The sequence below is a fragment of the Armigeres subalbatus genome, chromosome 1, assembly GCF_024139115.2.
Source record: "Armigeres subalbatus isolate Guangzhou_Male chromosome 1, GZ_Asu_2, whole genome shotgun sequence".
NCBI classification, from domain to species: Eukaryota; Metazoa; Arthropoda; class Insecta; order Diptera; family Culicidae; genus Armigeres; species Armigeres subalbatus.
This window is the reverse complement of record NC_085139.1, coordinates 194,789,663-195,017,581: the sequence shown is the minus strand read 5'-3', so window position 1 is coordinate 195,017,581 and position 227,919 is coordinate 194,789,663. Positions and strand designations below refer to the sequence as shown.

Here is a 227,919-nt window from a genome sequence, read left to right as displayed (position 1 = left end):
TATGACACAAGTATCAAAACGGCCAGGCCCACCGTGCAGGCTTGAATTTGGGAGAAAATTCAGAACTCCCCGGCAATCAGATTATTTAGTAATAAATAACATGATCAACGAAGAGTTTTGAATCTACGAAAGGAAGAAACGGGGACAGCCGTACCAACCGTTTCACATTCAGGGGGAAAGATGATTGACGAATCGTTGGGAGTGACTTTGCTAAGAAGATTAATGTACACTCCATGGGTCCTTGACGTCTTGGGATGGGGCACAGTTTTTAGTCTAATGCCCTGGCTTATACACTGATGAGCAAAAGTATTCGCATAAATTCAGATAGATTACTATGAAAACATGACGAATACTTATGTACATCAGTGTACACATAGGCCTAGGCTTAAGCGCCATTACTCGCTCTCTGGAACGAGACAAAGAAAAAGAAACAAAAGCGATGAAAAACAAGCAAAAACTCAAGACGATAAAATTATACCATATTTTTACTTACAACACATCCATATTTTCCGTGCTTGGTAGCGTTTTTTTATTTTTCCCGTCAAAACACAATTTATTGAAATTGTTCACCACAAATTTTCGCGAAAAGAGAATGAGGAGAAATCCGATTTTCGTTTGCCTCTCAGGTTCATTCAAGAGAAAAGAGGAATGATTCAAAGATGTTTTTTACCACAAACTACGAATCATTCTCCATCGACCTGAAAATTGCATGATTTCGTTTCATCAAACGAAAAGTACGAACACTGCAAGGAAATATACTTTTTGGGGTATTTCATTGTACTTAAGACAATTTTACCATCTGAAGTAACATCTTAACCATATGTATATAAAAGAAATTTGGTATCCTAATCTAATCTAATCTCATACATGCGTAGCCAATACTTGAAAGCATCCTGGAAAATGACGGTTTCTGAATTCCGTCATTTTTCTTTTCATATGGCCAGGCCAACTACGCAGTATGTACCGCAGAGATGACTCCTAGATATTGAGCGACTTCAGGAATACCTAAAGTCACTCAATAGCTTGGAATCGAGGGGAAAGGAAGAAAGCGTGGACCTCCCGTACCAAACGCTTCCAATAATATAGATACCTAATATATGATAAAAATCTTATACGTGTTTTTGTATGATGTATATGAGCGTGTATGTGTGTATATGAGTGTGTATGTGTGTTTATATGTCTACACAGATAGACAAAAGTATTCGTCATGTTTTAATAGAACTACTATGAAAACATGACGAACACTCATGTCCACCAGTATATGTATGTATTTGTGTATATGTTGATACTATTTATCTTAATAACTTTTGATTAAGTGCTTCGTTGCACGAAGTGTGGTGGAAACCCCTGTCATGGGAGCCCCATAAGGCCAGGGGTTTGCAACACACCTTTTCAGGGTCGTTTTAACAATGGTTCTCCCGGATAATCTTACCTGTGCTGGCTCTATAATTGGTGACAAGGCGGACTATTTACAACAAAATGGCGGAAACAAGATTTACAAAACGAGGACAGTCAGGGCTTAGCGGCCATACAGAATAAAAAATTAACTATTTTAGTTTTAAATTAAGGATCCGTTTTAATTTTCTTTTACTTTTCTTTTTGTTTTTTTTTTTTTTGAGCTCACCGTTGCGGCCGTTCGTTGAGGTGGTCGACTTGCAGCAACTCCATCGTCGTAGTAGCGTCCTTCTCTTTCACTTGGGCTTCCTTCTTCTTCCTCCTCTTCTCCTTTCTTCACCTTCTTCTTCTTCTTCCTCTTGTTCTTCTTTCTTTCTTTATTAGTTCTTCACTATTCCCACACTTAACAAGGGAAATGTTCGTAATGTTCGTGTGTCACTATGGCCTTTTGTAGCGTAGGCCAGTGTTCCTTGCCCGGGGAGTGGTACTGAAACGCGCATGCACAATATCCACCAGGATCGGACGAGTGGGCTTACCCCGGAAAATGTCTTCCACTTCAGATAGTTTCTCCTACTTTGGTTAGTGCAAAGTGGACTTCACGAGAGACAAACTTTGAGTACACTATTGTCTCTGAATTATTTGTGGTGGATGTTTTTAACCATGACCGTAGTCTTGATTTTTATTTGATTTATAATTTTAGTTTTGGTTTTAATCACACTGTTTAATGTCCTTGTAGTATTTAAGTTTTAAACAGTTTTTTTAGTTAGGTGATCTTTTACGTTTTAAGCACCACTAACTTTCACGGAACTAGGCGATTAGGTTTTATAACGTCCCAACCGCGGACACACTACCGTCACTCCTCCGGGCGAATAATAATACAAGAGGGCTTTCTTAGTCAGTTGAGCCTTTTTATATCCTTCTCCTCATGACTTTGCATATTTTCTTAAGATGGTGGATGACGAGGACGACGATGATGTGACGGCACGATGATCGACGAACGATGACAGGTGACATACGAAGACTTAATAATATGGTTGATGCCCTATTCTACTCTAGTCGTTTACTCCGACAAAACTGGCTGCATGCTTAGCCTTACAAATGAAAAGTCCCTAACACTTGTTTCCGAGTAAATTGAAAAATAAATAAATAAACTATGAAATAAATATGGAATGTAAATAAAAAATCTAGACAAATAATTAAATAAATAAATAAATAGATAAATAAATAAATAAATAAATAAATAAATAAATAAATAAATAAATAAATAAATAAATAAATAAATGGAAAAATAAATTAATAAATCTAGTAAACTACGGTCGGAGTAAACACAAATGAAAACAAAATATTTATAAACAATAAAGACATCAACCAGAAGACTACTAAACGCAAAATAAACATCACTCAAACACTACGGAAGTGGAGACAGACATTTATTTCACATTTAGACATTTAATTTTTCAAGACGGCACAAAACATAAATAACAATTTAACAGGGCTAAACCACTAACTGGCCTTGCCACCAAATATATAATTGTGACCCAAAAGTGGTTGGTCACAATCTTCCCGGAATCGGGGTAAAAAAAACAAAGTGTTTTTTTTCATCCTGAACTGCCTCCACGAGATGCGACTACTGCTCTACCAGAACCAGTTACAGTTCATCGAATGATTTTTCGTGGGGACCAGAGGAGCTCTTTTCGATGAATTGTTTGGTTCTAGTACAGTGAGCCTGTCCATCAGATGCGACTACTGCTCTACCAGATTCAGTTCCAATTTCTTCAATGATTTGTCGTGGAATCCAGAGGAACTCTTTTCAACAAAATTGTATGAATCTGGTAGAGTGAGTCTGTCCACCGTTTTCGCGGGCAGCACCAGGGAACCGTCAAAATCAGAGGAATAGTGGATTTGCAGATAGTTCGTTGCTCAGATTGGGAAGAATGTCTATTTTGAGTGTGGTTTTTGGTGCGTCAGAATAAATACGTTCATTGGCTACAGTCTCCGTTGTTGAGTTTAATCACAGATCAGATTTTTATTTATATATTTAATTTTACTATCTCAGAGACTAAACTTTATGCAACGTCTCTTTCAACAATCACCGTCACAAGATTGATCTTGGACACAAAACACTTATTATACTAACTCTGTCAATCAATTTCATTCAAAACAAATCATTCATAAACCCCAAACTCAATCACACAACCAATCACGCTCTCAATTATTCACAATATTACGACTACTGCCTTATCAATGCTAGGTTTTCGAGCTCTTTTAAAATTATGGTAGGGTACCCTATAACTAATATGTCATATCCCCACTCTTTTAAGAAAGAGTGAGTATGACTTAGCTATTTAATAATGAATATCGGTAACTCATTTCAATATTTCTTTAAACTCGCTTGTTTTCACAAGAGAAAAAAGGCTGAAATAATGATGAATACCGATATTCTTTTTTCCGTGTGCCCATTCGGATGTCGGACACGGACGGGGCTGCGTGCATACTTTGCACACCCCTGCATTTTGTTTTTAATCTGTCAATCTGCTGTCAATAAACTCAACGACGTCGATGACAACACAACAAAGAAAACTGAAGGCAAAACAATCTGAAGAATGTTGAAATTTTGGCTGATGGTAGGTATTTATATACATTTATTTTGTGTTTCTTTTTGCTTTTTTTTAGGAAAACTTGCGTGGGAGGCATATGAAAACAAAACAAACAATGAGGATACACATTGCTGCTAATGAAAGTGTAAATAAACATTGATGATACGGTGATGTTGTGGGGAACGAAGATTGGAACTTATTGAGTATGCTATTGTGTTTTTAACTATTTTATGCTGGTTTTAGGTGCACGGCCGGCCAAACTCCGATGTTTTTACCGCTCATGTCCTCTAGTTCATATGATGACGAACCTAGCTTCTTCTTCACACGACAGGGAAGGAATTGGGGGCCGTATTTCGCATTATATTTTTCTGCGGCATTCGACAACTTCATGTTTTTACGGTAAACAAGTTGACCTTCAACGAACGACTTTGAAAAGTGTCTGTGGCGAAGATTATAGTGCCGAAGAGAGATTTGATGAGCTTTTTCAAGGTTCTTGGCAACTATGTCGTACGTTCGAGTGAACATTTCTTTTCTACGCTCATTCTGTTCCTCTGGAGAAAGCTTATCGTCGTGCCTGGCAAGTTTGTGATCAGACCCTACTTCTGAAAGTTCGTGGCCATGTGTGATGAAGTAAGGCGTGAAACCGGTAGAACCATGAATACTGGTGTTTAGTAACATTTCAATTTCCGCGGTGCGTGTGTCCCAGAGTTGTTGATCGTCTTTTACATAAGTGCGAATCGCAGCATTGATCGTTCGATTGACTCTCTCCACGGGATTCGCCTGCGAATGGTACCGTGAATTGAGCCAATGATTGATCCCAAACTTCTTCAACAACTCTTTAAACTCTCGGGATACAAAGCAGCTCCCATTGTCGGTAATTATTACCTCAGGAGCAGAGTTTCGCAGAAACCATTGATCCCTTAAAATGGAACAAAGACTTGAGCTACTGATGTTTCTCACCGGCTGTATCAGTGTCCACTTGGAGAAGTAGTCGTTTATCACGAGGATATGCTGATTACCCCGACGGCTACGAGGAAGCGGTCCGATGTAGTCAGCGGAAATTATTTGCCAAGGACGAGTCGCAATCCTCATGCTTCCCATTTCCGGGGCTACCGGTCTCGAGGCAGGTTTCATCTCTTTACAGGTGCTACATTGTTGTACGTACGATCGTATTCCTGTCGCCATCTTTGGCCAATAATACCGCTGGCGGATTCGTGCCAGGGTCTTTTTCGTAGCCCGGATGAAGACAAGAATCATGGGAGGCTTTTAAAATTCCGGGGATCTCTGTTGTTTGTGGAATGATTTTCCACTCAAAGCGGGAATCGTATGGGTGATCTTGAGCGGAGACAAATTTGAAGAGGAGACCGTTTTCCACCTTGAAGTCCACGTAATCATCTGGCTGACTTATCACCTTGTCCATCATAGACGAATACCAAGAGGAATCGGTTGAATCCAGCGTGGCAACTAGGCTTCTCGACAGAGCATCAGCGACAACGTTTTCTCTGCCTTTTCGATGAATCACGGTCATGTCGAACTGTTGCAGGTCTAGTGACCATCTGCTACATCTGGATCCAACCTTCCACTTGGTTTTTAAGATGTGAGTCAGCGCAGATGAATCCGTGATCAACGTAAAATGGTAGCCTTCAATATAGCCTCGGAAGGCGTCGATGGCTAGAATTGCTGCCAACGCTTCCTTTTCGGCAGCGTGGTAGTTTTTCTGTGGAGTGGTAAGTTTGTGCGAATAATATGCAATGACTATTTCGCCTCCTTTCTGCTCCTGCGTCAAGACTCCAGCCACTGCGACGTCACTAGCGTCGGTCTGGATTACAAATTCCTTTGTGAAATCCGGGCTGCCAAGAATAGGAGAGGAAATCAGAAGCTCTTTTATTTTGCAGAAAGCTTCTTCGCAAGAGTCGTTCCAGCGAATCACCTTAGATTTTGTTTTAAGGAGGTCACTCAATGGTGCAGTCACTCCACTGAAGTCCGCTATGAATCTCCGGTAATAGTTCACCATTCCTAGGAACCGTCGGAGCTTCGTAATGGTTGTTGGTCGTTCGTACTCAACTATTGGACGTAGTTTGTCTGGGTTTGTCCGCAGACCATTTGTGCTCAACAGGTATCCTAGGAATGGGACCTCAGAGACTACAAAGCGGGACTTCTCCAGATTTATGCTAAGGTTTGCTTGGCTTAGACGACGCGCAATTTCAGTGAGGAGCTGAACGTGATGCTCGAACGTTTCTGTGACCACGACGATGTCGTCGAGGTACACAAAAACGTACGGTTCCAGTACACCATGGCCAAGAACGGTGTCCATCAGTCTAGCCAGTGTGGCCGGACTGTTGATGAGACCGAATGGCATTCTGGTGTACTGGAACAACCCTTTGCCCTGCACACTGAACGCGGTATATTTCCTGGATTCTAGGTCAAGGGGGACCTGAAGAAAAGCCTCGGAAAGATCAATGGTTGAAAGGAATTTGGCTTTAGGAAGTTGGCCCAAAATGCGTCCAGGGTGGGGCAAAGGGTATGCATCACGCACAGTTCGCTCATTGATTTTGCGCGCATCTAAGCACAGCCTTACTTTGCCGGGTTTAATCACTGGAACACAGTTGAGAGACCAATCCGATTGGCTCCTTTCGATGATTCCGATGTCCAATAGTCTTTTTAGTTCAACGGCTACCAACTCTTGCGTTTTTGGGGACATACAATAGGGGAATTGTCGGACAGGCGGATGTTTTCTCCATTCTTCCTTTAGGACAATTCGATGTTGGGCGAGAGGAGTTAAGGTGAGACTACCTCCCTAGCCGGAAGAAACTCTTTCTTCACTTGCTCGATTACCCTAGTTTGATCGTCTGATAGAACGGACTCACATAAAGATTCCTCCACGGTGGAGATAGTTGCATTTGCCACATTAGAGAGCATTTTGGGCTGGACGTTGAACTTTCTCCAGAAGTCCATACCACAAATACAGTGAACGGAGAGATTAGCGACTACTAACGTAGGAACAATCCTTATTTTGCCGTCTACAGAAAACGGAAGCTGAGCTTGACCAATAACTTGTAATGGATCTCCACTAGCAGATCTGAGAGAAATGTTACCCGGTGTTTTATGTAACCGTTTAGAGTTCAATTTGGAGAAGATCGCCTCGCTAATAATAGTGTAATTGCTTCCACTATCTAGCAATGCACGTATAGGAAAGCCGTAGATTCGAACTGCCATATAAGGACGATTATCGTTTTCAAAAGGGTAGGTAATTTGACAAACATCGGCATCATTGACATAAAGATTGCTTGGAGCAGACTCCCAAAAGGGTGGAGGAGTTTGATTGCTGACGACTCTGGATGATTTTACGCCTAATTGTTTTGCGGACGGCGATTTTTGTTCGCAGACAACCCGTTTTTTATACAATAAGGACAAAAGTCCGTTGGAAACCCATGAAGGCCACACGTGCTACAGAAAACACCACGTGGTTGCCTACACATAACTGTATGGTGACCAAATCTACCGCAGTTGTAGCAGGTATTATTCGGAGGCGGCGCATGGTTGCTCACCACTTCCTCTAGTGTAAGTGTTGGACGCGATTGAGTACCTGATGGTCCTGCACGAGGACTTGGCGAGGAATCCTTAGAAGGGCTCCGAATCGGAGTATTTACACGCTGAGTTGACTGATTATTTGCAGTGTTGGGTTTCGTAACGGAATTTTGAGAGGGATTTGATGGTCGGTTGTTCCTATTGGGGTTGTATTGCGTAGATGAACTTACACTCGCTATCTGATCTGATCCATACGAAGCGGACAAGCTCAAAAGACCCTTTTGCTTATTTTTACCGCTAGCTTCTTTGTGGTTAACCGCTTGAACGGTTCGATCCACACCGAAAACCTTGTTGTAGGCGGAGAAATTCAAAGCATCGAGCTTTTGCCCTGCTGCTACTAGGGTTTCCAGATCAGCGATAGGAAGAAAAGTCATCTGCCGCTTATAATCAATCCGCATGTTCTGTTGAATGATTTGCATTTTCTCAACATTTGGAATCTGGCAACTCATCGTTCGAAACAGCTTCTCCATTTCGAAGTAGAACTCGTGGAATGACTCATGCTTCTGTTGGCGTCTCTGATAGATTTTCATCTTTATCAATGCGTCCAAATCAGGGTGCATGTATGTTCTACGCAGTTCAAAAACGAGATGCTGCCAGTTCATGAGCCTCCCAGTGGAACGTTGAGACATGTACCACTTCAACGCCGATCCAGCGAACAAGTGCACCGCAGACTCAAACAACTCTCTATCTGACACTCGCTCGGCTTGGGATAATGCTTGCACATGCTCCAGGAACTCATTCAGTTTCAAGCCCTGGTCATCTCCGCTGTACTTAGCAATATTCCATTTCGAAACAGGCAAAGTGTGACGAGTCTGATAGGGTAGTGAATACTGATTTGGCGGATTCGGATTTGGAAACGATGGGTATTGCGAGAATTGCGGTTGATTGGGAATGGATTGGAAAGAAGGATTTTGTTGAACAGGATCTATTGTGGGTAAGTTGGGGTTAGGATTTTGATTGAAAATTGGAAAAGTAGTGTTTGCAGGGGGATTACTGTGAGCGTTACTGAATCGATTTTCGAGTGATCCTGTTCTCTGAGAACGATTGAAATCCTCAACCGACAGAACATGACTTTGGGGATTGGAAAGGGACCAAGGAAAAGAAGGATAATTGTGAGTTGCTGGTTCCTGAAGCGGAGCATTATCAAAAGTTGTTTGAGTTCCAATTTCTTTTCCTTTCCTGCGTTGAAGCTCGAATTCCAAGTCAACTATTCTTGCTTGAAGGGAATGAATCCAGTCAAGGTCTTCTTGGCTTAGAACAGTCAGTCCACCAGTTGTATTGTTTCTTTCATTCTGGACGGTTTGAACACTTCTTGCATTACCATTCTCCTCCTCATTCACCTCTTGGTTTGCAGTTACTCTCGACGGCTCGTACTGGTGTGAATTTTCAAACACAGGTGCTAAAATCCCTACCAAATCTACCAACACTGTTTGCAGGTTGCTGTGCAGATTTGGTGAGTCTTTTGCTGAGCTTAGAATTACCACAATACGAGCTCCGAGGTGCAGAAGACGAGCAGTATAGATATTCTTATCTTCTTCGCTGTTTATTGTTTCCCAATGCTCTTTGAAAACGGCAAATTTTTGTATGCATGCCCTAATTTCACTATTAACGTCACCTTTCAGTTTGCCTATCAAACCCGTTGAGTTTCCTTTTTCTGCTTTCAAACTATCCCGTAGCCATTTTCGTTTTTGAGACAAGCTGATATTATCATCTATCACAATCGATCGAGATTCTAGCTCCCAATCGAGTTCATCGGCTTCGAGAAAATCTACTCTCATGCCAAAATACCACCCAATAAGAAGCTCACTAGCTTGATCAAATGTAAGGCGAGCAGAGGCCATTTTGGATGATCTTGTTTTACTAAATCGAAAATAAATAAATATTTCAATAAATAAATAAATAAAAAAAATTAATTTTGAATAAATAGAGAACTCTGCAATAAATAAATATATGAATAAATAAATGTATGTTGTAAATAAATTCCTCTGCTAAATAAATAATTGTTTTAGCAATGAATAAATGGATTCTCCAACACAAAATGAATAAATAGCTATAATATGAATAAATTAAATAAATTAATAAATAAATAGCTATAATATGAATAAGTTAAATAAATAAATAAATAAATAGCTATAATATGAATAAATTAAATAAATAAATAAATAAATAGCTATAATATGAATAAATTAAATAAATAAATAAATATATCACAGGAAACACGTAACAATCTATGAACTTGCTACTTCAGAAATATAATATTTTCCAACACTGTTTCTATTTGAAAATAAGAAAAAAATAAGTGTTTATTTGTCATTCAAAACAAGTAACATTGAGTAAATGAAATCAACGAAGTTCCAGTTCAGGCTCCAAGATAATGAAATTGTTTGATATGTGAACTAAAACCAAGTTAGATAACGAACACTGATAGCATTTACGTACTTAATTATCATCACTCGCAACAATCCGCAATAAGTTTCATCCGCTATCTTCACGCAAAACCACTGTGTATCCACTAATTCCATCTGACGACCACATGAATATTGAAAATAATTAATTTATTGAAATCCTCCGGGAGACCGATTGAAAAAGGGTTTTACTTCAGGCCATGAAGCAAAACACTTTTTCTTTTAATTTTTCGTTGAGCGCCAATTGATACTATTTATCTTAATAACTTTTGATTAAGTGCTTCGTTGCACGAAGTGTGGTGGAAACCCCTGTCATGGGAGCCCCATAAGGCCAGGGGTTTGCAACACACCTTTTCAGGGTCGTTTTAACAATGGTTCTCCCGGATAATCTTACCTGTGCTGGCTCTATAATTGGTGACAAGGCGGACTATTTACAACAAAATGGCGGAAACAAGATTTACAAAACGAGGACAGTCAGGGCTTAGCGGCCATACAGAATAAAAAATTAACTATTTTAGTTTTAAATTAAGGATCCGTTTTAATTTTCTTTTACTTTTCTTTTTGTTTTTTTTTTTTTTGAGCTCACCGTTGCGGCCGTTCGTTGAGGTGGTCGACTTGCAGCAACTCCATCGTCGTAGTAGCGTCCTTCTCTTTCACTTGGGCTTCCTTCTTCTTCCTCCTCTTCTCCTTTCTTCACCTTCTTCTTCTTCTTCCTCTTGTTCTTCTTTCTTTCTTTATTAGTTCTTCACTATTCCCACACTTAACAAGGGAAATGTTCGTAATGTTCGTGTGTCACTATGGCCTTTTGTAGCGTAGGCCAGTGTTCCTTGCCCGGGGAGTGGTACCGAAACGCGCATGCACAATATCCACCAGGATCGGACGAGTGGGCTTACCCCGGAAAATGTCTTCCACTTCAGATAGTTTCTCCTACTTTGGTTAGTGCAAAGTGGACTTCACGAGAGACAAACTTTGAGTACACTATTGTCTCTGAATTATTTGTGGTGGATGTTTTTAACCATGACCGTAGTCTTGATTTTTATTTGATTTATAATTTTAGTTTTGGTTTTAATCACACTGTTTAATGTCCTTGTAGTATTTAAGTTTTAAACAGTTTTTTTAGTTAGGTGATCTTTTACGTTTTTAGCACCACTAACTTTCACGGAACTAGGCGATTAGGTTTTATAACGTCCCAACCGCGGACACACTACCGTCACTCCTCCGGGCGAATAATAATACAAGAGGGCTTTCTTAGTCAGTTGAGCCTTTTTATATCCTTCTCCTCATGACTTTGCATATTTTCTTAAGATGGTGGATGACGAGGACGACGATGATGTGACGGCACGATGATCGACGAACGATGACAGGTGACATACGAAGACTTAATAATATGGTTGATGCCCTATTCTACTCTAGTCGTTTACTCCGACAAAACTGGCTGCATGCTTAGCCTTACAAATGAAAAGTCCCTAACACTTGTTTCCGAGTAAATTGAAAAATAAATAAATAAACTATGAAATAAATATGGAATGTAAATAAAAAATCTAGACAAATAATTAAATAAATAAATAAATAGATAAATAAATAAATAAATAAATAAATAAATAAATAAATAAATAAATAAATAAATAAATAAATAAATAAATGGAAAAATAAATTAATAAATCTAGTAAACTACGGTCGGAGTAAACACAAATGAAAACAAAATATTTATAAACAATAAAGACATCAACCAGAAGACTACTAAACGCAAAATAAACATCACTCAAACACTACGGAAGTGGAGACAGACATTTATTTCACATTTAGACATTTAATTTTTCAAGACGGCACAAAACATAAATAACAATTTAACAGGGCTAAACCACTAACTGGCCTTGCCACCAAATATATAATTGTGACCCAAAAGTGGTTGGTCACAATGTATGTGTGTATAATGTGAATGTGTGTGTGCGTTTGAGTGAGTGCGTGCGTGTTAAATTTACGGATCATCAAAACCTTACCTCTCATCAATAAATCTGACGCTGAACATGTTTGAGCATTTACATAGCCTTGATCGCAATATTAGCAAGGGCATTGCCCTTGATAACAATCGATCAGCCCTTGCAAGCACAAACATGCGCACGTCTTCCGGATCTGCAGCACTTTTTTATATACTACACATTTGTTTCGACCGCGGTCACTGCACTGGTTCTATTGTTCTACTTTTAGGCGAATCACCGCACAAAAGTAGAGCGCAAAAACCAACCGCACTGGAAGACGGTCGAAACGAGACTCCTAAAAGAAATTTGGTATCCGTTCTAAAACTGCGTTTAAAAAAAAATTAAGAAGAGATTTTAATAAGCCACAAAACCTAATTACAAATAGGTTTCAAACATCTTCCAGGGCAAACGTTTTCAATTGCGATTATACGTGGCGATGTTCCAGGTATATTCTGACAAATAATAAACAGTTGTGAAGTCAAGACGCAGACTGTATGTGAATGGGTAACCGATTCACTGCCTATGATCGCATATTTGTAACATTTGCATTTTTTGCGATTTTGAGTTGAGTTTATGATTCGTCTCCAAATTGTTGGTTCTTTCAATTGGCCAGATGAAATCAGAAGGTTTGTTCTGAAAATCTTGAAAAAACTACCAAGTTGTTTTGTAACATTTGGCAAAGTGACCGCATAACAGTAACACCGGAGAATGTTGTTGGCTGTATGCCTTGTGTATCGAGCAAAAATTTACGCTACTAATTTCTACTCAAATACCAAGTAATGTTAATGTTGTTACCGAAGAAATTAACTGGAAAAGGTTTTTATGTAATTTTTAACAATTTTTAGAAAATTGTTTAGATTTCCATACTCATGAGTATCTCAAACATTATCCTTCCATTTCGCCCATGCCTACTTTTGTCGATTGTTACAAATATGCGATCATGGGCAGTTCAGTTTAAGTCAGTTTTAAGGCAACAGCAATATGGACATCGAATCAGGTCGAATCTATTATTTACACACTGCCACATACATGAACCTCCAGTTACCAGGGCTTATACACATAAAGATCAAGAAACTGAAGAATAATAATAGATAAGCAATTATTATCTCCGATTAGCGGAAGTTGAATTCTAGAGAATAAATTGGATGGATCTTACTCGAATAGATGAATTGTTTCCGAATATGCCCTGGACTACATCTGATATTGAAGCAGTGCGGTAATGGGGAACATCGGGTCGTCTAGTTTGAGATGGTTGCGATAAGAGGGCTGTTTATTTCTCGCTTAACTTTTCAAAAGGACCTAAGTAACATTTTTTTCATGAATTAATTTGAATAGCGCAATCAACAGAAAAACATGAAAGCTTTCGATTGCAGTACTCAAATTAATTCATGAAAAAAATGTTACTTAGGTCCTTTTGAAAAGTTAAGCGAGATTTCATCAGATGTTCATTCGCATTTCAAACGCAGAAATCCGCCGCATGACTGTTCGTCTCTTCATTTTCTGTAGGAATCGTTGGCAGTATCCTCCAATTTCCCGAAATCTGGTTTGCCCAAAGATTCGCGGAATGGGAAGCTTCTGAGCCAAAGATCTCTTCCTTCATACGGCGGCGTACTCCTATGTTTATCGTTGGTCTTGGATCTCCGGGTTTTCGAATACTTTTTTAACTTTTTGCCCTTTTTTTATTTTCGATGAAAGGAGATAGTTTTGTTCCTGTATTTTACCATGGCTTGCTATATATCTTCTCTAATTATATCCGCCAAAATCGTTCTGACAAAAAAATATCGGGTCGAGTCGAGTACGAGACACTGAAGACGGGCTTCCTGTTGAGGTCGAAATACGTATCTGTCAAAGGTACAAGTGGCCGAAGTGGCCTGTGCGGTATATAAGAGTTTTCTCCATTCGGCTCGGTGCATGGCTGCATGTCGCCAACCACGCAGTCTACGGAGGGTCCGCAAGTCATCTTCCACCTGATCGATCCACGTTGTCTGCTGCGCACCTTGCCTTCTTGTGACCGTTGGATCGTTCCATTTTCACCGGATTACTGTCCGACTTTCTGGCTACGTGCCCGGCCCACCACAGTCGTTCGATTTTCGCGGTGTGAACGATGGATGGTTCTCCCAACAGCTGATGCAACTCGTGGTTCAATCGCCTTAAAAAATGGAAGGAGTTCCTAATTCAATTTGTTCAGGAATTCCTAAGGCAATTTAACAAGGAATTCATAAAATGAATTCTCCTTAAAGAACTTCGGAAGGTTTTCCTGAAACAATTTCCGTAGAAATTAAAAAAAAATCTAATGGATCTCATAAAAGAATTCCTAATTTCTAAATTCCTAAGAATTTCTTCAAAACTTCATCCAGGAATTCTCTCGATATTTTTTGGAATTCCTTCGGGCATTCCTACGTAAATTTAATTAGATATTCCTTGAGAACTTCGAATATTCCTTTAAGAAAACAATCCAATCCGAGAGAATGGAATGGAGAAGAGAATTGAGTCACACTTGGCTCAACCTTCAGTAATTTAATTTGTTGCCGGATGTTATCCAGTGACTTTGAAGTGTTTGTCGGAGTCAACGTACCATCAAACATACTTGTTAAGAAATAGTCCATGTCGTCGGTAGCTGATTCTGAGGATTTGTTAATGGATATATTCGGTGTAGTTACTTGCATCCTGGACGATTGTAACGAACTCAATCTTTCCCATAAGCAAATCAAGTTTTCCAAAAAATGAATGAGTAATATAAATATGATATTCATCCTTATTTTTGTTTACGTACGAACGCTTTCGAACGAAAGCTGATGTGCATTCTCGTTTACGCCAACAAAATCAAATGGGCAAACGATTCGAACGAACTTCATTCGTTCGAAAGTTTCGTTTGTCCGTACACAAGAATATTGGTGATTACATCTTTACTTGTAGTTATATAATATATTATTATATTATCAGAATTCGAAAATTATTATCCCAGAAAAAAAGACAATAAAATGACGTAAAATCCTTTGGATCCTACGAATTGTATTCGTGGTTACCTGTATTTGTTCTTTTTCTACAGTATTGAACACCTGCGAGTTCAAATAATTGAACCTAGGGTCCAGATATAAAGCAGCTTGGAACACATTGTTTTCTTTTAGTTTATTTAACCTTTACATTAAACCATTCGTTAGTGAAGTGATGAACCGATTGGATTTGACTTTCTGTAGCTCCCGGACTGCATCAGAATCTATGACAAAAGGTCGAAAAGACAAAAGGTCGAAAAGACAAAAGGTCGAAAAGACAAAAGGTCGAAAGGGACAGAAGGTCGAAAGGACAAAAGGTCGAAAGGTACAAAAGGTCGAAAAGGACAAAAGGTCGAAAAAGACAAAAGGTCGAAACGGACAAAACCTAGAAAGGGGCAAAATTTCAAAAAAGAACAAGTTGATAACAAGTTGGGTGTTTGTGCTATGCATTTAACTTCAAGCAGAAATAATAACACACTCATCTCATTAACCAAAGTTGAAGAATGAGCCATTTTCAAAGAAGGAGAAATTACTATCAAACAATATTATGATTGTCTAGATAGTTTTGTTAGAGATAAAGCAGATTGTTAATTTTGGAAATGAATAAAACTTGTATTGCGCGAGACAAAGTTGTCCTATACAGTTGGCAAAAAATAGTCCTTTTATTTTTCACTATTTTTAACAATTAAATAAAGTGCATTCACTGAGTGCAAATAATAGATGAATATCAAGGTTTTCTAAATGTCACTTCGATCTGTTAAAATAGGGCTTTTTTATTTTTCACTATTTTTAACAATTGAATAAAAATCCTTGAATGAGTGCAAATAATAGATGGAGATCTAGATTTTCTAAATGTCACTTCAATCTGTCTAAATAGTGCACGCCGCAGCCACGCAAGTGCGCGCATTAAAAATAACCGGTGTGTAAAGGCTCCCCAAGGCCTAAGCGATTTCATCGCCGCAACGGCGACAGCTTGTCGCCGCGATTATATTGTTGGATGGATGCTGGCAATGCTCCATTTACGCATCCATAGCAACATAATCGCAGTCTCCAGGCAATAGAATCGCGTCGCGATTGTCTCGTCGCGTGTGTTTGGGGGAACCTTATTACACGCCGATGTATTTGATGTGCGGCGTGCGCCATTTTGAGAGAATGAAGTGCCATTTAGAAAACTCAAACATCCATCTGTACATATTGAATGATTTTCATGTAATTGTTAAAAATTGTAAAAAATAAAAAAGGAGAGTTTGCCAATTGTGTAAGGCAACTCTGGTGCGGGATCGATTCTCTTCGTTTCAGTTTCTTGTCTATTTCAACCTTTTGTGACTTTTGACCTTTTGATCTTATTGATCTTTTATTTTTTCGGCCTTTTGTCCCATTCGACGTTTTGTCCCTTTCGACCTTTTGTCCCATTCGACGTTTTGTCCTTTCGACCTTTTGTCCCATTCGACGTTTTGTCCTTTCGACCTTTTGTCCCTTTCGGCCTTTCGTCCTTTTCGACCATTTGTCCCTTCGACCTTTTGTCTTTCGACGTTTTGTCTTTCGACCTTTTGTCCTTTCGACCTTTTGTCTTTCGACCTTTTGTCCCTAACCCCTGCATCAAGCCACTGCATGTAAAACTCAGAAAGCGGTTTATGTTGAGTTTGCATTAACTTGGTTGCATTGTAAAACGGTCTGAAGGCTGCTTCATAGTCCTTGACAAAGCCCCAGGTTTCGTGTTCAATAGCTAAAAATTACGTCATGTTTTAAAATACTGTATTCCATGTTACCTAATTCAGGATATTGTTCAACGAGCGATATAAAGAACGGTTCCTGCTCAACGATGGATTTCACCATTTTATGTTTACCACCCCAGAGCGAAAGAGACCACAAGGGAGGGTACTTGGCCTTACTATATTCGAAGAAGTGATTGTACTTGACTTTTTTCAACTTTTTCATCACTTCGACCTTTATTGCTCGGATTGTAGCATATGCAATGCATATTCTTGTTATAGCTTCTTTGCTGCAGCCAACATGTTTGCGCCATACGCCCGTACGGAAAGCCAAAATTGAGTAAGTAGGGTCGAAGTAGTTTGCCTTTACTCCCATGTTAAAAAAGTACCCAACAGAAAATTTATTCACCCAAATTTAAGTTTAATTCACTCAACTTCGACCTCAGGTAATAAAACTCAAAATTGGCTTCCCGTATTTAACTGGCGTCGTTGGATTGTTTGGCTCTTTTGGTTTTGACAACAAAAGAAAGAGTGGATAAAAGAGAAGAGAAAAAATAACTCAAAAGTAAGTTTAAAAATACTCAATTTTGGGTACTTTTATTCTTCCGTGTTGGGTAGAGAGTCCGTGGATCCGAGCCAATTCAGGATGGACCGAACGAAAATGACGCACGAAGTTACCTGCTTCGTAACGCATTTGCTCATAGCGACAGCCATGTTTTTCAACAATGTTACATATAAATTTGTCGTCTGTTTTCAGGACTAACTCCCATGCTGTTGAACTGAAAGTACGTTTAGTAACCTTCGCTCCATTTGGTCCAGGACTGGCATCGCAGGCCATATGTCCACCTGTTTCTATTTCATACTCCTGCGGAGTATGCTCTTTTGTTTTTTTATGTCAGGAGACTTATAATTGTTACTTGTTCATATTAATGTCCTAAGACTTTCGTACTCGTTTATAGTCTTAGAGACTTTGTCTCTTTTTATAACTAAAGGGTGTGGTGGGGGTGGGGATCGAACACATGATTTAGAGTCAGAGGTGTAGACAACTGCTCTACGGACCACCCCCCCCCCATTACTGGGGTTAGGTCAATCGCTTTTTCGCCCTTTCGGCCATATAGCTGACAGCTTGAAATTTGACGTGTGGGACACTTTTCAGATGTAAGAGCGAAGAATATCGCCCCTAGGAGGCAATCATGAACAAGATCTTAGTTTCTTAGTAGAGCGGGAGTTAAACTCAGCTATCTCGCTGCAAAACCATTTAGGGGAACGGTTCGGCAATTCATCTCATAGCTCCTATTTCCGTCCCATCATAAACAAAGCAATGGAAAATAATTTGGTTTGTTTATTATTTTTGTGATTTGTTTCAGCAGTGAGGGGCAGCAGGGACTATGTCCAAGGGCTTGACGATCCCTCCCCAGGCCATCTGCGAGTTGTGGGGCTTGCCTAGGATGTGGTGGGGTTTGACAGTGGGCCCTGTTAAACCTCTATAAAAAGCTGCATGTATCCGCAAGTAGGCCCCACCAAATCGACCGTGTGCCGCTCAAAGCGCACAAGCCCAAGTCCTGGTGTTAGGTGGGACGCTAAACAGCCCTGACACGACGGCCCTCCGACGAGACAGGAGGTTTGCGCAGGCCCAATAAGCCGCCTAGAAAACCAATCATTACGAACAATATAAGAGATAATGCGACTCGATATAATCGGCAAAGACCTAGGCGACAGGATCACGATTGGAAGCTTGGAACATGGAATTGCAAGTCGCTAGGTTTCGCAGGTTGCGACAGGATGATCTACGATGAATTACATCCCCGCAACTTCGACGTCGTGGCGCTGCAGGAGATTTGCTGGACAGGACAGAAAGTGTGGAAAAGCGGGCATCGAGCGGCTACCTTCTACCAAAGCTGTGGCACCACCAATGAGCTGGGAACCGGCTTCATAGTGCTGGGTAAGATGCGCCAACGCGTGATTGGGTGGCAGCCAATCAACGCAAGGATGTGCAAGCTGAGGATTAAAGGCCGTTTCTTCAACTATAGCATCATCAACGTGCACTGCCCACACGAAGGGAGACCCGACGACGAGAAAGAAGCGTTCTACGCACAGCTGGAGCAGACATACGATGGTGACATGAACGCACAGGTAGGAAGGGAGGAAATGTATAGACCGGTCATCGGACCGGATAGTCTGCACACCGTATCGAATGACAACGGCCAACGATGCATAAACTTCGCAGCCTCCCACGGAATGGTAGTCCGAAGCACCTTCTTTCCCCGCAAAAATATCCACAAGGCCACATGGAGATCACCTAACCAAGAAACGGAAAACCAAATCGACCACGTTCTAATCGACGGTAAATTCTTCTCCGACATCACGAACGTCCGCACTTACCGCAGTGCGAATATTGAATCCGACCACTACCTCGTTGCAGTATGCCTGCGCTCAAAACTCTCGACGGTGTACAACACGCGTCGAAGTCGGACGCCGCGGCTTAACATTGGACGACTACAAGACGGTAGACTAGCCCAAGAATACGCTCAGCAGCTGGAAGTGGCACTTCCAATGGAAGAGCAGCTAGGCGCAGCATCTCTTGAAGATGGCTGGAGAGATATTCGATCCGCCATTGGAAGCACCGCAACCGCTGCACTTGACACGGTGCCCCCGGATCAGAGAAACGACTGGTATGACGGCGAATGTGAGCAGTTAGTGGAAGAGAAGAATGCAGCATGGGCGAGATTGCTGCAACACCGCACGAGGGCGAACGAGGCACGATATAAACAGGCGCGGAACAGACAAAACTCGATTTTCCGGAGGAAAAAGCGCCAGCAGGAAGATCGAGACCGTGAAGAAACGGAGCAACTGTACCGCGCTAATAACACACGAAAGTTCTATGAGAAGTTAAACCGTTCACGTAAGGGCCACGTGCCACAGCCTGATATGTGTAAGGACATAAACGGGAACCTTCTTACGAACGAGCGTGAGGTGATCCAAAGGTGGCGGCAGCACTACGAAGAACAGCTGAATGGCGATGTGGCAGACGAAGATGGCGGTATGGTGATGGACCTGGGAGAACGCGCGCAGGACATAATTCTACCGGCTCCGGATCTCCAGGAAATCCAGGAGGAGATTGGCCGGCTGAAGAACAACAAAGCCCCTGGGGTTGACCAACTACCAGGAGAGCTATTTAAACACGGTGGTGAGGCACTGGCTAGAGCGCTGCACTGGGTCATTACCAAGATTTGGGAGGAGGAAGTTTTGCCGCAGGAGTGGATGGAAGGTGTCGTGTGTCCCATCTACAAAAAGGGCGATAAGCTGGATTGTAGCAACTACCGCGCAATCACATTGCTGAACGCCGCCTACAAGGTACTCTCCCAAATTTTATGCCGTCGACTAGCACCTACTGCAAGGGAGTTCGTGGGGCAGTACCAGGCGGGTTTTATGGGCGAACGCTCCACCACGGACCAGGTGTTCGCCATTCGCCAAGTACTGCAGAAATGCCGCGAATACAACGTGCCCACACATCATCTATTCATCGACTTCAAAGCCGCATATGATACAATCGATCGGGACCAGCTATGGCAGCTTATGCACGAACACGGTTTTCCGGATAAACTGACACGGTTGATCAAAGCGACGATGGATCGGGTGATGTGCGTAGTTCGAGTTTCATGGCATTCTCGAGTCCCTTCGAAACCCACAGAGGGTTACGGCAAGGTGATGGTCTTTCGTGTCTGCTATTCAACATCGCTTTGGAAGGGGTAATACGAAGAGCAGGGATTAACACGAGTGGTACAATTTTCAATAAGTCCGTCCAGCTATTTGGTTTCGCTGACGACATAGATATTATGGCACGTAACTTTGAGAAGATGGAGGAAGCCTACATCATACTGAAGAGGGAAGCTAAGCGGATCGGACTAGTCATCAACACGTCGAAGACGAAGTACATGATAGGAAGAGGTTCAAGAGAAGACAATGTGAGCCACCCACCGCGAGTTTGCATCGGTGGTGACGAAATCGAGGTGGTAGAAGAATTTGTGTACTTGGGCTCACTGGTGACTGCCGAAAATGACACCAGCAGAGAAATTCGGAGACGCATAGTGGCTGGAAATCGTACGTACTTTGGAGTCCGCAAGACGCTCCGATCGAATAGAGTTCGCCGCCGTACCAAACTGACAATCTACAAAACGCTAATTAGACCGGTAGTCCTCTACGGACACGAGACCTGGACGATGCTCGTGGAGGACCAACGCGCACTGGGAGTTTTCGAAAGGAAAGTGCTGCGTACCATCTATGGTGGGGTGCAGATGGCGGACGGTACGTGGAGGAGGCGAATGAACCACGAATTGCATCAGCTGTTGGGAGAACCATCCATCGTTCACACCGCGAAAATCGGACGACTGCGATGGGCCGGGCACGTAGCCAGAATGTCGGACAGTAACCCGGTGAAAATGGTTCTCGACAACGATCCGACGGGCACAAGAAGGCGAGGTGCGCAGCGGGCAAGGTGGATCGATCAGGTGGAAGATGACTTGCGGACCCTCCGTAGACTGCGTGGTTGGCGACGTGTAGCCATGGACCGAGCCGAATGGAGAAGACTCTTATATACCGCACAGACCACTTCGGCCTTAGTCTGAATAAATAATAATAATTCAGCAGTGAGCACGCATGTTGACAAAAAGAAGCGACGAATTTGGTGCCGTATTTCTTTGTTTAGCGATGAGATGGATATATGTACAGTAAGATGGAGATCGGAACAGTTCCCCTATTTTAATTTGAAACTGTAAAAATATAGAGTGACCCCTAGAAACGAAAAGTTTACGTGGGATATCGCGTTATCAGTGAAGATTGATAAGAGATTTATTTTCACATTGTCCAAAGGAAAACCGGTTTGCTTAATTTATTCAGAAAGTGTTGTGTTGAATAAATATGATTCGAAACGGTATTACGTTATTCATCCTGAACACCTCCGGTGGTACAAAGGGCCGAATTGAAAGATTTCCATCCTGAGCGTTGTCCGGCTATCGCTTTAACCTGTTGCCAGGTTAAATTTCGGTCGACTTCTTTTATTTCTTTATTGAGGCTTCGCCGCCATGAGCTAATGCTTGTTTATAGATTTCGTTTCCGCCCCTAGGTAGAGTGTGGCCGACCCATCCCCACTTCCGATCCCGATTTTCTGTTGCTATCGGCCTCTGGTGACAACGACGATGGAGCTCGTTGTTTGAGATCCAGTTGTGAGGCCACCAGGCCCGAAATATATACCGCAGTCATCTGTTAATGAACAACTGCAGTCGTTGAGTGTTCTCCACTGATACACATCATGTTTCGCTAGCGTATAACAGCACAGATTTCACGTTAGAGTTGAAAACTCGTATATTGGTGCGTTCTCTTATCTGCCTGTTTTTTCAGATATTTCTTAAACTCGCAAAGGCAGCCATTTCTTTCTGGGTCCGTGCACCTATGTCGATCTTGGTACCGCCGTCTGACGCCATTTGGCTACCAAGATATTGGAAGCTTTCAACATTCTCCACTGGTTGCCCGGCTACTGTGGAACTGGAAGGAGTCACCGTGTTTACATTCAACGATATTACGAGTTACACTGAATTAGGAAGAGAACAACAGTTGAAAGAGCTTCAAAAGTAATGCGCTCATTTAATTTAAATTTTTATTATTGTTTCAAATTATTTATGGGACAGTCTGCATATTTACCCGATTTAAAAGTGTTTGTTGCTCCGATAACCCACGGAGCAACAAACACTTTTCAATCGGGTAAATATGCAGACTGGCCAGTTTGCTGTGTGAGATTTTGGAACACGAATGAAACCTTTCCAGGGTGAATCGCGTTGGAATCCAATTCAAAAACTACATAGCGCTTTCATGGGGAACATAGCTCCAAAAGCATACGACAGGTAACAACGAAAAGCTGGTTTACTATTGCTCACTTGCAGCATACACGAAAAATGGTTTTCAGGTGTGCTAATCGCCTATAACTCAACATTTATGCGAAGAAAAACGTGAAGTGTGGCAGCCCTTTGTGAACACTGCCGTGATTACATATAGACTGTTGCTGACATAGAGTGCCTTAAGGAAAAATCTTTTTTCACTAGAATTAGTTAGACGTAAAACACGGTGAAGAGAAAAAGTTTTCACGGCAGATTTGAGAACTACGTTACGACGTGAAAAGGCCACCTGCTTCAAATTCTATTCGCTCGCAATCGATGAAAATACTGATGTGAATACAAGGCATAAGTAGCTATTTTTATAGAAGAAATTGAAAAAGAATTGCAGTTTTGAACCCAATTTTTAGAAGATAAAGCAAAACCAATGCCGGAGCTGAATGATCCTGAATGGGTAACTGATGTGAATAATGCAACTGAAATGTTTCTAATGAAGATTATTGACCTCCAATGCAACAACGATCTCGAATCTATATTTCAGAAAGAAATATCGCCCATAAGATATTTACTCTTTTCAAAAGCAATATGTGCTTTGTGAACAACTCTTTTCGAAAAGGAAAGCAGTAAAAAGTAATATCATTTTCGATCTCTATTATCTGATGAAAACTGTGAATGTTATTTGCGAAAGTCGGTCATCGATTGCAAAATCGAACGCGTCGGGTATTGGAAAATAACCAACAAATCCAGGTTTTTCATTAAATTTTCAATCAAAAGACATGTTCCGTAGAAAAAAAAAGAAGAAAATAAACAAAGAAATTGAATAACCGCAAACATGTTTTTTTTTCTCTATAGTATTTTTAGACAATCAAGCATTTATTATTTCGAAAATATATTAAAAATATGTACCAAATATTTTCTGACCCGTCAGCAGGTTGAGAAAATTATTTTGAGCTTTTTAGTGGAATGTCTTCACTTGTCATAAGACGAGTTTGTACAATCCCCTTGAATTCCACCACTTAATTGTATCTTGACAGATACGTATTTCGACCTCAACAGTAAGGCCGTCTTCAGTGTCTCATACTTGACTCGACTTGTTGAGGTCGAAATACGTATCTGTCAAGATACAATTAAGTGGTGGAATTCAAGGGGATTGTACAAACTCGTCTTATGACAAGCGTCAGCAGGTGTTAATTCTGAAAATTGACCCGTGGCTTGAAAAGGTTGGGCAGGCCTGTTTTATGGCCAATCCCATAAGAAAACAAATAAATTTGTCATATAGGAATCAAATTTAAGAAGAGTGCCACAACTGGTACATGCGTTCCTGTTATAAATTAACCAATTTTGGACACTATCACTTAACTATGGCGACGATTGGATCACCTACCCTATTTAACACAAATCTTGAATTCAAACGGATATTGCAATATTTACCATCTAAAAATAATTCTGCACTGTAACTGTACTTCAGTAATACTAGCATTAGTTTTGGACATCCGCAAACCATTGTGAGACACTATCACGGCAAGTAAATTATTCAAACTAATTATGGCTCCTTTCTTGTACGTATCTATTGACTGTGCTGCAATCATGTCGCGTCGACATGGGTTGGTAGTATTAAGTAAGTTAATGAATACTAAAACTCGTTTCTTGATTAGAAGTTTTGACAAAATGAAATTACAATTGATTTGTTTATATGCTTACACATTCTCAGACGATATTTATTTCTAGTATTGGAACTACTCTTTATTAAATTTAATATGACAATAAATATTATTTGAGGCAATATTATATTTTACGAGTTGGCCAGCACATTACAATCGAAACAGTTATGGGAGATTCAAATATGACGTTCGTTAATTTTTGGTCATTGCAACCTTTTTGCTCATTTCCACACGCCTTCTGTACATAGCAAATGTGCGATCGGTCATGAAACCTTGGATAACCTTCCCTCTCAGTAAACTTTGGTCGTCGTTGTTGAATGACCCTTAAACGAAAATAAAATCTGACCTTGTGGCCCTCCCCAAAATAGGAATGATATTATGCATTTGTATAATAAGGCTGCTACATGATGTCACGTACATTTTTCAACGAGCACGTTGTTATGGGCGTTGGGAGAGTTGTAGCTGCGGCCGTTATGGGTACTTCAATTGATTTAGATTTGATTCGTATAACTATTTCGTACTTAGTGGTACCATCAGGAAGCAGTTATTTTTGTAAAATATCGACGGAATGGGATGCGCATGTTGGGTGATTAAATTTTCACAATAGTGAAGATGAAGGAGTATCATCATGTCTATAATCGGATTCATTTTTGTAAGTAATCTGTCTTATTAATGTACAGTGTACACATCGTAGAACTGGAGGGATTGGTATGAATAGATTGAAATGATTGAAAATTATTGTTGATAAATCGTTCATTTGTTATAATGTTGTATGGAAAGATGATCGAACACTCGATAAAACGAAGTAACTAATCGATTAACTAACGTGAGCAATGACCATGGACAGTATTACCGTAAAATTCGTAGTAACTACTCCGTGATTGACAAAAGCATGCAAAATTGTACAGAGAATCAAATGAATGTACACGTTTTGGAAGCTCATATATTTTTAGTCAATAACGGCGTCAACCACGTCCTAATGGTCATATAGTAGGGAAATATTATTAATCCGAATCTCTTTGCTACTAAAAACTCCTTTGCATCTCCACAATTGTCTTGGAATCGGATATTGTGTTAGCTACTGGGGCTAGCGACACGATCTATGGGGTGGGATATATTGATAAGCATTGAGTAGGCTGACCATACGTCCCGTATTTAACGGGACAGTCCCGTTTTTTAGACCTTTTTGTGCCGTCCCGTCGTAATCTAGAAAAACCTCAATTTGTCCCGTTTTTTCATTGATTCTTCCAAAAAGCTCCAAATTTTTTTCAAACAAGTTCAATATTTTGGGCAGGAAACTAAAACCAAATACAAAGAAAGTGGACCCATCAAAAAGGGTGAGATGTTATGTTATTAGTGTTGCTATTAAAAGAATGCTATCTATGCCGTTATGTATGTTACATGGATCGACTTTTCTTATGGCTATTAACAGTTAATGACAACAGGTGACAACAGTAGATTATTTTCATACAGTTTCATTTCAATGACTTTTTTTGCTAATTCCGAAGGCTATAAAATTTAGCAAATTTCATCAGTGGAACCGGTAACTTAATTGGCAAGTGTATCCTGAAAAGCAGGTCACGCATCAACGTCAATAAAATGAAGCTTAGGGACAGGCATGCTAATTTCCAAATTAAGTTCATTTTCAATTTTTACCTTTCTAGTACAACAAAGTTGTACCCAAAGAATATTTAAAGCTCTTTTTAGTGAAATGTATTCAACCGTCTAAGACGAATTAAGTAACTCCATTTAATTCCACCAATTATTTGGATATCTTTGCAGATACGTATTTCGACCACAACTGTGTGGTCGTCTTCAGTGTCTCGTACTTGACTCGACTTTTGCAAAGATATCGACATAATTGGTGGAATTAAATGGATCACGGTGTGCCTGTGACCATTATTAACGAAAAAAAATGTCCATCCATTCTGAACTCGCCTTTCGAAAGATATAATATCCAGACGTCTGCTATGAAAATTTCGAAATCTTTCATCTAGGGAATCGAAAGTTATAGCAGTTACAAATTTAATGATTTTTGCGTTCGATATTTCACTAATATGCAACCATATATACCGTGAATTGCCTCCTGATTACATAAAAATAAATTATCATCAAATATGCAGACTGGAACCCAGCGGGACATCGCAGCAGAGGCAGACCCAGAGGCTCATGGCGGCGAAGCCTCAATAAAGAAATAAAAGAAGTCGACCGAAATCTAACCTGGCAACAGGTTAAAGCGATAGCCGGGCATCGCTCAGGATGGAGATCTTTCAAGTCGGCCCTTTGCACCACCGGAGGTGTACAGGATCCATAAGTAAGTAAGTAAATATGCAATTTGCAACCTCAATCAACTATAACCTAAAACCTATTCTTTGAATAATAGAAAAAAAATAGCAAAGGATGTGAGAGATAACTTTACACTAATATCAATGACAAAATAGACAATACAACCACAATACAGTATTCAAATTACAGAATTATTGCACTTCAATCTCCTAATCATACCAAAGTGTGAATATTGTCTATGACAGACAAGTAACTACACTCTGTATGATGATTCTGCTTTTATTAAGTATGATAATAGTTGGTAACATAGAATACCGCGCTGAAACAATGTTGTCTTTCTTGGGTACTGGGTAGTTAGTAAGACTAGTAACCAACATTTAAACAACAATGTGCATCATTTGTTGTCAGTTATACAACCATCATCCAATTCGATTCAAGCAGTTGTACGAAAACGAGTCCCATTTGGAAAAAAATGGGATAGGCTAGATCACACGAGGAAAACCGCCTTTTCCGAGAACGGTAAACGGAAAAAGCATATATGCACCACTTTGGATCGTCTCAACAATTTAACTGATTTGCTGAAAAACGATGCATTTACTTCATAAATTAATGCATTTACTACATAAATTAATTTACAATGTTATGAAAACTTATATGTGAATATGTACATTATGTGGAAGATAATGATTTGAAAATGTATTGGAGGTAACCACTTTCTTTTCGGTAGGACTCGAACCCACGACCCTACAGTACGCCAGACTAGTGCTTTAACCAACTAAGCTACGAAGGACCTTCGCAACCTATATGCTACTATAGTCAAATCACGTCCACATTAGAAGAGCGTGAGTATTTAGTCTGTTGACTTGTAAGGTCGTCTTCAGTGTCTCGACTTGAGTCGAGTCAAGTACGAGACACTGAAGACGACCATACAGTTGAGGTCGAAATACGATATGTAATATGATTTGGTGGAATTAAATGGAATTGTACTAAAATCGTCTCATGACAGTGAAATATTTCTTAAATAGTTTCAGTCTTTTAAAATCTCTCATTTTCTTACCTGGCTTTATGGAAATGCGATGGTTTCCATCTTCTAGTCGGATACTAGAATTCCCTGTGTCAATTAATTTATGTAGTAAATGCATTAATTTATGAAGTAAATGTATCGTTTTTCAGCAAATCAGTTAAATTGTTGAGAAGATCCAAAGTGGTGCATATATGCTTTTTCCGTCTACCGTTCTCGGAAAAGGCGGTTTTCCTCGTGTGATCTAGTCTTTCCCATTTTTTTTCCAAATGGAACTCGTTTTCGTACAACTGCTAGAATCGAATTGGATGATGGTTGTATAACTGACAACAAATGATGCACATTGTTGTTTAAATGTTGGTTACTAGTCTTACTAACTACCCAGTACCCAAGAAAGACAACATTGTTTCAGCGCGGTATTCTATGTTACCAACTATTATCATACTTAATAAAAGCAGAATCATCATACAGAGTGTAGTTACTTGTCTGTCATAGACAATATTCACACTTTGGTATGATTAGGAGATTGAAGTGCAATAATTCTGTAATTTGAATACTGTATTGTGGTTGTATTGTCTATTTTGTCATTGATATTAGTGTAAAGTTATCTCTCACATCCTTTGCTATTTTTTTTTATTATTCAAAGAATAGGTTTTAGGTTATAGTTGATTGAGGTTGCAAGTTGCATATTTGATGATAATTTATTTTTATGTAATCAGGAGGAAATTCACGGTATATATGGTTGCATATTAGCGAAATATCGAACGCAAAAATCATTAAATTTGTAACTGCTATAACTTTCGATTCCATAGATGAAAGATTTTGAAATTTTCATAGCAGACGCCTGGATATTATATCTTTCGAAAGGCGAGTTCAGAATGGATGGACATTTTTTTCGTTAATAATGGTCGCAGACACACCGTGTGGAGTTACTTAATTCGTCTTAGACAGTTGTACCGAAAGGCTATATGATTGCTCCAAAAAAAACTTTTGATAGAAGGCACGGAGACCCATAGTGTTATATACCGATCGACTCAGTTCGACGAACTGAGGTGATGTCTGTATGTGTGTATGTATCAATGCTAAAACATGCAAAATGATCGAAAAAATGTGATCTATTCCCCTAAAGAAATTTTTTGACCTTTCTAATGTGATTTTTTCAATATATTTTATAATGCATCATCACTGCTAGCTGGATTAATCTGTTTTTTTTTTCTAGCGAAAAAGCTAAATCTATTTGTTTCAAATCGGCTTTTCCACATATTTTTAAATCGTTTGATTCTTTTCGAAATATAATCATTCGAAGTCTTTCTGAATAATTCTTAATAATTTAAAAATCATCCACTGTAAAAAACGAAGACAATAAAAAATAATTTAAAAATCAGCTGATCAAAATCGAGTTTAATGCAGTTTCAAAACGAGGAAAAATTTCGCTTCCATATGTGTGGGCGAGATTTTTGGGATTCCGTTGTAAAAAATTGGAATTTCGATCCGATTTGAAATACGATACGGTGGAAAGTCCGAGAGTCGAGAGTCCGTGCCATAAATCAGCCGAAAAATTAGCCAGGATTTGTTTAACTTTTCGCGACGAAATTGTATGAGTGCCGCCTTTTCGGAAGCACATATGGGGACACAATCAATGGACAGATGAGGCTACTTTAAGCGTTATAAATATCAATTTCGATCAAAAAGGACTGTTAATTGATTAGATTTGACATTTTTATTCACATGCGTCAACCATATTCATGGAAATAATTAAAATTATATTTTTTTTTCTATTTAACATTATTTTTTCTTATCTCTTCAGCCGAGACCGGCTTTAGGCAGCGTACTTTGACCATTTTTTGTTATTTTCAATGGTTCAGAATTAGAAAAGTTTTTAAATATTGTCCAGTAATAATATCCTTAATGCATGTTTAAAAGTACATATATAAAAATAAAATTTCAGAATTCCATATTTTTTAAATATTGAAAAATGTGTAATTTTTTGTTCCTTTGTGTTTTTGTCCGCACCCTTTTTCAGAGTGAAATACATTTAGTATAGTATTTTTCCTCAACTACTTAATACAACAGAACGTTATGGTGGTGAATGATGCACTCTAAAAATTAACTTTTAGAAATTTAATTATAAAATAAAGCCCAAAAATTTTGAAATTTCTACAGCTTTTGAATTTTGTCAAAAGATTTTTTGACGTGTCCCGTTTTCAAGTGCGTTTGTCCCGTTTTTTCACCGAAATAATCTGGTCAGCCTAGCATTGAGAATTTTCTACTTAATTTACTTCCCGAACGCGCAACACAGAACAAAACATTTCACGGTTGCATGATTTTTGCGTACTAATCAAAAACATGATCATACGCACACTCCGGATTTTGCTAACTATCTATTAGCTGCATAAAATTCGACCAAACAAGCCATAATTTACTTTTACTTTGATCGCTCAAAATAGAAATAAAATCCGACCGGATCGCCCGAACTATATGCGATCAAACGCTCACTCAGTCAGGTGGAATCGATTAAGGTACACCGGGGCAAGTTGAAATGGGTTTTCCAAAGTTAAACTTTGAAGAACCTACTGTAAAAAAAAACACCCTTTGAAAAAAAATAAATCCGTTTGCGGTGTATGCTAGTTCAGGACAAAGATACAAAACAAAGCAACCTTACCAAACTTTTTAATAAATATTTTGTATAATGAAATTATTTTCTTATATGCATCGTTCAACTTGCCCCGCATATCGGGGCAAGCTGAAACACTGCGCTATATTTAGACCTAACTGCCGTATAAAAAAACACAATATATGAGCTAACGACACAACTACGCGGACTTCACCACCATTCATCGGATGCTGACATTTAAAGTACCATTCCCTCCCTCTTTTAGAAGCGGGAGTTTTGAAGTTTGGCATAAGTAATTTTTTTAGCAAATGTTCAGTATTTTGACCATAACAGGTGTTTTAGTATAAGTAATTATTGGTCAATGTGAGTGGTTGACAAAAATAGTCAAATAGACATAAATTGACCTCCGGATGACCTCCAAACAGGTTCCAGAAATCTGTTTCACTTACGCAAGAATAGCGTCAAGTCAATCCATTGGACCAAATACCCTCTGTAAGGAAGACGAACTATAGCTATTTGTATTTGGGTAGCTATTTGCTTTGTATCGAGCCCAGTTGTCTTGGTAGACCAATTGGTGAACTCCAGAATGATTTGGATAAATTAGATCATCCGGTTTGGATACATCTAAATCGTATCCACAGTACGGATCGAGAATTATTCTAGATTCCGTTGGAGTCAGTTGTCCCCGGAATATGTGGCCATTAACAAATTTAAATCAAACCAGGTCGTGTGACACCTCAAACTTCATGATTGAACAAAGCAACTATGGGAATGATATTTTTAGAGTTCCTGGCCTCTCTCGGATTCAATCTGGCCACATCGGTCACAATCCGGGGACCTACGATATGGCCATTTCCTAAATTGATTCAAAATACTGCCGCTAACCGCAACTCGAGCACATCTGTATATAGAGCTCCATATACAGATGTGCTCGACTTGCGGTTAGCGGCAGAATAGGTCGTGCGACACTTCAAATTTCATGATTTTACAAAGCAATTATAGGAATGATATTTTCAGGGTTCCTGGCCCACTCGGATTCAATCCAGCCTCATCGGTCACAATCCGAGGACCAACGGAATGGCCATTTTCTAACTTGAGTCAAAATAGGTCGTGCGACACCTGAAACTTCATGATTTGACAAAGCAATTATGGAAATGATATTTTTAGGGTCCCCCTTTAGGTTCAATCCGGCCACCTTCCGGGGACCTACGGAATGGCCATTATCTAAATTGACTCAAAATAGGTCGTGTGACGCCCCAAACCTCACAATTTCTCAAAGCAATAATGGAAAGACAATGTTTAGAGTTCTTTGACCACTTGGGTTTAATCCGGCCACATCGGTCACATTCTGGATGACCTACGGAATGTACATTTCCTAAATTGATTCAAAATATGTCGTAACGGAGTTATAGCTATAGTTTCAGTAACTTAGACTAAATGATAACAAAATTCCAATCATTTAGTTAAAGTTACTACAACTAGTGCTATAACTCCGCTATTAGTTGAGTTCTAACAACGAACCATTCGGCAGAGTTGTAGAAAATCCTTCGCACTAGAAGTCCACCATACAACACATTTTGAAATTCAGCTTCTGGAATAATTTATTGACAAACTACTAAATGATCGAACGCAAATTACTAAATGATCGATAACATCCTTGCGTGTGTCGTCTCAATTTTTATGATAAAGCTATGTCCATTTAGAATCCGGAATCATTTATTGTATTGCAGGGGCGCGGAAAGTGACCGCTGCAAGAATTATTTTACAGCGGTTTATCTACCTAGGCGCCCACTTGCTGTGGTATAAATTTCACGATGTTTCGTGCAGCGAGTGATGCAAGCCGTAAGGAGAGAAAAAAGTCTGCACACCCACGTTGATAATCCTGTCATCGACGATGGAACCTACGTCAAAATGGTTTTCGTACAGCTTCCTAGCTAAAAATTCTACATGGTGACGGCACGAGGAGTAGTTCCTGCGAAGTTTAAGTTCGCTTTTTGGACAAACTTGCAAAAAAACGGATGATTTTGGCAAGGGATATGCAACTGTGAGGCTAAGACCTAAGTATTTGTGACGAATAAGACGATGGACTCGAAGCTGTACAAGGAGGAATGTCGACCTTCAATAAAGCCGCGATCGACCTTCCATAAAGCCCATAAAGGTCCCGTGAAGTTTTGGCCAGATTTGGCGAGTTGCCACTACAGCCGGGAAGTCATCCAATGGTACCGCGAAAAATAACGAAGATTTCATCGATAAAAACATAAATAAACGCAACTGCTCACAGCTCCAGCCCATCGAGACATTTTGGGCAGTAATGAAGCGGGAGCTTAAGAAAAGTGGAAAAAGTGGAAAAACAGCTCGGGACGCAACTCAGATGACCAAAATGTGGAACAAATGTGCCAAGGAAGTTGACTCCGGAGGTGTGCAACTTTTGATGAGAGGAATAAAGAAGAAGGTTCGAATTTTCACTAGAAACAAGAGGAAATTAGTTGTATCAATATTTTTTCCTTAAAGTACAATGAATTACCCTTGTTTTGATGTATTGACCTTATTTGTACGTCAATCCGTTACCGAGATACAGATGATTTTATTATTCCGGATTCTAAATTGACATAGATTTATCACAAAGCAATGATGAAAGTGATGCTTTTGTAGTTCCTAGGCCACTTCGGTTCAATCTAGTCAACTCGGCCACAATCCGGACGACCTATGTAATAATTATTTTAATTATTCAAACTAAGGCCGAAGTGGTCTGTGCGGTATATAAGAGTCTTCTTCATTCGGTTCGGTCCATGGCTACACGTCGCCAACCACGCAGTCTACGGAGGGTCCGCAAGTCATCTTCCACCTGATCGATCCACCTGGCCCGCTGCGCACCTCGCCTTCTTGTGCCCGTCGGATCGTTGTCGAGAACCATTTTCACCGGATTACTGTCCGATATTCTGGCTTCATGCCCGGCCCACCGCAGTCGTACGATTTTCACGGTGTGAACGATGGATGGTTCTCCCAGCAGCTCATGCAACTCGTGGTTAATTCGCTTCCTCCACGTACCGTCCGCCATCTGCACCCCACCATAGATGGTGTTACCATTCGGATGGTTTACCCTATGTCACCATCACTGAGCGAAGAGTAGAAACAAGAGAAGGAGTCATACTGCTGTTCGGTATGAGCGGCACGAGTTCTCTCCTACATTACTGTTATAAAATTTAATAGTTGTTCGTGTTATCAATTTCCAATTAGAATGTTGATTTGCTTATGTAAAAGGATTAATTAGAGTAATTATGCTACATATATATGGTACACTTATAAAAATATATATGAACAAAACAGAAATATTATCTAGGCATGCATAAAATGTTCCGAAGAAACGGTCAACTTAAATATTATAGAACACAGTTTGTAAACACTAGGTACACTTAACATACACAAAATACCAACTAGATCGAATAAAATGGGAAAACTGGATTAAGGGAGCAAAGGCCATGGAACAAGAGGGTACCTATTGGGTCAGAGCTAGAATAGAAACTCTTTTGCATACGCATTGTGAGCCTGATTGGTCGTTTTGTTAAGATAAAGTTTCAATCAAACTAAAGTGAAAGTATACAGTCTAAGTCGAAGTGAATAGCTGACAGTTTTGCTAAAGAATCAGGACCCATTAAGTCTAAGACTCCGCCATTGAGCGTTGAGCACCTGGTGCTTCCCAGCTTCTGTGACGAGTGTTTAGCCACACATACAAGCTGATCCCAGCTTTATCCTCAGGACCAACACGCTGAGTGTTGCACTGCTTCTTGAATACGAGGCTCCCGTGTTTAGTGACCCTATAAAGTTCATCAAGCACGCGCCGTTGAGCTACAGTTACCGCCTCAGCGACAACGCTGAAACCGAAGCCATACGGTAATCGCATCCCAACGTGCATCAAACTCCCGATCATGTAGCTACAAGCCGGCCGGCCAACATAACTACACTACACATACTTAAATTATCCGTGAGTAAAATAATAAAAGGTGATAAACGAAGACCAATAGTGTTGTTTCGCATTTTGATCAGCCACAGTCTCCCTTGTCTAAGCCGACCCTGAGAAAAGAGGCTACACCCACCCCAGACGACTTGACCAGAAGTCAGGGTTTTAGACAAAGCCCCTCTGGCTGCGTCAAAGATCAGGAATTGTTACTCCCCAGCTAACAATGGTACGCAGTACTTTCCTTTCGAAAACACCAAGTGCGCGTTGGTTCTCCACGAGCATCGTCCAGGTCTCGTGTCCGTAGAGGACTACCGGTCTAATGAGCGTTTTGTAGATTGTCAGTTCGGTACGGCGGCGAACTCTATTCTATCGGAGCATCTTGCAGAGTCCAAATTACGTACTATCTCCAGCCACTATGCGTCTCCGAATTTCTCTGCTGGTATCGTTTTCGGCAGTCACCAGTGAGCATAAGTACACAAATTCTTCTACCACCTCGATTTCGTCACTACCGATGCAAACTCGCGGTGGGTGGCTCACATTGTCTTCTCTTGAACCTCTTCCTTCCTTCCTTCGTCTTCGACGTGTTGATGACTAGTCCGTTGCGCTTGGCTTCCCTCTTCAGTCTGATGTAGGCTTCCTCCATCTTCTCAAAGTTGCGTGCCATAATAACTATGTCGTCGGCGAAGCCAAATAGCTGGACGTACTTATTGAAAATATTACCACTCGTGTTAATCCCTGCTCTTCGTATTACCCCTTCCAAAGCGATGTTGAATTCCCGACACGAAAGGCCATCACCTTGCCGTAACACTCCGCGCGTTTCGAAGGGACTCGAGAATGACCCTGAAACTCGAACTACGCACATCACCCGATCCATCGTCGCTTTTATCAACCGTGTCAGTTTATCTGGAAATCCGTTTTCGTGCATTACCTGCTATAACTGGTCCCGATCGATTGTATCATAAACGGCTTTGAAGTCGATGAATAGATGATGTGTGGGCACGTTGTATTCGCGGCATTTCTGCAGTACTTGGCGAATGGCGAACACCTAGTCCGTGGTGGAGCGTTCGTCCATAAAACCCGCCTGGTACTGCCCCACGAAATCTCTTGCAATTGGTGCTAGTCGACGGCATAAAATTTGGGAGAGTACCTTGTAGGCGGCGTTCAGCAATGTGATTGCGCGGTAGTTCCTACAATCCAGCTTATCGCCCTTTTTGTAGATGGGACACACGTTACCTTCCATCCACTCCTGCGGCAAAACTTCCTCCTCCCAAATCTTGGTAATGACCCAGTACAGCGATATAGCCAGTGCCTCACCACCGTATTTAACCTTCTTCGGATATTAGAAAAAACTTACGAATAAGATGTTAGGGTCATATTGACCCAGAAATGTAAATGCTTATAAAACAGTCAAATTATAACCGAATTACAAAGTTTATATACCGTTCGAAAGATAAACTCATCAATTTTGTGGCTGTGAGGTGATATGCTGGTTCTGGAGACAATGGCCACCGGGAAACGACTTCCACGGGGACCTTGTCGCTCATATAAGGGGAGCATAGAAATCGCTCCATATATGCCTTTCGATCGTTAATTCTTCATAAATTTTCTTGAAACGGTAATGTATGGTCCATGAGAGGGCTTCCGACGAAAGAGGCCACTCCTGGTACATGCAAGGTGCCCCCGGGGAACCCGCAGGAGGGGACATTTCCGTTTTAGCATCAAAATATGCCGTGCGGCGGCTCTTTCGTCATGATTTTCCACCAAACAGATAGTTATGCGCTTGAAATCGATAAGTGACCACATTGGCCACTCCTGGTGCATGCAAGGTGCCCCGGGAACCCGCAGGAGGGGACATTTCCGTTTTATCATCAAAATATACCGTGCGGCGGCTCTGTCGTCATGATTTTCCATAAAATAGATGATAATGCGCTCGAAATCGCTAAGTGACCACATTGGCCACTCTTGGAGTCTGTGAGGTGCCCCCGGGGAACCCGTAAAAGGGGACATTTCCGATTTAACAACAAAATATGTCGTGCGGCAGCTCTTTCGTCATGATTTGCCACAAAATAGATGATTATCCGCTTGAAATCGATAATTGACCACATTGGCCGCTCTTGGAGTCTACCAGGGGCCCCCAGGGAACCCGTAGAATGGGATATTTCCGTTTTAACACCAAAATATGCCGAGCGGCGACTCTTTCGGTGTGTTTTCCCACCAAAGAGATGGTTATTCGCTCGAAATCAATAAGTGACCACATTGGCCACTCTTGGAATCTATGAGGTGCCCTAGGGGAACCCGTAGAAAGGGACATTTCCGTTTAACACCTAAATATGTCGTGCGGCGGCTCTTTCGTCATGATTTTCCACAAAATAGATGATTATGCCAGTGAAATCTATAAGTGACCACATTGACAACGCCTGGAACCTATGAGGGGCCCCCAGGAAACCCGTAGAATGGGACATTTCCGTTTTAACACCGAAATATGCCGTGCGGCGACTCTTTCGGTGTGTTTTCTCATCAAAGAGATGGTTATTCAGCTCGAAATCGATAACTACTCTTGGAGCCTATGAGGTGCCCTCGGGGAATCCGTGAAAGGGGACATTTCCGTTTTAACACCAACATATGTTGTGCGGCAGCTCTTTCGTCATGATTTGCAACAAAATAGTTGATTATGCCAGTGAAATCGATAAGTGACCACATTGGCCACTCTTGAAACCTATCAGGGGCCCCCAGGGAACCCGCAGGAGGGGACATTTCCGGTTTAGCACCAAAATATGCCGTGCGGCGACTCTTTCGGTGTGTTTTCTACCAAAGAGATGGTTATTCGCTCGAAATCGATAAGTGACCACATTGGCCACTCTTGGAGGCTATGAGGTGCCCCGGGGAACCCGTAGAATGGAACATTTCCATTTTAGCACCAAAATATGCCATGCGGCGGCTCTTTCGTCATGATTTTCCACAAAACAGATAATTATGCCAGTGAAATCGATAAGTGACCACATTGGCAACCCTGGAACCTATGAGGGGCCCCCAGGGAACCCGTATAGAAAGGAACATTTCCGTTTTAACACCGAAATATGCCGTGCGGCGACTCCTTTGGTGTGTTGTCTCATCAAAGAGATGGTTATTCAGATCGAAAACGCTAAGTGACCACATTGGCCACTCTTGGAGCCTATGAGGTGCCCTCGGGGAATCCGTAAAAGGGGACATTTCCGTTTTAACATCAACATATGTCGTGCGGCAGCTTTTTCGTCGTGATTTTCCACAAAATAGATGATTATGCGCTTGAAATAGATAAGTGATCACATTGGCAACCCTGGAACCTATGAGGGGCCCCCAGGGAACCCGTAGAAAGGAACATTTCCATTTTTACACCGAAATATGCCATGCGGCGACTCCTTCTGTGTGTTTTCTCATCAAAGAGATGGTTATTCAGCTCGAAATTGATAATTGACCACATTGGCCACTCTTGGAACCTATGAGGTGCCCCCGGGGAGCCCGTAGAAAGGGACATTTCCGTATTAGCAACAAATTATGCCGTGCGGTGGCTCTTTCGTCATGATTTTCCACAGAATAGATGATTATGCGCTTGAAATCGATAAGTGACCACATTGGCTACTCTTGGAGCCAATGAGATGCCCACGGGGAACCCGTAGATGGTGACATTTCCGTTTTCATACCGAAATGAATAAGTGACCACATTTTTCCACATTTCCGCGAAGAATCCATTGAAAGCGTCTGTGCAAACAAAATCTCACTCACTTTTCAGCAACTTTTCCTCAACCGATGTGCTCGCTTTAAATTAGCATTCTCCCCAAAATCCTGCCCTATTGTTTCCTATTGAAAATTGGCCAGATCAGACTATGGGCTCCAAAATTATGGCCAAAATACTAATTTCAGCACCTGCATGGGAAAATCACTTTTATGGCACTTATGCTCATCCGATTGGCTTGCAATAAGTTCACGGTGTCTCTATTAGGAGATATTATTTTCCAAAAATCAGTATCTCTGAAACACCCACAACGCGAAAGTATATGCTCTCCTCTTCCATATTGTGGGTAAACTAAAATGTTCTATTGGGGGATCTAGAACAATTTTTATTTTTTTCACTATTCTTGGTGCGAACTCCATAGAAATCTCGAATGATAGCCGATTTAACTCCCCTAAAAATGTATGGAAAAATTACCCCCGATAGAACATTTTAAAAATGCACCTACGTGAAAGAGGAAAACCTCTACTTTCGTGTAGTGGGTGTTTTAGAGATACTGATTTTTTGAAAATAAGCCTCTTCGGACAAAGACACCGTGAGTTGCGTTCAACAGGAAATTTTAGAATGCAAATATACAAATATGAAAAGTAAGATCTATCTACCTATTCGTTTTATATTAGACTTTTCTAATATACTTTTGAACAAACGATAAAGGCACCATCACCACTAGGGAGTGAGTGCTAGTAATGGATCCCGTGCGTATAATGGACCCCCTGAACAAAAACCAAAAGTTAACGCTGGAATCAACGATTTCATGCAAATTTTCATTGGATAAAGTTGCTTCACATATTAGGGTAGTTGTTCCATGCAATTGTCTTGGCTTGGGATACTAAAATTATGTAATATTAACTAATTTGTAAAAGTAAATACGTTAGAGGGTCCATTACTAGCACACAAGGGGGGTTCATAATGGGCAACAGGAACATGTGGAATTGGAACATGTAAATCAAATGGAGAGGACCATAATACGTATGTAAACAAACTCTATGTTGCGTATTATGGTCCCGGGGGTGGCCATAATAGGCAATCTGGCTACATTATTTTAAAATAGCTATTTTAGTGGTAAAAATTAATGTGTCCGCATGTTTTATGTACGAAACGCATTGCTGATAACTGTTACTTGTCATCTGGTCCTACAGAATGGCAATATATCATGAGCCTGACTCTAGCGAAGCAATTGAAGTAAATTTCCGCCCTTAAGGGGTCCATTACTAGCACTCACTCTAGATTAATCTTGTTTTTTTTTATCAAATAGGTCATTCATTATAAACTTAATATCTACAACCTACAAGGTAATCGCAGGAGTCTCACAGAAGGAGAGTTTTTCTTTTTTATATCAAAATGTTGCGTTTTCATATCATTGTCCACGGCGATCGGTGAAAACCTCAAACTTCTATGAGTCAATGTTTAGGAAATGCTAATATCATCTTCCAAATTTAGACGTACATGTTCATGATGAGACGCAATGAGAAAACAGAACTGTGCAATAAAAATCCTATTCGACTAGATGCTGATGTCTTATTAGAAATTTGGAGACAGTACTCGTCGATAGAAAATCCTTTCATACGCGATGGCATATGAGCAAGTCAAACCACCTTCCTTTTGCCAGTGGAGATATATTAGCTTGCACACTGATATTCTTCCCTCCCCCTTCTACGGGAGCTTGGCAGAAGGAAGGTCGTGCGATATGTGCCATCACAAATATTGCCCTCCGCTCGCTTTCAAATCGTCCTCTATAAAAACATTCTTCATGCCTGCCGTATTCTAACGGAACTATCAATTCTATACTTTTGCCTCTAATTCTATCATGAACATGTACGTCTAATAAGAAAATTATGTTGAGCTTTTTAGTGGAATGTTTTCACCTGTCATAAGACGAGTTTAAACAATCCCATTGAATTCCACCACTTAATTGTATCTTGACATCTTGACCTTGACCTCTCATGGACCATACATTACCGTTTTAAGAGAATCTATGAAGAATTAGCGATCGAAAGGCATATATGGAGCGATTTTTATGCTTCCTTTATATGACCAACAAGGTCCCCGTGGAAGTCGTTTCCCGGTGGCCATTGTCTCCAGAACCAGCATATTACCACATAACCACAAAATTGATGAGTTTATCTTTCGAACGGTATATAAACTTTGTAATTCGGTTATAATTTGACTGTTTTATAAGCATTTACATTTCTGGGTCAATATGACCCTAACATCTTATTCGTAACTTTTTTTGTGGGGTCGTTCCTGTTGCACCTTAAAATACTTTTTTCATGTCAGATGCTTCATTTCCACAAAATATTAAAAGTCAAGAAATTTCAGAACGATTGGATTATCAGGTAAAAAGTTATTCTACTTTGAAGTTTCGTTTTGGGTCATATTGACCCCAACATCTTACTAAGGTTAAAAAGCTGTCTTGGTAGTTGGTCAACCCCAGGGGCTTTGTTGTTCTTCAGCTGGCCAGTCTCCTCCTGGATTTCCTGGAGATCCGGAGCCGGTAAAATTATGTCCTGCGCGCGTTATCCCAGGTCCATCACCATACCGCCATCTTCGTCTGCCACATCGCCATTCAGGTGTTCTTCGTAGTGCTGCCGCCACCTTTGGATCACCTCACGCTCGTTCGCAAGAAGGTTCCCGTTTATGTCCTTATACATATCAGGCTGTGGCACGTGGCCCTTACGTGAACAGTTCAACTTCTCATAGAAATTTCGTGTGTTATTAGCGCGGTACAGTTGCTCCGTCTCTTCACAGTCTCGATCTTCCTGCTGGCGCTTTTTCCTCCGGAAAATCGAGTTTTGTCTGTTCTGCGCCCCTTTTATATCGTGCCTCGTCCGCCCTCGTGCGGTGTTGCAGCAATCTCGCCCATGCTGTATTCTTCTCCTCAACTAACGGCTCACATTCGCCGTCATTATCTTCAAGAGACGCTGCGCCTAGCTGTTCTTCCGTTGGGAGTGCCACTTACAGCTGCTGCACGTATTCATGGGCTAGTCTACCGTCTTGTAGCCGCGGCGTCCAACTTCGACGCGTGTTGTACACCGTCGAGAGTTTTGAGCGCAGGCATACTGCAACGAGGTAGTGGTCGGATTCAATATTCGCAATGCGGTAAGTGCGGACGTTTTTACTAAGTGGAAAAGCCATTTTTTTGGTTTTGGGGCTAAACATTATTCAAATTTGGTAGAAAGTTTTATTATGTGTAACAGAAATCATCACCGCTTCTAATCATGCAAAGCTGTTTTCGTCGGCTTTTTTCGGTGAACATTATAAAAAACTAATCAATTACCGAACGTTTGGACATACTAACCAGTTCGGTCATCATCAGCGAATCATGCTATACAGAAAATCTACTGCCAAACAAAAGCGGAGAAGTGATGGGAGTAGATTTTCTGTCCGGATAAACTTGACAAGTATTTGTCAATATAACAAACAGTGGACAGCGGGCTTAAGTAAAATTGCATCCAACCGAACAGCAACCCATCTTTATATTTGTTGTGTTCGAAATTAACAGCCGCTTATCCCAATTGGGATGAAAACAGCATCCACCTATAGAGCTCATATTGGGAAAATTAGCCATAATTTTATCTATTTCATTCGACACATTTGGTGGCTTAAATAAGAAATTCTAGGAAATTATCGCTGTTTTTAACTACTTGGTGCAATAACCATAAGTAGGCAAGTCGCCTGATTGCATAATATTGGTTAGAGCTCCAATATATGCTGAATGCTAATGCACAACAATAAATATGTTCAACCGCAGCATAATATGCGATCCAATATCATTGTAATCCATATCATTGTAATAATATGAAAGATTAACAATTATAAATTTCACATATTTAGATTAAGTTGCTTGTGGTCAATTCTATTTGCTCGCCATACATATATTACATCAACGGTAATTGCTTTTTTTCTCGAGTCAGAGGCTTATGTGGCTAGAGAGCGACTTACATACAATTATCGGGTTTTCCCTCTGATCACGAACGGACGCTGATGACCGCACAAGATCAATGTTGAGGTGAATGCTGCACAGCACAAGGGTTGTTTGAAATAAGAGAGGCTTATCGTTCATGCTACTAATGTTGTTCTACTTGGCCCTCATTCGGTTTTAATGTCTTTTGAATATTTTCAATGAAGCTTAAACAACTCAACTGTGTCACCTAGAAACTTTGTTACGCCCATAACATGTAAATTGTGGTGAGCGGTTATTAGTGACCACCATAAAGTGCGTAATTATACATGGGAGAGAAGTTATATTCGAACTAACACAATGAACCTGCTATGGCAAGGGTGCGCTGTCGATCAAACTCGATATTTCCGGATTTTCTACGATTACTTCCTAAAAAATAAGCATCATTACAATATAGTGAAAGTTTTCTATATTCAATGTTCTTCAGTCAATCTGTCAAAACAACCTTGAGTGGACCAAGTATCGAACTCGCCATCTTCGGATTGGCAATCTTATCCTTTGCTCGCAAGGCTAACTTGTGACACCTGAAATGGCATTTAGAAAATTCAAAAAGAGAGAACAGAAGTACTATTCAGGAAGCACCCCTCGATCCCGGCCACAACTTCTTTAACTCGTCCGCATTCCAATGATATGGCATGATTTTTTTACATCACTAAATACAAATCTACAGATGCTAAATATGTACTGAAAATCAAATAATTCGGTTGTAATGCGCCCGAAATTCTAATACACTCGAAGTCACTACATGAATTTGATCTCAATCGATCATTAGGCTTGAAAGTTATGAAGAAATATCGCACCCGGAATGGCAGCATCACTACCAGGTACCTTATTTAGGGTATTACGAAAATATTTCACCTGTTCACATACGCAGAGTGACAAACAAACCACAATGATTTCCAGTGCAAGTATATTCGCTACGCATCATTGTCACCAAAACTAAGCCCCGCGGCTGGCTCAAAAGGCGGATCTCGCAATCCAAAGTAAATTCCATCCTTGGAGAACGGTATGACGTCGTTGATCCATCAGCACCTTATGTTAATTGATTAGTATTCTATTCGAGGATTCCCCGGCCGACAGGCATCGAATAGTTGACCGGGTGGATGGCGCGCATCGGATTGGGAGACGACATTCCAATTTAGTGTTACGGCTACCGATTCCATTCAAAGTAATTTGCCTCAACCGGAATACTAAATTTACCGGAGATTGCTGGTGAAACTCATCAAGAAAGGGGATAGATGAATTGATATGAGATGTGCGGTAGGAATTTGCTGAATAAATTCTAAACGTTATAGGGAGGGGTGAGGTTGCAATTTCCCGTAATAGACAAGTACAAAGCAATTATTATTCTTTAAAATTTATTTCAAACTTGGCAACGTGCACATAGTAGAAACTGGTCTCTAAACAATAACCATAGGTCATGCGAATGGGATATCATTTATTTATTGGTTTGTTTTTGTATCCGCAGAAAGCATTTTCTTTGTTTCTTCAGAATTTTTCAATGATCTGAAAAAGGTATACGAATTATTTTCTCATACGAAAATCACGAGTGAAATTGTGAAAATGAGCATGAGTATGAGCAGGATGACTATACAATTTGGAGTTGCTACTTCGGATTTTGCAATTGACCAGAACGATCAAAATTGCACAAAGAACCAAAAAATGAAGCCTGGGATTCACTTTTCATCATCAATGCTAAAGATTTATATTTTTCAAAGTATAAACAACAGCAATATGGTTAAAGAGGGCGAAAAAAACGTTAATGAATAGGTTGTCGCAGAAGTTGAATTTCGTTAGGGAGGATGGGTAAGTCCAAAGCGACATGCATCTTAGTTAAATTTGGTAAGCAGGGTTCGTCCTTATCGTTTTTATGAGACGAAATCACGCGATTGCTCCGGAAAAACATTAAAACACCAGAGCTTCCGTTATCAAAGAACTTTCCGTTGGAGTAAGATGGATTCGCCGTAGGAGACGATACAGCCGTAACCTGGAAAAGTGACGTATGTGCCAAATTACAACAATTACATGTTATTAATATTTCTGTCGAGGAGATCGTGACCCGTTAAAGTACTGATGTTGGGTTGACGGAGTGCCATTGAGCCGGACGCTATGATCCACCTGAAATCTTAGGCCCCACTTCAGCACACGACCGGATAACCGATAAAGAGAGAAAGTGCATTTGACTTGATCTGTGAAAATGCTAGACCAGCGGTTCTCAACCTGGGGTACATGTACCCCTGGGGGTACCTTCGCTGGTCCTAGGGGGTACCTCGGACAAAAATGCGTAATGGCGGACATATTACTCAATCAAAATTCATTTATAAAGTTCTGATTTTTGTGTATTTTCTATTTCAAAAATTTATATTGTACATAATATGTAATGCGACCAATAAATCACAATTGATACAACCAGCACAATGTATGAAGGGCTGCGGAACAAAAGATCCAACGAACAAAACGTTGAATGAACAAAATGATTTTTTTTTTTTCACCAGAACTCGATTGCTTCGTTGCAAGAAAATTAGAAGCATCCTTTTACGCCTCTCGGAATATTAATTTAATATTAAGCAGCTCGAAGGCTTCCTTTCAAGAGGCTCGGAAGCCTCCTTTCAAGTGGTTAGGCTGCATTCTTTCAAGAGGTTCGGAAGCCTCCTTTCAAGAGGTTCGGAAGCCTCCTTTCAAGAGGCTCGGAAGCCTCCTTTCAAGAGGCTCCTTTCAAGAGGCTCGGAAGCGTCCTTTCAAGAGGCTCGGAAGCCTCCTTTCAAGAGGCTCGGAAGCCTCCTTTCAAGTGGTTAGGCTGCACTCTTTCAAGAGGCTCGGAAGCCTCCTTTCAAGAGGCTCGGAAGCCTCCTTTCAAGAGGCTCGGAAGCCTCCTTTCAAGAGGCTCGGAAGCCTCCGTTCAAGAGGCTCGGAAGCCTCCTTTCAAGAGGCTCAGGAAGCCTCCTTTCAAGAGGCTCAGAAGCCTCCTTTCAAGAGGCTCAAGCCTCCTTTCCAAGAGGCTCAGGCCTCCCTTTCAAGAGGCTCAAGCCTCCTTTCAAGAGGCTCGGAAGCCTCCTTTCAAGAGGCTCGGAAGCCTCCTTTCAAGAGGCTCGGAAGCCTCCTTTCAAGAGGCTCGGAAGCCTCCTTTCAAGAGGCTTGGAAGCCTCCTCTCAAGAGGCTCGGAAGCCTCTTAAGAGGCTCAAAAGCTTCCTATCAAGAGGCTCCGAAGCCTCTTTCCAAGAGGCTTGGAAGGATCCTTTCAAGAGGCTCGGAAGCATCCTTTCAAGAAGCTCAAAAGCCTTCTTTTCTAGAGGCTCAAAAGCCTCCTTTTCTAGAGACTCAAAAACCTTCTTTTCTAGAGACTCAAAAACCTCCTTTCAAGATGCTCGGAAGCCATCTTTCAAGAGGCTCAAAGCCTCCTTTCAAGAGGCTCTGAAGCCTTTTTCCAAGAGGATCGGAAGGCTCCTTTCAATAGGCTCGGAAGCCCTTTTCAAGAGGCTCGGAAGTCTACTTTCAAGTGGTTCGGAAGCCTTCTTTCAAGAGGCTCGGCAGCCTCCTTTCAAGAGGCTCGGAAGCCTCGCTTCAAGAAGCTCGGAATTCTTTTTTCAATAGGCTTGGAGGCATACTATCAATAGGCTCAGAAGCGTTCTTTCAAGATGCAACGGAAGCTTCCTTTCAAGTGGCTCGAAAACCGCCTTCAAGAGGCTCGGAAGCCTCTCTACAAGAGGCTCAGAAGCCTCTAATAAAAAGGCGCGGAAGCCTACTCTAAAGGGACTCAAAAGCATAAATGGCCTTCAAAAGGGCTCGGAATTATGTGTTCAAGAGGATTGGAAGCCTGCTTTCGAGAGGGGGTACCTCAAATTATGCAAAACTTCGAAGGGGTACCTCTCAAGAAAAAGGTTGAGAACCGCTGTGCTAGACAGATGAAAGAATAGTGCTGGTATTTTACGGACAGGGATCGTCAGTTTAGCCGCCGGGGAACTCTCCATCGGAGTTAGATAGATCCGCTGCCGTGAGTAAGTAACGACCATATCATGAGACCGTAGAGCTCAAGCGTGCACAAATAAGGGACCTTAAGGTCTCAAAAAATTGATTTCACCTAACTTTAGAAGGTTTGAATCAACAATATTAAAATCAATCGTAGGCATTCTGATTATGTGGATATGGTCAATACAATAGTCATATTTCAAATAATGATTATGATTTGTACGATATATTGTGCAACTGTGATGCTAAACCATATCCGGTATCCGTCCGGACAGTAAGATTTTTTATATGACCAAATAGCCTTTCTTTACACGTGTTTTATTAACTTCAATTCAATTGCTTCTTCATTCAGCGGTATCAGGAAGTCGAAGAAATAAGCAGAAACAAAATTGAATGTAAGAATGTAACAAATTTTGCTGAAGAGTCTTATAAGCTCTACTAACATATTTAAATATCTACAACATCTAGCAAGTGAAAAATATTATTCCTCTAAATAATGTCTTTACCTATGTACCAGGTAAAGTATTTATCTGGATTCACTTTGGTAAGGGATGCGATCTATGGGATGGAATATAATAAAGGGCATTTAAAATACTCCATTTCCTGTATATCGAACCGGCGTGCTAACCTCACATACGACAAAATGCACCCAACTTAATTTATTTACCGGCCGCACAAAGCAGAACAAAATATTTCGAATGATGGCAAATGATCGATATGCGCACTTCTAGAAAACACGCATAAACAAGCCTGTACTTAATGACCACACAAAGTAGCAGCTTAAACTCGGATTTTGTAAATGTCCTGCATTTTACCTGAAACACGTCCGATCGCGCAGAAATTAATTTACTTACTCTGTAAAGAAGAAAATAAAAAGTGAAAAATGAAAAGAGAACTGTGAACTGAGATCTACAAACTGAAAACTGAGAACTGAGAAACAAGAAGTGAAAAACAATAATTAAGGACTGAGAAGTGAGACGTGAAATAAGGGAAGAAAGAAATTTAAAAATGAGTAACGAAAAGTGCGAAAATAATCCTTATTAATTCTATCTTTATTTTAGGTCTACTCTATTTATTTGTTTTACCTTCTGGTTTCTTCTATCTTGTTTCATGACACTTCTACTTTATTCCTCCGTTCCTCTTCATTATTCCTTCTTTTTCCATGTTGCCTCTTCTTGATGCCTCCGTTCCTCTTCATTCTTCCTTCTTCCTTTTCCTTATCTCTTCTTCCTTCTTCTTTCTTCTTTCTTCCTGCTTCCTTCTGTTATCTTCTTTCCTCCGTTTTCCTTCTCTTTTCTTCCTTCTTCATGATGTCTTCTTCTTTCTTCATTCTACCGTCTTCTTTCTTACTATTTTCTTCTTCTTTGCTATTTCCTTCTGTGTTATGCTTTCTTCTTCTTTCTTCCTTCTTCCTCTTTACTTCTCCCTTATTTTTTTCTGACTTATTCCTTCCCTCTTCTTTCTTCTTCCTTCTTCCTTCTCATATCTTCCTCCAACCTTCTTTCCTTTTCCTCTTCCTTCTTACTTCTTCTATGTTTATTCTTCATTATATTCTCCAGCTTCGTATGTTTTACTTCTCGCAATTTCCCTAATCACTTTTTACTTGTCAAATCTCACTCTAGACTGGCCCAGCTTAGTATGGGGAGAAAAAAATGTTGTCGAATTCAACGGGGCACCCCAGGATTGTATCTTTTGATGAGAAAATCAATCTCTCAAAATTTCAGCTCACTCGCTTGCTGCATAAGCTGGCGCATATGATTTGAAGATTCAGCCAAAATATATAGGAAAACACACCTCCGTCACTCATTTGATCTGGAAATTGGTTCTGATTGCTCGATTGAGATTAGAATTGCAAAACAAGGAAGAAAAAGGTGAAAGGAGGAAAAATTGGAAGAATGTAGTAGGAAGAGGAAAGAAAGAAGAAGAAATAAGATGAAGGGTTAAAAAGTAATATCTGTTTGGGCGACTTCAATGCAAAGATCGGATCCGACAACTCGAACCATGAGCGCATTATGGGACGCCATGGTCTCGGAGAAATGAGCGAACACGGAGAGCTGTTCGCAGTATTTTGTGGTCGACATGGTGATCGGGGGATCGCTCTTCCCTCATCGACCGGTTCACAAGGTCACCTGGGTCTCTCGTGAAGGCTTTACAGAAAATCAAATCGACCACATCTGCATCAGCCGAAAATGGAAACGAAGCCTTCTTGATGTACGAAATAAACGTAGTGCCGATATCGCGTCTGATCATCACCTCCTCATCGGCGAAATACGCCTGCGCATTGCGCGGATTCGTCAACTGGAAGAGAGAGTTACATGACGGTTCAACATACGCCGACTGGAAGATGCCACGGTGAAACGGTCCTTCGTTGAAGAACTGGAGACGCGTGCTGCAGATATTCCGGAAGGTGGCAGCGTGGAAGACCAATGGACCGCCATCAAGAATGCCTTCATTGCCACCAGCGAGAACAATCTGGGCGAACTTCGCACCCAGAGAAAACAATGGATCGCCGATGAGACCTGGAGGAAGATAGAGGAGCAAAGATAAGCCAAAGCCGCGATAGAGCGAACAAAAACCAGAGGATCCAAAGTCTTAGCCCGTCAACGATACTCGGCTCATGAAAAACGCTCAAGTAAAACGCTCATGTCGAGGGGACAAGCGAGAGTGGGCAGACTCTCTGGCCGACGAAGGAGAGAGAGCCGCAGCAACCGGGGACATTTGCCTCCTCTACGATATCTCACGACGCTCTCTCAAAGTTCTAAGTATGCAAAGTTATCCTAGCCCGGATCCAGGAGAAGATCCGTACCGGAAGATCCTGTGTGGACCATATTGTCACGTTCCGTATCATTCTGGAGCAGGTCAACGAATTCCAAGAGTCCCTTTACTTGGTATTCATTGACTACGAAAATGCTTTTGACCATCTCAATCACGAGAATATGTGGGGCGCCCTGAGACGCAAGGGGGTTCCTGAGAAAATAATCGGCCTCATCAAAGCACAGTACGAGGCCTTTTCGTGTAGAGTGCTGCACAATGGGGTCTTGGTCAATCCGGTCCGGGTCGTAGCTGATGTGAGGCAAGGATGTATTCTATCACCGTTACTGTTCCTCATCGTAATCGACGAGTTTCTGGTAGGTGCGATTGATCGTGAACCAAACCGTGAGCTGTTATGGCAGCCTATAACCATGGAGCACCTAAACGACTTCGAATTGGCTGATGACGTTGCACTCCTCGCGCAACGGCGCTCTGATATGCACAGTAAGCTCAACGACCTTGCCGAGCGCTCCTCTTCGGCAAGCTTAGTCATCAACGTCAACAAAACCAAATCGTTGGATGTAAACACAGTGATCCCTTCCAGTTTAACAGTAGCCGGGAATCCAGTGCAGAATGCGGAAAACTTCCAATATCTTGGTAGCAAAATGGCGTCAGACGGTGGTACCAAGATCGACATAGGCGCACGGATCAAGAAAGCAAGGGCTGCCTTTGCGAGTTTAAGAAATATCTTTAAAAACAGGCAGATAAGTGATCGCACCAGAATACGAATTTGCAACTCTATCGTGAAATCTGTGCTGTTATACGCTAGCAAAACATGGTGTGTATCAGTGGAGAACACTCAACGGCTGCAGGTGTTCATCAACAGATGCTTGCGGTATATAATTCGGGCCTGGTGGCCTTACAACTGGATCTAAAAACGAGCTCGTAGTTGTCACCAGAGGCCGATAGCAACAGAAATGCAGGATCGGAAGTGGGGCTGGGTCAGCCACAGTAATTATAACTTTTTACCGAATTCATTGAAATATTTTAAGAATGTAGGGCTTCAAGTCTTTTAAATAAAGACAATAACTTTTATTTTTCCGACATGTTAATTAACAATTAAGTTAAGTGAGAAGCGAGATGTTCGAAATAAGTACAGAGTAGTGATAAGTGAACACTGAGAAATGGAAACTTCTCGCTTCTCACTTCTCTCTTCTCTCTTCAAATTTCTCACTTCGAATTTCTCAATTATCACTTCTCACTTCATTTCTCACTTTGTACTTCTCACTTCTCAATTCTAAATTCTCATTTTTTACTTTTCACTTCTCATTTCTCACTTTTTACTTCTTACTTCTCACTTCTCACATTCCTCTTTTCAGTTTTCACTTCGAATTCCTCACTTTTCACTTTTCACTTTACACCAGACACCTTATATTCACACATTCGCATATTTGTACCATATTAATATGAAATTGGGAATGATGTACGATCGCGCATGTGAACTGTTTCTGACAACATCGGGGTGAAAATGCATTGGAAAATTACTTCGACTTAGAGAATATCGAGTAAGGGAGGTATCGACTTACGGAGGGAGTACAGTATGCTAGATTTAAAGGACTTTGAATGTCGTCATGGAGGGAAAATATCGAATTACAGAACATTGAGTTATATAGAGTCCACTGTAATAGTTCAATGGAAATTTGTACGCACTAATATTCAGGGTCTGCTATGGAACACTTATGAGTGACAGTTAATGCTTCTGGGTATTGACTGGTGACATGAAGATTCAATATATCAGCCAATTGATGAAACAGGAATCCTAGTAGTAACAGATCCGATTGTAAATGTGCAACAATCCTTCAGTAGAGATCAAATTCTCCTATTACACAACATCTGAATGCAGCGCAATACCTGCATTTTTGCACTGAATCTATCGCTGCTGCGATCGTGGAACGCGTATATTTTTAATTATTCAATCCTCGTCGTGCGTGAGACCCAAATTGGTCAATCCAAGACGGACAGAAGATAGTATGTGCTTTGCCTGGGCAACTGACGGAGGACGACCACGGCTGTACCGATACATGTATATGCACGCTAACTGGTTGGAGGTCTTCTCCACCCACCTACACTTGTGTCCAATTTGATAATGGTTGGTCGATAAGGCGTACGCAATGCCTCATGGCATGCACAGAAACAACCGATGGTGTTTGATCGATTGAACTGCGGCAGGCATGTGTCCGGGCTCAGTTGAGACGAATTTTATGATTTCAATGTCATCAATACGACGCGTATCTACTAAATTTGTTTTGCTGAGTGTCAGTGATATTGTGTATACTATTTTTATTAGGTGGATATTTTTTAACCAAATAAATGCATTGTACCATTAAAAATTCACTCTTACTTGCTTACGTTCTTACTTTATACCCTTTTGTTTTATAAAGATACATAATACAGCTTATTTGAATGCAATACATAATGCCAATTTATGATATTTTTTTTTTATTTTGAGAAAAAAAAAGTATTTATTTCTAAAGAAAGACGATCACCAACAATATGAAAACGACACCGGGATCCTACATGTAAAACAAATCTGTATGGCTCACGGCATAATGACAAAATGTTCAACAAAACCGAATTGTCAGCCTAATTATATGAACCAAACGGAAACTGTCGTTTAAAATTATCGAAGTACCTAATACATTATTACATTATTCATCATATCATCCTGCCAATTTGAAATAATATCAAACTCAACATCAATGGCTTATATTCCTTCAGCGGACACGGGAAGATGCGATGCAAAAAAAAAGATTCGCGAGAGAAACCTAAATGGTGCTTCACACAATGACGTGAGTCCACTGTGAATATAGACTGATGACTACGTGCCTCATGCTAAATAATACATGCGGCTTTGACAATGCTCATTGCGGCATCCGCTATTCTTGTGCATGCCGTACGTCATCATGCGTCAATGAACGGTTGATACTACTAGGTATATTATTTAGTGTGGGTAGGTATAAGCAAAAAGAAAATGCTGATGATTTCAATCGGACTATTTTGGAAAGAAGATTTCAACAGACAAGCGACGAACCGTAGCATTTTGCTTCATGCACCTGCGTTGAACGTGACAAACGATTGCTGTTTGTGCAGTTGTTATACTGCCCATGATCGCATAATTGTAATACTTGCAATTTTTATACACCCAAATTGCACTGCATTAATTTGCACTCAAATGTTAAGTAATGTTCCACTTTTTTGTACATAATGGGCTACAGTTCCTCCTCGATGAGTTTCGTCGAATGGAATAACCTTCGCCAATGGACTCGATCCTGGTCCAATCGTTTCCAATCACCATGAACGTGGTCCTCTTCAACTTAAAAAAGTCATAGTGCACGTGGCCTACTACGAAGCCATACCGTAGGATTCTGGAGTATTATCATCGCATCAAGCTTTTCCTGAATGCCAACAACGTAACCAGCCCATCATAGTCATATTTGTTGTATGAGGTGAGCGTAAAAATATCCACCCTTTTATATGCCTGGGGCTGTCTCTCTACCACGTGAACAGTTTAGGGGGGAGGAAGTGTATGGCAAATGTTCATGGTTCATACAATTTTTTTTGGAAAATTTGTATGGGCAGATGTCCACGCGGGGCTTATTATGTTATGACCTATTATTAGGGTGGTTCAAAAAATCGATTTTGCTCCACAGTGCTCATCTGATTCTTTACCATGTTCTGAGTGTCCTCTGAAAATTTGAGCTCATTTCAAGACAAAATTTTCAAAACGACTTATCTGCTTTTGTAAACAAAGATTCAAACGACGATTTGACGAATCCCACGCAAACCAACACCATCAACAGGTAGCGGAATCCTTCACCTACCTATTGATGGTGTTGGTTTGCGTGAAAGAGCTATCAGATTCGTCAAATCGTCGTTTGAATCTTTGTCTACAAAAGCAGATAAGCCGTTTTGAAAATTTCGTCTTGATTTGGATTAAAACTGATTTAGCACAAGCCGTTTCAAGTTTGCATGCAAATTAGTATGGGAAAATTTATTTTTTCATTGTACTGGTAATGACGCTTCCCCATTATGCGCAGGTTAAAAGAAAACCTACATAGCTAAAAGGAATACTCAACAGCTTTCACCCAACGAAAACCGCATGTTGATTAACCGCCCCAATAATTAGTAATCGATTTTAAGACAGGTTGCGAATCTTTAGTCATGATCGTTAAACTTCTTTGAGGGCATCACTGAAATGTGCAGTGCAACACTGCCCATGATTTCATAGTTGACGTATCAATCATTCAAAATTTCAGCGAATTCAATTTATTACACGTTTACTAAAGTAGTTCGACCGTTACAACATCGATACGTTGCTTGTTTCAAACCTCATTTTATTATTTATTATTTTATTATTTATATTTTATAATTTATACCACAGCAAGTGGGCGCCTAGGTAGATAAACCGCTGTAAAAGAATTCTTGCAGCGGTCACTTTCCGCGCCGCTGCAATACAATAAATGATTCCGGATTCTAAATGGACATAGCTTTAAGTGCTTACGGGTTGAAATGTTTCAAATGTGCGATGTTTGTCCCTAAAATATTCGAAATACGTGCGAAAGTGCAATGGTTGTTACGTCAACTATGAGATCATGTGCAGAACATAGTAGCCTGAATTTGTGAGTGCTATCTTTCGCGCCTTTCGGTGCAAATCTTATTGAGCGTCTGTTCTCCATGTCAGGATCGGCTCACAACAGCATCTGTTCTCCATGTTAGGGGCGACTGATCATCGTCCGAGTGCCAGCGAGGGACTCTAAGTGAAACTGTGCACCATGGTCCACCGGAGATAAGGAGGAATGGTCCTCCGGAAATTTAGGGGTTTGGTGTCAGGCCCTGCAAGCCAGCCTTTAAAAATCATAAGCAACGAACAATCAACAAGAGAGTACGGACCGGAACCATCGGCGAAGACCACTGCGACGAAAAGGGACTAGCGATTGGAAACTCGGTTCGTGGAACTGCAAAATCTCTCAACTTCATCGGGAGCACACGCATACTCGCCGATGTGCTCAAGGACCGTGGATTCGGCATCGTAACGCTGCAGGAGGTTTGTTGAAAGGGATCAATGGTGCGAACGTTTAGAGTAACCATACCATCTACCAGAGCTGCGGCAACACACACGAGCTGGGAACAGCTTTCCTAGTGATGGGCGAAATGCAAAGACGCGTAATCGAGTGGTGGCCGATCAATGAGATCAATGAGAATGTGCAGGTTGAGGATCAAAGGCCGGTTTTTCGACTTTAGCATAATCCACGTCCCCCTCCGGGAGCACTGATGATGATAAAGACGCATTCTAAGTGCAGGTGGAACGTGAGTACGGCAGCTGCCCAAGCCACGACGTCAAAATCATCATAGGAGATTTGAACGCTCAGGTTGGCCAAGAGGAGGAGTTTAGACCGACTATTGGAAAGTTCAGCGCTCACCGGCTGACGAACGAAAACGGCCTACGACTAATTGATTTCGCCGCCTTCAAGAATATGGCCATTCGCAGCACCTACTTCCAACACAGCCTCCCGTATCGGTACACCTGGAGATCACCACTGCAGACTGAATCACAAATCGACCACGTTCTGATTGATGGACGGCACTTCTCCGACATTATCGACGTCAAGACATATCGTGGCGCTAACATCGACTCTGACCACTACCTGGTGATGGTTAAACTGCGCCCAAAACTATCCGTCATCAACAATGTTCGGAACCGACGACCGCCGCGGTACGACCTAGAGCGACTGAAGCAACCTGATGTCGCCACTGCATACGCGCAGCATCTCGAGGCAGCGTTGCCGGACGAGGGTGAGCTCGATGGGGCACCTCTTGAGGACTGCTGGAATACAGTCAAAGCAGCCATTAACGACGCAGCGGAGAACAACGTCGGGTATATGGGTCGAAGTCGCCGGAACGATTGGTTCGACGAAGAGTGCAGACAGATTTTGGAGGAGAAGGACGCAGCGCGGGCGGTCGCGCTGCAGCAAGGTACCCGGCAGAACGTGGAACGTTATAGACGGAAGCGGAGACAGCAGACCCGCCTTTTTCAGGAGAAGAAACGCCGCCTGGAAGAAGCGGAGTGCGAGGAGATGGAACAGCTGTGCCGTTCTCAAGATGCACGCAAGTTCTATCAGAAGCTCAACGCATCCCGCAAAGGCTTCGTGCCGTTCACCATCCTTAATGCCGCCTACAAAGTGATATCCCAGATCATCTTCCGTCGTCTGTCACCATTAGTGAACGAGTTAGTGGGAAGTTATCAAGCCGGCTTCGTTGACGGCCGCTCGACAACGGACCAGATCTTTACTGTACAGAAAATCCTTCAAAAATGCCGTGAATACCAGGACCCAACGCACCATCTGTTCGTTGATTTCAAGGCGGCATACGACAGTATAGACCGCGTAGAGCTATGGAAAATTATGGACGAGAACAGCTTCCCTGGGAAGCTTACCAGACTGATCAAAGCAACGGTGGATGGTGTGCAAAACTGTGTGAAGATTTCGGGCAAACACTCCAGTTCGTTCGAATCGCGCCGGGGACTAAGACAAGGTGATGGACTTTCGTGCCTGTTGTTCAACATTGCGCTAGAAGGTGTTATGCGGAGAGCCGGGTGTAACAGCCGATTTTCAACAGATCCAGTCAATTTATTTGCTTTGCGGATGACATGGACATTGTTGGCCGAACATTTGCAAAGGTGGCAGAACTGTACACCCGCCTGAAACGTGAAGCAACAAAAGTTGGACTGGTGGTGAATGCCTCAAAGACAAAGTACATGCTTGTGGGTGGAACAGAGCGCGACAGGGCCCGCCTGGGAAGCAGTGTTACGATAGACGGGGATACTTTCTAGGTGGTCGAGGAATTCGTCTACCTCGGATCCTTGCTAACGGCTGACAACAACGTTAGTCGTGAAATACGAAGGCGCATCATCTGTGGAAGTCGGGCCTACTACGGGCTCCAGAAGAAACTGCGGTCGAAAAAGATTCGCCACCGCACCAAATGTGTCATGTACAAGACGCTTATAAGACCGGTTGTCCTCTACGGACATGAAACATGGACAATGCTCGAGGAGGACTTGCAAGCACTCGGAGTATTCGAGAGACGGGTGCTTAGGACCATCTTTGGCGGTGTGCAAGAAGACGGTGTGTGGCGGCGAAGAATGAACCATGAGCTCGCCCAACTCTACGGCGAACCCAGTATCAAGAAGATAGCTAAAGCCGGAAGGGTACGATGAGCAGGACATGTTGCAAGAATGCCGGACAGCAACCCTGCAAAGATGGTGTTCGCTTCCGATCCGGCAGGTACGAGACGGCGTGGAGCGCAGCGAGCGAGATGGGCAGACCAGGTGCAAAACGACTTGGCGAGCGTGGGGCGTATCCGAGGATGGAGAGATGCGGCCTCGAACCGTGCATTGTGGCGTCAAATTGTTGATTCAGTGTTATCTGTTTAGATGTTAACTAAATTAATGAAATGAAAATGAATTTTTCGCGCCACGAGCAGCAATGTTACCTGTTGATGAGTTATGCAATTAGCTCCAGAAAACCACGGAATAGATTAAATTCGATTACTAATTATTGGAACGATTAATTGAGATGCGGTTTTCACTGAGTGAAAGCTGTTGAGTATTCCTTTTAGCTGTATAAGTTTTCTTTTAACCTGCGCTTGATGGGGAAGCGTCATTAACAGTATAATAAATTTCTTCATACTAATTTGCATGCAAACTTCAAACGGCTTGTGCTAAATCAGTTTTAACCCAAATGAGCTCAAACTTTCAGACGACACTCAAAACATGGTAAAGAATCAGATGAGAGCTGTGGAGCTAAATCAATTTTTTGAACCACCCTACCTATTATATTTCATATTTGTGTACTTTCATATTTATATAATTTCATGTCATTGCACATTGATATTATAATATTTTAATATTATCATGTTTATCATATAAGAATATGTATATTTTCCCCATATTTATATTTTTATTAGACCTGTCCGCCGATTGAAAATTTACCAGCGGCGGCGTGATAGATCATTTTCAGCCAGCGGCGGTGGCGTGACGGCGTCACTCCGTTGATGATTGGCGGCGGCGAGGGTCGGCGTGGACTAATTTCAAGCGTCAAAAACTCTCCGGCATTTTTTCAGAAGTTCCCCAACGGTATTTTTTTTCCTCGAGTTCGATGGAAAGTTCATCAGGAAATTCCTTTTAGACACTTGTCCAGATATTTCTTCGGACATTCTCTAGGAATTCTTCCACAAGTTCCTCCAAGATTTCGTTCTGCAGTTCCTACAGGATTTAGTCTGAAAGTTCCTTCAGGATTTCGTTCAGAAGGTCCTTCAGGATTTCTTTCGAAAGTTTCTCTAAGATTTCGTCCGGAAGTTTCTCCAGGATTTTGTTTGGAAGTTCGTTCAGGATTTTGTCCGGAAGTTCGTCCAGGATTTCGTCCGAAAGTTTTTCCAAGATTTCGTCCGGAAGTTTCTCCAGAATTTTGTTTGGAAGTTCAATCAGGATTTCGTCCGGAAGTTCCTTCAGGATTTCTTTCGGAAGGTTCTTCAGGATTTTGTCGGGAAGTTTCTTCAAGATTTCGGTCGGAAGTTTCTCCAGGATTTCGTCCGGAAGTTCCTCCAGGATTTTGTCCGAAAGTTTATCCAAGATTTCGTCCGGAAGTTTCTCCAGGATTTCATCCGGAAGTTCCTTCAGGATTTCGTTCGAAAGGTCCTTCAGGATTTCGTCCGGAAGTTTCTCCAAGATTTCGTCCGGAAATTTCTCCAGGATTTTGTTTGGAAGTTCGTTCAGGATTTCGTCCGGAAGTTCCTTCAGGATTTCTTTCGGAAGCACCTTTAGGATTTCGTCGGAAAGTTTCTTCAAGATTTCGTTCGGAAGTTTCACCAGGATTTCGTCCGGAAGTTCCTCCAGGATTTCGTCTGGAAAGTCCTTCAGGATTTCGTCTGAAACCTTCTCCAAGATTTCGCCCGGAAGTTTATCAAGGATTTCGTCCGGAAGTTCCTTCAGGATTTCGTTCGGAAGGTCCTTCAGGATTTTGTTCGGAAAGTCCTTCAGGATTTCATCCCAAAGTTTCTCAAAGATTCCATCCGAAAGTTTCTCCAGGATTTCGTCCAGAAGTTTCTCCAGGATTTTGTCCGAAAGTTTCTCCAGGATTTCGTCCGGAAGTTTCTCCAGGATTTCGTCCGGAAGTTTCTTCAAGATTTGGTCCGGAAGTTTCTCCAGGATTTCGTCCAAAAATTTCTCCAGGATTTCGTCCGGAAGTTTCTCCAGAATTTCGTCCGGAATTTCCTTCAGGATTTCGTCCGAATGTTTCTTCAAGATTTCGTCCGGAAGTTTCTCCAGGATTTTGTCTTCAGGATTTCGTTCAGAATGTCCTTCAGGATTTCGTCCGAAAGTTTCTCCAGGATTTCGTCCGGAATTTCCTTCAGGATTTCGTCCGAAAGTTTCTCCAAGATTTCGTCCGGAAGTTTCTCCAGGACTTCGTCTGGAAGTTCCTTCCAGATTTCGTCCAGAAGTTCCTCCAAAATTTCGTCCAGAAGTTCCTTCAGGATTTCGGAAGTTTCTCCAAGATGTTACCGACGTAATCGGCAACAACCTATGGCTATTTTAGATAAAACAAAAACAGTTGTTCTTTGTTAGGTTAATAAAATTGTTTATATTGTATTTATTGTATTGTAATTCATTTAAATATAAAATTGTTAATTCAATTCGAAATTAGTTTGAGAACCCATGCTTAATATTATATAAAATTCGAACTTTAAAATTCACCCATGGAGACTTTGTTAGACCCCTCGCAAAAAGGGAGCAAACTGGGGATGCTGCAACACCAGATCCGGGAGAATAGTGGAACGAAGGACTCAGGGAGAGGGGGAGCATGGTGGAGAATGGGAGAAGAAAAGTTTTTTGGAATGGATGGGATGAGTAGCTCTACCTGCTCTACCTGTTCTGAGGAAGAGGATCAGTATTGTTCGGGATAAGGAAGCAACATAACGTAATTTAAAAAAAAAGTTCCTCGTAGTTGGTCGAAGTGATATTCGGTTTTCGCCAGGTGGCATTTCGAAGAAAAAAGTTGAGCGCGTACTTTTTCGGAGGGAATTCCTCAAAAAAGTGCCGAGTGAACCTTTTAGTGCTCGATGTACGAGGTCCGGTCTGCCACACGTCAAAATAGTGCAGAACCGCGGTTTCTACGTGTAAGCTCAACGGGACGCTCCGGTACACGCCACGTCGCTTCCTAGCGTGCCCCCGGTTTTTTCTAACATCCCGACAAAACCGATTCCGTAGTCTACCGCAAACGGCTACTGGGATTCCGCTCTCGACCAAATTGCACAAGGTGCATACACCTCTCGCGGCGGTACACATCTCTTCAGTGGAGACATACCCAAGAACGGTGACAATTCCCGCCCGTAGCCAGCCGCCCGGCGGCGAGATTCCAAATTTGAGGGGAAGTCATCTGAGCAACGTCGCCGCAGCACCGTCAGCAACGAGCATCGGGCGGCGTCGGTTCCCGAGTGACGCGACGCTCATACCATCTCAACGCTCTAACACGTGCTCCAAGTATGCAAGGTATGCAATAACCCTCCCCTTCCCTCCAACATCTGACGCAACAGAACGGGCCCCAACGATAATCAACACCAAGTAGTAATCTCCCTAGTCTCAGTAGAAATTAATAAATTTAAAATCCAAAAACGAACCCCTTTTGTTCTTAGCTTGGTTATAAAACGAATGCAACCCTCATCTAGGTAGAGGCCTATCCATTGTTCGCTCGATCGGTTGGCAGGTGAGTATAGGGTTGTCCAGTTTTCCGTGGTCTAAAGCCGACCCTGAGATAACACCAGAGTGAGCTGGCCCAGGCGTGTGGACGCCAACACCCCCAGAACGGGTGGACGTTCACGGTGATTTCAAAGATTCCGCCCAGAAATTTCTCTAGGATTTCATCCGGAAGTTCCTTGAAGATTTTGTCCGGAATTTCTTCCAGGATTTCGTTCGGAAGTTTCTTCAGGATTTCGTCCCGAAGTACCTTCTGGATTCCGTCCGGAAGTTCCTCCAGGAATTTCTCCGCATGATCCTCCAGAATATTTCGTCCGGAAATTCCTCCAGGATTACGTCCAAAAGTTTCTCCGGAAATTCCTTCGGAAGTTATTCGAGGAATTCTTTCAGGAGTTTCTCTAGGAATTCCTTCACAAGTTCCTCCACCCGAATGGTGAAACTTGCAACCAAATAGACCATGTTCTGGTGGATGGGCGCCATTTCTCGGATGTTATCGATGCACGGACATTCATAGGTCCGAACAATGACTCTGATCACTACCTCGTTGTCAGTAAAATTCAACAGAATCGAAAGAAAAATTAAAGCGAATGATGCGTTACAATATCCAGCGATTGTCGGCGGAAGGAGCATTGGCTGAGTACCGCCAGAAGCTCGACGAACGGATAAGTGCAATCAACGTTAGCGACAGAATCAACGATCTATCCAGGATGGGTTGGTTCGATGTGGAGTGTCAGAGAGTGACAGACGAGAAGAACGTTGCCAGATGCCGGATATTGGTGTCGGGTACCCGGTCGAATAGAGATCGGTACAAGGAAGCAAGAGCAGGCGAAAAACGAACCCACCGCAGGAAGAAGAAAGAACATGAAGAACAAATGAAGCAAGAAGAAAAAAGGTAGAAGGAAAAAGGAAGAAGGTAGATGGAAGAAAAAAGAAGGAAGAAGGAAGACGGAAGAAGAAAGAAGTAATGAGGAAGAAGGAAGAATGAAGAAGAAAGATGGAAGAAGGAAGAAGAAAAAGGGAAAAAGGAAAAATAAAAAATAAAGATGACAGAAGTAAAAAGGATGAGGGAAGGAAAAAGAAGGAAGAAGGAAGAAGTAAGAAGTAGGAAGGATGAGGGAAGGAAAAATAAGAGGGAAAACAGAAGAAAGAAGGAAGAAAAAAGAAAGAAGAAGGAAGAAGGAAGACTGAAGAAGTAAGAAGGATGAGGGAAGGAAAAATAAGAAGAAGTTAGAAGGAAGAGGGAAGAAAGAAGAAGGAAGAAGGAGTAAGGAATAGGGAAGAAGGAATAAGGAAGAAGGAGTAAGGAAGAAGGAAGAAGGAAGAAGGATGAATGAAGAAGGAAGAAGAAAAAGGGAGAATAAAGAAGGAAGAATGAAGAATGAAGAAGGAAGAAGTAAGAAGGAAGAGAGAAGGAAAAAAGGAAGAAGGAAGAAAGAATAAAGAAGAAGGAAGAAGCAAGAAGGAAGAAGGGAGAAGAACGAAGGAAGAAGGAAAAAGGAAGAAGGAAGAGGAAATAATGAAGATGGAAAAAGGAAAAAGGAATAAATAAGAAGGAAGAAGAAAGAAGGAAGAAGGAAGATGGAAAAAGGTACATGGAATGAATAAGAAGGAAGAAGAAGGAAGAAAGAGAAAGAATGAAGGAAAAAGAAAAAAGGAAGAAGGAAGAAGATGGAAGGAAGAAGGCTGAGGGAAGGAGCAAGAAAGAAGAAAGAAGAAGGAAGGCGGAGGAAGGAATAAAGAATAAGGAAGAAAGAAGAAGGAAGAAGGAAGAAGAAAAAAGGAAGCAGGGAAAAGGAAGAAGGATGCAGGAAGGAAAAGAAGGAAGAAGGAAGAAGGAAGAAAAAAGAAAGAAGAAGAAAGATGGAAGACGGAAGAAAGAAGAAAGAAGAAAGAAGAAAGAAGAAGAAAGAAGGAAGAAGGAAGAATGGAGAAGGAAGAAGGAAGAAGGAAGAAGAAAGAAGGAAGAAAGAAGAAGTAAAAAGGAGGAGTGAAAAAGAAAAAAAAAGGAAGAAGAAAGAACAAGAAGGCAGATAGAAAAAGGAAGATGCAAGAAGGGAGAAGGAAGAAAGTGTAAAGTGAAGGAAGAAGTTCTCATTTTTCACTTTTTTTCTCATTCGACCTAATGGGCATTCGGCATAATGACCATTAAGCCTAATGACCTTCGGCCAAATGGCCTTCGGCCTAATGGCCCGACACCTTATGAGACTGTCAATGACGTGCGGAGAAAGACAGCGCCATCTCCCGTCATGTGTAAAAACTCATCCGTCATGTGCAAAGGGAATTTCCCGTCAAGTGCAAAAGGAATTTGCTGACAGATATAACCGAAGTGGTTGCCAGGTGGAAGCAACACTTCGAGACTTTGTTGAATAGTGGAAGTGACGGTACATCGGTGAATAGAATAAATATTAGCGACGATGGACAAGTTGTGGAATTGCCTACACTAGATGAGGTTAAAAAAAGCTGTTAAAGAGCTGAAAACAATAAGGCTGCGGGGAAGGACCAGCTCCTGGCTGAACTTATCAAACATGGCAGTGAGCAGATTTATGAAGTTCTGCACCATATTATGTCGAAATTATGGGAAGACGAGAAAATGCCTGCTAGCTGGTTTGACGGCCTCATTTGCCCTCTCTTTAAGAATGGGCACAGACTGGAGTGCGCCAATTACCGAGGAATAACTCTCCTTGATTCGGCGTACAAAATTATGTCCCTTTGTTCTGTTCAACAGATTGAGAACGCTTGAAGAGTCCTTCGTCGGCGAATACCAGGCAGGTTTTCGTGAGGGTGCATCAACGACGGATCAAATATTTACCCTGAGACAAATTCTTGATAACTAGAACAACTTGCAGACACATCATCTGTTTATTGATTTCAAGGCGGCGTACGATTCAGTTAAACGGAATGAATTGTGGCAAATTATGCTAGAACATGGTTTTCCGGCGTAACTGATACGACTGATCCGTGTAACGTTGGACGAATCGAAATCAAGTGTAAGGGTTGCGGATGAAACATCGACATCTTTTGTTACCTTAGATGGATTGAAGCAGGGTGATGCACTCTCGAATCTACTGTTCAATATAGCGCTCGAGGGAGCAATTAGGAGAGCTGGCGTGCAAAGAAACGATACCATTATTACACCTGGGCTTTGCGGACGATATCGATATTATCGGGATTGATCACCGTGCCGTGGAAGAGGCTTTTGTGCCTTTTAAGAGGACATGGTCGCTGGCAATCAACGTGGGTTCATTAGGGGTGGTGGTAGTGAAATGATGCTGAATTGTGAAAAATTTGAAGTGGTTGAAGAATTTGTGTATCTTGGAACATTAATGACGCGCGATAATGATGTTACCCGCGAGGTGAAAAGGCGTATTGCAGCTGCAAATAGGGCTTATTACGGACATCGTAACCAGCTTTAGTCCCGTAGTCTGCAAACGAAGACAAAATTCGCGCTGTATACTACTCTGATTCTTTCGGTGGCTTTATACGGCCATGAAACATGGACGTTAAAGGAGGCTGATCGGAGAGCTTTCGGAGTGTTCGAGCGTAAGATGCTGCGGACAATACTCGGCGCTAACCAGGAGAACGGTATCTGGCGACGTCGCATGAATCACGAGTTTTACCAGGTGTATAAAGGGCTGGATATTATTAAGCTTATTCAACCCGGCAGACTACGGTGGGCTGGTCACGTTGTTCGTATGCCGGAAGAACGTCAAGCAAAGATAATATTTAGTAGAGAACCCAGAAGAAACAAGAGAACGGTATCTGGCGGCGTCGTATGAATCACGAGTTGTACCAGGTGTATAAAGGGGTGGATATTGTTAAGCTTATACAACACCGCAGACTACGGAAGATGCAGCAGGCTTCGTTGAAGGCCGCGTACACGAAGGCTGTTTGCAGTTGAAGAGGACCTGAGAGCGCTCAATGTTAGGGCGACTGGAAGCGATTGGCCCAGGATCGAGTCCAGTGGAGAAGGATACTCCATTCGGCGTAGGTTCATCGAAGAGCTGATGGGCTGCAACTATCAAGAAAGTAACTCATCAATATTTCAAAAAATCAGGAATGCAACTGATTTAAATTTTGAGTTCTTTGCAGCTGCGTGCGGTTTCCAAAACTCCCGAGCTACTAATTTTGGTTACATTCAAACACGAGTACGAACAACTCAAAGAAAACTAGCTACAATGAAGCTTTTTTATAATTTTCCTTGCGGCTACATATCAAAGGTGTAATAATTCAAGTTGAATAAAATATTTCAATTTTATCATCTTATCGTTGCCACACAGGTATACAAAATAGTCGCAATTATAAACTTAGAAAATTCAATTTTCTTTGGTGACAATGCAACAATCAGAGCCATGTGGCTACTCAGAACGCAAATAACGACCACACTTCTAAGAGTGCAACCTCAACCTACAGGCTTGCTAAACGCATTGGAATATGTACTTCATCTGAGCTCTCCCCCGAGGGTGGGTCGATATGTAGAAATCATTCTTTCCACTCTATCAGCAATCAGTAGCGACCAGGCGACATTGAAATACGGTTTTTCGCGCAATTTGAGCCGAGAAAAATAAACGCAAAACACTGATTGCCACTTGCTTTGTATAGAAGGTATATCCCAATATGTTGATACTTTATAGCGTGCAATAGGCCGCGTGGTAGATAGCACTCAGAGTGTGCAGTGAATATCAACTAGATCCGATCCGATTTGATGCTAGGCTACTGCTTGCTGCGGCTAGAGGCGTTCGATTCTTCCACAGGTGCAAAGATATGTAGTCATTTGTACGATATCATGGTCCCGTCAGTCTTCATCGAACTTCGGAACGAATACGTTCCGACTCTTGGGAACCTGGATCATTATAATTGCAAACAAAGGTTTCCTAAGTAATTGACAGTAAATATTATCAAGTGTTTAGCAGAAGGACTTACATCATGGTCATATAGAAACAGTGCCTGATTGTCGACGGAAAAGTGTTCTAAATAGATTTGAGCAAATTTTAGTAGTAAATAACGAGATCGGTGAAGCAAGAAAATGCGAAAACTACGACTTCTGTGATAATTAATAGGGCAACTAGAAGCGCCCTTCTAAGAATATTGCCGATCAAAAAGTGAGCTAAGTGAAAAGTTAACTCCTTGAAATAATGATGTACGTCAATATAGTTATTAGCTTATTGGGGCTGATAGCGGTAGCCCCATTGGTAATAGCCAACGATAAGCAACAGTGCAAAAAACTGGTGGACAAAAGTACCTCAGAACATGTCAGATTGAAAAGCAAACAGCCACCAAGTAATAGTGATTCAAGCATCAATGTAACCAATGAAGCCAAATGGAATTCAGTGATAGTGGGCAACAAATCTCCACCCGGTGGAAATTTAAGTGATACTGACGAGTTTTTGTTGCATGGGATGCACAGTAAATTTCCCAAACGGACTCCCGAGATAGTGTTCATGGAAAACGAAGATAGAATAAAAATTGATATCGAGGAAGCAGGTACGTAATATCACCCTGGACTGTTTCGCAATTAAATTCCCTAAACTATGGCTTAGAAAAACATTGATACAAATGTAAAATTTACAAGACAGAATCACCGTCTTGGACCACAGGTCGTTCAGACTGAACACTTTACACCTAGCATAAGACAACAAACATCATACAACACCCAATGGACCAGTGAAGAATTTCTCGTATCACCGGGTGGGAATCGAACCTACACTCCACAGCACAAACGTCTACACGATTGACGTCGCAAACCGCAAGGGCCACGAAGCCCACAAAAAATTAATACAAAATTCTATGAATAAAAATTGGCTACGGGGTTTGCAGAATCCGCTTTTTTCAGACTAATTATATTAAATATATTATGTGTTGTTATATATAAGGTGTTTCGTGTTTGATCAACACTATCATCCTTAGTTGCTATGATAGCTAATCGTTACAATAGAAGATTGCTGGTTCTCAGTTTCTCACAAGTTTGAATAAATCATTTCATATAATCTCGTTATATTTTGAAGTATGGAAGATTTTTTACAGATTTTATGCAATAAAATGCATATTGAATTATTTATTTGAGAAGCTGTAGTTGCCCATTTTGAGTCTTCCAAGAAATTAGGGAAAATTGTTTCCAAACAAAATGTCATCAATTAAATTAGTATCATCGATACAACCCAACACTTTGCCAAAATCATTTGAAACATAAAAATAAAGGCAAAATCAAATAAATCGTATAGTGATTTTTGACCGTTTTCGAGTTATACAGATTCGAACACTTACCAACTCATTAGTAGTGGAAGAGGTTCGATTGTGGGCACACTTTTGTCTTAGGTCTGTATCTTTCGCCCTAGTTGATCTTATGACGACGGTTGTATACGAATGCAAAGCTAGACGAGTAACCCTACTACTAGCAAAGAATCCATATTGATTTAGTCGGATTTGGAAATATTATTGACAACATCGCAAATTTGGTATTTTTGGACATTTCAATTTTGTGGTTCGGTTGTGGGCACTTTTGAAAACTCGGCTAAAAATACAGACGATAGAATAAAAATCACACAAATTTTAAGAAAAGGAGAAATTTATTTATTCTAACAGCCAGGAGGCACTAAAAACCTCAGATCAATCCAAATCCAGCCAGCAGTGATGATGCATTTATATGCATCACAGTCAAAGAAAAAGCTGATTAATCAGTCTTGCAATGAATGTTTCGAACGCATATTAATACCATTAACGCCCGGAGCTTAGGCAACGAAAATTAATACATGTTTAGTTCTCAAAACAATCAAAAGAATTTCACCTGTGATTAGTGCTTAGGATTGTGTACGTATATTGGTCCTAAGTTTGAGGGTTTGATTAGCTTTCCGGCATATGTTTATTTTGTCCTGTTCTTCAAACGGACAAAAAATGGCTTGGCATGGAGACTATTATTTTCAGTTTCATTTTTTCATCAGAAATCAATGATTTCTAATTAGAACATTTTTAGATATCGTATGGATGCTTACTGACACACTTATATGAAAAAAAAATCAAAATCTTTTTTTCGAGACATATACCCTCTGAAAATAAAGTTTTTTGCTCCCAGGAGATACTGTGAAAATTTCAGCCAGGTCCGTCCAGTCTAACTGGATGCTCAACGAGCCTGAAGTTTGTATGGACTAAATGTATGACTAATTGTATGAGAAAATGATCCCCTTTCACTGTTTTACCTCTAGGTGACGCTGTAATCATTCAATGGCACTCATTAGTAACATGTACAATCTTTACCATTACGAAGAGGCTCCCGAAAACCGCGAGTGATTTAGTCACAAAACAAAAAAGTTATATCATTTTCTCATACATTTAGTCGATTTTTCCGATTTTTTATAAAAAAAACTATTTGTTTCACCTAGGTGGCTGCTGAGCTGCGACCAGCTGAGTCGATCGGTATATAACACTTTGGACACATATCTGTGCTATGGGCAGGGACAGAAAAAGTCGTTTCAACTACACTCAAACAGCTGACATCCAACACACAATCAAGTTGCTAGTCCTTCCCGAATTTGAATGTGCGAATGAAAAGGACGACATGTGCACGAACAGCAGCAAGCGATGACTCTCGGTATCAGTGTTGTTTTGTGCGGTGTCAAAATGAATCTTCAGCTTGGCACATTGATATTCAATTTGAAATCTCAAAATATGAATATCATTTCATACTGCGGTGCATGGATTCAACATTTTAAAGTCAGATTCCTAAAATATATGCATCTTTTTAGTATATAAAGTAAAATAATCACCATTTATCGGTGCAAATCAACCGCAATTCAAAATATTCATTTCAGCCCCGGCAGATATTCATTTTTTACGCTCGATTATCAATCGGCTATTGAGGATCGGGCGGTAAATTTGGTATGGAAGTTTGACAGCATGCTGCGAGATGTTCGTGCCTGCATTGCCGAGCGTCTGATCAAAACAAACACGAATCAATGACGAAGCTACCTACTGAGCATCGATGCAACTGATAGTAGAACGAAGATTTCCGTCCTTGGCTATGGGTCATATAGCCTTTCGGTACAACTTTGTTGTACGAGAAAGGCAAAAAGATTTAGATCACATGTTTTGAAGCGCCATTAGCAATCTAATACTTATGGATCTACTCCTGGGTTGGCTGTTCGGCCACATTGAGAGTTGACGTAAAGTCAATGTCAACTTCTCTCCAGGAGCAGCCTAGATAGCCGTGTGGTGTCGACAGCTGGTTATCTGGCTAAGAATAACATTGCGGACTGCCTGTTCCAGTGGTAAAAGTCCACCATACAGGTGACCCCTAATTCTCGGTGTCAAGCGGCTTTATGCTTACCGTGCCTACGAATAAATGGTTAGGGGGGTCTAATAAGAACCTTACCAAACCAAAATTGTCACCTATATGGATTCACATTATGCATTTCTTTTACAATGTACTCTGTGTTTGTCACCTATATGGATTCATATTATGCGTTTTTCACAGTGTACTCTGTGTTTCGTCTTTGGCTTCTCTTGTTCAACTTTTGGGGTAATAAGGATGGGGTTATAAATATGTTTTTACTTAGTTTTTCAACAAATTGTCACCTGTATGGATTCGCATGATGCGTTATGCGTCCTCAGTGTTTTTGTAACACCTCTCTTTAGTCCCTAGTTTAATGAGTGTGAGCCTACATACTTGGCTTTCCTATAAATGGTATATCATATGCATTCGCATTGTGTGACTTATCCAGTATATTTTATGCTTGCGTTTTACAAAATGCATCGTATGTATGTATTATTGAATTTATCCTTCTTACCTAATGGTTAACTAATGGTGACAGACAACGGAAGATGATCTGGGATATCACTTTTTAGGGGGCATTAAGGATGGTCCAGCTTGTCGCCTTTCTTGTTCCCTTTCCTTTCTCTCCTCCGGTAGCTATTCAGTTTCCCAGATTCTGACTATCAGTTTATACAGGCAAGTGGCTAGCTTTTCCGGGCCCATCTTGATGAGCTCAGCTTCGATACCATCCTTACCAGCTGCTTTATTGGTCTTTTGCTGTTGGATGGCATCCTTAACTTCCCTCAAGGTGGGGGCTGGTTGGCTTCCATCGTCCGCTGAACTGACGTAGTCATCTCCTCCGCTGCCTTGACTTTCACTGCCTGTACTCTCAGCGCCATTCAAATGTTCCTCGTATTGCTGCTTCCACCTTTCGATCACCACACGTTCGTCCGTCAAGATGTTCCCATCCTTATCCCGGCACATTTCGGCTCGCGGCAACTTGCGTGTTTCTTGAGAACGGCACAGCTGTTCCATCTCCTCGCACTCCGCTTCTTCCAGGCGGCGTTTCTTCTCCTGAAAAAGGCGGGTCTGATGTCTCCGCTTCCGTCTATAACATTCCACGTTTGCCGGGTACCTTGCTGCAGCACGACCGCCCGCGCTGCGTCCTTCTCCTGAATCTGTTTGCACTCTTCGTCAAACCAATCGTTCCATCGACTTCGTCCCATATACCCGACGATGTTCTCCGCTGCGTCGTTAATGACTGCTTTGACTGTATCCAGCAGTCCTCAAGAGGGGCCCCATTGAGCTCACCCTCTTCCGGCAACGCTGCCTCGAGATACTGCGCGTATGCAATGGCGACATCAGGTTGCTTCAGTCGTTCTAGGTCGTACCGCGGCGGTCGTCGGTACCGAACATTGTTGATGACGGATAGTTTTGGGCGCAGTTTAACCATGTACGATATGTCCTGACGTCGATAATCTCGGAGAAGTGCCGTCCATCAATCAGAACGTGGTCGATTTGTGACAGTCCTTTATTGTTGTTATTGATACACAATCAACTTTTTGGAGAGCTGTCAAAAATCGACTTTTAAAATATTCGGGAGAGATTGATCCCTCTCCAAGAACTTGCTTTGATAAAAGTAGAAAGGTGCCCTCAGATTTTTTAAATATTTTTCCTACAAAATTAGAGGAATTTTCGAATTGCTGTGAGTATACATGGACGATTTTTGTTATTGAATTCGACAGCATATGCAATTTTAAAATTTGGGGAGACTTAATCCCCATTATACGATATCTACGCAATAATTAATTTTCCTGCCAACCCTTCATCAAATCTGTCAAATCTACAAAAAATAAGAAGCCTGAGAACAGATATATATTTTTTTGAATTTTTTCGTCAAATTTTTGTATGGGGGATCAAGTGTCCCCATATTGAGACAATAACTTCAAATCCAAATATCCTAAAACTTTGATGGAATGTTGACATTTTCATCAGTACAGATCATAAGGCATATTTATGGCTTTGTGCAGTGAAAAAACGAAAGCATTTGGTCATTGTTATGAAAAGTTGTTCAAATTTTGCGTGGCCAATAAAAAATGTTTTGGAAGGTCAAAACATACAAACCGCCCTGCAGAATAAATAAGGTTACCAATCCAAAAAATTACTCACCACATAAAGGTCATTTGTCTAGACGATATATACTAAAAAATACGCTAGAACAAAACTACTTTAGTTCTCGATAAGGGTGATCAAGTCTCCCCACCTTCCCCTACAATGCGGTCTGGCGAATTCAATATCGTTGTTTGCGTATTGTTCTTATCTGCATTAGATCTGCATGACAGATCTTTTCAAGCCTGAAGGTACTTGAAAAAGTCACTCCGTTTCTAAAAACTCTTACTTTGAATACTGATCAAATGTGGAACTAGTAGCATACTTGTCTTAGAAAACTTCGATAACATGCTCGATCTGGTTCGCCAATCTCAACTACATATCGTCACATCTTTTTCTTCCATGATATAATCCCCCTCGAATTAACTTCATCAACGACAGTTTCGAAATTGAATACGATATGTCCATGAAACATGCAATTCAAGGAATACCAGATCATCTTCAAAATCTTTCCATTCCTCGTATTTTTGCAGAAGAATATCATCACGTGGATTGCAGCAACCGATATTTCACAGATGGCTTTCACATCAACGGATCCACTGGCTTCCGCAAACTACAAGAACCGTGTTCGTCCGTCAGAGTATATTACTCAGCTGGTAAATGAATCGATCACATTTGGACGGTGGCTATTTTCCATAGTTCGTAAAGTTTCTGTGCGAGCGTGGTTCAGACGTGAGAACCTTCTCGACTAGCACACTTGTTACACATAGATTACAGTAACTTATATATGGCCAAATTCAGTTACAATTGTTGAATTGCTTCGATATTTTCGCACTTGCATCCTTCTGCTGGCGTTTTGGCCCACGCTCCCCTCACCATAGATTCATTAAGTGAAAACAATAGAAAACCGTAAATGTATTCAGTTTATATCCAATCGTCTTCCAATAAACAGCGGTTTTATTGACGGGAAATAGGGGAAACCGCCAAATGTTGAACGGCTAATTTTGTTGCCTATTGTTAAACTCCCATAAGAAATGCACGTGCGTTCAACAATAGGCGAAGAAATTAGCCGTTCAACATTTGGCAAATTACCCGATTCTTTCTGCAACTTTGTTTCGGTTTCCCCGGTCTCGTTGGACATTCCACTGTGCCTGTTCCGTCGTATTTATATCGGCAAGATTCCAACAACAATTAAGTTGCTGCAACCAGATTAGCTTGATGTCAAGAATTACCCAAGTAACCGTAAGCATTAGTTTAAAGCCTTAAAACAGCATTAAAGAGGCTTCAAAGTTTTATAATAACACCGCAAATGCTTTTAAACTTTTATTCAGCCTTATATTTGCATCGTTAATGCTGCATGGTCAAGTGTCTAAAAACATTTGAATAGCATTACATTAGCATTATATGCGCAATAATAGCAATATTTAATGCTGTCATCTATTTTGACAACTCAAACATGAGGTTTATTTTTCTATGTAGTGGTGAGAAAATATCCTGGTTAAATTATTCACAACCACTAATGAAACTTTCATCAAATATAGAGCCCATTATTTAAATATGCCTTTCGGCAGCAAAACGTCACACATCATCCGTGGTCGAGAGAGCAGAGGAGGACAACTTTGGGATTTATATATCATGCTTCTAGGTTCGAGACCCATATGAGGACATACTTAGCAAGCAACGGAAGCAATTAACAAAAAAAATGTATACATAACAAGATAACTTCTCTTGATAATACAGGCAATTGAATCATTCACAAAAAATGAGGGTGGATTCATTTTTTATTTTATCTGGGTTTGTCTGGTTTATCTACATTGTTGTAGCATTCGTCTTTGTTCATTATCGGCAGCTGATCAGCTGCCCAAAAAAGCTCTGTGAAAGTGTGCGAAAAGTTCGCCCGAAATAACAAGCGAATTTCTGACGTTCCTCCCTGAGCCCCATATTGGCATCACTAATGCAATTACTGAGCCTTCATCTCTGCATAATAATAGCATGATAATTCGCCTTTTCCGGCAATATATTAGCGTTATATTTGCACTGAAAGTTGATACGCATTAAATGGGTAGCATTACGTGCAGTTATAACGCTGAATTAAAGCAACGTTTTAAGGCTTACACACTTAACTCATTTTACAGTAGTCGGCAAATTTTACCGAAATCTCAACAGCAGATCTGTTCGGTAATTATTTTACAAATTTTATGTAATTTTTTCCATTGTTCAACTGTCAAAATCACCGAAATTAATAAAATGATTTACCGCACAGTTCTGCTGACGTTGAGATTTCGGTAAAATTTTACCGAATTCGGCGATTTATTCTAAGTCACGGTGTGCCTGTGACGGTTATTAACGAAAAAAAATGTCCAACCATTCTGAACTCGCCTTTCGAAAGATATATTATCCAGGCGTCTGCTATGAAAATTTTAAAATATTTCATCTAGGGAATCAAAAGTTATAGCAATTACAAATTGAATGATTTTTGCGTTCGATATTTCACTAATATGCAACCATATATACCGTGAATTTCCTCCTGATTACATCCAAATAAATTATCATCAAATATGCAATTTGCAACCTCAACCAACTATAACCTAAAACCTTGTCTTTGAATAATAGAAAAAAATAACAAAGGATGTTAGAGATAATATTGTTCTAATGTCAATGACAAAATATCACCACAATGACCAAAATACAGTATTCAAATTACATAATTATTGCACTTCAATCTCCTAATCATACCAAAGTGTAAATATTGTCTAAGACAGACAATTAACTACACTCTGTATGATGATTCTGCTTTTATTAAATATGATAATAGTTGGTAACATAGAATACCGCGCTGAAACAATTTTGTCTTTCATGGGTATTGGGTAGTTAGTAAGACTAGTAACCAACATTTAAACAACAATGTGCATCATTTGTTGTCTGTTATACAACCATCGATTCAAGCAGTGGTACAAAGTTCCATTTGGAAAAAAATGTGAAAGGCTAAATCACACGAGGAAAACCGTCTTTTCCGAGAACGGTAGAAGAAAAAGCATATATGCCCCACTTCGAAACGTCTCAACAATTTAACTGACTTGTTGAGCTACGATGCATTTACTTCATAAATTAATGCATTTACTACATAAATTGACTGACACAGGGAATACTAGTATCCGACTTAGAACTAGAAGAGGGAAACCATCGCATTTCTATAAAGCCAGGTAATAAAATGAGAGATTTTAAAAGACTGAAACTATTTAAGAAATATTTCACTGTCATGAGACGAAATTAGTACAATCCATTCAATTCCACCAAATCGTATTACTTTTACATATACGTATTTCGACCTTAACTGTACACACTTAGTTTTTATTTCTGCAGCTTGGCAAAAATCTGCACAGCCGTACGCCATCAAAATAAAAAGCTGATATTCCGGCAAAAATGATGTTTGTTAGCTGATTTTTGGCAAATCATTTGCTGATTTTCAGCACTTTTGACAGAAATCTCGGCAAAAAACATGTTTGCTGGGGCACAGCTGTGCGAATCTTGGTAAAAGTTGACCATTTTGCTGAGATCCCGGTTAAAAAAATTAAGTGTGTAACTTGACGTACTTGACTCGACTCACGTCGAGACACTGAAGACGACCTTACAAGTCAACAAACTTGAGTCGAGCCAAGTACGAGACACTGAAGACGACTTTACAGTTGAGGTCGAAAAACGTATATGTAAAAACATTCAGAAGTAAAATGGTTTTTCTTCTAGTGTTTCAGTAACTAGTTCAACAAGTCAGTTAGAAATTTTCATTTTGGAATCATGGTTGTTCATGACCGTGGCAAAGTTATCAGATTGAATTGTTTCAGATAAAATCATGCAATTCTGATTACTTGGGTATGTTTAATCACTTATCATTGAACGTACATCTCTACAAAATGAACCTGGTCGATAGCAATCTATTAGATGCTCTTGCGGCCCGAGGTAAACAACCCCTCAGGGCAGTAAAAGGTGTATTGCGGGACCACGATGCGGTTTATATGTAGGCCTTTCTTTGCTCGTCTTGTGATTAACAAATTTTTGTTCAAGACGGTGCTTTATGTGTCAGACTTCCATGTTATTCATCACAGTTCTACGTATGCTTGTACCAAATACAAAAAAAACGACAAATGAGAAAATGGCATTTGAAATGGAACCCTAGTTTTCTTTGCTGTCGTACAATGAAATATAAGATTATTACATCACAGGAGTTCCAGAAGACTTAATTTAGTGATGAACCTAATAATATAATTTAAAAATCACTCTAATAAAGACATAAAAAAGAAGACTCAATCTTATTGAAATCATTCCAATCAGCGACCATGATCATGAAATAATTTAGCCGAAAAATATAGCATTAATCAAAGTTTCCTTGAAAATTGTGGTTTTTATTCTCTATACCTCGTAATGTTTAGAAAATGAACTTCAAGAAATATATTTTTTTTGATAATTTATGCAAGCTGTATTAGGAACAAAAAAAATGCCCAAAACATTAAAATGAAGATTTTTTTTTTACGCGGCATATTTTGTTTTGAAGAGTCAAAGATGGCCCTTAAAGGGTTAAAAAAGAGTTCTTGAATATTTCTTCACATAATATACTCAATTAAGTTGAAAACAGGAATAGGGGACTAGCGAAGTTGGATTTTTCTCGCAATCCGTACGTTAAACCTAACTTTGCTAGTGGCGCGCTAGTCTAATTAGGGCCTAATTAGACTAGCGAAGTTAGGTTTAACGTACGGATTGCGAGAAAAATCCAAGTTCAATAGTCCCCCATTTCGGTTTTCAACTTGACTAGCGATATATGTTGCATAGAAACAGTTTTCATTAAAGATGATAATTCCCCATAGTGCGCTGGTCTATCTATCACCAGAGTGTATGTAATTAAGAGTGGCGACACTGTCAGAATTGGAACAAAATTCATCTGTCATTCCCATATAAAATCGTGTTCCAAACGAGCAGTAGACCTTTCAAATTCGGCACATGTCGCCACTCTTAATTACATACACTCTGTCTATCACTAAGACTAGTTTTTGGCCAGGACAGTAGTCGGACTAAACGCGTCGAGCTGTTAAAGCCGAAAGGAAAGTCCACCGAGCGCTCAGGAGGCTTTCCCTGTACACCCGAGAAAGGAGAGTACATTGAAAAACTTGAAAAAAACACTATGAGTGCCGAACGGCCATTCAAGACGCTAAAAAGAAACAGTGGGAAGACTTCCTTGACACAATCAATTCGGCCCAATCCATCGTCGAATTATGGGGAAAAGTCAATGCGCTAAGGGGTTGTCCATAAACCACGTAGACTCTTGAGGGGGAGGGAGGGGTTTCGAAAAAGTCTACGTTAGTCTACGAAGGGGGACGGGGGGTATACCAAAAGTCTACGTAGACTTTTTTATTATTTTTTTTGGAAAACAACTTATACAGAAGCTATGTGCAAAGTTCACTTGTTCGATTTTTTTAGGATTTTCCCAAAAAAATTTGCGAGACTTTATCGAAATAATATAATGAATTTCACTGAAGTAATAGTCTGAAATACGGCTTAAAACTGTATGGATATTCCAAGGAAATTCTTCTGTGCTGAGCAGGAAAATTCTACGGAGTATTATATAAAAACTTTCGAGAAAGTTTTAAAATTTCCATTTGGATTTTATTGCTATTTTTTTTAGTTTTCGTCGTGATTCTTTGTAATTTTCGAAATTTCCGCGAGTAACCCTTCACTGGAGATTTTCTGGGAGATCCCCGGGATTTTTTTCTTAATTTCGGAAATTCTTCGGAATTTTCGCGAGAAATTCTTCAGATATATAAGCGAAATTCTTCGAAATTTCCATGGGAAATTCTTCGTATATTTTAGGGCAATTTCTTCGGGAGTACTAATGCGAATTCTTTGGAATGATCGATGGAAAATCTTAGGAATTTCCACAGAAACTGTTGGAAAATTTCACAAGAAATTATTTGAATATCCCACGAAAAACTCTTTGAGTTTCCGTAAAAAAATGTTTGCCATTTTTGTAAGAAAGCTTTTGCAATTTTCATGAAAAATTATTCGAAATTCACCAAAATTTCAACTGAAAATTCTCTATAATTTCCACCGCAAAAGTCTTTGGAATGTCCATAGGATTTAAAAAAAAAATCCTCAGGAAATTGCTCCATATTTGCAAGCAAGAACGTAGGAAACCATTCCAGAATTCCACGGGAAATATTTCCATTTAAACTTAAAATTACCACGGAAATTCTGAAAATTCTTCGGTTTTATACAAATTTGAACCGGCGTGAAGAATTGTAGGTCAGATGTGTGACAGATTTTAAGCAGTAGCGTGCCGATGCAAAAGTGTTGGCAACGGTGGTGCACACCTCTAGGAGGAATCGAATTCAACAGAAATTGAATTAATTGACTTGGAGGTTTGGTTTCAGGAGCAGTGGACAGAGGATTAAATTTGATTTCGATTTTGATTGTCCAATCCAGTACTGTAATATCTCATTTTCAATGAGAGATGTCACGCGATATTTACATATTTGCCCCTTTCAATATTTATAGAAACGCGAAGGATGAACGGCATGCTACACAAAATCTCAAAAAATAATTGTTCCGTGACAGAACATGAAAGTGTGCAATATCTGCTTTATTTTTGCGTTTATTACCACCTTCAACTCGGTGTATAAAAGGAGTATGATTAATTTATCGACTAGTAACTATTCTTCGCATATATCTATTGAAATAACATAGATATTTTAATTTTCAAATAAAGCACAACATCCTTTCATGCGACATTGATCAAAGATTGATTGGTTATAACTGGTCGATTTCGGATAGTTATCGAGCGCAATTGACTTGGTAGACCAATTGATCCAAACTCCAGTACAATTTGGAGAACCGAGAACATCTGTTTTAGGCAATACCAGGTGAAATATCGTACATATGGCCTCTACGAACTGGCATGGACATGACGGGTTTCCATTGGCACGAGTTTTCGTAGTTTTCTTCGGCAAAATTTGCATATTATCTTTCATCTGTTATAGAGGTCATTTTGGAGTCGCTAGGGATGTCCAGAAGAAACGTATTGTTCACACATAGTATAGCCAATGCTAGATTAGTGTTATAAAACATTTTTGGAACCTTTAAGTGTTGTTCACACTGAAATATGTCATGTAAAGTAAATTTTACTAAAATTTAGAAAAACCATCCTTACTCACGCCCCTCTAGGAAAAAAATGAGCATCCCTAGAAACATAACTTACTAGTATGGTTAAACTAGATAAGATGGGTAAGACATCCGTAAAAGAATTGTGAAAATCGGTCAAAAGACGGCTGAGAACCAGCTGTTTGAAAATTTAGTTCCCATGATTTTCTGATCACGGTATTCGGCATGGTAAAACAGTATCTCCTCCCGCGACGCCGCTTATTACCGGACTATCTCGCTAAATTCCTGTGTATAAAAGGTCGTCGAGAGGCTAGTTAATCGTAGGCTGCATGAAAAGCTTGAGTCTGACGGACGACTTGATTTTCGCCAGCACGCCTTTCACCCGGGGTTGGTGCATGTTCGTACTTTGCCGGATTAGGAAACGTACTCAAAAGCACCGTTGACCAAGGGGAACACGTAGATCTAGTTTCCCTGGATATTTTGAAGGCGTTTAACCGGACTTTGACCCCACTGATGCTCAAGCAGCTGGTGGACTGGGGTTTCACTGGGAACATCCTAGCTTTTGTGCACAACTTCCTCACCAGCCGCATCCTTCGAGTCTTTATTGACAATTCCGCCTTCAGAACCTTCCCAAAGGAGACTGGGGTCTTCAATACGCGAACGCGTATCCGAACCCAAGCAGTGGTTAGTGCAGTTCATCGGTGGGCCTCGTCAGTGGGCTTCAGTCGGCAGGAAAAAGCGTCCGCCGGCATGTGTGCAATGGACGGCATCGTCTCTCCGGTCCTAATCTCAAGGTTAATAGGCAGCCGATCCCAAACCAGAAAATCGTCAAGGTCCTCGGAGTCTCCGAGTGACGAGTGAAGAACTGAAGTAATTTCAAAATTCTCAAAAATATGTGGATTAAGAAAATTATTTTGAGCTTTTTAGTGGAATGTCTTCACTTGCCATAAGACGAGTTTGTACACTACAAAAATTCCACACATTTTTATTGGCAAAAATCCATCAATTTAATTCATGATTCTAATTAGTGCACACATAACCACTCTCCACGCGAAGTACAAATATAATCTATAATCAAATAAAATGTATTTGTGGTCTCTAATATGCAGTTATTGAATTTATGTGTGGTTACAAATTGCATATATTTGGGTTGCCAAATTGCAAAAATGTATGTGTGCGACAAATATATTCAATATAAAGAATTTTTTCGGTGTACAATCCCACGGGGAGTGGGGGAATTAAATGGGATTGTACAAACTCGTCTTATGACAAGTGAGTAATGTGGAGGTAGATGACACAGTTTCCGACGAAGCACTTTGAAACTCATTCAGATACTTGCAGAATTAAATGCATAATGTAATGCTAAAACCGCGAGGCGTTTAGAGCTTATCAGGAAAAGTTATTAGCATTTTACTCAAGTGTTGTATTGGTAAATTTATTACTTTTCTAGTGTAGAAGAAACGAAATTTACACAAACTACACTTCAGGGAAATGCTAATATCTTCGCCGGGTAAACTCCAATCTAACCGTTTTAAACATAACGTAGTATATTAAATTCTGCAAGAACTGAATGAGTATCATAGTACTTCATCGTAAATTGTGTCATCTAGCTCCAAATGACTGTTTTTTTATTTTTTCCCATACATTTTCCATATAAATTTCCAATGAGTTTAGCACCACCCAAACATTGACCGATTTGGCTGAAATCTTGTCCAGAGCCCAGATATCAAATCGAACGGAATAAGCAGGTGGCCCATAAAAAAATGGAATAAGTTTTTTCCATACTAATTTGAGCCACCCTACTGCACATAGATTGTAAATATCATAAAGAGTATCGGCTCCGTTGAGTGTTATACACGCTTGAGCCTGTCAAATGAAGGCAATAGATAAAAAAATGCGTTTTCGTTTATGCATTTGATCAACCTCTGGTGAGAAAAATCCAAAGAAAGTCCCACAGGGAGCATTCTACGGGCGTTTTAAAACCACCGGATTATACTTTGTCATAAACGATTTTGTTGTTTCTCACCATCGCATGACTTTTCCTTTGCCTCTTCTTTTTGCCTCTCGAATTCTTCAGTTGACTGTCTTCACGTACTGTCCTAGGAAACTTTTGGGCTGCATGGGATTTTTTTTAAATGTAGCCTACTGAAGCCACTCAATTTGCAGTACGGGGTCTTCCTTAGTCTAGCGGTAAGAAGCGCGGCAACAAAGCAAGACCGTGTTGATGGTGGCTAGATTCGATTATCGGTACGCTCATCGGAATTGCCTCATGATAAACAAATGCACAGAAGGTAACTTGGCTTCGAAATCTCGTAGTGCACTGCCGTAGCAGTACCCAATGAACACTGAGCTCGAAGAAAGCAATGTCCGGATAAGGAGATGTAATGCCATCAAAGAAGAAGATAAAAGTTTACCCGCTCAGACCAGGGAAGCGACATTATTGGATCGCAGAAAAAAATGCGGTGCCTGCTTAACAAGATCATGGGATTTCTCAGAATTGTTTAATAAAAATCAACTTTTTGATGGCTTTAAGATAAATAAGTATCCATGTGAGAAATGGATGAGGCCAACAAGCATTTACGTCATCAATTATGGGGAAATTGAAGAATATTATTATGCATCACATTAACTCAATCAATCATACGCCGGACTCTGAAACTTCGGTTGCTATATTTATATGCCATCCTCATCAGTCTGTTTTCTACGCACGTTTAACAGTCTGATTGTGAAGCACGATTACTGGTTTAGTTTAAATTCATGTAACGTTTCAACTGTGCCCATCACTTCAACGTTTCAACAATCGACGGTCTTTAGAATAAACCATTGTTTCATATCAAACCCAGTCGCGATGTTTCGTAGTGTTGCAAATTTCGGTTTAACGTCTGTCGTACTAGGTCGATGACCTTGACCCACTTAAATGTAGTGCACCGTCAACCCACATACTAAATGTTAACAATGTATACACAATCATTACTTTGAAGTAACCTTCGCGCCTTCTTCTCCTTCCAGACTTCGTTGCCACGCTTGGAAAAAAGCTTTTCTCCATTCATGCGCCATTCAATCCAGCCTACAGCCAAAAGGTGTCACCGGAATGCAAACGAGCCACGAAGCGATACCTCTCTTCGCTTCGAGCGATGGAAATGTGGGCTTTGCGGAGTAAGTTCTAATTAATTTTAATGCGTTCAATAAGCACTTGCTAGTCGAACAATCACAGACAAACAAAAGTAACACTACTCATTGAAACATCATTCGTGGTTTTGAAGGCCGAGGCGTCAGAGAATAATAAGTTACTTGCTGTAGGCATAGTAAACTTTTTTGAAATAAATATGGTGAATAACATTAGAATGGCATTTCAAAATGCCTTTAATCGCTATTTCTGTTTTTTTTTAAATAGGAAGAGCCTTGTTTATAAAAGGAAGATCATGCATCTTTATACGCAGTACAAGGCATATACTATTACAATCTACTAAACATATTGTCTTTTCACAGTGCACGACTCCAGCGCAAAGCTGCACTCCGGCATTCTGAATGGAAACATCAACCAGTTCGGCGATTTCGATCAGTGCCTAAACGTTCAGGGCGGCGAGAAAAACAACGCCGCTGATCAGCAGCATCTACAGGGACGGTATTGTCTCGCCGGCATTCAACCGAGTGTCGTCTCCAACACCGTTTTCTTGCAGCACGTGCTCAGCCTGGTTCAATCGCGTGGAATTCTCACCAGTCAGCTCGACGATGTAAGTACCTATGCGGTTAGTTCATTGATAATCCGATTAGTATTGCTTTATTTTGGCGCCTCCGGTGAGGCCTCTAACCGCAAATTACACCCTGATAATGAGTCCGTTCGAAACCTGTTGCACAGTGAACGTGAACACTCTAGCTTCAATGCAACGCCAACCCGCCTAGAGCAAACCTTGCACACCGGCGAAGGTTGCACGTTTTCTCATTCCTAACTATTCGCCATTTGTTCTCGCTATATATGAATCTGTGATTATCGAGTGAATTATGGCGATAGGAGGCTCGTCTGTTGGGTCCGGTAAGGGAGCTATGGAACAACTTTTCTCCGTGGCGTCATTGCAATGGTATTCAACAAAAACTGTGAGATCATGATTTACTGACACATAATCGTGAATGATCGTCAAGGAGATCAGGTTTATCAGTTTAGAATGTTGGATTCAACGGTATAAATGCATTGCGATTATTATGTAGTAGACATCTACGGACATCAATAAGGTTTTCAATCTGTAATTTCCTTTTTGCCCGGTTCTCCCGGGTTAACTTTGGAAATTTACCCTACCGTGTGTCGTCGTATTTTGAAAGAAATTTATTTATTTGAAAAATTCGTCAATTGTGATTGTTGTGGAACCCGGGCGGTTCACTCGGCTGAGTTGAAGATAGTTACCGGGTGAATAAGCAGTGATAGGTTGAGCACAGAATTGAGGCACGAGATGTACTACATCTTGGTCCCTGGGACGGGACTTGCAAAGAGGAAAAAATGTAACTTCACCTGCAACCAGCAAGCGCTGTCATGAATTGTCAGATGCAACCAGCACCTTTTTGTGTAAAAGTATTGGTATCCCTCAAAAAGTATTCCGAATGATTTTATTTTACGAGTACTTTTTCACTTTGAAAAGTATTCTAGAATAGCCGGACAGTTTAATATTGAACAGTTATGAATACCTGTTTCAATCCCGATAGGAAAATCTTTATAAAAATAAGTTTACAAATCCGTAAATCACAAACACTTTTATTGTGCTCAGAAGATTCTACCCGGGATTTAGGTGAAACACTCAAGGAAACAGTTGAGAATCGATGATCAACTGTGATGAAAAGAAGAACAAGTGTCAAAACAAGGAAAAAGATGCCGTCTTTGCAGGTCTCGTCTCAGCTTGGTCCCATTCTGAGACGAGACCTGCAAAGACGGCTTCTTTTTCCTTGTTTTGACACTTGTTCTTCTTTTCATCTATTTATTTATTGTCGTCAATCATAATTGTAGACCTATTTACATTTGTATTCTTAACTATTCTAAATAACATTAAATAATGTTGATACTGTTTAAACTTATTGTAAAGTGTCATTAGCTTATAATACGAGAGAAGATCTGTTTCAGCTGTGTTTTGGACATCGATAAGTCAATAGTGTCACAATGTTTATTATAAGTGATCATCATTTGATTCATTGGGCCATTTTTTGCATAGTTTGTTCGATGATAATTTACGAAGAATATTTGACGATGTCGTAAAGATCGTAATGGAACATAAAAATTAAGTTTTGATAATAGCTCCGTTGAGTCAATTCTGTTTGAAACAATATTGTTTATAAAAGTTACCATTGCTAAATCTCGACGCACTTTCAGTGAATGAATATTGATGAGCTTACAACGAGCTACATATGGTGGCAATGGAAATTCGGTCCACCCTAACTTTCGTAGTGCATATAATAAAAATTGTTTTTGAACTGACTCAATTCTGTTGGCATGAATAGCTGAAAATGGGGACCAAACTATGCTGCAATATTCTAAGATTGGCCTTACATAAGCTGTATATAGTGTTTTTATTGTGTATGGATCCTGGAAATTGTAACAGAATCGTTTTATAAAACCTAACATGTTGTTGGATTTGCTTACAATTAAGTTATAATGATCGATGAAAGTTAGTTTTGAATCCAATATTACTCCCAAATCTCTTACTCTATTGCTTCTTACTACGTTCTGATCATCAAAACTAATATTTGCGCTGAGTATGTTTCGTTTTCTGCTGAAGGTTATTGAGTTGCATTTTTTATATTCAACTGTAGAAGACTTTTTTTACACCATGTATGGAATACCAATATTTCATCTTTGAATGTATCGATATCCTCGACAGTTTTGATTTTTAGGAAAAGTTTCATGTCATCTGCATAAATTAAGACATTCAATTTATGAAGCACAAGAGGATGGTCATTTACAAATAAAATAAAAAGTAACGGACCTAAATGAGATCCTTGAGGAACTCCAGAAGAGGCTTGTATTGGGGTTGATAATTTTCCTTTGAATCTTACAATTTGAACCCGACTTGTTAGATACGATTCAAGCCAATGAAGAAGTTTTGGTTGAATTCCCATCTTCTGCAGTTTGAACAAAAGCATGGGTAAATCAACGCGATCAAAAGCTTTGCTAAAATCTGTGTACAAAGGCTTCTACATGGTGACCACTATCCATTGCATCCAAAGAATAATTAACGAATTCTGTTAGATTTGTGACTGTCGAACGACCTTTAAAGAAACCGTGTTGCTTAGATGTGATTCGATTTTTAATTTGAACAAATATTTTTCATTAACAATTGCTTCGAACAATTTCGGTATGCAAGATATAAGAGCAATACCACGATAGTTACGAACATTGGATTTTATACCAGATTCAAAATTGGAACTAAAAATGATTTTTTCCATATTAACGGAAAACATCCTGATTCCAGTGACATGTTGAAAATCCAGAATAATGGAGCAGTAAGTTCAATTGCTAGAGTCTTAATAAACACTGGAGGTATTCCATCGGGTCCGGAGCTCTTAGACCCATCTAGATGTTTCAGGGCATCACAAATTTCGTGTACATTCAGATGGTTGACGCAAACGTCATTTGAAAACTCAGGATAAAAATCGAAAAAGTCGCGATCTCGATCATCTTCTGAGTGGGTAGTGTATACTTCTTTAAAGAAATCGGCAAACAAATTACATATTTCCTCTGGACCATTACCTGTTCTACCATCTAAATAAAGTTTCGATGGAAAATTGGCTGATTTTAATTTAGTGTTCACATAGCTGAAAAATGTTTTGGACTTGTCTTGATTTCGTTCAGTTTTAAATTATATTCATTGTATGCGATATTTATAGCACAGTTCAGTTGATCACAAATATTAAGATACTCCTCTAAATAATGTTGAAGATTATGCTTCTTGTAGTTTTTATGTGCTTTCTGCTTGCGATTTTTAAGATTTCTAATATCTCTTGTAAACCAAATTGGATTTTTCGATACAGCATGACTTCTCCGTCTTTTAACCGGCACTTCTTCCATTATTATATTGTGCAATGTGTTATAAAACTTTTCTGTCGCTTTATCAACATTTTGTTCGTTCCTTATAGCAGTTTGCCAATCTATATTCTTCAGTTTATGCTTTATATTTCCGTAGTTGGCTGATTGATAATCGAAGATTTCTTCAAACTCACATTCGATTGGTATATCATTAACGTGTACAAACAAAGAGAATTCAATTGCTGTGTGGAATACTTCATTTCGCCAAAGAGGAGCTAGTGATTCATTTACACAAAAATCTTCATAACAGTTAGTCAGCAGTAGATCTAGATAACACTTTTGGATATTCTTCACATGATTGATTTGATTTAATCCTAAGTTAGCAATTTTATCGAATACAAAATGCAATAGGTCATTTTCCCCTATAACTGGAAGTAAAATGCTCTCATTGTCACAGTCCGGTATGAAATCTACATTTCTTTGGTTAAAATCACCATATATATGCACTTTTACTTCAGGAGGCAAGCCAGATAAAACATTCTCGGCGATACCAAAAAATTTATCATAAATATCTCTGCGAGCATTATTTGGAGGAATATAAACTGAAGCAAAAACATGAGTTTCACCTGAAATTTGTACCTTGGCCCACACTTGTTCAAAATCATTGAATTTATCCGTTTTAATTATTTCTGAATTGAAAATAGTGGATACTGCAACCAAAACACCTCCTCCTGATTTTTTTCCAGACCGTTCGTAGTCTCGGTCATCTCTGTAAACGTTGTAACTATTACCAAAAACTTCTTCATTTTTAACACTATCATCCCAACTTGTTTCAGTCGCTAAAATCACTTTGAAAGATGTACTTAAAACATTATTTTGGATTTCAGTCATTTTAGCAGCGCTTCTCATCCTATTGAAATTTTGACAATATACCGATATCTCCTGAATATTGCTATTTGTAGCACTGTTTTCATTTATTACATTATTAGTGTGATTTTCGCCATCGTCATTAATAATAATACAATCACATATAAAATTAGTCCTATTTGCTTCCTCTATGGAGTGCGTCAGTTCCGGCAAAATCACTGGCAGGATCGGCGTCTTTCAGTTGCGCTTGTTCGGTTTAAATATGTTGGCCGTTCATCAGTAGGGTAGGGGTTCAATACTTCACCTCTCTGAAAATTAATGTATGGCCCATGAGGTCCACTTCTTCTGATCCATTCGTTGATAGCGGTGGTCCCGAAAATTGAAGTTTGGCTGCAGCTAATAACTCTCTGTCCAAAGGGAGGCTCGCTGTGTGATTCCTCTTGTCATAAATATCTCCCTGGTTAATGAACACATTGCGCTCCGTCGAATTTCTCGGGATCGGATAGATGTTGTTGTTGGATTTCACTTCATGGCATTTTTCGACTCGTCGGTTATTTTGAATGTTGTATCTGTTGCGCTGTTTTTTCAGTTGCTTTTTCCGCTTAATAGCTTTGTCTCTCGCTTTTATTTGCTGAGTGCGGCGATATTCGCGTAGATCGTACTCCGTCCAATCTGCTCGCCAAACTTTTTTTGATCCTAACATACGGCAGGTTAAGGTTGAGTTATGGTTCACAGTTGATCATCGATTCTCAACTGTTTCCTTGAGTGTTTCACCTAAATCCCGGGTAGAATCTTCTGAGCACAATAAAAGTGTTTTTGATTTACGGATTTGTAAACTTATTTTTATAAAGATTTTCCTATCGGAAATAAAACACGTATTCATAACATATTAAGCTGTCCGGCTTTTCTAGAATACTTTTCAAAGTGAAAAAGTACTCGTAAAACAAAATCATTCGGAATACTTTTTGAGGGATACCAATACTTTTACACAAAAAGGTGCTGGTTGCATCTGACAATTCATGACAGCGCTTGCTGGTTGCAGGTGAAGTTACATTTTTTCCTCTTTGCAAGTCCCGTCCCAGGTCCCATCTCTTCTAATTTCTGGACATTATAAAATGTTGTGTCTAGGGTGTGTTTAATTTTTCGCATGCGCGCATGCGGCCCTAGAAAAATGTTTCTGCGGCCCGCGAAGGATAGAATAACAATGCTGTCCATACAATTTAGAATTTGGCCAAGTTCAACTGAAAAGATTGATTTTTAACTCTGGAAAATAAACTGCCTTCACTACACCAACGGTTATGGAACGCTCAACGACTTTCTTAGTATTCAATTACTTCTAACACGCTTCAATTCTTCTAAAACAATCGACCAATTATAGATATTAATACATAAACACCATTGTTAGGATCTAAGCTTTCGGTCCGCTATGTGATATCCTATCTAAAATAGGTTTGATTACAACAAAATTACTCAACTTTTGGGGGCAGCAGGGAATATGTCCAAGGTCTTGACGATCCCTCCCCAGGGCATACGCCAGTTGTGATTCGCCAACTAATAATATTAGTATTATTATAGTATTGTAGTATTGTATTATTAGTAAGGTTGAAATGACAAGTCTGCCAGGTTCATTTACCTGTCAAAATTCATCCGAGAGTTCACGGCGATAAATGATTTGTTTATGTTTTTTCTGCAAGTTTGTGGATAGAATAAATAGAGGTATTAGGGTCTCGCCGACATTTCTCACCAACACGAACGCAGGTTCGTGGTTGCAAACAATCCCATTTGATTTTGCCGTGACAGCTGCTCGTGGTTGCAAACAAACCGAGTAAAAGTGTGAGTGAAACGTGCGTGTACGTACACGATCGCTGAAAGCCTAATTAAACTATAGAGGAAGATTGTCGCTGTCGTCACTGGCGAAACATCCTTTGCTGGCGAGGATAGGGCACTAATTGTCAACAAAGGAAAAATCAGTACGTTTTGACAGATAGGTACCCAACATGTTTGGGGACGATAACAAAGGGAACCGCAGCGACAATCGTCCTTTATAGATTATTACCTCTATTATAGAATACTACGATAGCTATATATACACGGAACACGAATTTATTATCTTCTTTAATTTGTAGATTCAATATTCTTCTCTCTTTAATTTATTGATTCCGCGGATCAATCCGGTTTCGTGGTATTGGCATTTTTTACAAAGAAAAAGTAATTCACGTTGGAGTGATTTTTTACGTGGTTTGTAAAGGCGAATTTTAGGATTGATGTGGGTTTTAATTTGGGCGATTTGTACTTAACTCAACGTATCTTCCATGAAACATCTAATTTCGCTAGACTCGTGTTACGCTTGCTCTTGAAGCGGGTTTCAATTTACGTGTTTTGCGGGACTTATGCGGGTTTGGATTTTGTTTTTAGTCCAATAATTGAAATTGTTGAAATTATTATGAAATTTAGGCGATTTCTTGAAAGATAAATCATTTCAAAATTTAAGTTCAAAATACTTACTGATGATAATATCGCATCAAATTTTATTAAAAATTTAAGTAGTTTTTCCTTTTTTTTCTATGATTGGCAATATGCATGGCCCCACCCGAAATTGTTCAGTACAAAAACTCACATTTGAGCTGAATAAAGTCAACTTTAAGTAAACTAAAGTTACTAAACTTTGCTTTGGGTTATATGGTAATATGTTTTACGTGGAATAAGGTAAACTACATAGTGTTAGAAGAGCTATTTTACACAAAATTGGGTTATTGAGCCAAAGTACGGTTTTAAGCGAAAACAACCCACTTTTGAGTAGTTAGCGCCCCACCATTCGAATATTTGATGTCAGCACCAGTGGCGTAGCCAGGGGGGTGGTTTTGGGCATAAAACCCCCCCCAGAGACAAAATTTTTAGAAGAAATCTTTTTTTTCGAAAAGAAAAATGTTCGGAAAACCCCCCCCCAGACCAATTTTCTGGCTACGCCACTGGTCAGCACAAGTATTCCTGTTTTCTCCAGAGTTATTTGAAAAATTTCATAATTCTCAGTTTTGTATTGGAACGAGAAATTTATTTTTAGTACATAGTATTTCACTGTCTGGTAATTTAAAGCATTTTGAATACTAGTTTATTTCTTTGTTAAGTCTTTAAAAACAATAAAACGATGTATAATTACTTTGCACAGCTGAAATAATAAAATAAAAGCTACTTGTAAATTAAATTACAGCACCATTCATACTTGTATAAGAAACTACAAGCCAACGCTAATAATTTGTACTCGTATTTTCTTTATGCAACAGTTACTTGTAAATTCTGCTAATATTATTAGTGCGGTTCACTTGTAATATTCAGGGAATCATTTTTTTTTTGGAATGCGCCTGCGAAACAAGCGACAAAAGAGAACCAACGACAAAGCTTTGTTTTTGTCGGAGATAATAATGACAAAGATCAAAAAAAAAATTGTCTGCAACAAAAAAGAAGACAATTTTGTTGCTAACTTTTCATCCCGTTATTTTGCATTATTTCTAGGGCAAATTTCGGTTTTATGCTATCATAGTTTCTGCTGTTATGGAAATATTCGAGTATTGAACAATGATTACAAAATTAGCATCGTATTCTCGGAAATATCAGATCATGCAAGTCAAATGATTCTTGTCATGTTGTGTTCGGGTTCTGATAAAGGTTTGTCGCTAGGTGCGTTTGTCAGTAACAAACTCTGTTGATGACAAAGAGTATATTGTTAGGCGTTGCTCGAATATTGATTCCCTGAATTCCCTGAAAATGGTTAGCTGCAACATTCAAAGATAAAGTAAACAAAAGACCGTCTAGACGCATGTGCTATGGAATGTGGGTTCGATTCCCACCCCGGTAAGGAGAAAACTTTTCGTAAAACGAAACCTGTCCGTTGTCTCAGGCTAGATGTTAAGTGTTCAGTCTGTGCGACCTCTGGTCGAAGACGATGACCCTGTATTTATCTTTTTCTATTGAAAAAGACCTCTTCTCTCATCGCACACGCAACTCGCAGTGTCAGACCATTCAGTTCACTCGATGGTGCGTGAAAGTGACGGCCCTATGTAAATGAATGGGTGAATACTATCACTTAATAAAAGACAGGAAATTTGTGCCGAATTATCATCAGCTTCAGCCCGCTGGCAAACCGAGTTGGCTATCCTTTTTATGCTTTGTCTTTCTGACTGAAAGGCATTATCATAGGCAGGGAGAAGCAGAGAAAAATACAAAACAAAAGAATCGCACTCAGCAGGCATTGTTGATAAATTGCACCTCCGCCTACGCGACGAATAAAGGATCACGATTGGAAGCTTGGAACATGGAACTGCAAGTCACTAGGTTTTGCAGGTTGCGACAGGATGATCTACGATGAATTACATCCCCGCGACTTCGACGTCGTGGCGCTGCAGGAGATTTGCTGGACTATAGCAACTATAGCATCATAAACGTGAACTGCCCACACGAAGGGAGACCCAACGACGAAAAAGAAGCGTTCTACGCACAGCTGGAGTAGACATACGATGGATGTCCACTGCGGGACGTCAAAATCGTCATCGGCAACATGAACGCACAGGTAGGAAGGGAGGAAATGTATAGAACGGTCATCGGATAGTCTGCACACCGTATCGAATGACAACGGCCAACGATACATAAACTTCGCAGCCTCCCGCGGAATGGTAGTCCGAAGCACCTTATTTCCCCGCAAAAATATCCACAAGGCCACATGGAAATCACCTAACCAAGAAACTGAAAACCAAATCGACCACGTTCTAATCGACGGTAAATTCTTCTCCGACATCACGAACGTTCGCACTTACCGCAGTGCGAATATGAAATCCGACCACTACCTCGTTGCAGTATGCCTGCGCCAAAACTCTGACGGTGTACAACACGCGTCGAAGTCGGACGCCGCGGCTTAACATTGTGCGGCTTCAAGACGGTAGACTAACCCAAGGATACGTGCAGCAGCTGAAAGTGGCACTCCCAACGGAAGAGCAGCTAGGCGCAGCGTCTCTTGAAGATGGCTGGATAGATATTCGATCCGCCATTATTGGTAGCACCACAACCGCTGCACTTGGCACGGTGCCCCGGGACCAGAGAAACGACTGGTATGATGGCGAATGTGAGCAGTTAGTGGAAGAGAAGAATGCAGCATGGGCGAGATTGCTGCAACACTTCACGAGGGCGAACGAGGCACGATATAAACGGGGGCGGAACAGACAAAACTCGATTTTCCAGAGAAAAAAGTGCCAGCAGGTGTGGTGATAGACCTGGGAGAACGCGCGCAAGACACAATTTTACCGGGTCCGGATCTACAGGAAATCCAAGAGGAAATTGGCCGGCTGAAGAACAACAAAGCCCCTGGGGTTGATCAACTACCAGGAGAGCTATTTAAACACGGTGGTGAGGCACTAGCTAGAGCGTTGCACTGTGCTATTACCAAGATTTGGGAGGAGGAAGTTTTGCCACAGGAGTGGATGGAAGGTGTCGTGTGTCCCATCTACAAAAAGGGCGATAAGCTGTGTGGTGATTTATAAAAACGTATGTTAGCAAGCCATGAGTTCAGAGGGCTCATCTGAGTTAGTGAGGAATCACCTTTCAATAAGTGTGGTCGAGTTTACAATGAAATAAAACTTCTACAATACGATTGTGTTAATCTTAGAGAAAAGCATCACATATTGGCTACGAGAACCTACGCAGGGTGGCCAGTGAATTTTCAATTTCAAATTCCCGGTTATTTCCCGGTTTTCTCCCGGTATTATGGAAAATTTCTCGGTATTAAAAAAAAAAAGGTATTAGAAAAAAATTCAAAAACACACAAATTCATAAATATTTAAAATAGAAAAGAATTTTTTCTATAAACAATTATACTGCAACTACAAAATTAAATGTAAAAGAGTGATTTTTGCTGGCTAAGTAATACTATTGTTTCACTTAATTAGTTTGTTTTTTTTATTCTAGTAAGTATGAACTCATGACAAATTATTTAGACATTGCGATTCTGCAGAAAAATATAGAAAAATATAAAAAAATAAAATGTTTAAACATCTTCTCTGTATCGCAATCATTCAAACCATTCCACAATTTGATAATAAACCTTATTTTCTAAGAACATGTTCTATTAATCGAAAGTCCATATTCTTGTTAACGTTTGAAAGTATAGTTCGTCCGTAAACAAGAATACCGAACCTAAACCTCATATGATGTCACGAACTAATATAATGTGTAACTGTGAATCAAATTTCCATCGTCAAAACTCTTTGATGCATCATGAGGATCGTGAAAGACAAATTTGATTTTTTGTTTGTTGAATACAAGATTTATTGTTGAAAAAGAAGGTGTTTTTTAGCTTTTTTGAATGGTTTTGGAAATGTTTCAATATTTGAAATAAAAGAGGAGGAATACCAAATATATTTATTTGGACAAATTGGAGAACCTAAAAGGAATAGATTGAGATAATTAAAAATGAGGGAGAGCTCAAATCAGATTTAATACAAAAAAAATCGGTGCAATCACAGTTGATTGCTCATGTTTCGGGTATAAAAGTAACCCGGAGTTGTAATTAATTACTATGTCTAAAAATCAACTTTGGTCAACTTGATTGAATGGGGTATCTAGAGTCTTCATAAATACGTGAGCTACTTTAGAAATTTGTAAACTCTGAAATAGAATGGAATGAACGAATGAGTCTACCAATTCTCTCATGATGTTTGACACTACTGCACTATTTTTTTTACAGAGAGACAAATGCAGATTAGAAAATTTTCCCGGTGGTTATTAAATTTCCCGCATATTTCCCGACATTTTCCCGGTGATTTTGAATTCTCGGTTTTTTCCCGGTTCTCTCGGTTTTCCCGGTTCGCTGGTCACCATGCTACGGTACAATTTTGTGAAACTTCGAGGTATGTACTAATTATGGACGCAATAAAATTTGGAAGATTGTGAGTATGGAGGAAAACGAAATATCTCGTCTCGAAAGAGAGAGAGATGCCTTACCGGTGGAAAATCCGACCGAAGAAGGCAATGTGATCTCGTAGCAACCATCGTATGTTGCCATGTGCCAACGGTTCTTGCACACCAAACAATCTTCCAATTAAAATATAGAAAAACGTAATAAAATAACAAATGTAATTGTTTCGTATAGAAATGGAATTCCACCGTTTGAATGTGAAAACGTGCCACTGTCGGAACTCCGCTTAAAATGGTTCAACTACAAGAAACAGTTTGAATACGTTGCCGTTGCTTTAAGCAAAAAGAAGAAGAAAAAATTGAAAAACATCTTCCTGGTAGTGGGAGGCCGCCAGCTTCAACGAGTATATGAAAGCTTACCAGTCAACGATGCCAACGCTCCTGATAATGAAGAAGACGAATTTAGTGCAGTGATTCGCTTATTGGATGAGTATTTCGCACCAAAACGACACGACACGTTCGAACGATACTCGTTCTGGATTCTTAAACCTTCTCCGAGAGAGACACTGGACAAGTTTCTACTAAGGGCCAAGACAATGGCCAACAAATGTCAATTTGGCACCATCGAAAACGAAAGCAGAAATGCCGGTGATCGATAATGTCGTCATGCAGGCCCCACCTGAGCTACGGCGGAAGATCTCAGAAAAATCTAACATATATTTGAATGAACTCACCAAGCTGGTCATACTCCCATCTCTCGATTCAACAACAAGTCCGTGAATTGAATCAACACTCTCATGCTTCAGGTAACGTGCTTGAGGTCCATAGGGAAAGTGCATTTGTGAACAGCATTCAAGGCAAAATATCAAGTGGCGTATCTACTTACTGGAAACAGAGTCGGCCCTTGAACGTTGACTCGAAGCCGATTGCCGATTGTGGAAAATGTGGAAATAAGCCACACAGATCAGATGATATGTGCCCGGCTAAAAACGAGCAATGTCGAATCTGTAACTATTATGGCCACTTTGCCAAGAAGTGCAAAACAGACCCAAAGAAAGGGAAGCCATCATCAACTATTTCGAGAAAACGTAAACAAGAGAACTACCTGGATCGCCATATCCACCGAAAATGGCAAGGATTAGCGCTGTCAAAGAGGAGGACAAACAAAACGAGATGGATTCTTTCATCTACGCCATTATTGATAACCACGATGAAATGGTATGGTGTAAAGTGGGACAAGTACTGGTTGAAATGATGATCGACTCGGGGTCAAAATTTAACATTATCGACGAGTCTACATGGGAGTATTTGAACAAGAGAAAAACTGCGATCAAAAATATAAAATCATCTAACATGCCTTTGTCGGCGTATGCTCAGCAGGGTGCACTAGAAGTTCTATGCAGCTTTGAAGCCGAAATTCGTGTAGTTAACGGAATGAATGAAAAATACGATGCTACATACTACGTCGTGAAAGGAGGGCAACAAAATCTACTAGGGCGAGACACCGCAAAACAGCTAGGGGTCCTCTTGGTAGGACTACCAAGCGTTAAGGATGAGGGCAGAATGGTTCAACACGTTTCCGACAACACCATCGAGAAGTTCCCTATAATCAAATGTACAAATTAGAATAATATCAGACAAATAAAGAATAAACATCGAATTACACTAATTCAAGGCGTGAAATTGCGTATCGATATTGACGAAATTGTTACACCAGTTGTACAACATGTCCGTCGCGTCCCGATTGCTCTGCGTAAAAAAGTCGAAGCTCAGATAAGTCGATTATTAAAAACAGGTATTATTGAAAAAGTCGAGAAACCAAGTCCATGTGTATCCCGTATGGTAGTAGTTATAAAAGATGATGGTAGCGTACGCTTATGCATCGATATGCGGCGTGCTAACAAAGCAGTCAAAAGACAGTATCACGTCATACCAACTTTAGACGACCTTCTCACGAGGTAAAATAATATAAATAACATTATAAGAAACATCTCATTAATGAATTTCAAAATATTCAGATTAAACGGGTCACAATGGTTTACTCGACTGGATATCAAAGACGCCTATCATCAGATTGAGCTGCATGAATCAAGTCGGTATATCACAACATTTATAACCCATTTGGGGATGTTCCGATATACTCGTCTCATGTTCGGCATATCCAGCGCTTCCGAATACTTCCAGAGAAACCTTGAACAAATTCTATGCAATTGTCCAAACACGTTTAATTTCCAAGATGACATATTCATCTACGGGAAGACGGAAGAAGAACACGATGAAGCTCTATCACGCACGCTCGACACCTTGGAAGCCCATAATGTGGTCCTGAACACAAAGAAGTCAAAGTTCAAAGTCCATGAAACAGAATTCCTTGGCCATCATATCTCTCGTAACGGACTCAAGCCAACTGATGATAAAATAGTAGCAATTCTTAGTTTCCGATCTCCAAGGACCTCAGAAGAGGTTCGAAGTTATCTGGGCCTGGTGGGTTATGTTGGCCGATTTATACCCGACCTAGCAACCAAAACATTCGATCTACGGCAACTTATCACCGGGGGTCACACGTTCGAATGGGAATCCCGACATGAAATAGCTTTCAACGCACTCAAAGAGGCCATTTGCACCGCTCCAATATTAGGGTATTTCAACAATGAGCGCCGACCGAGAGTCATTGCGGACGCTTCTCCCGTGGGATTGGGAGCTGTTTTAGTGCAGTTCGAGGATGAGAACGACGACAAACCGACCTTAATATCGTACGCCAGCAAAAGTTTATCCGCAACGGAGAGGCGCTACTGTCAAACTGAAAAGGAAGCCTTAGCGATCATTTGAAGCGTTGAAAAATTTCAGTTTTACCTTATCGGAAGAGAGTTTGAGCTGGAGACGGATCATCGACCACTTACGGCAATTTTTAAATCTACTTCCCAACCACCGGGTCGGATCGAAAGACGGTTGCTTAGGCTTCAACCATTCAAATTTCGCATAATTTACAAACCTGGGAAGGACAATGTTGCTGATTCTCACGCCTCTCAAATTCAAATAACAATTATGACGTGGATAACTCTGACGATCATTTATATATTGCGGCGATCACGGAAACGGTTGCCATTGACGTACTGAAATAAAGAACGAGTTAGACAAGGATTCGGAACTAATTCTCGTTAAAGATGCCATATTAACAGCAGATTGGAATAATGAATCGATTAGAACAGGTGCGAAGATGTATGTTCCATTGCAAAAGGATCTCAGTTTATTGAAATGTGTCCTCCGCGGATGTCACTTGGTAATACCAAAACAGTTACGCGCAAGAATGTTGGAATGGAACTCGCCCACGAAGGTCACCTAGGCGAGACACTGATGATTACCCGATTGCGCGACAAAGTTTGGTGGCCGGGCATGGATGCCGATGCGAAGAAAGTAGTGAAAGAATATGAGGGGTGTCGTTTAGTAAGCAAACCCTTTGCCCCCGAGCCTATGCAACGCAGAACAATGCCAGTAGAACCGTGGGTAGATGTAGCGATGGATTTCTTGGGCCCACTCCCATCCGGCGATTATTTACTAGTGGTCGTAGACTACTATAGTCGCAACAAAGAAATCTGCATTAGAGTTTCCATTTCCCGGCCATTTTCGTTGTCCCGGGATTCGGGATGAATTTGTTCGTATATCCCGGGAAATCCCGGGATCCCGGGATTTTTAGATGTTTCCTTAGAAAACTTATTTTTTTATTTAAAAAACGATTTTATTCAATGTTCTGGGGTAAAGTTTATATTTTAGAAAGCCCAGATAATACAGATTTCATATTGGAACTCAATTGAATTCTAATATGAATCGATTCTTTTGAAAAAAACGACTTCAAGAATCAAATAATATTCACGTTTTTCTTGGAAGGTAGAGTACCCTTTTGGAATATATGATCGCCGAGTCCAAGAAGAAGGGTTCGCTGGCGGTTGAAGTCGGCTTGACTCTTTGCATTGTTTTGAATATGAATTGGGTTTAGACAGTTGCTGGGATTGCATTCAATACCCTAGTGACTTCCTAATCTTGAACAGATCGCTTCCTAATCTTGATGTTTATCGTTAATTCATCGTTATTGCCGATAAAGTTAATTGTGTTCAACATAATCGCTTGCTGCGAAAAGATGAATCAACTCAATCAAAAATCGGAGTTCGATAATTTAACGTAAGTTGAACCGATAATTTAACGATAATAACGATAGATTACGCGATTAAAGTTGTTATACAATTTCGGCAGAAGCCGAGAATTGGAAAACGATTGAATGCAGCCTGTTGAACAGAGTTGATTTTGGAAAAAAAAAAATAGGCAGAGCATCGGGGTCGGACCACTTGTACTTGCGCATGTGCCGGAAAGTTTGTAGTACGAACGTCGATTGGAAGGACATGAATTGGATCAAGAATTGTTTTGGAGGCAAGAAGCTCAGGAAGACTGACTCAATGTTGGGCGGCGCGAGGAGATTAGCAACGCGAATATCAGCTAGTGTACACAACCTCGCTGTAGACGGGAGATGGGTAGGAAGCAGGCGCCAAATAGATGTAGCTGATCTTTTACTGTAGATACTTGTCGTTTAATTAATAGAGAGCTGTAGCTGCTGGTAAAAGCATCAGTCAGTAGTATAGTGGTATAGGGGAATCTATTATTTTTTGTGAAGGTGTTCTATTAACTATCTCCGATATTTTCATGTCTGTTCCTTTCTTACTAATTTAATAATAAGATGATATATATTGTGCATCACAAGGAATCTTGGCTCCGTATACATGACTGAGCCTACCAAATACACGAACGTGGAAAAAAATCATGTGTGATGGGAGGTATAAAAATATGATATGATACTTAATTTAGGTTTCGCGTTCAAAACAAATAACTTTTGTAAGAAGAAAAATTACACTGTTTGCGAACCGGAAATGAAACAGAACTTTTTGACCCGGGTATCCCGGGATTTTCGGGATTTCAAAAATAATATCCCGGGAATCGGGAAATCCCGAATTTTCCTAAATCCCGGGATTTTTTGTCCCGGGATGGAGACTCTAATCTGCATAATGAAAAAGATTACATCAGAAGAAACCATAAAACGACTGGAGCCAATTTTCGTACGACAAGGATATCCTAGGACCATAACGCTAGATAATGGACGACAATTTATAAGTAAGGACTTCGAGGATTACTGTTTTACAAGAAATATACATCTCAATCATACAGCTCCTTACTGGCATCAAGCTAACGGGGAGGTAGAACGCCAAAACAGTTCACTACTTAAGTGTCTTAAGATCAGTCACTCACTCAATGGTGATTGGAAATCAGATCTGTTGCAGTACTTGTTGATGTACAACACTACTCCACATTCCGTAACAGGCAAGCCTCCAACTATGCTCCTCCACAACAGAGTCATCCGATCAAAAATTCCATGCGTCAGTGACCTTGAGAGGATGCCACCAGCAAACTCAATCGCACATGACAGAGACATTATTTTAAAGCATAAAGGAAAAGAAAGCGAAGATCTAAGGCGTCATGCCAAACCTACAGACATTCAAATCGGTGATAAAGTTTTGTTGCAGAATCTTATTTCACTAGGAAAACTAACCCCAACATTCGATAAAACGGTTTACGAAGTAGTAGAACGGATTGGAAATCGACTAAAAATCAGTGATCAAATTTCAGGAAGAATCGTCGAAAGAAATGTAGCCCACGTGAAGAAAATTACAGTTCCCGATGTAGTTACCCCACCAACAGAAGAACATCATGCAGACGACGAATCATTAAATAATCAACTTCACGTTCCAGAATCATCAATTGATACTCGTCCTCGTCGTTACGTTCGTCAACCTTCTTGGCAACAGGACTACATAATTCATTCTATAGATGAATTACGAACCAACATTCTGCTGGAAAAGGGGAGATGTGGTGATTTATAAAAAACGTATGTTAGGAAGCCAGAGGGCTCATCTGAGTTAGTGAGGAATTACATTTCAATAAGTGTGGTCGAGTTTACAATAAAATAAAACTTTTACAATACGATTGTGTTAATCTTAGAGGAAAGCATCACAAGCCGACTAACACCAATTGCAAGAGACTTCGTGGGGCAGTACCAGGCGGGATTTATGGGTGAACACTCTACCACAGACCAGGTGTTCGCCATTTGCCAAGTACTGCAGAAATGCCGCGAATACAACGTGCCCACATATCATCTATTCATCGACTTCAAAGCCGCATATGATACAATCGATCGAGACCAGCTATAGCAGCTAATGCACTAAAACGGATTTCCGGATAAACTGATACGGTTGATCAAGGCGACGATGGATCGGGTGATGTGCGTAGTTCGAGTTTCAGGGGCATTCTCGAGTCCCTTCGAAACGCGTAGAGGGTTACGGCAAGGTGATAATCTTTCGTGTCTGCTTTTCAACATCGCTTTGGAGGGAGTAATACGAAGGGCAGGGATTGACACGAGTGGTACGATTTTCACGAAGTCCGTCCAGTTATTTGGTTTCGCCGACGACATAGATATTATGGCACATAACTTTGAGAAGATGGAGGAAGCCTACATCAGACTGAAAAGCGAAGCTAAACGGATTGGACTAGTCATCAACACATCGAAGACGAAGTACATGATAAGTAGAGGCTCAAGAGAGGTCAATGTAAGCCACCCACCACGAGTTTCTATCGGTGGTGACGAAATTGAGGTGGTTGAAGAGTTCGTGTACTTGGGCTCACTGGTGACCGCCGATAACGATACCAGGAGAGAAATTCGGAGGAGCATAGTGGCTGGAAATCGTACGTACTTTGGACTCCGCAAGACGCTCCGATCCAATAGAGTTCGCCGCAGTACCAAACTGACTATCTACAAAACGCTTATAAGACCGGTAGTTCTCTACGGACACGAGACCTGGACGATGCTCGTGGAGGACCAAAGCGCAATGGGAGTTTTGAAAGGAAAGTGTTGCGTACCTTCTGTAATGGTGGGGTGCAAATGGCGGACGGTACGTATAGGAGGCGAATGAACCACGAGTTGCATCCGCTGTTGGAAGAACCATCCATCGTTCACACCTCGAAAATCGGAAGACTGCGATGGGCCAGGCACGTAGCCAGAATGTCGGACAGTAATCCGGTGAAAATGGTTCTCGACAATGATCCGACAGGAACAAGAAGGCGAGGTGCACAGCGGGCAAGGCGGATCGATCAGCTGGAGCACGATTTGCGGACCCTCCGCAGACTGCGTGGTTGGCAAAGTGCAGCCATGGACCGAGCTGAATGAAGAAGTCTTTTTGTGCAGCACAGGCCACTCCGGCCTTAGTCTAAATAATAATAAATAAATAAAAGATAATCAAAAGTCTAACCCGTTGCTTCAAATTATTTTCAAATACATATCATTTGGAAATTTTTTAAATTATTCACAGAATTGCATCCCATATCTCGCTGTGGAAATTTTTCCGTGATTCTACTTTTTCTTTTTTGACATATTATATCAATAATAAAAATAATTGATATAATATATATTATATATATATAATATACCATAATGATCATCACCACATTTGTCTCCTGGAGAATTTAAATCCATAGCCCAGGGGGTACCGGAAACTTTTGCATCATATTCAAATATGACCAAGTTCCTGCTACATAAGAAAAGACATCATTTGGAATAGTAATGTTTTTTATGTAATTTATGTAGTACATATTATAATGTGCTAGTAGTAAGGATGTTATCGATCATTTAGTAATCTACGTTCGATCACTTAGTTGTTAGTCAAATAACTCATTCCACATATTTCATAGTCCTGAGTACCTAAATCCTCGTCCAATAATACGTATTACGACAAAAAAAATGTCCTTTAATGTATGAATAAATTGTTTTCGTTTGTTTGAGAAACTACATATGTGCACGCATTTTGAAGAGTAATTATGGAGTACTGCTTGCAGTTTCGGCACTGGAAGTACCCCAGGGTGTTGAGTTGTGCTAAAAACTATTGATCTGTATCGAGGAAATCGAAAGATTTGGTGCCAATTTATTCAAATAAAGTTGTTTGACGTTTTCTCGAAATTGTTTTTCTCGAAAAATATTGTATGAGATCTCACAATTTTGCAAGCTTTTCTTACAATATTTGTTTGTGAGCTTATTACATTTTTTATATAAGAATCTACCAACTTCGCATATGCCCAGTTTTTGTACAGGCTTTGATAGGTTCTTAAACAGGATTGTTAGAGAATCTAACAGTCGCTGGTTGGGTGCTGGAACTCAAGTGACCAATATATAAATTCTATACATTAACACAGATACCCACAGGTTTGCATAAATTTCATCATATCAGCGAAAATTATCCCGCTCAGTTGGTGTTAAGCAAAAACAAAGTGTCTTTTAGATTCATTAGTTCCCTTTGTCTACAATTTACAACAAATCTATGAAATTGCTCACGACCATTTTTTTCCTCCTTCAGCCAGGACACCGAGTGCCACGATTCTCCACCGTCAACTGGGCTCTTTGCATTCCATCAGCATGTTCATTCGACGATGTTCGTAAATCATTGGACGAATTCCTGCAAGATCAAACCCAAGGCACAGGGCTCAAAATGACAGTAAAGGTAGACAGAGAATCATGCCAACTGAAAAATACCGTTTGGGATCGCTACTATACGGATACAACCGCGAAAGTTTGGTTTGGATTTCTCCTTTACTTCGGTGTAGTGCTGCTCTCGACATTGTATGAATACAAATCAGAGAACAAAAGTAGGTATTATTGGCAAAATAGAAAATTTGATATATATTATTTTCAATTTCAATCCCGCAGATGAATGGCTTACGTCGTTTTCTCTGATTCGTAATACGAGGACGATTTTCTGTGTCAAGGAGGACCCCAATGATGTGGCATGTGTCCATGGAATACGCTTTTTGAATGCAATACTCCTCGTCATAGCGCACAAATCGATGGCCCTGTTCTTCAATCCGTATGCGAACCGAACAAACATGAGTGAGGTGAGACCGTTCGTTTGAGGCAATTTACCAAAATGGGGGTTTTAAGTCTATTAACTGTCTGCGTTAGACGCAGTTGGGTATATATGGCAGATAATAATTTTCACAGGCCCTAGGTCAACCATGGACTGTCATCGGACGAGCTGCGTCACTATTCACCGATCCATTCATCATGTTCAGCGGTTTTCTGACGACATACTCAATAGTCGGAAGGATGATGCGTGGCCAACCCGTGAAACTCTACCAAGACTACATCGGCCGAATTCTCCGGATAGCTCCACCTTTGGCTGCGCTGATTCTGATTTGTACCTTTGTACTACCGTTTCTCAGCAGTGGCCCACAGTGGAATCTAGTGGTCACCAATCACGGGGATTTGTGCAAAAAGTATTGGTGGCGTAATTTACTGTTCATTCACAATTATTTTGGGTTCAAAAATATGTGCTTAACGCACACGCACCACGTTGGAATCGACACGGAGCTGTTTGTAGCGTCGCCGTTGTTCATTTGGTTGATTTGGAAGTGGCCCAAGAAAGGTACGATCACACTGGTCATCATTGCATTAGTAACGACAATACACCGATTCTACATTACCTATAAGCTGCGATTAGCAAACTACGTGCATTTTGGCACATCGTAAGTAAACTACTAATGTCGTTGTTCGCTATGAATGAAATCTAAAGCTCTGTTTTATGTCCTATGCCAGCGTTAAACAGCTATTCGACACTGCCGACAACATGTACATTCTGCCATATTACCGACTCACCGTGTATCTGATGGGTGTGATACTTGGCTATTCATGTCGAGCATTCAAAAACCGCCGACTGACGCCGGTAAGTAAAACACGATTAGCTGTTGATCAATGCATATGAAATCATTAAATTACCATTCTTGAGGACTAGTCTATAATGTATATTGTATGTAAATAGCAGACAGTATATATTTTAGTCAGTCAGTTGGACATTATTGAATTGATTTATTTAGATTGATGTACGCAATCAACAGGTGGTGATACAGACCAGACATAAAAAGATTGTTAACCTTATAAGTCGTATTTTCTCTATGCGCTTTCTTTTTGTTCTAGAATCAACTTCGACTTGGATGGTACATCAGCAGTTTTCTCCTGGCGTTGGCGTTTTTCGGTCCCGCACCGATGGGATCGATAAACTATGAGTACAATCCGTTCCATGCAGCGAATTATGCCGCTTTCTCGCCGATTGCCTGGTGTATATTCTTCGGATGGGCGGTTTTCACTTCCCATTTGGGATACAGAAGTAATTGAAGTAGCTGCTCATTTTCAGAACATATTTAATTATAAATTGTCTTCTATTATTTTAGATAAACTGGTCGACCTACTGTCTTGGAGGGGGTTTCGCGTGACAACGAAAATCTCCTATGCCATCTATCTGTCGCAGTTTCCTATCTTCTTTTTCCAAGTAGGAAGAGTACGAAGCTCGCTGTACTACAACTTCTACTCCACGGTTCTGGTAATTATTTGTTGTGCATGTATTTTTAATTGTAGCGCTAGCGATAAGATTTTCAGAAGGTCTGACTTTTCTATAACATGTTGTCACAGTGGAAATGAACGAACCGATAATGGATCTTATTTAGATGCCTATTTTAAAGATCATAAAAGACTTATTCTCATGTAAAAAAAGGGAATCGATTGATGATATATTGCCATTATATAGGTACGCATAATTGTTACATGCGGGCATTAGGCCGAACGGTCATTGAATGGTCATTAGACTGAATGAAAAGTGAGAAGTGAAAAGTGAGGAATCCGAAATGGGAATTTAGAAGTTTTTTACTTCTGATGATGATAATGCTGATGGCCCCGCCACATACCCCTACAAAGTTTTGAGCTAGACGATTTATCTTTAAGATAATTAATTAAAGAACCGTGAAGTACCCTAATTTCGCGCACTTAAGATCTGACAAAGTTCAAACGTTCATGGAAAACATGTAGTGCTCATTTGGGAACATTTGCTACTGCATCACGTAGTAGAACGATTCTGGGTTCTCAAAAAATGATACTTTAAAATTTTGCTGCTATATTAAAAAATGCGGTATGAATCTGAGACCATTGTATGTAGACTGTAGAGGTGTGCGCCGCGTCCGCACAGAAGGACCAGTCTTCAAACGGTCAAAAACCATTTTTTTCAAAATGATCCAATTTGATAACTTGCGTCATGTGTTGTTAGTAGAATACTTGACGATGATGTAAACATAGTTTTGAGTTATTTTATTCGGGTGGATCTTACCTTTACAGTCAATACAAGTTGAGCATGTTGTCGATTTTTGCTGTGCCGTTCTCAAGAAACACGCAAGTTCTACCAGAAGCTCAACGCATCCCGCAAAGGCTTCGTGCCGCGAGCCGAAATGTGCCGGGATAAGGATGGGAGCATCTTGACGGATGAACGTGTGGTGATCGAAAGGTGGAAGCAGCACTACGAGGAACATTTGAATGGCGCTGAGAGTACAGGCAGTGAAAGTCAAGGCAGCGGAGGAGATGACTACGTCAGTTCAGCGGACGATGGAAGCCAACCAGCCCCACCTTGAGGGAAGTTAAGGATGCCATCCAACAGCTAAAGACCAATAAATCAGCTGGTAAAGATGGTATCGGAGCTGAGCTCATCAAGATGGGCCCGGAAAAGCTAGCCACTTGCCTGCACAAATTGATAGTCAGAATCTGGGAAACTGAACAGCTACCGGAGGAGTGGAAGGAAGGGGTTATATGCCCCATCTACAAGAAAGGCGGCTGGAGTGTGAGAACTTTCGAGCGATCACCATCCTTAATGCCGCCTACAAAGTGATATCCCAGATCATCTTCCGTCGTCTGTCACCATTAGTGAATGAGTTCGTGGGAAGTTATCAAGCCGGCTTCGTTGACGGTAACTCGACAACGGACCAGATCTTTACTGTACGGCAAACCCTTCAAAAATGCCGTGAATACCAGGTCCCAACGCACCATCTGTTCGTTGATTTCAAGGCGGCATACGACAGTATAGACCGCGTAGAGCTATGGAAAATTATGGACGAGAACAGCTTCCCTGGGAAGCTTACCAGACTGATCAAAGCAACGGTGGATGGTGTGCAAAACTGTGTGAAGATTTCGGGCGAACACTCCAGTTCGTTCGAATCGCGCCGGGGACTAAGACAAGGTGATGGACTTTCGTGCCTGTTGTTCAACATTGCGCTCGAAGGTGTCATGCGGAGAGCCGGGTGTAACAGCCGGGGTACGATTTTCAACAGATCCAGTCAATTCATTTGTTTCGCGGATGACATGGACATTGTCGGCCGAACATTTGCAAAGGTGGCAGAACTGTACACCCGCCTGAAACGTGAAGCAGCAAAAGTTGGACTGGTGGTGAATGCGTCAAAGACAAAGTACATGCTTGTGGGCGGAACCGAGCGCGACAGAGCCCGCCTGGGAAGCAGTGTTACGATAGACGGGGATACCTTCGAGGTGGTCGAGGAATTCGTCTACCTCGAATCCTTGCTAACGGCGCTAATACGAAGGCGCATCATCTGTGGAAGTCGGGCCTACTACGGGCTCCAGAAGAAACTGCGGTCAAAAAAGATTCGCCACCGCACCAAATGTGTCATGTACAAGACGTTAATAAGACCGGTAGTCCTCTACGGACATGAAACATGGACAATGCTCGAGGAGGACTTGCAAGCACTCGGAGTATTCGAGAGACGGGTGTTTAGGACCATCTTTGGCGGTGTGCAAGAAGACGGTGTGTGGCGGCGAAGAATGAACCATGAGCTCGCCCAACTCTACGGCGAACCCAGTATCCAGAAGGTAGCTAAAGCCGGAAGGGTACGATGGGTAGGGCATGTTGCAAGAATGCCGGACAGCAACCCTGCAAAGATGGTGTTCGCTTCCGATCCGGCAGGGACGAGAAGACGTGGAGCGCAGCGAGCGAGATGGGCAGACCAGGTGCAGAACGACTTGGCGAGCGTGGGGCGTATTCGAGGATGAAGAGATGCGACCACCTGTTATTTGCGCCACCTTCTGTGTAGCTCCGAGATGATTCCAGCCAACTTCATCTTTACACATCCTCCAAACTAGGTTGTCCGGGGTAGTGTCCAGACCACATGTGGCAAGCATGTGGTCACGCATTGCGTGAAAACGTGGGCACACGAGCAACACGTGTTCCGCCGTTTCTTCTAAACCTGCGCACACCGAACACTCGGGTGAGGCCGAGCAAGCCAGCTGCGTTACCTGCACTGTGATTTTGCAGCACGCTTAAACGCCGGGCACTTTGAACCCCCTCATGGGGTGCTTGCTGTTCATAGCTTTGCTGGAACAAATCAAACAATTGGAAGGGTTCATGCAGCATTGTGCCTTATGTCCCTCCAATCTGCAGCGTCGGCAGTTTGCTTCTGTCAGGGCCTTTGCAGTCCCATTGCTTGTGCCCCGGTTTCAGGCACTTAGAGCAAACTTCGGGTTGCTCGTATATGCCCACAGGGCATACCAACCATCCCACCTTGACGCTCCCTAACTTGACTACCTTGGAGGCATCCGTTGCAGAAAGCCGAACCAATGCTACCTGCGTCCCTGCGTCCTTTCCGTAGCCGAAAGGCTGCGGTGGGCGTCTCCACTTCACACTGTCGCCGCAGTGCTGTGACGAGCTCTTCGACTTCGGTGACGTCGTCCAGGTCTTTAACCCTTAGATTCACCTCCGTTGTGAGTGCCCTCACCTTGACCGTCTCGCCTAGGACTTCCTCCACCAACTTCTTGTAGGCGGCGCCCTTTTGCGAGACGCCCCGCTTCAGCTCGAGGATCATCTCGCCCATCCGGGTACGTCTTATTCGACGTACGTCGGCGCCGAATTCACCGAGCTTGACGTCACTCCTCATCGCCTTCAAGACGTCCGAGTACTTAGCCTCGTCCGCCGTGATGATTAGGGCATCGCCCCTGGAGCGGTTGGCGCCTACCCTAGACTTCTTGCTACCCTCATTCGACGTCTTGGGTTTTCTCTTGTTCTTGACCAGGGTCCAGGGGGCGTCATCCCCCTCAATTTCCCTGGTCTGGGGCGGCTGCCGTCTTTTCTGGGTGGACAGGTCCTTCCTCCCCCGGTTTTGGAGGTACCTGGCCGGGGTTCAGCATCACAGCCCCACTACCATTGTTCGGGGTAGTAACCCTCCGCGTTTTGGAGCGGCCCCCAGGGAGCTCATCCCCTGGAGACTGTCTCCCCCGTTTTTGTGTCTGCTCAGTTGGTGCTCAGTCACCTCCGACGTGCCCGCGAATACTTGAGCCTCAGCCTGTGTAGACTTTGGCACCACCGTCTTCGCTGGCACGCCCTCGGTCGATTCGACTTGCCCGAGTCCGCGAATCCTTGGGCCTCAGTCTGGGTAGACCTTGACTCAACGGATTTCACGGGTTTAGACTTGGCCGTCCCGACCGCCCTCTCCAGCTAGGCGTCCAACATCGACTTTCGAAGTTTCAGCAAGCTCCTCTTGAGGTCCTTACTGATATTATGCTTCAATGACGCAAAGTCGATGATGGCGTCCAGCTGTTCCGTCGCCACCTCGAAAGCCGAAAGCCCATCGCGTTTGCGGTTCATCGCCTCCACAAGCCATGGGCCGTTAATAACCTCTACCGGCGTTTTTTTAGCCGAGAGGAAGGTTAAGTGACCCACGATGGCTCTGCGTACTGAGCTGCCGACTATTGCCTCTGGCCTCTTAGGCGGAGACCTGAACAACCCACCTCTTGCGAAGGGGTTGTCGCCTACACTACTACCACTAATTGAAGAATTGACTTGGTTTTCCATTTTGGTCCCACAAGTTGCTCGGGAAAACAGGTCCACCACGCCAGAGCCCAGCATGACGCGGTAAGGGACAATTACTGTGGAGGGTGCCCAGGTACCCCGCATGCTCCGTTAGAGGCCTAGCTCATTATTTCACCCCCTGGCCATGCATCCCCTCGGCACGGGTCGCTTAACGCCTTGGGATTAGGGGTTAGGGACGATGGTCCCTTTGGTCGCACCCCCTCACTCTAGCTGATGTCAGAAGGACAAAAGTGCCCAGGCTGCACTACCAGCTAAGTACAAAACCTTTAGCTGGCGGTTGACTGTTATCGGAAGACCCGTGAAAGCGTGAGATTGGAACTTGAGAGGACCAGAGCTGTGTAGGTCGCTCCTACCCAGATGTCAACTCACCATTTCGCAGGCCTGTGTGTGTGTGTGTGCAAATTTTGTAGACACACTTTTTGGAACTTAGCATTACCCGATTTACTTGCAACAAGTTGCATTCGTCGGGGAATGCGGTCCCATTGTTTGCTATTGAAAATTGTACCGATCGGACATTGGATTTCGGAATTATTAAAAAATCATTGTTTTTTCCCAAGGGTCCCCCCTTGGAGAAAAATTCAAAATCGATTTTTTTTTCAAGAATGGTGGCAATTCATAGTAATTAATGCAAAAACGTGCAAAATGATAGAAAATATGCGATCCATTCCCCTAAAGTGCTTTTTTTACCTTTCTTATGTGATTTTTTCAGCACATTTTACGATGCACTAGAAAGGCATCATCGCCGCTAGGTGGATTAATCTGGGTTTTTTTAGTATTTTTTGCTCGAGAAAGGTACCAACAACGCTAGGTGGATTAATCAGGGTTTTTCTTTTTTTTCTTCTTTAATTCTTTCTTTCATCTTTTTTTTCCTTCTTTGTTCTTCCTTCTTCCCTTATTCATCTTTCTTTTTCTTTCTTCCTCCTTTTTTTCTTTGTTTCCCTTCCTTCTTTCTTTCTTCTTCTTCCTTTTTTCCTCATCCTTCGGGCTTCTTCTTTCTTCTATCTACTTCCTTTTCTCTTCTCTCTTCTTTCTTTGTCATGCTTCCTTTCCCTTTTCTTCTCTATTCTTGACGGAGGGGAAGGGGAGTCTAAGTCTTAAAACGTTATCAATAAAAAAAATCTCAAACTCTAGTCAATTACTTTTTCACTGTACTTAGAGGTCCTGTGCTTTAACCTGTTGCCAGATTAAATTTTTGTAGCGTAGTTTTCTTTTATTTTTTTTTCGTGAAGGATACGCAGCCTTGAGCTTTTTGGTGTGCCTCTGCTGTGATCTTCTATTCCAACCAAACGTTTGTTTGCAAATTAGGTTTCAACCCCTACGTAACGCATCCTCAATTTCGTTCATGAATTTCAATTGCTATCAACCTCTAATAACACAGATGATAGAGATCTATTTCAGGGACTCCAAAACTTCAAGAATATGCGATGTGCTATCGTTTTTAATAAAGCACTAATTACTAATCACCAATCTGCCAGTTTAACAAAGCCCTGAACGATGTAGCCTTGCATCAATAAGTCAGACGAATCTAAACAATAAATTAATAAAAACAACAATAGGACACAATGTTGACATGGTATTAAACTCAAATGAATGTTTGTTATACATTAAACAGTTCAGAAACATTGAAGAATTGGTGGCAATATAATTGCCACTGCCCGGCAAGCGGGACAACATTGGTGACAAATATAGTTACAGCTGCCTTGCAAGCGGGAAAACAGGCGACAACATTAATAAATAAAAGATTTTTAAAAATTAGGTTTTCCGTAAAACCAGTCGAATCAAGGAACGTTACATTTTTTAGTGAAGAGTCCTAGTCGGAAAACTCATTACAAGTGAAATTTTTTTTGCGCTTTTGTTCCCAAGGGAAAACACTATTTCGTCAAAAATCTAAAAACCAGATATACGCCATAATCTAAAACAGGAGATTCAAAATAATTAATACCAACGTGAAAAAATAAATCTTTGTCGTTTTTTAACGAATTATAACTGAAAATCCTTCTTCCACTCGAAACTTACGATCTGTTCGTAAAAAAAACTGTTCTCAAATTGACATTTCAATTTTTTATGGCTCAAACTCATCTGGGGTGTTACTAGGTAGCAAATATAGCCACTACATGGGGAATAATAAGTAGAGCTCTTGGTAATAAACAGAAAAAACATATAATTTGTTGCCACTGCCTTATAAAGGGTTAACATCTCAGCAGATCCATCATCGGTCCTAATTGGGCTGATAGAATTTTACTCATTACCAGAGCCGTAGCGTGGATACCCAGCGCCCTTGGCGAAATATTTTTAGGGCGCCCCTCTCTTACTAAGGAAAAAAATGCAATATTCTACATTCAATCAACATTTTGAATCTAATCGAAAAGAAAGATTAAAATTTTTGGTGAATTTAAGATGCTTCCGATAGCAAGCAGTTCTCGGTTGTATGTCTTAAACAAGTTTTGAAGTTTTGTGTCATTGTTTTAGTATTTGCAAAACATGTAAGTATGGAATCTTAAAAATGTCCAGAACGGACTGGAAGATCATTTAAATTGCTGAAAGTTTTTTGTCTACGATTCCTTTCAGCTCATACTGCCCACAACGACTATTTCTTGTATTCAATTGACCTTTCCCGTCAAAAATTGTATCACGCAGAAAAAACTACGTTAAAAAACAAACATATTCTAGGTAAATCCAAACATAAATTCAGTTTGTCCTGGCATCAAAAATAAATCTGTTTGGAACAAACATATTGTTGCATTTGAAGCGAACAAAAACTTTTTATTGAATCAAATGTGCGTTTCGAGTTGTTTTCCAGAGCCTAAAATATTCATCTTCATGAAGCAACTTCAGTCCGAATTTTGACAAACATCGCATGAATATTCAAAACATAGAATGACATAGTCCGACGACTACTCCACCAATTCATTCATTCGACTGTCACTGAGTGTGCTTGCTATATGTAGAAAAAAACATAATTAGCATTGTTTATATTAATGTCCGTTGAAAGAGCCTCGCGGATGAACATCAGATTCAGTTCCATGTGACAAATTACTTTACTCATTTGAAACGTGTTTAGATTTCAGATAATTTATCGATTTGTGAAATGTGCATAAATATTCAATGACTAATATTCAACTGAATATTGACAGTCCAGAGCCGACTATGAATGTGTCTGGAAGTGAGCTGACAAGTGAAGAAAGGTGGACTTCACCAAAAGTTTTCGATTTTTTTACACTCTGGTTTTAACCGTTTTAACCAGCTAAATGTTTGAAGCAAACATGGATATTATTGTTTTGGTTCGACCCCTTATAATATTTTCTTATCAATTCTACCAATTTTCATATTCTGGTAGCATTTGACTACCAGATTTCACAATTCCAAACGTTCATATTTCATTTACTTACCTTTCTGTACCTGAAAAACATCCCTATCCTCAATTTGGAAGCAAGAAAACATATGCTTCTATTTTTGCTCCTGCTCCTCTGCTGACTTCCGATCGGATCCGATCCGAACTCGAGGTTTTGTTTACTTTTGCAAGAGCTAGCGAGGGGCTGTCCACTAGTGTATGTATAAAACAAATTCAATTTGGTTTTAAAAATAAATATGTTTGATTCAAACATATTACCATTTAGGAAATAAACATGTATATTTTTGAAGCAAATGGATGAAATTTGTATCCGTGTATTTCATTTTATTGCCTCAGTCAATTCTTTTATTCGTCCAAGGTCAACTTTCCCAAAGAAGACATATTTTTGAAGCCTCTAACTGTTTAGAAAATCGAAATCAAAATCTGAAAAAGTGCTGCATGCGTGAATTGGCCAAAAGGATTGGCTTTGGTTTAAAATCGAACGAATGTTGAGCTAAGCTTGAAAAACAGAACTTTTCCAATTCTTTTTCTAAATTTTCAAAATAGTTATAATTCACTCATATGAATTAGCTGAGGAAGTTGTGCTTAAATAAATTAAATAATCTATTGAGCTCCCACTCTCTGAACTCTGAATGGATCGGTGGAAGGTGCAAATCACTATTGAATCTATTCGGATCAAGAAAATCCAACTTTTGAATGGGTTTGTCGGTAGTTTGGAGGTACGGTTGTACTTCGTTAGGTCAATAAAATCCAACTATGAAGTGGTCGGATTCACCATTGGAAGCAAGAAAAGCTTCGTGGTAAAGTGAGGTGGTGAATGATTTGATTGCACGTGCTGCTTATAGGTATTGCCAATCACAATCTATAAAAGCTTTGAGAAATAATAACCGAACTAGTTATTTTGGCAAAGTACATTTTCACTGCCTGTCGCATATTAAACAGTTTCGCATTTTTCCCCACTGGTGACAGTTTTAGTATTCAAAAATGGAAATAATCCAATCCATAACTTTCAAATAACTTTTTGGATATGAATTTTTTAATTTTTTTCTTGGTCCCTTTATAACGGTTTTGGAAGTCTTCGTACCATAAATCTTCAGATTTTGTAACCGGTTTGTTATTAATTGGCCTTGTAACTAATAAAACTGTTCTTTGTTTCATGCCGTAATTCTTGATAAATAATTATTTTGTGCTTCTAGAGGAATTTTGTCACTTGTCATAAGACGAGTTTGAACTATTCCATTTGAAGTGGTGGAAGTAAATGGAGTAGTGCAAACTCGTTTGATGACAAGCCGTAATTGACCTTTCCTGTCGAAAATTTTTATACGCTCGATCGATTCTTTATTTTATTTAAAGTGAACTTTGTCGAAGACCCCATAGTTTTGACGCCTCTATGTATTTTTAAAATTTTATCCAAAAAATTGGGAAGATGCTGTTTTTTAAGTTTGGCCTAACATTTGCCCGACTTTCAACGAATGATGAATTTTTCAGGCTGGTTCAGACGCGCAGCCCTTTTTTTGGTTTTTGTTTTAAAAACGATTTTTTTTGTCTCAGTTGATTCTTTGACTTTTAAATGTCAACTTTCCCGAAGAACTCATATTTTTTAAAGCCTCTAACTTTTTGAAAAATCGAAAACAAAAACCGAAAAAGTGCTGCTCGTGTGAATGGGCCTGGAAAATTCTCCCAATATTCTTTCAAAGTCGGGCAAATGATAGGCCAATCTTGTTTTAATTTTTAAAAATACTTAGAAGCGTCGATAACATGGGTTCTTTGGGAAAGTTCATCTGAAATAAAATAAAGAATCGATTGAGCGAATAAAAATTATTGACGAGAAAGGTCAATTCTTGATTTCGGCGCCCCCCTGAGAGCTGGCGCCCTTGGCGGGGGCCAACCTGGCCAACCACACGCTACGGCGCTGCTCATTACTATTACAAGCTATAACATTCCTCTCCTAAACGTCCTGGAATTCATCTTGCTCCATATTCTCCTACGATTTTTGTTCTCATTTCCCTACTAAACACAGTTTTGATTCGAGATATGTTTCTATAATTATTGTTCCACACACTTCAAATCATTGAATCGATTAACATTGTGGGTCTCTGAACCTTCTATCAATAGATCTTTCGTTAACTTTTCGTGACGTACTCAATCGATCTTCTCTCAGTGGCAAACACATATCCATATTTCTATCAGTCCGGCTTATTATACAATTTTCCTATCGTTTTACTCCCCAGTTCGACATAACCGAGTACTGTGTGATATTTGCTGCATCCTACCTGTTGACGGTCTTCTTCGAGACGCCTTTCAGCAATATTAAACGGCTTATGTTTGACAGACACAGGAAAAAGCCACCGGCACAGAAACTACACGAAAAGTATCATGAGCTGAACATTTCCGTGAATAGCAGCAAATCGATTATCTATTCGTCTGATCCCATCGCCAAGGAACAGAAGGATAGGTGAAACTGTGAACAAGAGTCTAAAGAACGTGTGTGAAAGTATCTTCCAAACCATAAAAAGACTTACAGTGATATTTATCTTGATCTTATATCGTGGTTTATTTATATAAAAACTTATCCGAACGCCCGGCAATTCTTACTCTAGCGGTGCTGATACTTACACAGTGGAAAGTTTATTCAACATATTGTCCTTTCATGGGTAACAAATTATTGAAGCATTCCTAATCAACTAATCTCGTTGAAGTGCTTCAAATCAACAATGCAAAAAATAACTGAGCTCCTAAAGCTCCTTAGGTAGCTTTCTCTGAATAAAACTGGTATCTACTAAAACCAAATAAATATTGTTAGCCTATTTCTGCGTCTGAGTCATGTCCAGCTCTTCGCGGTTCAAAACCAGCATCGGTTCGTCTACTTGGAAACGTTCGATCAACTCCTGGAAAAGAAAAAAATATGTATGTGTATTGCACCTACTAACCAACCGCTTTTCATCTGACATTGTAAATTGTAGTTGTAGTATTGTAGTAGACATTTCCCCAGAATGCACGATTTCCTTAGGTGGCCCATAATAGTGCCTTGATCACCCCTATAATAAGTTAAAAGCAGTTGAATAGGCTTTTTTGCCAAAACCGTTTCACCTTTTATATCCGCTGTGATATTCAATCATGCTATCAGAAATCGTTCATAACTTGCGGCAAGCTCTAGAGGGGGGGGGCTAAGTTTTGCTTATCAAGATACGCACTCCATCAGATCAACTGTAGTGTAGCTAGTTTTCAATTATACAAAAACCTTAAGTTCATAAAAATATCACTTACCTAAATAAAAATTTAAAAAAAAGTTCATAAAAAGCATGATATGCTTTGAAGTGTGGAGATTCTTGTTAAAACTTAAAATTCTTCACGCCGACACACATGATATACAAATGCAAAAATGGTACTATGGCTTAGAAATCTTGATAATGTGGAAGTTTTCAACGAACACTCAGCTACGAGGCGGCAGTGTTCCAGTAACAATTGTAATGCTAACAAGAAGAAAAGAAGGAGTATTCTGGAAAATTATGTTAGGAAGAAAATGCTATTCTGGGGAATGGATTCTAAAGATTGGCTTTCTATGCTAAGACATACAACCCTTCTAAACAGTTTTACTTACCCGCCATTTTTTAGGATTCAGACCGAGGATAGCTTGCGTCGTCTCCGTCTGCCTCTGCGCTTGCTCATTCTCTTGCTGGGTGGTGGGCCTGAGGACCGGTTCATCGTTTTCGTCGTCCTCCAGAGCCACTCGACCGTCGCGAATCAAGAATGATATCTGGAACGCATTGTCAACCGTATTCATAAAATCCTCCGGATCTATGATCAATTCGTAGTATGGGATCGGCTTTCGTCGCTGCTCAAAGATTTTTGCAATCTGACCGAAAATCAAGTTCACCTTTTGGGCGCTTTTTTCCTTCTTCTGAAGCTTGTCGACCGTGTCCGGTTTTTTCGCTTCGCCATAATCTGTTCGCTTCCTTTGCGCACGTTGTTTGGCTTCCTTCTGGGTGATGACAGGATCGGCGTCGAAGGTACCGTACAATGATTGGCTGTGTTTTGTCATGAAGAAAACTGATGCGGCTTCACGCGTGACTTTATCCCAGTTTTCGATACCTTCGTCTACATCACAACTCGACTGCTAAAAAGAAAACCACCCGTTAAAAAACAGTTAGTTCGGCTAATCGGAGAATTCTTTTACTGGACTTTTTACATGATTGCTTATGGCAATCAGCAGTTTATAATCAACACTCGATTTAGTGTTCTTTGTAATAAACAAAGTGGCAAATTTTAAACCTCCCTTTAGCATCCCCCTGGGGCGTCGAGCTAAATTGATTGGTATATAACACTATGGATCTCTGAGAATTCTAAAAAATATTTTTTTTTATTGATATTTAATAAATATTTTCTATCAAAATAAAGGAAGCATGATAATAACGCAAAACAGAATATGATTGAACTTAGGTGCAAATTTACTAGCAAAAAAAGCAAAAAACCTAAATAACATTTTTTGCCGCTTCCATTGATACTTACAATTGCACCCACGAATTGCTCATCGGAAAATTCTAAGTTTCCCATCCGCCGTGTTGCAGCATGGACAATGTCGTGACTCATCCGGAGCACCTGGGCATCCAACAACACTTCGGTAGCATTTTCCGCTCGGTCCTTGATGCGGCCTTCGCCTTGAAGCTCGTTGGACTTTTCTATGATCCGCTGCACGGCTTGGAATGTATCCACCGGATCGGCGGTTTCCGCTCGCAGTCCCAAACGGGCGCCCTCCTCAAGCAGATCCTTGTACTGCTTCTTCCGCAGGAAGCATTGCACTTTAACTTTAAGATCTTCGCGATTCATTGTAAAATTTTAAAACAGTACCAGGAACTGAATTTGAATTGAATAGAATTCAAAAACGCAAACAAAATAAACACTTTTTACAATGAAAACCCTTCCTCCTCACCCTCGGAGCCATCAAAGCGATCAAAGCAGCCCAATGACAACAGATATTAGGGTGAGAAAGAAGACCCAATGCAAGTGTATTAGTGTATGATGGAAAACGTAAACAAACACTGATGATGCATGGCTTCTGGGAGCTCATTATTCGAATGTAGCAGTGAAAGCTTTTGCACCATACACGGAAGGCACTCACACAAAATAAAGATTTTCATATACCTCAGTACACGCTAACTTGAAATAACCCAGTGACCGGGTCGTTTGTACCCGGATTTTTTCAATGTTATCAGTTGTCAAAATCTGGGTATGTCAACAAAATGGATCTGAGTCAGACGAACCCGAAATCTGGGTAACCGGGGACTTCAACAGTTTCGGATATAGCAGCAAGAAAAAGGTAAGCACGGTCAAATGAATGGCAGTGGAGCATTGTCGGCACAGCCGGCAGGTGATATGCGTTTGGGGAAATTGTTTTCTTTAACATTTTTTACACAATAATAATACCTGGGTACCGGTTACCCAGATTTTTTCGCTTGTTCGGTTACCCAGATTTGAGTTTAGGTATCCGACCCCAAATTAGAGTAACCACGGTTTTGCCAGGGGTCTGATGTTTTGGTTGTGTTTTCGTAGTGTAGATGCAGTCTCGTTTCTTCTGTTTGTCGTTTATGGAACTGTCAGTGTGGAACGCACCTATCTCTTTCTTTCTCATGATTCTTCTTATGGCTGTCAGTGCGGAATTTTCTATGTTGGCTACGAAATGAACTGTGGTGGAGGTATACAAGTGTCAGTCTCGTGGGTTTTGCCGAATCTGGGTCACTTTGACATGATTCTGGGTAGGTCCAGGTTAGCGTGTACAGATTCTGTTTCATTGGGTTGATTCAATGAAAATAGATAGAAGGTGAGAAAGAAGATCAAATGCAAGTGTATTAGTGGATGATAGAAAATGTAAACAGCAAATGGTGACGTACATATTTGCACGGCTTCTTATGGGAGCTCGTTCGAATGTAGTAGTGAAAGGTTTTTCGCCATACACGAAAGGCACGCACACAGTATATGGATTTCCATACCTTAGTATTTATTTTCATTGTTAAAACACAAAAACCAATCCACGGATCCGCAGATCAACCCAAAGTTGAGTTAATTTAATTCACATCAGCAACCTTTTCATGCAGGGTGTCCAGATATTTAAAAAATATCGGTATATCGAATATCGGTATGCACAAATTGCCTCGAAACGCTACAAAGGATGGTCAGGGGTCTTTCCGGGCGTTGCGGCCCACATCAATTATAAAACTCAAAGGTGCAGCCAAAAGATAGGTATTTTAGTTACTAGATAAAGATTGTCGCTGTCCGAAACATCTTTTGCTGGCGAGGATAGGGGAGCAAAATGTCAAAGAAGGAAAATCCATACGATTTGACAGCTTGGTACCCAACATATTCCGGACAGCAGAACAAAGGGAACCGAAGCGACAATCTTTATCTAGTAACTAAAATATCTTTTGTGCAGCCCAATCGGGTTGTACGCAAAGGTGACGTAGGACTACGTAGCTATACGAAATGGATAGTATTTGCCATAATAATTTGTGTCTCTGAGCAACCTGCTCGGAGGTCAACTGAATCATGAAGTCGAATAGTTGCTCCCATTTGGATGGACTTTGAGTCTCTAACCATGGAATTAACATGACTCATCGGCCGCATCTACGCTGAAGCCACTCGACTGGCTTTCAGTGGAGAATATCAAAACCTTAGAAGACACCATCCTCAAAAATGTCCGAAATAAAGGAGATATAAGCAGAATCAGAAGTGGCACGAAACCACAAGCAAATATATTTTTTTGCTACGTTTGGTTTTCGCCCGCGATGGGAACGTACGTGGCAAAGTGAAGAGAACTTCAAGAATTAATTACACATAGTTCTTTTCAGGGAACTATTTATCCAAGAAGAGGTATTGGCGTCTTCATCGATTTGGCTGTCATCGGCGGAAAGTTAAATTTTCTGGCAAGATTATTTGGTTATGTTTCTGTTAGTCATTAGAATTGAAATCAGTTTTCTCCGAGCCATCATTTTATACAAAAGAAGGTCAATCCGAGATAAACTTTCTTCTTGCGCCGTCAGAAAGCGCTCGATTGAAGGGATGATGCAATAAATTTGTTGAATGGATGTAATCACTAACAGCAACTAAGCTACCACGCCAAACCCAATGCCACCGAAACAGTTCATTTTCACAATTAACTCTTTCTTTCCATAAAATGCTGGTCCTGAGAAGAACCTATTTTCTTTTCCCAATGCGCCTTTCCAATAACTAAATGCAATAACTAAATCCCCACTCGATGATTTTTCGCTCGCTCCTTGCGGAATCCCTATCAAAATGGCTCGCGCGCGCCGGAAAGCAGCTTTCTTGTATTCAATAAATTAAGCCCGTTAGCCTCGCCTTTTTGTGACTGATATGCACTCATAACTATTAATGAAGGGGCGGGGCTAATGGAATTACTTCATTAGATACTTCATTAGGGCTAATGGAATTACTTCATTAGATAGATTAGATAAATTCAGGGGGTATTTAAAAAGCTGGGAAAGTTTAGGTTGACCGAGAAATTAATGAATTCCAACCGCGCAAAAAAAAACCTGGGTGTATACGAAAGCTGCTTTTCGGTGCGAGAGCCATTTTGATCGAGATTCCGCAGACAACGAACCGTTCGGAGAATGACAAATTCTAAGAATCTTATGAAACTTTCTTGCAAGATTCCGAATTTGGTTATTAGATGTTGGTTATCTAAGATGCGTATTGATGCGAAGAATAACAACAGAAATTTGACTCAAGACGAAGTTTCTCCATATTACCAAACATTATCTCTTGGCATCTGTCTGTCCGAGCGACGTTCACCGATGGGTGGTTGCTGTAGAAAGTTTCCACTGAGGTGGCGTCTTCATTGATTTTATGGAATCACTAACAGCAACCAAGCTACCACGCCAAACCCAATGCCACCGAAACAGTCCATTTTCGCAATTAACTCTTTCTTTTCGTAAAATGTTGGTCCTGAGAAGAACCAATTTCCTTTTCCCAATTCCCATTCCAATAACTAACTGCATCTAATCGCTTGTCCACACCTTGCGTTGCAACTGTCCAACCGCCACTTGATGATTTTTCGCTAAGCCTCCAAAGGTTGAAACAAATTTGCAGCATTGCCACACTGTCACCCACTTCGTGCTGCTGTGTCCGCTCCGCTGCATCGAATGTCGAACCGCTCTCTGTGGAATCTCGATCAAAATGGCTCGCGCGCGCCGAACAGCAGCTTTCTTGTATTTAATAAATTAAGCCCGTTAGCCCCACCCCTTTGTTACTGATATGGGTGTAAATATAATGTGCACTCATAACGATTAATGAAGGGGCAAGGCTAATGAAATTTCTTCATTAGATATAAGAAAGCTGCTTTTCGGCACGCGCGAGCCATTTCGATCGGGATTCCACAGATAACGGACCATTCGGAGAATGACAAATTCTAAGAATCCTATGAAACTTTCTCGCAAGATTATGAATTCGATTATGAGATGCTGTTTATCTAAGATGCGTTTTGTTGCGAGGAATGACAACAGAAATTTGACTCAAGACGAAGTTTCTTCATATTACAAAACATTATCTTTCGGCATCTGTCTGTCCGAGCGACGTTCACTGATGGATGGTCGTGTAGATAGTTTCCACTGAGGTGGCGTCTTAGTTGATTTTATACAAAAGAAGGTTGATCCGACTATCCGAAATAAACTTTCTTTGAAGTGCAAAACTCAATCGTAAATAGCGGATTTGATAGCGCGTCGGAGGGAGATGATGTGGTGAATTTTAATGGATGGAATCACTAACAGCAACCAAACTACCACGCCAAACCCGATGCCACCGAAACATTCCATTTTCGCAATTTACTCTTTCTTTTCATGAAATGTTGGTCCTGAGAAGAACCAATTTTCTTTTCCCAATGTTCCTTTCCAACTAACTGACACCACAATTTGTAATAAATTTTCAGCATCGGCACTAGCGGTGCGGGATCGCCACAGTGCTACTTTTATGGTAAACCTTTTCTACATATGAAATTCTGGTTCGTTGAGGTTGAATGATCTGCAGCAACACATCGAGCATCACCACCAATGCGATGGATTTTCTTTGAAAATGTTATTGGCGCCTCCATGATGCTGTGTCCGCTCCGCTGCGATCGCTTTGATGCGTCTGCTCTGCGTAAAATCTTGTTCAAACTGAGGATTAGAACCAAACCCGCAAGTGATTGATTTTTGATTTCTGTGCTAGTGATGCATGTACGTAATTGGTTAGTTCACCTATTTCTAAACTTTTTATCAATTATCGATAATGAATAGTTAAAAATAAGTATTTTCAAATAGAAACAAAGAAGCGTTGACTCATCCTTGATCGAATGGTCCAAAAAAATTGGAAATCCATCGATAAATTGCTGAGATATTAAAGTTTAAAGTCTATCATATTTTCGTTACGGTCCCCGATTTTCGCAATCGTCAAGTGTACCCCAATATAGAAAACACAGACGTAGTCCTACGTCAAAAAAGTTACAATGGAGTGAGTAAGGGCATCTTTAGTAGAGTTATAAATCGTATGGGAGTTAGGAAATTAAATTGAAACTGTAAAAATGCCATCTTCAACAGACGTTATAGTTTTAAAAATTCGAACAGTTTCGTCGGGAAATTTATAACTGGAATACTGCTCAGTTGTATTTTTGCACGAATTTGCAACAGAATTTACTCGAGTTTTATTTCATTCAAAACAATACAAGATGACGTCATCAGCTACAAAAAATACTATTTCATCGACATCATAACATTTTGACATTTGAATTGGCCTCGGAAGATTATTTTTTCGTTTTCCAGTATAAAACATGTGCAGTTTATAACTGCTACTGCAGATGCATTTCGTGTTTTATATCTTTGACAGTTATAAAATGTAAAACTTGGGAAATAAATGTAACTATAACTGTAACATTACTAAAGATGCCCTAAGGGTTGGGAATGGTCAATCTTGGCCTTATGTAATTTGTGAATGATCTCTTCTTAAACGTTTTGTTTCTAAAGCTCCCTGCCTGGTAGGGTCGAAGGTAGATTAGCGGAAAATGATCATAGTAGCCTGAATATGCGGAAGGTAGAAAGGAGAGCAATATACTCGGGCAAGGACCGGGAACAGCCGGCTGCTGGCCAGCGGCGTGAAGTGCGTGTGCACTATATGTTCCAGAAATGAAGTCAAATTAGCTATCCGTGAAGCGGCTGGTGCAATGGGGATTTGTAGTCATCTTCGATGCGAGCGGAGCCAGGATCATAAGAGGTGAGAGAGTGTGTGCGACTTGTTTATATTGCGCCAACCAACCGAGCGTGTAGCCAAGGCAACGACGACTGACGACTGTGTGCATGCATGGCATCGACGGTTGGGCCATCGTGACTGTGAAGAAATTTTGAAACTGCAAACCATGGCGGACGGCGTAAAAGTGAAGAACTGCAGCTGCACCGATGCTTGTGAAGTATGTATTGAAGGCAAGATGCACAGAACACCATTTCCGAAGGCGTCAGAAACTACATCGTCGGCTGTGATGGATCTGGTTCATACCGACGTCTGTGTGCCAATGCGGACGACGACACTGGCCGGAAGGCGGTATTTCATCACGTTCATCGATGACTACAGTAAGTACACGGTGGTCTATTTGATGCGTCAGAAATCCGAAGCGCTCGAGAAAGTCAAGGAGTACGTCGAAATGGCCAAGACGCAGTTCGGAAAGAAACCCAAGATTTTGCGGTCCGATCGTGGTAAAACGGCATTGTTGGTCAACTGACGGTACCGTATTCCCCACAGCAAAATGGGGTGGCCGAACGGAAGAAGCGGTACCTTGTCGAAATGGCCAGGTGCATGATCATCGACGGAAATCTGAACAACCGTTTCTGGGGAGAAGCGGTAATGATGGCCAACTACATGCAGAACAGACTGCCGTCGCGGTCCATCAGCGGCACACCATATGAACGGTGGCACGGGAAGAAGCCCAATCTCGGACACATCCAGCGGTTTGGCGTGGCCGCGTACTGTCTTGTGCCAAATGCGAAGCGCGGGAAGCTGAATCATAAGGCCATCAAGCAAAGATTCCTCGGATACAGCGAGGTGTCCAAGGCGTACCGCCTGGTCGACGAAGCAACAGGGAAGGTAACTATAAGTCGAGATGTTAAATTTTTGAAATGGGGGGAGGGGTGGTGTTGGAGAAAATCTGGTTGTTCCATCGATGATCACTTTCCAACGGGTGAAGCCAACGGATGAACAAATCGAATCCGATGACGACGCGGTCTGGCACCAAGTGGCGCAAAGCGATAAAGAAAGAACTGGCGTCAATGCAAGCGAACGATGCCTGGGATTTGGTCGAGATTTTGGAAGCCACGCCATCGGATGCAAACGGCTGTTCGCTCTGAAGCGGGACGAAAATGGTAATACATCGTTACCTCGTTACCAGGTTGGTGGCGCAGGGGGGGGGGGGGTAATTCCAAACCAATGCCTTTCATAGGCTTAATTTGTAGGAGTATTATTTTTTAAACCATATACAATTGTTGGTAAAGTCAACATCATAAATTATTAGAGATGAAGGATCATAAGGTCAACCACTCAAAATGTAAAATACGTTTAAAACCAAATATGCTGAAATAAAAATGAATTTAAGTTAAAGTTGGCGCAGGGGTTCAACCAACGACACGGGACGGACTATGGAGAAGTTTTTGCACCCGTTTTGCGACGCGCCACGTTTCGTACTTTGATGTCTGTAGCAGATCCCTGCCTGTATAGGAAGCGAGTTGGTAGCAAGTGGTGCTACGTTCTCGTGTATGTTGACGATCTCATCGTGGCAAGTGAAAATGAGAGCATTATTGGTGCGTTGAAGCTAGTGCTGCAGAAGAATTTCCAGATCACCAGTCTTGGCGACGTCAAGTTGTACTTGGGAATCGAAGTTAATCGGGACCGAAACGGAGATTTCATCATCAGCCAGCGGAGGTATATCGAGAACGTTGTCCGTTCTGTCAGCCTACAGGACGCAAAAGGGTCGATCCTGGATATTGCAAGATAGAAGAGGACGGCAATCTGTTCCCAAACAATTTGGAATACCAGAATGAAGTTGGGCAGTTACTGTATATCGCAGTCAACAGCAGATCTGACATCGGCGGCAATCTCGATCCTGAGACGTAAGGTGAGTTGTCCAACACAACGTGACTGGGACTAGCTGAAGCGAACAGTACGCTACTTGAAGGGGACGGCGGACTTGAAGCATCGTTTGAGCAGCAGCGGTGATTCGTCCGGTCTGATCGATTTCGCCGATGCCGATTGAGCACAATATTGTGGGCTAGCCGGAAGCAAACCTGCGTCTCCTTATCCACAGCAGAAGCGGAGTTTGTAGCCCTTTCCGAAGCATCCCAGGAGACGTTTTGGCTGCAAAGATTGTTGGAGGACCTACACACTTAGCTCATTTTACAGTATTCGGTAAATTTTACCGAAATCTCAACCGCTGAACTGTTCGGTAAATTAATTTACAGATTTTTTGTAATTTTTTCCATTGCTCAACTGTCAAAATCACCGAAAATCAGTAAAATAATTTACCGAACAGTTCAGCGGTTGAGATTTCGGTAAAATTTTACCGAAATCGGCGATTTATTTTAAGTGTGTAGGTGAGAGATCGAATATATTAGTACATGAAGATAACCAGAGCTGTTTGAAGATGCTGGACTCCGAAAAGATCAGCAACGATACGAAGCACATTTCGACTAAATATATTTTAGTATTTTTGTTTCAAAACTACATCATCCAATAGCGAAGACATAATTACATCCGGTGGATGCTTCATTTGATTGTATTTCGCTTCAGTTTTCAAAAAAACTGCCTTTTGCAACATTTTTTCCAAGAGGGGAAATCGACGATTCACTCTCATGCTCTCTGATATATAAGGTGGGTGGTTTTATTACTGGGGGTGGTACGAGCACGTGGCTGTCTTTCTCGCCAATGACTGGATGACGGTAATTTGAGCCAACGTCTATTAAACATAACGCACTTAAGCCTTACCTGATTCAATTCAATGAGATTGAAATTTTCACTAGAACAATAATATTTAAATGAAAAATTTGTCCTTGCAAATTAATAATGTTCAAGGACGGCATCATCGCACCATCTTAGCTAAGTGGATGAATCTAAGCTTTTCCATGATGACCATGAACATTTAGAAAGCATTCGTTTTCCAATTCATACGAAGTTACCCACCCTCGATAGCCGTGATCGTCTAGTGGTTAGGACCCTACGTTGTGGCCGTAGTAACCCAGGTTCGAATCCTGGTCACGGCAATGACTTTCAACAGTCATTGTCACGGAGAGGAATTTTTTTAAGGTTATGATATACTGTTCGTCGACTAGTGAAATTCAGAAAAACAAATATAGGCTGTTACCTGAAGAAAAAGGTAATAAAAATAGTCAATTAGTCCATCCCCTCATAACAAGCAAAAATAGAATCGAATTTCATAACATTTTGCAATATGTGGCTTGAAAGGAGCTTTATATGTTTAAACGTTTTGTATACAAACTTGTATGCAATACACGCTTGTACGAAACATTTAAGCTTTTGAAATAATTCAAAGGTGGTGAAAGCTTACTGTTTCTCTTATTACATATATTATAGGGTAGCTATCTTTATTTGGAACCCTAAACAGAATTTAATATCAATGCCGATGCTATTTCCCTCACTAGATGAGGTGAGAGTTTAGGTCAGAGCCTTTTATGTTCAATAGAGGTAATCAATTGTAAAGCGCGGGAAGAGAATAATATTGAAACCGGTGAACTGGTCGCTCGACGAACTGGGAGATCAGTGAGAAGTCAAGATCCAGGACACTGCGATTCGATTACAAAGTAATTTTTCTGAAACGCAGAATGCCTCAACGAAATTGACTTGACAAGTCAAGGTCAACTTTCTAAAAAAAACCCAAATTTATCCCCCAGTGGTGATTATGCCTTTCACGATTCAATGTGTTGAATTCGAATTAGTATGGTAAATGCAACGTAAATTGCCTACATTTAGGCGGTTAATAGCTTTGATGCGATTATATTGTCGGCGTAGCACCAAGTTAGAATTCGGAAGTCAGGACTTCCGAACCGAACTTTCTTCCGAAGTTTTATTTGTCAAACTAATTGATGCGTTGTTTAGCGCATCTTTAGGCGAATCCAGCGCACTACTTCCGAAGTTGGGAAATTTGCCTGTATCTGGAGAAAAATCCAACTTCGGTATAAAAAGCGGTATAAATTTATTCCGGATACACAATATCACGCTGCTTAAAAATAACTCAACTATGAGAGTAATGGATTGCTTCACGACTAAATTGATTAATGATTTAAAATGTGCATGTACACAGCGTATTTGATAAAAGAAAAATAGAAATATTATTCAAACCGCATGAGATATTAGCAAACAAAAACAATAGTGTCCAACTAGGAAAGTTTCTCCGTTGAATGAAACTAGTTGCACTCGAATCGGTCAAGTCCTTCTATATGAAACGTGTTTAACAATAAAAAATTCCTGGCTACACACACACACACACACACACACACACACACACACACACACACACACACACACACACACACAAGGGGCAGCAGGGACTTTGTCCAAGGGCTTGACGACCCTCCCCATGGCCACTGCGAGTTAGGGGCCTGTCTAGGATGTGGTGGGGTTTGACAGTGGGCTCTGTTGAACCTCTATAAAAGCTGCATGTGTCTGTAAGCAGGCCCTATCACAGCGACCGTGCGCCGCTCAAAGCACACAAGCCCAAGAGGAGTGCCAACTGGCACATCAGGATTCATACCAGTAAGATCCTGATTATGGTATACTGGTCACGGCAAACGACATTGGACGATTCTCGGTTTTTGGATAGGATTAGGCGTATATGGGCTGACAGTCGAGCTATTCTGTTTCCTGAGTAAAAAGAGTGACATCTTTTGAAATGGCAGGCAGGCTAATGGTTCGACTGCCTCCGTCCCGGTAAACAACCTGGCAGGCCTCCGGTAACGCTCAACACCTGTCACCTAGACTGGTGGGTAGTAGGTTCAGATGTAACATTCCTGATCTACGTCGATCCGGCTCTGAACACGGTGCTATAAGGCACCGGAGTCAACCTTGCATGGACCTCACTGTTTACAAAGGCACCCATGGGATCACAAAAGGCGACTATCTACAACGGGTAGAGATAACGGCCCGGAGGGGGACCCTTTAACATGGAAACGAATACAAAATCAACGAAGGAGCAGGCGGAGCGATTGTTTTCGCAAAGAGTGGGAAGCTGCAGCGATCTCCAGTGATGGCGCAGGCAGCAGTAGCAAGTACCAGCAGTTTGGCCAAGACTTCTGAGAACCAGGCAGGCCAACAGGAGATAGGATCCGAGAATAGGTGTCCACACCAAAATCGGCAAGTAGTGTTATTCAGGAGGAACTACAACTTGGGAGGTCCAACCTGATGGAAGTGCGGAAGCGAGTCAACGAGCTTTATGACTTCGTGAAGGACAAACACAATGTCCACACTAAGATAAAGGTTCTAGTGACGAGCATCAAATCTGCCGTTAAAGCTGCCGAGCACGAACAGAACGCGCTCAAAAAAAGAGCTGAGGCAGCTGAGAGAAGGAGCGGAGCATGCAGCAGACACACAGCAGACACCAATGAGCATCCAAAATACTCGCACGGAGAAGCGAAGCAGGGACTCGCCAGGGGAGCAGGAAGTCCCGAAGAAGCAGCGGAACGTGCACGATTGTGCTAACGTACTAAAGGATGGCGCCAAGAACGGTGAATGGCAAACCGTAGAAAGCCAGCGAGAGAAGAGGAAGAAGCAGAAGGTGACTGTGGAAAAGAAGAAGGAACAGAAGAAGAAAGAAAACGTCGATCTCCTCAGGAGAGGGTCAAGGGCGACGCCCTGATCATCGAAGCGAGCGACAGGACGACGTATGCAGCAATCCTAAGGAAAGTAAGAGATAACCCGGATCTCAAGGACTTGGGAGAGAAAGTAGTGAGGACTAGGCGTACCCAGAAGGGGAGTTGCTGTTCGAGCTGAAGAAAGATCCAACAATCAAAAGCTCGGCCTTCCGGGAGCTCGTTGCCAATTCCTTGGGCAGTGAAGCAAACGTAAGAGCTCTTACACAGGAAGCAGTAGTCGAGTGCAGAGACCTGGACGAGATTACGTCGGAAGACGAACTGAGGGAGGCTCTTGTCTCACAATGTATGCTGAGTGAGGTGCAGATGACGATCCGGCTTAGGAAAGCGTACGGTGGTACACAAGTAGCAGCGATACGATTACCAGCAGTTGCTGCCAACAAAATGGTGGAGGTGGGCAAGGTGAAAGTCGGATGGTCGGTGTGCCCGTTGAGACTCACTCCGCGGGTCACCAAAGAGATGGAGAGATGCTTCAAATGCATGGCGTTTGGACACCAGGCGCGAAACTGCAAAGGTCCGGATAGATCCGGTCTATGTAGAAAATGTGGCGAAGAAGGACACGTTGCTAGGGACTGTACGAAGCAACCGCGATGCCTGCTCTGCAAACCGGAGGACGGAAACGACCATACGACGGGTGGCTTCCAATGCCCTGCATACAAGAAGGCGATGGCGGGCCGAGATTAATGGAGATCATCCAGTTGAATCTCAATCATTGCGACACCGCACAGCAGCTGTTGTGGCAGTCGACAACAGAAGCAATGTGCGACGTGGCAATTATTGCTGAGCCGTACCGGATCCCTTCTGACAACGGCAACTGGGTGGCGGATGCTACGGGGATTGCGGCTATCCAAGTGACGGGCAGATTCCCTATCCAAGAGGTGGTAGACAGCTCTAACGAAGGTTTTGTTGTCGCCAAAATCAACGGGATCTTCGTGTGTAGCTGCTACGCACCCCCACGGTGGACTTTAGAGCAGTATAACAGGATGCTGGATGCACTCACGGAGAAGCTGATCGGCCTTAAACCCGCAATCATCGGAGGCGACTTCAATGCTTGGGCAGTGGATTGGGGGAGCAGGCTGACCAACGCCAGAGGTTACAGTTTGCTGGAGGCGCTTGCAAAGCTGGAAGTCAGACTGTGCAACGAAGGTACCGTTAGTACATTTCGCAGAGACAGCAGGGAGTCCATCATTGACGTGACGTTTTGCAGCCCGTCGCTGGTGAGAAACATGAACTGGAGAGTTTGTGAGGACTACACTCATAGTGATCACCAAGCTATCCGGTATAGTGTTGGAACACGGCTACCGACGACGCGGAGAGGGATAAGGACTACCGGGCGAAGATGGAAAACGAAGGACTTTGACAAGGAGCTTTTCATCGAAGCACTTCGAGTTGACAGCGGCGCAATAAATCTGGAAGCAGATGAACTGACGGAAACGTTAGCAAGGGCTTGCGATGCGTCGATGCCAAGAAAACTGGAGCCATTAGACAGCCGACGCCCAAATTACTGGTGGAACGAATCTCTTGCCAATCTTCGTGCTGCCTGTCTCAGGGCCAGGAGACGTTTTCAGAGGGCAAGGTCTGAAACGGTAAGAGAAGAACGTAAGATAGTTTTCCGGGAAGCTAGAGCGGCTTTCAAACGGGAGATCAAAGTCAGCAAGTCCAACTGCTTCAAGCAGTTGTGCCAAGAAGCTGACGCTGATCCTTGGGGCAATGCTTATCGGGTGGCAATAACGAAAATCAAGGGTCCAGCGACGCCAGCGGAGATGTGTCCGGACAAGCTGAAGATCATCGTGGACGGTCTTTTCCCGCAACATGATTCTACGATGTGGCCGCCTGCACCGTACGAAGATGAAGACCGTGTCACCATTGCAGGTATGCAAGTCTCCAACGACGAGCTGTCATCAGTGGCGAAAGGTCTGAAGAAGAAGAAAGCTCCGGGTCCGGATGGAATTCCAAACGTGGCTTCCAAACTGCGATACTGGCGTTTCCAGATTTGTTCAGGATGGTGCTGCAGAAATGCCTAGCAGATGGTTACTTTCCGAATAAGTGGAAGATTCAGAAACTGGTGTTACTGCCGAAACCAGGAAAACCGTTGGGGAGTCCAGCTTCGTATAGGCCCATATGCCTGCTGGATACACTGGGGAAGCTTTTGGAAAGGATTATCCTTAACAGGCTGACGCAGTTCACGGAGGGTGAGATCGGCTTGTCGGAGAAGCAGTTTGGATTCCGAAAAGGCAGATCGACGGTGGATGCAATTAAGGCGGTCGTTGAAGTTGCAGAGAAAGCATCCAAGAAAAAGAGGTGCGGCAATCGGTTCTGCGCCGTAGTAACAATTGACGTCAAAAACGCGTTCAACAGTGCCAGCTGGGAGGCCATCGCCGTAGCGCTGCATGGAATGCGGGTTCCTGGCTATTTGTGTAGAATCCTTAAGAGCTACTTCGAAAACCGGATTCTGGTCTACGATACGAACTCGGGGCAGAAGTCGATTAGGGTTACGGCGGGTGTTCCGCAAGGCTCCATACTTGGCCCAATGCTGTGGAACGTTATGTACAACGGAGTGCTAAAGCTGAAGTTGCCCAAAGGCGTGCAGATCTTCGGATTCGCGGATGATGTCGTTCTAACGATAACCGGAGAGTCGCTGGAAGAGGTAGATATGCTGGTGGCGGAGACGACCGACGCAGTTGAAAACTGGATGAATGGGGTCAAGCTGCAGCTTGCTCACCACAAAACGGAAGTGATGCTGGTCAGCAACTGCCGAATCATACAGCGAATGCAGATTATCGTCGGAGAGCACGACATACCGTCCGTGCGGGCTTTGAGACATCTAGGAGTGATGATCGACGACCGTTTGAATTTCAACACCCATGTCGACTATTCCTGCGAGAAGGCGGCAAAGATGGTCAGTGCGCTTGCTAGGATCATGCCGAACGTTGGCGGACCGAGAGGCAGCTGTAGGCGTCTTCTGGCGACCGTATCATCCTCAATACTTAGGTACGGCGTTCCAGCCTGGGGAGCTGCGCTCAAGACGAAACGTAATCGCAGGAAGTTGAATAGCGTGTTTCGTCTAATGGCCATTCGAGTGGCGAGTGCGTACCGAACAATTTCGTCAGAGGCAGTTTGCGTTATCGCAGGGATGATTCCAATCTGCATAACCTTAGCAGAGGATATCGAGTGCTACCAACGGAGAGGTACCAGAAATGTGAGGGAGACGATGAGACTGGACTCAATGGTGAAGTGGCAGCAGGAGTGGGACAATGCAGACAATGGAAGGTGGACCCACCGGCTCATCCCCAATGTGTCGACGTGGGTGAACAGGGAGCATGGAGAGGTGAACTTTCACCTCACTCAGTTCCTATCCGGACACGGTTGTTTCCGCCAATATCTGCACCGATGTGGCCATGCGTCATCGCCATTCTGCCCGGCGTGTATCAACGTAGAGGAGACTCCAGAGCACGTGTTATTCGATTGTCCGAGGTTTGCGGAAGCACGTAGAGGAATGCCTGCCCTAAGCGTGGACAACATCGCAGAGCGAATGTGTCACGATGAAGATACGTGGAATGTGGTAAGCAGAGTCGTGAGGCAAATATTGTCAGAGCTGCAGCGTAGATGGAGAAGGGACCAGCAAACAAGCGTCGGCTCGGAGGAAAATCCAGCATAGTGAGCAGTGTTGGCCTCGGGTCGTCGGGGCGCCGGTGAACCGGAAGTTTTCTGCCAACCGGAATCGTCGGACCGACTTCGGCACTCGATCAGTCAACCTGCTGAAGAAAGAAGAAAGAAGAAGGAAGTGCTTCGGGTATGTAGGGCACCGCCAGTGCGGACGTTATCCACCACCGGAACTGTCGGACCACCTCTGCAACCCGAAGACGAAGTCGGCGCAATGCGCGAAAGCGTCCCCTGCGATAGCCGCCGGTAGTCGGGGCACCATCAGTGCGGAAGTTTCCTTCACCGGAACTGGTGGACCACCCTCGACGCCGGTGGAAGTCAGGAGGATTCGAGTGAGGAAGTTTGCGGCACGACCGCCGAGGGATCGAGACAACGTAGCAGTGGATCTCAGCAAACCAGTCGGCGAACTAGCCTAAGCTAGGGGCCGGAATTTTAGAAGAAGTGCATGAGCATAGCCCTTCCCGAAGTAGTCGCAGCATCCCGTGGTCCCGAGGGATCGAGGCAAGGAGGATAAGGGACCCGGTTTATCCGGGAGGCACATTTTAGCAGGTCGGAGGAGCCCATCCCTGTTCGCCTTCGAGCATAGTGTGGATGCTCGAGGTGTCTGTCGCGCAGATTTTGATGGCCTTTAACCCTTGTAAAAAAAAACACACACACACACACACACACACACACACACACACACACACACACACACACACACACACACACACACACACACACACACACACACACACACACACACACACACACACACAGTCAGACATGTGCTCAGTTTTTCGAGCTGAGTCGATTGGTATATAACACTATGGGTCTCCGAGCCTTCTATCAAAATTTGGCTTTTGGAGTGAAATTATAGCCTTCTGGTACAACTTTGTTGTACGAGAAAGGCAAAACCCTATTTTGAAAGCCGTCAACCTGGGAACTGCGGACGCGATCGAATCCAATTTGTTTGTTTTTTAAGTCAGAGGTGTTAAAAATATGTTTGAGTACCATGGTATTGCAATTACAGATGGATCGCCCTCCAGAACTAAGTGTACAAAGTTTTGTCGCGTTTTCTGCTTAACAGACTGAGCCTGCTTGAGGAGTCCTAGATCGGCTAATCCCAGGCAGGTTTTTGTGAAGGCCGATCAACGACGGATCAGAACATTTTATTCAAATTGAAAATAGTTCAAACGTCATTTACCACGTGGTTTAGCGGAAAGATGAATGAAACATCGTAAAACGGAACGCAGAATCAAAATAAAACAGCAAACATAGCAGCAAGAAACATTTGATGCTCATAGAGTAACCAGAAGTTTAATTTAAAAAGGTATTGTTTGAATGATTTAATAATTATTATCGGAGCTCCACGGTATTACACCCAAGGGGTTACATATTACATATAAATTGGATTTTCGGACACAAATAATTAGCACAAGCTTATTTCTACACAAGACTTTACATCTGTTCAACATCACGTCTCTAACCATTTCAGTTTGGGTCATAAATACACGTCAGATAAAACCAGTCAAGATTGTTATAAATACATAACACATATTTGCCAAAGCCGTGTATTATTATTTTTAATTATTTCTGGACATGGATCTCTCATATATCAGAAGCTATTGAAAGACTGTTCACATTACACACAATCGATATTTCGAGTAAACGATGAGTCACACGCACTGCTTCATTTTGTTGATATAGTATCAGGATAGCTGAGCATCCATTTTGATTATGTGGTTTATATCTCTGTACAATACTTTTAGCGTTGGCTATCTTTGATTAAAAGATCATTTGAGTATAGTATCAGTCATTCTTCCCAAACATGGTACAGCATGTAATTTATCCACTTAGCGTGTAACATAAAATCCTTTTAATAACTAAGAGAAGTACATTAGGTTTCCATTTTACGACTTTGTCCAGGTCCTAATACCATAGTAATGACGTTTCCATTCTTATGGCGGCTATTATAAGTTCATTGCATTATGAACACAATAAATAATAAATAGTTCTCTATTATCGATTTAAGTAGACTTTCGAGGATCTTAATTCTTCACGCCACCTATCGACGTTGCTGACTTATGGAAGCTACATTAAAATTAATTCGAAGATCTTATCAACGCAACGGAGGATGGTGCTAGCTACTACAAACTATTGAGGGCGTCTTTTGCATGATTAAGTAAGCCTCATATTGTTGGGATCATTATTTTTCTGGAGTTTCTTCTGGATCGCTGGGTATTTGTCCAGCACACTGGTAAATTGATCTGGAACGATTTCAGTAACGGCACGTGTTAAAATCAGTGTTAAATACTCATTTTGGCTAGAATGAATTTAGGTGACTCATAAGTCATTCCTGAAGGAACTTACCAAACGATATTTCACCCAAATTTGCACTGTCCGCCGTTACAAAGATGGCGTCCGCTTCCTGCGGACTAATCTTCACAAGGTACATCAATGAGTTGTAGAGCGCTTGCCGGGAAACCTTCCCGCGATCTCCATTAAGCTAAAGTATTTAAAAGAAATTAGTTTAGTATAATATTGTTGAATCGATATTTAGTTGAGATTAAATCAGTAATAGTCTAATTTACAATATTGTGAAAACTCATATGTGAATATGTAGAGGAACAGACGGCTTTGGCAAGTTTTGTTCTATTATTGTCAGGGGGTTTTTTTCGACCAAATTTTATGAAATTTGGCCAAAATATTCTTTATTATGCAAAGAATTACTATGTCTGAAACTTGATTATGCATATGTACAACATGTGATAGATTTAGTTCGGAAAAGGTATTGGAGGGTAACCGCCCCTTCGGTGGGGTTTGATCCCACGACCCCAGTTCGCATGACAGGTAAGCTTTCCCTACTAAGCTACGAAGGACCTCCGTCGTCCACTGCAGCTTAGCGGGTACTGATGAAACCAAATTCCCAGCACCAGGTACCAGCCGATCTCTCGCAATACATTTTCAGAACTAACTCTCTCAAATGTATTTTTGTACACATCATGTCAACCAAGTAGGATGAGTATTTAGTATTGTCCGGCTCCTACACACTTGCTTCATCAGCAACGGCGCTCAATGAAGTAGGGTTGTGTGAGGTTGTGCCAGTTTGGTCGTCAGATCCCAACACGACCACACAAGCGAAGAGAGATCGCCACTCGAGATCAGTACATTCAAAGTTAATTGCCTATATGCCGGGTATTAAGCCACCCGGAGTGGAAATTAATTACTATGTCTGAAACTTGATTATGCATATGTACAACATGTGATAGATTTAGTTCGGAAAAGGTATTTGAGGAATATTTAAGGAATTTGAGCATAATCAGTCATAAAAAAACCCTGAAAATAATAGAACAAAACCTGCCAAAGCCGTCATTCCCCCTACATTATGTAAGAGATATTGATTTGGAAAATGTATCGGAGGTAACCACTTTCCCTTCGATGGGACTCGAACCCATGACCCTAGAGTACTCTAGACTAGTGCTTCAGCCAACTAAGCTACGAAGGACCTCCGTCGGCCTTCGCAACCTAGCGGCTACTGAACGAGCTCGAGATTCCCAAATTGGACGCATAGTCAAATCACTCGCAATCCATTTCTCAAGCCAACACTTCCACATGTGTATAGTACACTTTCACATTAGAGGAGCGTGAGTTTTTAGAATGTCTGGTGGCTACACATATTCTTCATCAGCAACTGTACTGACCAAGTGAGCCCAATTTGGGAATCTCGAGCTCGTTCAGTAGCCGCTAGGTTGCGAAGGCCGACGGAGGTCCTTCGTAGCTTAGTTGGTTAAGGCACCAGTCTAGCGTACTGTAGGGTCATGGGTTGGAGTCCCATCGAAGGAAAAGTGGTTATCTCCGGGATTTGATCTCCCATGTAATTTAAATGGGAGCGGGATTTGCATTTCTCTTGACAGAAGTCATCACGAAAAAAAAATTTCCCGAAACACAATCGCGGGAAAATTGTAAGGTTAAAAATCCCATCTCTATACATGCAAATCTCGCGGAGAAACAATTCGATTTGAATTTATTCCGCACGGGAAATGCGTAATCTCTGACGGAAATTTACTATGGAACCTAGTGAAGTGGGTAGTGAAAAGTGAGAAATGTGAGAAACGTGAAGAGAAAACTGAGTAATGAGAAACGAGAATTGAAAAATGAGAAGTGAGCAGTGAGAAATTAGTATACTAAGTGAGAAATGAGAATAAGAAGTAAGAAGTCAAAAATTAGAAGTGAAAAGTGAGAGATAAGTAGTGAGAAGTGAGAAATAAGTAATGTAGTGAGTAGTGAGAATGAGACGTGTAAAGTGAAAAATTAGAAAATAAAAATTGAAAAGTGACTAATGAGAAGTGAGAAATCGGGACCGATTTGCGATTTGAGCGTAACTCATTGAGGCCATGTCCGAAAGAAAATTCGCGTTATCTGTTAGTATCAATGTTTTTGAAATTGTGTGTTCTCGAAGTTATGTATCAGAAAAATCCACGCCAGACAGTTAATGTTAGACTAAACAATAGACTATAGATTCCATATAACCTCTTCCCCACACATCCGCTCAACGAGGTTGTCCGAGGTTGTATACATGCCTAACCTACACATTCCGGGCACTCCGCAGAATCTGCGAACCCGAACCTATACAGAAACTTTTTAAAACAGCCATGTCACATGTGATAGGTGGAAGTTGACCTGAGTGACCATGCTCCCTACTAATCCAATTCGATACCTCCGGTCAGTCTGTGGCTCCACCGACCTTTGACTGCAGTGTCCCATGCCATTTGAGCAACGAAGCTGCTCTATTGACACGTCGCACTTGCACAGAGTCCCTGTCGTTGAAACACTCCACATCTTCCTCCAGAACGTATATTATGCCTATCGTCCGTTATGCCAAACGTCCATTATGCCTAACGTACTTATGCCTAACGTCCTTATGCCTAACGTACTTATGCCTAACGTCGCGGACCCCTCTCCTATTTAAACCACGCGCTATCTTACCCGTTTCCGTTATCGACCGAATTGCTTCGATGGTAGAACGGCCTTTACGGAACCCATACTGGTTGCTTGATAAGTCACCAGCATACTCCATATAGTCCGTCAATCTATTCAGGATCACCCTCTCTAGCAACTTACCAGTTGTGTCGAGTAGGAAAATTGATCTGTATGCCGAAGGCTTTCCCGGGGATTTCCCAGGTTTAGGCAATCGTTAGTCACTAGCGGTATTACGTTCGGTGAGTCGTACGGTGTGGCGGGTCAGTCCGATGAGTCATGCTTCGGGAACAAACCTTTAACGAACCTAGCTAACATCTCGGAGATTTCTCAGGAAGTGTGCTGTTGGTCCTAGCCATCACTATCCTGTATGCATCTCCCCATGGAGTATTATTGGCCATCCTACACAGCTTTTCAAAGCAGGCTCTTTTACTTGATTTTGTAGTTCATAGCTCTGCTCGCTGTTTGAAACACCCGGCGTTAGAGGTGTGCGCCGGTCCGATATTCGTCGGCGGCGGCGTTTGTCAGAATTCTGGTCGGCGGCGGCGGCGTTTTCGGCGTCACGCCGACAGCCATTTTAGCCGGCGGCGGCGGCGGCGTGAATCGGCGTGGCGATTTTTTCATTACGTTTTTCTAAGATTTTTGTTTTGCATTTTTTCGGGATATTTTCATGACATTAAAAGAATAATCTTTTTAATTTCACATGAAAAATCTAATGAACTTCTCCAGAAAAATCTATAAGTTTTTTCCAAAATTTGAAAAATATTTTCGGATTGTTTGAAGTTTTGAGAAATCTTCAGAACTATTAAGAGAAGCTCTTTTTAATTCCCAAATAAAATTGTTTGGAATTTCAGCAATTTTGAATCAGCAATTTCAGTGCGGCTGGTAGGATGAGTGTTTTACCGTTGGTTTTCTCAGTCTAGAATAATAAAGACGGCTAGTTTGGCATGCCAACGATAAAACAGAATTTCCGCGGGAAACTCTAAGGAGTTTTCGAGAAAAAAATCTCTGGACTATTTAGCAGAAATTCTTTAACGGAAAGTTTAAGTTTAACGAAAACTTCTTTAGAATTTCCACGAAGGATTGTTCAAAATGTTTCAACGAAAAATTATTCGAAATTCGATAACTGAAAGTTATTTAACTGCACGGTTAGAAAAAAGTACCTAATATTAGGTACTTTTAATTCAAATCGGGGGTTCAGTGTGGGAACCCAAAATTAAGTATTTTTTTCTCCAAATTAAGTAAAATTCACTTAATATTAAATAAAATATATTTAATTTTAAATAGAAACTAACCAAAAGCTAGGTGAATTTCACTCAACTTTTGTAAACATGAGATTACTCAACGTTGGGTTCCCACACTTAAATGCCCTTGTTGAGTGGTTTTGCTCTTCATTTTATGACAACAAAGGGAAGAGGGAGGGAGATGCAAGAGAAAAAAAGTACCTAAAATTAGGTACTTTTTTCTAACCGTGTGCAATGCTTTTAAGGAGGTTATACAACAAAGCCACAAATCGGCCATCTTGGAAACCACGTGCTTTTTCTAGTGATTTTTCAAGAGCACGAATTGAGAGAACCACAACGCCTATGGAGATGAAACATCCGTAGATCGTTTGCTTACTTATGCTAAACAATCGACTTTAATTTCAACATTGTACGAGAATTATTACGCTAGATTTGAACTTTTCATAACAGGAGTAGAAACCGTGTGGTGAATTTGAAATTCACCACTTGGCTTGATTGTATAATCACCTTAACTGCATTTGGAAAGTTACATCAGTTTTGCAGTTATCGGACAGCTGAGCTTCAAATCGATGTCAAAGTCGATGATAACTGCATAGCGGTCAAGATAGCGGTGAACAATCAGATGCACTTTTATTTTGACGACGTCTGTTATCGAACGACTAGTGTATTGTCCATAAGAAATTCTTGGGAAATTCCATTGGCCGAACGGCGTATGTCCGAACTGGTAATTTTGCTGAAAAAGTCGTTTTCCCTAACAGGTCGTTCGACCGAATAGGTCATCAAAATGCCCAAAAATGCCGTTTGGCCGATGTGATCGTTTGATAGAATGCGTCATTTATCCGAAAATATCGTTTAGGTCAACAGTTCATACGGCCAAATGTCAATAACTGAATGGGTAATTTAGTCCAAAATATCCATTCGTTTGGCCTAATGACATTTACGTTCAAAAGGCCTTTTGTCAAACGACCGTTGAACGAAATTTCGTAACCGCTCTACTTTTAAGTCGATACTGGCATTGAAACCAAAAGCCATCAGACATCTAATAAAATCCCGTTGAGCCGAATTGAACGTTTATCCGAAACTGTTATCAGGTCAAAAATGGTTTTACCAAAAATGTAGTTCGACCGAAAACGACATACTGCCGAAATTGACATTCAGCCGAACTGGTAATTTAGCCGAAAAAAATCGTTTAACCGAATAGATCATTTGACCGAAAATGCCGTTTGGTGGGAATGGTAATTTGGCCCGGAAATGTGTTTTCTGCAAATCAACCCTTCTGGCCGAACGGCATTTTCTGCCAAATGACTTATTTTTTGGCAAAATGATCAATTGAGCCGAACAACACTTTTTAAAGAAGGTTGCAGAAAGGACATTTTTGGGCTAAATGACTCTTTCTGCCAAATACTACATTTTTTACCGAACATCATTTTCGTTCAAATGATGTATGATGGTTAAACGACTTTTCACCCGAAAATTTCAGTCAAATGACGCTTTCGGCCAAACTACTCTTTCGGTCAAACTAGTTTTGATCTGATAACAGTTTCCATGAAACGTTTTGCTACCTGGATAGATGTCTTTTGGACATCCAGTATCGGCTTAAAAATAGACAGGCCACGGAATTTTGTTCAATGGTCAACTGACAAAAAGACCATTTCGCCAATCAAGTGGCCATTTCTGACAATATTACCCGTTCAGTACGAGGTTCAGTCATTGAAATTTGACCGTATGACCCCGTTGGACCAAATGACATTTTTGGCCAAATGGCCCATTCTGTCGAAAAACTATTTCTGCTAAATGTCATTTTTGGCCAACGATCGTTTCGGCCAGACAACCTGTTAGGGCAAACGGGTTTTTCGGCCAAATTACTAGCTGGCCGTCTGTCACTTTCGGCCAATGGAACTTACCAAGAACTTCTTATCGAAAATAGAAAGAATTTTCTGAACAAATCCAAAAACATTCTTTAAAAATTCCGATCATTATTCCGATGTTTTAAAGTTGGCTATGCCACACTAGCCGTTTAATGATAAATTTCTCTCTGCGAAAAAAAATTAACTCTTATAAAAGATAATCTTGTTTAATCTAGATTGAGGAAGTCAACGTTAAAGCATCCAAATTTTCTGTGTGAATTTCAAAGAATACTCGACAGAGAATCAATAGGAACTTTCCGTGAGTATTCCGAATATTTTCCTTTAGAAATTTAGAACAACTTCCCGTAAAAACTCAGTAATCCCAAAAAGCTCTCGAAACTTGAAAGTAGTTCCCGTGGAAAATCTGAAAATAATTTTCAAATGAATACTCTGGAAAAACTTGAAGAATTTTTTAGAGAAGTACATCATTTTTTTAGGCGAAATTCGAAAGATTCTCCCTTTATTGTCGTGAAAATATCCAAAATGACCAATTCAGCCGAACGACACTTTCGACCGAATGTCGATCAAATTGCCCTTTCGACTATTTCGGCCGAAGAACATATTGACGATTTTTTCAGCTAAAGGAACTGTTCGTCCAAATGACATTCTCGGCCAAATATCTTTAGGCTAGATATCTTAGCAAAGTCTGAAAACATAATGAGTGCATATAGAAAACATAAAATGATATGGCATCAAACTGTGTACTTATTTTGCTATCGGAAACTAATATCAAATTTAGTTTTCGATTTGCTCTCATCGCCAGCAGAAATAGTTTTTGATTTGATGGCACAGTAAGATAATTCTGTTATACGTTTTGTTATTTTAACCGTTAACACAACCAAAAATTTATCAAATTAATCGATGATTTCACAACATTAAACAAGTTATTGATTAGCTCTTAAGCTTCGCTCGGGTAGGCTTCTACCAAATAGTCTTTTCGGTTAAACAATTTAGCCTAACAACTTTCAGCCTTGTGACTTTCTGCCGAACAACTCTTTTCTGTTCAAAAATTAAATATCAATTTTTTTTTTGATTTCAACGGGAACTCCTTCGCAATTTTCACGCTTAGAGTTTCCATTGAAAATTTGAATCGGCGTGGAAAATTATAGATCAGCGGCGTGACAAATTTTAAACGGCGGCGCGCCGATGCAAAAATGTCGGCGGCGGCGGCGTGCCAAAAACTGTCGGCGGCGGCGGCGTGGCGCGGCGGCGCACACCTCTACCCGGCGTCTTTCTAACCTTCGCTTCGGTTCTATGACGTCGCAACCTTCTTTTAGCTCTAAGACAGGTTATGCGAAGATCAGCTATCGTGCTCGTCCACCAGTGCGCCGGTTTACGGTTCCCGGTTGGCATAGTCCTCCTGGGAATTGTCACGTCACATGCTCGTGTTAGTACATCGGATAGCTCATCACCACTAAGGCTTAGAGTCAGATTTTCCCACCGTAGTGATTCTTCCAGCAGTTCTGGGTCGAACTGCGAGGTACGCCATCCTAGTTCAGCTTTACTGACTCGCCTTGTGATTCTGTTGGGGGTATTGCTGACCATAAAACGTATTTCCTGATGGTCACTAGCAGTATACCCTTCTTGAACCCTCCATTCAGACTCCACTGTCAATCCCGCGCTGCAGGAGGCCACATCGATGTATGACTCGCCATTCGGTCCTCTGAACGTTGACGCGTGCAGAGCTGTTACAAACTGACCAAATTCCAATCCGCGAAATCCGTGACTAACGAAATGAAATCAGCGACTGCATAACCAAAACAAAAATAATGACCTTCTCACGTAGAAACACATTTTAATGCAAAATTACAATAATATTGCTTTTAATCTATCGTAACTTTGATCAACAGAAAAAAAATGTGTGCCGTATAATGTGTCGAATGGTAAAGCAGATATAATTTCATGGTTTATAAATAAATGTATCCTTGCATTGCTCATCGGTATCTACATTCTATTTGATAAAGTATCAGAGGCCAACCAGTTTAAAGCCGAAATTGAGTCTGTGTCATTTGACATGATGTCATTTGGCATAAAAGCCTTCAGGCTTAATCGCTTGTTAAATAGTGTTTGGATGTCAAAGCTCACAAATTCAAATTTCACTGAAAATAAAGTATATGATGCTTTATATAAAGATACATTATTTTGTCAAATAATAAAACTTGTGCATAGGCTATACTTTCAAGCAGAACTGACTCTCAAATTGAGCCAAAATACTTATGGCTAAGTATTTCAGTCAATTGAAGGGTTTCGAGGCTTGCAATTGGCGACTCAGAACTATTGGATTCTACACACTCGAACTGACATCGATACGAGGTTCGAAGTTGTTCAAATGGCGTTGGGTCACACGTAAATCACAAATTGGTAAATGATAATCTTGAAGAGCAATAACTGCAATAATTTAATTACTATGTCTGAAACTGGATTATGCATATGTACAACATGGGATAGATTTAGTTCGGAAAAGGTATTGGAAGATAACCGCCCCTTCGGTGGGGTTTGATCCCACGACCCCAGTTCGCATGACAGGTGCTTTCCCTACTAAGCTACGGTGGGATCAAACCCCACCGAAGGGGCGGTTACCCTCCAATACCTTTTCCGAACTAAATCTATCACATGTTGTACATATGCATAATCAAGTTTCAGTAATTAATTTCCACTCCGGGTGGCTTAATATCCGGCATATAGGCAATTAACTTTGAATGTACTGTATTTAAATGTTTAAAAAAGTGGTCAACATACGGTGTGCTGTCCACGAGGTGATGAATGGAGCTATCATCACTGCATAGTTCATAATAAAGCAGAGGGGAATATGTTGTTGGCACCCATTTCTCCAAATCTTTTTTCAGAAGCACGATATCAAATCATGAGGTAACGAACCTATAGCGCTATAGTGGACATTGACATTGACAGGACATTGCTAAGATGAGGGATGCAAAATGTCATTGACAAATGACAAGAGACATTTTGAAAAAAAGCCCACTCTCAAGTTATATTTAGAGCAATGTACCTTCGGTTAAAAATATAGGACCACTAATGACTAAAGCGGTAGTTCATTCAAAATTATAAAGTTACTTAGGCTTCTAAATAAAAGTTTTAGACAGATTAGTCAAATGACATGCAGATGACCTTTTACAGCACTAGGCACAAGCAAACGAAGCAACGAGGATTTTTTTGGATCGCGAAATGATAGACTCGTTTTTAACCGAAAAAATATCTAACCACGCCAGCAAAGTCTGATATCATGACCAGATCCAATTGAAAACATATTTTGATATCAACATTATAATTTTCGTGATTGATTAAATCTTTTAATTCCATTTTGCCGTAGATTTCTCGCTTAACTTTTCAAAAGGTCCTAAGTAACATTTTTTTCATGATTTAATTTGAGTACTGCAATCAATAGCTTTCATGTTGTTCTGTTGATTGCGCTATTCAAATTAATTCATGAAAAAAATGTTACTTAGGACCTTTTGAAAAGTTAAGCGAGATTTGTTAACGAAAACCAATATCAAAATTAGTTTTCAATTTACTCTCATCGACAGAAGTTATCAAAATTAGGCACAACAACAAAATCAGTTGTCGAATTGATCTTGAGCTCTACTTGGCCAAGCAATGATGGTAATTGAGATATGACAGTACAAAGGACTAGATTAGCAAATAATTGGAATAAGCAGCCTGAAGTACTGAGAATCACTATGAAGCAGACCTGGCTGCAGTAGAAGGTCAGAAAAATGAAGAGCGTCTCTATCGCTCAACCGAGTGGACAAAGTTGAAAAAACAGACAAGTCTCATGCTTTAGCTTAGTTCCGGCGTTCCCAGGTGGGAATTTCATGCGTTTGATCCGGACAAAAAGGAAAAGTGCCGTTCCCCAAACTGTAATAATAATGCGCGATTTTAGCAACAAAATTCATTTAAACCAATGTCAAAAATATTGAAAACAAAGACTAACTTCTAAACACAATTCGGCGTCCCGGAAATCCAGAATTACAATATGATCATATTGGTTACAGGCGATTTCAACATCAATTTGATGATGGAGAACTCTAACAAGACATTAAAACTAATTGATCATTTAAGCGCATTATCCTTTAAACTGATTCCAACTCATCCAACTTGTCATAGGCCCGGTTCTGCATCCACCATTGATTTATTCACAAGTAATTGCACAGAGAACATGAAGAACGTTTATCAGTCATCAGTGGGAGGAATTAGCGATCATGATTTTATTTGCATTGATTACAAATTCAAGCTTCCTAAACCTGGTGCCAATGTATACTGGACACGTGAATATCACAAAATTAATCAATCGACTTTTCTGTCTGATTTACGTAGCGTAAATTTTGATGGTGTGTTCAATTGTGTGGGGATTAATGGAAAACTAAAATGTTTCAATGATGTACTCTTCACCATTCTTGATAAGCATGCTCCGCTCAAGAAAAAAACGATTAAAGATCCAAGTACTCCTTGGATCAATACTCACATTCATCGATTGATTAAAAATCGGTCCGAGGCTTATGAATGTTGGAAACGCGATAGAGGGAATCAGCGTAAATGGAAAAATTTCACTTGTCTTCGTAATTTAACAAACCAAGAGGTCAATCGTACAAAACGTCAATATTTTACCTCACAGTTAAGAGCTGACCTTCCTGCTAAGCAACTTTGGAAGAACATTAAACGATTAGGCTTAAAACAAACAAACACTTGTATGGGTGGAGGGGATGTAAGTGCTGATACTCTGAACTCATTCTTTGTTGCTCATTACACTCCACTTTCATTCAATCAAAATGACGACGTTGCAACACACCCGAATTTCTCATTTAGGTGTGTTACAAATGACGAAATACTTAGTGAGTTTGTTAAATCTTCTTGTGATGCTGTTGGCAATGATTCAATTCCACTACAAGTTTTAAAAATGTCTTTAAGTGTTACTCTCTCATACATTCGGGATATCTTTAATTGTTGTATCACTTCCTCAGATTTCCCACTTGATTGGAAAATCGCAAAAGTAATTCCAATAGGTAAGATTGACCACCCAGTTACTGAAAGAGACTATCGTCCGATCAGTATTCTTTGTGCCCTCTCAAAATATTCGAATCACTACTCTCTCAGCAACTGAATGACTACTTGACACACAATGATCTGTTATGTCCATTCCAGTCTGGATATAGGAAATCATGCAGCACCGTAACCGCGCTTATTAAAATAGAAAACGACATTAGAGAAGCGTTAGACAAGAAGATGGTCACTTTACTGGTTCTTCTTGATTTTAGTAAAGCATTCGATTCTATTGATCATAGACAATTGTGTAACAAGTTAAAATATAACTTCTATTTAGATCAATTCTCCATAAAATTAATTCAGTCATATTTGTCCAACCGATTGCAATACGTTGACTTCAACAACCAACAATCTGAATTAATTCCTGTTCTAAGCAGGGTGCCTCAAGGTTCAATTCTCGGACCGCTACTTTTCTCAATGTACATTAATGATCTTCCATTGAATCTGTCACATTGTCGATTCCACCTGTATGCAGACGACTGTCAATTATACATATCTGGGGTCCCTGGCACAATATCAGAAATGGTAAATCGAATGAACTCTGACATTCAGAGTATATTGCTATGGTGCGAGCAAAACGGCCTGATTCTTAACGGTTAACGATTATTTTTCACACAAAACGTGCCGTTTTGTCGAATGTACCATCAGTTAGAGTGGGAAACGATATAATTGAATATTCTAATGTCGTCAAAAATCTCGGTTTAATGATGGATACTAACTTGAACTGGTCACCTCAGGTTAATGCCGTGTGCAGTAAAATTTATAATGCCTTACACTCGCTTGTATTATTGAGACGGTGTACTCCCCAACATATCCGGATTCAACTGGTCAGGTCTCTTTTAGTTCCACTGTTTGATTATGGTGATATTTTGTTCGGCCTTGTTATTAGGAAAAACACGAAAAAACTTGACCAAGTATTCAACGCTGTTACACGATATGCTTTTAATCTGAAAAAGTTTGATAATTTATCTAATTTTAGAAAGGTTATTCTTGGAACTGATTTTACAAATAATTTAAAGTTCAGAACCTGTATCCAAACATTCAAAATTATTAACAACTCTCCAATTTATCTTCGAGATTTTTTTAGATATACTCGTTCTTCGCGAGGTTCGTTACTTATCGTTCCTAGATGTTTCACAAACAGTTTAAGAGACTCCTTCCGCCTACGAGCTATAAGAATTTGGAACGATTTACCTAGAAATCATAGGTGCGAAAGAAGTTTTTCTTTATTTAAGCGGAATCTAAATATCTTATTCAGTATGTAGTTATTGGTATTAGATGTTGCATAGTAGCATAAGCATTGAAAATCAATATGTGATTATTTATGTTGCTATATGGTAATTGTTAATAAATAAATAAATAAATATTGTCAGCTGTCAGGTCAACAGACTACAAATATTGTGAGAATATCAAACAATTTTCAAGAGAGTGTAAATTAATGTGACCAGACGTCCCGCGTTTCGCGGGACGCTGCATTTTTCAACTTCGTTTTACAAATTTATTACAATTCATACAGCGTTACAAATATTTTTCCAATTTTTTTTGGGCCAAAATATATGCGAAATGCTTTTTTGGAGGATTCATTTTCAATCCAGTGACGCAATCCAGATAGGCGTCCCGCGTTTCGCAGGACGCTTGCTGGTCACATTAGTGTAAATACAAATCCGCGATTTTCGCGACAACATTTCAAGGAATCGCGATTTTTACGACTAGAAGAGCAAATCCGCGACTGCTGTAACAGCCCTGCGCTTGGCCCTCGTTCAGCAGGACTACGTTCACAACTGCTAGTGACTCTAGTAGAATATGACCTCTGGAGTTAGTGAACGGAGATAGTAAAATTGAAAGACACAGAACAAATACAAACTAAAAATTTGTTTCGATGTCTTGCATAATATGCGGCTCGCGATTCATCGGCGAACTTTTCGTTTTACTTCTCCCAAATACATGCGCCATTGATTGAGGAAAAAAGAACTAAGCCAAAATCATATAATTTACGATTTATCTGTAAAAAAATTCTCGAATCTGCAAAATAACAATATGGCAAGTTCTCGATAAACAACAAAGTCGATCAAAAACATTCGTTGCTTTGATCCTAAAAGATGTCGAATTTACGTTCAGAATGCATGTTTTAGCTATCCTACCATCATTAAGATGTATTTTCTAACTAAAATGTCAAAAATAAGCCATATTATGACTAATTTTGTAATATCATCCTTTAGGCATCCTTTATGTTGAGAGAATGTAAACATCTTCAATGATCAAACTGCTGCATGTTTAGCAAAAACATTTCCATAGCTTTCTTCGAATATAACATATTTCTTCGAATATAACAGGATTCTTAGATCTTCGCTAATAATGATGTTTTCGGTGTTACTTGGGCTGGATGGGATACCTCCCGCAAGTCCAGATGGTCACTATTCCGGACTTATCCGCAAACCCACTGGTATGTTTAGCAGGGATGCGGGTACGGGTCGGACAGCAAGGCAACATCAGTCTTATTCTCGTACCTCGCAGTGGTTGAGATTTAACTTATCTACTTGCATGACCGAGCCCGTCTGGAGCCCGGACAAGCCTGCCCACCGGATGGGTGTTTGTTATCTGTACCAGGACCACAGATCAAACACCTCGGTGCGGCTTGACCGGTGTGAGCCTTGTGACCTTCAGCTCCACACCTCCGGCAAAGCCGACTTCGATCAGGAACTTGACAGTCATATGACTCATGTCCGTAATCAAAGCACTTGAAGCAGGCCTGAGGTTATTGGTTTGCGCTTACCGAGCATACCGACCAACCTACTGCGTTCCAGCTTAATCTTTCCGCAACCGAATCGCGGTATCCTGGATTTCAACGCCTCTCTCAGTGCAGCTACCAGTTCAGCGGCTTCGGCCTCGGCATTGGAATACCTCCACTGGCCATAGGCCTCTCACCTGAACCGCATCACCCAGCACCTCTTCTGCCAACTTTTTATACGCAGAACTCTTCCGCGTAGCATCCCGCTTCAGGACGTGGATCATCTCGCCCTTCTGCTCTGGTAGATGGTATGATTACCTCTAAACGTTCACACCATTGATCCCTTCCAACAAACCTCCTGCAGTGCCACCATGGTCCTTGAGCACATCGGCGAATATGCATGTACTTCCGATGAAATTGAGGATATGCAGTTGCACGAACCTAGTTTCCAATCGCTACTCCCTTTTCGCCGCTGTGTTCCAGTTCGTTTTTTCTCGATGATTATTCGTTGCTTGTTTTTTTTTGTGTAAACTGGCTTGCAGGGCCGGACACCAATCCTCTAAATTTCCGGAGGACCATGTAATTTTTTCCCAAGTTCGTTTATTTGGTAGGCTCAGGCGTGTATATGGTTCTTTGTGATATATACAATCAATATCATCATGGGCGTAGCCAGGATTTCGAGCAGGGGGGGGGGGCAACTTTTTGGGTCTTCTAATTCGTAGTTTTATAGTGGTTTTATGAAAACGCATGAATATTAGTGCTTGGCACTATTTCTTTCTAAGTTCCAAAAACTTTGAAACGAAATCTACAACCAACAGTAAAGGCTGGATAACAATAGCACGTTGCGCTGGGCGTTGAAGTCAGCGTTTTGTACTAGAACGCAACTTCACGCAAATCGCAAATCCGCTCTGAAATAATATTTATTATCAAATAGGCAGAAAAAACAATATGCAAGCTTCCTCCAGGAATTCCTTCGACAATTGCTCCAGTCATTCTATCCGAAGTTCTATCAGGAATTCTTTAAGAATGCCTCCAGCAACTTCTTCGGCAATGTCTTCAGGAATTTCACCATTAATTTCGCCGGGAATTAATCCAAAAATTTCACCATTATTTACTCCAAAAAATCTTCCACGAGCTGCTTTATAAGTTCTGCAGGGAATTCTTCTGATAATTCTTCGTGCTGTTTCTCATAAAAGTTTCTGAAAAATTGAGAGAATTCCTGAGAATTTCGCAAAAAATCTTCCAATTTCTTGTGTAAACTCCATAAAATTTTCCCGGAAAGTTTCAAATAATTTCTTGTGAAAATTTCAAAGAATTTCTCCTGGAATTCCACCGAGCATTTATACAGAAATTATACCGAAAATGAAATTTTCGGAGGAATTCCTAGATTAATTCCCAAAGTAGTCCTGAAAGAATTCCGGCGAAAACATCAAGATTTCCACTGGGAGATCCTCCAGGAGTTTCTCCAAAAACTCCTCCGGGAATTCTTCCAGGAGTTCCATCGGCAGTCCCTCCAAGAGTTCCTCCAGGATTTCCTCCGAGAATTATTCCAGTAGTTCTATCGGCAGTTCTTACGGGGGTTCCTTCCGAGAAATTCTCTAGAATTTCCTCTGGGACTTCATTCAGGCTTTCTTTCTGGAATTCATTTAGTTTTCTTCAGGAATTTATATAGAAATTCACCCAGAAGCTCCTCCGAGAATTTCTCTGAGAGCTCCTCAGGGAATTCTCCGGGATGTCTTCTGACGATGACGATGGTCCAGCTATATACCCCTACAAAGGTTTCAGCTAGACGAGATTTGTCTATAAGAAGAATTTTCCACGTTTTTTTTCGAGGATTCTTCTGATTGTTTCACTGGCATTTCCTCCGGGGGTTCCTTTGAAAATTCTCCCGGGAGTTTCTTCAGAAATTCCTACGGAAGTTCCTACGAGAATTCCTCCGAGAGTTCCTTCGGGAATTCCACTAGTAGCTCTGCCAGGAACTCATTCAGGCTTTTTTCAGGAAATCATTTAGGCTTTCTTCAGAAATTTAAATGGAAATTCCTCCTGAAGTTCTTCCGATAGTTTCTGTAGGAGTTCCTCCGGGAGGTCCTCTAGGAATTCTTCTAGAAGTTCCTCCTGAATTTTTTTCGAGAGTTCTTACGGGAGCTCCTCCGGCAGTTCCTTCGGGAACTCCTCCGGGAGATACACCTCAGAAGAGGAATTCCCAGAGTAATTTCCGGAGGAATTCCCGTAGAAATTATCAGAGGAATTCTAAGTCGCTAAGTTAACTAAGTCCCGTTTTATGAGGAAATGCTAAGACAATGTAACAATAAAACCGGACTTAGTTAACTCTTTCATAAAGGTACAATATATGTAACCGAAACGTCGGATAAAAACGAAAAACCCGTTTTTGAGCATAAGAAGACTGAAAGCCATAACCTCAAATATTATTATTATCTTTATTTGGCAAGTCTTCAGTCCATAGCTGGCTCACCTCGAATCAAGGAATTCCCTTTGAAGTTCCTGGAGGGATTCCCGGAGGAACTCTTGGTAAAACTGCTAGAGGAGGTACTCCCACAAGCACTTTCGGTGGAATTCCCACAAGGAAGTCCTGAAATAATTCTTGGAGAAGTTCCTGAAGGAATTTCTGGAGAAATATCAGAAGTAATTCTCGGATAAAATACCAGGAGGAATTAATGCCGAAATTCCCAGATGAAATCCTGAAAGTTTTCCCAGATGAATTGCTGATGAAATTAATGGATGCATTCCCGGGCGTTTGTGCTGAAGAAATTCCTGGAAGAACTCAATTGAAGATGTCCTGGAGGAACTCTCAAATTAATTTCCGAATGAAATTTTTTAGTATATTACAAGTGAAGTCCGGAAAGAATTCTAGGACAATTCTGCGAAAAAATTCCTGGAGTAATTCCTGAGGGAATTCCAGGAGAAGTACCTGAAGGAATTCCCGGAAAAATACCTGGAAGAATTTTCGGGGAAATACTTGGACGAACTCCTGGAGAAATTCTCAACGAAATTTGTAGAGGAATTCTTGAAGGATATTCTGAAGTAAAAAAGAATTCTAGAATGAAATCCTAAAGGATTTCGCTATTAAGTTTATGGCGGTTTTATCCCGGAGGAATTAAAGGAAGAGCTCCTGGAGAAATGCCTGAAGAAGTTCCTTGAAGAATTTCCGAAGATTTACAAGTGAAATTATGGAGCGAAATCGGAGAATTTCTGTCATAAATTTTTGAAGAAACTTCTGGTGGAATTTCGGAAGGAAATTTCGTATGTATTCTTGAAGGAACTCTCGAATACATTCCAGAAGAAATGCCGGAGATTTTGCTGGAAGAATAGCCGAAGAAATGTCTAGAAGTAAAACTTAGAAAGAAGTAAAAAATCTTCAAGGAATTTCCTCATGAATTCCCTCTGGCTACGCCCTTGAATATCGTTTTATTATACAGTTAATAAGAGAGGGGTAGGAGCCAGCGTACTCGTGGTGACTCGAGATGTAATAGGGTTACTGCTCATTGAATTCATAACATGTACGTTGTACAGATATCAATAACAATCGAAACAAAGAATTGGAGTGCAATTTGTTTTGTTAATTTTTTTGTGATTTTCTCCAACATGGAAATTTTTATACATATAAGGTATTCTTTTAAAGCTATTTTCAGATGTTTTTAAATTTTCTACAAAAAACTATTTTTTCTTCTATATAACTCAGTCGACGACATTATGTCAAAAACTATCGTTTGCAACAGCGGGGCACGGCGCGGCGGCTAACACCTCTACGCAAAACATTCACAGTTTGTTCGAAAATCTGTTTTCTCATTATAATGTCACATACTTGTTATTCATACCGGAAATAATTGAATCATTTATTTGAGAAACTGCATATATACCAATTTTGCACAATTCCGGGAGAACAACAAAAAACTACAACAATACGACTTAAAAACTCATACTTACACCTAACAATTTTGAAGAATACTCGACTGTAATTTGTAGAATATTACAGAAAACCTAGGCTCAAAGATAAATTTAACAATGCACGATGAAGAACAGAATCGAAAGTTATGTCGAAAGAATCGAGTATGAGATCGTATTGAAGTTGAAAAGTACGCCGCCGGCCATTGAAGAACAACACGAAATAGGAATAGCTGTTACATTGTCTAAAGTTCACCCACGGATAACATTTTAGTGTTTAGTCTACTTACCTGAAATAAGACTCGAACATAATTCAGCTTTGGTGAATACAATGTGATTAGAAACAGGGATAGTAACAAGTACTCTCTAATATCGATCACGTTCATGCCACGTTCAGGCTAAAATTACAAAATAAAAATCATTAATAAATCCTTCAAGTGAATACTGCACATCCGTTTCAAATCACTCAAAGGTAGAGTGAAATTGTATTGCCGTCTCTTTTTACGAAAAATGAGTAAAATTTCCGTGAGAAAAAAAGAGACGGAAATACAATTTCACTCAGTCTCTGAGTGATTTGAAACGGGCATGTAGCTAATACGAACCTTGACAAATATCCGGAAGAGCTTCTTAGTTGACTCGCTGTTTGCTGCAACTTTCAATCGACTGGCAAATTCCTCTATCGTCAGATAGCTGTTCTCGTCTGTAAATTGTGGGGTGTCTGCCACCAGTTGTTCCTCAATGTTGAGTTTGTTTAATCTGAAAAAAAATGACGTTCTCATCCAACCCGTTTTCATTTTCCTTTTATTCAATTTTCCTAAACTCACCCTAACTCCTTCCGTAGTTTCTCGATATCTGCACTAAATTGAGGATATGGCATGTTGATATTTTTAACGAACGTCATCATCTTACAGTCGTCGAACGTGTAATCGGAAATGGGGATACCCAGCTCCCGGGCCATCATATTGCGCACGTTACGTGCGTACAGTTTAGGGTCCTTCTTCTCCTCATCGTTTGGCTGATAAACGGGCAAAAATTCGATTTCGCAGTACGTGTGGAACTGGGTCAGTGTTCTCCAAAGCAGATGTAGTCTGGATTCCATAGAACGAAACATGACATGAAACCTATAAGTTAGCGAGAAGGTTCGACGTGAACCAAACGAAACCTACGCGTCCGGTCCTTCCCAGGTCCAGGTGACGGTGTCAATCTTATTCGGGTAGCGCACCAGCACTGGTTGGATCGGTACTCCCGGATAGAAAGCACCCGGTTTAAATTGTATCAGCGAGGTTCGGTTGGTGCAGGTTCCCTCGGGGAAGATCAAGATTTGGGGCCAGTCCTCCTTGGAGTTGGCACGTTCGATAATTTCTTTGATGGTGGTCTGCCGCGAGTTGGGGTCTTCACGGCACACATAAATGGGTTGTGCGTAGTCGATCAGCTCTGGGAAGTTCCGTGATGAAACCATTTTTATTACAGCCAAGAAGAAACGAGAATTAGAACCATCGATGTATCATAGAGAAAATTAGCTAAAATACACAGAATCTAGCGGGCAATTTTAGCGATATTCTACATGATTTCATGGTTTATGAAACATACAAATTTAATTTACACAAGTAAAACGGATTGGAATTTACATCATAACAAAAACATTTACAACCTCTCCATCAATCTTTTAATAAAATATGTTTTAATGCATAGATTGTATGTATTCAAATATACCTATTGTAATCCTTCGAAAATAATCATACTAGTACTTAGTACAGTGGCTTCAGTACTATTCTCGTCTGACGAGCTTAGATCTTTATTAGACTACAGTTTTTATAGCTAGATGCAACAAAATCATAGGATTGTCGAAATCATTTACACTTTTTATTCGAAAAATTCTCCAATGCTTTGGAAATACAGAAAAATATACCTATCGCTTGAAAATTCAGAAAAAATCACTTAGGTAAATAAAAAAATAGTCTTGAAATTTCAAAAACATTTCAGTTAAGAAATGGAAAGAAACTTTCTTGCCAACTGTTTTGTTGGTCAAAAGAATTTCAGAGGAAAATTTTAAAAATATATCTCAGAGAAATTCAGAACAATATGTAAACATGTGCCTAATGCTACTTTGAAATTCAAGATAGCGGACATATGGACCAATTATTTAATTTCACACCATGGAATATGGGTTGGGATTGATAAGTGGAACTCGAAAACCGAAATTGAAGATGGAGGACCACCATTGTAGCTGGCAACTATATGAACCAATTATTTGACCAATTGAAAGATTGAAATTTTATCGGCATCGGCAAGATAGATCCAGCCAATAGCGAAGCGTAGTGACAATCCTCAGAATCCTATTTGATGCACCAAAAATCCAGATATTCTTCTAGCAATTCCTTTGAAAGTTTTTCCACAAATTTCTTTGGAAGATTTCGAAGAAATACGTCCAGAATTTTCTCCAGGAATTCCTTTAGCAGTTTTCCAATAATTGCTTAGAAAACTGCTCTAGAAATTCGTCAGGAAGTATCTCCTGGAATTCCTCCGGAAGCTCCTCCGGGCATTCCTCCGGGAATTTCTCCGGAATTTTCCCTGAAGTCCCTTCAGTAATTACTCCAGAAGTTCCTTCACAAATTCCTCCAGAAGTTGCTTCAGAAATCCCTCCGAAAGTTCCTGCAGCAATTGCTCCCACAATTCCTCCAGGAATCTCTTCAGAAATTCCTCCAGGAATTGCTCTGGAAATTCCTCCAGGAATTGCTCCTGAAGTTCCTCCAGAAATTGCTCCGGAAATTCTTTTATGAATTGTTATGGAAGTTCATCCAGGAATTACTTGAGAAGTTCCTCAAGAAATTCCTTGAGAAGTTCCTCAAGGAATTCGTCCAGTAGTTCCTCTATGCATACCCCCGGAAGTTCCTCCACTAATTCCTCCGGAAGTTCCACCACTAATTCCTCCGGAAGTTTCTCCAAGAATTCCTTCGAAAGTTTCCCCAGGAATTTCTCCGGAAGTTCCTCCAGGAATTTCTCCGTAAGTTCCTCCAGGAATTCCTCCGGAAGTACCTCCAGGAATTCCTCCGGAAGTACCTCCAGGAATTCCTCCGGAAGTTCCTCCAGGAATTCCTCCGGAAGTTCCTCCAGGAATTCCTCCGGAAGTTCCTCCAGGAATTCCTCCGGAAGTTCCTCCAGGAATTCCTCCGGAAGTTCCTCCAGGAATTCCTCCGGAAGTTCCTCCAGGAATTCCTCCGGGAGTTCCTCCAGGAATTCCTCCGGAAGTTCCTCCAGGAATTCCTCCGGAAGTTCCTCCAGGAATTCCTCCGGAAGTTCCTCCAGGAATTCCTCCGGAAGTTCCTCCAGGAATTCCTCCGGAAGTTCCTCCAGGAATTCCTCCGGAAGTTCCTCCAGGAATTCCTCCGGAAGTTCCTCCAGGAATTCCTCCGGAAGTTCCTCCAGGAATTCCTCCGGAAGTTCCTCCAGGAATTCCTCCGGAAGTTCCTCCAGGAATTCCTCCGGAAGTTCCTCCAGGAATTCCTCCGGAAGATCCTCCAGGAATACCTCCGGAAGTTCCTCCAGGAATACCTCCGGAAGTTCCTCCAGGAATTCCTCCGGAAGTTCCTCCAGGAATTCCTCCGGAAGTTCCTTCAGGAATCCCTCCGGAAGTTCCTCCAGGAATTCCTCCGGAAGTTCCTCCAGGAATTCCTCCGGAAGTTCCTCCAGGAATTCCTCCGGAAGTTCCTCCAGGAATTCCTCCGGAAGTTCCTCCAGGAATTCCTCCGGAAGTTCCTCCAGGAATTCCTCCGGAAGTTCCTCCAGGAATTCCTCCGAAAGTTCCTCCAGGAATTCCTCCGGAAGTTCCTCCAGGAATTCCTCCGGAAGTTCCTCCAGGAATTCCTCCGGAAGTTCCTCCAGGAATTCCCCCGGAAGTTCCTCCAGGAATTCCTCCAGAAGTTCCTCCAAGAATTCTCCCGGAAGTTCCTCCAGGAATTCCCCGGGAAGTTCATCCAGGAATTCCTCGGGAAGTTCCTACAGGAATTCTTCGGGAAGTTCCTTCAGGAATTCCTCGGGAAGTTCCTTCAGGAATTTCTCCCGAAGTTCCTTCGGGAATTCCTGCGAAAGTTCCTCCAGGAATTCCTCCGGAAGTTCGTTCACGAATTCCTCCGGAAGTTCCTCCAAGCCTCTTTAAATTTCTTGTGAAGTTCCGCAGACATTCCTAAGGAAAATTCGGCAGAAAATTATCCAGAAAAATTTATCCGGAAGATTTTCCAGGAGTTCCTTACAAAGTTCTTTCAGGAGTTCCTCCGGAAGTTCCTTCCAGAATACCTTTGGAAGTTCCTCTACGAATTTCATCAAAAGTTTCTCCAGGATTTCAACTGCAAGTTTCTTCAGGAGTTCTTGAACGAATTTCTCCGCATTGTGTTGCAGAAACTCATTTGTCTGTCCTGAAATTCCACTTGGAGTTGCTCCAGAATTTCCTTTGCTATTTTTTTTAGTAATTTCTTCTAGAATACCTTTAAATATACCCCACATGTACCTTCAAAAATTCCTTTATGAATTTCCTCAAAAACTTCACACAAATCATTTCGAGAGCTCTTCAGAAACTTACAACGGGAATATACCGCGCACGAATCCAGAGTTTCGTTCGGAAATTCCTTCAGAATTTACTCCAAAAATTCATCCTTATGTTTTCTCCAAAATATCACCCATCATTCCCCTGAAAGATCTTTAAGGGAGTCTTCAGAAATTCCTTAAGGAAGACCATCGGAAATTCGTCTAAAAACTCATCCTATTATTCCACAGATTTTTTTTCAGGAATTCTCATTTTAATTTCCCCAAGAACTCGTTTATAAATTTCTTCAAGAATCCCACCGGATATTCTCTCAGAATATTTCCCAGAAATTCCAGACGGAACGCCAGAAAAAAATATTTCTCTAGCCTTTTCGACAATAGCTTTTTCACGGCCATGGCGTGGTACAAAATATTCGACGGCTTATTCATTCTCAAACGGTGGCAGCGGCGTAAGAGAATCATCGGCGGCAGCGCACAGGTCTGAAAATATGGTATGTCAAACCGGACATCAATTTTCGAATTTTCTGGTCCAGTAATTGGCCCATATGACCGCCATCTCAAATTTTGGTCCACTATTTTGGATTTCAAAATGACGAAAAACTCGATTTTTTAATTTTCTACTCATCAAATATGATACATATTTTCCGGTTTCTGGGCAAATAATATGGTTCATATGACCGCCGTCTTGAACTAAGGTTCGCCGTCTTGGATTTCAAAAAGACGTCGAACAGCGATTTTTGAATTCTACTCATCAAGTCCCACCGATAGACACTCATCTTGCTTGGTTTCAAGTAAAATAATTGAAACCCCGCGATGAATACTTCGGAGAGTTTTGCATTCCTTAAGGACAAGCCTCCCGGAATCCAAAAACAAAATTTAATTCATTTACGTTTTCGAGGGCACGCCACTCGCTACGGAGGCAACTGTCAGTTTTATTATTTCACGCATGCTGCAACACAGCAAAGCTCAAATAATACAAATGAGGGAGTTTTAGAAGCAGAGGGATGTAAGTAACATTTTGATCAAAATTGGGTTGGCTACAGCAAAACATGCTTTTATTCTCGAGCTTATGTTGATATCATTTGTACGATGTTTATAAAAAAGGGAATATTCACATTTTTTTTTGAACTTCCATACATTTTATATGAAGCGAAAAAATATTGAAAAATTGTGCCTCTGTTTTTCTCAAAACTAACTTTTTGTAACTAACATCCCTTTGCGTTTGACAGTTGTGCGTTGCTACCGTATTGAGTGGTATGCCCTTGCAAACGCGAGTAGATTAAAATTTGGAATCGTGGGGGCTGTCCTTGAATATCGCCAGAATTTTGAATAGTTTACTTTAACCGTGTTCGGAGATATACATTGTTGTGCCTTGCAACAAAATGACAACTTTCGTGATCATCTTCCAAAGCTCTGTGTAAAATTTGATCCGCATTACAAATATCACGTGCTATCACAGCATTCACTGCCATAATTCACCACGTGGCGGTAAAATTTTCAAAAATATCAAAGCAGCTTTTTTTCTGTTATGTTTTCTTTTGGCCCCTAGCTGGCGCTTATTTTTCGTTGCGTCTAAATATAAGCGGAGGATTAGATTTTTTATGAGCGGTACAATACATATTCAAGTTCTAATTTATAAAAATTCTGAAAGTTTTACAATGATGTTTATTATCGTGTTATCTAATTTTATCACAATTTTAGGTTGAGGTTGAAGTTACATGACGTTTCGTAAGTTGTGACAAGCTTGTAGGAGATAAAAATTGTAAGAAAAATTGTTTTTACAAATTTCTTGTCCTAGAAATAAAGACTTGAAAATCTAGATCTGTTTTTGTTTGAGGGTGTACATAGAAATCTTTAAAGTGCTTATCATCTATTTTAACTACTGTATCGACTGGCATTAACCCCTGCATGGCGAACTACAAGCTCACATACCATGGACAGCAATATTATTTTGTCAAAACTCTACCGCACTCCTTTGTTCTTACTCGATGATTTACAATGCAATTTATAATTGATTAAAGCTGAACTAGAGGAGTATGCGTAACAGTCTGCCGGGAAAACCAGTCGTTCCACTTTTTGAGCAAACCATAAAGCACTTCACTACAGGTCAAGCCGGTTGGACCATACAGTCACCACAAAACTAGTTCATCTCATTCTACACCAGTAGCCAAACATGTTCTGCAATTTTACGGGACAACACACTCACAATACAGGAAAGGAGCCTCAGCCTCTCCAACCCTCGCGCACTTACTTCCCAGATTGGCGTCCGCATTTCGCACGAGCGGGCTCGTCAGTCCTGTCAGATAGATGATGACGGCGTCCAGGAAGGAACTGTGCGGCGAAACCACCAGCACCGGGGCCTCCGACCGGTGGGCCTTCCGGCCGCGTATTCCGATGCCGAGACCCGCAAACGAGTACATAGCAATCGCGCACTGGCTCAGGAGTCGTTTCATTTGTCTGTTTGATGTCCAGTCCAGGTCCGCGGTTCAGGATGAATGTGTGGGGTTTTTTTTAATTGTTTGTACATTTTTCGTTTGATCATGATGCATGGTTTGGAGTCAAGGTTAATTTCGGTACCGTTGAATGGAAAATTGGAAAGATGGAAAAGTATAAAAAGAATGATAATGATTACATAGTTTGATGGAAAATGGCATTTAGGGGAATGATGAATGCTTTTCGAAGCGAGAAATGTTGTACAAAGCTGCGTTGGAATACAGGAATGCAATTGAAGAATTTGAATGCAACAGAATCAGGATCGCCAATTTTTGAATCGGAAAGGAAAATAAGCAAATCTAGGGGGAAAACATTAGAACGCAATGTAAGGCCAATTATACGCAAAAGTAACCTAGAATAAAGAAAATTCGGAAAATGGAATGCAGTATACCTACTTTGTGAAACAAAAAAGATGACAAAGGAATAGAATGAAAAAAGAAATAGGAGCGAAAAATAAAGAAAATCGTAGTGACTGACTGCATGTTAGTGTTATTTATTACCAATATTGAAGTAGTAGGGATTGTGACACATAGGTCATCCTGTGGCTTGTTTAATGTTATAAAGAGAAAGATATTGTTTCGATTCAGAAGCATATTGCCACCGTTCGAGAGCCAATTGTACAATTCCTTGCAGTTGTACTGCTTCTTCCTGCTTCGAAATAGAGAAATCGTGAATGTCTGATGAAATCGTTTTATTCTTTAGTCGGTTTTAGTCAATCCCTTGTCACTGTTAGTGTATTACATTACATGCAACATGATTTGACTGCGCTTACTAATGAAAAATAAGCCAGTCACTATACTATTCTGTCCGTGAAAAAGTGGAATAACGTAAATAAATGTAAATTTCACAGATATTAGTAGCTGTTACAACTTTGTTTTTATATTCATATGTACAGGTATAACATTCGAACAAAAGCACCGTGTTCGTATGACCATCCTAATCCGTGACTGAAAAAGTGAAGCGTTCTGGCGCTTGTATTAACATAAATGTGCGGGAAAACAGCTTTTCTGTCAGCGTTTTTATCAACAATTGTCGGTGGAAGTTGCTTTTCGGATTCTGTCTTGATCGCACTTGCATCAGCTTTTTTAACTAACAAAAATTGGGAGATTTTTTTTTTTCAATTAATTATCATTTCATGTAAGTTATGCAAACCATGATTTTATTCAAAAAATATAGGATTACTATCCCATTTTCCATCTCACTAGAGCATGTATTCAAATTTTGACTTTTTCGCTCCCCTATGCTTAAACAATTGCATTTTAAATTTTAATAATTCTCTTAAATTTTCTGCTGGTTTGGATGATTGCGCACGTGTCATTTGAAGTTTGTATGGAAATTACTATAAAAATTGCCATTTATATGAAAGATCGTTCCGTGAAGCGGCTATAGCCACTTAAATGTAATTAATGCATCGATTCCTCAGAATAGTCAGTTGTTGTTGCAAAACGATCTGACTTTCGTAAGCAAAATTATAAAGAAAACAAAAATGCTGCGTTTACGTTATTTTTTTTACTTGTTAAATTAAACTTCCAACGATTCATTATTTCCTTAATAACGTTTATTTTCATCATCAAATCGTTCTGCACAGTGGCGTAGCCACGATGGTGGTTTTGAACATAAACCCCCCCCCAGAGACCAAATTTTTAGAAGAAATTTTTTTTTCGAACCTTCTCGAAATTAAAAAATGTTCAGAAAACCCCCCCAGTCCAATTTTCTGGCTACGCCACTGGTTCTGCAACAAATCTTTTTTTGCTAAATTTCATAATATGAACATATTATGTTACCAATAATGTATTCATATATTTTACAGCTCGATGTACAATGTTGCGAGATAGTGTACCACAAAAGTTACTGTTTTCGTAGTAATTTTCATACAATCTTTAAACTGCTTGTGTTCAGTGAAATTACATCCAAATTCGGTGAAAATCGTTTAAGCAAATGAGGCGAAATTGTAAAAATTTAAAAATTTGAATCAATCTAGTGCTAGGGTGACCAAATGATTTTTTTTTTCCAAAGGAGGACAGTTCCTCCAAATCATGCAGAAAAAGGCGGACATTTGGTTTGGTTAAAAAAGGAGGACATAAAAAATACCAAACACAAAACATCCTGCGTTTGATATTAAATTGAATGATTTTTTGGGATATCAGCCATGACATAAAAATTTGTTAAAATGAAAAAAATAAAGAACAAACTCGCCATCTTTATAGTGAGATTCTATTAAACATGTTTCAACCTATTTTATTAATGTTTGTCAAATGTTTAATATATCATTAGGCTGGCATTTAAGGCAGCATGGTACAGAATTTTAGCAAGAAGAACAGAAATATGATTTTTTTTCAAAGGCGTCACCATCGCAAGTATTTAGAGTAATCGAGAAATACGTAATTAATTATATATTACTTAAGACACCTAGTAGACCAGCGGAGATCATTCCTTGAATACCAACAGGCTCTAAACAGTTGTTTGTAAAAATTCAAAATTGCTTTCAGAGTGGTTACAACTATGGGGACTTTCATGGCGACTTTGAAGTTTGGCGGGGTGTTGTTTTCAGAAAAAGAAGATTACAATTAATTTTTTAAACAATGTAAATTTGCAACTTTATGTTTGCTTAGAGAATATTGTTAACATTGGAATTTACTTTTGCACCCATCTTTGTACTAGGGTCGTAAGTTCGAGTCCCATGTTTCCAAATATAGTCCACATGGAAAGAAGCATAGGCATTTAACTTTGATTTACTATTAAAATCCGTTCTTGCACAATTTTCTTATTTTTCTCGACTATTTTCAAGGAAACCTACCGTGTGTTGCGATCGGAATATGATTCAATTTAGGCTGTCTAGTAGTGAACCTTGAGAAGCATTTGAATCATTTTATGTAAGGTACACTGGGGGAAGTGGAAAAAGGGGGTAAGTGTAAAAATCGACTCAAAAAATTGGAATTGTATATACTTTACAGTTTTTACTACATCATAACATTATGCAAGAATATACTTTGATGCTCACACTAATACTATGTTGAAATTTGTATAATACATACACTAACACGGTTAACGCTTGAACTGTAATTTTAGGTTTCGCGAAAAGTTGATTTTTGCATTCATAAAATCAATCCTTATTTGCACCAATTGTCCTTTTTTCAAGTGAATTTATATCACAGGTGACCATTATAATGCAATTAAACTAATCCCATTCAATTGGTAGTGGTTTGTACCAAGAAAGCAAATAATTCAAAGATTTTACACTTACCCCAGGTATAAAACACTGCGGGGAAGTGGATAATGTTCTAATTACGCTTTTTTTTTCTTCCTTCCAGAGTTTATTTCGATAGCTGTGAATCCTAATATGTTCCTTCTTTGTTATCATTGTGATTCCAGTGGTGATTGGACTAATATAATTGAGAAAATGCATGATTAATCCGCTTATCGGTATTGATGCTTTTCACATGTTTTACATATGAAAAAATGTATAAGAAAGTTAAAAATAGCACTGATAGGTAAATATATTGTATAATTCACATTAATTTTTATTCATAACAAGTTTCACCGTTGAATGCATTTTTTTTGCGAACAAATTGGTTAAGGACAAGTGCTTAAGAATAGCTGATAATTTTGTACGTGCTTTGCGCACACACATACATACAAATACGCACATACAGACATCATATCAATTCGTTAAACTAAGTTGATTAAACCGTCTAAGACGAATTAAGTACTGTCCATTTAATTCCACCAGTTAATTTTCGTTATCTTTGCAGATACGTATTTCGACCACAACTGTGTGGTCGTCTTCAGTGTCTTGTACAAGGTTAAAAAACAAATTCAGCAAAACGTATTTTCGTACCTTCAAGCAATTTGATTGTATTACCAAGTAGAGTTTCTGCTATAGCCACTTCCCATATTGGTGAATAAATATATGCCGAAGAGAGACAACTATTCACTGCCGGAAACGCTAGTTAGACTTGTATGTCTGTTCTCTGTGGCCAGGTTGCAGAAACAATAAAAAACTGGAAACTTTCCCCAAGGAATTAGCATTCCGGAATGTACTTCACAGTGAATCTATGACAAAAGGTCAAAAGACAAAGGCTCAAAAGGACAAAAGGCCGAGAGACAAAACGTCGAAATGACATATGGTCGGAAGGACAAAAGGTCAGAAAGACAAAACGTCGAAATGGATAGCAGGTCGAAAGGATAAAAGGTCATAGGGGACAAAAGGTCGACCAAGGACAAGTTGGGTGTATTAAAAAAAATGTGAAATACATTTAACTTCAAGCAAAAATAATACACTTTTCTCATCAAATGTTGAAGAATGATCAACTTTTAAAAATAGAGTAATTGCTATGACACAATATTATGAATATATCTGTTGGAGATTGTTGATTTAAGAAATGAATAAAACTTGTATTGTGCGAGAATGATTATCTCCGTTTCTGTTTTTTGTCTATTTCGACCTTTTGTTTTTTTTTTCGACGATTTTTTTCCTTTCGAACTTTTGTCTCTTTCGACCTTTTGTCTTTTCGATCATTTGTCCTTTCGACCAATCTGGTTTGGTTTTACAAAATCATGGAAGCAAGAAAGATTGCTACACCGATTAAAAAGTGGTCACTTCACCAAGGAATCAGCATTCTGGGATGTTCCGGAACACGACCAGATATACCCAATGCTCTCCGAATATTGCCGAATATTTTTTTAAACCTTTGATTGATCCGAAGAAAAAGTGGCCACAACTCAAATCTTGTAAATGATTCAAATCAAATCAAATCCCACCGGACTCATGGCCCAGATAATCATTCATGATCCGACTAGCGATTTGCATCATTACATGATTTATGAATGATATGTGAACATACAATACACCTCCGTTGGGGTTTGGTGACTTCCGAAGCAAAACCATTTTCGGTGAATGAGCGAAACAGTGCAATTCTGCCCGAAAAACGCGCGATGCTCGCTCGAGTTGGCTTGCGCATGAGGCCTCAATGATTAAGATTTGAGTATGATTTTACCAACATTGGTATTCATAACCGTATCGTGGTAAAAACAAATTTTCGGAGTCCCTGAACAAATCTGAAAACTAATGGCCGGTTTTGGGCATTCTGGAACCGGTTCCGACGCTTTCGCTGGGGGCTTATATCAAAATAACTTCAAATGTATCATGTGCAATATCAATATTCGACGTTTTTTGTGAAAGACATATTGAAACTAATTTTAGTTGTCACCTGGCATTTGTTACCGCTTCGGATTCATATGAAATACCCACGGATACCCGGAAACAATTCTAAGTCCCTGTGGAAGTTTTAAATCAGATTTTTGAAAAACAAGAAACCTAGCATCCGACATATCAAACTTTCTGATTCGTCATGAATATAAAAAAGGATAACATTTCGTTTGTATTGGGACTACTTCTAACCGCTTCCGGAAAAATCTAGATCTCGAAGAGGTCCTGAAGTCACTTCATGAGACTCATGCCCTACACCACCAAAGCTATTAGTTGTACCCATATTTCGATTTTCCAAAACCAAAAACAATCTTATGTTTCCATCCGAACTAATTTTTGAAGTTTTTAAAATTTTTTGGTCAGTTTTGAGTATCCGGAACCGGTTTCGGAGCACTAGCTGGGAACATATATTTGGATGGGGAAGGGTTGATTGGCCGGAACCCATTTGGCCAAATGCTACTAGGGCGAAAATTGTTTGGACGAATACACCATTAGGCCGAAAGTCATTTGGCCGAATGGGTCATTTGGTTGGAAGGGTCGTTTGCCCGAAAGAGTCATTTGGCCAAAAGGGTCATTTGGCTGAAAGGGTCATTTGGCCGAAAGGGTCGTTTGGCCGAAAGGATCATTAGGCCGAAAGGGTCATTTGGCCGAAAGGGTCGTTTGGCCGAAAGGGCCATTTGGCCGAAAAGGCCATTTGGCCGAAAGGGCCATTTAGCCGAAAGGGTCTTTGGCCGAATAGGACATATGGCCGAATAAGACATTTGGCCGAATAGGTCATTTGAAAAGTGAGATATTAGGAGTAAGAAGAGAGCGTCTCAATTCTCACTTCTCACTGTAAAAGTGAGACGTTTCACAACTCGCTTCGCGCTTCTCACTTTTTACAGCGAGAAGTGATAAATGAAGAGTGAGAAGTGAGACGTCTTACTTTTCACACTTCATTTCTCACTTTTCAAATGACCTAATCGACCAAAGGTCCTGCTCGGCCAAATAACATGTTTGATCAAATGTCCTATTCGGCCAAATGGTCCTATTCGGTCAAATGTCCTCTTCGGCCAAATGTCCTATTCGGCCAAATGTTCTATTCGGCCAAATGTCCTATTTATAATCCAATCAGCTCTACTTTTAATTATCATAGAGCTGATTGGGATTCATATAAAACGTATATCGATATGAATTTTGATGTTGATATTCCTCTCGATACCAAAAGTGATATTGATAATGCTCTCGTATCTTTGACAAATTTAATTGTCGAAGCCAGAGGCATTGCAATTTCTAAATGTGAAATTAAATTCAACTCCATTATTATTGACGACGATCTTCAGCTACTGATCCGTCTTAAAAATGTAAGGCGAAGGCAATACCAAAGAACTCGCGATCCCTCGTTGAAAGTTATTTGGCGAGATTTGCAAAATGAATTTTAGAAACGTTTCGCTATTCTGAGAAATACCAACTTTGAGATTAATGTCTCGAAGTTGGATCCCAGTTCGAAACCCTTTTGGAAATTAACGAAAATTCTTAAGAAACATCAAAAGCCTATTCCAGCACTTAAAGAGGTAAATAAAATTTTATTAAAAAATGGCGAAAAAGCTCAAAAACTTGCTCAGCAGTTCGAGAGTGCCCATAATTTTAGTCTAGGTCTCACTAGTCCAATTGAGGATCAGGTTACACGGAGCTTCAAAGACATTCTCAATCAAGAGAATGTTTTTGACCCTTCGTTGGGAACTAATTTGGATGAAGTGAGATCTATTACTAGAAAATTTAAAAATATGAAAGCCCCGGGTGACGATGGTATTTTTTACATACTTTTCAAAAAACTTCCTGAGAGCTCTTTATCCTTTTTGGTTAATTTATTTAACACATGTTTTCAATTGACATACTTCCCAGATAAATGGAAAAACGCCAAAGTTGTTCCAATTTTGAAGCCGGACAAAAATCCAGCTGAGGCTTCTAGTTATCACCCAATTAGTTTGCTTTCTTCAATAAGCAAACTGTTTGAAAAGCTTATTTTAAATAGAATGATGGTTCATATTAATGACAATTCTATTTTTGCTGATGAGCAATTTGGTTTTCGCCATGGGCATTCAACCACTCATCAGTTATTAAGAGTTACGAACTCAATTCGGCTCAACAAATCTGAAGGATATTCGACTGGAGTTGCTCTTTTTGATATAGAGAAAGCATTTGGCAGTGTTTGGCATGAAGGTTTGATTGTAAAATTGATAAATTTTAATTTTCCTCTGTACATTATTAAACTGATCCAAAATTATTTATCAGATCGCTCATTGCAGGTAAACTATCAGAATTCTAAATCTGATAGATTACCTGAAAGAGTAGGTGTTCCCCAAGGCAGCATACTGGAGCCCATATTGTATAACATTTTTACTTCTGACTTACCTGATTTACCACCAGGGTGTCAAAAATCTTTGTTTGCAGATGACACGGGCCTCTCAGCCAAAGGGCGAAGCCTTCGTGTCATTTGTAGTAGATATAAAAAAGTTTGGATATTTTCTCCACTTACTTGCAAAAATGGAAAATTTCCCTGAATGCTTCCAAAACTCAGCTTATTATTTAAGCCGAGAGCTTCTTATTTGAAACCTTCTAGCAGACATATTGTCACTATGAATGGGGTTCCAACTAATTGGTCTAGCGAAGCCAAATATTTAGGACTTCTGCTGGATCAAAAATTAACTTTTAAAAATCACATTAAAGGCCGTCAAGCCAAATGTAACAAATATATTAAGTGTCTATATCCACTTATAAACAGAAAATCAAAACTTTGTCTTAAGAACAAACTTTTGATTTACAAACAAATTTTTAGACCTGCCATGTTGTATGCTGAGCCAATATGGACTAGTTGCTGCAATACCAGAAAGTGCCAGAGGATTCAAAATAAAATTTTGAAAATGATTCTGAAGTTGCCTCCGTGGTAGAGTACCAATGAACTTCATAGAATTTCTAATGTTGAGACATTGCAACAAATGCCCAACAAAATAATTTCCAATTATAGACAAAAGTCGTTGCAATCTTCCATTGCAACGATTAACTCTTTGTACCCTTTGTATAAAATAGGTTAGGTTTAGTTTAAGTAGAAAACATTGTAATTCCTACATGGTTCAATTCAACCAGAGGAAAAATGCTAACTGCCAGAGGCAATTGAAATGTATTAATAATAACTAAAACTGTAACATAGCAAATAAGGATGATAGTGTTAAGAAAACACGGAACACCTAGTTTAAGAGATGAATGCATGTATTAGATAATTAGCAAATAAAATTAGATAAAAAAAGGAATGAGAAGTGAGACATCTCAATTCCACAGTGAGAAATAGATTTTTGAAACACGAACATTTTTCAAGGTACAGAAAAATTTCGAAATCGATTGTTTTTCCGATGCCAAATGTCTTAGAAATGCATGAAACGTCCCCCCCCCCCTCTTGGGAAATTTTCGTGTTTCTAAAAAGTGAAATTTTGACCTATTTTGGTCAAACACTTAACGAAGTCCGATTAAGCCGAAATTTTGCATAGGGACTGTTCGAGGAGATGGAACTTTTGAGCACTACTCGTTTTTGAAATTCGAAAAGTCGATTTTCATCAGTACAAGCTGCGGACGACGACAGAGGTCCTTCGTTGCTTAGTAGGAAATTCACCTGTCTAGCGTACTGGGGTCGTGGGATCAAACCCCACCAGAGGAAGTGGATATCCTCCAATATGTTTTTAAATTAAACATGTCACATGTTGTGCATATGCATAAATCGAGTTTCAGGCAAATAATTGTTTTTTCTCGATCTGATTCTGAAACGTCGAAATACACAACTACAACTAATAGCTTTAGTCCTAATAAAAAACCTCACAAATCATGAAGTTTGATATGTCGCATGCCACGTATGTTTTTTAAGTTAACCGAATCCAAGTCTTCCACAGGGTCTTCCAAATGACAAGAGATTATAATGAGTTTTTATATTTTTTCGTAAAAACGCTAAATGTTGATATATTCGAAGGTATTCTGATATACATATGTCCCCAGCTAGAGCCCCGAAACCGGTTCCAGTGTGCTCATCGTGCTTCCAAATTGTTCAAACAAGTTTTCTTCACGATACCGTTATAAAAAGACGATGTTGGTACGAGTAACACCCAAACACATCAAAAATAGCCACCCGACAGACTTCACGGACATTTCGTTAAAGCCGTTGAATCGATATATTCAATCGGTCGCCTATGATCATTTCTGGTCTAAGTCTGAAAAAAATGGCTCAAAACTTGAACACATGTTAGACCAAAAACATCATTGAAATTTGGTGACGCAAAAGAGGTTAAGACGCGAAGGTTAATTTTGTTTGTTTACTTTATATTTAACGTTTTACCCCCTCAACTTCAGACTTTATATGATGTGTCCATTGAGCAGGCTTATTAAAGGGTGAAATTACAAGTCTGCCGAAGTAATTAATTTAAAATGAGATCCATATAAAATGCTCGTTATTAGGTAACTAAAAAATAAATTTCGGCATAATGTCCAACTGTTCCATAGCCGAGTATGAAGATGTCTGTGTGGTTCATCCTCAGCTATACTATATTCTTACATAGTCTATTGCAAGCAGTTCCAAAGTTTTATCGACTTTTTCGATCACGGATTCAGGACTGACGAACACTGTGTATCAATGTATCATGCTCAAATGTTGCGTAGTCCAAGTATATACAATCTGTTCGCACCACCGTAACGATCAACAATTCTACACCATTAATTTGCACGATTTCATGCTTAATTTCGATTTTAAATAACCTAAAATTGCCCACACGAATTCTGTCAAGTTTCATCGCAATTTAAAACAATCGCCAAACGATGAATGCCTCTCAGGTGTCTACCAAAAATGGACGCGACTACGAGATATTATGCGACACAACGTTACTAACACCATGGGATTGTCGCGTAACATCGTGTAATCGCGTCCGCTTAGTTATTGGGGCCAGGTGCCCACTACCGGTCCCGTTGGTAACCTACTTCCGAAGAACGGGAGCGACGCGGTTTCGTACTTGGCGACCACCGCCGACGGCCCAAACAGGATCACACAGATCGAGTCGTAGAATGCGGTGTGCGGTGCCACGCAGATCACCGGGGCCTCCTTCGGCGATGCCCGTTCGCCCTTGGTCCGGATCAGGTTGAACGAGCCGAACAGGAAGAGGCCTCGCATCATTACCGCGGTTACGCACCGTAACTGTCTAAAATGGGATGGGCGATAGCGAGTAGATAATAGCGATAACAGTATGTGTGAATGTTATGAAGCAACTAGATTTATGATTACTTTTATTTTACAAAAGGGAAAACTTAAATTCTAGATAATATAAAGTGGCTAAAAGAATTCATTCTAATCTAATGAAGTGAAAAATTAAAGTTTATTGATGCATTGTAATTTATAATTTATTGTGTTTATTTTTTGACAAAATTTCAAAATTGATCAACTGACTATTCACTCTTACTAGGTTTCCTGCTATTTTTATCAAAGATAATTTGCAACAAATCAACTGTAAATAATTTGAATAATAATGCAAAATATTTTACATTCATCTTCTGTGAAAAAACATATTTTGTATTATACCTATGATAGATAATCTGTGTAGTAGAAATTTGAATACATTGGATGATTATTTGCTGCTTTATTCCGTTATTGTTCATATTAACTTATTTAAAATTTAAAAATATTTGGAAATAAGAAGAAAAGTGATACAAAAGAAATAAACAAAGTAATGTCAAGGAAAGATAAAAGAAACTCTAGGCGTATACTAAACCAGGCTCGCACTTAGATATTATTATTAACCGTGTCTAAATTTAAAGCAAAACAGAACAAAAGCTTTCCGATTTCAATAAAAAAAAATCAAGTTTTAGCATAGATAATTCCTAAGAGAAAGTGGCATGTGTTGCATTCGAGCAGAAAGGGAAAAAAACAAGTCGTAAAAGCATAACCAAAGGGTTAACATGATTGATGACTGCAGCTCAAAAGTGGTTTGCAAAATAAGCATTGACTTCGCTCACGGAAAAATGCATCCGGCTCGGAATTCGACGCTGACAAAATCACTGTATTAATACATTGAAAACCATCAGAATAATTTAGTACATACATGTAATCGATTTGATCTTAGTTATTATTGACTATTAACTATTACTCTTAGTAATAAAACAATGGGTGTATAAACATGTTTTTTAAATAAGTCCATATATACATATTCTCCATTACTTCATAATATATCATTGCTCAAAAAAAATAATACGAAATTTTACAATTCATCCAATACAGTGTAATCGAAAGTGACCACTCGCAATGACCTTTCTACTCAGACAAAAAGCAATTCAAGCGGCGACGTAATTTATTTGTTATCTACCATACATTGACTGGATTGGGCATCATTTCAGCAAATGATAAACCAAGATAAGCACACTGAGTGCTCAACTTAATCAATGCATTTGTGCAAATCACCCATTGTATAACAGTAAAAGTGTACCAAATTGTGACGTGACGCGTTCGTGGAATTTGAACACATAAGTCTAGACAAAGCAGTGTTTCCCTATACAGTTCATTGCATCCAAATAAAAGCCTTATCAGTGCTACCGCCATTCGCGAATTGATAAGCTAACTGGGCATAAACCAATTGCCGGATCTAGCTTATTTATATGAGGCGGAATACACGTTGCATCTGACGACACTGCACAATGGTCCGATTCAGTTATTTAGCAGGAAAAAACTATTTTCCTCCGTTTTCGTTCTATTTAGACACTTGGTGTCTTCAGTGAAGTTGTTTATAATAAAATATTGCTTCTTCGGACAAAAAGTTCGATAGGGTGGTCCTTATCGTTTCCCAGAACTGAAATTAAACTTTTTTATTTACAGTTTTTTGTGGATGACCTCTTCAGCAAACTTGCAGTAAACATTATTTGATGCAACTTTGCCGAAGACACCTTGTGTCTAGCACATAAATTGAGTTCAGTAAATGAAATTTTCTATTTTAACCTAGGGTGGCCCCAAAAAAATCAGTTTTTCTATTCTAACTTTTTTGTTTTGAGTTTTACGAGAATGCGGTCTTCAGAAGAAATAAAGAGCAAGTGATGGTGCATATTTTTGCTGAACACATCATGTTTATAAGTCTTACCATTTAAAAGTTATATGCAATTTATACCAAAAAACTATGCAATCTCAAAATGCCTATATCTCATGGAGATGGTTCGATTAATTTTTTTTGAAGGTGTTATCTGAAAGGGCACATATATAGTAACTTTTACTGCAAAAATTACGGGAACGTATTTTTTTTAAATTGAATAAATCGACTTTGAAAATTTCTTCGAAAAAAATTAAATTTACTAGTATTTCACTATATATTAAAATTATGAGTAAATTACCTTCGGCAAAAGTTCAAGTTTAAACTAAAAATATATATCCGATTATTATTATTTAATCAGATTAAGGCCGAAGTGGCCTGTGCAGTATACAAGAGTCTTCTCCATTCGGCTCGGTCCATGACTACACGTCGCCAGCCACGCAGTCTACGGAGTCATCTTCCACCTGATCGATCCACCTTGCCCGCTGCGCACCTCGCCTTCTTGTGCCCGTCAGATCGTTGTCGAGAACCATTTTCACCGGGTTACTGTCTGACATTCTGGCTACGTGCCCGGCCCACCGCAGTCGTCCGATTTTCACGGTGTGAACGATGGATGGTTCTCCCAGCAATAACTTGTTTGTGACTAAATCTGATCACATATGAGTTACAGTAGCTTATGTGGAACATGTGTGCTACTAGGGCGGAGATCTTGTACAAAGCGTGTTCAACTAGAATTCCGGAAATTATCACTCGGCAATCGGCTTATAATTATTGGGTTTTTGTACAAAATATATAAGCAACTCAAAACGAACTGCAAGTTTCAAAGTCGAGTCATTCTGTATCATTTTTTTCTATAATGAACGGGAATGGCAATATTATTGCAAGGTGGATCAATTAGGGTTTTTATTTTACATTGTTAATAAAAGTTTTGTATCGGATTTTTCGGAAGGAAAGTGCTGCGTACCATCTATGGTGTGGTGCAGATGGCGGACGGTACGTGGAGGAGACGAATGAACCACGAGTTGCATGAGCTGCTGGGAGAACCATCCATCGTTCACACCGCGAAAATCGGACGACTGCGGTGGGCCGGGCACGACAGTAATCCGGTGAAAATGGTTCTCGACAATGATCCGACGGGCACAAGAAGGCGAGGTGCGCAGCGGGCAAGGTGGATCGATCAGGTGGAAGATGACTCCGTAGACTGCGTGGCTGGCGACGTGTAGTCATAGTCATGGACCGAGCCGAACGGAGAAGACTCTTGTATACTGCACAGGCCACTTCGGGCTTAGTCTGATTAAATAATAATAATTGGATATGTATTTTTAGTTTAAATTTGAACTTTTGCCGAAGGAAATTTACTCATAATTTTAATATATAGTGAAATACTAGTAAATTTAAATTTTTTCGAAGAAATTTTCAAAGTCAATTTATTCAATTTAAAAAAAATACGTTCCCGTAATTTTTGCAGTAAAAGTTACTATATATGTGCCCTTTCAGATAACACCTTCAAAAAAAATTAATCGAACCATCTCCATGAGATATAGGCATTTTGAGATTGCATAGTTTTTTGGTATAAATTGCATATAACTTTTAAATGGTAAGACTTATAAACATGTTGTGTTCAGCAAAAATATGCACCATCACTTGCTCTTCATTTCTTCTGAAGACCGCATTCTCGTAAAACTCAAAACAAAAAAGTTAGAATAGAAAAACTGATTTTTTTGGGGCCACCCTAGGTTAAAATCGAAAATTAAAAAAAAATTAAAAAAAGGTTAAAATCGAACTCAATTTATGTGCTAGACACAAGGTGCCTTCGGCAAAGTTGCATCAAATAATGTTTACTGCAAGTTTGCTGAAGAGGTCATCCACAAAAAACTGTAAATAAAAAAGTTTAATTTCAGTTTTGAGAAACGATAAGGACCACCCTATTGAACTTTTTGTCCGAAGAAGCAATATTTTATTATAAACAACGTCACTGAAGACACCAAGTGTCTAAATAGAACGAAAACGAAGGAAAATAGTTTTTTCCTGCTAAATAACTGAATCGGACCATTGTGCACTGGTTGCACAGCTTTGCGACGATTCGACCTTGATAACTGTAATCGAATGAACAATTCCGCGGATACGAAAGGCATAGCTTGTGATCGGCCAAACTTTGTATATACAGGCAAGTGTCACAGTAATACAACTGTGGCGCTATTTTTTCGCTACATTAAGTACACGTCGACTCTGTTTCGGTCGTCAACCTTTGTACTAACCAGCAGCACATGAATGAAACGCCAACCTAGAAACTGGCGAAACAAGATCGACCTACAAAAATCCGCTGCCCCAACCACTACCAATGACATTATGAATAGTCAATACAACATACATATGCTAATAAAACAGCTTCTAATTTTCAAGTCCAGTGTGAATAAGAAACAAAAAGAAAAGATTAAATTCGCTTAGCTGCTCGCTCGCATCCACTAGTCAGTGACGAACGCGAAAAAGTGAATTCAAGCTTAACCTTTGGTCAACGATCTGACCACGCGTTTCTGTTTATACCCTTGCCGGGCGACCAACAATGATGCAAAATTTGTACCAGAGAACAACGCGTTGCAACTAGGGTGTACCGTTTTGATTGATATTTCGAAATATTACTTCAAACGTCTATGAAGCAAAGAAATATGAAGAATTAGATGAATTGGATAAATTCAAATTGTCTTCTCGAAGGCGAATAAACAAATTAAAGAAATAATCTACAAATAACTTATTAATGAATTACCGAATCATTGTACGCCACACCGCCGTCAATATTTGAAGATAATTTATCGCACCGGGGCCCTCCTTAGCCGTGCGGTAAGACGCGCGGCTACAAAGCAAGACCATGCTGAGGGTGGCTGGGTTCGATTCCCGGTGCCGGTCTAGGCAATTTTCGAATTGGAAATTGTCTCGACTTCCCTGGGCATAAAAGTATCATCATTTTAGCCTCATGATATACGAATGCAAAAATGGTAACTTGGCTTAGAAACCTCGCAGTTAATAACTGTGGAAGTGCTTAATGAACACTAAGCTGCGAGGCGGCTCTGTCCCAGTGCAGTGTGGGGATGTAATGCCAATAAGAAGAAGAAGAGTTATCACGCCGGTTCAAATTTGTTGGAGATTACATTATTCAATATTAAAACCACAACTCTGGATAATATTACAATGCATAGAAATCCACGAAGTTCAAAACCTTCAGAAACTACTACACTTATAATAAATTTAAAAGTGATTCAAATTGCGTGGGAAAAAAGATTTTGATTTTTGAACATGAATTTTCTCTAGAAGGCCGTTCCATGTTTGGAAAACTTCCAGTGGATTTTTTAAAGAATGTACAGGCGAAATTCCTGTGGAACTATGTTTTGTATAACTACAGTAAAATTTTCGTAAAAAATCATAAAAAACCTCCCGTGAAAATGTATAATAGGGTGGCTCAAAAAACACTTTTTCAAATTTTTTGATGGGCCGCCCTCTTATTCGGTTCTATTTGATGCCCTGATGCTCTGGACAAAATTTCAGCCAAATCGGTCAACGTTTGGGCAGTGCTAAACTCGTTGGAAGTTTATATGGAAAAATGTATGCAGAAACATCCAAAACAGTGATTTGCAGTTGGACGGCACAATTTACGATCAAGAACCATGATATTCATTCAGTTCTTGTAAATAAAATACAGAACGTTATGCTGAAAACCGAGAAGATTAGAGTTTATTACGCAAAGATATTAGCATTTTACTGGAGTGTTGTAGGGGTGAATTTATTTCTTTTCAAAGGTAAAAGAAACGAAATTTGCTCAAACCCCACTGCAGAGAAATGCTAATAACTTAGCCGGGCAAACTCGAATCTTCTCGCGGTTTTCTGCATAACATTCTGTATTAAATTTTCCAAGATCTGAATGAGTATCATAGTTCTTTATCGTAAGTTATGTAGTCCAGCTGAAATTTACTGTCTTTGGATGTTTCTGCATACATTTTTCCATATAAACTTCCAACGAGTTTAGCACCGCCCAAACGTTGACCGATTTAACTGAAATTTTGTCCCGAGCATCAGGGCATCAAATAGAACCGAATAAGAGGGCGGCCCATCAAAAAAATTGAACAAAGTTTTTCCCATACTAATTTGAGCCACCCTAATGTATAAGATGGGTATTTTATGACTTATCACCGGACATTCTTATTAAAATGGAAATTCATCTGAATTCCCTGTTGAAACTCATAGAAATTTATCGTAGAAGTGTGTACTGTACGTGCACGCACATTTAACCCACACTTCTACTCAGTTTGTTTGCAACCACAAGCAGCTGTCACGGCAAAATGAAATTTGATTGTTTGCAACCATGAACCGTGCGTTCGTACTAGTGAGAAATGTCGGCGAGACCTTAATGTAAAAAATCATCATCGTTGTCAACGCCACACCACCTGGAAGGACCTGAAGCTGGTTGGCATTATCAATTACACAAAATTACACAAAAACCCTTGGTAAAAGATGGGGCCTAAAACCAAGTATGATCATGTGGATATATAAAACCATTGTCCGTCCCAGGACAACTTACGCTTCCCTTGTCTGGTGGCCTAAAACTAATGAGGCTGCTGCAAGGGCTAAGCTCAACAAAATCCAACGCACCGCTTGCATAGCCATCACTGGTGCAGTTCGTAGTACACCCACTTTGGCCCTAGACGCAATGCTTCACCTGCCCCGGTTAGATCAATTCATAAAGCTGGAAGCGGAAAAAGTGCTCTAAGGTTAAAGAGAATAAAACACTGCTGTCGGGAGACCTTACGGGTCACCTCAGCATATTAAATGAATTTGCCATAAATCCCGCAATAGGAATTTGTAGTGACTGGATGGAAACGGTAGTCAATTATGACTTACCTTACGATGTGTTCATTCCTTCCCGCCAGGAGTGGGAAGGAGGTGGACCCAGCGTTCCAACAGGCTCTATAAATTTCTTCACAGATGGTTCGAAAATGAATAATCTGACAGGATCCGGAATCTATGGCCCTACTAACAAAAATTTCTGTCCACTTAGGACAGTGGCCCACAGTATTTCAGGCGGAAATATATGCAATATTAGAATGCGTGTTATTATGCCTGAGGAGAAAGTATAGATTTGCAAAAATATGTATTTTCTCTGACAGCCAAGCGGCACTTAAGTCGCTTAATAACTACACTTGTAACTCAAAGCTAGTGTGGGAATGCATTCTGGCTTTGAAAAACTTATCCATACGCAATCGAGTCTACCTATATTGGATCCCAGGACATACGGGTCTAGAGGGAAACGAGATTGCTGATGAGCTAGCCAGGAATGGATCTAATGAAAGGTTCATTGGCCCTGAGCCCTTCTGCGGGATCTCAGACTGCTCTGTAAAAATGGAACTGAACAAATATATGGTCAGTCAAATCACATCAAACTGGAATGCACTTCCCCATACGAGCCAATCCAAAAGGGCTCGTAACGATTAACCCCAAGAAAACCCAACAACTATTAGGTCTCAACAAAAGGGATCTCAACATCTACACCGGTCTAATAACTGGACACTGCCCCTGCAGATACCATCTACAAAAGATCGGAGCAATCCAAACCTCAAATTGCCGCTTCTGTGACGAGGAGAGAGAAACATCAGAACACATCCTCTGCTATTGCAGTGCACTCACCCAACGTAGGTTCAAAGTTCTCAGCAAGCCCTTTTAGGCCTGCTGACATATGGATCTTATCCCCAAGGACGTGGTTGGCTTCCATAAAGCTAGTCTCGCCAGAATGGGGGAGTCACATACTGTAACTCAGGATCTCTATTCATCAATAATAGATGGTCTTGAGTTCAGTCGATACCAAGGTATCTCAGTGACAAACATGTTACTGAGATAACTTGCGTATTTCACAGTAAAAGGGTATATCACAATAGTCCTAAAATCTGGACGCAGTGATCTTCAGCCGACAAACGAGGAAAAAAAAAAATCAATTACACCGTCATTGACTGGGAGCGATATCGGCCAGTGCACCGCGACGTAACGCAGTGCACCAACTGCTTCAATTTTAAACACGGCCGCAGGAGCTCCCGCACTGCTACAAGTTTCGCAAACCCCATCCGACTAACGAGTGCGACAAGATAGAGGTGGTCGATCCCATGTGCGCCAACTGTGGTGACTAACATCGGGCCACCACAACAGGGCTGCCCAAAGCGTACCGAGTTCCTGGAGATCCAGAAGAAGACTTCCATTAGGACCCTACCGAAGAAGAACCGTGTACTCAACGAGGTGAACTATCAGGATATTGCGACTCCCCGTCGAGCGATTGCAATCATCCCACCGTTACAACCGCATAAGCGACTGGCAGCAGGAGATGTGTCGATTCAAGCTCCAGCACAGCCGATCCCATCCTCCAGCAAATGGGCCTGATCCCTCCTACTGGATTCCGGCGGCAGCAAGATGAGCTTTCTTTACACCCCGGAGCAGCTGGCTCCGATATTTAGCCAACTTCCGGCTTGGCTTCGAAGCTGCAAATCCCAGTTCGATCAGATCTACACTCTGGGTCTTTTCGTGAAAATGGCTTATAGGTTGAGTCTGGTAAACTGGAACGCTTGCTCGCTCAAGAGCAAAATCAAGCTACGCGATTTTCTTAAGAAGGAGATTAACCAGGCTTTCATAACCAAAATCTACCTAAAGCACGAATTAAGCGCAACAAATCCGTGTTTTAGGCTGGTGAGGATTGATCGAACTAGCTCAAAGCTCCAGCCTGCTGCCGGACTTCAAGCTCAAAATAATCGAAGTCGTTATTGGAGTGGAAGTCACCACCTCCGTCGGAGTCGTCACGTTCATCGTGGGTCACTGTCCCACATAAGTCAAAATCCACGACGACACGTTAGCCAAACTACGAAGGGATATAGTCACTCCGCGGCAGGGGCAGTTCATCATTGACCTGAACGCATACACCAATCGTAGGGTGACACCGACTAAAACGGACTCGCCTGGTCCAACGACGAGCTGGAGGGCCACTACACCATCCTGAGCCCTGACAGCCCTACCCGGTTGGCACGGTCCGGTACCCATGCAACACTCGACATCTTCATCACGAACATAAACGATCACGTTTCCCAGCCGGTCGTCTTCCAGGAGCTCAGCTCGGAAGTTGGATCTTCGGTGAATCGGCACGAGCTGACCCGGCGTAACTAACACCAAGTCGACTGGGGTCGGTTTCAATAATGCATGGATGAGAACTTCGACTACCAGCGGCATCCGGTGTCATCCGTGGATGTTTACGAGCAGCTGCACGCCATCCAGGAGGCGCTCTTCGTAGCCCGCAAACAGCATGTAGCAAAGGCCCGTCAGTTAAGCTACATTTTGACCATTGATACACTCACCAAAGATTTAATCCGTCTGCGAAATGTCACTCGCAGGCAGTACCAACGTACTGGGCTGCCTGCGCTTAAGACCCGGTGCAATCGCATGACCAAAATTATCCAGGCCAGAATGGTAGACCTCAGAAATAGCGATTTTCCAATAAGATCCGCGCTCTTCCAGACTGTGCTAAGCCGTTCTGGAAGCTAACCACTAGACAACAATGACTCTAAGGATTGCTTGATAGCTCCTGCAGAGAAGGCAGCCGAAGTAGGTCGCCATTTTGTCAGCTCATACAATCTTTGACAGAACATCACTAGTCCACATGATGCAGCCATCTGCGAGCTTGCGAACAACATCCATCTGATTCCAAACGACTTCTCGGAGGAGTTGGAGATCACAGCTGGCGAATTTGACGGCGTATATCAAATCATCAAAAAAACATGAAGACTCCAGGCTTCGACAGCACCCTAAATCTCGAGCTCAAACACATGAGTGCTCCATTCTTTCAGCACCTTTCGATGATCTTCAATTGGTGTCTGTAACTCAGCTACTTCTCATCATCCTGGCAGTTTACAAAAGTAATGCCCTTGCGGAAGCCTTGGAAGAATCCTTTCTCTCCAAAACGCCATCGTCTTTCACGGTTATCCAACCTATTTGAAAAAGCAATCTACCGTCCTCTCGAGTCTGCCGAACAACATAACATCTTGCGTGAGGAGCAGTTTAGTTTCAGACGTGGTTGATCAAACGTACACCAACTGACCCGAGTAACCAATGTCCTCAGACGGAATTAGCATGTCTCTCACACATACGCCATGACCATACTCGATGTCATCCGCAACTATCTGTCGCAGTGGCGTAGCCACGGGGGTGGTTTTGGGTATAAACCCCGCCCCCAGGGACAACATTTTTAGAAGAAAATTTTGTTTTACCTTCTCAAATAAAAAAAATTGTTTAGAAACCCCCCCCCCCCCCCAGACCAATTTTCTGGCTACGCCACTGATCTGTCGGATGAGATTCCGGGTCTCAATCAGCAGAGCTAGTTCCAACGCGCACGACATTATCGCAGGCGTCCCGCAAGGTAGTGTCCACAGACTCCTGATGTTCAACCTGTTCATCTCCGACATGCCAAAACCTCAAGAAGGCGGCACTTGCATGTTCCTGGAATGGGCCAACGAGGCTGACTACCTTGGCTTGACCCTAGACAGCAAGCATATTTTCCGGAAACAAGTTAACAAAACGGTGATGAAGTGCAACGTCTTGTTGAAAATACTGTCAGCTCCAAAGGCGCGTGGAAGACAACATCGACTACCAGCCAGAGATGCATCCTGAACAGAAAATTAGCCAAGAGCGTTCCATGGTGTTCACAGTTTTGAACTCTGTACACAGTTCAGTGTGCACTGGATTCCCTAGTAGCACACATGTTCCAGCTCAGTTGCCGTAACTGATATTCGACCGAATTTGGTCACAATCAAGTTGTTGTTACCAGATTCGATAGAAATGTGCTACTTGGGTTGTGACGCAAAACAAAACTAAGGTTACCTAGATTTGGAAATATGCAAAAACATACGAACATGTTTGATTGCTATCCGTCAGATGCCCATGTTTTTCCTCACTAAACAAAAACTGTATAGCATGCCGTCAGCTGCATTTGTTTTCCTAAGATACGAGTTGCTATGTTAGGTCAGTGCTCTTGAACAGTGAGAACACGAACACGCGTTCTCGTGTTCAAAATGCACCTCTACTACCAGTGTCAGTCATACCAGCCATACTTGACGACGTCGATGATCAGCTTCACGTCATTCCAGAGGTTTAAACAACACGCTCCAAACAAAGATTTGATTATTCTGCGAAATGTTACCAACGTACTGCATGCGCCTTAGACACGTTACAATCTCATGACAGAAATTATCAAGGCCAGCAATACATAGTGCTTTCTCAAATAAGATCCGCGCTCCCCCAGTCTATGCCAAGATGTTTGGGAAATTGGCCAAAATTTTAAAATTTAGGCCTCGGCTCATTCCACCTTTAATCCCATCCCACCTTCATAGATGTCTCGGTAGGAAAAATTTGTGCTAATGGATTGGGTAAATAATAGGGAGCTCTATTTGATAATGCCATGTTGAAAGGGTTCTTCGCGGAAGAACTCGAGATTCATCCTGCAGATATTCCGGAAGGTGGAATCGTGGAAGACCGCCATCAAGCACGCCTTACTCGCCACCAGCTAGATTAATCTGAACAATCTGCGCACTCGCAGAAAACAATGGGTCACCGATTAGACCTGGAGGAAGATAGAGGAGCGAACAAAAACCACAAGAGCCAAATTCTCAACCCGTCAACGATACTCGGCTCTATATATACTCTGGAGAAGGAAGTGAAGGGCACATGTCGACGGGACAAGCAAGCGTGGGCAGACTTTCTCGCCAAAATACCCGCATCAGCCGGGGACATTCGCCTCCTCTAAGATATCTCACGACGCTTTAACGGGCGAAGATGGGTGTAATGATGCCTGCGAAAGAAACTAGCGATGCTTTATTTTGATGCGTACCATCACGTACCATCCTAGCCCGAATTCAGAAGAAGATCGATACGAATCTCCGGCGGCAACAGGCCGGATTCCTTGTCGGAAGATTATGTGCGAACCATATTGTCACGCTCCGTATTATTCTGGAGCAGGTCAACGAATTCCAAGAGTCCCTTTACTTGGTATTCATTGACTACGAAAAATTTCTCGACTGTCTCAATCACGAGAATATGTGAGCATATCGGCATCGGCATATCAGATTATTGTTGAACAGATATTTAATAATGCTTGCCCAACCAAAACTAATGATGTTTTAATTTGTTACTAGCAGACCCGACGAACTTCGTTTAGCCTAAAATTGAAATTCTCTGATTAGTTCTCGAGTTATGCAGAAATGTCTGTTTCATTTGTAAGTAAGCCCCTTCTTCAAAGTGGGGAGTGTCGTGTCCGGAGGAGACGGCTGCATTCGAATCAGCCGCTTCCAGCTGCTGCTCGATCCGCAGCAGCTCGGAAGCACTACTACTTCCCGCGAAATACATCACAAAACTGAAATCTGACTTCGCTCATCTGTCACACTAGCATCTGGTACTCGTGACTAATGTATCTGCCCTCTTATTCAATTCAATCTATATATTTGATTATACCCATCTCAATCCATACATCTTCCCCCTGCTCTACTCTATTACAATATTATTATTAATATTTTACTCTACTATATAATACCTAAGAACATCAATCTAGTGCCGAAATCAGAAAAAAATACCAATTTTTACGCAAATCTTTGCTGATAAGGTCTCATTCTTTGTTTACATTTTGTAACACTGAAATCAATTCAACCATGCTCCAAGCAGGCTCCAGAACATTAATCTTGCATCACAAGCAGACAAAAGTCACCAACATCATTCTACTTAACTCTTTCCTTACTTGTTCTCACTCTTTGTTTGCATTTTCTAACACTGATCTCATATCATCAACTGATCTCGGAATGCAATCATGGATAGAGCTCACCAGGCTATAGAACATCAACCTTGCATCAAAATCAGACAGAAGTCACCAACAAAAGTCTACTCAACACTCTCCTTACTTGTTCTCACTCTTTGTTTACATTTTCTAACACTGATATCATATCATCAACTGATCTCGGAATGCAGTCATGGATAGAGCTGTTCTACAGCTTGACGTAGAACATCAATCTTGCATCAAACTCAGACAAAAGTCTCCGGCAACATTCTACGCAACTCTTTCCTTACTTATTCTCACTCTTTGTTTACATTTTCTAACACTGTACTCAAGTCATCTATTGATCCCGAAATGCAGTATAGTGGATAGAGGTTAGGAAGATAGAGCTTACCAGGCTTTAGAACATCAATCTTGCATCACAAGCAGACAAAAGTCATCAACAAAATTCTACTCAACACTCTCCTTACTTGTTCTCACTCTTTGTTTACATTTTCTAACACTGATCTCAAATCATCAACTGATCTCGGAATGCAGTCATGGATAGAGCTTACCAGCACATAACATATATGCTTACCAGGCTCTAGGACATCAATCTACAATCTACATACAAAATACATTTTCAAAACTTCTGAATAGCACCAATGCCAAAAATTTCCAAACCATGCTTGATAGTAGGGGAAGGTGGGTAGACTTGATCCCCGGGGAGACTTGATCACCCCCTGTTTTATCGAGAACTAAAGTAGTTTTGTTCTAGCGTATTTTTTAGTATAGATCCTCTAGACAAATGACCTTTATGTGGTGAGTTTTTTTTTTTAATTGACAACCTTATTTATTCTGCAGGGCGGTTTGTATGTTTTGACCTTCCTAAAGATTTTTTTATTGGCCACGCAAAATTTGAATAACTTTTCATAACAATGACCAAATGCTTTCATTTTTTCACAGCACAAAGCCATAAATGTGCTTAATGATTTGTACTGATGAAAATGTCAACATTCCATCAAAGTTTTAGGATATTTGAGTTTGAAGTTATTGCCTCAATATGGGGACATTTGATCCCCCATTAACCCATACAAAAAATTGGCGAAAAAATTCAAAAAAATATAAATCTGTTTTCAGGCTTCTAATTTTGTGTAGATTTGACAGATTTGATGAATGGTTCGCTGGAAAAATTAGCATAACTTTTTTCACGGACGACTCACAGAGGAGATCGAGGGCTTATTCAGAAGGGATTTTTTTTTCAAGAAATTGAGTGGGTGATGTTTTGCACAGTGGGCAAAAAGGTAAGAAAAACGAATGTCTCCCATCACCTCCTATCTATGATCACATCAAGACTCATATAATATGACTATTCTTGACTTGCTGTGCTATCGGGTATAGTTTGGGAATGTTTGGCATCGGGGCTATTTAGAAGTTTTGAAAACCGTTTTTACCAAATAAATAACAGAATAAAACATTTGCGAAACGACTTACTTCATTAATTTTTGTTCTGCGAACATTAATCAATATCTGTTTAACATTTTGGGATAATAATATCTGTAAATATTTTTATTTATCAATTATCAGTAAATATTATCTGTAAATATATTTTTTTTTACAGGATACGTAAAAAATGCACATAAAATGTCCTTTGATGCTTATTTGACCACAAAATCTCTCAAATTTCTAAATTTCACCAGCAAACTATTAATTAATGATTTGAGTGTATTACTTCTACGTGAAGTAGAACGATTTACTATGATATGGAAATGCTAATATCATCTTCCAAACTTAGACGTACATCTTCATCATAGAATTAGAGACGAAAGAATAGAATTGATAGTTCCGTTAGGATACGGCAGGCATGAAGAATGTTTTTTATAGAAGTCGATTTGGAAGCGAGCGGAGGGCAATATTTGTGATGGTATATATCACAAAACCTTCCTTCTGCCAAACTCCCGTATGAAGGGGGAGGGAAGAATATCACTGTGGAAGCTGATATATCTCCGCTGGTTTGTTTAGTGCCCTTCTGTGGATCCAAGGTGAAAAGATAAACACAATTTTAAAACAATATATTAAAGATAAAATAACGAGAAATATATAAAATCGTGATATATGGGACATTGGGGCAAAAGGAGCTCAATAACTACATGCAGAAGTGTTGCACGTCTGTGAATTTCTGAATTTCCTATCGAATAAGCTCTTAATCTCTTCTGTAAGTTGTTCATGAAGAAAGTTACCAAGTTTTCCACCGGAAACGAGCCAGCCTAGGGTTGAAAGTCTCCTTAATAAAAAAAAAATTTTTTTACACCTTTGAAATCTGTTTTCCTCAGTGTGCATCGTCCTGAAAGTCATCCCCATCCGAAAGCCTGGGAAGAATACTTCATTTCCTAAAAAAAATTCTTCTCATCAGCCTTCTCTTGGGTTATGCAAAGCACCCGAAAAAATGGATTAAAACCATGCGGGGTGAGATGCACCGGTAGTTAAAACGCGCATATGGCTACATCACTATTTTTTAGTTAAATTGCCTATGTTACGATCGAGTATTTCAGCTGTTTAAAATTCACGGAATGAGTATATTCCCCTATACCGACCTTGAAAGTTTGAGGCCCTATAATACCTGTTTGAGACCTATTTTGACGACGATTTCGTGTGGAACACGAAAGTATGTAAACAGCATGCTTAATGGCTTAAATCGCAATTTACCAATTTATAACAGTGATATATAAAGACTCAAATTTATTGAGCCAGAATTGCATCAAAACATGCACAAACCGTTTTTCGAGTTTTTCATGTATAATAAGAGTAAAATCATAAAATTTAGTATCCAGTAGCAATATTTTTCATTGCTGTCACAGTCTGTTGAAAATAATCACAATGTGGCTGTTTAGTCATATTCACGTTTTGATCCCTGTGGGCGTACTACCTGCACTTTCCCTAATCATTTGAATCATTGCTTTATGTTTTAAAATCACAAACGACACTTTATAAAGATACTTTTCAGTTTACATCGAAATATGAATATCTTTCGAGTTATAAAAAAATTGTACTCCACACTTGTTTGATTGGGACACCCTAGACGCTCTTATCACCACCTTCGAAGGCATTCATTCAACCCATCCGACTTTGCTTTTATTTGCCGTTGTGCTGAGCAAAGAGAACTCGCGTGATTTGCGCGCTCTTACAATCGCAAAATACCAGCAAGATTGTAGCTTAGTGCAGAGCAATATGTCTAGCACGCTTAAGTAAACCGACACAAAAATGTATCGAAATCTGTATCTTGTAGCATGATATTGTTTGTCGAAATTTCCTAGAGTGTCAGTATCGGGAAACGAACAAGATCACGCCATGTATCATGCTATGGCGTGTCAATTTCTTCGGTTCGATGGATTTGAATAGGAGGGAATAGCCTAAAATTAACCCATTAGACTACATGGCGCGTATACTACAATGTCGAATGACCGGTTTAATAACACGTCAAGTTCATTTGTCTAGTGTCGAGCTTCAATAAACAGATAGAAAAAAAAATATTTGAATATAATTGATTTGTCTTTCCTTTAGCTTTTCATTAAGATCTACTGGCACATGAGTTAATGATCGAAAGGGGTAAATCTTGCACCATTATCCCTTCAATAGATCTTGCCTGCGCGGAGGACTAAAAACAGGTCGAATCGGCGCATCAGCAGACGGAAAGGTTGGGTCAAAAGGGTTATTCAAAGGATTTATAAAGAGCGCTAAAGACAGTACAAAGCCTTAGCAAACACGTTGTATGAACGAAGTATAATACTATGATATTAAATATGTATTATAGAATAAAAATAAGGTAAGAAGAGTGAATAAATAAAATGGAGAATTGTTATTGTTTAGCTGTATTACATGTTTCTTTGACCGAGTTATTATCTAAACTCGAAAATAGAAATTCAAGTTATCAAAATAAAGAAACAAGAGTGGAAGAAAGTTGATTCTTTTAGTTTCAACTGATCTTAAATTGAACATATAAGCCATGACAAACTGATATTTCCAGTTGATTAATCTGGTCTTGACATTGACACTCTATCCACGTAGATTCACGGTACATCAGTACTGTACATAAATATACGACCAACTAACTAAATGATACATTGCAACACGCTAGCAATTCTGCATCAGTGGGTCAACAATAAGACAAACTGTGCCATACAGCCCAGCTGTGCTCCGTAAACGAACCGAACATATCCGCATTGTCCCTTCAAAGGAAACTGTTGTTGACTGTTTGGCATTTGTTAGTAAATAAAAGAGAAACCGCGTGGCTTTGAACGACACGCGATAGTACTACGAGGGTAGAACCCGGCCGGAATGATGTGATTACAACTTATTGTTGCTGTTTATTGATATGTAATTCAATCGTCTCTTATTAAGTAAGATTGATTGGATGTTGACTGACCCGAAGCATCTTTCGTAGCGAATGCAAATATAATTTTGACTTATACCGGATTTTCGATTATTGATATAATTACATTATTTTTTAATTTTGAGCTGCAGTCATTATCATTATTGGGAACAACAAGGTTAATTACAGGGTAGAGTATTAGTAATAATGTTAGCAATGCTAGCAAAAAAGTGTTTCAAAAATATATCAGAGAACTACAGTCGAACTAACGATACCATGTTGGAGTGCTTGAAGCAAATTTGCTTTGTCTGGAATGAGTAACTCACCGCCTCCATCCTGATAAGGGTCTTGTTCTTAATTCTTCACGGGATATGCCGTAAAGTCCTATCGTCGCTAATGACCATGCTATCACCAGGCAGATCAGTATAAGTATCACTCGAAATGGCAACAAGAATACTGTGAGGAAAGCAGTCTGAAAAGGAGACAGAAAACATATTTAGAAAAAGTTTGGCAATAGGGCAATATATATTTAACAAAAAATCATATCTCATATCTTTATGAACATTTTTAGACAATTCTGAAGACGCAAAGACGATATCAGTATGAAATGTTCGAGGTCTTGTACAACTTTCAAACAGTGATAAACTCAAATGCACAACCCCAACATCTGTTTCTGTCATATCTCATCTATTAATAAAAACTTAATAAGTGATCTTTTTTTACAGGTTTATTGCGTATAGAGTTTCAAATTCCCGTTTTCCCGCTTTTTCCGATAAATTTTACTAAATTTTCCCGGTTTTTGTTAAACTTCGTAAGTTTCTGACAGAGCCAATGGACATTGCATTGGACAATGGGTAGTTTTTCTTCAAGCTTAATGTTCACAGAAAGCAGTTAAAACGTACGAAATCTTATAGTATAGGCCAACATATTTTTATGTTCAGCTCTTGGTTTTATCTGATGAAGCTTTTCAAATTATCGCAAAATTATGTGAGGAAAGACATAATTCTCTCCAGTAAAATGAATCAAATTAAAATAATGTTTTTATCTTAGAGAACTTAGCAATGAAGTAAGTAAAGCAGCGAATAACCGCATCATAGGCATTGGTTTATTAAAATCCACAAAATTATAAAACAACTAATTAAAATTTAAACACTGATTTAACTCGAAGACCCAAATCTTTGTTTCCGATCAGGATCATTTTTTTTCCTAAAAGGATTTAAACACATTTTGGGCAATCAAAACATTCGATACGTAACATAATCAGGTCTTCAATTTAAATTTCTAGAATTTTCTTCCTAGTTTTCATCCATTAAAAATCCATCTTAAATTTATTATTAAAAAGTTTTAACGTTCTCATTCAATATTAGCATATTGGGGCCCTCCTTAGCCGTGCGGTAAGACGCGCGGCTACACAGCACGACCATGCTGAGGGTGGCTGGGTTCGATTCCCGGTGCCGGTCTAGGCAATTTTTGGATTGGAAATTGTCTCGACTTCCCTGGGCATGAAAGTATCATCGTGCCAGCCTCATGATATACAAATGCAAAAATGGTAACCTGGCTTAGAAACCTCGCAGGTAATAACTGTGAAAGTGCTTAATGAACACTAAGCTGCGAGGCGGCTCTGTCCCAGTGTGGGGATGTAATGCCAATAAGAAGAAGAAGAAGAAGATATTGGTATTATCTTGCGAATTATCAAGGTTTTGGAACTTATTCCTCACTAGCTGTATGTACCCGGCCTTGCTCGGTGTTGCCAGTTTGATGTGCAGTTTTTTCACAATCGGAAAATGAATAAACCAATGCGTCAACATGATAATTGTGTTTTCTTATTGATACTTCATCATTTGATTAAAAGAAGGCATGCTTCATTTGAAAACATTGACTGATTTTGGAAAAGGGATCAAACCCAAAATCGCCTTATTCCGGGCAAACGTCTATTTTTAAAGAATCACATTCACCATCCAGAAAGAAACACATTAATCATTGCTTTCCCTGGGCAAGCCATGGTTCAAGAGTTCAAGAGCAGGAACATACACACAAACATACAAACATTGAGTTATTTAAACCTCTTCATGTTTTCAAAAAGTAAGTAAGTAAAAGTTAAAAAAAAAAATCAAAAAGTATTGAAAGTTCAACCGGTCAGCAAAGAATCACCATTTTTATGCTAAAATAAGCCTCCTGACAAATTTTCAGCTAATTCGGATAAAATTTCGAGGTGGCTCAAGTCGATTTAGTGTGTTTGGGCTGTTTTCAATTTAAAAAAAAAATCTAACAAGAGATACCTATAAACACCAAAAATCATTGCAACAACCTCTAAACGGAAGCAGTCGTGATGTGAACGACTCTACTCTTCGTATCAACGAAAAATGCAAAGAAACCTACGACTTAACCCAAAAGGTTTTTGGGGCTTTGTGGATTCACAACGGAAAGAATCCGGTCTCCCAACTGTCATCACTAATGGTTATATCGAACAAACGTCCACTGAAGGAATTTGTGATCTTTTTTTGGAGCAATTCTCTGGAGTTTTTTTCGAACCATCTTCTCAACGAATCAGAAGTTCAGCAAGCTGCTGCCAATGTCGCCGAATGCTGTTCCTCCCTAAAATCATCTTCTAATCCGGGACCGGATGGCATCCCATCAATTATTTTGAAAAAGTTTTCCTCCAGTTTATGTCTGTCTGCCTCTATTGATGTAGTTTAACTTATCGTTGCGTACTGGAACTTTTCCGGATCACTGGAAAAAATCCTACATTTTTCCTGTCTTCAAGAAAGGTGATAAGCAGCAAATCAAGAACTATAGGGGTATTGCTGCTCTATGTGCAATCTCGAAGCTGTTTGAAAAACTGGTCCACATTTTTTTATCTCACAACTGTCTGGGTTATATATCAGAGGATCAACAGGGCTTCATCCCCAAACGATCAACAAATACCAACCTACTTGTTTATTCGTCAACCATCATTAAGGATCTTCAGAAAGGACAACAGGTTGATTCGATTTATACGGACTTTACAGCACCCTTTGATAAAATCAATCTTAAAATCGCCTTAGCCAATTTCGAGCGTCTTGGATTCTCCGAGCCTCTCCTGAACTGGCTGCAGTCATATCTAAGCAATCCGAGAAATGGCAATCAAAATTGGATATTGCATTTTCATCCTATTTTCCGATGACCTCAGGAGGGCCCCAAGGTAGCCATCTTGGGACACTTGTTTTTATCATTAATTTGAACGACATCAATTTGTTGCTCAAGTCTTTCAAGCTCTCTTTCGCCGATGATTTCAAACTGTACTGGATTATACAAAATCTCGATGATGCATTGTTCCTACAATCACAACTGAATTTGTTTGAAAACTGGTGTGATTTAACCCGTTTCGGCCCGGGCTACGATTTCAAATTGTAAAATCCACCGTTCTCTTGTTTTTCGAGCGATTTGCATGAAATTTGGAGGAAAGATGCATTAAACCCTATATTTTTGTGTAGATGTATTGATTTGGTGATTGGGTCCTTGGGTACGGTTTTATCAAGGGGGTCCCTTGGGTCAAATGTGGTCAAAAATAGGTCAACTTCCTTTTAATCGTAGATAACTAGTAGTAAATGCTCTCAATAATGATGCAATCGTTTTTATTCATCATTTTGCAATAGTGGGAATAGAAATTGCACGTTTGGACCTCAAAAATCCGGTTACAGATGTTCTGGAAACCTGGTTCCCCCAGGGAAGTGGTCACTTTTTGAGATGTTCTGAATCCCAGCTTGCGACACATCAAACTTCATAATTTTGCAACACAAATATAATAGAAGACATTCGCAGAGCATCTGAGCACATAAGCCACTTCCGGAGGTTCCCTGGGAACCTGGTGCCCTCAGGGAAGTGGTCACTTTTTGATTGATTCTGAAACCCAGCTTGCGACACATTAAACTTCACGATTTTGCAACGCAAATACAATAGGAAACATTTGCAGAACATCTGACCACATTGGCCACTTCCGGAAGTTCCCTGGGCAGCTGGTGCCCTCAGAGAAGTGGTCACTTTCAGATTGATTCCTAAACCCAGCTTGCGACACTTCGAAGTTCATTATTTAGCAACGCAAATACAAAAGAAGCCATGTGCAGAACATCTGACCACATTGGCCGCTTCCGAAAGTTCCCTGGGGACCTGGTGCCCTCAGGGAAGTGGTCATTTTTTGATTGATTCTGAAACCCAGCTTGCGACACTTCGAACTTCATGATTTTTCAACGTAAATACAATAGGAAACATTTGCAGAACATCCGACCACATTGACCACTTCCGGAATTTCCATGGGCACCTGGTGCCCTTAGGGAAGTGGTCACTTTCTGATTGATTCCTAAACCCAGCTTGCGACACATCGAACTTCATGATTTAGCAACGCAAATAAAATAGAAGACATTTGCAGAACATCTGACCACATTGGCCACTTCCGGAGGTTCCCTGGGAACCTGATGCCCCAAGAGAAATGGTCACTTTTTGAGTTGTTCTAAAACCCAGCTTGCGACACATCAAACTTCATGATTTTTCCACACAAATACAATAGAAGACATTTGCAGAGCATATGTGCACATTCGCCACTTCCGGAGGGTCCCTGGGAGCCTGAAGCCCTCAGGGAAGTGGTCCCTTGTTTGATTGATTCTGAAACCCAGCTTGCGACACATCAAACTTCATGATTTTGCAACGCAAATACAATAGGAGACATTTAAAGAACTTCTGAGCGCATTGGCCACTTCCGGAGGTTCCCTGGGAACCTGGTGCCCCAAGGAAAGTTCCTACTTTTTGAGTCGATTTGATACCCAGCTTGTGACACATCAAACTTCAGCTCCAGCTTTGTTCAACATGGTCTTGCTTTTTAGCCGCGCATCTTATCGCACGGCTAAGGAAGGCCCCAAAATATCATATAGCATATTTACCCTTAAAATTAGTGGCCAATGTTTCTAGATGCTGCGTAAGTATCTTTCATTGAATCTGTGTTACAAAACCATGATATTGGATGTATTGCTAGATAGCTTCCAAAACCACCTAACAATGGCGAGGTTTTCAGCGAATGACTCCAATGTCCCAGATGCTCTCCAAATGTGGAAATGCCTTCAACTTCTTTATGTTACAAAATTATCAAGTTGGATGTGTCGCAAGCTGGGTTTCATAACCACCCAAGGTTGTGAAATGCAGTATGTTTACATGAAACCTCCGCAATAGGTCATTGTGCCCAGATACTCTGCCAATGTCTTCTATTGTATTTGTATTGCAAAATCAGAAAATTTGATGTGTTGTGAACTGGATTTCAGAAACATTCAAAAAGCGACCACTTCCCTGAGAGCTACAGCTTCCCAGGGAACCTCGGAAAGTGGCCAATGTGCCCAGATGCTCTGTAAATGGCTCTAATGTCTATAAATATCTATTTGTGATGAGAAGAGCTGAAGTTTGATGTGTCACAAGCTGGGTATCATCAAATCGACTCAAAAAGTGGGAACTTTCCTTGGGGCATCATGTTCTCAGGAAACCTTCGTAAGTGGACAATGTGCCCAGATGCTGAGCAAATGTCTTCCATTGTATTTGTGTAGCAAAATCATAAAGCTTGATGTGTCGCAAGCTGGGTCTCCGAACCACTCAAAAAGTGACCACTTTCCTTGGGGCATCAGGTTCCCAGGAAACCTCCGGAAGTGGCTAACGTGATCTGATGTTCTGCAAATGTCTTCTATTGTACTTGCGTTGCAAAACCATGGAGTTCGATGTGTCGCAAGCTGGGTTTCAGAACCACTTACAAAGTGACCACTTCTCTGAGGGCACCAGGTTCCCAGGGAACCTCCAAAAGTGGCCAATGCGCTCAGAAGTTCTGCAAATGTCTCCTATTGTATTTGCGTTGCAAAATCATGAAGTTCGATGTGTCGCAAGGTGGGTTTCAGAATCAATCAAAAAGTGACCACTTCCCTGAGAGCTTCAGGTTCCCAGGGACTCTCCGGAAGTGGCTAATGTGCACAGATGCTCTGCAAATGTCTTCTGTTGTATTTGTGTTGCAAAATCATAAAGATTGATGTGTCGCAAGCTGGGTTTCAGAACCACTCAAAAAGTGACCACTTCCCTTGGGGCATCAGGTTCCCAGGGAACCTCCGGAAGTGGCCAATGTGGTCAGATGTTCTGCAAATGTCTTCTATTGTACTTGCGTTGCAAAATCATGAAGTTTTATGTGTCGCAAGCTTGGTTTCAGAACCACTCAAAAAGTGACCACTTACCTTGGGGCACCAGGTTCCCAGGGAACCTCCGGAAATGGCCAACGTGATCTCATGTTCTGCAAATGTCTTCTATTGTACTTGCGTTGCAAAACCATGGAGTTCGATGTGTCGAAAGCTGGGTTTCAGAACCACTTACAAAGTAACCATTTCCCTGAGGGCACCAGGTTCCCAGGGAACCTCCGAAAGTGGCCAATGCGCTCAGAAGTTCTGCAAATGTCTCCTATTGTATTTGCGTTGCAAAATCATGAAGTTCGATGTGTCGCAAGGTGGGTTTCAGAATCAATCAAAAAGTGACCACTTCCCAGAGGGCTTCAGGTTCCCAGGGACCCTCCGGAAGTGGCTAATGTGCACAGATGCTCTGCAAATGTCTTCTGTTGTATTTGTGTTGCAAAATCATAAAGATTGATGTGTCGCAAGCTGGGTTTCAGAACCACTCAAACAGTGACCACTTCCCTTGGGGCACCAGGTTCCCAGGGAACCTCCGGAAGTGGCCAACGTGATCTGATGTTCTGCAAATGTCTTCTATTGTACTTGCGTTGCAAAACCATGGAGTTCGATGTGTCGAAAGCTGGGTTTCAGAACCACTTACAAAGTGACCACTTCCCTGAGGGCACCAGGTTCCCAGGGAACCTCCGGAAGTGGCTTATGTGCTCAGATGCTCTGCGAATGTCTTCTATTATATTTGTGTTGCAAAATCATGAAGTTTGATGTGTCGCAAGCTGGGATTCAGAACATCTCAAAAAGTGACCACTTCCCTGGGGGAACCAGGTTTCCGGAACATCTGTAACCGGATTTTTGAGGTCCAAACGTGCAGTTTCTATTCCCACTATTGCAAAATGATGAATAAAAACGATTGCATCATTATTGAGAGCATTTACTACTAGTTATCTACGATTAAAAGGAAGTTGACCTATTTTTGACCCCATTTGACCCAGGGGACCCCCTCGATAAAATCGTACCCAAGGACCCAATCACCAAATCAATACATCTACACAAAAATATAGGGTCTAATGCATCTTTCCTCCAAATTTCATGCAAATCGGTCGAAAAACAAGAGAACGGTGGATTTTACAATTTGAAATCGGGGCCGAAACGGGTTATCAAATGGTACTCAATGCTGACAAATGTGTCAAATGATATCATTCTCCCGCAAACGTTCTATAATTAGCTACGACTACAAAATCGGTTCCACTAATCTCCGGCGGGAATCTTCTGTCAGACACCTCGGGGTGATGTTAGATTCTAAGCTAACGTTTAGAGAGCATATTGCGTACGTAACTTCTAAAGCATCTCGCACCCTTGGCTTTATATTACGATTTGCAAAGTATATCGATGATGTCCACTGTCTCAAAGCACTCTATTGTTCTTTAATCAGATAGATTTTTAAATATTGTTTCGCAGTGTGGGCTTCATATTACCAGAACAATATTTCTAGAATAGAATCCGTTCAACGCAAATTTATACGCTTCGCTTCACGCCGCCTTCTATGGAGAGATACTTCAAACTTACCAAGCTATGAAGACCGTTGCAAGTTGCAAGCTTATAGATTTAGAGCTGTTAACAGTCCGTTGCAATACTTCTCGGGCGATATTCGTTGCAGATCTCTTACAATCGAGCATCGACTGTCCCCCACTGCTTTCCATGTTAAGTATCAATGTTAGCCATAGGAATCTTCGCTCTCGTTCTCTCCTCTTTCTTCATGGCACACGAACTAATTATGGTCACAATGAGCCAATTACTAGCATGTGCCGTATATTCAATAGCTGCTCCATTGGATTGGATTTCCATTCATCTCGTAACACTCTCCGTACGAACTTTTCTCACCTTCTAAACGACAATCAGTAGTAGCTAGGCCTAGATTTAAGTTTATTGTTGGATGTAGTTTTAAGCCGCATTGTATCATTTGGATATTTATTGTAATCTGTTGATGCATAGAAAATATGAGGAGGTTTTGCGCCCGCTTAAAAAAATAAAAAAATTAAAACCACGGACCAGGTATTCGCCGTACGCTGGATATTTCTAAATTGCCGCGTATATTGCGTGCCCACACATAATCTGTTCATCGACTTCAAAGCCTAATGTAAGTAGCTAATGTAAGAACACGGATTTCCGTACAAACTGATACGGCTGGGCAAGGCGACGATGTATCGAGTGATGTGCGTAGTAGGATTACGGGTTACGGCAAGGTGATGGTCTTTTGTGGTTTGTGGTTTCTATTCAATAGCACTTTGAAGGGAGATTTTTTTTTATGTCTTTGTTAAGGAGACTTTCAGCCCGAGGCTGGCTCGTCTCCAAGGGAGAAATACGAAGGGCAGGGATTGACACGAGTGGTACGATTTTCAAGCTTTTTGGTTCGACCGACGACGTTAATATTATATATTTCTTCATCTTCACCTGTGCTGTATAAGTGTATAGACTGCTGCATTTTGGCCCTATTTTGAAATATGCGAATCTTTCAGTCGAGTCAGAACCGAGACAGTCGATAATCTAATCAGGAAATTCAAAGCAGCCGAGCTTCCTTAGCAACAAGGTGTTTTTTTACTCTGTCGAATACTGTCGAATACGAAATTTTCAACATAATGAATGCTACCCGTTTTATGTATTGCAGGGCTGGTAGCGATCAATGCCGTTCAGAATAGTGACTTAAGTGACCAAAGTTGACGCAAATAGTGACTATCAGTTGCAGAAAAAGTAAAAAAAGAAAAGTTGATTTGTCCAAATCATCCAATTGACTCATTGTAGGGTTTTTCGGTAAATGCGTGAAACTAGACGATTTGGCATAAAAAGCTCAAGCGCGATGTCTTCCCATAAAATTTCAAATTAGTTCGCTCAAGTGGATCATATTTAGAATGATTTCAAATTAATAATGAGGTAGTGAGTTACAAGTTGTTACACAAAATAATGTTCATAATAATTGATATTTTGAACTAAGTTCAACAGCATTTAGAGGGGAAATGTTAGTTTGAGTTCAAAAATTTTCCTACTACAGTGGTACGTGACCGCTCAGCAGATAACGAGGTGGAAATTGCTGCGGTGATTGAAATGCGTCTGAATATGGTCGAGACAAAGTAGTAGACCGAAACGTCACGCAGAAAAACAAACCGAAAAATGTCAACAAATCAACCCCAATTTACTATGTTCTGGAAACTCACATGCGAATATGTACATTATGTGAAAGATTTTGATTTGAAAAATGTATTGAAGGTATCCACTTTCCTTCGATGGGACTCGAATCCATGACCCTCAGTACGCTAGACTGGTGCTTTCAACCAACTAAGCTACGAAGGACTTCCGTCGCCCTTCGCAACTTAGCGGCTACTGAACGAGCCCGCGATTCCGACTATGCGTCCGATTTGGGAATCTCGAGTCCTGTCCTATACACCCAGGTTTTTTTTACACGGTTTGGTTTTAGTCGTTTAAGACCTTCAGCATCAATGAAACAATGAGTTAACCCCACGAAAAAATTCACAAAAAATCAAAGAAAATTCAGGGGATATTGAAAAAGCTGTTAAAAATGAGGTTACCCGAGAAATTAATGAATTCCAACCGTGTAAAAAAAAACCTGGGTGTACACCTCTAGTGGTGCAAAGGGGCTATGTCTAGCTATCGATTTAACCTGTTGCCAGGTTAGATTTTGGTGGACTTCTTTAATTTCTTCATTTAGGCTGCGCCGCCCCGCCATGAGCCTCTTAGTCTGCCTCTGCTACGATGTTCCTCTGGGTTCCAGTTTATTACTTGTTTATAGATTTTATTTCCGCCCCTACGTAAGGTGTGGCCAACCCAGCCCCACTTCCGATCCCGATTTTCTTTTGTTTGAGATCCAGTTGTTTGGAAACCAGACACGAATTATGTACCGCAGACATCTGTTGACTGTCTAAGTATCTACTTAAACCAACAGCCAAATACGATAATTGTAAGGTTACTCGAATACCATGTGTTTGAATCTCAACGCTTTCATAAGAAAATTTACATGTTGAATTAAAAATTGAAAAAAAAATTACTTCAATATTTGAAGGAACCTCGATTTTCGCGACTGCTTCAAATCCGCGACAGTTATAACAGCCCTGCAATTTTATGTTTGGGATTTTGCAAAAAAGTATTGAGATCAAAGGTCTATGTCACCTCAAATTGTGGAGATCTAAAAAAATAATAATACTAGAGTTGAAAGTGTTAAAAAAATATTTGAGAGAGTAAATCACCGCATGTTGAATGGCTAAAATTTTCACCTGTCTACAATGGCTAACAAATTCTGTTCGGGGGGCCTCCTTAGCCGTGCGGTAAGATACGCGGCTACAAAGCAAGACCATGCTGAGGATGACTGGGATCGATTCCCGATGCCGATCTAGGAAATTTTCGGTTTGGATATTGTCTCGACTCAACTCTCCTGGGCATAAAAGTATCGTCATGTTAGCCTCATGATATACGAATGCAGAAATGGTAACATAGCTTAGAAACCTCGCAGTTAATAAGCTGCGAGGCGGCAATGTCCCAGTGGGGGGTGTAAAGCCAATGAAGAAGAAGAAATTCTTTTCGACTATTGCATTGGTTGGTTTCCAATAACACATTTCAAAGGCTGAATTTCGAAATTTTTGGTAAGGTAAATTTTCAGAACTATCTTTTATCTACCATTTTTTCCAATAGTTTCTCGAAATCTAAAAATTTCAATAATTTAGTATAAGTTCCTGCAACTGGCATTTTTTCTTCATACGCGCTAAAAATCCACCATACAATACATTTAGAAATTCAGCCTTTAAAATCATTATTGGCAAACTACTAGATTATAAAACTCATCCTTGAATGCACGTGCGATCATCAATAGTTGAGGATTTTAGCCGGTCAATATTTAGCGAACTACCCTACTTTATGCTCTATAAACCATTTAACTGTATTTCTGTGAATATGATTCAATTAGGAGACTGTTTTAAACAAAATACTCTATCACACAAGCAATGCCGAAAATAAATTACACGTCAGCGTTGGGCGAAAACATCATTATCATTATCCATCGGACACCATGAGCAAGAGAGGTGTAGATGACAAAAATTGCCTTTGGTCTGATGATATTTTAACGCTGCCTCGCATTTAGAATTGAAGACGAACCATTCATTTTTCCACCTTATTGAGCTTTTATAAGAAGAAGTATTATTCGAGCAGCACCCCTTCCATCCCATTCCCGGTGTTAATTATTTAACCAAATAACCAGATTTTTATTATATGATCAGTATCTGCAGATTTCCAGTTTTGTACAAAGAAAACCAAGCCACTTGATTGTAATGCGAATGAGTAATAAAGCCTGGGTGTGGTGCTGTTCAAGTAGATCATCTTCCTGTTCACCTTCTCGTGATATAAAAAACTAAAACCCCAATCGTATCAGTTATTTTTTTCAAACGTCAGCGGGGTAATAATTATTAATAGGCCAATAATTATTAATAGGTCACTGTTTCAAGAGATTAGAATCTCTGAAAAAGAGTTTAGTAAGAACTGACACAATCAACCAGTCTATGTTTAGTGATTCTGAATTGTAATTTATTATTGCGGTGGGGCGGTGGGGGCCCTCCTTAGCCGTGCGGTAAGAAGCGTGCGGTAAGACGCGTGGCTACAAAGCAAGACCATGCTGAGGGTGGCTGGGTTCGATTCCCAGTGCCGGTCTAGGCAATTTTCGGATTAGAAATTGTCTCGACTTCCCTGGGCATGAAAGTATCATCGTGCCAGCCTCATGATATATAAATGCAAAAATGGTAACCTGGCTTAGAAACCTCGCAGTTAATAACTGTGGAAGTGCTTAGTGTTCACTAAGCTGCGAGGCGGCTCTGTCCCAGTGCACTGGGACACACTGCACACTGCAGTGTGGGGATGTAATGCCAATAAGAAGAAGAATATTGCGGTGAAATTCCACTCAAGCCACTATTTCTTTGAGTTTCGACCTATGAACCACCATAAACTGAAATAAAATAAAAAAAAACGAAAAACACAAGAAGTTAACCTTTGCTTCTACATGGCTTGTCGAGAGAAAGTTAGAGAAAGCTGATAGGTGTTCAATTTTTAATCTATCTATCCAATCCTATCCTATCCTATCCTATCTCATCCTGTCCTATCCTACCCCATCCTATCCTATCCTATTCTATCCTATCCTATTCTATCCTATCCTATCCTATCTATCTATCTATCTATCTATCTAGAAACAGAAAGAAGAAGAAATAAGGGAGATGGAAAAAAGAGAAAGAAAGAAGGAACTGGGAGAAGTATAAGGAAGGAAGAAGAAGAAAGAAACAGAAGGAAGGAGAAAAGAGGAAGACAAAATGAGAACAATGTAGGAGAAAGGAGAAGGATATATGTAGGAGGAAAGAAGGAAAGAGCATAGAAGAAGAAGGATAAAAGAAGAAGTTAGAATGGAGGTAGAAGATAGAAATAAGAAAGAAAGGAAAGAGGAATGCAGAGGGAGCATATGTAGTATTCAACTCAAGAGTTGCGTTTTTCAATCTATAATTGTATTAGGCCGAACACCATTCGGCCAAATGGCGTAACACCAAATAAGTCACAAAGACAAACCTTTACAGACACCCTATTGAGAAACCGATCACAGTGTCTCGATCTATCTTTCTGCCTATTTGCGTTTGGTACTGCAACTGGTCATTTTAATTGAATACATTAATTACTTTTCAATTTCGAGCAAAGCCGGGTAGATGAAGCTAGTAAATTTATAAAGATAGATCAAGAATGCCGGACAGCAACCCTGCATAGATGGTGTTCGTCCAGCAGGATCAACGAGGCGTGAATTACAGCTAGGTAGGCGGACTAAGTTCATAGGTTTATTATTTGACGTTTGAGCGGTACCGGAATTCATTTAAAGTAAACTTAATGTATGAAAAAATGTTCATTTTAGTAAACACGACATCGCTTAAACGTCATTGTGTTCATTAAGTGTACTGTTCTACAGATAATTTAGTGTTATCTGTTTGGATGTAAGCTAAATAAATAATTTAAATGAAAATTAAGATAGAAAAGCTTTCACCGGTTTCAGCGAACTCTAATCGCCACAGACAAAACAAGAACCATTTGAAAGTGAAGAATGAATCGTAGATCACATTGCTACACCTACAATGTATACAACAGCGATGATTCAGTTGATCTTCATACAGACCAGACATGCCGCTGCAACAACAAGTCAACAATCCAACAAACGAACATTCAGAATTTGCTTTTCGTACTTTATTTCTCAACACAGGCAAGCGCAATAAATGTGCGACGGTTTCAATGTATTCATGGTCCCATCAAAACAAAGAAGAAGATAGTCTTTCCAATATGCGCATCACCAACTGTGCTGGCGGACTAGTTGATTGCCGTTTTCGCAAATTTTCTATACTGGGGTAGCGAGTTTGCGAGGCTAGTATAGAGACGTTTTTGACACGCTTTAGCAAAACATCACCATCGAAATCATTTAGCCAGAGATTATGAAGAATGAAAGAAATTTGTTTATACCACAGACAAATAAAGGTCACACTGAAGACACTGTTGTACAACATAAACGCGTAATAGTGGCCAAAAACTTTGCGATGATATGTCCAGTCAAATGTTCTTGCTGTTACGTCTGTTTGTCTATACATATACGTTCATTCATCAACGGACGTATAAAACAGACTATAAAGTCAAGATCTTTTCTTCATAAGAAAAAATATGACAAACACTTGAATGTATCAAACAAAATTCCACATTGATTATCATTTGAAGGTTTTTGATTGATTTACCAAAAGTAAATTTTCTATTAGAATAATGAAGAATGACGAAAAAAGCGAATGACAGTTTAAAATGAATTTATAAAAAGTTCCCCAGTATGTCTAACATAGTGCATATCTAGCAAAAATTCTGTATCACTCACATTATGTTTATAAATTTCTTTAGGTTTCAGGTTAAGTAACCAGAAGAAAGTGGTGGAATGCAAAACCATTCAGCTCATTTCATCCCTTGTACAGGAAACGTAAAGCACAAAACAGACCAAACCGCGTGAGTGCATGTGTACTCAAAATTCTTACAGCTTCTCAATGGAACAAACGGAGGCCTGGTCAAGTGGCTTTTTCCTGTATATTGGTATGTATAGGCACAGTCGGTGCATGTATTTCGCTTTTGATACTGGTATAATCGGTATAATGTGTGAAGGATGAAAATAGCTAAGCTATGAGAAGCGGAAGAGTAGTGGCAACCAAATGAGAAGAAAAAACGTTAAAGAGTCATTCGGTCTCTATACACACCGAGATATTAGCAGAATATTAAAGATGTATGAGGTTTACTGCTTCTATCTACTGTTGTATGCTTGAAGTGAATGACGATGTCTGTCCTCCTACATTATCTTTGGAGCAGTATACAGAGAAATGTGTCTAACCAAAAATATCTAGCATGGTTTTTGAAAACATCATAAGCTTTTTTTGCGAGAACTACATATATTTGTCATACGTCATACGCATATTTGTCCCATGTATGCTGGTATTCCTATGTACTTGGGACAATTATGCGTATAACGGCAGAACAAAGCCATGACAATATTTCTTTAGCACAAAAAAAGCAATACTGCAAAAGAAGGTGTCTAAATCGGGATATCTTTTTTTTTTTTTTTTTTTTTTTTTATGTAACCCGTTGGCAGTCTCTCGACTAAAACTCTACTCCGGGTCCATCCCTGGTATTCCCCACGGTTTTTTACATTTGCTTCTATGAGCCTCTATTTTAGATCAATAACAGACGTTCCTAAGCCACGTTGCTCAAATGGTCACTGTTTTAGGCCTGATCCAAATAGTTTTATAAATTAGTCCCCTTTTACATGAACGCCTTTACTGTTTGTACTATAATTACTCTCCTCATTAGTATTACCACTGACCTTAATAATGCCCTTGTAAAAATCACTATTCTACCCTATTGAATTGCCTGCCTGCTTGAGCGCCTGCTCCTGTAAGGATTTTTCTAATCACTATTTTATCACTATTATTACTCTTATTGTTATTTCAAACAAAAAAAAATTCTATAACTTTCCACCACATATGTCGAACAACCCGACTTCTACCAAAAAAAAATTGTTTGCTGACAATTTGAAGATGTAGATCAAATATCTGCGTGTGTAATTTTCTTTATTTCCTATTTAGTGTTTAATTACCTTTTATTATTGTTCCTGTTATTAGTTTGTAGTTAGGTTATGTTTCCTCTTTTAAATTGGTGATTAGGTTTTTCCTCTGTTTCTGTCTAAAATAGTAGGCAAATATCAATATTTTTTTATAATTATTTCGATAAACATATCTTACCTTATCTAATTTGTACTAGATGGATATTTAAAGTTTGTTAGGTTAATCGAAGCTGAAATCGAAGTCAGGTGGGTCTTCTTCACTGAAGCCAGTGAATGTTGACGATAGAAAAGAGCTTCCGTCATTGTCGCAGTATGAATCACTAATGTCTTCATATTCCGATGCCACCATTGCATCAAAAAGTTTTTAGTTTCGTTTTTCATTTTTTCTCTATCTTTTGCAACTTCTTGCCATTCTTGAATAGAAATATCACTTCTTTCGATATCTTGTCTTATACAAATTCTCCATGTGTACGCAGGTCTTCCGAGTTTCTTTTCCTTGTCAATTTTGTACTCTAATGCTGTTTTTAGAATTCCATTATCGTTGCTTCTAATAATGTGTCCATAGAAGTTCAGTCTCGCGATTCTGATTTTATTGTTAATTGTATGTCCGTTGAGCCAGTTGTGAGGTATTTGTGGATTGTCCTCATTCGATTGCTGTTCTGTTTCGTTTTCTTCTTCAGTCTGGTTATCTGTCTCCAGTGCTCGTTCTCTACTTAGTTCTCTCAAACTTATGAGCATGTCCTGCTCCATTGCTCTAAGTGAGTCTCTGTTGCGTTTTATAAGCGTTGAGACCTCCATCGAGTATGTTACCACAGGTGTGATAAGACTGTGATACAACCTCTTTATTATTTCCCATGGTAGTGGATGATCTTTCAAGAATGCTGCCAACTGATAAAAAGCTTTTTGTGCCTTCCTTATTCGATCTGCCGTTGTAGCTCCTCTTGTCAGACTGCTAGTGATTTGAGCTCCTAAGTATTTCAATATTGTTACGACCGGTATTTCATATTTTCCAAATTGTACGATTTTTTGCGCAGCAACATTATTCACCACCGCTGGGTCCCGGAATAAAACCTTTGTCTTTTTCACGTTTATTTCCAGTCCAATCGATGCTAATAATGGCTCTAGTGTCGAGAGAAGTCTTTCTACATCTTCTTCATTTTTGCAGATTAGCATTAGATCATCTGCGTATCCAAGTATGCACGGCAATTTTATTTCATTTCCTTGTGCCAATCTTAATTCTGGAATAAATTCTCTCAGTGTGCATAGTACATGGTGCAACATCAGGATGAATATTTGGGGGCTGATTGGGCAGCCTTGTTTTATGCCTCTCATTTTCCTAACATTAGAGGTTCTTTGCCCAAACCATTGGATGGACGTTCTTTCGTGAAGACATGCTGCTATTATTCGATTTATCAGGGCCTTGGATACTCCCAGCTCTGCCAGAATTGTTGCCGTTTTTGTTATATCAATTCTGTCAAAAGCCTGTTTTAAGTCAATTGAGACCAGAATGGTTTTACATCCCTTGCGCCATCTCTCGTCTAGAATTCTCCTGAGAACAAATATCTGGTCTGCAGCACTTCTTTTGTTTTGGAAGGCCATTTGATAAGCTGGTAGCGGGTTCACTTGCTCCTTTAATCTGTTCAGTAGGAGCTTCGCGTATATTTTGTATGGGCTGGTACACAGTGTAATGCAGCGATAATCTTCCACATTTTGAGGATGTGGTATTTTTGGTATCGGCACCTGTACTGTGTCTAGCCATGACTGTGGAACGCGATTAGAACGAAAAACTTCTTTCATTACTTCCGTTATGTTGTCGAGAAGGCTGTCTGTCCCGTATTTCAAAAACTCGTTGTGCAGGTTATCCAGTCCTGGGGCGCTGTTGTTTCTGGTGTTCCATATGATGCTTTGGATTTCATCTTTTGTTGGTTCTGAGCCAGCATCTCGCCCATCATCTTCTTCCAGTAAAGTCATATGCGTATCTTCGCAATCTGCTGACGTGTCCTTGATTTTTTGTTCCCAATGTTGAATCGGTATGTATATTCGTTTATTTTGTAGCTTAATTCGTTTGTGCTGCTTCATGAATCTAAATATCTTTGTCATTTGGGCTAGGTTATTGTCTTTTTCGACTTCTCCTAGGAATCTATCCACTTTTTCTGCGAAGTGTGTGTCGTAAGCTTGCTTTTTCTCAATTCTTGCTGCTTCCGCTTCCTTGCGTAATATAGGGTTGTTCCTATCCGCCATTTTCCGCTGTGTTGCTAGGAAGTATTTTTTCGCTGCATCTCTTCTCCTCGGGGTTGGTGGAGATCCTGTTGTTTTAAGGACCGCTTTAGCAGCCTCATTAATTGACGAATGGATTTCGGCCCATTTTTCATCAACATTAAGGAATTCTTTATTGGCATTTCTGCTCAAGTGGTAATTCACCTTCTCCTGGTATTTACACCTTTCCTGTTCATTTTTCAGTAGTTCTAGGTCAAATCGCGTCTTTTTAGCATACGTCGACGTTCGAAAAGATGGTTCCGCACCGCGTTTCCTTGTTTCTTTCTTTATGACACATTCAATCATTTTATAATCGCTTTTCAGGTTAGCAAGGTAATACGCGCGTATGTCTGGAATCTTTATGAAGTCCATCTTAGACATGATGATATGATCGAGCTGTGACATCGATTTTCCGTTGGACCATGTGGTGTTTATAGATGCTGCATTGCTAAATGTCAGGCAATCCTTTAACCTGGCCCCATGCATAAACTGTTTCAGACCTAGTCCATTCGGGTTGCAGAACTGGTGATACAGGTTTCTTCCAATTATACCATGGTCATCTTCCGACAGGTCAAGCTTTCCAATGTGTGCATTCATGTCACCCATCAATATAATATTGGTCTGCAGTCTCAAAGGAAGATCTATCAAAAATCTTGAGAGTTTAGCAAATTCTCTGCTCTCTATCTGTTTTTCGGATCGTATGTATGTTGATATTATTATGACCTTCTTTTCAAATATATCACACAGGTATGAGCACGAATTGCTGCTAATTTTCCTGAATCTATTCGATTTATGAATATCCTTGGATACCATGATTGCCGTTCCGCCACCAATTCGTGTTTTATTTCCTTCGTCCTTGTTGACATTGAACCAATAGTAATTTGGTGTATCCATCGTGCATTGTGCAATTCTTGTTTCCTGTAGTGCAATTATCTTGTAACCTTTTATATGGAAGTAGGAATCCATATCTAACCGTTTGCTTTCCTCAGAACATCCTCGTACATTCCAGTTGAGAATTTTAATTCTGTCATGATTTTGTGATCCTATTTTGTCCATGGTATTGATCTCTTCCGATCTGTTGCTGATTTGTGATGCATTCGTCCGTGCGTTTACTTGGAGAGCTGATATCCGTTGTAGAGGTGTGCTTAGTTGCTCTTGAGGCCGTGTGACACTTTCTACTAATCTCATTCTTTGTATGACACAGTCATAATGATTTCTATTGACCATCTTCCGATTGCCCTTGCTTTTGCGATATGCCAGCCTTATGACGCCTGCTGCCGCCGCTTCTCGGTTGAAGTATATTAAAGAACCTTCCTCGTAGTAGACGTCGATTCTTCGATTTAAAACTTTTGCGGCTGCCGCAATTGATTCTTGTCCACCCCATTCATTCGTCTCCCTGAGACGTCGTAGTAGATTTTCTATTTTTGTTTCTACTGTATGTCCAGATAAGTATTTCAGATCATTGACTGTGTCTCTTAATGACTCGTGGTAGTCCTCCATATGGGTCTCAATATGGTCCACTATTGTGTTTCGCAACTCCATTATTCTGCTGTTATGTTCTTCAGATCCAATTTCCGTTCCGTAGTGCTGGTGAGCTATGGAAGAGAATAAGCAATGTCCATCTCCCGGTATTCTCTTCACAAGCACTGCTCCGTCATTATAGTACATGTGTTCCATTTCGATACTGTTTTCCACGCTGATTATATTGCACTTATTTTTATCTATACACTCCCGTTATCTATGATTCAAGACAATTCAAAACAATATAAACGTTTATTAATATATTTTTTAAGCTATTGAATTAAAATATTCTATGGATGTTTTGCTTCGTAACATTTACCTTGGTTATCCTATGTTCCGTTGTTTGTCCCTTCGACTTACCGCGTTACAGGTTGTAACTTATTTTAGGTACTTTTGTCGAGTACTTCAAGACTTCCAGAAAAATTTTCACTGTAACTTTTGCTTGTTAGTTTTTGATTCATCTCGTCGTATTGAGGTACCGAGAAAGATAGAGACATCGTTTATGAGATATTATCAAAACAGATTATTAACTGTTGAGTTTTATCAAACTATTAGTGGTATTTCAACAATGGCTACTCGACTTCAACAATGGCTACTCAACAATGGTTTCGATGTAGTTGAGAACGAATGTCTGTCAATACGTCGTTGAGTTAATAGTATCCTATAAGTTACAATCATGTCATAAGTTTAAACAGTGTTCACGAAATTTCTGTCCAGCTATCTGCTATTTCTATTGTTACAGTCAAGTATAGATAGGTTGGGTTAGGAAAGATCAAATAGGTTTGATTCAGCTATTCAGAATTATGGTATCCAGTATTCCTTGGGTGATTACGTCATTAGTCCTATTATAGAGAATGATAGTTGATAAGCTAATAATATGAATAATAAGTTGATGCTAATATAATGAATGTTATTTCGAATTTTCTTAGAGTTTGAAATTTTTATTAATTTTAAACTGTCTATAGAATGAATTTAAAAATCTCTACGGTAATATACTCTACTAGAAGAAAATCGAGAAAAATAGCGGCAGCAAATCTACTTATTTTTTGCTACAAGTGATACTACTGTACTGTCGCTACTGCTATTACTACGAAGAATATATTAACTAACTATTAAGACAACTATTACTACTCCTAAGCGCTACAGTGGATGATCGTTAGCTTCCGAAGTCTTTCTTATTTCTGTATAAGTTTATTAAAGACTCGTACTGGGCCCTGCCGGCTCCTCTAATCTTACGCATAGTTTGCTGACGATAAAGGATTTGCCAGTGTTCAATGCGCATATTAGGGGCGTGAAGCGTCAAGTTTCAAACAATTTCGTTTAGATAATTTGGCATTATAGATTACAATTAGTCAACAATTTTATGTGTGTTTCACAATATATATAATATGCATATAATTGAAATTTGTTATGGACTCAATTGATCTGCTGAATATAAAATAATGCGTACGCAATACAAAGAATTAATAATTATTGAGAATGAATTTAGTTCAACTCCATTAATTCATGTTATACCGAGATACTTGACGAACCACCGTCGATCCCATCATCCGTGGACAGGGTCTAAATCGGGATATCAACTCAAAAAGCTATTCGGATTGAGTTTCTGTCGCTTACTATTCTTCGGAGCAAAACCTGGAGTATTTTCAATACAAACAATCACCCTAAATCATGCCTCTGCAGATTGGTAAATTGATATTCGATAAGTGAGAAACGCAGTGGATACCAACGGCGAGGAAATTGGACCGCGTTTGTTTTTGGGATACATTTATGCTACGTTTTGACAGTTGATTTCAGTTGACTTGACAAAAACGTATTTATTTGAGTATTCAACCATGTTCGTGACATCTTATGGAAGATGAGAAAAACACCGCTAGGTAGTTCTAGGATATTCTGGGTTTTCCAAACTATTCTTGAGCTCGGGACTTGAGATCTACAGCTGCGTTGAAGCTTTTTTCGGTACTCAAAGCATCGATATGCATTAAATTATATCGTACGACAGTTTTGAGATATTTGAGATTTGAGGTCATCCAAACTGTCCTTGAGTTCGGAACTTGAAATCTACAGCTAGTTAAAAATAATTTTTGGTACTCAAAGCTTCAATATGCATTAATTTGTATTCATTGCATCTGCTGGGATATCGGTGGTTAGTTTTGAGATGTTCTGGGTCATCCAAACTGTCCTTGAGTTGAGTACTTGCGATCTACAGCTGCAAGAAAGAAATTTTTTTCAGTACTCAAAGCTGCAATATGCATTCAATTAAGTCACTTGCACCTACTGAGAGGTCAACAGATATTTTTAGATCGTTCTGGGATACTCTGGGTCATCCAAACTGTCCTTGAGTTTGGGACATGACATCTACAGCAGCGAGAAAATCTTTTTTACTCACAGCTTCAATATGCATTCAATCATATCCATTACACCTCCTGGCAGGTCAACGGATATCGTAAGACAGTTTTAAGATATTTTGGGTCATCCAAACTATCCTTGAGTTCGGAACTTGAGATCTACAGCTAGTTAGAAGCTATTTTTGGTACTCGAAGCTTCAATATGAATTCAATTGTATTCATTACATCTCCTGGGATGCCAACGGATATAGTGACATAGTTTTGAGATATTCTGGGTAATCCAAACTGTTCATGATTTCGTGATTTGAAATGTACAACTTTGAAAGCAGATATTTCGTCACTCAAAGTATCTAATTGTATTATGCTCATGGATTACAGCTCCTAGAAGGTCATTATACATTGTAAGATAGTTCTAATATATTCCACATCATTTGTTTTCCTGTTTGGGTGTGCCACTGCGACCAGTTATTAGATCTATTGTAGCATTCCCCGTATCCTTGGTGTTTAAGTGCTTGTCGAATTACTCCATTATTATTGAGAAGCTTACTAATGAAGTATCGGTTTCGATTCAGTTTTATGTTTTGTTTTCCCAAGAGTACATAACACGGTCCCGCTATTTAGACCCTTCACAGAGATCAATCTCATTGAAGGCGCACCTCTTATCAAATCTTTCCTTGGGAAAACAGAACAGTGATACTGTTAATTGGCCATGCATCAGAGCCCTAGCCACATCCTTGTCTTGCTTCTAGGATATCACCAGTAAAGCTACAAGCCCGGGATTTAGCTATATCTACGAGACCATTTCAATCTAGAGAAGTTGTTTAGTAAAAAGAATTTCCGTGTGTTCCTCGAACTACTATTGTTTACCAGTTCATGAAGAGTTAGTACATCCATAGAACCCTAACTCGAACATTTTGCAGCAGTTAGTTCAGCCTAGGTCGATGGGCCCTGGTTTTATAACTAATTGGTAGAAAATCTGTTTCCGCTGCATACAATTTAGCCTCAAACGAGAGGAATTTGAGTCTTTCAATCATGTGCAGGCTAAAGTGAATTTTTTATAATTCAAAAACTGCAATTGGTAGAGAGCACTAAATACGATAAATCCTTGAAATACCACAACTTATTGCCCTAGCTTGAAAAATGGATTAGTCTAGGTCTTGGTTTGGTAGATCTTACACCGTAAAACACTACGTAAAAGTGATCTACCAGCTTTACGGGACATTGTACATCATTCTACATGTATTAAACTTTTCAGGACTACACATGTTTTGAAGGCTTCTTTCGTTGCTCATAGATTCGTTATGTATCCAACAATGTACATCAGATCTCCTTTAACACGTACGTCCCCAACCCCCATTTTACGACAAAACTCAAAATTCAAAACCACGCAGCTCAGCCAATTTCTAACGGATTTTCAAGCAATCTTCTGGAATCGATCACAAAATTCCTATAGTTTTAGGAACCGAAGTCAATTTTTGTCCAATGGCCATGGTTCCGGATATATTCCGGGGAGTACTGGGGTTACCTCCCTTCCGGAAAAAATGGTCACTGGCAGATCGGCTTCGAAATCCATCGTGCGACATGTCAAACTTCATGGTTTTGCAAAACAAGTACACTGGAGTAAATTTCGGCGATTTTCGATCGAATTGGCCACCCTCCGGGTACTTCCAGGGCCTGGTTCCCTTGGGGAAGTGGTCAATTTTCATTCGCTCTTGAAACCCATCTTGCGACATATCAAACTTTATGATTTTGCAAAACAAGTACACTGGAGTACATTTCGACGATTTTCGATCGAATTGGCCACCCTCCGGGAACTTCCAGGGCCTGGTTCCCTTGGGGAAGCAGCCAATTTTCGTTCAATCTTGGAACCCATCTTGCGACATGTCAAACTTCATGATTTTGCAAAACAAGTACACTGGAGTACATTTCGGCGATTTTCGATCGAATTGGCTACCCTCCGGGCACTTCCAGGGCCTGGTTCCCTTGGGGAAGTGGCCAATTTTCGTTCAATCTTGGAACCCATCTTGCGACATATCAAACTTCATGATCTTGCAAAACAAGTACACTGGAGTACGTTTCGGCGATTTTCGATCGAATTGACCACCCTCCGGGAAGTACCCGAAGGAAGCAGGGCCTGGTTCCCTTGGGGAAGTGGCCAATTTTCGTATACTCTTGGAATCCTTCTTGCGGCATGTCAAACTTCATAATTTTGCAAAACAAGTACACTGGAGTCCATTTCGGTGATTTTCGATCGAATTGGCCACCTTCCGGGTACTTCCAAGTAGACCTGTGCGCTGATTGAAATTTAACCGGCGGTGGCGTGATAGATCATTTTCAGCCAGCGGCGTCTATCGGCGTCAACCAGTTTCAAGCGCCAAAATTTATTCAGAAGTTCCTCCAGAAATTCTCCCATAAGTTCCTCCACGAGTTTTTTTTAAAAAGATCGTCAGGTAATTCCTTTAGACATTCCTCCAGATATTCCTCTATAAGTGCCTCTGGGAACTTCTTCCAAATACCCCGAACGGATATCGTCTGGAAGTTCCTTCAGGAAGCTTCTGGAAGAATTACTCCAGGAATTCCACCTGAAGTTCCTCCAGGAATTCCACCTGAAGTTCCTCTAGGAATTCCTCTGGAAGTTCCTCTAGGAATTCCTCCGGAAGTTCCTCCAGGAATTCCTCCGGAAGTTCCTCCAGAAATTCCTCCGGAAGTTCCTCCAGAAATTCCTCCGGAAGTTCCTCCAGGAATTCCTCCGGAAGTTCCTCCTGGAATTCCTCCGGAAGTTCCTCCTGGAATTCCTCCGGAAATTCTCCTGGAATTCCTCCGGAAGTTCTCCTGGAATTCCTCCGGAAGTTCACCTGGAATTCCTCCGGAAGTTCTCCTGGAATTCCTCCGGAAGTTCCTCCAGGACTTCGTCCGAAAGTTCCTCCGGGAATTTCTCCGGAAGTTTCTCCGCGAATTCCTCCCGAAGTTCCTCCGGGAATTCCTCCGGGAGTTCCTCCGGAAGTTCCTCCGGGAATTCTTCCGGAAGTTTCTCCGGGAATTCCTCCGAAAGTTCCTCCGGAAGTTCCTCCGGGAATTCCTCCAGGAATTCCTCCGGAAGTTCCTCCAGGAATTCCTCGGAAGTTCCGCCAGGAATTCCTAAGGAAGTTCCTCCAGAATTCCTCCAGGAAGTTCCTCCAGGGTTCCTCGGAAGTTCCTCCAGAATTCCTTCGAAATTCCTCCTGGAATTCCTCCGGAAGTTCCTCCAGGAATTACTCCGGAAGTTCCTCCAGGAATTCTTCCGGAAGTTCCTCCAGGAATTCCTCCGAAAGTTCCTCCAGGAATTACTCCGGAAGTTCCTCCAGGAATTCCTCCGGAAGTTCCTCTAGGAATTATTCCGGAAGTTCCTCTAGGAATTATTCCGGAAGTTCCACTACGAAATCCTCCAGAAATTCCTGGAATTCCAGGTGGCCAATTCCAGTTTTACGGAGGAATTCCTGGAAGAACTTCCGGAGAAATTCCTGGAGGAACTTTAATAGAAATTCCTGGAGGAACTTCCGGACGAGTTCCTGGAGAAACTTCCGGAGGAATTCCTGGAGAAGCTTCCGGAAGAATTCCTGGAGAAACTTCCGGAGCAATTCCTGGAGAAACTTCCGGAGGAATTCCCGGAGGAATCTCCGGAGGAATTCCTTGAGGAACTTTCGGAGGAACTTCCGGAGGAATTCGTGGAGGAACTTCCGGAGGAATTCCTGGAATAACTTCCGGAGGATTTCCTGGACGAACTCCCGGAGGAATTCCTGGAGGAACTTGCGGAGGAATTCCTGGAGGAACTTTCGGAGGAATTCCTGGAGGAACTTTCGGAGGAATTCCTGGAGGAACTTCCGAAGGAATTCCTGGAGGAACTTCCGGAGGAATTCCTGGAGGAACTTCCGGAGGAATTCCTGGAGGAACTTCCGGAGGAATTCCTGGAGGAACTTCCGGAGGAATTCCTGGAGGAACTTCCGAGGAATTCCTGGAGGAACTTCCGAGGAATTCCTGGAGGAACTTCCGGAGGAATTCCTGGAGGAACTTCCGGAGGAATTCCTGGAGGAACTTCCGAGGAATTCCTGGAGGAACTTCCGGAGGAATTCCTGGAGGAACTTCCGGAGGAATTCCTGGAGGAACTTCCGGAGGAATTCCTGGAGGAACTTCCGGAGGAATTCCTGGAGGAACTTCCGGAGGAATTCCTGGAGGAACTTCGGAGGAATTCCTGGAGGAACTTCCGGAGGAATTCCTGGAGGAACTTCCGGAGGAATTCCTGGAGGAACTTCGGAGGAATTCCTGGAGGAACTTCCGGAGGAATTCCTGGAGGAACTTCCGGAGGAATTCCTGGAGGAACTTCCGGAGGAATTCCTGGAGGAACTTCGGAGGAATTCCTGGAGGAACTTCCGGAGGAATTCCTGGAGGAACTTCCGGAGGAATTCCTGGAGGAACTTCCGGAGGAATTCCTGGAGGAACTTCCGGAGGAATTCCTGGAGGAACTTCCGGAGGAATTCCTGGAGGAACTTCCGGAGGAATTCCTGGAGGAACTTCCGGAGGAATTCCTGGAGGAACTTCGGAGGAATTCCTGGAGGAACTTCCGGAGGAATTCCTGGAGGAACTTCGGAGGAATTCCTGGAGGAACTTCCGGAGGAATTCCTGGAGGAACTTCCGGAGGAATTCCTGGAGGAACTTCCGGAGGAATTCCTGGAGGAACTTCCGGAGGAATTCCTGGAGGAACTTCGGAGGAATTCCTGGAGGAACTTCCGGAGGAATTCCTGGAGGAACTTCGGAGGAATTCCTGGAGGAACTTCGGAGGAATTACTGGAGGAACTTCCGGAGGAATTCCTGGAGGAACTTCCGGAGGAATTCCTGGAGGAACTTCCGGAGGAATTCCTGGAGGAACTTCCGGAGGAATTCCTGGAGGAACTTCCGGAGGAATTCCTGGAGGAACTTCCGGAGGAATTCCTGGAGGAACTTCCGGAGGAATTCCTGGAGGAACTTCCGGAGGAATTCCTGGAGGAACTTCCGGAGGAATTCCTGGAGGAACTTCCGGAGGAATTCCTGGAGGAACTTCCGGAGGAATTCCTGGAGGAACTTCCGGAGGAATTCCTGGAGGAACTTCCGGAGGAATTCCTGGAGAAACTTCCGGAGGAATTCCTGGAGGAACTTCCGGAGGAATTCCTGGAGGAACTTCCGGAGGAATTCCTGGAGGAACTTCCAGGCGAAATCCGGAAGGAGTTTCTGGAGGAACTTCCCAGAGGCACTTACGGAGGAATGTCCAAAGGAATTTCTTGACGATCTTTTAAAAAATCTAGTGGAGGAACTTCTGGAAGAATTCCTTGACGAACTTTTGAAGAAATTTTGGCGCTTGAAACTGGTTCACGCCGATCCACGCCACCGCTGATCACCAACGGCGTGACGCCGCCGCCGCTGCCTGAAAATGATCTATCACGCCACTGCCGGTAAAATTTCAATCAGCGCACAGGCCTACCTGGAAGTACCCGGAGGGTGGCCAATTCGATCGAAAATCACCGAAATGGACTCCAGTATACTTGTTTTGCAAAATCATGAATTTTGATATGTCGCAAGATGGGTTCCAATATTGAACGAAAATTTGCCACTTCCCCAAGGGAACCAGGCCCTGGAAGTACCCGGAGGGTGGCCAATTCGATCGAAAATCGCCGAAATGTACTCCAGTGTACTTGTTTTGCAAAATCATGAAGTTTGATACGTCGCAAGATGGGTTCCAAGAGCGAATGAAAATTGGCCACTTCCCCAAGGGAACCAGGCCCTGGAAGTACCCGGAGGGTGGTCAATTCGATCTAAAATCGCCGAAATGTACTCCAGTGTACTTAATTTGCAAAATCATGAAGTTTGACATGTCGTAAGATGGGTTCCAATATATAAACGAAAATTGGCCACTTCCCCAAGGGAACCAGGCCCTGGAAGTACCCGGAGGGTGGCCGATTCGATCGAAAATCGCCGAGATGTACTCCAGTGTACTTGTTTTGCAAAATCATGAAGTTTGATATGTCGCAAGATGGGTTTCAAGAGCGAATGAAAATTGGCCACTTCCCCAAGGGAACCAGGCCCTGGAAGTACCCGGCGGGTGGCCAATTCGATCGAAAATCGTCGAAATGTACTCCAGTGTACTTGTTTTGCAAAATCATGAAGTTTGACATGTCGCACGATGGATTTCGAAGCCGATCTGCTAGTGACCATTTTTTCCGGGAGGGAGGTAACCCCAGTACTTCCCGGAATATATCCGGAACCATGGCCATTGGACAAAAATTGACTTCGGTTCCTAAAACTATAGGAATTTTGTGATCGATTCCAGAAGATTGCTTGAAAATCCGTTAGAAATTGGTTGAGCTGCATGGTTTTGAATATTGAGTTTTGTCGTAAAATGGGGGTTGGGGACGTACGTGTTAAGACCAAAAGACATTATAAGATAGCTTTTAAATATTTTTTATTTTCCAAACTTTTCTTAAGTTCAGGACTTGTGATCAACAGTTGTGGTTGTTTTTTTGTCCCATATATTTTTTATATATATATATTCAACCATGAGTTTTACATCTCTTGGATGGTCATCAGATACAGGAAGACAATTTGATACGTGATCAACCAAACGCATTACATCTCCTGGACATCACATCATCCAAACTATCCTTGAGGTGCAATCAAGTGTTTTTTTTTTCACTACTCAAACTTTTGATACGTATTCAACTATATCCATTGCTTTTCGTGGCAATCTACAGACATCGTAAGATAGTTCGGGATATTCCTGTTAACCCAAACTACACTTTTATTCGGAACTACAAATCTACAGTTACTAAACAATATTTTCTTGAAGTTGCTATATGCATGTGTGAATTACAGTTAAATATATATATTGGAGCTCTGAGTGACGGAAAACTCAAGTAACCATATTTCGTTTTTCTGGCAAATATAAAGCTACTATAGCGCCAATATAAAGCATGTTTGCACTGTGACAGCGCTATAGTTACAATAAACGGCTTTTTTAAATGTTTACGGTTACATGTGAAATCTACTGCTTTGGTTGTAATTCGCAAGTTCTGGACTCAACGACGATTTGTATTACCCAGGACGTCCCAACACCATCTGACCATTTCTTTTGATCTTCAAGAATATGTTATGGACATGGTTGAATACATATCCAAGCTTGGAGCGACGAAAAAAGCAAGTGTCCTAGCTGTAGATCGCAGGTTCTGAGCTCAAGGACGGTTTGGATGACCTGGATATCCCAAAAAGATCTTACCATATCTCTTTATCTTCTGGAATATATTCTGGACTTAGTTGAATACATATCCAAGCTTCTAGTGATGAAAAAGCTCGTGTCGTTGCTGTAGATTGCAAGTTCTGAACTTAAGGACAGTTTGAATGACCCAGGATATCCCAACACCATCTGATCATGTCTCTTGATCTTTAGGAATATGTTATGGACATGGTTGAATACATATCCAAGCTTGGAGAGACGAAAAAAGCTAGTGTCGTAGCTGTAGTTCTGAACTCAAGGACGTTTTGGATGACCCAGGATATCCCAAAACTATCTGATCATGTCTCTTTGTCTCCAGGAGTATGTTATGGATATGATCGCAAGTTTTGTACTTAAGGACGGTTCGGATGACCCAGCATATCCCAACACCATCTGACCATGTCTCTTGATCTTCTGAAATATGTTATGGACATGGTTGAATACTTATCCAAGCTTTGAGTGACGAAAAAAGCTAGCATGGTAACTATAGATCGCAAGTTCTGGACTCAGGGACAGTTTGGATGATCTGATCTAGCACATTTAAAAAAAAAATCAACTTGTTTTGTCATTTCTCCATAATTAATCACAAATTGCATTTACTGGGTAATACCGTTTAGAAAAATTACACACTCAGTTTTTATTTCTGCAGCTCGGCAAAAATCCGCAAAGCCGTGCGCCAGCAAAATAAATAACTGATATTCCGACAAAAATAGCGTTTGTTAGCTGATTTTCGGCAAATTATTTGCTGATTATCAGCAATTTTGACAGAAATCTCGGCAAAAAACATGTTTGCTGGGGCACGGCTGTGCGATTCTCGGTAAAAGTTCAACATTTTCCTGAGATCCCGGTAAAAAACATTAAGTGTGTAGGGCCTGAAAGGGTTAAGTGAGTTAAAAAAAGGTGTAAAGACCTTCAACTATTCTAAACTTAGAATTAGGATGTTATCGTTTATGGTTTCTAATGATGTTACCCTTCGATATTCTCTATGCTCAAGATTCCAGCAACATAACCTGCTTTGAGGCTTTGAGGTTCATTTGACTGTAAAGCTACGAAAGTACTGTGCATTACTTATTACAATATCTCAGAATAAAATTCTTATGACGAGAAATGAAATGCATAATTATTCATTCCGCTACTTGTACACTTACCTTCACTTTATCAATAGGATCGTCCCAGATAAGTTTATGCACAAACGGGTTGACATAGTGAATTTCTTTTGGCTGCTTCTGCATTTGTGTTTTCTTAACCGTTGAAGCATTGGTGGCATTATCGGGCTCCAGCTTTTGAACACCATTCCTAGTTACCACTGTGGTGTTCGACGTCGGCAGCGATTCCATGTTGTTTACGTTTGCGCCGTGGCGATACTTCTGAAACAATCCCAACGCAATCGGCTCTCTTCTACACACGTGTGACTCTCCTAACGGTATCTAACCGCGTGTCGAACAACGTTTCAGTAGTACGATATCCACGTTTGAATCGTTTGTATCTCACTCAGCGCAGACCCGGAGATTGCGCGAAATTCCTCTGCGGCAACCAATTTGCGGCACTATATTTACCAACTCCCTCCTGCTATGACGTTGTTACACTTGACAAGTCGCGGTGCAGTAAAACTTTCACTTCACCTGGAGAGTAAATGCACTTCCTATTATCTCCAGTTGTACTTGGAACTGTGTAAATCAATTTTACAAATTTGATTTACTTCACTAGTATTATGTATTATTTTCCTACGTTTTCACACGTCTTTTACATTATTTTCTCATTTTGCAAAACCAGCGGTAATTATATTTTCACTTGTTTCGTTTCTCACCCAGTTTAATCGAACTAGCACAATGAGAAAGCACTTCACCAAGAAAAAATTTGCAGTAATGCAAAGTGGCAAGACAGATGAGGAAGAAAAATTTGCGAAAAAAAACCCTCTTCCTTTTTCTTTATTCAATCGACCAGCTTGCTCCGCACAAAACGATAAATTTCACAAACACCATCGCACCCCGGAATGCCCGACCTATGAAGAAGACGAATTATATTGAACCGACTTCATATTTTTTTGCATAATTTGCATTACTTCACTGTGCTGCAACTGCATAAATGTTACTCGACTATACACCCTTCTTCGAAACGCATTTGAATATCTTTCAAGTGTACCTTAACTTTACCAAACTAAATAAAATGAAAACTCTCACTGCGAGGAAAAACTATTCACGAACAATTTGCGCATTCAAATATAATGGAATTGATTTTTCACTTCTGCCTCCCCCAGGAAGAAACACAACTCTGGGAAAGAAGTTTCCTTTCTATTCGCGAATACGAAAGTAATGCCTCTACTCACTCTTATGGCAAAATCTCATTGCTATCTGTCAGACTGTGCGTGAAACATGGCCGCCAATCACCCATTCTTGTTCCTCCACAGTAAAATCCCATAAGGAACTGTCAGACTGTGCGTGAAGTATTTACCTTCGTAGTCGCGAATCCGAAATTTTCTCCACGTCCGCAAGACGCAATCGCCCGATGACAACTGCCGATTGATGGGGAAAAGGACAACAACTGAATGATGGAACAAGGCGAATCGCCAATTTGATGTGCGGTCGTCGTTCTCTCTGCGCTCAGCATCGAGTGCGGAGAGACGCGCGCTTGCTTGATGTGGAAAAACTCTCGCAACTTTTCCAAACACAACCACCCGATGCAAAGAAGGTGTTGAATGGGTGTGTGTTGTTGACTCGCCGTCGTCGTTGGTCTGCCTCTATATAGGCTCTCAGGTGTAGCAGCCCCTCTAACTGTTGTTTGGTTTGTGTTGGCCGGTTTATGCGCTTGCAAAGCTTCATTCTGTTTGTATGCCATTCTTGATGATTGCTGGAACATAGTTTGTAGTGAAATAAGACCAGTATTTAAAAACAAGTTTTGCAAATGACAGTGGGTGGACTCAATAAAATATCACTAAATATTTAATGTGCTGGAGGTTTTACCGATGTTTTCCATACACTCTACAATACTGACAGAGACGAAACTAAAATCGTCACACCCTATTGACCCCATTCTTATCCCTGCATACAACCTCATAAGACATTCTTTTCCTTCTAGTAAAAAACGCGGAACCAAAACCTGTAGTGGAGTTGGACTCTACGCACAAAAAGAAATAAAAACCACACCCATTGTAAAATCAACTCTCCATCCTGAAATCTAGGCAATTTTCGGATTGGAAATTATCTCGACTTCCCTGGGCATAAAAGTATCATCGTGTCAGCCTCATGATACAGGCATACCTCGATAGTACGTACACCTGCGTAATTGTAGTGTACGTACTATCGAAGCGTACGTACAATCGAAGCAAAAAAAAAAACGAACAAAAAAATGTTTGCCTTTCTTTTTATTTAGGAGTGGTGGAATGTTTATAAAACCACTCTGAAGCCAAAATTTCGATAGAACACTCTGTACTCTAAGCATATTTATATTTGATATACTACACAACGGACCAGCATGATCCAGCTTTTTCTTGAAATGGTGCCTACATGTAGCATTGCGCAAAATAATCGTCCTTGCAAATGTGAGGCTATTGTTTTTAAGAAATATTGTATGTTAATGCTTCGGAACATCCATAAATTACGTGATATTCGTAACGTTATAAAAATATGTTACACATCATGCATAATTATGCATGTAACTACAAAAAGTGACGATTGGAGGTGGATCACAACATTTTTACGTGACGTATTTTATGGATTCCACCTATAGATTTTATGTAAATGAAAAGCTTTAAACTTGTCCCTAACTGTCACTGTCGTTGTGATTCTATTGGCTCCATTGACGCTTCCTCACCAAAGCGACAAACTGTTAGCTATAGCAACAAACGCATCGCGTTGATTAGGAGGAATCTTCATTGTGATTCGTAATTTTATACATAAATACATTACACTAAGATGAGTATAAAGATAACAAATAAACTGATTTATAATTTTCTAATTTATTTTAATTTTCTCGTACATACAGGGTGTCTGCAAATTATCCGTACAGAGTTTGATAGTTTGCTTCTACAAAGCAAAAACAGACAATAATGGACTGAAAGGCTGTAACAGATGTATATTCTGAGAACACTGAGCGTCACATCAGCTTGATGTGACGGCGAACACATCAGCTTGATGAATTGAGGTGGTGTCTGTCGACAAAGTATTTAAATCTAAATCATTGGATGTTGATCTACTGAACTAGTTGAACCTAGTTGAACTAGCGTGGATATCTGGCCAAAAAGTGCGACGTGGGATAATTTTTGGCAACAAAGCCACTTTTCAACACATTCTCGGCCAAACATAAAGATACTTTTTTTCTGAAAATGTGGGTTTGTTATTCAGGAAACTAAGGAATTACTCCAAGAACACCCTCTGAAATTCTACTAGAGTTTTTCCGTATTTTAGTTTGAAATTATTTTAAAACTTTATTTGAAATTTATTTTGACATTCAAAAATATTTTCCTCTGAAAATTCCTTATGAAATTCATTCAAAAAACTTCTTATTTTCATATTTATCCTAGACTAGTCGACCCAGCAGACGTTGTCCTGCATAGTAGGCGTAAATACCCATGCGAAATTCCCATACGAATCTCTATTTTAGTTTTTCACGATTTGCTCAACTTCACTCGTAATTTTCGCATTAGAAAATATCATATAAACCCGTCGGAAACTATAACAAATGTTTCTGCTGAAGAAATGAAAAAAACCCATCCAGCCGTTTTCGAGTTATGCGGATACGAACACAGACCATTTCATTTTTATATATAAGATTTATTTCAGATATTCTTCTAGGATTTTTTTTCGAGAGTATCTCCAGGAAATCCATAGGTAAATCCATCAAGATTTTTCTAAACTTAAACTCAAACCAAGAAATCCATCGCGATTTTTTTCAAAAATTACTTTAGGAAATTCTTCAGGAAATCCTTTCGGATACTCCTATTCTTCCTGAAAAAGGAACTTTCCAGAGCAGTTCTTGAAGGAATTTTCTGCAGAATAATTTGAGAAAATTCTGTGGGAACTCCGATACGAAATCCCGGATAATTCTTGAATAACTTTTCGGGGGAACTTTAAAAGAGATTTCTGAAGAAGTTCTTGAAGTAATTTCCGGGGAAATTATTAACGGATTTTTTGGGAGAATACCTGGAGGAATTTCTGGAATAAAACATGTGAGAATTCTCGAAGAATTTTCGGGGTTGTTGTTTTAAGATATTGCTGCGAATTCATGGAAAAAAAATCTCGGAAAATACTCGGATGATTTTTTATAGAAATTTTAAGCGAAGTACCGTAGAAATTTTGAGAATGGCTGCAGGATCATCCGGGAGAATCTCTTAAATAATTTTCAGAGGAATTTCAAGGGGAATTTTTGTAGGTAATTCCGAAAGAGTTTTGACCAGTGGTGGAAATCTGTGAACCTTGTTCAGAAAACAAGAATTAGGCCATGCAAAATACTCGGGAAAACTTGTTTTGCCTTTTCTTGCCTACCTATTACTCGCAGAGAAAACAGAAAAGCGAACCCCGAAAAATGTTCGTAGAGCTTCGCGAGTCATTTGGGTTAATTTGCCAAATGTCATCATAAACCAACCTCGGAACATGATTCTCACGGATGTTCGAGCAAGAACACATTTGTTTTTGCGTTTATGTTAAGTAAAATTTATCCATTTTATTCGAAGTAACCACAAATACTCGTGATCTTGATTTTTTCCTCGCGAAAAAATACTGTCCTGCTTTTTGTCTTTGCTCTGCCCGTACTCGCGAACAAAGCAAGCGCTTGAAAAAATTCAGGCAGTGCAGTAGGTTCACGCGAATTACACTCTTTTCTTACTTTTCTTAGTATTTCCAGCACTGGTTTTGATGAAATTTAATTTTTGTTCCCAGATGAATTTGCAGACGAATTTTGCAAGGAATTTCCAAGAGAATTCCCGAAGAAAAAAAAACAATTTTCCGGGAGAGTTCCTGGAGGAATGTCTGGGGCGTGAGTATCAAGGCAGGGTGTCGTCTACTACCTGGAAAAACCTGGAAAACCTGGAATTATCAGGGAATTCCTGACATAATCAAGCAAATTTCAATACCCGGTGATCATGAGTGAAATTCTCTCAAAAGATGAAAAGATCCATAAAAATATTTGAATAAATATACCAATCAAATCTATTGAAAATGTAGTGAACGTTAATGGATCGTTATTCCGCAAAAACTTTTGCCTTCTCCAAAAGAATTCCTGGAGAATTTCCGAACCTATTCTTGGTTATATCTAGGAGTCGAGTCAAGTACGAGACACTGAAGACGGCCTTACTGTTGAGGTCGAAATACGTATCTGTCAAGATACATTTAAATGGTGGAATTCAATGGGATTGTATAAACTCGTCTTATGACAAGGGGATATCTAGGAATTTATTCGGGAAATCAATTAAGGGTTACTTTGTAAATTCTTTTGAGTATTCCCTCTGAAATTCTTTATGAATATGTTAAAAAAATGTCAAAGCAATTCCTGGAGGAACTTCCGAAGGAATTTCGAGATCAGTTTTTCAAGGAATTTTTCAAAGAAATCACTAAGAGAGTGTCTATAAGAATGATTAGCAATTTTCTAAATTATTTCTGGAGGAATTTCCAGAATAAAAACCAAAAAGAATTCCCGGAAGAATTTCAAAACGAATTTCCGGACGATTTTTCGTATGGTTTCTTCAATAAATAGTGATTTGCGAAGAGTTTTTGCTGAAGAACTTCTTGAAAGAACAGCCAAAGGAATCCCGAATAGATTTTTCAAAGGAGTTTCTAAAGGTATTCTCGAAGATTTTCCAAAGAATTCTTTTTTTTTTTGGAAGGTTTACTGGCGGGACTCTGAATATAGTAGAAACCTCTGCACCAGGCCTTTGATGATACCGTAGCATAATTCCATTCGAAGCAGTTTGCCAGCCGTACACGGAGCATGTCGTCCAAGAAGACGCTGTTGCAACTGAATCAGAGGGATTTACGTTCATAACACAGGTCTAGATAGAATATCAAGTTAAATCATGTATGGAATTTTGGACCGAACTACCAAGGTATCCCAGGAAGAACCCTTGGGAGAACTACTGTTCCAGGATAAACTTCTTCGGAAATCCCAGTAAGACGTCTCAGAGGAAATTTTCGACCAAAAATTTTCCTCATTTTAGTGCTAATTTGTTTCTCAAGAAAAAAATAATGTTACCGACAAGTGGATAGAATGGAACTAAACTTAATGTAAACTTAATTAAACAGTAAAGTATCTTGCCGAAAATTCAATTTTATGAATCACCATTCCCATGATGGAATTAATTTACTCCTCGGGGAAATATTTTCTGGTCTATCAGGTGAACTAATGCATGGGGAAGGGTTCTAGAACTAGAACTAATTTCCTTGATAGATAAAATAATTCACAAACATAATAACTGTTTAATTAAGTGGATAGCTAATCAATTATTGCTGATAACACTCTTATGCCGATGACATATTCACGCGAGTGCGTGTGCGAACGCGTCCAAGACAAAAGAATTCCTCTTGCTGATATTCAGCTCTATGAGGGCTTGGACGCGCTCCGCATCGCTCAGCTGTTTCAGATGTTCCTTCAATTGTTTAAAATGATAGTATAATATGTGTTATGTAAGACTGGGAAACATTTATGACACGCTGCTTTTTCAAAGTTTTGCTACTAAATTCGTTATAAGCTCACGATGGTGTTTAAATCAGTTGTGAAATTATTACGTAACATATGAAGGACCCCCGCATGTGCCATGATAAAAGGATATTAAATTTTTTACTAAAATCGTACAGAAAATTGAACGAAAAAAATTTTTTTTTGTGTACGTACTATCGAGGTAAAATGTACGTACAATCGAGGGTACGTACTATCGAGGGTACGCACTATCGAGGGTACGTACTATCGAGGTATGCCTGTATACGAATGCAAAAATGATAACTTGGCTTAGAAACCTCGCAGTTAATAACTGTGGAAGTGCTTAATGAACACTAAGCTGCGAGGCAGCTCTGTCCCAGTGTGGGGATGTAATGCCAATAAGAAGAAGAAGATCCTGAAATCTCTATCGGGTCGCGTACTGAGTTTCTTGCTGTTCAAGCTATGATAAACGATATTAACATCTGCATTGTAGCTGTAGTGTCCTGGGCCCTCGTCGTAATCCTGCCGGCCCGCAACTTGGCAACCGCCATGGATGCGGATTCTTCTACACATCCGCACTCCTCCTGTCCGAACGTCTGTCTCCTCAAGTTCTTCCTCCCAGGCCTCCCTTTTCTCCCCGTTCCCTTGCCTTAGTGCACGTCATGCACTATGACGTCATAGCACCATTATAGAACCCTACAGTAGCTTTCTACAATCCGCACTGCTTAAATCCTCAATTCTGTACATCGTTGGTGAGTTTAACATTAGCATCACTGCACCACTGCGTTCCGCAAATCTACTCGGCCTGCACCATATTAACACCACAACACCGTGTTCAACCTCACCATTCGACCCACCGGACCGACGCGCATTACCGAGAATACCGCGACCACCATTGACTTGCTCATAAGTGGGTATCCTGAGTCGGTGATTAAGTCCAAATCAACGACTGGCAATACGATTTCCGACTATAAAGTGATCTACCATCTATCCAAAGTTAGAGTCCCACCATTCAAGTTAAAAAAAATTCAAGTCATCGATCCCGTGTGGTTTCAAGTGTATTTTCAAGCAAGGGACTTTAACCCATTCTTCACTACTGTGGACCCTTGTTCAAAGGCTGACTTGCTGGCTACTGAACTGAAGCAATTACTTCAACACCATGCTCCGGAACGTAACATTGTCGTCAGTGATAAACGTACACCCTGGATCACCGGAGGTATCAAACGTGCTGTCGAGTTGAGGAACCTGGTCTACACGCTCTACGCACGAAATCCAAACAGGGTTCGAGGTAACGTACAACACTCTAACTTTCACCTACTCAGTGACTGAGTAAAATTGTATTGCCGTCTCTTTTCTTCCCACGGAAATTTTACTCATAGTTTTGAGTTGTCCTGCTTTTAACGGAAATTGAGTAAAATTTCCGTGGGATAGAAAGAGAGAGCAATACAATTTTACTCAGTCACTGAGTAGGTGAACGTTAGCGTGAATGGTAAGACTACGTTCATAAACGTCATAGAGCCGAGCAACACTTTGACTAATACCTGCAATTGAGTTCTCCAAATCCAAAATCACCAACACTAATGTCACTGTGTAGGATGTATAAAATAAAAGTGGGTGGTAATCCAGTTGCAGCAAAAACATCACAAACACTGCGAGAGGAATACAGCGGATTCACGCACACTTTTATTCATGTGGAGAACTCAATGAACCTAAGAATCAATTTGAAACGCGAAGGACACTGAAAGAAACCCATCTACCGAGGAAACCAACGTTGACGATCTTAACCAATTCTTCAGTGATGGTCACCGTCAGTTACCTAACACAAACCAGCCCGAATCTCTGTTGAACCTCCAAACTGCCCAGCTGTAGACCACGGAGCTGCAAATTTCAAATTTCGCCACACCAACACCGAAGAAGTTTGCCGCAAGATATATGAAATCCACACGAATCCTAAAGCAGTAGACGATATTCCGATCTCTATCATAAAGCTCCGCTCCGCTGTCCCTTTATACTACCAGTCCTTGCCCATCATTGATGTTAAGTCATGTCCTGTAACTGTAGAAAGGCGATGATTACATCCAATCCAAAAGAGTCCGTCCAACCTTAAGATTTTCGACCATTCAGCGTCCTTCAAGCGATCTCGAAGCTGCTTGAAAAATCTTACTTTTGCAAATAACAGACCACATCGATAACCCGAACGCTCAGCTGTTAGCAAAATATCAGTCGGGATATCGCAAGGGATATACTGCCACTAACCGCGAGTCAAGCACATCTGTATATGGGGTTCCATATACAGATGTGCTCGACTTGCGGTTAGCGGCAGTATAGGTAGCACGAAGACTGCTATAGGGCACTGCACGGACTGCTTTGTCTCTTTTTCGCTGCAAAGAAATTAGAAAACAACAAGGCCAGTAAACGTCAAAACTTATGAGGAACGAAAGAGATACAGATGTTTCCGTGGAGTGTCCTATGGCACCTACACCGAAGGGAGCGCTGGTTAGCGCATTGAGACTTAGACTTGCAGTTAAGTCTCAATTACGGTTCTGGCAGGCGGGAGGGCTGACAGCCGAGTCATTCTACTCCCTTAGTAGAGCCGGGTGAAACCGACTCGAAACGGCGGGTGGGCTAACGGCAAGGCTGCCTTCCGTCCCATAAAACCGTGACGGGCCTTGTGGCACGCTGTCCAATTCTCCTGTCTGGTTGGTGACCAGACAGAATTAGGCTTAGATGAACTCCCTGACTGACGCCGATCTGGCTTTGAACACGAGAGTGTTAACCCACGCATGGCCTCCCTGCTTGCTCGCAAGCATAGACAACCATGAGATTCCAGAGGCGACTTCTTCAGTAGGATTCGATGGCAGCTGCAAGGGGGGCCCATGAGCTATGTCAAGTACTCAAGTTTCCAGCGGTAGGGGCGCCGTAGGCGCAGCGGGAGACCCCTTCGCAAGTAGGGGTCTAGCGAGGTCTCCTCCCACTAGGGAGGAGAATGGTGTTGAGGCAGTAGCTAGTTTGCACGGGACTAGCACTACCCCAGCGGGAGAGGTTGACAGCCAGAGCGATGCTCAGGCAGTCAACACACCAGGCGAGCCTCTAACCGGCATCCGGTTAGTCGCCAAGCAGCTCGATGAGATCATCGAGTTCACGAGCGGTCGAAACAATATCAGCAAGGATCTGGAACAGAACGCTAACGCTGGAGGTTTACGGAGAGTCGATTGAGGAGGTGGAACTGACGGCGGCCCACGCGATGGCTATAGTAGAGGAACGGATGAGCTCAAGGCAGCTGGGGCTAGCTCGTCACAAAACAGAGTTGGTTGTTTTTAACAACCGTAAATCGGTACAGGAGGCAGTGGTTCGCGTGGGCGACTATGAGATCATTTCCAAGCGGGAGGTGAAGCTCCTCGGGGTGCTGATCGACGATAGACTGAACTTCGGCAGTCACGTAGATTACGCCTGCAGGAGAGCTTCGAAAGCTATTGCGGCATTATCCAGGAGGATGTCCAATAGCTCGGGGGTGCGCTCCAGTAGACGCGGGTTATTAGCTGGGGTTGCAGTATCTATCCTTAGATACGGCGGTCCAACTTGGGCCTCGGCGCTTAGCGTCGAACGTAACCTGCAGAAGCTGGAGAGTGTACACAGGCTAGCGTGTCTCAGAGTGATAAGTGCCTACCGCACGGTATCACGGGATGCAGCTTGTGTGATTGCGTGTATGTTACCCATTGGACTAGTCATACGGGAAGACGAGGAGAGTTTCGACATGCACGGAACCAGAGGAGCCCGTAAAGCCATTAGAGTCACCTCGACTATCAAGTGGCAACGGGACTGGGATAACTCTTCTAAGGGTAGGTGGACCCATCCCCTGATACCTACGTATCAAGATGGGTTAATAGGAGGCATGGGGAAGTCCACTTACATCTGACACAGTTCCTGGCAGGCCATGGCTGCTTTAGGTGGCACCTACATAGGTTTGGGCATACGGACTCTCCCGTCTGCCCGGACTGCCCAGGGGTCGACGAAACTGCCGAGCACGTACTATTCGTATGTCCTCGTTTCGTCGATGTTAGGAGCGGAATGCTTGAGGTGTGCGGGAGGGACACTACTCTGGATAATCTTATTCAGAGGATGTGTCAAGAGGTTGAAAAGTGGAACGCGGTCTCGGCCGCTACCACTCAGATTGCCAGCATCTTGCAGCGCAATTGGCGCGCCGAGCAGCAGTCAGATAGCGCCGACTAGTGGGTAGCTAGTCTCGAGGGTGAGGTACCAACGGGTAGTTAATTAAGTAGTAGAGGAACTAGTGGGTAGCTAGTTATGAGGTAGAGGAACTAGTGGGTAGCTAATTGTGATTTGAAGCTAGTGGGTAGCTAGTATGTGGCCGAAAAGACTGTTCCGGGGAGACTCAGTGTCTGTGAACAGGGTGGTTTTAGCAAGTCGGCAGTTGCTAAACCCCGTTCGCCGGTAGCCCACCGGTGTCCGGATGCAGATTCCCACTGGAAATAATAAAAAAAGTGCCCAATTGCAAAAGTTTTGCACGACAAATACAACTACTGTTCTGTTATGGTTATCGTAGATTTCTCTCTGCATTTTTCTACTGCATCTACGAAGGGAGACACGACAACGAGAAAGAAGCGTTCTATGCACTGCTGGAGCAGACATACGATGGATGTCCACTGCGGGACGTCAAAATCGTCATCGGTGACATGAACGCTCAGATAGGAAGGGAGGAAATATATAGACCGGTCATCGGACCGAATAGTCTGCATACCGTATAGAACAATAACGGCCAACGATGCATACATTTTGCAGCCTCCCGCGGAATGGTAGTCCTAAGCACTTTATTTCCCTCGCAAAAATATCCACAAGGCCACAGGGAAATTAGCTAATCAAGAAACGGAAAACCAAATTTATCACATTCTAATCGACGGTAAATTCTTCTCCGGCATCACGAAAGTACGCACTTACCGCAGTGCGAATATTGAATCCGACCACTACCTCGTTGCGCTCAAAACTGTCGACGGTGTAAAATACGTCGGAGTCGTCCGCCGCGGCTAAACATTGAGCGGCTACAAGATGGTAGACATGACATCGCGCAGCAGCTGGAAGTGGCACTCCCAACGGAAGAGCAGCTAGGCGCGGCGTCTCTTGAAGATGGCTGGAAAGATATTCGATCCGCCATTGGAAGCACCGCAACCGCTGCACTAGGCAAGGTGCCCCCGGATCAGAGAAACGACGGTTACAAAATGGCATCAACACCGCACAAGGGCGAACGAGTCACGATACAAACGGGCGCGGAACAGACAAAACTCAATTTTTCGGAGGAAAAAGCGCCAGCAGAAAGATTGAGACCGTGAAGAAACGGAGCAACTGTACTACGCTAATAACACACGAAAGTTCTATGAAAAGTTAAACCGTTCACGTAAGGACCACGATATGTGTAAGGACATAGACTGGAACCTTCTTACGAATAAGCGTGAGCGTGGCGGCAGCACTACGAAGAGCACACGAATGGCGATGTGGCAGACAACAGTGGCGGTATGGTAATAAACCTGGAAGCACGTGCGCAGGACATACGACTTCCGGCTCCGAATCTCTAGAAAATCCAAGAGGAGATCGGCCTGCAGAAAAACAACAAAGCCCCTGGAGTTGACCAGGTGAGCTGTTTAAACACGGTGGTGAGGTACTGACTAGAGCGCTGCACTGGGTACCTAATTACCAAGGTTTGGGAGGATGAGTTCTGTCGCAGGAGTGGATGGAAGGTTTCGTGTGCCCCATCTACAAAAGGGTCGATAAGCTGGATTGTAGCAACTACCGAGCAATCAAATTGCTGAACGCCGCACGGTGTAAAAAAATGGATTTTTATCGAAGTTTCATGTACCTCTGATTTTTTTTCACAGAAAGTTAGGCAAGGTCATTAGAAATTAGGTACGGGGTGTTTTAAAATATTTCACCGGCAATTTTTTGAAAAAAAAGTGATTTTTATTGTTTTCTTCTCTAATATACCGTACAAAAAGTCAATTGATAACCCAACAACGGATCAATCATTGTAATTAATTCTCAAAATTGAAAATGTACACATTGGTAGACTTTCTTGAGTAGATAGCCTATCTTGAAATAGATCTAAATATTTGAAAAATATCAATTTCTGTAATTTAAGCCTTCCCAAACTATGTTTTTATTCACCTGTCATAAGACGAGTTTGAACAATCCCATTGAATTCCACCACTTAATTGTATCCTGACAGATACGTATTTCGACCTCAACAGTAAGGCCGTCTTCAGTGTCTTGTACTTGACTCGGCAAGTCGAGTCAAGTACAAGACACTGAAGACGGCCTTACTGTTGAGGTCGAAATACGTATCTGTCAGGATACAATTAAGTGGTGGAATTCAATGGGATTGTTCAAACTCGTCTTATGACAGGTGAAAACATTCCACTAAAAAGCTCAAAATAATTTTCTTATCAATATGTTTTTATTTTTTTCGCGTTATTTTCAATTTTTTTAGCAATTAACATCTTTTTCCAGCCCAACAATGGTTCCCTATTGAATGTTGTATTCACATTTCTTTCTTCCGACATTCGCACCATGAGACCAGCCCATTGTCAGTCTGTCATATTTTAAAGTGTTCATATTTTCCTCTAGATACAGTGTCTCATCATTTTTGGGGTTCATACCATGTACAATAACCTTACCGAATATTGTTCGCAGCACATTTTGCTTGAAAACCCCAAAACCTTACTGGCCTGCTTCTTATAATTACCACGCTTCATGTCCGAAATAGGCTATTGGATGGAGTTATACACAGCAAATTCAATTGCCGGTTGCATGTTACGGAAGCTATATTGTTGCTACAAGCACAACTGTCTCACATTTGATTGATTCCATATTTGTGTGGGTCATTCATACTTTTATGAGCAGTAATCTGGTAAACTGTAAGAAACCGTGTTTGCGCCCAAGTAATAATTATTATAATGTTTTTGAAAATAGCGATTTACTCTTCAGTGTGCTATGAAACCATTATACATAAGTTCAACGATGTTACTAGCGATCATTATCCCATTTCACAAGCATTCCAATGTAAACTATTTCTTCAACGCCTCTAATCATCTCCTGTACATCCTCTCATTTCTATTTCTATCCGTAACAATTTACTTCATACTGGTAGTGTGAATGGATATGTCCTTTCTTACCATCTCAATCTTCAGTGAGACAAAAGTCTCCACCACTACTCTGCGATTGTTTTCTAAGGAGCTTAATTTCATCTGCAAAACCTAGGAGCATATGCATAAGCTCTGCCAAGATGAAGTACATAATCACATGCAGAGACAGAGAAAGGCTTAGTGTTGTTTGTGCTAAGAAAGTAAAGGGGATATGTTTGAAGATGTATAAACAAAATTTACCTTTGAAATGCTGACAAACACTGACAAACACTAACAATGCTGTAAACACTGGCAATGACGTTTCCTATGAAGATTGTCTGCTTAAATAGGGTTACCTCTGGCGTATATAATCAGTTCTAGGTCTAAGTTAGGTCTCGTACAATACCGGACAAGAAAAATAACTCAGATGGAGACGAAATTCGCTTTTTATAATAACTCAATTATTCGGGTGGACAATTACGGAAATGAAACGTTAAAAGCAGCCTAGGATACTTTCAGATTTTTCTAGCGGAAGATGCTGCGTACAATACTCGGTGAGAAGCCAAAAAAAGACATGTGGCTCATACGCATGAATTACAAGCAAAATCCATCATCAAAGGAGAAAACATTCTGAATCTCATAAAATACGGCGCACTTCAGTGGGCAGCTCATCTAGTAAAAATGTCAGAAGATAAAAATGCAAAAACAATATTCATCAGAGAACAATATAGATGCCAGAGATTATTGTTTCAGCAAAGATTTCAAAACTTAAAAAATAGCACTAAAAATACTTTAGGAACGCTTGAACTT

The 227,919-nt window shown here is 40.7% G+C and overlaps 3 protein-coding genes and 1 non-coding gene across 8 annotated transcripts; 2 read left to right on the top strand and 2 right to left on the bottom strand.

The window, feature by feature from the left end:
• The first annotated feature begins 64,133 nt into the window (after positions 1-64,133).
• On the top strand, positions 64,134-112,288 carry LOC134205644 (nose resistant to fluoxetine protein 6-like). Its single transcript, XM_062681090.1, has 10 exons — positions 64,134-64,829; positions 79,855-80,001; positions 80,335-80,579; positions 100,063-100,351; positions 100,413-100,597; positions 100,704-101,227; positions 101,298-101,424; positions 101,676-101,865; positions 101,930-102,078; positions 111,976-112,288. Exons 1-10 carry the CDS (start codon positions 64,481-64,483, stop codon positions 112,201-112,203), a joined length of 2,433 nt encoding a protein of 810 aa, XP_062537074.1. The 5' UTR covers positions 64,134-64,480; the 3' UTR covers positions 112,204-112,288.
• On the bottom strand, positions 112,274-114,704 carry LOC134205645 (EP300-interacting inhibitor of differentiation 3). Of its 2 annotated transcripts, none has more exons than XM_062681092.1 (3): positions 114,254-114,704; positions 113,346-113,858; positions 112,274-112,632 (listed from the first exon to the last, which is right to left on the bottom strand). In XM_062681092.1, the coding sequence occupies exons 1-3, from the start codon at positions 114,569-114,571 to the stop codon at positions 112,549-112,551; spliced, it is 915 nt and encodes a 304-aa protein (XP_062537076.1). In that variant the 5' UTR covers positions 114,572-114,704; the 3' UTR covers positions 112,274-112,548. The 2 variants fall into 2 exon arrangements, with proteins under 2 accessions (XP_062537076.1, XP_062537075.1); XM_062681091.1 differs by having other exon boundaries at positions 113,346-113,861; positions 114,254-114,699.
• An 8,248-nt stretch (positions 114,705-122,952) lies between these two features.
• On the top strand, positions 122,953-123,024 carry Trnah-gug (transfer RNA histidin (anticodon GUG)). Its single transcript has one exon. It is a non-coding gene; the product is annotated as a tRNA-His (tRNA).
• A 7,707-nt stretch (positions 123,025-130,731) lies between these two features.
• LOC134205642 (lysophosphatidylcholine acyltransferase) lies at positions 130,732-214,670 on the bottom strand. 4 transcript variants are annotated; one of them, XM_062681087.1, is made up of 10 exons: positions 214,416-214,669; positions 213,502-214,355; positions 183,940-184,085; positions 166,345-166,562; positions 150,275-150,542; positions 149,933-150,196; positions 149,711-149,864; positions 149,399-149,506; positions 131,662-131,797; positions 130,732-131,558 (listed from the first exon to the last, which is right to left on the bottom strand). In XM_062681087.1, the coding sequence occupies exons 2-10, from the start codon at positions 213,688-213,690 to the stop codon at positions 131,470-131,472; spliced, it is 1,572 nt and encodes a 523-aa protein (XP_062537071.1). In that variant the 5' UTR covers positions 213,691-214,355; positions 214,416-214,669; the 3' UTR covers positions 130,732-131,469. The 4 variants fall into 4 exon arrangements, with proteins under 4 accessions (XP_062537071.1, XP_062537072.1, XP_062537073.1 ...); XM_062681088.1 differs by having other exon boundaries at positions 213,502-213,975; positions 214,534-214,651; XM_062681089.1 differs by lacking the exon at positions 166,345-166,562 and adding an exon at positions 155,899-156,104 and having other exon boundaries at positions 213,502-214,670.
• Positions 214,671-227,919: the final 13,249 nt, after the last annotated feature.

What these genes read in the sequence shown, in the direction of transcription:
- LOC134205645 (XM_062681091.1), bottom strand. Translation starts at nt 114,571, where the DNA reads ATGAATCGCGAAGATCTTAAAGTTAAAGTGCAATGCTTCCTGCGGAAG. An exon ending in AGCAATTCGTGGGTGCAATT is followed by an intron (nt 113,862 to 114,253) that starts GTAAGTATCAAT and finishes TTTTCTTTTTAG; the next exon opens with CAGTCGAGTTGTGATGTAGA. An exon ending in TGAATCCTAAAAAATGGCGG is followed by an intron (nt 112,633 to 113,345) that starts GTAAGTAAAACT and finishes TTTCTTTTCCAG; the next exon opens with GAGTTGATCGAACGTTTCCA.
- LOC134205644 (XM_062681090.1), top strand. Translation starts at nt 64,481, where the DNA reads ATGATGTACGTCAATATAGTTATTAGCTTATTGGGGCTGATAGCGGTA. An exon ending in ATACAAATCAGAGAACAAAA is followed by an intron (nt 100,352 to 100,412) that starts GTAGGTATTATT and finishes TCAATCCCGCAG; the next exon opens with ATGAATGGCTTACGTCGTTT. An exon ending in TTCCCATTTGGGATACAGAA is followed by an intron (nt 101,866 to 101,929) that starts GTAATTGAAGTA and finishes CTATTATTTTAG; the next exon opens with ATAAACTGGTCGACCTACTG.
- LOC134205642 (XM_062681086.1), bottom strand. Translation starts at nt 213,690, where the DNA reads ATGGAATCGCTGCCGACGTCGAACACCACAGTGGTAACTAGGAATGGT. An exon ending in CCCTTATCAGGATGGAGGCG is followed by an intron (nt 166,563 to 183,939) that starts GTGAGTTACTCA and finishes ATCCCATTTTAG; the next exon opens with ACAGTTACGGTGCGTAACCG. An exon ending in TTTGGGTGAAATATCGTTTG is followed by an intron (nt 131,559 to 131,661) that starts GTAAGTTCCTTC and finishes AAATCGTTCCAG; the next exon opens with ATCAATTTACCAGTGTGCTG.